Source organism: Microtus pennsylvanicus, chromosome 6 (assembly GCF_037038515.1).
Source record: "Microtus pennsylvanicus isolate mMicPen1 chromosome 6, mMicPen1.hap1, whole genome shotgun sequence".
NCBI lineage: Eukaryota > Metazoa > Chordata > Mammalia > Rodentia > Cricetidae > Microtus > Microtus pennsylvanicus.
In genome coordinates this window covers 9,069,276-9,303,816 of record NC_134584.1, presented here as the reverse complement: position 1 = coordinate 9,303,816, position 234,541 = coordinate 9,069,276, and the positions used below count along the sequence as shown (strand labels likewise).

Genomic DNA, 234,541 nt, shown 5'->3' with positions numbered 1-234,541 from the left:
TATTTGGATTCTTAATATTTAGTTATTTTATCATCAGATTCAAAATACTTTTTTTTCTTTTTCTTTTCTTTTTTTTTTTTTTGTTATTGTTTTGAGACAGGGTTTCTCTGTGTAACAGTCTTGGCTGTCCCAGAAATTTCTATGTGGACCAGGGTGACCTTGAACTCACTGAGATCCACCTTCCTCTGATTCCCAAGTTCTGGGATTACAGGCATGTGCCACCACTGTCCAATTGATTTTTATAGGATGAAATACACAGATCTAATTTCATCTTTTTAACTCTGCATATCTAATTTTGCCACCTCTAATTTTTGAAAAGGCTCTCTGTTACACTATATGGTTTTGACATTTATGTAAAAAAATTTTAAGAGCTCGTTGCCATATTGGTTCAAGTCTGTATCTCACTGTACATTACATTTGTTTATATAGGTGGGTTTTTGTTTTGTTTTTGTTGTTATTGTTGTTTTTTTTCTTTCTGTATGAGTATCTTGCAGCTTTTTTCACTATGTCTTTGTTATATATTTTGAGATCAGATAATGACCTCTGACTATTCTTTCTGTATAAATTGTGTTGTCTGTGGTCTGTTGTGTTTCCAAATTAGTTTATTTTTTCTCTAGTTCTATGATGAATGTCATGGGAATTTGACCTGGATTTCACCGAGTACGTAGATAGCTTTTATCAGTATTACCAGTCTTAGAGTGTGAGCTCTGCCAGTCCATAAACATGTGGTATCTTTCTATCATCTAATGTCTTCCTCTAGTAACTGTTTTCAGTATTTTAAATTTTTGCTAATAGTAGTTCCAGGCCTGCCAGGGCTACATAGTGAAAGCATGACTCGAAAACAAAAGCAGAAAGAAATCTTGCATCACCGTGGTTGATGTTACTCCTGTAAGAACTTTCTGCTTTCTCCTCATTTCCTCAGTCTCCTTTTCCTCCTCTTACTCTTCTTCCTTCTTTCTTCATCTCCCATTATAAATGGGCATTTTTTTCCCCCTGGCTTCTTCCTCAGAAATTCTGCTATTGGTGTATATAAAGGCCAATGATTTTTATATGTTGACTTTGTAAGCTCCTGTTTTACTGAAAGTATCAGATTCATATGTTTTTGGTGGTGTATATGCGGTTTTTAAAATAAAGAATAATGTCATCTAAATATAGGGATAGTTTAACTTCAGACCAAATTTTTGTCCTTTTGTCCTCTCTATATTGTCTTAATTCTCTAGTTAACAGGTAGAACACAGTATTCAATAAGAACCCAGATAGGTAACCCTTGTCTTCTATCACATTTTCCAGGGACTGTTTTCATCATTTTTCCTCTACTTACTAAAGATTGGTCATCCAAATATCATCCATTGCCTTTATTTTGTTGAAAGATGTTCCGTCTTTTCCTTGTTTCTTCCTCAGTGTGCTTTGCAGTTCATCAGGTACGTTTTCTGCATCTTTTGAAATGCTCATGTGATTTCTGTCTTTCTGTCTATTATATGGTGATTTACATATGACAGAACCCACCTTAGGAGATAAAACCCTATTAGTTGTAATTTCTAATCTAAGTGTGAAATTCTTTGAGAAGTTTTTAGTGTTTTGGGTTTTGTTTTTTTTTTGTTTTTGTTTTTTTTGTGGAGGAGTGTTCAAATATTCATTATGGATAGTGGTGTGCTATGGTATTTGAGTGTGAGTGTGCACGCGCTGTGGAATATTCTTTTATACTGTATGAATATATGTTGCTGTATTTGGTTTAGTAAACAAGCTAACTGACCAGTAGCCGAACAGGATAAAGTTAGATGGGAAAGCCAAACTGAGAACGATGGGGAGATTAAAGGCAGAGTCAAGGGAGAAGTAATATTAAGCCTCTGTGTCAGTTATTTGGGAGCAGGAGGTCCAGACAGGAAAACTCTGCCTACATTGTGTGTGTGTGTGTGTGTGTGTGTGTGCTTCTGATTTTGTTATTATGGGTTGTACCAGTTCCTTAGAATTAGCTTGGTAGTTCCTTCTGTTTCTTGGTAATTTCCTTTCTGTTCTTCTTGTTAGTTTTTTCTGTTTCTATTTTATGAAAGAATTTAAATAGTGTCATTTGATTTTTAAAGCTTGGTAGAATTTTGTAGTACATCTATCCAACCCTGGATTTTACTTTGTGGTCAGACTTTTAATTTCTGCTTCAGATTCCTTACTGTTATAGGACTAGTTGGGATGTTTATATCTTCTGGCTTTATGTTCATTCAGTTGTATATATTTAGAAATGTATTTATGTCTTCTAACATTTCTAAAGTTTTTAGAAAATAAGTTTACAAAGGCTTCTATGATGATTTTCTGTATTCTATTGAAATCTGTTGTAACAACTCCCCATTTTTCTTCCATTAATTTAGGTCTCAGTTTTCCTTTTTCCTTCTATCTTTCCTTCCTTTCTTTTTCCCTCCATTCTTCCCCCTCCTCCACTATCATCCCCTGCCTTTCTCTGGTTGCTTTACTAGGAATTGGAAAATCTTGTCTATCTTATGAGATGTTTTCTGCTATTTGTTTAATATACTGTTCTTCACATCTCCAGTTCATGAATTTTGGGCTTCATTTTTATTATTTGTAGTATATATTGTTTATACTTCATGTTAACATCTGTTATTTTAGTTTGGCTTTTTTCTCTAGCTTTGAGGTGCATCATTAAGTTATTTATTTGAGACTTCTCTCATATTCAATTAAGAATCTTGGTGTAACCTTTCTTCTCAGGACTGCCTTCCTCTGGGATTTATTCACTGATCACTATTTATGGAAAAATATATATTTAGTCACCAATTAGTTGTCCACTTTCTGAGGTTAATCTTTCTATTTTACTTTTAGTACAATGTTTTCTGATAGGATATGAAGGATTATTCCTTTTCGTTTTTTAAGACCAGCTGACATTTTGGGCATTAATCTTTGGAGTTTCTTACACAACATGGATGTGAAGGTCCAGAAATTTGACTCAAAACAAAGCTTGTTACATTGTGTTATTGTGTTTGAATAACCAGACACACTTAGTCTTCGGTGGCTGTCTCACTTTATGAACATTTACATGTCGGCCTAAGTCAATTAACTGTGTCTAAGCCTTTGTACCTTATTATGATCTTGCCCAAACAAAGGACTCAGCAAAACCACTAGAGCTGCATAGAGTCTCCAGGCCTGTGAAGAATGAACCCGTTAAGTCCTCTGTGAACATAGTTCTATTTATGTTCCAAATAAATTAGGGTTCAAACACAGCTTTTGTTGTTTCTGGGTTCCTCGGTAGTGCCTGTCAGTCTCTACAGTCCTCAAGCCCTGGTATTTATGAGCGCCTCAGATTAAGTGACCAGGTGATTCTAATGGCTCTACTAAGCCAGTCCATGAGGGATGATTTCCCTCTATTGTATGAGCTTATGAAGCCTTTGCCTAAGGAAAGATGAGTAGTTGTATTGCTCTGGTTGTCTGTTTCCACAGCAGCCAGGCTGATCCTGTCTACTCAGATGCCCCACAGCCTCACTAGCCAGGTCTTAACAGGTTCTTTCATTTCTCACTTAAAAGTCTTTCCTGATTCCAGTTCAAGTGCTGAATATTTCCTGATTGTATTGCTTTAATTATTGGCCATGACTTCACCTCCATGTACATATTGGATCACAGCTCTCGCCTTTGTTTAAAAAAAAAAAAACAAAGGTGGAACCTGAGGGATGTTGACTGTTACTTTTACCATCTTCTCCTTTTGGCCTCTAAGCTATAAGAAAGGGCAAGCCAAGATGCTTCTCTCATCCTTTCTTTTGTCTAATTTACTTGCCAGATCAGAGGCCAATGCAAAGGATGCTGTTCCAAATTCTTTCTTGTAATTCCTCCTTTAAGCAGAGAACTTCTTGCTTGGCTCCCACTGCAGCCTTAGATATATTTCTTATTCCACACGACGTGGGCCAGGCAATCTCTGCAGCTGCCTGCCAACAATCTCAACTCCTATGTTTTACAGTCAGCGGCTGCAACACTGCCTCTAAACCTTTTAACTGTTTTCACCACAACTCCATATTCAAGTGGTGGACCCCATTCATCAAGCAGGCATACCACCCCATATCATATAGGCAATGATTGCCATTCCAGGATTCTTCCCGTAGGCACATCTAATCCTGATTGCTCAACCCTAGTTGCATGTCTCACTACCCGTAGAAGAACTATGCAGCTGTTGTCAACATGAGATGGGGTGGCTGTATTTTAATTCTGTTCTTGGATGCTCCCCCTCAACCTGATCATCCTCAATTTCATACCTTGCTCCGATAGCCAGCACTGTGCACTGCTTTCTCCCCAAATTATTGTCTCTTTTTTTGGACACCAATTATGTGTGTGACAGACATTTCCTGGAGAGATGCAACAGGTGCACACATGTACAAACACACATATACACAAACGCAGAAGCACACATCTACAACACAACCTTCTTGCCTGAGACTTAGTGAATATGGGTGAGTGGGGAACTGTAAGGATTGGAAAACCAGGAAGTATGCTGATAGTTTGTGTCTCTTAGAAATGACAGGAAGCAATATCCATGGTACCGTAACAATATGGCTGGCTAAATAAAACATAAATAATGACAATACCAAAAGACATGCTAAAATGGAAGGGGAAATCTCACTGACAAAGAACTAGGAGCAACTAATGACTGCTAAGAGAGGAAGAATTAATCTTCCTCAGGGAGCTGCCTTCTAATTGGTTCTCCAATACCAAGTGGTCAATTATGAAATCATGAATATGCTAATAACAATGAATTCAGCATGTTGTATTTACATATTTGTGTACATATATATGTGTGTGTGGCAATAATAAAGAGACGATGAATTTGAGAGGGAGGAGGAATATTGAAAGCTTGGAAAAATGATGGAAATGATGTAGTGACATTTTTAATTTTTAACTGCAAAAAATAAAAAATGGGAAAGTATATTGTGTGAAATTCTAAAGGACTAAGAACAGTATTTTTAAAAAGCCAACAGCCTGAGCATCAACGTAAGAGATTGTGTAGTTCCCAATGTGTGGTCCTAATGATGTTGATTATAGTAGGAAGCGTATCCTGTGATGGTGAAAAGGGTGACAGGCTAATCTGCCTTTTGAAAAGATGGAACCCATTAAAATACTATGAAGTTAGACTGACATTTGCTATGTCTGTATTTTCACTAAGTTCTTGGTAAAATGCTAACAAGTCTTATACTTGCATTATTCAAACTTGCACTCCTGTTATTACTGCTTCCACTTCAACAAGTCTGTATTATTCATTTCCCCGTGTCTGTTACAATATAAAGACTTCATTCTTGTCACCTAATACTAACTCATATAATGATCAGTTATTGAAGTTTTTAAAAAGACTGAGGATGTGAGTGGCTTCTGCCAACAAAGCTGAGTGCCATCTTTCTATCTCTGCTTAGAAACCAGCATCTCTCTTCTGTGCATAAACACTTATTTCTGATAGTTTATGTACAATTGATCTCAAGGATTGTTGCAAGGAGGGGGCCTGCTTGTTTGTACTGGCCACCTGGCTAGCTTACACCCAAAATAACCACACAGAAACTGTATTAATTAAAACACTGCTTGGCCCATTAGCTCTAACTTCTTATTGGCTAACTCTTACATTTCAGTTTAACCCATTTCTATTAATCTGTGTATTGCCACGTGGCAGTACTTACCGGGAAATATTCAGCATGTCTGTCTCTGGTGGCTCCATGGTGTCTCTCCCCTACTCCGCCTTCCTCCCAGCTTTCAGTTCTGTCTTCCCCACCTACCTAAATTCTGCCCTATCAACTAGGCCAAGGCAGTTTCTTTATTCATTAACCAATGAAAGCAACACATGGACAGAAGGACCTCCTACACCAAAGAATGACAAATATAGGAGTAGCAGTATCTGAGAGAAGATGGGAGACATATTAACCCACATACAGCCATTAGAGTTCCCTTATTCCAAGTAGCTCATTTTATATCCCAAGAACTTAGTTCTTATTTCTTCTTCTTCATGGGATCAACCTTCTATGTCCCGGGTTGTGGGAACCAAGGCTCAAGGCAGAGTATCCTAGACTTGCAGGATACTGTCATTCAGGCAGAGGCAGCCACTAGCTAACCACAGAGGTATATAAGAGAGACAGCAAGTGATATGGGTGGGTGGAGAGAGGCATACAAAAAAGGAGACAGTAGTTAATCCCTTTTTCAGCTGAAGAGTTAGCAAGATAAGAGTTGACTGTGGCTTCTCCTTTCTTTCTCTGATCTTTCAGCATTTGCCCCACATCGGGCTCTGGAATTTTATTGTTAAGACCAATTAGAAGTCATGCAACAATTGGCGTCCAACTTTATGACATGAATTCACGAAAAAGGCATTGCATGTGGCTTTGCAGCCACTCGCACACTCAGGGGCTCCTGCCTGAGTCACTGCCTTGCCAGCTAGGTTTTCTTTTATTTCCAAGCCTCTGAGCGAGTTTGGGATTTTCCTGTTGCCCCTTTACAACATTCTCCAGCTGCCACCCCAACTCCAGAAGCACCTGGGCTCCAAATGCCATAGGACTTACCCACCCTAGACTGGCTGGCTATGCATTCAGGGAGCTCACACCACACGTGCATCTTCTGCACAATTCTGTTTTCTTACTTCAGACAGACAGCTCCCTCTTCCCCATGAGTCGTGGGTTTCCCCTGAATCCTCTCCTTGGGCTGCCACTCTCAGCACATGGCTACCCACTGTCAGCTGCAGCTGTCCTCAGCCAGAGTGTTCAGTACCTCTGTTCTCCACTCAGGTGTGTTACAGCTCACAGTTCAATGTCATTGTTGACAGATTTGGTGAGACAATTGGGAATTTTTAAAGGGAAGAATTAGTTAATAGAGTTTTTTCCCCACGTTAGAAAATGGGAAACACTATTGCCTTGGAGGGCATTAGGTCTCTGTATTATTATGGATGCTTTAAAATTGTGATAATTAAATGAAGGAATAATCAATTTCACTGTGATTGACATACTATTAATTATCATTTTGTTAATGTTTATTGTTGGTTTGATAATTCTTGCTTCCTCTCTAAAAATGTTTGTTGATATAAGTGCCAAGTTAGAGTCCTTAGAAAAACTTATTAAAACAGATTATAGAGATATTAAGATCCATACAGAGGAATTTAATGGAGAACCAATTTCAGTATTGCATTCAGTTTAAAGAAGAACAGCCTAGGATTTTCAAATAAACAATTTGAATTTATCCAGTCACCTTAGAGAAAAACTGGAAAGTGATAGATATCCCCAAGGGTGTGCAAGACTTAAATGGGCTCCTTTGGAAATGTTAGCTTTAAGGAGATTCAAGGAAGCTATAGTCTCATATGGCATGTATTCACCTTCTGTGAAACAAATAGCAAACTCATGGTCAGTTTGCAATAGAATTATCCCCCAAGAATGGAGAGAATTGGTTACAGCAGTTTTAGAGACTGCGCCTCAATTATAGTAGAGGGCATGGTAGAAAACTGAGGCTAAGACCATTGAACAATGAAGTAGGGCTAAAGGTTTGGAAACCTCCCAACGTCAACTTATTGGAGAGAGAGATTATGCTGATGTACTGATTTATGACCTGGGTTTATGCTATGCAGCAGCTTTGAATGCTTGGGAAAGAATTGGAGAAGTAGAAAAGAAAATTGAACTGTTTACTAAAGTTATAGAGGGCCCAAAGGAAACCTTCATGGATTTCTTAAAAAGATTGACTTCAACAAAAAATAGAATAGTACTATTCAGAAGCTAGAGAAATAATAATTGCATCTCTGGCTTTTGAAAATGCTAATGCACAATGCAAAAGGGTAGTTAGGCCATTAAAGGCAAGATCAGCACTCTTGGAGGAATGGATCAGAGATACAATCAATATTGAATCTCATGACCATGATGATGCTTAGATAAAAAGGGTGATTTTCAGAGGTTTGAAGAAAAATCAAAATGTCAATTGTTTCAATTGGGTAAACATGGTCACCTAAAAAGGGATTGTTAAACAGTGCATTCTTAGAAGCAATGTTTTTTCTAAGCATAATTAGAACAGAGTGCCCCTCCCTTCTGGATTACGCAGAAGACATGCCAAGGGCAGGCATTGGACTAATGTATGTAGATCAACAAGGGACAGTCATGGTAACCCTTTGCCATCAGGAAATGCCTTAAGGGGATTCTGCAAGTCACCATGCCAAATTTGGTTCAGTCATTTCCTGTCATCCTGGAGGAAACTTTTTTCCAGAGCAATTAAAGAACCTAATGCCTTTTGTTAAAAAAAAAATACTGCTCTGCATAGTAGAACAGCTAGAGAAGAGAGAACAAAAAATTCAGGAGAAACTGTGAAGAATATATTATGGCAAACTTCTGTAAATGAACAAAGACCAAAATTAAAAATACAAATAAATGACAATGTCATTGAGGATCTGGTAGACACAGGTGTGGATGTAACAATAATTGCACCAGAACCTTAGCATCCAAATTAGCCTCTTCAAGAGGTAAGTGTTCACCTTTTAAAGACTGGAACGTTATCTCAGGTAAAACAGCATGAAATGGGTCAAATGTATAGGGACAGAGGGACAGAGAAGAAAACTAAAGCCATATGTGATAAAAATAGTAATGAATTTGTGGGGATGTGATTTATTACAGCAATGGAATACTCAGATTAACATTTCCCCAATCTTAGAAACAAATCGTAAATTATGTTTCTGGGGGAAAATATTAGAAGGTGTTATAAAAAATAGTCACTGACCATTCAGGTTGTACAAGAATAGGGCACAACAGCTGCTGATCTTTCAAAGGTACCAGCATCCCTACCTATAAATGGTTTCAGACAAATCTATGTGGGCTGTGCAATGTCTTTAACAATAGAGAAACTACAGGCTTTAGAACAGCTGGTACATGAGCAGTTAAATGCTCAACATATTGAAGAATCAATCAGCTCTTGGAATTATCATTTATTTGTTGTTAAAAAGAAATCTGGAAAATGGGGAATGGTTACAGATCTAAGAGCTGTTAATAAGGTGATTCAACCAATGGGCTCTCTACAGTTTGGAATTCCTTTGCCTTCTCTGTTGCATAAAGGATGGTCTCTTATAGTTATTAATTTAAAAGATTGTTTCTTTACTATACCTTCACAAGAAAAAGACAGAAAAACTTGCCTTCACAAGCCTACTTATACTAATTCTCAGCCTGTTAAGAGATACCAATTGAAGCTTCTACCACAGGTAATGTTGTAAGTCAGCCATTGGAAATGAAACATAAGCAATTTCCTAAATCTATAGTTTACTATTACATGGATGACATTTTCCTAGCTGATTCAATTGTATATACTTTAGAATGTTTGAAGAAGTAAAGAAAATTTTACCTTGTTGGGGATTACAAATTGCACCTGAAAAAAATCTATTAATTATTTAGGATATAAAATAGGTCTACAAAATCTTAGAACCCAAAAGGCACAAATTAGGAGAGATCAGTTTCAGACCCTTAATGACTTTAACAAGGCTTTATCTCCTGATCCTTCTGTCAACTGAGCACCAAGAATTCAAATGGGAGACATTCCATTCAAACCACCACACACCCCTTCTTTGTATTAGTCCACGAACCTATCTCATAGAATAGTTACACCAACATAGAGGTGGCCCTTCCAACCGTAAGAGTCTAGAAGCATCTTGTGTCTATCACATTCCCTGTACTGGATTAACAGTTATAAAATTAACAGGCACATATTTTTATTACTGTATCGAACACTATATGGCATTTTGCAACTTGCCAAAGTAAAGTGATAATAAATCTTTCATGTCATGGTTGCATGGTTGCTTGGGGGATAAAGTAATAGAGCCTCACCACTAGCATGTGTAACTGATTTGTAACTTTGTCCGTGCATGCTTGGCAAAGGTTCTTCCCCTGTACAAGTATATCCTCTCTTCTCCAGCATCTAAAAACTCCTAAGAGCTATTTAAAATGAGTAACATGAATTTCCAAATAGTCTGATGGGTAGATTTTGTCAGACTGACTTATAGTTTGTGGAATAATTTTTTGATGGATATTTGATATGTGCAGACTCAGACCACTGTGGGTGGTGCCACCCCTAGGCAGCTGGTCCTGGGTTGTATAGTAAAAGCAAACTGGGCAAGTTAATGGGGCAAGCCTGTAAACAGTGTATTTCCATGGTTTCGCTTTCTATCCTTGATTCCAGGCTCCTCCCATGACCTCCTGCCCTGACTTTCATCAGTGATGGTGCGTATTTATTGGGCTTGTATTGCTGTTATAAAACATGATAACAAAAGCCTTGCGTTGGGGAGGAAAAGGTTTACTTAAGCTTACACTTCCAGAGGGCAGCCTGTCACTCAGGAACGTTAGCGCAGGAAACGGGAGGCAGAAGCCATGGGGGGAGTGCTGCTCTCCCGCTTATCCAGCCTGCGCTCTTAAGTTGCTCAGGTCCGCCAGCACAGGAGTGAAGTTCCACGCCCCTTAAACACACCAAGAGAGGGGCCCGCCCACATCGATCATTAATAAAGGGAATGCCCTACAGGAGATCCAGATGGAGTCAGTTTCTCATATAAGTTACCTCTTTCCAAATAATTACGTGCATCAACTACAAAACCCAAGCTGGATGTGGTCCATAACCTCTAAGTCAAAATAATTGTTTTCTACCACCAAGGTACTTTTTGCCAGGGTGTTTTCTTACAATAGCAATAGAGAGGGAAACAAATCCAGAGACTAAGGAAATGAACAGGAAGGAACATGCCTTCCTTTGCATGGATGTATCTGAGCCAGTATATTCACGCTCTGATAATTTCCAGGATAAAAAGGTAACAACAAATGGTGAGTGACTACATATATTGGCTAATTACCAGTTAATGTCCTCTGCAGAACAGCAGAGTGAGGTGGCTCTTCTGAATATGAAGCCTTCTTTGAATTAGAATGCTCACACACTGCACATGCTAATACAAAACCCACGTAATCCAATCTGAGACAGAGGCCCAGCATTATCAGCATGGGAAGCGTAGACAGATGGTCTGGAACCAAGAAAAGCATAACCACAGAAATAGGCCAGAAGGTGGACAGCCAGAAGGCACGTGTTCCTGAGGCCTTCTGCATGTGCAGAAATGGATAGTAAACTCATGTTTTTTCAAACAGAACTGGGGAAATATTTGGATGGTATTACATGACAGAATGCAGTCCATGAATCAGCCTTAGAGAGGAGTCACCATTATAGAGGAGCCACCATTTACCTTATCCCAAGCCTGTTCAGTATGTCTTAAAGAAGGCATGAAACTACTTACACAGTTAGGTCGTGTGCCTCCCCGTGAGGGATGCAGTAACAAAGCTTCCTGAAATCTACCTAGGGACATGGTTCAGGTTTCGTGTGGTGGGCATCGGAGGCCTTGAGAACTGCACTAATATGGAGTCTATCTCCCTGGATTGTGCAGAGCCCTGATAACTGGAAATAGCTTTCTATATAGCAATGAACAGATAAATGCTTGATATACTGGAGTGTTCACACCGTATACTTGAGCACTGATTCCTTTTCTGTTAGCCAAACTTGACATTACAAAACTACGTTGTGTTTTATGTGTATGTGTGTATGTATTTCACATATGCACATGAGCCCAATTGTAGGCAAAAACAAACAAACAAACATCTGCCTACAGCGATGTCAGGAGAGGGAGTTAGATCTTCTGGAAGTGGGATTACAGGTCCTTTTGAGCTGACAGGTCTGTCTGTTGACAAAGGAACCCTAATCTGCAAGAACAGTCGCAGCTCTTAACTACTCCACTGAGCCATCTCTCCAGCCCCAAATCTCAGAGATTAAACTGATTCTTGCCCAAAATCATGTTTTTCAGAAAGCTGCAATGGAGGAAACGAGCTAGAAATCAGAAAAAAAAATCTTTTAGAGGTGTCAAAGATAAAATTGTGAGTGTGGCCTAAATAAGCATAAATAATGCCTGAGAATTCAGCTTCAGGTAGAATTCTCCACAGGCATGCTTAGGCCCCTAATATTGAGATGAGCGGGGACCCAGGTAGTACTCTACATGACCAGACCTGCAGGATATTATCTTCTCTTCCTAAAAAATGAACCCCCACTATCGAGAAATGGAGACAACAAAGGAGTTCTGATTGAATGCTGCAGTTTCACCAACCACCACTTCCCATATGAGTACCTTCTCGGTGATGGTTCTAAACACACACACACACACACAACTGGGAGGCTCGCCATGCTAAGAAATAATATTCTTATGAAGATATTTCTGATAGCTTTACATTCAAGGAAGCCTCCATTATACACAAGGGCTTTACCCCAAGATAGCTCATCTGTTTTTCTCCTTTTCTTTTAGATATAGAACTGGAGACCAGTCTGGTTTACAGAGAGAATTCCAGGACAGCAAGGACTACACAGAGAAACCTTGTCTAGAAAAAATAACCAAAATCAAAAGAGAAGGAAGAAGAAATTCGCATTTCAGCATTAATATCTCGTTTCATTGTTTAAAAGTAAAACTGAGTCGATGTGATTTTTTTTCCAGGATGTACGAAGATTAAAATCAGAACACATGGACCAGAAATGACCTATAAACCTAATATTTCTGTCAAAGGCTCCACTCACATTCACACAGCTCGTGTTGTGGGTCTGGAAGTAAACGCCAGCCTCACTCCCAAGGCTCCCTTGCAAACCCGGCTTCTTCCTCCCTTTCTCTACTGCGGGTTGCCACAACCGGTAACCAAAGAAATCGCAATTCCGGAATTCCTTCGCGCAGACTTGTGGGAAATGCAGTCTGGTCCTTTGTGACGACACAGGGGCCCGCTCCGGAAACAGTACTTGTTCATTCTGTCTGAAAGTGTGCTATTTCCCCAAAGTTGGGCGAGAGTCCCGCCTGCTGTCCATTCCCGTTGCATCTCTGACATGGAGGTTGGTTCAGGGTGCAGCGCTGCCTGAGGCACTGTGCGGGGTGCGGGTCCGTCTTGGGGGGAGCGGACCTGAGCTGGGTGGGAGGGCGGGAGAAGCTGCCTTGGAGGTGCTGTGCTCAACTGGCTGGGACGACTGAGATTGCTGGTCAGGGCTGGGGTGAGGGCGTGTCTGATGGTGCCAATTGATGGTTTTGTTAGAAAACTGCCCACAACCCGAGTCTACCGTGGGCTTCTGGGACAGGACAGCAGGATGGTAGCGCCGGAGTGGAGGATGGTGTAAGGTTCTGGATTTCCAGGACTTGGTGGGTCAACTGACAAACCGCGTCTCAGGTGGTGCTGGAGATGGGATGGGGATCCGTTCTCTTACGAGCTGACCCGTTCTCGGGTGGATTTTCTCTTTCCTGTGCTCCATAGCAAGCCTAGTTACAGTCTTAGGGTATTGATGGTCTTCAGATTTTTTTTTTTTTTTTGACCAGTTGCTGAACTAAAAGGAAAAAGAAAATCTGAGACATAACAGTTCGCAGCTGAGGAATTCTGGAATGCTGCAGAAAAATCTGCCAAAATCAGCTCGTAAACAAAAGCCTTGAGTAGGGGTGAGGGAACAGGCATGCTACGGACATACGGAGGGAAAGACCCACTGCAATAAGAGCAGGGACTGCGGAAGCTGATGCCCAGCTTTGCTCTGAGGGCTGGGGTGTTTAAGCCTTTGGAGGGTCTTCCATCCCTAAGTTATAGTTCATTACTTTCAAAAAAGGCAGGATGTCTGCTTGCCGACGACTGCTGTGTAGATATGCGTTGATCTGGCCTTGAACTTGACGGGCCAGTCCGTCAGCAGGGGCCCTAGGAGCAGGTGAAAAAGCTCACCTTGTTTTAGGGTGCCAGGCTAGGAGGGTGAGGAAGAACTCATAGACCTCTATATATTCATGTACTTGAAAGTAAGCAGACCTCATTCCGTTTCTGGACCTCTCCGTGACTGGTGCAGCCAGCCCACAGTGGTATTCATTCTTCCCTGCCTCTCTGCCCCCTCCGATGCCTTCTCCTTCCTTACACCAGAGGTTCGAGTGCGTGTGCAATGCTTCTCTACAGTTATCCAAAACAGAAGCCTACTCTGCATGTGGGTAATGACAGCTACCTCCTCCACTGTCACTCACATGGGGTTTTGTGTCCTCCACCCAGCAAAGCAATGTTCTATTTATTACTCTTCCATGGGGACCCGCATGGACCCTGCATTGTCCAGTCCTGCCTGTTCCGGGATCTTTTTATTGTATGCTAATGTTCGTGTAAGTGATGCTATGAGGGAAGGAGTTACTGGTTTTTACAGACTCGTGAACTAATCTTGCTATGCTAGACGGGTCATTCCTGGAAAACCCCGACGGGACAGTGTGTTGGATAACGCCGTTGAGTTCTTGGTCATCCGTGTGATTATGTCAGAGACCACTGAGAGACATTACTTAAGTCATTTGGACAGAATTAAGTAGAAACCAAACACATATGCGTGTAACAAACTTGAGAAACAGATTTGCATTACTTTGTCATTTGTGGTTATAAAAGTCTGTCATTGAGCCCATCCAAAATTATTTTCAAAGGCAGTGACATATTTTGAGTCGAAAAGTTGTGTCAAATTGGCTAGCCAACTGTTTAAATTCTGCAGTCCATTTTCCTTTTCTTTGTGGTAGCTACATAAAATAAAACAGTGAATAAGAACGTGAGTCCCAACTGTTCGTTGGATGCACACCACTTCACTATCGCATTTAGATTTAGTAAGAATATACTAATTCTATAAATCTGGATACATCTAGACCTTCTGTCCTACAGTGCAAAGCACGTGATACTTAAGTGTAAGCTAAAATTCTATTTATTCCATTTTCTCAATAAGCACATTGTATATAATCTATCATGTCCTTTTTAGGGTTCCAATTATACTATCTGAATCATCACATTGCAAAAATTTGTTAACTTAAAAGCTAATGATTGCTATGTGCCACACTTATGTGTGTCAGAGGTCGGGACAGGTCAGTGCATTCTCACTTCATGATGTGCTTAGTGTATTTTTAAAGCGCCATGTTCTTTAATCAATGGATAAGCCTGAACTAAATGGAGAGTTTGAAGCCCTCACTTGGCATCTAGTTTTGACTTCCACATGATCTCTTAGGACTCAAGTTTCTCTGGCCTCTTTCAAAAAAAAAATCTCTGAGGGACACTGACATAGATAAGAGTTGTTATGAGTTGGGCTCTGTCTACTGTGTTGTTGTAGGCTTGCTTCTACGACCAGCCTCCATTCAAGGGGAGGACAGTTGGACTCCACCTCCTGATTCAGGGGCTACAATGAATTTGCAGCAGTTTTTAATGAACCCAGTTTGTCCCCCTCAGGCTAAAATTTATTTGTATTCCCTCTCCATAGGAAGTGAGCGTTGCCAGTCTCAACTTTCCCTGAAATGTTTGCTTTAATTATGTTAGTTAAAGTTCCAATTAAATGAGACCATCGTTGCAGGCTTTCTTCTGCCTCCTAGCCCTAGGAAGCCCACAGTGAGGAGAGGGGCCAGAGAATAACAGACACTTGTTCATCCAGAACAGTGGAAACGGGTGCTGGGCAACATTAGGGAGTGGTCCTTGCAGTCAGTTCACCATTGGGGACCTCCTCCTCTCTGAAAGAACAATTTTTCCATCTTCACTTTGCCCTGAGCTCCTGCAGTTCTCCAAGCTGACCATGTTCCCTTTTGTCAGTGATCAGTATGGAAGAGTGGAATCTGTAGTTTTATTTCCTTGTCAATCTGTGTTTTTCATTTCCTTGTCAAAGTGGGAAAATGTACTAGCTATAAAGAAGCTTTCAACAGAGTCTAAGTGCTTTTTTCTTGAGAAATGACAGGGTTTTCTATTCATCAGCTTCTTTCAGTCTATTTATAACTTGGGAGTATCTTGGCCTCCTCTTCCCTATCTCACTCCACCCTTATGAGTAAAGACATTTTTCACAGTATAATTTTTATCTACAAAGTATCTTTCTCCTGTACCAAAGTCTTTTGACTGTAGCTAATCCTTTCTCCCATTGCTGAAAACACCAGTAACTTCAGACCCAGGACTCGATTTGATCTGGAACTGAGCTGAAAGTTCACTACTCTGGGAAATTGCTTTGTGAGCCCCAAGGGAGAGAAGGAAAAACCAGTTTTATTTGGCGCTTAAGCCTATGAAGCACAACAATGCCCAGTATGACTAGGTCTTCCAAAAGATGCTTCAGCGCCATGCACGTCTTCCCATAAACAGCAGCTGTCTAATTGGACCTAGGCAAATATCTATGGCTAGTTAGTTCATGGATCTGAGAAGAGAACATGTGTCTGGAGCATAAGGTCGTGGAACTTAGAAGAGAACATGACTGGTGTTAGGAGAGAATGGGGAATGTTTTATTTATTTTAACTAGTATTTCAGAGGAAAGGGATAAAGTCATGTAAGTTGTGACAGTATGAATGAAACTGGAAATTATTTAAGGCACAGAAGGACATGTATCACATGATCTTATCCATACGTTAAAATTACATATTTGTAACTCACTGAAGTTGGAAATATGATGATTTTTCTCATTGGCCAGTGACATCAGAAAGCTGAGGCTTGAGGACATACTGAACTTGGATGCTCTGAAACAGTGCCATAGGAGGACGAAGCTCACAGAACTGTAAATGGAAGTTTCTGTCCCACTCGGTCCTGCAGCCGTTCAGTCCCAAAGAAACACACAAAGGCTTTCATATTAATTTTAAATTTTTTAAAATTTATATTAAATTAGCTCAGGCTTATTATTAACCAGCTCTTACAACTTAAAATAATTCATAATTCTTTAATTCTTGTTTATGGTTAGCTATGTGGCTAGGTAACTTTTATCAGTGAGGCATTCTCATCTTGCTTCCTCTTCATCTGGCGGGTGACTGCATCTCTGCCTTCCTCTTCCCAGAGACGAAATAACAAGGTCAGAGTGATGTCTAGTGTCTTTGAGATACTTAAAAAGGTATTGTTATTCCCATACCTGCTGGTTCTTATTGGTTCTGATATCTAACATACGTTTCTGTGAGTTCTTTCTTTTTCATTCTGCGCCTTGTGTGTTCTTTCTTTTTCATTCTGCGCCTTGGGTGCTCCATCTCTTGTCTCTCAGTGCACTGTCATTAGCATCACGATTGAACTCTAAAAATTAAGAAATCCATATCTCAGCCCAGAGCTGCTACATCAGTAACTACATTTTCGTGGAATTTGATATTCACGATTGTGCATAGTAAGGGTTGAGAAGTTCCTTCTCTCTGACCATTACTTTCTCCTGTGGGAAATGTATATATGTGTGGTATATAAAACAAGCATGTGGCACTAAATGCATGTTTTTCTATGGAAACATTCACTTTACATTTCATCTGTCTTAAGGGTTTCCACATGGAACTTCTAGGTTCTCCTGCCTTCTCGTTCCTTGATGGGTCCAGTGTGAAATCATGTGATCATATCAGAAGTGCCATCCTGTTTTCTTATACTAAGACCATCTGACCATGGGTTGCATGACCCACAATGATCTAGGTTGTCATATATCAGTGAATAATTAAGAATAGCCTCCTACAGGGTCACATACAGGACATTCTTATGGAATACACATTGTCAGTTAATAACCCTAGGTTGTGTCACATGGACAGAGAACTAGCCCCACAATGCCTATTATTAATGACTTTAATTAATTAAAAGTGAGGTATCATTCATTGATCTTTATTTCAGGAAATGCTGTCCTTCTGGGATGTGGCCATTGATTTCTCTCCAGAAGAGAGGGAATGTCTGGAGCCTGCTCAGTGGAATCTGTACAGGGATGTGATGTTGGAGAATTACAGTCACCTGGATTTCCTGGGTGAGGATCTCATCTATAGTGACATCTTAGTTCAGTGTCAGTACGCAATGTCCTCACTCTACACCTTATCTCATGGGAGCTTGTGCTTTCCAACAAAAAGTTCCATTGTCTTGCTTTTAAATAAAAATTAGGGAATATGTTTAGCTAAGAAACATTGCTTTCTTTTCTGTGTGTTTAACCTGTTTGTATTGGAAGAATACATCTTTCATACTAGTGGGAATGTTAGAAACTTCAGTTGCAATAGGCATGTACCTTATATCTTAATGAAAATGTTTCACAATTCAGTTTTAATATTTTTCCCTTAAATGAGACTCTAATCTGGACATTGTAAATTCCTTTATGTATTGTAGTGGTCCTGTGAGAAGTCACTTAAGGAACCATTGTCTACAATAATTTGTTATATCATTTCTTTCCTTATAAGTCTTGTACTGGAAGAGACATATCAATTCCCAGTAGAAGGACACTTAATCTTGTTCCCTTTCCTACAAACAGGTCTTGTTCTCTCTAAGCCACACCTGGTGACTTTTCTGGAGCAAAGACAAGGGCCTACAGGTGTGAAGAAACAAGAGGAAGCCACAGTGCATACAGGTGTGTAGGAATGAGGGGTTCAAGAACAGAGGTGAGGTTCAAATAGTCAACAGAAAGGCGGGCTTTCCCAACAGCCTTAAATCATGATATTATGGACATAATTCTTTAGGTCTCTCATTGGTTTTGTTGTCAAAGGACATCTCCCAGATGTTTATGATGGTTAAGTCTCTTAAACTTGGTGATTCCCCAATGGTGAGCTGTCTTTATTTATTTATTTTAACTTCCAAAGCTCATTTTTTTTTTAGTTTACATTAAAACTTTGCACTATTTTCTAAGCTCTGAAAATTTGCAAACATTTCTAAGACCTATGTGTGAAGCCATTGTAGGACAGTAACTTCAGACATAAATATATTTCATATCACTTATAATCATGCTGATCAAAATCACCTCATCAGAGTTCTTGTGAATGACTAAAAGGTATTCTAATTTTTATCACATGCTCACTAAGGATTTAGAATGCATACTCTTTGCGGACATATAGTCATAGATTAAAAACTGTCTAAAATTAGAAGAATTTTAATAGCTAATCAGTTTTCAAATTATTGAGAATTCAAGATTTCTTTTTCATAACTTTGCAGTTTGATTGTGTGCTGTTTCTTGGCAATGGATAACCTATAGTCAACTGTCTATATGTAATCTATATAATTTGTGGGTGGATTGTCCAATTATAAACACTTCAGAACAGTGTAAGATAACAGTATCTTTGGGCTCTAGTTTTGTGACCATGAGAACTGTGTATTTCCGCTTCATCTGTAAACACAAGTCTCATGTTTTCACAAATTGAACATTACATTGTCTCTTTTCAGTGCTAAGTTATCTTGTAAATTAATAATCTTAGAAACTTGGATAATTTTAACACCTTTTCATTGACAAAATATTGTCTTTGACAGAAGTTGTTATTCATAGGTGAACCTATATTTTCATAATTTTGTCATTCAAATAGAACATAAACTGCTGCTGTCTGAAATTTGTGATGTGTATTACTTAAGATTTTGTAGAAATACTTGTTATGCACACTTCCATTCATGCATAAAAATTCTTAACTTCATACTTAGGATAAAGATGGTATTTCTATGTCTCCAATCTCAGAGAGTTACCATTAATCTCCCCCTTTCCCAGTAGATAATGTCTTGTATGTCTACATATAAAAAAATACCTATGTTTAAGGTATTTATTTCTCTTTGTGTAATGCCTTTAAAAGATTCCTTTATCATAGATTATTACTACTTAATTAACTACTTAACTTTGAATAATGTGCCATTCTCCTCCTCCTCCTTGTTCTCCTCCTCCTCCTCCTCCTCCTCCTCCTCCTCTCCTCTTCTTCTTCTTCTTCTTCTTCTTCTTGTTCTTCCTCTTCTTCTTCCTCTTCCTCCTCCTCCTCCTCCTCTTCTTCTTCTTCTTCTTCCTCTTCTTCTTCCTCTTCCTCCTCCTCCTCCTCCTCCTCCTCCTCCTCTTCTTCTTCTTCTTCTTCTTCTTCTTCTTCCTCTTCCTCCTCCTCCTCCTCCTCTTCCTCCTCTTTCTGGTTTTTTGAGACAGGGTTTCTCTGTGAAATTCTGGCTGTCCTGGATCTCATTATACAGGCTAGGCTGACTTTAATCTCATAGCTTTCCACCTGTCTCTGCCTCCCCAGTGCTGGAATTAAAGGTGTGCTCTACCACTGCGTGGCATGCCATTATTTCTATATTCAATTTGATCAGGCTTTACATGAGTAGAAGTTTAGATTTTTTCCACCTACTATATATTCTGAGTTATTCTCAGTGAACATAAATGTAAAAATATAGTGTTATTTCTGATTTATCCATAAGAGTGTAAGAATGGGTAATTGTCTCTATTTTAAAGATAAACATTATGAATATAAAGAATGTACAAAACTTTTGTTCATGTCTCAACTTTTGACCAACAGGAAAAACAGTCAATAAATGTAAAGATTACAGCAAGGCCTTTTATTGTAATTCACTGCTTATTCGACACCAGACAGTTGATGCAGGGGAGAAACCCTACAAATGTGAAGACTGTGGTAAAGCGTTTCGTGTTCGCTCAAGACTTTCTGTCCACCAGAAAATTCACACTGGAGAAAAACCCTACAAATGTGAAGAATGTGGCAAGGCCTTTAATACCCATACAAAACTTTCTGTACACCAGAGAATTCACACTGGAGAAAAACCTTACAAGTGTGAAGAATGTGGCAAGGCCTTTAGTTCTCACTCAACACGTTATAGACACCGGAAAAATCATACTGGAGAAAAACCCTACAAGTGTAAAGAATGTGACAAAGTATTTTCCTACCCTTCATTGCTTAAGGTACACCAAAGAATTCATTCTGCAGAGAAATCTTACAAGTGTGAAGAATGTGGGAAATTATTTTACTGTCCTTCGTTGCTTAAGAAACATCAAATAATTCATTCTGCAGAAAAGCCCTACAAGTGTACAGAATGCGGCAAAGCCTTTCACTATCCTTCGTTGCTTAAGCGGCATCAGAGAATTCACACGGGAAAGAAGCCCTATAAGTGTACAGACTGTGACAAGGCATTTTACTCTTCTGCATTCCTGAAGCGGCATCAAAGAATTCACTCTGAAGAGAATTCCTACAAGTGTGAAGATTGTGGCCGACGGTTTTACTCTTTTGCGCACCTTCAGGATCACCAACGGTTTCATTCTGGAGAGAAACCATACAAATGTGAAGAGTGTGGGAAAACATTTTCTACTCTCTCATACCTTCCCTGGCACAAATTGCGTCATTCAGGGGAGAAGTCTTACAAATGTGAAATATGTGGCAAAATGTTTTACTCTACATTAGACCTTAAAAAACACAAAAAAATCCATATTTATAAGTGTGGGGAATGTCACTATGCCTTTCCGAATTACTCGGCCCTTACTGAACACCAGAGAGTTCATACTGGAGAGAAACCACACATATGTGAACAATGTGGAAAAATCTTTTCTAGACTCGATAGCCTCAATCAGCACCAGATTGTTCATACTGGAGAGAAGCCCTATAAATGTGGAAAGTGTGACAAGAGTTTTTTCCGATCTTCCTCGCTTAAAAGACATCAAGGGACGCATTCTTAATAGAAATTTGACAAATATGTGCAGTGGGATAAAATCTCGCTAAATGTTATACCTTAGCCAAGACAAATGAATCCGTTGAGTAGAGAAGTCAGGCACGTGTGAAGAATGCTGAGTGCTTTACCACTCAGTCAGTACTTCCTACCAACAACAAAGTTGGTTCCGGAGAGAGAAAGCCCAATTCTGAAGGGAGTGACAAGCCTTTAAGTGTTTCTTTATATCTTAAGTAGCACAAGAATTTCCATCAAAGCTATAGTGTGAGGGATGTGGTGAAGGTTTGAGTTATCTTTCAGTCCTGGTTCAACCTCAGTAATTCTCACCTGAGAAAAACCCTCCTTGTGCAGAAGAGGACCAGGGCTTAGCTATTCTTCATGGCTATATAAGTTTGGAGATTTCATTCTGATGAGAAAGTCTACAAAAGCAATAAGTGTGGCGAGTTCTCTACGTGTTCTTCACACTCTAAATATCTGCAGATACTTCATACTGCAGAGACACTCTACACGTACAAACACTGTCCCTAAGGCTTGAATAGTACTTCAACCTTCAGCAACACCTAAGCATTGATATAAGTGAGAATCCCTGCAAATACAAATGTCCTCCTTAGCTTCAGCTGTCAACTTCATCTAGCCCAGCATTATCTGAGTGGGTGCTTTTCTGGATCAGAGTGCCTTATGGGCATGTATGGGGGTCATTTTGTTGATTGGTAAGTGTAACACCCGATTCTGTGTTACCCCTTCAGTATAGTTCACGTGCCACTGTACCGTACGCTAGTTGGGCAAGGGCCTGGAGATTGAAAGAACACACAAGAGACCTGGGTCATTCGAAAGGAGATCATATGCCGTTTATTCAACGTTGGGGAAATCCTTATATACCTAGCTGCTGCACAAGGATTTCAGCCCAGGCAGGTGGGAAATTACCATACCAAAGATGAAGTCAACAATGCCCTACAGCTAATCACCAGGCAGGGCAGGGGGAGCACAGGAACAAACAGAATGCTTTAGCGGGCTGACCAGAAACTGTCCTCAAGATGAACTCCAGGAACAAGGATAGACCTGGGCCCTATGGGTAAGTAGTGTAGGAGAATCTACCCAGGACATGCAGCACCACTCTGGGGAAGTGTTATGGGTCACATAAGAATTGTGCGTGAGCAGGAGGCTAAGAAACATTAGGAAACATGGTTTCTATTTCCCTTCCTGTCCCTGGAAGAGGAACACTAGACCCTTAGGTTGAAATAAAAATTTTGCTCCCCAAAGTTGTTTTTGGCCCTACCTTTCATGACTCCAACAAGTTAATGTTTGATAGCAAAGGACACGAGGAGGCATTTCACTCTTCTTCATACCTCTCTTCCCACAATACTCTGTATTAGATACAGTGTCATAAAGCCTTTAGATGTATTCTGCCCCTGCTGGACAGCAGAGCTTTCACACTACAGAAGAGTCCTATTGATACAAAGAATATGACAAAGAACTTTATGTTCCCCTTATTTAACACCCAAAATTTCATGCTGTAGATGAACTTTGTAAGAACAAAGACAGTAGCTACTACATGTTGAACAATTGTTGCAAACTCAACATGAGAAATTTTATTGTGAATGGAACTAACATAATTGATAAGAGAAGCAATTTATTCTACTCTTCATACCTTAACATCAAAAAATATATTTTGTATAGGAAACCGTACAAATTAAATAGTGACAGAGCCTTAAATCGTTAGGGCCCATGAGTGAATTTATATTGTAGAGAAGCCTTCTACATAAAATGACACTAGGAGCCTCCATTTTTTTTATAGTCCCTATTTTATTTTATTTTTTTTAAATTTATTTATTTATTAAGGATTTCTGCCTCCTCCCCGCCACCGCCTCCCATTTCCCTCCCCCTCCCCCATCAAGTCCTCCTCCCTCATCTGCTCGAAGAGCAATCAGGGTTCCCTGACCTGTGGGAAGTCCAAGGACCGCCCACCTCCATCCAGGTCTAGTAAGGTGAGCATCCAAACTGCCTAGGCTCCCCCAAAGCCAGTACGTGCAGTAGGATCAAAAACCCACTGCGATTGTTCTTGAGTTCTCAGTATTCCTCATTGTCCTCTATGTTCAGCTAGTCCGGATTTATCCCATGCTTTTTCAGATCCAGGCCAGCTGGCCTTGGTGAGTTCCCGATAGAACATCCCCATTGTCTCAGTGTGTGGGTGCACCCCTCGTGGTCCTGAGTTCCTTGCTCATGCTCCCTCTCCTTCTGCTCCTGATTTGGACCTTGAGATTTCTGTCTGGTGCTCCAAAGTGGGTCTCTGTCTTTGTCTCCTTTCATCGCCTAGGAGCCTCCATTTTTATTATACATACCTCATAATAGCAAAAGAACTACTCTAATATCAATAGTGTAGCAATGTCTTTTTTTATAACTTATACATAGAAATGGATATAATTGTAAGCAGAGTTTTCTCTCCCACAACCTCTCTAAAATAATCCTTCAGAGGCTTATTCTAATTATAAATGTTAGGCCTATAGCTCAAAATTAACTTTAAATTTGTATCAGTAAGCCAAAATCCATACCAATATGTAAGATTAATAGTTTTTTGGACTAAAGTAGTTTCAGTAATCTATCCTTTTTCCAATCATTTTTATATCCCCCTTCTTTTAGAAAGAGATATTTAAATTTAAATATAAAATTTAATTTTAGCTTTTTTTCTAGTATGAGCAATATAATATTTTGTAACCAACGCCCTAAACAAAGACAAACGTCTAATTCTTTTGGGGAAGAATGTGGATGCAGTTCTCTAGCCTACTTCCTGTTGATTGGGGGCACTAATCATATTTGGGCAACATGAGAAAATTTAGAATTATAGTCAAGTCCTGACTGGTGTAATCTGTGAAGCTATATCATCTCAGCCAGCAACCTTGAAGCTGCTCTGGATATAGAATTATGAGAAGACTGTAACAGAGGCATTTTGAAATGCTGAATCACCTGGACCATCCATTTTTATTAGTATTTAGTCTGGTTATTCTGAAAATACATAAAAATTTAAAGGTAACATACATATTTGCATCTGAATAGACTGCACTGTACACAAGTCAGCCAAAGAGGATTTTCTGTTATGTGTTTGAGCAGATAAAATGTACATCATATGCCTTGTAGATCTTCCAGATTTATTTCTTTATGACTGCAGTCAGGATTTCAGAGCGTCTTCCCTTGATCAAACCTGGTTTTCTTTAACCTGAAATGAATCCACAGCCTCCCATTTTGTTGTGGAAATAAAAGCAGAACCTCTTTCCCAAAGAAACATATCTTTTTGTTTATTTATTTTTTTCTTTTTTGAGACGAGGTTTCTCGGTGTAACAGCTATGGCTATTACAGCTGTGTCCTGGAACTAGTTTCGCAGACCAGGCTGGCCTTGAACTCACAGAGGTCCACCTGCCTCTGCCTCCCAAGTGCTGGGATTAAAGGTGTGTGCCACCACTGCCCTGCTTGAGTTAAATTTTGAAGTCAATAAAATTTTAAAATATATAGGTTGGATTAATGCAGCAACATTTTTGATCAAATATTTCTTTGCAGCTATTGTATCCTCGGCCATCAAACAATTCAAATACAACACAATAACATACAGTATCCAGATTCTCTGTATATTTTCCATTTTATGTGGTTTTTTATATTACTTTACTCCCTTTTTAGGACTTTATTGTTGTAAAACTATATATGTATTTTTATGACTATCCCTACCGTCTCTTTTCAGTCCCAAGCCTATGTATATTTTTAAACACACTGTAAACCATTTAGAGTTTTTTTTTGTCTGAATCCATCTTTACTGCCTATGTCTATCTTTTTTCAACACCCAAATGTTTAAATTGTCAAGTGGTGTAGCTAAGACCAAAGCAGTAGCCTTGGCAGCTGGCTCTGACCCGTTTCTTGGCCCGTGAGAGCTTAGCTTCATGGTAGAGTTACCAGCGGGAGCCACATTTACTGCCCCAACTCAGGGGAGTTTCTGGGTTCATGCCGTCACGGAGTAGCCTGTCACCTGCTGTTCATAAACTCTACTTAAGTGTTTGGTAGCAGAACTCACAAGAGAGCTAACTGTGCCTCCAGCATAAACTAGGGAGCTGCATCTTCAAGGAGCCGTGCCTCTGCTTGCTGCCACCAAACAGGGCCCACCCATGGAAAGACCATCATCAAGAAGCTGTGCTTAACACTGTTCTTTTGTCTTTAGAATCCTCTTTTTAATTTTCACATGTTTTATGTGGCAGTTGGTGCCAAACATTTGGAAGCCATATGTTGGCAGAAGTTTGTTTGTCCAGCAGCTGCTCTCAAATAAACACTCAGAGGTTTCTGTTAGTTGCAAATGCTTGGCTGACAGTTCAGGCTTATTACTTACCAGCTCTTACATTTTAAGTTAACCCATATTACTTACTTATGCTCTGCCATGTGACAGTACCTTTATTAGCATCGCACCTTCATCTCCTGCTACCTTCTTCCTATCACCCTGCTTGTATTTCCTGCCTAGCTACTGGCCAATCATTTTTTATTACACCAGTTCTAGTGACAAATCTTTATGGTGTATTAGCATTTATCCTGGATCTTATTTCACATTGCATTAGTCTATACGTTTGTTTTATTTGTGAATCTCATTGTCTTCATTACAGCTCTGCAGTAAAGTTTGAGGTCAGCTGCTAAGCTATATCTGGTACGGGAATAACAGCAGAGAGCTTACACATTGATCCACAAGTAGAAGACAGAGGTAGCTAGAAATAAAATGGGATCTTGGAATATCTTCAAAACCCACCCCTAAGTGACATCCCTGGCAACAAGGTCACACTTCCTAACCCTTGCCAAACAGTTTTCACCAACTGGGGACATTCTCATTTGATGCAACAATAACTTTAAAGGTTTATTCATTTATTTATTGTTTATACAGTATTCTGCCTGTGTGTGTGTCTGCAGGCCAGGAGAGGGCACCAGATCTCATTACAGAAGGTTGTGAGCCACCATGTAGTTTCTGGGAACTGAACTCGGGAACTTTTGGAAGAGCAGGCAGTGCTCTTAATCACTGAGCCATCTCTCCAGCCCTGGGTTTAAGTTTTAAGACTAGACAAGTATGAAATCCGCTGTAGCTGTAGAAAGCTCAGTTCCAATCAGAGAATCCTGGTGCTCTGTGCTGACAGCAGGAGAGGTGCCGTGGGCCAAGACCACATGCTTGAAAGTCTCTATTTTATGGAAGTGTAAATCCATTTGCGAAAACAAAATTGAAAATTGGTTTGAATGAGTTCCACGCTCAAAACTACTCTTCTAGGAAAGTGTTTCCCCAGGACCAGTCCTCAGAGAAAAATGCTCGTGGGCCTGGCACCATCCCAAGTTGGAAGCAGAACTTGACAGCAGGGCTCACATGGTATCGATTTTGTAGGCCTTTGTGATACAACACGTCTTCACGGAGCTTTGGAACACTGTTACATAGAACTGCTTTGCTAGGCCATTTGTGGAACATTCAGTGTCCTCACAGTCCCTATGTGGTCACAGTGCAGGTAACCGACAGGTAAGCTGCCTTGGAACCCAATGATGCTCCCATGTCAGAATCCAAAGAGCAAACCCTGTTTGAAAGGGGAGCAGCTAACCTAAGACAAGGGCTATTTTGCTTCATGCCGTGCGGATGGGGATTTGAGTCTGCCCAGTTCTTTGTAGTCTAGACATTTTATTGACCTCAAATGTCATGCATGTGATGCTGTGGAATTTGAACGTTCTTACTGCACTCGCGCATCCCCTGGGCCACCACCACAACCTGTGAATGTGGAATTTTAAAAGCACCTTGACACCCTGTTGCTAGTCCATGAGCTGACTCAGCTTTTGCGCTCCATCCTTTGTGATGGCTAAGGAAAATTCCACTTGGTGCTAGGCAACCACTCTAAATTCCTAAAAAATAAGCTTGGCAATTCTGACTTGCCCCTCCCCAGAGTGTAAAACTGGTGAGAGATGACTTGTTCTGAGTTCTGTAAACTAGCTTCCTGCTAAATAGCTGGGATTCCTCAAGTGGCCGTAAATTCCACTTAAATGAAGTAATAGTGACCTTTACCTTCAAGATGCCCCCTACTCTTTACAACCCTCACATTCCTCCCTCTGGACCAGAAACGACCCATAAGCCCAATATTTCTGTTAAAGGCTCCACTCACACTCACCCATCTTGTGCTTTGGATCTGGAGGTTAAAACGATCCTGACTCTTCATGGAAGTTCTGTGAGAGAACCAAACAAAAATCATACAAGGTCCTTACTAGCCCTGTCAGAAAGCCTCCCCAGTGTGGGCTTTACTGAAAATGAACAAGCAGTTCTTGAAAAGACTACAACTCAGGAGCAACCCATCAGCAAGCTCCCCGCAGCTTCTGCTACCTAAAAACAGCTTTATCCACAGTGGCTGGAAGTCCCTAAGCAGGAGAGGTGCCTATCAGTCCTACAACAACCCATAACCTTTCTGTTTAAAACCACCAATCTACCCCCAGACTAACCTCCCCTCCATAAAATTGTCCTAATATTGCTTTAAAGGGGTCTTCAGGGTTCTCTCCGCGTTTCTGCAAGACCAGAAAAACTGAGGCTGGAAAGAAATAAAATCAATTTTAGTGCTGGGACCCTTTGGGACTTCGAACTTCACTCCAATCCCCGAGAAAAGCCAGGAGCCTTAAGGCTCCTTCTAGGGGAAGTATTAGTTAGTGAAAAAATCCAAGATACAAAAACTCCTGAGTGCTACCCATATCCCCACCCGTGGTTACACAGATGTTGACCACCTAAGCTCCCCTATCATTGAGTAACAATGGACCAATCAGAGAAGTTTCCAAACAACCCATGTGGTTAACAAAGGATCAACAGATGTCCCGAGGATGTGACCAGGGATCAATTACTATGGGAAAACAAACCCACCCAGGCAATGACAGCCTATCAGAAGATAACAGCTAAGCTTTCCCTAACCTTTAGCCAATTGTGATATAGGATAAGCAATTTTGTACTTTGAAACTGTAATCTTGGGACTCCTTTGTGGTTTTTGTCTATAAAACCCCTACTAATATTAGACGGGGTCCTCCTCCCTGCGTCTGCTGTGTTAGACTGTGAGACAGGAGAACCCTGCTTTTGCATTCAGAATACTGTGGCTCCATGGTGTTCTTAGGGGGTCTCAGGACTTAGGCACAGCAGTTGCCTCTTAGCCAATTTGTCAGATGCTTTGACCCCCGCACGCTGAATTCAACACTCTTGTTGATTGCATATATCTCTAGTGGTATTTTATGGGAATTATCCTGAACCCTAACATCCAGCAAGCTAGGCTGCTTCCTCCCATAATCTACTGCGGTATCCAAGAAATCACCGAACGTGTTCCCCTCATTTCCTTCGCGCAGACTGCTGGGATATGTAGTCGCCTCGGCTGTGACACCATGTAGTCCAGGAATTCCCGATCCGGCTTTTGGTCTGTAAAATTGTGTCTTCCCCAGATTGGGCGAGAGTCCTGCCTGCCTGCTGTGTATTCCTGTTGCGTCTCTGACACGGAGGTTGGTCCAGGGTGCTGTGCAGCCTGAGGCTCTGTGCGGGGTGCAGGTCCATCTTGGAGGGAGCGGACCTGGGTTGGGTGGGAGGGCGGGAGAAGCTGCCTTGGAGGTGCTGTGCTCAAGTGGTTAGGATGCCTGAGGTTGCAGGTCAGGGCTGGGGCGAGGGCGATAGGGACTGTGCCCTGTGTGATGATTTTCTTAGGGCGACGCCTGTTACCAGAGTCCGCATTGGGCTTCTGGGACAGGAGAGCTGCCTGGTAGCACAGAATAGATGATAGTGCAAGGTCCAGGGTTGCAAGCTAAGGATGGTCAGCTGACTGCCTGCTCCTGAGGGGGAACTGGGAGCTCACTGAGCAGCTTTGGTGGGGAAGCCTGCTTCACATCTGACCCATTCTCAGGTGGATGCTGTGGGATTTCTCAGCATCTTTAGACCAAACAGCGTTCCTGGTTTTTCCTGTGCGTTGTAGCCGGCCTAGTTTAGTGGTCGTGAGGTTTACACTGTGTTCCTTTTCTCTTCCAGTGAAATAATTAGGAAAGGAAAAATCTGAAGCTCAACATTTCTCGTAGGAAATTCTGGAACACAGCAGACAGATCTTGCCAGGACCAGCTGCTATAGAAAGCTGTGACTAGGGTGGAGAGAACACACATACAGCCCACACACAGAGGACCCTCTGCAGGAAGAAGGAACTGGAGAAGCTGACTCCAGGCCTCACCTTGAGAACTGCGTTTCCTTAAAGACTTGAAAGGTCCCCCATCCCTAATGTAGGGCGGACTAACTGTGAAAACGACAGGATGTCTGCTTGGCCCACAGTGGTTGTGTCAACGTCTTGATGAGGCCTTGAGCTTGTTGAGCTGGTCCAGAAGCAGGGTCCCTAGGAACAGGTGAAAAGCCCTCATGGCCTTGTGTTACAGTGCCAGGCTTTTGTGTCAGGTCAGCAGGTGAGGAGAACTCCCAGACCTGTGTGTATTCCTGGGATTTTAGTAACCAGACCTGTGATAGAAAAGAAACGTCAGTCTCCTCTGAGGCACATCCCTGTCATCTCTGCGTTTGTGAGGGGGAGGCAGGGCCCTCTGGTCCTCTCCTGCTTCATAGCGAATTCAATGCCACCCTAAGCTACCTAGTCTGTGACAGAACATTTAAACATACTTTATGAATGTGATAAATACTTCCTGTGGTTCCTTTCATGTACTAACAGTGAGCACCATGGCAAATCGCTGCAGTCAACACTTTGTTGACTTACAAACTATGTGTGCTTGATTTCTGTTGATTCATCCCACATGTAACTTAAACTTTGTCCCTAAAATGTTTTTGTTGAAAACTTTACATTTGGTGATTGCATGTTTGCTTGCATTTACTTTATGAGGAAGAATTCTCTTTGCCTTCTTTGAACATTCCCCATTGTATGCATTGAATATTCATTCCTTTTCAGGGTAGACCATTCATATTTATATCATTATGTGCACACATATACATTTATGTGCTGTATGTGTAACTATAATAATTAGATACAAATAAACCATGGATCTGAGACAGATTATTGGAGGACATGAGAGAAGTTGCAATGAGGAGATAGATGGGAAAATGACATTATAATAATAACTTTTCACAGAAAAATTGCACTGTTGCCGATTGTGACAGTATTGGTGAAACTGGAAGTTATGTCAGGCAAAGGTAAATAACACATGATCTCATCAACATGTTGAATTAATGAAATGAAACTCATAAAATATAGATATGTGTTTACCATTAAGAATCATAGGAGAGAGATGGTGGAGATGCAATTGTTTTGTCCAGTGACCAAAGACATCAGTAATCCAACACTTGGACTTCTGTAACCAGATACTTTTCTCCTGCCCACTAGTTCCCAAGTAACTACCCCAAAGGTTACTGTTAATTACAAAATCAATGGCTCAGGCTTAAAATCGGCTATTTCTTATATTTAAATTAACCCATTTCTATTAGTCTATATATTACCACAAGGCTTGTGACTTGTTACCTCACATCTTACCTCTCCAGTGGCTGCTGGTGTCTTCCTGACTCTGTCCTTCTTCTCCCTGTATCTTTGCTTAGAAATTTCACCTGGCTTTATTCTGCCTGGCTACTGGCCAAATCAGAGTCTTTATTAACCAATGGTAATAAAACATATTCACAGCATACAAAAAGACATTCCACAATATTTTCCATTTTCTCTCTTATCTAAAAGGAAGGTTTTTAATTTAATATAGTAAAATTACATATAGCAAGAATTACAGTTAAAATATTTAGTCTATTTCTATTATGCAAAATTAAAGAAAATATTCTATCAATATCCTATCTTCCTAAATCTAAACTTTCATATATAATTTATCTTTTATCATGACTACGGAAAACTATAATTATAAATATCTAGTCCTCCATCAAAGGCCCCATAAGGATTTAATAATACCTGAAGAATCAAGAAGCATATTGTAAGCAACTTGCAAAACTCTAGAAATGAGAGGGACATCTGGCTGCCTGAATGGTCACCCAAAGTTCTTCTGTAACATTGGGGCAGCTATCTTCTGCCTACAGAGTAGATTATCAGGCAGATTTCTCAGTGAAGCAGACACCCTGAAGAACTGTCCCATATTGTTTCGGCAGGTTTGGAAGTCACTAAGCTGTGGGTCCTGCATGTCCAGTTTATACAGCACGCAAACAAGAGTGGTTTCTCTCCAAATGGCAGCCTTACCACTTGAAAGCAAACTCCATAAGGAGCTTCTCTGGTGCCCATCATTTTCTTGAAGTGATTGGTGCTGCCAGGAACAGATAGATCTCACTGTCAGGGAAAGTCGTAAGTTCTTAAAAGATTTTAATACCATATTCTGTTGGTCTTTGAAGTGTTTGAGATTTACCTGCCCATCTGAAATAGATCTCTGCATATCTAGAAAACCTAACTAACATAACTAAGTTTGACTATTAAAGATGACTATTAATTTGTATATTTTAATGATACATTGCATTTTAATGAACTGCATGAGTATAATACCTTAAACAAGAGTAGAAATATTTAATAATCCTAAAAATTGACCTTAAATTAGTATTACTATACAGAAATGCTTTAAACAAGAACAGAAACATGTATGCAGTATAACACAATTGACTTTAAATGTATATCACTCTACCTAAATTCATACCAATGCAAAATATCTAAGATAAATAGTTGTCTTTTTGGTGTGGGAAGTGCTTCTGTATATGTGCTGCTTTTATTGGTTAATGAATAAAGAAACTGCCTTGGCCTCTGATAGGGTAGAAAAGAGCTAGCTGGGGAAGGGGAGAACTAAACTGAATGCTGGGAGAAAGAAGACAGAGTCAGGGAGACATCATGTAGCTGCTACCAGGAACAGACAATCTGGAACCTTGCTGGTAAGCCACAGCCATGTGATGATACTCAGATTAATAGAAATGGGTTAAATTAAGATGTAAGACCTAGCCAATAAGAAGCTAGAGCTAATAGGCCAAGTAGTGATTTAGTTAACACAGTGTATGTGTGGTTATTTAGAGTCTGGGCAGTAAGGAACAAACATGAAGCCTCCTACAACATCTTTTTTTTCTTATATTTCTATATCTTCTTAAATATAAGAAGCATTCATAACCTACCAAATAACCAAAGATCATCCAAATAACTAAACACGCTGAAGTCTTGTGAATGTGGATGTCATTTTCTCCAAACTTCTGTCTGCTGTCTGAAAATGAAGTAACTTTAGAGTCCCTGATAAATTTGAGATAGTGACCAAGTCCTTGGAGTACCAGTGGTAACCTTTGGTTTTTAGGGAACACCTGTTAAATTTTAGGAGGTTTCCCTTGTTCAAAGTTGGTAACCCGGACCTAAATTATTTCTCAGACCAGAGGGAGGTGTGGGAATAAAGACACAACTCTCATGACTTTATCCGGAGGGAGTTTTCAGGGATCCCTCAGGAAATTCTGAGTTCACATCCAGAAAAATCACCTGTGATTATTCTCCAAATGGCTTTTGTATCAAAACGTAAAATGAGGGAACAATTCATTAGCATTCTGTTTCCTAGGTAACCGGGAGAATGACTGTGGTCATGTTCACACTTTCTATGTCTATTTTGTCATGTCTTCCTATCTGTCTTCCTGCTCTTTCACACAGACTGAATCAACACCTCTTTCCCAGGCGACCTCCCAAATTACAAAGAAGGAGCAGAGCGACATTAGCATAGCCTGACCCTTTGTTTAGGATGACATCACTTTGCCTGGAAAGGCCAGGTGAAAGCCTACTGAACTCCAAAGAAATACTGAATCCCAGACGACAGACAGAGCTGCTGCACCAGACTCTGTATTTTCATTACACTTCACTTTCATAATTGCGCACATCAAGTGTGAGAAATTCCTTCTCCATCACTGTGACTTTCTCCTGTAAAGAATGCTATGTGCGTTTTGTGTAATAGCATATGGCATTACATGCATGTTCTGTGGATGCATTCATTTTACATTTAATCTGTCTTAAGTGGATCATGTCCAACTGGGCTTATAGGATTGCTTACCTTGTCTTTCAATGGGTCCAGTGTGAGATCATGTGACCACTTCGGACAGGCCGGAGGAATATTATTTACCCATGTAAGAAATATTTATCACGCCGGGCGGTGGTGGCGCACACCTTTAATCCCAGCACTCGGGAGGCAGAGGCAGGCGGATCTCTGTGAGTTCGAGACCAGCCTGGTCTACAAGAGCTAGTTCCAGGACAGGCTCCAAAACCACAGAGAAACCCTGTCTCGAAAAACCAAAAAAAAAAAAAAACAAAGAAATATTTATCGCTCTCTTTCATCCTGGACAATCTAGACTTGTGTTAACAGGCACATGATGCTTATGTTAGGGTTTCTATTGTTGTCATGGGTCAAAGACCATGACAAAAGACAGCTTGGAGAAGAAAGGGTTATTTTAGACTCCAACTCCAGGTAACAGTCCATCTCTGAGAGAATTCAAGGCAGGAACGAGAGGCGTGAGGTGGAGAACAGGCCACAGAAGAACAACACTGCTTACTGACTCCCCGAGACTGCTTTCCTGTACCATGTAGAACTGCATGCCCAGTGCAGGCACCACCCATAGTGGGCAGTGCTGTCTCATAGGAATCACTAGTTCAGAAAATGCCCCTAGACTTGGCTACAGGGCAGTCTTGGTAGGAATTTTTTCAATTATTTCTCTCTTTGCAAATTGGCCCTAGCTAGTTCCAAGTTGTTAGGATAACTATTAAGTCCAATGCATCTTGGTATTTAAATTTCTTATGGTTTTAAATAAATTCATGTGTGGTATCATTTGCTGATCTTTATTTCAGGAAATGCTGTCCTTCTCTGATGTGGCCATCGAGTTCTCTCCAGAAGAGAGGGAATGTCTGGAGCCTGCTCAGTGGAATCTGTACAGGGATGTGATGTTGGAGAGTTACAGCCACCTTGAATTCCTGGGTGAGCATCTCCTCTATAGTGACTTCTTATTTCACCATCAACATGTAGCTTCCTCTCTTTGTGTGGTTTCTCATGGGAGCATTTCCACAGTCAGTTTCATATCCTTCGTTTTCAAAAAAATTGAGGAGATCACTATATTAAAAGTCATTTCTGGGCTGGAGCGATGGCTCAGTTGTTAAGAACATTGACTGCTCTTCTAGAAGATCATTAAGTAAAAGGAAACTACACTTTCCTTCCTGCCGCTCAGATGTGAATGATCAGAAAGAAACTATGTTAATTACAGCACTGTTTGGCCTGTAAACCCAGGCAGGAAATCCCACATCACCAGCACTCCTATGGCAGCTCACAATTGTTCGTAAACCCAAGGTCTGACAACCTCCTGCTGTGTGATGTTTTGATTGTGTTGTGTTCTGACAAATAAAGCTTGATTGGAGTCAGAGGGTAGAACTAACCACCAACTGACCATAAAGATATGGAGAGGGGAACAAGATGTGGAAAGCTGGGCTGAGACAGGATCTCTGCCCTTTTGGATGGTGGGATGGAAGAGGTAGGCGCTTCTCTGATCTTTCATTTCCTTAGCCGATATCTCACTCCTGATTTTTTATTGATAAAGATTAATTAGATTAACAAATCAACCTCACACAGACATACATGAAGGAAAAACACCAATGTATATGAAAAGTTAAAATAAATAATGATTTAAAAAATGAATCATTTTACTGTTTGCTTCCTAATGTGTTTGCATCTGTTGGATGTATGTTTTTTTCACTATAGAAGGACTTTTAAAAATTTGGTGGCAGGAGACATGGAGCACACTTTTTACTTGAAATGTTTTACAATTCAGTTGTACTGTTTTTTTCCATTGAAATGAAATTCAGAATCTGATGTAAATTCCTTTATGAAGTTGGGTTTTTTTTCCTTTTCTTTTGTATTTTTTTTTAATTTTTAGAGACAGAGTTTCTCTCTGGTTTTGGAGTCTGTCCTGGAAATAACTCTTGTAGACCAGGCTGGCCTTGAACTCACAGAGATTTGCCTCCCTCTATCTCTTGAGTGTTGGAATTAAAGGCTTGAGCCACCATCATCCGGCTCCTTCATGTGTTGTAGTGATCCTGTCTGAAAATACTTAAGGAACTGATTGTCTGCAATCATTTGTCACCTCATCTCTGTCCTTACAAACCATGTACAGACAGGGACATGTCAATTCCTAGTAAAAGAGCACATAAACAAACTTCTTGTCTTATTCTGTACACAGGTCTTGCTGTCCCTAAGCCACACTTGGTGACATTTCTGGAGCAAAGACCAGAGCCTTCAGATGGGAAGAGACAAGCAGCAGCCACCGTACACCCAGGTGTGTAGGGATGAGGGGTTCAGGGGCAGAGTTGAGATCCAACTATCTAATAGAAAGTGAAGCTTTCCTATGTGCCTTGAAACATGATACCATGGGAATCATTCTTTAGGTCTCTCATTCAGGCCTTTGTTGTCAGAGTACATGTCTCAGAGGTTTATGAGGGTTTAAGTCTCTTTGGATTTCCCAGTAACAAGCTGTGCTTCTGTTTACAGTGATCTCCAAGGTTTTCCTTTTTGTTGAGTCTCCATTGTAATGTAAGACTCATGGAAATAGAAATCAGTCCTGCTACGACCGAGAGTCATTTATTTAGAGATGCTGAGAGCAGACTCATGGCAGAAAGATCTCTACACAAAAGCAACCACAGTGGGTTAATAAAGGCAAACCCACAATTCCATCACAGAGAAGCAGGCAGGGACAGAGGTTCAATGGTGTCAGTTCTGTTGGTAAGGAGAATTTGGGGGTTGGAAGCATTGGATAAAACTCAGACGAACCAGATGCACTTTGGGCAGTGCATTCCCCACTGATCTTAGGGAAGAGTCAAAGCATTAGCATATCGTATAAAGGGGATTTACTAGGCCACTAAGTACACTAGTTTAACAAAGGCTGTTAGTTTTTTTCAACACTTTTACCCTCAGCTGCTTCAGCAGGTCCTGACCATTAGACATAGAAAGAGTAGGACAGGATAACCTGTAAGGCCTTACCCTGTTTATTCAAGGACGCCCATCAAATGAGTTATGGATTCGGTGTTTGTGTGCTCTCTTTCCTGACAGTAGATTTAGGCCTATTAGTGAGTTGTAAGGCTCGATATGTTTTTCGGTTTTATTTTTCAAGTTAATCTATTTATCATGAACATGGAGTGGTATTTGGATATATATATATATATATATATATATATATGTAGTAACAACTTGTTAAAGAAATTATAGGTTTATATGTGTCAATCTCTTGTTTCCAGATACATCAGTACTAGTAAAATGTTTTATTTCAGATGCAGTCAGGGTATCCACTGTGGCTAGAAGTATAGGAAGCATCATGGCTAATGTTATCATGAGTCCGATTGGATGAAAAGATCTGTGATCTCTTCTTCTGGAGGTCTCCTGTTGATTCTCTAATGTCCTTAGTGTATATTTTCATTAACTTCCAGGTTTTTAATAGGATCAGGGCTTATGAGTTTAGGCAGTGTTTTTCATCAGCAAGTCTATAGATCAGCTCTGTGCTGCCAAACATTCCCAAATAAGCACATAGAGACAATATTAATTATAAATATTCGACCAACAGCTCAGGCTCATTACGAATGAGGTCTTACACTTTAGATACTCCCATATGTCTTATTTACACTCTGCCACGTGGCAGTACCTTTTCTTCATACAGTATGTGTATCTCTTGCTTCTTACAATCCTGGTCACTCATCTGAATCTGACTTTCTTATGCCATAATTTGGACTGCCCTGAACATCCTACCTAGCCATAAAGCAATCTGCTTTTTATTAACAATAAAAGCAACACATCTTCACAGTGTACAGAAAGATCATTCCACAGCATTTCCTCCTTTTTATCTATCTAGTTAAAAAGGATGCTTTTGACTTTAACATAGTAAAAGTATATGTAACAAAAACAGCCTCTAATTTCCTGTGTAAATAAAAGCATAATTTATCTCCCAAAGTAACATACTTCTTTTTTCCTTTTAAAGTCAAGACATGCTAAAAATATATAGGTTGGTTTAATTCAGTAGTTTCCATAATCTCAGCATCTCCCATTCCTTCATTAGCAGTCAGAAAATCTACAGACAACAAATAACATATAGAATCCAGACACACTGTGTGTATCCCTTCTATATGTGCCTTTTTCCTTTCATATTACTTTACTCCCTTTTAAAGAACTTTTACATTATACTTTATAAGTATGTATATATTTTTCTGACTGTCTATACCAATTTTCTTTTCTCTCATAAGGCTTTATACATTTTTAAACATACTGTACCCATTTACAGATTTTTTTTTACCATCTGGATCTGTCTTTCCTGGGGATCTGTACCCTTTTCTGCTCACATGAGCAAAACCCCAAACCTGCCACCCACTGCTGTGGTGGAGCTCAAGCTGGTGGCTCAGCTCTGTAGTCAGCCACCAGGAGATGTGTCTCTGTACTGCAGCCCACATGAGAGAGACACAAGACAAGGGAGATGCATTTGGCTCCACTTTTGTTAATTGAGAAACTTTTGAGCTTCCTCGTGTCTTTTGCGGTCATGGTGCACCAAGTTTGAATGCATTTGTGAATTTTCTGTCCCACCAGCCTTTCCCAAATAAGCAAAATGAAGACTTTTCGTTAATTGTAAATGCTCAGCCAATAGCTTAGATTCATTTTTAGGTAGGTGTTTCTTTTAAATGAACCCATATTTCTCATCTTCCCTCTGTCACATGGCAGTTTCTTCTTTCAACACAGTATGTTCATCTTCTTTCTCTCTCTGTGTCTGCTAGATGTGGAGGCCCAAAAATGTGAGCCTATTTCTCCCTTGTCTGAAGGTCAGAGAGTTTTAACTTGTTCAGCGTTGTTGAGAAAAGTGAGGCTACACGTCCTGACCTAGGGTGTGGTCACTCGGTGTTTGTGACATTAAGGTGGTCCATATAGGTAGACATACTCCAAACAATGTTCAGGATACTGAAGCATTCCTTTTTTGAAATAAGAGGTTTGACCTGTGAGTGACTGCCTTCAGGATTCTTGGTCTTGGGTGATTTTACTGCCTAAACAAAAGAATGCTAAAGTCTTGATGTCTCAAAGTAATGAAATAAATGACTATTCTTTTTGCCCTGTGTATCATGTTAAAGCAGTCTTTTGTCTTCTTCCCCCTGTGGTATTGGGGAATAAAAGTGTATGGAAGATTAAGCGCAGGGTGATTTCAGTATTTACTGGAACTCCTTCCCAGTACGATCCTGTTTCTGCTTTATTATTTTCACTCATTCCCTTCACTTATTTTCTAATTCCTATGCCCCTGCCCTAGTAAGTGGGATGCTTGTCCAAGCTGGTCTCTGACAGCTGGTGACTCCTCTCACTCTCCCCTTCTCCTTCCCAGTATTTTCTCTGCCCAGGAAATCTTGTCTAACCATCAGTCAATCAACTTTTATTAACAATGAGAGTAAGAAAGGTATTGCACAGCAGAGGAGCTGGTCCAGATGTCTCTGGCAGGTGACTCAGAATGGCTGCTCTGAGTGAGCTTTCACAGTCCACCTCACCTCCTCCTCGGGCTGTGTTGTATCACCTGATGTGGTGGGTCCACAGGTGGCAGACACAACTTCGTTTAAATGAGTGCCCAGAGTTCAGCCTGCTGTGCTGACTGACCCTGTGACAGATTCTTTGTCATATATGTCTACCACTTTGTCATATATGTCTACCACTTTGAATCATGTACTGACATCATAACTCTGGGGCAAGCTTTGTTAAGAGGAAGAATTGCAAAGCCAGAGGACAGGGCATGGCCATTTGAACTAGCATGGAATTCCCATACCAGGGAGGTGGTAGGAATAGCTATAAGGTTCCCCTTGGTATCCTCAACTATCAGATTGGGAGACATGGAGTACAGAGAAATTGCAAAGAGTGTCTCCATTTCTTGACAATTCTTAGAATGAGGTTTAGGACCTAAGATCCTCCTCAGTATGAGAGAATCCATCCCTATCCCCATCTTTCCAGCAGATAAGGAATGGGATTTACTGGTCTGGATTACAGACTTGAGGGAGAAAGGAGCAGCAAACAATGAACACTCTTATTCTCTATGTATCCGTATCATCTGTTGAAGCTGGAACACCATTAATCCATTAAGTCTGTGTCCCAATCCAGTGTAAGTGTCCTCATCTACCCTGGGTGTGCACTGCCGTGCAGGTGGAGTTTAGCTTTACTTTCTCCTCAAGCACTGAAGAATCCAATTTCAATAACCAGATTTCTATGTTTTTGGTTTTTTTTTTTTTTTTTTTGCTTTTCAAGACAGAGTTTCTCTGTAGCCCCAGCAGTCCTGGAGCTGGTTTTGTAGACCAGGCTGGCACCAAACTCAAAAAGATCTTTCTGCCTCTCCTGCTGAGTGCTGGGATTAAAGGTGTGTGTCACAACTCCTGGTCCCATAACCAGTTAACTTTGAGTACATATAGTTTTAATATTCCATTTTAAGAAAAAAAAGTTAAAACTGAATTTCTTTCAGTTTCTTATTTGAGGCTTCACTCTGATGACAGGTACAGAGGACTGGATAATGGAGGGTAGAAAGTTTTTGCTCATCCAATATTATGTTTGAGGCCAGCCTGGTCTTGAATGTGAGTTCTCAGAAAGCAAAGTCTACAAAGAAAAACCTTGTCTTCAAAGCAAACAAACAAAAAAAGGAAATAGGTAGTTTTGTCATCTCTTTATTGACAAATATATTCTCTAAGCAAAATTTGCATGATAGACAGGAGAACCTGAAGTATTTTCTTCTTCTTTTGTTTTGTTTTGTCATGACACAATGTTTCAGGTATATATTTTCATGTCATTCAAATCAAACGTAAAATAATGTCCTGAATTTGAACTATAAATTTCATCTTTTTGTAGACTGTCTACTCGTACAGCCCATCCTTTGTACTCCCAAAGTAAAACTATATGTGCAGGATAAAACATTTATATTAGACTCTGTCTCAAATTCACAAAGTCAAAATTAACTTTGTCTTTCTCAAACTCAGCTACTTTCTTATTTCGTGGGCATCCTGCAATATAAAATCTCTACTCATTTAATGGGTTTATTTCTGTTAGTAAAATGTCCTTGCAACTTACTTAGCTAATTAACTTTGAATTATATGTCATCATGTCTATGTTCTATTTGCATATTTCCTTATTCAAGTAGAAGTATCAATCATTTCTACCTACAATATTTTACCATTTATTCTCATTTATCATTCTATTCTATAGGTTTTGAAATGACTGTATTTTTCACTGATGCTTCAATATATATGAATAAATTTTTTCTTTTAAAAAGATAAGTATCATAAGTATGAAGAATATTTCCTAACCTTTGTTCCTATCTCAATCTTTGCTGAACAGGAACAAAATCCAAAAATCACAGCAGTTACAAGGACATTGATTATAACTCACTACAGATTCAATGTCAGAGAATTCATACAAAGGAGAAACCCTACAAGTGTGAAGAATGTGGTAAGGGCCTTAGTTCTTCTAAAGCACTTTCCATACACCAGAGACTTCACACTGGAGAAAAACCCTTCACCTGTGAAGAATGTCACAAGGCCTTCAATACTCGCTCATCACTTTTTATACACCAGAAAGATCATACTGATGAAAAAACGTACAAGTGTGAAGACTGTGGCAGATCATTTTACTATCTTTCAATGCTGAAACAACATAAAATAATTCATGTTAAAGAGAGCCCATACAAGTGCAAAGAATGTGGCAGGTGTTTTTTCTCATTTTTATGCCTTAGACAACATCAAGCAAGACATACTGGAAAGAAAGCATACAAGTGTGAAAAGTGTGGCAAATGCTTTTCCTTCCCTTCATCCTTTCGGCGACATCAAGCAATTCATTCTGAAGACAGTCCCTATAAATGTGCGAAGAGTAGCAAAACTCTTTCCCGTTTTACATTCCTTCAAGAACATCAGACAATTCATTCTGGAAAGAAATCATACAAGTGTGAGAAGTGTGGCAAATGTTTTTACTTCCCATCATCCCTTCGTCGACATAAAGCAATTCATTCTGAAGATAATCCCTACAAGTGTGCAGAGTGTGGCAAAACTCTTTCCAGTTTTAAATTCCTTCAAGAACATCAGACAATTCATTCTGGAAAGAAATCATACAAGTGTGAAGAGTGTGGCAAATGTTTTTACTTCTCCTTATCCCTTCGGCGACATAAAGCAATTCATTCTGAAGACAGTCCCTTTAAGTGTGCAGAGTGTGGCAAAACATTCTCCTATTTAACATACCTTCAAGATCATCAGACAATTCATACTGGAGAGAAAGCATACAAGTGTGAAGAGTGTGGCAGATGTTTCCACTTATCTTCATCCCTTCGGCGACATCAAACAATTCACCGTGAAGACAATCCCTACAATTGTGAGGACTGTGGCAGAAGGTTTGGCTCTTCTTTATCCCTTAAACAACATCAAACAATTCATTCAGCAAAGAGTCCTTATACCAGTGTGCATTGTGGCAAATGGTCTTCCTATTCTAGGGATCTTCAGGGTCATGAAACAGTTTACACTGGAGAGAAACCCTACAAGTGTGAAGAATGTCACAAAGGCTTTCGTTGTCCCTCATCCCTTAGTAGACACAAGAGAGTTCACACTGGAGAGAAACCCTACAAGTGTGAAGAATGTCACAAACCTTTTCGTTGTCCTTCATCCCTTAGTAGACACAAGAGAGTTCATACTGGAGAGAAACCGTACAAGTGTGAAGAATGTCACAAAGCCTTTCGTTGTCACTCATCCTTTAGTAGACACATGAGAGTTCACACTGGAGAGAAACCCTACAAGTGTGAAGAATGTCACAAAGCCTTTCATTATCACTCATCCCTTAAGACACACAAGAGAGTTCATACTGGAGAGAAACCCTTCAATTGTGAAGTATGTCACAAAGCTTTTAATTGTTACTCATCTTTTAGGACACATGAGAGAGTTCATACTGGAGAGAAACCCTACAAGTGTGAAGACTGTGGCAGGTGCTTTTCTTCATCTTCATCCTTTAGACGACATAAAAAAGCAAAAATTCATTCTGAAAAGAATTCCTAAAGTTGTGGGGAATGTGGCAAAAACTTTATGAATCTTAATATACTTATTCAACACATGATATAGTTAATACAAGAGAGAAATCCAACAAATGTCTTTAAAAGTTTACTTCTTCAAACCTTCAAATGAATCAGATGATTCATTCTGACTGCAAACATCATGAATGATGTATGATTCCCCTCTGCATTTTGTGAATATGTTTAATACCATTGGTTAATAAAGAAGCTGTGTCAACCAATGGCTTAGCAAAGCCGTGCAGGTAATTCAAACAGATATAGAAAGAGAGTAGGAAGGTTCAGAGAGATGTCATGTAGCTGCCGAAGGAGACAGATGCCAGAACCTACTGCTAAGCCACAGCCTCATGGCAATCTACAGATGAATAGAAATGGGTTAATTTAAGATGTAAGAGTTACTTAATAAGAAGCCTGAGCTAATTAGCCAAACAGTGTTGTAATTAATGTAGTTTCTGTGTGATTATTCAGGTCTCGACAGCCAGGAAACATAAGAACAGTCTCCAATTACACATGAGTGTGTGAAGCGTCACAAAATCTTTGCCAAGAAATCAGATATTATTCACCTGAAATAAATACCTAATGGAGAATAGTAATGTAGTTATTTTGGATGTCAATATCAACATGTGACTTACAACAGCACAAATGCTATTAATGTCATCAGAGAACAGTAGAGACTTCTCGTTGCTGTAACCCCCAACAGTTTGTTTAATCAGTGTGTTTGAAACTTGTCTTTATTAATGAGTCTCTCTCTTCTGTAACTATAAAAGATTAGTGAAACTTTTACCATGTCATAGCTTTGTCCATTGTTTACCCAAAATTAGTGCCCATAGAGCAATAATGTAGGAAAGGTGTGGAGTGACCAATCATTTTCTGATTGAATTCAGAGCCTTTGCACAGTAGGTAACTGATGGGATGTTAAATTTGTGATATACTTGTGCTTGGATCAGTGATAAACCCGAGGGAGAATTTAATATTGGTGTTTTAATAAGTGTATTGGAACTAAATGAACCCAAGTTCTCAACTTTATACCCACAGTCAGGCACCTCTCAACCTTCACCAGAATGTATTAATTGTGTGGTAGATGGAGAAGACTACACAGATGCAAAATGATCAAAGTGTGAAGAATATTCCTCTGTGGAGGCCCCAATCCAAAGATGACACCTGCATCACACATCGTAAGTGAGTTCCCTTGCACATCTAAAGCCAAAAGTTATGGAGAAGAGTTGGAAAGAATGTCAGAGCCAGGTATCGTAGATGTGTGCCCTGAAGCAGTAGAAATGTTGAGACATTTCTAGAACAGTGAAACATTGCTAAAAATGTTAATACCATTTCATGCATGAACACCCTGTGGCTATGACTACGTGGATAACACTTACGTAAGCTGAACCACACCATACAACAAGCATAAGACCCTCACTGTCTCACCTGTATCGAGGACCTACTGTCAATTGATGGCTGTTGAGGAAGACAGTCAATCCAGTTACCTTCCAGGTTCCAGTCAACTCTCCTACACCCCTAAACACTGAGGAAACACTAATAATAATAAATAAATAACAAAGAAAAAGCCCACCGAGTTGTGAGCGTAAAGTGTTTGCAAGGGTAAGAAGTAATAGGTGAAGGAATGTGGAGATTTGAGTCAAACGTAATATCCATGTGTTAAATTTCCCCAAAATCAATATCATTTTAAAGATTGCTGTTTTGGGACATGTCCAAACTTGACCTGTATTAGCAGTGATTACAGTGCCTGAATCTGGCTGTCATTTCCAGAGGGTCAGCATCCTACTGGGAAGGCATCCTGAGGGAGAAAGTGAGTGGACTCCCAGAAGGACTGAGGTGCTGAGGACTAAGGAGCCCTGCATCAGTGTAACCTCAGGGAAGAGACAGGGATGGCTTTGCAGAGATGAGTTGCGGCCAGACTCACCTTGTATCTTCCCCTAGGCTTTGTCATGAGCACAACAGAGGAAAGCGAAACAGCAGCTTCTCTACCCTCCCCTCCCTCCTACATCCACAGTGATCACAGCTGCTTTTGCTCCTGGTTATCCATCATTATTTTTTTTTCTTCGGTTTTTCGAGACAGGGTTTCTCTGTGGTTTTGGAGCCTGTCCTGGAGCTAGACAGGCTGGTCTCGAACTCACAGAGATCCGCCTGCCTCTGCCTCCCAAGTGCTGGGATTAAAGGCGTGAGCCACCACTGCCCGGCTATCCATCATTATTATACAAGGAAAGGAGTGTAGCAGTCAAATGAACTTGGTGGGTAGAAAGTTACAACACATCACATATTTCCTATCATTGAGTTTTGTTAAAAACTGTTTATTAACATGTAAATGTCCTCCTGCACATTAAAGAAAACACAGAGGGATATGCTTCCAGCTTAAACTTCCATCACAGTTAATAACAGAGAAAGGCTGCTATGTGAAAAGGTTCAGTTTTTACAAAAATGTCTAAGATGTGGTCAGCAATGCCCCTATAAAAACATCAGGTTTTCTCAGTGTGTGTGTGTGAAACAGTGTTTTCTTCCTGCTTGGAGTCTCTGCAGGCCTACGTATCGATTTCCTCATAAGACAGAGGGAGGTTTCCTTATGAATGGAAATGGCCTTAATGGATATACATTTGTTCTACAAGAGAATGGATATTTCAGAGCTGTGGTCTAAGTGGAAGCTTCTCAAGTAGTCAACTTAAGTGTGAAGTATAACAGAGACACACTCTCAGTAGTAGATAGTATAGCAGAGACTCACACGCTCAGGAGTAGATAGTATACTAGAGACAGACACGCTCAGGAGTAAAGGAGTAGATAGTATACTAGAGACAGACACGCTCAGGAGTAAATAGTATAGCAGAGGTTCATAATCTCAGGTGGCATTTCTTATTTGTCTCTCTTTAATTTAAAACCCTATTATTTTGAAGGCAAAAACATTCACATGTGAAAACTAACAATACCTGAAAAGTACAGTGCTGTTGAATATTGTTTTAACTAGGCAAAGGTGTGTTACATTTGTTTATGCTGTGTAAGATTATTTTAACTGTGTAAAACAAATAAAGTGTTACATTTGCGGCTGCTGCCTTTGTTTACAATGTAAAGATGTGTTGCATCTGTTTTACCTGCCTGTTTAAGGCACGGGATTGGTTTTATAAAAGCTGAATGGCCAATAGCTAGGCAGGAGAGGAATGGGCAGGGCTGACAAGCACAGAGAATAAATAGGAGGAGAAATTTAGGCTAGAGGAGAAGAAGAGAAGAGGATAAGGGAGAAAGAGGGGGGCATGCAGGGGCCAGAAGCTGAGCAGCATGCAGACAGTTATGGAGACAGCAGGAAAGAAGTACATACAGAAAAAGAGAACAGTGACCAGGAAAACTGAAAGAGTCCTCAAGTGCCACTCTGAGAACCTGGAAGTCAGAACAAGTTAACAAACACATGGACTTCCCTCAGAACTAATAAGTTATATTACAAATTGAAGAGGAATGATTGCCATGTGACCATTTTTGATATACTAGTCTCATATATTTACTCATATATGAGACTAAATAATTTGTCTTTAAACAAATCAGACAATGACATGACCATATAAGAATATAGGTCAAGTTACACCCTCATACGTAATAGTAATATATATATATGGGTGTGTGTGTGTGCTGTTAAGTCTTTTCTTTGACTGACTGAAAAGCTTCGTTGATGATGCAATAAGCCAATCAGACCAAATCAAACCAAATTAAAAGAAACCCAGGTTTAATGGATGCTAGCACTCCCGGGTGGCCCCCGAGAAAACACAGAGAGGGGGAAAGAGAACCAAAATGACCACTGGGGAGGGAATGACCACGTGTTCATTCCCTGAGGGGCAATTTAAATAGCCTGTGGGAGTGGTCTAGTTTCTCCCTGGGGAGAGATCACTGTTGTTGGTCTTTCTCAGAGGTGGAGTTTGGACTGAGGCAACTCCCAGGGGAGGGAGCTTTGAAAAGGAACTTTCCACCTAACATTTCAAAATGGATGCCAGGGGGCCTGGGCTGAAGTCCCCAGCCAAACAGGTACAACATGCCAAAATTAAATCAATACCAGATAAACAATTTAAATAGACCTGTAACCCACAAGGAAAGAGAAACTTTCATCAAAAGTTTTCCAATTATAAAAAAAGCCCAGAGCCAGATAGTTTAACCACAGAATTCTATGAAAATTTTAAAGAAAAGCTAATACTTATATCACACACATTGTTCTAAATAATAGAATCAGAAGGAACATTGCCAAATTCTTTTTACGGGTATACAGTTACCCTAATACCTGAGCCACACAAAGACTCTACTAACAAAGAGAATTACAGCCCAATTTCCCTCATGAACACTGATGCAGAAATACTTAATTAACCACTGGCAAACAGAATCCAAGAACAAACATAAAAAAATCATCCAGCATGATCAAACAGGCTTTATCCCAGAGATGCAGGGATGATTCAACATAGGAGAATTTGTCAATGTAATCTACAATATAAATAAACTGAAAAAAAAATGCCACATGATCATCCCATTAGATGCTGAAAAGGGGCTTCTACAAAATTCAACGTGATTCTTTCTTTTTTGGGGGGTGGGGTGGGGTGGGGGGTGGATAATTTTTGAGACAGGGTTTCTCTGTAGCTTTAGGGCCTGTCCTATTTATCTATTGTAGATGAGGCTGTCCTCAAACTCATAGACACCCTCCTGCCTCTGCCTCCCAAGTGCTGGGATTAAAGGCATACGCGGCCACCATACAGCTCAACGTGATTTTTAATGCCATGGTAAGACTGAAATCAGAACATATGGACCAGAAGTGACCTGTGAGCCCAATATTTCTGTCAAAGTCTTGACTCACGTTTACACATGTCTTGCTGTGGATCTGGGGGTGAGCACCAGACTGACTCTCCACAGCTGATTTGGAACCCAAACAGTAGTCACATTGTTGTTAGGAAACCACATTTTATACAGTGTTAGTCAGATCACACTTTTAGACATTGTTAGTAAGTCTCCATACCTTACAAGAACATACCTTAGGTTCTGTTTCCTAAGCCTAATGTACCTTGCTAAAAGTGTTTCCACCTGTTGTGAGTTTATGACCCATGATGTCTGCACAGTTTGCCTTACAAAAATAGCCTGTGATATGATTGCGATTTTGCCTTACGAAAATGTTTCTTCAGATTCCTTAATGAACCCCTCCCCACATGCTGTATTTTAAATTTCTGCCTCCTCTTCTCCCCCCACCACTACTACCCAACGTAATCTTTTGTTTATAATTTCATTCTTCCTATGGGTCATTTATCTTTCGCGCAGATTTCTGGGAAATGTAGTCCCCGCAACTGTGACATCACAGACTGCCTTCCAGGAAACCCCACACTCTAGGTCTCTACTTGTACGCGTGCCCCAAAGTTGGGCGAGAGTCCCGCTTGCTGTGCATTCCCGTTGCGTCTCTGACACGGAGGTTGGTACAGGGTGCAGCGCAGCCTGAAGCACTGTACGGGGTGCGGGGCGGTCTTGGAGGGAGCGGACCCGGGCTGGCTGAAGAAGCTCAGGGAGAAGCAGCCTTGTAGGTGCTGTGCGCAACTGACTGGGATGAGGGCAACAGGGACTGTGCCCTGAGTGATGGTTTCCTTAGGACTCCTCGTGCAGCCCGAGTGCTCCTTGGGCTTCTGGGACAGGAGAGCATCCCGAGAGCGCGGAGTAGATGACAGTGCAAGGTCCAGGGTTGCAAGCTAAGGATGGTCAGCTGACTGCCTGCTCCTGAGGGGGAGCTGGGAGCCCCTGTGCAGCTTTGGTGGGGAAGCCGGCCTCACTAGCTGACCCATTCTCATGTGGATGATGTGGGATTTCTCAGTATCTTTAAAGCAAACTGGGTTTCTGGTCGTTCCTTTACTTTGTTAGCTGGCCTAGTGTAACGGTCTTGACGTCTTGATTGTGTTGATTTCCTTTGACAGTTAAAGAATTAAGAAAGGAAAAATCACAGGTCACGTATGGGAAATTCTGGAAAATAACAGACAGGTCTTCTTCTGCTATAGAAAGCTTTGACTAGGGTGGAGAGAACACACATACAGCCCACACACACAGAGGACCCTCTGCAGGAAAAAGGAAAAGGAGATGCTGACTCCAGGCCTCATCTCGTTTTCTTAAAGCTTTGAAAGTTCCTCTGTCCCTAATGTAGGGTGGACTAACTGTAAAAGCGACAGGATGTCTGCTTGGCCCACAATGGTTGTGTCAACGTCTTGATGAGGCCTTGAGCTTGTTGAGCTGGTCCAGAAGCAGGGTCCCTAGGAATAGGTGAAAAGCCCTCATGGCCTTGTGTTACAGTGCCAGGCTTTTGTGTCGGGTCAGCAGGTGAGGAGAACTCCCAGACCTGTGTGTATTCCTGGGATTTTAGTAACCAGACCTGTGATAGAAAAGAAAAGTCAGTCTCCTCTGAGGCACATCTCTGTCATCTCTGCGTTTGTGAGGGGGAGGCAGGGCCCTCTGGTCCTCCCCTGCCTCATAGCAAATTCAAGGCCAGCCTATTTTACCCAAGTCTGTGACAGGGAGCATTTCAAGATTAATGTGATAAATCATTTCTATGGTGTTTTTCCTGTTTCTTACAGTGAACACCTTGACAAATCTATGCAATCGACACTTCATTGATTTATGTGTGCTTAATTTCTGCTGACTGATTCTATATGCAATTTAAATTTTATCCCTAACAAGTTCTTGTTAAAGATTTTAATTTTGGTGCCTGCATTTACTCTGAGAGGAAGAGTTCTCTTTGCCTTGATTGAATTGTTCTCCTAATATGCCACGATTGTTCATTCTTGCATATTAATCTGTGTTACTCTCATGGCCTGATGTGGCTTTCTTCTGTTTTTTTTTTTCCTGGTTTCTTTCCAGTTTGTTTCTTTCCTATCTAATCTGAGACTCAATTATTTCTTCATTTCCATTCTGCACTTCTTGACCTATGTGGCTACTGTCGTTACATTCCTTGGTCTTTTTCTGCAGCTGCAGCTGGGATGTCTTCCCCTGTCCTTACAGCAGAGGTTCCACTGTGAGCAGATGCTTCTTACAGTGAGCCAGAACAAAACCACTTCCTGCACCGTCCTCCACATGGGGCAGTGCCATATCTAACCCGTAATGGAGACTAGTAGTGTTGAACTCCTGCTCTTCCAGTTTGAGTCCCATTCCCCTTGCTGACAGTCCTGTGTCTTTCCTCCCAGGCTTCTTTCACTGTGCTCTACATCAGTGTGAGGGAAGGAGTTATTTGTGTTTACAGCTCATGCATGACAGTGCTGGGTTAGACGTGTCATCTCTGGGAAACTCTGGAGCGGAGGTGCTGGGTGATGACATTCAGTTCCTGCCGATCCATCTACCTGATTATGCCAGAGACCACAGAGAGACCTTGCAAATGATCTGAACAGGGGTTAAACACAAGACTAGACCCTTGATATAGTAGGTATGTACAGTATAGATATGTACAGGTATGTGCTGTGTGTAACAATATTAATTAGAGAAGAATGAACAATGTATCTGAGACGGATTATTGGGGTACATGAGAGAAACTGCAATGAGGAGATAGAGGGGAAAATGACAAATTTCAATTTAATAATTTTTCGTATAAAAATTACACTCTTGCCAATTGTGACAATATTGGTGAAACTGGTAGTTATGTCAGGAAGGCAGAGGTAAATGACACATGATCTCATCAATATGTTAAACATAATGAATTGAAACTCATAAGATAGAGATTTGTTAAACACAAAGCATTATAAGGCACAGAAGTTGGGAAATGTAATGGTTTCTTTCCATTTACCGGTGATATCAGGAAGCAAATACTTGGACTTCCTTTTGTGGATTATCATCTTAACTATGTAAAGAGGTTTCCGTTTGCTTGTGGAATATTGGTTTCACTATGGAAAGATGTGCTGCGTCTGTTTACCTTGTCTGCATAAGGCACCTGATTCATCTCATAGCTAAATGACCAACACCTAGATGGGAGGGATAAGCGGGACTTCCGTGCAGAGAGAGTAAGGAAGAGGAGGACTCATGGAGGCAGAGACAGAGGAGGCAGGAAAGCAGGACATACAGAGTGGAATATAAGCAAAGCCCCAAGGGAAAATGCAGATGACTAGGAAGAGGTTGAATTGAGTTTGAAGAGGTAGAGGGACAAGCATAAGGTAACGGCCAAGCTTCCGTGATTAAAGAGAAGTCTCTGTGTCATTACTTGGGAGCTGTTGACGGCCCAAATAAAAATGTTAACTGTGCTTCCTGAAGACTGAGTGTTCTGAGACAGCGTGATGGGAGGGAGAAGCCCCATGACAGTTTCCTAAATGCTGGATGTGCCTTATGTAGGGTATATTCCGGAAGTCTGGAAGGAAGTTTTGAGGGGTTAACATACCATAACTGAGAATCCAAAGCTTAACCATGAAATGATTACACAATACTTCATTATTAATTAATTGCTGAAACATCCTGTAGGGATAAAAGGAAAAATGATGTGTTATTATTTTTATAGATCATTCTGGGACATTACCCAAACAATATAAAAAACATAAATTCTAAAGTTAGGAAATTTTGACATGTGAAAATAGCATCAGCAATTCTATGTCTTAGCTATGCACACTGATGCTCAGGTGTCGTGTGTACAAACATGCTTAGGAATACCGCAGCCCACTTCAGTACCTGCCAGAGAAAAAATAGGAAGGGAAAATGACAAAAAACATCAAGTGATGTGTATTCTATTCTAAATATCAAGCAGTGTTGTTAGTCTTATTTTTGCCCATTTTCCCATATGATCAGATACTTAAATGATATTTACTCTGTGAGTTCTTCCCCTGGCCTGCTCTTCTCATGTCCCGTGTCCCTGTCATCTGCATCATTACTGAACTCTGTAGAAATCCTGAGCCCACAGCACAGCCAGAGCTGCAGCAGCAGACTCTGTATTTTCATTCCACTTCACTGTCATGATTGTGCGCATGAACTGTTGAGAAATCCCTTCTCCCTCACCGTGACTTTCTGTGAGGAATGCATACGTGTGTGGTGTGCAGTAGCACATGACAATAAGTGCATGTTCTGTGGATACATTCATTTTACATGTCTTTCTCAAATGTATTGTGTCCAACTGGGGCTATGGGCTCGTTTACCTTGTCTTTATATCAATGGTCAGTGTGGGATCATGTGACCACTTCAGTCATGTCTGAGGATATTACTACCTGTGTAAGAACATTTCTAGTTCTCTTTCATCCTGGACAAATCCATGGTGCCTGTCTGAGGGTTTCTATTGTGCTAAAGCCCGTGATGAGAGACAGCTTGGAGAAGAAAGGGTTATTTTAGACTCCAACTCCGGGTGACAGTCCATCAGTGGGAGAATTCAAGGCAGGGACCTGAGGCGTGAGGTGGAGAACAGGCCACAGAAGAACAACACTGCTTACTGACTCCCCGAGACTGCTTCCCTGTGCCATGTAGAACTGCGTGCCCAGTGCAGGCACCACCCATAGTGGGCAGTGCTGTCTCATAGGAATCACTAGTTCAGAAAATGCCCCTAGACTTGGCTACAGGGCAGTCTTGGTAGGAATTTTTTCAATTATTTCTCTCTTTGCAAATTGGCCCTAGCTAGTTTCAAATTCTATTCAGCCCAGAGCCTCTTGTCATTTAAATTATTTATGGTTTTAAATAAATTAATGTGTGGTATCATTTGCTGTCCTTCTCTGATGTGGCCATCGAGTTCTCTCCAGAAGAGAGGGAATGTCTGCAGCCTGCTCAGTGGAATCTGTACAGGGATGTGATGCTGGAGAATTACAGCCACCTTGAATTCCTGGGTGAGCATCTCCTCTATAGTGACTTCTTATTTCACCATCAACATGTAGCTTCCTCACTTTGTGTGGTTTCTCATGGGAACATTTCCACAGTCAGTTTCATATCCTTCGTTTTCAAAAAAATTTAGGAGATCACTATATTAAAAGTCATTTTTGGGCTGGAGCGATGGCTAGTTGTTAAGAACATTGACTGCTCTTCTAGAGGATCGTTAAGTAAAAGGAAACTGCTCTTCCCTTTCCGGCCACCCAGACCTGAATAATCAGACAGAAATTATGTTAATTACAGCACTGTTTGGCCTGTGAGCCCAGGCAGGAAATCCCACATCACCAGCACTCCTATGGCAGCTCACAATTGTTTGTAAACCCAAGGTCTGACAACCTCATGTTATGTGATATTTTAATTGTGTTGTGTTCTAACAAATAAAGCTTGGTTGGAGTCAGAGGGTAGAACTAGCCACCAGCTGACCATAGAGATATGGAAGACTGTAGAGAGGGGAACAGGATGTGGAAAGCTGGGCTGAGACAGGATCTCTGCCCTTTGGATGGTGGAATGGAAGAGGTAGGTGCTTCTCTGATCTTTCAGTTTCTTAGCTGATATCTGACTTTTGATTTTTTATTGATAAAAATTAATTAGATTATCAAATCAACCTCATAGAGACATACATCTGTAGAAAACACTAATGCATATGAAAAATTAATATAAATAATGACAACAGAAAGATTCCTAACACTATTTGCTTTCATCTGTGTTTAACCTTTCCGCGATGGGTGTGTCTTTCCCTCACTCTAGTGGGACTTTTAGAAATTCAGTGGCATGAGAGGTGGAGCTCACTTTTTACTTCAAGTATTTTACAGTTCAGTTTTACTGTTTTTTTCCCTTGAAATGAAACTCACACTCTGGATATTGTAGATTCCATCTTGTGTTGTAGTGATCCTGTCTAAAAACACTTAAGGAACTGATTGTCTGCAATCATTTGTCACCTCATCTCTGTCCTTATAAGCCATGTATAGAAGGAGAAATGTCAATTTTGAGTAAAAGAACACATAAAACACTTCTCTTTATCTATACACAGGTCTTGCTGTCCCTAAGCCACACTTGGTGACATTTCTGGAGCAAAGGCCAGAGCCTTCAGATGGGGAGAGACAAGCAGCAGCCACGGTGCACCCAGGTGTGTAGGAATGAGGGGTTCAGGGGCAGACTTGATATCCTGAGATCCAACAGAAATTCAAGCTTTCCCCTTTACCCTGAAACATAATATTATGGGAATCATTCTTTAGGTCTCTCTTTATCTTTGCTGTCAAAGCACATGTCTCAGTTTTATGATGATTTAAGTCTCTTAAACTTTGGATTTCCCCAATTACAAGCTATGCTTCTACTTACAGACCTCTAAGGAGTTTCTCTGTAGCCCTAGCGGTCCTGGAGCTGGCTTTGTAGACTAGGCTAGCACTGAACTCAAAAAGATCTTTCTGCCTCTGCTTCTGAGTGCTGGATTTAAAAGTGTGTCACCACTCCTGGCCCAATATCCACTTACTTTAAGTACATCTGATTTTAATATTATTCCATATAAAGGAAAAATTGAACTTAAATTTGTTTCAGTCTCTTACTTTAGGATTACCTCTGATGACAGGTACAGAGGACTGGATAATGGAAGGTAGAAATATTTTTCTCCCTCTAATATTGTGTTTGAGTCCAGCCTGGTTGAGATAGTGAGTTACAGGAGAGCAAGGTCTTCATAGAAAAACCTTGTCTTCTAAAACCAAAACAAACAAAAAAGGAAAGAAGTAATTTTTTCATATCTTTATTGTCTTAACCAAATATATTGTCTTAATCAAATTTGCCTCATGCATAAGTAAATATGAAGGGTTTTTTTGTTTGTTTTTTGTTTGTTTTGTTTTGTTTTTACCATGTTTCAATATGTTTCAGGTATATATTTTCTGGTCTTTCAAATAAAATGTAAAATAATGTCCTGAATTTGAACTATAAATTTTGTCTGTATGTAGACTGTCTACTTGTACAGCATATCTTTTGTACCCCCAAAGTAAAACTATATTGTAAATGCAGCAAATGTTTGCATTAGACTATGTCTCAAATTTACAAAGTCAAAAATAACTTTCTCTTACCAGAACTCAGCTACTTTATAATTTATGGTATCCTGCGATATAAAAATCTCTATGCATTTAATCAGCTTATTTCTCTTAGTAAAATGCCCTTGCAACTTACTTAGCTATTTAACTTGGAATTATATGCTATTATATCTATGTTCTATTTGGATGTTCCATTATTGGTGTGGGACAATTCTGTATTCTGTCAATTATGTTTAAAATAAATAGTGATTGGCCAGTAGCCAGGTAAGAAGTATAGACGGGACAACCAGACAGGAAGTAGAGGAGGGGCAATGAGAACAGGAGTATTTTTTTGAGTGTTTCTGTTGTATTTTATTAATAATGTATTTGTACAGATGTTTGCATGTTCTTTGAATCTCCTTATCATATGTTGTAACATAAATTAAAATAATATCAGAAGTATTACAGGGAAGGAGGAAGCCCATTCCTCCCCAGTCCTGCCCAGATACAGAAGAAGGAAGATGTGACCTCCCCTGCCAAAAAAGATACTGAGCCATGTGGCTAACATATACTAAAATAATGGGCTAATGTAAGTTAAAAGAGTTAATAAGAAGCCTGAGCTAATGGGCCAATCAGTTTATCATTAATATAGATTCTTTGTGTGATTTCTCTGGGGCCAAATGGCTGTGGTACCTGGTGGGAGGACATAAACCCCAACAAGCAGGCCCACATGTTACACATTATTCTACTTAATAAAAGTATAGATTTTTTTTGTACAATATTTTATCATTTATATGTAGTGCCTCTAAGTTTGAAATGACTCATTTTTATTGCTTCAATATGCATTAATAAATGTTTTCTTCTAAAAGATAAGCATTGTAAGTATGAAGAATATTTTATAACCTTTATTAATATCTCAACTTTTGCTCTACAGGAACAATACCCGAAGATTTTAGCATTTTCTCCAAGACCATTGATTATAACTCACTATACATTCAATGCTGGAGAATTCATACAAGGGAGAAACCTTACAAGTGTGAAGAATGTGGTAAGGGCCTTAGTTCTTCTAAAGCACTTTCCATACACCAGAGACTTCACACTGGACAAAAACCCTTCACCTGTGAAGAATGTCACAAGGCCTTCAATACTCGCTCATCACTTTTTATACACCAGAAAGATCATACTGATGAAAAAACCTACAGGTGTGAAAAATGTGGTAGATCATTTTACTATCTTTCAATGTTGAAGCAACATCAAAGGATTCATTCTAGAGAGAAATCCTACAAATGCAAAGCATGTGGCAGTTGTTTCTTCTCGTTTTCATGCCTTAGACAACATCAAAGAAAACATACTAGAAAGAAATCATACAAGTGTAAGAGGTGTGGCAAATGTTTTTGCTTCATTTCATTCCTTTGGCAACATCAAACAATTTACTGTAAAGACAATCCCTACAAGTGTGTGGACTGTGGCAGAAGCTTTAAGTCTTCATTATCCCTTAGACGACATCAAACAATCCATTCAGCACACAGTCCTTATACCTGTGTACACTGTGGCAAATGGTTTCCCTGTTCTAGGGCTCTTCGGGATCATCAAACAATTCACACTGGAGAGAAACCCTACAAGTGTGACGAATGTCACAAAGCCTTTCATTATCACTCATCCCTTAAGACACACAAGAAAGTTCATATGGAAGAGAAACCCTACAAGTGTGTGGAGTGTGACAAAGCCTTTCATTATCACTCATTCCTTTGGAGACACAAGAAAGTTCATAATGGAATGAAACCCAACAAATGTACAGAGTGTGACAGATGTTTTAACTCATCTGTATCCCTTAGACAACATCAAAAAATCCATTCTGAAGACAATTGTCATACCTGTGTACACTGCAGCAAAAGATTTTCAAAGTCTAGGGATCTTCAGGTTCACCAAAGAATTCATACTGGAGAGAAACCATACAATTGTGAAGAATGTCACAAAGCCTTTCCTTATCTCAATTCCCTTAGGAGACACAGGAAACTTCATACTGGAGAGAAACCCTACACGTGTGAAGAATGTAACAAAACCTTTCATGGTAATTCATCCCTTAGAAATCATAAGAGAGTTCATACTGGAGAGAAACCCTACAAGTGTGAAGAATGTCACAAAACCTTTCATCTTAACTCATCTCTTAGTAGACACAAGAGACTTCATACTGGAGAGAAACCCTACAAATGTGAAGGATGTCACAAAACCTTTAATCATAACTCATCTCTTAGTAGACACAAGAGACTTCATACTGGAGAGAAACCCTACAAAGGTGCAGACTGTGACAGATGCTTTTCCTCAACTTCATCCTTTTTATGACATAAAAGAAATACTCATTATGTTGAGAATCCCTAAAATTTCGGGGAATGTAGCAAAGACTTTATTAATCTTAATATCCTTATTCAACAAATGATATAGTTAATGCAGGAGAGAAATTCAAAACATCTTAAAAAGTTTACTTCTTAAAACACATCAAATGATTCATTCTGACTGCAATCTTCATGAGTGTGTCAAATGTGTTAAAATCTTTGCTAACAAATCAGGAAATTTTCACCTGGAATAGTTAATCATTTTGGGATGTCAACACCAACATACAACTTACAAGAGCACAAATACTAAGAATGTCATCAGAGAACAGCAGAGACTTCTCTTTGCTGTAACTCCGAACGGTTTGTTCAATCAATGTGTTTAAAACTTGCCTTTAGTAATAAGGCCCTATCTTCTGTAACTATAAATGCTCCATGAATCCTTTACCATGCCATAGCTTTGTCCATTGATTGCCCAGAATCTGAGATCTGGGCTGTAGCATAGTTACTGTTGTTTTTCTCGATGAAGTCATCCAAACTGCTCTAATATCTCCCCCTTGGTGTGTAAGAAGCTCTGCTTCTCTGAGCTAGCAGATTTTCACCCAGCATTTGAATCTATATTGATAATCCTTATTGGTAAAATAAAAGGACAGAGGCAGAGTTAAAACTGTATAAATACTCTTGCCGTCTAAGACACCCACAGCAAGGCAGCAGCTGTGGCGGCAGAGGTGTAGCAGAATTTGAACAGATACCCTGAAAACAGCCAGTGATGGAGCTAGGGAGCAGGGCCATTAAATTTAAGGAGGTCCAGATGTCCCTAAAACCTTGTCAGTTATTAATGGCCCTTTGTTAGGGTTTTCACGCCCCAAAGCTGACCAATGGTTTCAAAAGCTACCTTACCCTAGCCCTCCTTACCCAATCCCAAGACAACAGGACATGAACTCCCCCAATTATGGCGTTTCCTCTTTACAAGTTCTCCCCTTCCCTGGGTTCCAGGCTGACTTTGGCTCACCCACTAATTAGCGTAGTCGAAACTCGATATTAAATATTAAAAACTCTCTTGTGCTTTCGGAATCCAGTGTTGTGGAGTTTCATTTTCGGGGATATCCAACTTGGATATAGCACTTATTTTTTTAAGGTTTAGTTTTGTTCTTAATTGCGTCCCTCCTAAAAAGCCATTTATGCTTCGCGCAGGTTTCTGGGAAATGTAGTGCTTGCGTTTGTGACGTCACAAGAAGCCGTCCAGGAAATCTCATTCCGGCTTAGGTTTCCACATGTACCTCTTCCTGAAAGTTGGGTAAGACTCCTGCCTGTAGTGCATTCCTGTTGCGTCTCTGACACGGAGGTTGGTTCAGGGTGCAGCGCAGTCTGAGGCACTGTGCGGGGTGCGGGTCCGTCTTGGAGGGAGCGGACCTGGGTTGGGTGGGAGGGCGGGAGAAGCTGCCTTGGAGGTGCTGTGCTCAACTGGCTGGCACGCCTGAGGTTGCAGGTCAGGGCTGGGGTTAGGGCGACAGGGACTGTGCCCTGAGTGATGGTTTCCTTAGGACGCCGCGTGCAGCCCTAGTGCTCCTTGGGCTTCTGGGACAGGAAAGCTGCGCGGAGTAGATGACAGTGCAAGGTCCAGGGTTGCAGGCTAAGGATGGTCAGCTGACTGCCTGCTCCTAAGAGGGAGCTGGGAGCTCATGAGCAGCTTTGGTGGGGAAACACACTTTTCTAGCTGACCCATACGCGTATGAATGCTGTGAGATATCTCAGTATCTTCAGAGCAAACATAGTTTCTGGCCCTTCTTTTGCTTTGTAGCCGGCCTAATGTAACGTACTTGACATTCATGAAAAGTTCTGTTCCCCGATAAGCCTCTCTGTTGATGAAATGATCCGAATAAGACCAAATCAAACCGAATTTGAAAAAGTCCAGGGTTGATGGGTATCAATGTTCCATAATGGCTTTCCAGCCCTTCAAGAGGAGATAGGAAATGATGACCAGAAAACCATGTGTTTTCTGGGTGCTGTTTAAATACTTTGTGGGAGTGGTATTTAGCATCTCTGGGGAGGGAATCATCCATTGGTGGGCTTTCTCTGAGGTGGAGTCTGGACTGAGGCAACTCTCAGGGGAGTGGACTTGGGATGGATCTTTTGTCCAAACATTTTATACGCTGGTTATATGGATGTCAGGTGCTGGGGTGAAGCCTTTACCCAAACATTTCAGGTTCTTTGTATGTATGGATACCAGGGGCTGATGTGAAGCTTCCACACAAACATCCCAGACTCTGGGTTTAGGGACGCCTACTCAAGTCAGTTTACTTCCTGTGGTCTTGGCACTACATAGGGGAAAGGGAGTCGGGAATTGGTGGGCTCACACTCAGTGGGAGGTGTGCCTGTAGGGGCATCCAGTTACCTGCCATCCTGGAGACCTCAGGTATCTGTTCCTTAAGGAAGATGAGAAGGCAGATTGCTGGGAGAACAAATAGATTGTTATTATCAGCCCTATGAATATGTGGGGCCAGCCACAGCCACGGGAAACTGCCAGAACCAGTGGGATGGAGAAGCCCCTGGGACAGGAGAGGCAGGGTGAGTGAGAGAGACAGTTTACCTTGTTTTCATTTTCTCTGTCAGTTAAAGAACACAGGAAGGAAAAAAATCCGAGGTACCACAGATCTCAGGTGGTAAGTTCTGGAAGGAAACCGAAAGGTCTGCCAGGATGAGCTGCTATCGATAGCTTTGACTAGGCGTGAGAAAACAGCTCACACACAGAGGGACTCTCTGTAGAAGCTGACTACAGGCCTCAAATTGAGGTCTGGGTTTCCTTAAGGCCTTGAAAGGCTCCCCATCTGTAATGTAGGGTGGATGGACCAATAAATTACAGGGTTTCTGCTTGGCCCACAATGACTGTGTCAACGTCTTGATGAGGCCTTGAGCTTGTTGAGCTGGTCCAGAAGCAGGGTCCCTAGGAACAGGTGAAAAGCCCTCATGGCCTTGTGTTACAGTGCCAGGCTTTTGTGTCAGGTCAGCAGGTGAGGAGAACTCCCAGACCTGTGTGTATTCCTGGGATTTTAGTAACCAGACCTGTGATAGAAAAGAAACGTCAGTCTCCTCTGAGGCACATCCCTCTCATCTCTGCGTTTGTAAGGATGTAATTCCAGGCCAACATATACTACCCACGGCTATGACAGGCAAGATTTCAACTTTAATGATGTGATAAATACTTTATGGTGCTTTTCCTGTTTGTTACAGTGAGCACCTTGACAAATGAATGCGTCAGCACCTTTTGATTTACAAACTATGTGTGCTTAACCTCTGCTGACTGAGCCAACATGTAACTTAAAACCACTTCCTGCACTGTCCTCCACATGGGGCACTGCATAGCCAACAGTAAAGCAAACTGCTAACGGTGGGTCCTGCTCTTCCACAGGTCCAGTCCAGTTCCCCTTGCTGGCAGTCCTGTGTCTTTCCTCCCAGGCTTCTTTCACTGTGCTCTACGTCAGTGTGAGGGAAGGAGTTACCTGTGTTTACAGCTCATGCATGACCGTGCTGTGTTAGTTAGACATGTCATCTCTGGGAAACCCTGGAGCGGAGGTGCTGGGTGATGACATTCAGTTCCTGCAGATCAATCTATATGATTATGTCAGAGGCCATGGAGAGATATTGCAAATGACTTAAACAGGATCAAACACATACAAGTAATAACCGCAAGCAGTACCAGTTTTCATTATGTTGTCAATTCAGTTTATAAAAGTGTCCTCCAGAGTTATTATCAAATGCAGCAACATATTTTGAGTTGAAAGGTGTGTGTGGTTTCATGACCACCTCTTTCAATACTGGCATTCTGTTTTTCTCTCCATTGCAGTCTCTATGTGAAATTAAGTCAGGTCTATGAGAGTGCATGGCCCCAATCTGTATTGGACATACTCCACACAGTGTTGCTTTAAGAAGACTCAGAAACAATGTATGGCCCATTAAAATCTAAAAATACACCAAGACAGATAATGTACACAGCATATTTGAAATGTATTTTTTTAAATACTTATTTATTTATTATGTATACATTATTCTTTCTGCGTGTGTGCCTGAAGGCCAATAGAGGGCACCAGACCTCATTACAGATGGTTGTGAGCCACCATGTGGTTGCTGGGAATTGAACTCAGGACCTTTGGAAGAGCAGGCAATGTTGTTAACTGCTGAGCCATCTCTCCAGCCCTGAAATGTATTTTGAAACAAAAATTATAGTTAAATAATTCATGTTTCCAAAGCAGGTACTATATTTCTTCTCCCATTTTTTTTTATGATTTAATCCACTTTCTAAGTAATAAAATTGCAAAACTTGGTATCTTGAAGCAAAAACTAGGGATTATTTCATGCCATAGTTATGTGATTAAAGATCTAGGAGTTGCTATTTCATGATGTCTGTGGTATATATTTTAAGCATTGTGATATGTAATCAATGGATCCACTATTTTGAATGGAGGGTCACTATTGTTTATATCCTGACCAGGAATCCCATCCTCTCTTTGCAAATCATTTTGACTTCCATCAATGTCCTCGTAGTCTTTAGTTTTTTGTCTGACTCTCTGACAAGTTCTCTCTGAGGGAAACCAGCAGGAGATGCAAGAGTTCTTGTCACATCTCTCTGTCCTTTCAGTTGTTCTAAGCCTTCCTCCAAGACCAGCCTCTGTTCAAGTGCCGTCCCATCTCCACCTCCCAGTCACAGTAAAAATGTGTAACAATTTTTAATGAGTGGCAATGTGCCTACCTTAGGCAGACATTATTTGAATTTCTTCTCTAAAGAAAATAAATTTTTCCAGTCTCAAATTTACCTGAAATGTTTGCAGTTAATTTTATTAACTAAATCCCTTCTCATGATACCCTGTTATAGTCCCACTGCCTTCCACCCACAGCGTCTCACTGGAGATTGGCCTCAGACAGCAGACACTTGCCCTATGTAGAATGGTGGTAGCTGTGCTGGCCAATACTGGGAGTGATTCTTTTAGTTTCTTCTGCTTTGTGTACCTTCTCAGCTTCTCTCAGAGGTTAATGTTTCCATCTTCATCTTCTCTGGGCTTTTGCCTTTCTCAGTTCCTGAAAAACCATTCAGAGGCTTAATATTTATTAGAAACTGTTTGTCCAATGGCATGGGCTTATTACTGGCTACCTTTTGCATTTAAATTAACCCATTAGTCCTTATTTTACCAGAGGCTTATGACTTTTTTTTTTTAAATTCGCATCTTGCTTCCCTGGCAGCTACTCGTGTCTCCATAACTCCAAACTTCTGCTCCCTGTACCTTGGCTTGGATTTCCCACCTGGCTCTATTCTGCCTGGCTATTGGCCAAATCTGCTTCTTTATTAAGCAATGGAAATAAGACATAAACAACACATAGAAAGTTTAACTATGGACAAAGATTTTCCATTTGTTTATGGAATATTTGTCTATCTATGGAAAGATGTTTTGCATTTGTTTACCTTGCCTGCCTAAGGGACCTTATTCTTCTAATATGAAGCTAAATAGCCGATAGCTAGACAGGAGGTATATGCAGGACTTCCAGGCAGATAGAGTAAGTAAGATGAGGAATCGTGGAGACAGAGACAGAGGGAATTGCCAGTGGACAGACAGACTGACAGAAGAAGCAAGAAAGTCGACATACAGAATGAAAGAAAAGCAAAAGCCCCAAGGCAGAACATAGATGAATAGAAACAGGTTAAATTAAGCTGTAAGAATTAGTAGAAGCTAGGCAGTGGTGGTGCACGACTTTAGTTCCAGCACTTGGGTGGCAGAGACAGGAGGATCTCTATGAGTTCGAAAGGCTTCAAAGCTACAGAGAAACCCTGTCTTGAAAAACCTAAATATATAAGTAACTAAATAAATAAAGGGAGCCGGGCGGTGGTGGCGCACGCCTTTAATCCCAGCACTCGGGAGGCAGAGGCAGAGGCAGGCGGATCTCTATGAGTTCGAGACCAGCCTAGTCTAGAAGAGCTAGTTCCAGGACAGGAGCCAAAAAGCTACGGAGAAACCCTGTCTCGAAAATCTAAATAAATAAATGGGTTATTTTGGGACAAAAATAAGCTAAAGGCCAAACTTTTATAATTAATAAGAAGACTTGGTGTCATTACCTGGGAGCTGTTGTTGATGCACAGAAAAATGCCAACTGACCTTCCTCAACAGAGCATGCTCTGGAGCAGGGTGGTAGGAGAGAGAAGCCCCAGTAACGTTGTTCCAAATGCTGGACGTGCCTTATGTAGGGGACACAAAAGCCTGGAAGATAGTGTTTGAGGAGGTAACCATACCATAGCTGAGGAAGAGAATCCAAAGCTTAACCATGAAATTATTACAAAATCCCTTATTATTACATAAACTGCTGATATTTCCTCTATTGATAAAAAAGAAGAATGATGTATGACTTCTCATAGATCATCCTGGGACATTACTCAAATATATGAAAATCAAAATCTAAAACTAGAAACTTTTTAAATAAGAAAATAGCATCAGCAATTATATTTCTCACCTGTCTTATAGTTCTCATCAGAATACGGATGCTCAGTTGTCTTATGTACAAAACCTGCTTGACGAATACTGCAACCTGCTCCATCAGTACTTTTCAGAGAAAAGCTAGAAAGGGAAATGACGTTAAGATCCAGAGATGTCTGCTCTATTTTAAATTCTCAAACAGTGTTGGTAGTCCTGTACTTGCCTATTTTCCCACATGATCGGATACTTAAATGATATTTAGTCTGTGAGTTCTTCCCCTGGCCTGCTCTTCTCATGTCCCGTGTCCCTGTCATCTGCATCATTACTGAACTCTGCAGAAATCCTGAGCCCACAGCACAGCCAGAGCTGCTGCAGCAGACTCTGTATTTTCATTCCACTTCACTGCCATGATTGTGCGCATGAACTGTTGAGAAATCCCTTCTCCCTCACCGTGACTTTCTCCTGTGAGGAATGCATATGTGTGTGGTGTGTAGCAGCACATGGCACTACATGCGTGTTCTGTGGGTGCATTCATTTTGCATTTTATCAGTCTCAAATAGATCATGTCCAACTGAGCTTATAGGATCTTTTTCCTTGTCTTTCCTTTTGATGTTCAGTGTGAGCTCATGTGACCACTTCAGGCATGTCTGAGGATATTACTACCTGTGTAAGAACATTTCTAGTTCTCTTTCATCTTGGACCAGATCTAGATTTGTGTGCACAGACACATGATACCTGTGTTAGGGTTTCTACTGCTGTGAAAAAGACCATAATGAAAGACACCTTGGAGAAGAAAGGGTTTATTTCATATGCCTACTTCAGAAAACACTCCATCACTGAGGGAAGAAAAGACCAGAGGCAAGAACTGGAGAACAGGCCTCAGAAGAACACAGCTTACTGACTCCCCCAGACTGCTTTCCTGTACCATAGAGACCTGTAGTCCTGCCAGGCAGTGGTGTTGCACGCCTTTAAATGCAGCACTTAGGAGAAAGAGGCAGGAGGATCTCTGTGAGTTTGAGGCCACCCTGGTCTACAAGAACTAGTTCCAGGACAGACACCCAAGATACACAGAGAAACCCTGTCTCAAAAAAAAAAAAAAATTGTGTGCCCAGTGCAGGCAGTACAAATAATAGGCTGTGATGTCTCATATCAATCACTAGTTAAGAAAATGTCACCGTAGACATGGTCTCTTCTCAAAGTGGCTGTAGCTAGTTTCAAGTTGATAGGGTAAATATGAAGCACAATGCATCTTGGTATTTATAAATTAATGTGCACAATCATTTAATTAAATTAATGTGCACAATCGTTCACTGATCTTTATTTCAGGAAATGCTCTCTTTCTTGGATGTGGCCATCGAGTTCTCTCTGGAAGAGAGGGAATGTCTGCAGCCTGCTCAGTGGAATCTGTACAGGGATGTGATGTTGGAGAATTACAGCCACCTTGAATTCCTGGGTGAGGATCTCATCTATAGTGACTTCTTATTTCACCATCAACATGTAGCTTCCTCACTTTGTGTGGTTTCTCATGGGAGCATTTCAACAGTTTCATATCCATTGTTTTTAAAAATAATTATTAAGATCGCTACATTAAAAATCATTTCGGGGCTGGAGAGATTAGATTGCTCAGTTGTTAAGAGCACTGACTGTTCTTCTAGAGGACCATTAAGTAGAAGGAAACTGCTCTTCCCTTTCCGGCCACCCAGACCTGAATAATCAGATAGAAACTATATTAATTACAGCACTGTTTGGCCTGTGAGCCCAGGCAGGAAATCCCACATCACCGGCACTCCTATGGCAGCTCACAATTGTTTGTAAACCCAAGGTCTGACAACCTCCTGCTGTGTGATGTTTTAATTGTGTTGTGTTCTTACAAATAAAGCTTGATTGGAGTCAGAGGGTAGAACTAGCCACCAGCTGACCATAGAGATATGGAAGACTGTAGAGAGGGGAACAGGATGTGGAAAGCTGGGCTGAGACAGGATCTCTGCCCTTTGGATGGTGGGATGGAAGAGGTAGGATGTCACTGCTGCTTCTCTGATCATTCATTTCCTTAGCCGATATCTGACTCTGCATTTCTCATTGATAAAAATTACTAAGATAAACATATCACCCTCACATAGACATACATGAAGGCGAAACACCAGTGTATATGAAAAATTAAAATAAATTATGATTTAAAAAATAATCATTTTACGGTTTGCTTCATTCTGTGTTTGATCTTTCTCTGTTAAATGTACGTTTCCTTCACTCTAGTGGGACTTTTAGGAATTTGGTGGCATGAGACATGGAGCACACTCTTTAATTGAAGTGTTTTACCATTCAGTTTTACTGTTTTCCCCCTGGAAGTAAAATTCATATTTTTTATCTTTTTTCTTTTCTGTTTTTTCCCCCCCTTTGGTTTTTTGAGGCAGGGTTTCTCTCTGGTTTTAGAGCCTATCCTGGATCTAAATCTTGTAGACCAGACTGGCCTCAAATTCACAGAGATCCACCTGCCTCTGCCTCCCCAGTGCTGGCATTAAAGTCGTGAGCCTCCACCATCCGGTTCCTTCATATGTTGTAGTGATCCTGTCTGAAAACACTTAAGGAACTGATTGTCTGCAATCATTTGTCACCTCATCTCTGTCCTTACAAGTCATGTACAGGGAGGGACATGTCAATTCCGTGTGCAAGAACACATAAACTTCTTGTCTTATTCTATACACAGGTCTTGCTGTCCCTAAGCCACACCTGGTGACATTTCTGGAGCAAAGACCAGAGCCTTCAGATGGGAAGAGACAAGCAGCAGCCACCATGCACCCAGGTGTGTAGGAATGAGGGGTTCAGGGGCAGAGCTGAGTGTCACGTCCACCCTCGACCAGCAAGGAAAACGCAACACCCGGAGCTCTTCTCGCAGCAGTTTTCAGGATTTTATTCACAGCAATCTATCTCTTCTCCTTCTTTTTTGACCTCTCTCTCTCTCTCTCTCTCTCTCTCTCTCTCTCTCTCTCTCTCTCTCTCTCTCTCTCTCTCTCTCTCTCTCTCCTTTTCCTCTCTCTCTTTCTCCTCGGGCAAACCTCTCCCAGCCCTTAAGTAGGCATGGGCTGCCAATCCTGGATTGCCAGGTGGGCACTGCCCATAGGCCCACGCATGTGCAAGCAGCTGATGATCATTGCGTGATTAGGCGTAAGTCAGACTTTAGCCATAGGAGTTGATTATACATCTCCATCAGGTGTGGCTCTATGCTGCTCGCTACAGCTGAGATCCAAAGATCCAATAGAAAGTGAGGCTTTCCCATGTGCCTGGAAACGTGATACCATGGGAATCATTCTTTAGGTCTCTCATTCAGGCCTTTGTTGTCAGAGTACATGTCTCAGAGGTTTATGAGGGTTTAAGTCTCTTTGGATTTCCCAGTAACAAGCTGTGCTTCTGTTTACAGTGATCTCCAAGGTTTTCCTTTTTGTTGAGTCTCCATTGTAATGTAAGACTCATGGAAATAGAAATCAGTCCTGCTATGAACGAGAGTCATTTATTTAGAGATGCTGAGAGCAGACTCATGGCAGAAAGATCTCTACACAAAAGCAACCACAGTGGGTTAATAAAGGCAAACCCACAATTCCTTCACAGAGAGGCAGGCAGGGACAGAGGCTCAATGGTGATGGTGTCAGTTCTGTTGGTCAGAACAATTGGGAGTTGGAAGCATTGGGTAAAACTCAGAGCAACCAAATGTAATTTGGACAGTCCAGTTCCAACCGGTCTTAGGGAAGAGTCAAAGTATTCACACATTGTGTAAAGGGGATTTATTTGGCCATTAGGGACATTAATTTAACATTGACTGTTTGCCCTTTTTTTTAAAACAACTTTACCACCAGTTGATTCAGCAGGTCCTGACCATTAGATGTAGAAAGAGTAGGACAGGATGACCTGCAAGGCCTTGGACTGTTGATTCAGAGATGCCATCGAATCGGTTATGGGTACAGTGTTTGTGTGCTTCTCGTATGGCAGTTAGTAGATTTAGGCCTATTAGTAAGTTATAAGGTTTCATTTGTTTTTCTCTTTCAAGTTAATCTCTTTATCATGTACAAAGATGTTATTTGGATATATACCCAGTCACAACTTGTTAAAGAAATCATAAACTTTTATACGTGAATCTGTTTTTTCCAGATACATCAGTACTAGTAATATATTTTATTTCAGATACATTCAGGGTATGCACTGTGCTAGATCTAGAGGAAACATTATGGCTAATATTACCATGAGTCCAATTGAACAAAAAGATCTTGTGGTCACTTCTTCTTCAGGTCTCCTGTTGGTTCTCAAATGTCCTTAGTGTATATTTTCATTAGCTTCTGTTTTTAATGGGATCATGACTGATGAATTTAGGCAATGTTTTTCATCAGCAACTCGATGGATCAGGCCTTTGCGGCCATCTGCTCCCCAATAACCACACAGAGACTTTATATTAATTGTAAGTGCTCAACTGACAGCTCATGCTTATGAGAAATTAGGTCTTGCATTTTAAATTAACCCATATGTCTTATTTACACTCTGCCACGTGGCAGGACCTTTTCTTCATACAGCATGTTTATTGCTGGCTTCTCAGAATCCTGGCCCCTACTCTGACTCTGGCTTGCTAATGCCAGGATTTGGTCAGCCCCCAAAATCCTGCCTAGCTATAGACCAACCAGCTTTTTATTAACAATAAAACAACACATCTTCACAGTGTACCGAAAGATTATTCCATAGCATTTTCCACATGGAAAATATATAACAAATATATAACAAAAGTATACATATAAAAATAGCCTCTCATGTTCTTGGAAATAAAAACATAACCTCTCTCCCAAAGTAACAAACTTCTGTTTTCCTTTTAAAGTCAAGACATGTGAAAACTACATCGGTTGCTTTAATCCAGCAGTTTTCTCAATCCAGTCAGTCTCAGCAGCTCTCATTCCTTCATTAGCAGTCAGAAAATCTACAGACAACACAGTAACACATGGATTCCAGACACTCTGTATTTTACTTCTTTGTGTGTCTTTTTTCTTTTATATTTATTCCCTTTTTAAGGACTTTTACTTTATTTTAAAAGTATGTATATATTTATTGTAACTGTCTACCATTTTTTCTTTCATGAGACTTTGCACATTTTTATTTTTTTTATTTTTTTTATTTTTATTTTTTCGAGACAGGGTTTCTTTGTGGCTTTGGAGCCTGTCCTGGAACTAGTTCTGTAGACCAGGCTGGTCTCGAACTCACAGAGATCCACCTGCCTCTGCCTCCCGAGTGCTGGGATAAAAGGTGTGTGCCCCCATCGCCTGGCGACTTTGCACATTTTTAAACACACTGTACCCATTTACAGATTTTTTTTCTATCTAAATCTATTTTCCTGAGCATCTGTAACCTTTTCTGTCCACATGAGCAAAACCCTAAACCTGCCACCCACTGAAGTGGTGGAGCTCAAGTCGGTGGCTCAAATCTTTAGACAGCCACCAGGGGGAGCATCTCTGTACTACAGGCCGCATGAGAGACACAATACCAGGAAGGTGCATTGGTAGGGTTTTTCTGGGGTTCCTATTTGGAGTTCTGGCCAGAACATTTTTTTAAAAAGTACACCATTTCACTAACCAAGTTGGAACCATCTTGAGCAGCCGGTACCCAAAACAGATCTTATAGTAGCATCATGGTGTCATATCAACCAGGTGGAGTTATTGCTGTGGGGCCCCATGTTCTTCTTGAAAACCTCAAAGATTACTGCAGGTAAATTCATTGTTCATTGTGGAAAACTTAAATATTATTTATATAGACATATGCAGACATATATATTTAGTGAAAAGTACGATAGAGACAAAAATAGGTATGAAGAAAACTAAATTTTTTTCTAAATTTTTTCTTTCTGTCCCATATCATGGCTCCTGTCATAAGACAGAAACTCTGAATTTCTATTTTAACAACATGCTAAGATTTAGAGAAGGGCAGAGCCAGTATCCAACTCCAAAGCCAGCTTTGAATTTTTAAGTGAATCATGATTATTATCTTAGTTTATGTTTTGAGATTCTTACCCTCAGATGACATGTCCTCATAAGTCATAATTCTCTCTGCTTGATGAGCCTATCTGGAGAATTATATTTTCCTCTTTAGGCATCTAGATGTTGAGGGTCTCTTTACCTTTTAAAGATGAGTATTTTCCTGCAAAAACAAGAACAGAACCCTGCCCCAAACCTCATGAGGTTTCCTCACCACCTGTATGGCTGTCACCATTGTGGATGAGATGTCATTTCTCTTTTTTAAGAGGTTGTTCCTTTTCAAAGTGAATCTTTATTAATTTCGATGGTATCCATAGTTTTTCTTCTCCTGTGGAAACAAGAGCTAAACCCCTTCCCCAACATAGCACATCCCCTGGTTTCCATTGTGAAGTCAACACATCCTTAATATCCACGAGCTGATTTAATTCAGAAGACTTTTCTATTATCCAATGTCTCTGCTGCTGTTGTCCCTTTCTCATTAGCGTTAAGAAAATTTAAGCTTAGTAAAGCATTATGCAATCTATTTCTGGGGCTATTTTCCATCCCTTTCTGTTGGTTTAACATATCCTTTATATTTCGATTTGGTCTTTCTATAACTGCCTGACCTGTAGGATTGTGTGATATACCTATAATATGCTTAATATTATGATGAGCAAAAAACTGTTTCGTTTTCTTAGAGACATATGCTGGACCATCATCTGTCTTTATTTGTGTAGGTATGTAACACCCGATTTGGTGTTACACCCTCGGTACAGTTCGCGCGCCACTGTACCGAACGCGAGTCGGGCAAGGGCCTGGAGATTGAAAAGAAGACACAGAGAGACCAGGGTCATTCGAAAGGAGATCAGCCGAATGCCCCTTTATTCAGCATTGGGGGAGTCCTTATCTACCTGACTGCAGCACAAGGATCTCCGCCCAGGCAGGTGGGAAATTACCATATTAACAATGGAGAGAATGCCCTGCAGCTAACCACCAGGGGGGCAGGCATAGCACAGAAACACACAGGAAGCTTAGTAGATCATAAACTGTCCCCACAAATGCACCACAGGAATAAGGGAGACCAGGGCCCTATAGGTCCCCCTTTTGTATAAATTATGACTAGGCCTGTCTTGGGTGGCATTGGACGTCAGGCAATACCCCTTACCCATCATGGGAAAGCATCCAGGTCAAAACACATTTCCTGTCTTAGGTTGAGGCAGCCCCCCAAAAGCCTTTCCCGTCTTTGGCTCACTAGTCATCCATTACCGAGTTCAGCCAGATTTGTGCTGAAAGATTCTCTGGCGCAATAGGTAAGAGGACTTGCCACGTGGCAACATTGACCTGAGCTTGCCTTTGGGTCTGGCATCATAACCATGAAGATGATGCTCCAGCACATGTAAGCATCCCTTAAGGAGACTGTGCCTGCTCAATCCTTAATAATTCTGCCCAAATTGGAGCCCTTTAAGTAAGGTCTCAGCGCTGGTGAAAATAACTCTGGTATAGCTAACTAGAATAATTTTAAGAGCCAATTTGTAAATTGTACACCTCAGGGTCCGTGAACAACAGCAATAAGCTTATTACTGTAACATCTAGCAGTGGTCTTTAACCACAACCAAAAGCAAAATTAACTGCAATATTCATTTGTAAATTTAGCTCAATTTGAATGGCTACGGCATTTGCAACCTGCCCTGAGAAGGTATCCTTTGTGCTAGCAGGAAGCAACTGACTGACTAATGAAAAATCCAGCAGCTTTAGCTGCTGTGGCAGCAACAGCTGTGGCTGCCGATATCATGGGATGGGTAGATGGGTAGACGGGCGAGGAACAATCCTTGGCACTCGGACCAACACAGCCAGCTCCTCAGGAAACCCGCAACTCTTCAGTTGACAAGCCAGAATCTCTTTGATCTCTCGGCTCTGTCCTGTCTTCAGGCTTCTGGACAGGAAAATCCACAGCACGCACCAGCCGCTCAGGTACCCATATTGGATTGTCAGCATCCTGCGGAAAAACACAAACAGCCCCTCTTCCCCACACCAGTACGGGATCTGGACCATGCCAGGTGCCATCTGATAGATTCTTCCATTTGACATGAGGCATCCCGGAAGAATCTGGCCGCCAATGCCTGTCAGCGGCAGTATGAGATTGAGCATCAACAGTCAAAAAATTTAAAATGTATAAAATAAAAGATAAATGATCTCTGGGGGTGGAACCATATTCCCCCTTTTTAGTTTTATGCAAATAGGCTTTGAGCTTACGATGCGCTCGCTCCACTATAGCTTGTCCTTGAGGATTATAAGGTATACCCGTTTTGTGAGAAATTGAAAACTCAGAACAAAATTTAGCAAAGCCAGTGCTAGTATAGGCTGGTCCATTATCAGTTTTTACAGTATTAGGAACTCCCATGTAGGCAAAAGCCTGGAGACAATGACTTTTAACATCTCGTAATCTTTCTCCTGTGTGAGCTGAGGCAAAAATGAGATGAGAATATGTATCCACGGTTACGTGAACATATTGCATGCGCCCAAAAGAAGGAACATGGGTGATATCCATTTGCCATAAATGATTAGGGGCAAGCCCACGAGGATTAACTCCCAAATGGGGAACAGTTAAAAGTTCTGTACACAGAGAGCACTTTTTAACAATATTAGTGGCTTGCTCTCGAGATATCTTAAAATGAAATCTTAAAGATCCAGCATTGAGATGAAAACGATTATGAGCTTTTTCTGCAGCTTCATAAGATTCCTGACTAACTACATAAATTTGACGAGTAAGCTGATCAGCCTAAGCGTTTCCCTCACTCAAAGGACCAGGGAGGTCAGTATGAGCCCCCAAATGCCCTACGTAAATGGGTACAGATCGTACCCAAAGCAAAGTTTGAATGGCCAATAACTGCATCTGGACTCGAGATACAGAGGCAATATAAGCTGCAGTTTCCAACGGTGCAAGAATTTTGCTTATATACTGACTGTCAGTAAAAAGGTTAAATGGAATATCAGCATATTTCTCTAGAGCCAACTGGACAGCAACCAATTCAGCCACCTGAGCAGAGTTAGTATTAACAGACTGAATATCAAAATCAGGAGGGGAGGCTACCACAGCTCTCCCGGTGGAAGATCCATTAGTAAACACATTTCATGCCCCTGCCAGAGGCTGCAAAGAAATAATTTCAGGGAAACATACCGGATGATTTTTAAAGAAGGTGACTAACTTATCAGAAGTTTAATGATTATCTAACTTGCAGGGATTAGTGCATAAAAATGAAGTCCAATCTTCAGCAAAATTTTGTAACCAAGTTATTTCTGCCTGGGTATAAGGTATAATAACCTTATCAGGTAACATTCCAAAAGTTTGCAAACTAAGCTTATATCCTTTCTGAATAACACGTAGCACAGCTGATGGATAAGAGATAACAATTTTTACAGGCGACACATGTTCATGCACCCACAGGATGGGTCCTTGCTGCCAAAAAACTCCAGTAGGACTATGCTTGGAGGGAGAAATTATCAACAGCAGTGGCTGACTATAGTCAATATAATTAATATGAGCAGAGGCAAGCTTTTCTTCAATTAGAGTAATACATTGCCTTGCTTGAGGTGTTAACTCACGAAAGGAGGTTGGGTCTGGATTCCCCTGCAGAATGTCAAAAAGTGGTTTTAAGTCTCCAGTAGGAATTCCCAGACTGGGCCGGACCCAATTTAGGTCTCCAAGCAACTTTTGAAAATCATTCAAAGTTTGTAGTTTATCTAGGCGAAGAGTAACTTTCTGCGGTTTTACTCCTGTCTGCAACAGCTGATGCCCCAAGTATTGATATGGAAACTGTTGTTGTACTTTCTCAGAAGCAATAACTAACCCAGCATGTGCTAGGCATTCTTGCAAGTCAGCAAAAGCCTCAAGAACTATTTCTGGGTCCTGTCCAGCTAATAGGATATCATCCAAATAATGACTTATATACAGTTGAGAATATTTATACCTAATAGGGGCAATAACCCGTGCCACAAACATTTGGCAAATTACAGAACTATTGGCCATACCCTGGGGCAGTGTTACCCCTTGGTAGCGCTTGTATGGTTCTTTGAAATTTATAGAAGGTACACTGAAAGCAAATTTATCAGAGTCTTTTGGATGCAAGGGAATGGTGAAAAAACAATCCTTTAGGTCAATAACTAAAAGATAATATCCTGCAGGAATACCTACAGGCTGAGGCAACCCAGGTTGAGTTGCCCCCATAATTTCCATGCAATCATTTACTGCTCTAAGATCTTGCAATAACCTCCATTTACCAGACTTTTTCTTAATAACAAAGATAGGGGTATTCCAGGGAGAAGTGGATGGCACTATGTGTCCTGCTTCTAGCTGTTCCTGGACTAGAGTACCAGCAGCCTGTAATTTCACCTTACTCAGGGGCCATTGCTCTATCCAAACAGGTTTTTCAGTTTTCCATTTTATAGGAATGCTTTCTGGCTGCTCTGCAATGGCCCCTAGGAAAAATTTCCTAACCCTGCACGCTGTCCAGGTGACTGTTGTATTATTTTCTTGTCTGCTAAAATCTGCACATCCCTCTGCAGATTTTTGCCCAAACCCTGACCAGGGACAAAGCCCTGCTTCAATAGCATACGCTGCACAGGTTCAGTGGTCAGAACTGCTCCCATAGCTTGCAAAACATCTCTTCCCCACAAATTAAGAGGAAGGTGTTCCAGGATAAATGGTTTAAAAATGCCTTTATGGCCTTCTTCGTCCTCCCAATCTAAATATTGAGTACTGCACTCTGGAGAACTGGCCGTTCCTACTCCCTGCAAGGTAGTAGAGGCTGGCTGTAGAGGCCAGGCTGCAGGCCAGTGCCTTTTAGCAATCACTGAAGAATCAGCCCCTGTATCAGGAAAGCCTTGGAACCTTTTCCCATTGACTGTTAAAGTAAGAGTGGGGCGATTCTCTAAACTAGAAACCCAATAAGCTCCAGAGGATCCTGTGGAGCCAAATCCCTTGTCCCCTCGTTCTTGTTTAAAGAAAGGATTAGTAGAGCGAAACATGGGCAAAAGCACTAACTGAGCTATTCTCGCTCCTTGAGGGATGACAAGGACTCCCATACCAGCTTCAATCATAATTTTAATTTCTCCAGTAAAATCACAGTCTATAATTCCTGGTAAAATTTTGATTCCCTTGAGAGCAGAACTACTTCTACCCAAAACTATACCTACTGAACCCTCTGGGATAGGTCCAAATACTCCAGTCCCCAACGCTTGCACACCCATTTGTGGGATCAATACTACTCGGGCGGAGGTACAGAGATCTAGTCCTGCACTTCCTGAGGTGCCTCGTACAAGGTCGTTGACAGTGAGGCATTTCTCTGAGGAATGAATCTGATGGGAGCTGCTGCTCCGCTCATGGCCCCGTACACTTGTGTTTTGGGGGCCCGGGGCAGGCCCCTGCCCCCGTTTTTTGACCTGGGGATAAGATTTCCTTGACTGTCCGTCTTAGAGTGACAGTCATTGGCCCAGTGAACTCCCTTTTGGCATTTTGGGCAAACACCTGGATTTCCTCTAGGCTGATTAATTGCTCCTTTACCAGCAGGGCAGTTCTTTTTGAGGTTTCCTGACCTTCCGCATTGAAAACAATTCCTAGGCCTAGCTCCACCTTGGCCTTCCTTGAGGGCAGAAACAATGACCTGGCCCATCACGTGGGTGCCATCAATGTCTCTGCATAATTGGATAAAGTCATTCAAATCTCCATCTCTATGGGGGCGTAAGACTTGCTGACAGAACTTGTTTGCATTTTCGAAGGCCAAATGTTTAACGACTGGCATAGCTGAATCCACATCCCCAAAAATGCGGCTTCCCACCTGTAGAAAGTGGTCAATGAACTCAGAATAAGGTTCTGAAGATCCTTGAAGGATCTTAGAAAGCTGTTCTCGTGATCCTTTGTTAGGTAAAGTTTTCCAAGCTTTAACGGCTGCTGCAGCTATCTGAGCATAAATTGCAGGATCATAAGCAATCTGTGCTTCTAAGCTAGCATATTGTCCTTCACCAGTTAACATGTCAAGGTTATTCTGGCGGAAACCTGCTTCAGCATTTTTGCCTGCAGTCTTTTTTTTTGCAATTTTCCTGCATTTCACCTCTCCATAACAAATAATCTCCCCCTGAAAGACAAGCCCTGCAAAGCTGCATCCAGTCACTGGGTATAAGGTTGAGTTCTGCAAAGGATTCCAATAAAGCTACAGTGAAAGGAGCATGAGCTCCATAGTCCACAACTGCTTCTTTTAACTGCTTGATATCCTTAAAGGCCAGAGGGTTATGTTGCCTGGCCCTCTGTCCCTGCTGATCAATCTTTTCCACAACAGGATAAATCTGCTTCTCTCCACTTAGATTATTTAACCTGTCCCGGATCTCTCGGATTTCTGCCTCTAAGTCCATAGGGGCAGAAGCAGTAGTGCAAGGATTATGTGGAGGGGGTCTCATGGAGACATCTCCGTTTGCTTCCTTCCTTTCCTCTTTTTCTAACTTCTTTTTTATCAGTGCGATCTCCTTTTCTAAAATTTCTTCTTCTTCTTCTTCTATATCCTTTCTATTACTTCCTGTTCCTAAAACTTCCTGATCCTCAAAACTCTTAATAGAACTCACAGATTCTACTTCCTGAATCTCCTCAAGGGTTTTGTTTAAACACTCTAATTGCTCTTTCACTTTAACATCATCACTGAGAAGAGCATCTCTGACCAAGCGCCATAGTGAAAATATCGCCATGGGGAATTCTTGTGGCCCTCGCTCTTTCAGTGCATTTTGAAGATCAGCCTTTACCTGCTCCCAATCAGTAATATTAAAACCCCCTGCATGTAGGAACCAGGGACTAAACTCTAAAACTGTCTTAATGATCTCTTGTGCTGTCTCAACTTTAATACCGGTGCCTTTATTTTCCAAAAGACCTAACAACTGGCCTGTTAACCGGCCCTTTAACACAGGAACAGAATAACTTGCACCCATAACCAATTCACCCTCGCCACACAATTTCTTACCTGCTGGCCAGCCTTCCCGAGGGCGACCTCTCAGGGATCCCTACTTCCCGATCTCGCAGATGGGTCTAGTTGCCAATGATTATCCCAGCGGGGCCTCCAATTGTAATACCCGATTTGGTGTTACACCCTCGGTACAGTTCGCGCGCCACTGTACCGAACGCGAGTCGGGCAAGGGCCTGGAGATTGAAAAGAAGACACAGAGAGACCAGGGTCATTCGAAAGGAGATCAGCCGAATGCCCCTTTATTCAGCATTGGGGGAGTCCTTATCTACCTGACTGCAGCACAAGGATCTCCGCCCAGGCAGGTGGGAAATTACCATATTAACAATGGAGAGAATGCCCTGCAGCTAACCACCAGGGGGGCAGGCATAGCACAGAAACACACAGGAAGCTTAGTAGATCATAAACTGTCCCCACAAATGCACCACAGGAATAAGGGAGACCAGGGCCCTACATAGGTATACCCATGATGGCCATAACTTCTCATAAATGTGTGATTACTGAATCAGCCTTTTCTGAGCTTAAAGCCCATTGAAAACCTGAATAGGTCACGCCCAAGGGGGTGGGTAACTTGAAGGCTACTGGTGGTAGGAACACGGCAGGGTGGGCCAGGTTTGATTGCCATTTGTAGGTGGAGTTTTCTGTTCCAAGAGATGCTCCAGAATAACCAAACCAGGGGCTTTTTATTGGTTGTAAATAGTCAGTAGCTTGGGTTCATTTTTTTTTAATATTTATTTATTATGTATTCTGTGTGTGTATGTCTGCAGGCCAGAAGAGGCCACCAGACCTCATTACAGATGGTTGTGAGCCACCATGTGGTTGCTGGGAATTGAACTCAGGACCTCTGGAAGAGCAGGCAATGCTCTTAACTGCTGAGCCATCTCTCCAGCCCCCAGCTTGGGTTCATTTTTAAGTAGCTCTTACTCTGTAAATAAAACCATTGTTCTTATCTACCCTCTGTCGCCTGGCAGTTCCTTCTTTTAACACAGTATGTTCATCTTTTTTCTGTCTGTGTCTGCCAACTGTGGAGGCCCATATAAGTGCACTTTTATCCACCTTGCCTGAAGGTCATAGAGTTTTAACTTGTTCAGCGTTGTTGAGAACAAGTGTGGCCACACATCCTGACCTAGGGTGTGGTCACTTGGTGTTTTTGATATTAAGATGGTCCATACAGGTAGACATACTCCAACCCGACCAATGTTCAGGATATCGAAGCATTTGTCTGTTCCTTCTTTTGAAATAAGAGGTTTGTCCTTGTGAGTAACTGTCTTCTGGATACTTGGTCTTGGGTGGGTTTACTGCCTAAAGAACAGAATGCTTAAGTCTTGATGCCTCAAAGTAATGAAATAAAAACTATTCTATTTGCCCTGTGTATCCGGTTTCCTCTCTCCCTGTGGTATTGGGGAATAAACGTGGATGGAAAATTAAACACAGGCTGATTTCAGCATTTCCTGGAACTCTCCCCTGGGTACCAGCCTATGTTTTCTGTTTCATTATTTTCATTCGTGTCTTCATTCCCTTCACTTATTTTCCAGTTCCTGTGCCCATACCCTGGTAGGTGGTATACTACTTGAAGCTGGTTTCTGACAGTTAGCCACTCCTCTCACTATTCCCTTCTTCCCAGTATTTTCTCTGCCCAGAAAATCTTGCCTAATCATCAGTCAATCTGCTTTTATTAACAATGGGAGTACTACATACTCATATTGTACAAAACAGAGTTTCACAGCAGAGGAGCTGGTCCAGATGACTCTGGCATGTAACTCGATGGCTGCTCTGGGTGAGCTTTCACAGTCCACCTCGCCTCCTCCTCAGGCTGTGTTGCTTTCATTACCTGATGTGGTGGGTCCTCACTTGGCACATGAAACTTAGTTAAAATTAGCTTAACTTTGGATACATGGACAGAGGACTGGATAATGGAATTTAGAAATTTTTCTCTTTCTCCATGATAGTGTTTGAGGCCAGCCTGGTCTCGATCATTTGTTCAAGTTCAGCAAGGTCTACACCGAAAAAACCTTGGCTTCAGGGAAAAAATGAAAGAAGTAATTTTGCCATCTCTTTGATAAATATATTGTCTATGCAAAATTTGTATGATATGCAGAAGAACCTAAAATATTTTTTTGTTTTTGGTTTTTTTCATGATTCGACATGTTTCAAGCATGTATTTTTCTGTCATTCAAATAAAACGTAAAATAATGTCCTGAATTTGAACTATAAATTTCATCTTTATGTAGACTGTCTACTTGTGTAGCATATCTTTGGTACTCCCAAAATAAAGCTATATGTGCAGGATAAAACATTTGTATTAGATGATGTCTCAAATTCACAAAGTCAAAATTACCTTTGTTTTTCACAGACTCAGCTGCTTTCTAATTTTCTGGGTATCCTGTGATATAAAATCTCTATTCATTTAATGGGTTTACTTCTGCTAGTAAAATGCCCTTGCAACTTACTTAGCTACTTAACTTAGAATTATATGCCATTATGTCTATGTTCTCTTATTCTAGTATAGGTCATTTCTACCTACAATATTTTATCATTTATTCTTATTTATATTGTATATGTTTTGAAATGACTGTAGTTTTTCACTGATGCTTCAATATGTACAAATAAGTTTGTTTTTTTTTTAAAAAAAGATAAGCATTGTAAGTATGAAGAATATTTCCTAACCTTTGTTCATATCTCAACTTTTGATGAACAGGAACAAAACCCAATGATCACAGCAGTTACAACAAGGCCATTGATTGTAACTCACTACAGATTCAGTGTCAGAGAATTCATACAAAGGAGAAACCCTACAAGTGTGAAGAATGTGGTAAGGGCCTTAGTTCTTATAAGACACTTTCTATACACCACAGACTTCACACTGGAGAAAAACCCTACCCCTGCAAAGAATGTCACAAGGCCTTCAATACTCGCTCATCCCTTTTTATACACCAGAAAAGTCATACTAATGAGAAATCCTACAAGTGTGAAGACTGTGGCAGATCATTTTATTATTCTTCAATGCTTAAGCAACATCAAAGGATTCATTTGAGAGATAGCCAACACAAGTGCAAAGAATGTGGCAAGTGTTTTTTCTCATTGTCATGCCTTAGACAACATCAAGCAAGCTATACTAGAAAGAAATCATACAAGTGTGAAGAGTGTGGCAAATGTTTTTACTCCCTTTCATCCCTTCGGCAACATCAAGCAATTCATTCTGAAGACAGTCCCTATAAGTGTGCAGAGTGTGGCAAAACTCTTTCCAGTTTTAAATTACTACAAAAACATCAGACAGTTCATACTGGAAAGAAATCATACAAGTGTGAGAAGTGTGGCAAATGTTTTTACTCCCGTTCATCCCTTCGGCGACATAAAGCAATTCATTCTGAAGACAGTCCCTATAAGTGTGCAGAGTGTGGCAAAACATTCTCCAGTTTTACATACTTTCAAGATCATCAGACAATTCATACTGGAAAGAAATCATACATGTGTGAAGAGTGTGGCAAATGTTTTTATTTATGCTCATCCCTTCGGCGACATAAAGCAATTCATTCTGAAGACAGTCCCTTTAAGTGTGCAGAGTGTGGCAAAACGTTCTCCAGTTTTGCATACTTTCAAGATCATCAGACAATTCATACTGGAGAGAAAGCATACAAGTGTGAAGAGTGTGGCAGATGTTTCCACTTATCTTCATCCCTTCGGCGACATCAAACAATTCACCGTAAAGACAATCCCTACAATTGTGAGGACTGTGGCAGAAGGTTTAGCTCTTCTTTATCCCTTAAACAACATCAAACAATCCATTCAGCAGACAGTCCTTCTGCCCCTGTCCATTGTAGCAAATGGTTTTCCTATTCTGGGGATCTTCAGGATCACCAAACAGTTCATACTGGAGAGAAACCCTTCAAGTGTGGAGAATGTCACAAGGCCTTTCAATGTCCCTTATCCCTTAGTAGACACAAGAGAGTACATACTGGAGAGAAACCCTACAAGTGTGAAGAATGTCACCAAGCCTTTCTTTGTCCCTCATCCCTTAGTAGACACAAGAGAGTTCATACTGGAGAGAATCCCTACAAGTGTGAAGAATGTCACAAAGCCTTTCGTTATCACTCATCCCTTAAGACACACAGGAGAGTTCACACTGGAGAGAAACCCTTCAAGTGTGAAGAGTGTCACAAAGCCTTTAATTGTCCCTCAGCTTTTAGGACACACAAGAGAGTTCACACTGGAGAGAAACCCTATAAGTGTGAAGAATGTGGCAGGTGCTTTTCCTCATCTTCAAACCTTAGACGACATAAAAAAGGAAAAATTCATTCTGAAGAGACCCCATAAAATTGTGGAGGATGTTGTAATTCTTAATATCCTTATTCAACATGATATATTTAACACAAGAGAGAAATCCAACAAATGTCTTTAAAAGTTCTCTTCCTCAAACTTTTTTTTAATATTTATTTATTTATTATGTATACAATGTTCTGTCTGTATGCCTGCAGGCCAGAAGAGGGTGCCAGACCTCATTACAGATGGTTGTGAGCCACCATGTGGTTGCTGGGAATTGAACTCAGGACCTTTGGAAGAGCAGGCAATGCTCTTAACCACTGAGCCATCTCTCCAGCCCCCTTCCTCAAACTTTAAAACACATCATATGATTCATTCTGACTGCAAATGTCATGTGTGATGTAGGATTCCCCTCTGTAAGCTGTGAGTATGTTTTATTACCATTGGTTAATAAAGAAGCTGCATCAGCCAATAGCTTTGCAGAGTAAAGTCAGGCAGGAAATACAAACAGAGATATATAGAGAGAGTATGAAGAGTCAGAGAGATGCCATGTAGTTGTCAAAGGAGACAGATGCCAGAACCTACTGCTAAGCCACAGTCTCAGGGAGATACTCAGATTAATAGAAATGTGTTAATTTAAGATGTAAGAGTTACTTAATAAGAAGCTTGAGCTAATTGGCAATGGAGTGTTTTAATTAATATGGTTTCTGTGTGATTATATGGGTCTGGGAGGCCAGGAATCATAAGAACAGTCTCCAGTTACACTTGAGTGTGTGAAGTATTGTAAAATCGTTCTCAAGAAGTCAGGTAACCCAACCTAGGAACTTCTACTTCTATCTCTACCTCACTGTGATGGGGTTCCGAGCTAGCTTGCAATAAAACCTTGCTTTTTGCAGTCTGTATTTCTCTGATTTCTGGTGGTTTCTCTGGGGGTCATGATCTCTGGGGGGCACAACAGTATGCACACCATTTGCTCAGGAAAATGTTTTTCCAGATGCCTTGGTGATCCTTCCCCACATGTGTGGAGACCCGAAGAAGCCAAAGGTCAGAGAGTTTGGGTCTTGTTTCTAGGTCATTCTACGTTATTGTGTTGCTACCTCAAAGGTCCCACCTAGTTGTAAATCAGAGAGTTCTGCTCTCTCAAGGCTGTTGTCAACAGGTCTGGCTAATTGCCAGACCTTGTGCTCCTGAAACAGTGAAGTAGTTTGTTCCGAAGGTCCCACCAAGTTCCATTCTCTTTATGGAAATAACTTGCGATTCTACCCAGGTAGTGGTTTGGTCTTGTGTGTGAGCCTGATGAATATAGCCCCTGACTTTCAATTACTATGTTCATTTCCTTATATCAGGTTAATGCAGACTTTTGCCTTACTCCTGCCTTGGGGGGCCAGGGGTATATCAAGCAGTTGTAAGTTAAACACAGGCAAATTTTCAGTACTCACTGAAAAATTCCCTCCCGATACTATACTACATGTTTCTGCGTTTTATTATTTTCATTCACATCCTCATATTCTTTACTGTATTTCTGAATTCCCATGCCTCCTACCCTGGAGAAAGGTATTTTTCTCAAGGCTGGCCCCCGACACAGATAATATCTTATTGAATTTTTTGCTTCTGTGAGGACCTGACTTTGCAAACTCAGTTTTAAAGGAGCTTCATCTTAAGCCGTATAACGAACGGCCCCAGAAATGTGCTGCGAGAGCAGAATTTGAACAGATACCCGGGAAATAGCTAACTACGGAGCAGGGAGCAGGGCTATTAAATTTAAAGAGGCCCGGATGTTCCTAAGAGGCATCCTGTCCCTGAAACCTCGTCAGTTATTAATGGTCCTTGGTTAGGGTTTTCACGCCCCAAAACTGACCAATGGTTTCAGAAGCTACCTTACCCTGTGCCCTCCTTGGCCAATCCCTAGACGACAGGATATGAGCTCCTCTGATTTTGTCATTTCCTCTTTAAACATTTTTTTTTCTTCCCTGGGCTCCAAGCTGCACTTAGCCTCACACACTCCTTTGATGTGGTGGAAATGAAGTCCAAGCTCGACATTGAATATTAAAAATCTCGGAATCAGGTACCGTGGAGTTACATGTTGGGAAATGATTAATGTGGGGATAGCACTTCTTTTTGTTTTATTTAGTTTAGTTTCGTGTATAATTTCATACCTCATAGAGGCCATTTGTGCTTCGCGCAGATTTCTGGGAAATGTAGTCTCCGCGTCTGTGACGTCACAAAAAGCCAGGCAATCTCATTCCTGCTTCGGTGTCCACGTGCGCGTCTTCCTCAAGAGGCCCGTCTGTTGCGCATTCCGGTTGCATCTCTGACATGGAGGTTGGTCCAGGGTGTAGCTCAGCCTGAAGCACTGTGCGTGGTGCGGGGCCGTCTTGGAGGGAGCGGTTCTGGGCTGGGTGGGAGCGGTCCTGGGCTGGGTGGGAGGGCGGGAGAAGCTGCCTTGGAAGTGCTATGCTCAAGTGCAACCTGAGGTTGCAGGTCAGGGCTGGGGAGAGGAAATAGGGACCGTGCTTTGAGTGATGGTTTTCTTAGGACGCCCGTGCAGCCCGAGACTGCTTGGTAGCGCGGAGTAGTGCGAGGTCCAGGAGGTCCAGGATTGCAAGCTAAGGATGTTCAGCTGACTGCCTGCTCCTGAGGGGGAGCTGGGAGTTCACTGAGCCGCTATGGTGGGGAGGCATGCATCACTAGCTGACCCATTCTCCTATGGATGCTATGAGATTTCTCAGTATCTTTTATATATGGTTTTTCGAGACAGAAACCTCTGTAGCTTCGGAGCCTATCCTGGAACTATCTCTTGTAGACCAGGCTGGCTTCCAACTCACCAAGATCCACCTGCTTCTGCCTTCCGAGTGCTGGGATTAAAGAAGTGTACCACCACCGCCCATCTGAGATTTCTCAGTATCTTTCGAACAGTCGTGGTTTCTGATCTTTCCTTTACTTTGTAACTGGCCTAAATGTATGGTCTTGAGGTTTATGAAAAGTTTTTATTCTTCAATAAGCCTCTCTGCCTATGCAATAATCTGAATCAGACCAAATCAAACCGAATTAGGCAAAGCCCAGGTTTAATGTATACCAATGCTCCCTGATGGATTTCCAGCCCCCCAAAGAGAAGAGATAGGGAAGAACCACTGGAAAACGATGTGTTTGTCCTCTAGGGTGCTGTTTAAATACTATGTAGATGTGGTATTGAGCATCTCTGGGGAGGGGTCATCGTTTGCTGTGCTTTCTCGGAGGTGGAGTCTGAACTGAGGCAACTTCCACAGGAGGGGGCTTGGGATGGATCTTCCACCAAACATTCCAGACTCTGACTATATGAATGCCAGGGGCTGAGGTGAAGCCTTAACTGAAATATTCCAGATATATGGATGCCAGGGGCTGAGATGGAAGTTCCACCCAAGCATCCCAGACTCTTTGGTATAGGGATGCTGACTAAAGTCTGTCTTCTTCCTTTAGGCATTGGTTGAATAGGGGAGAGGAGAGTCAGGAGTTGGTGAGCTCACACTCAGCTAGAGCTGTGGCTGGAGAGGCATCTGGTTCACTGCCATCCTGGAGACCTTAGACATCTGTCTGTTAAAGGAGATGGGAAGGCAGGTTGCTAGGAGAAAAAAAATAGATTGTTGTTATCGACCCTACTTTTGGGGCCTGCCACGGGAAACTGCCAGGAGAGGGATGGAGAAGCCCTGGCACAGGAGAGGCAGGGTGAGTGAGGGAGACAGTTAACCTTGTGTTCATTTGCTCTGACGGCTAAAGAACTAAGAAAGGAAAAATATCTGAGGGGCCTCAGGTCTCTGGCAGTAAATCCTGGAATGAAGCAGCAAGGTCTGCCAGGACCAGCTGCTATAGAAAGCTGTGACTAGGGTGGAGAGAACACACATACAGCCCACACACAGAGGACCCTCTGCAGGAAGAAGGAACTGGAGAAACTGACTCCAGGTCTCACATTGAGGTCTGGGTTCCCTTAAAGCCTTGAAAGCTCCCCATCCCTAATGTAGGGCAGACTAACTGTGAAAACGACAGGATGTCTGCTTGGCCCACAATGGTTGTGTCAACGTCTTGATGAGGCCTTGAGCTTGTTGAGCTGGTCCAGAAGCAGGGTCCCTAGGAACAGGTGAAAAGCCCTCATGGCCTTGTGTTACAGTGCCAGGCTTTTGTGTCAGGTCAGCAGGTGAGGAGAACTCCCAGACCTGTGTGTATACCTGGGATTTTAGTAACCAGACCTGTGATAGAAAAGAAACGTCAGTCTCCTCTGAGGCACATCCCTGTCATCTCTGCGTTTGTGAGGGGGAGGCAGGGCCCTCTGGTCCTCCCCTGCTTCATAGCAAATTCCAGGCCAGCCTATTCTACCTGAGTCTGACAGCATTTCAACTTTAATGATGTGATAAATACTTTCTATGGTGCTTTTCATGTTTCTTACAGTGAGCACTTTAACAAATTCATGCAGTCAACACTTTGTTGATTTGCAAACTATGTGCTGCTGCTGGGATGTCTTCCCCTGTCCTTACAGCAGAGGTTCCTCTGTGAGCAGATGCTTCTTACAGTGAGCCAGAACAAAACCACTTCCTGCACTGTCCTCCACATGGGGCACTGCATAGCCAACAGTAAAGCAAACTGCTAACGGTGGGTCCTGCTCTTCCACAGGTCCAGTCCAGTTCCCCTTGCTGACAGTCCTGTGTCTTTCCTCCCAGGCTTCTTTCACCTTATTCTAATGTCAGTGTGTTGCTTTAAGAAGACTCAGAAACAATGTATGGACTATTAATATCCTCAAATACATCTAGACAGCTAACGTACACAGCAAAACATGTGATAGTTATTTTGAAACAAAGTTTCAGTATATAATTCAGGTTTCCAAAGCAGGTACTATATTTCTTCCATACTTTTCATGGTTTAATTCACTTTCTGAGTCATAAAATTGCGAACTTGGTGCCTTGAAGCAAAAGCTAATGATTTTTTTCTTGCCACAGTTATGGAACAAAGACCTAGGAGTTACTATTTCATGGTGTCTGTGGTACATGTTTTAAGCACTATGCTTTGTTATCTGTAGGTTGCTTACTTTGAAAGGAGGGTCTCTAATTTTTAGATCCTGACCTTCAATCTTGTCATTTCTTTGAACCTCATTTTGAGTTCCCACCAATCCCACCTAGTCTTTAGTTTTGTCTGTCTCTCTGAAAGCTGTTTCTGAGGGACACCAAGAGGAAATGCAAGAATTCTTATTGTATATACTCTGTCCATTTTGTTGCTCTAGGCTTGCTTCTAGGACCAGCCTCCACTACTCCTGAACTGTCAATCAAGTCTCCTTTGTTTAGCTTTATTCCTGACCATTATCCATAACAACTTGTAATCAACACTCTAAACAAAGGCAAGCATCCATAATCCATTTTTTGGGGAATGTGGGCATAGTTTTCTAGGCTACTCCCTGCTGCTTCAGAGTGCTGGTAATCTTATGGGGACCTAAAGAAAATTTAGATTTATGGTCATTTCTTGACTGGAATATTCTGTGAAGCTTGATCTTATCAGCCAGCAGTCTTGAGGTTATTCAGGATGTAGAACTCAGATTTCTAGGGCTCTTGCTCCTCTCGGACATTTCCCAGGGGGTCTTCCTTGATCATACCAGATTTTTCTTAACCTGGAATGAATCCACAGCCTCTCATTTCCTGTGGAAACAAAAACAAAACCTCTTCTCCAAAGTAACATATCTTTTGACTTATGATATGTGAGTTCGAGGCCAGCCTAGTCTATAAGAGCTAGTTCCAGGACAGGAACCAAAAGCTACAGAGAAACCCTGTCTCGAAAAATCAAAAAAAAAAAAAAAATTGAAGTCAAAGCATTTTCAAAATATATATGTTGTATTAATCCATCAGCATTTGTAATCAAATGTCTTTTAGCAGCTGTAGCTCCCTCCTCAGCCATCAAACAATCCAAAGACAACACAATAACATACAGTATCCAGACTCTCTGTGTGGTTTTCATCTTTATGTGACTGTATTTTAAATTCTATTTCTTTTATATTTTTAATTTTTTTTTTGAGACCAGATTTCTCTGTGTTTCTTTGGTTGTCCTGGCTCTCACTCTATAGACTAGGCTATCCTTGACCTCACAGAGATCTGCCTGCCTCTGTTTCCCCAATTTTGTGATTAAAGCTGTGTGCCACCATGCCTTGAACTTGTAGAGATTTGTCTGCCTCTGCCTCCCAGGTATTGGGATTAAAGGTGTGTGCCACCACACCCAAATACTCTCTTTTTTTCATGATTTTCTCCTTTTTCTTTTCAATCCCAAGCCCTCTTATATATTTAAACATTTAGAGGTTTTTTTTTTAAATCTGAATCTATCTTTTATACTATATCTCTCTTTTTCTGACCACATGAGTCTTTAATTCGCTTAGTGATATGACTAGGATTAAAGCCGTGCTTTTGATGGCTGAATTCAGTCCATTCCTTAGCTTTTCTTAGAGTGTCCATCCTCGTGGCGAAGGTAATAGCTAGAGCCATGTTTATTGCCACAACTCTATGGAGTTTCAAGGGCCATGCCACCACCAAGAAGCATGCTACTCACAAACACCATTTAAGTGTTTGGTGGTAGGTCCTCTTAAAACAGCTGCAAGCTTTTTGCAGCTAAAGCTGAGTCAGGAATCCTCTCTTAATGAGTTGTGTTTACCTCTAGCTAACAGCCCACCCAAGAAAATGCTGCTACCAAAAAGCCGGGCTTAACTCTGTCCTTTTGTTTCTAGAATTACTTCCCAAACTCTCTCAGATTTTAAGTGGATATAGCTGTTCCTATTGGTGGCGAAAAGTACAGGCTGAATATGCTAGTCATTGAGATTGGGAAGAAATAATGAAGCAGTATCAGGAGAAAACTATCTTGATCTGGTTAATAAAGTAAGAACTTTAAGAAGGTTTATTAAATTACTAGAAGAAATAATGACGTATAATTACAAGTTATACCAATAGTTTAGGAGGTGTTTGACATTGCAATGCAAATTATACTTAGACAACTTATTATCTCAACAGGCTTATTGTGAAAAAATGAATCTCGACCACACGAATGAACTTTTAGTAATACCAGTTCAGCCTGGAGAAGGAAATAAAGCTTCCTTCAATGACATGCATGCTTTGTCCAGCAGTGAGCACTCTTTCCCATAGCACTTCCCCAGGTTTTGTTTTTGTTTGCCAGTCTTAAATTGCCTGAAATGTTTGCTGTTAATCTTATCGGCTAAAACCCCTCCTCCTGATACCCTGTTATAGGCACACTGCCCTCCACTCACAGCGTCTCACAGGATTGGCCGCAAGATAGCAGACACTTGCCCATGTAGAATGATGGTAGCTGGGCTGGCCAATATGGGCAGTGATCCTCACAGTTACTTCTGCTTTGGGGACTTGCTCAGAGGTTAATGTTTCCATCTTCATCTTCTCTGGGCTCTTGCCTTTCTCCATGCTGGTAATTTTTGCCTCTTCTTGGTGACCCCCTAGTTTACTTGCCTCACCTTTCCTAATGCTGTGACCCTTCAATACAGTTCCTCATATTGTGATGACCCCTAACCATAAAATTATTTTCTTTGCTACATCATATCTGTGATTTTACCAAAGTTATTTGTTGTAAATACTTTTTTAGTTGAAGGTTTCTCCAAGGGGTCATGACCCTCATGTGAGGAACTAGTGACCTAGTGACCTGGTTAATAAAAGCATAGGATCTATTTATTTTCACTTCTAAAGGTGGTAACATTCTGTACAAGCTACAAAGAAGCTTTCAAAACAGTTCTGTTTGTTTTTTCATGAGAAATTACTGGGTGTTCTGTTCACCAAATTGCTTCATTTTGCCTGTTTCTTCAAGATTTGGTGGCTCCCTCATTGATGCTCAACTCTGCACTTTATTTAAAGACATTTTTCTATGTAGTTATTCTGAGTCTTTGTAAAAATTTATTATTTATTCATTTACTTATTTATTATGTATACAGTGTTCTGCCTGCACGTATGCTTGCAGGCCAGAGAGGCCACTGAAATGCATTTCCAATGGTTGTGAGCCACCACATGGTTAGAGGGAATTGAACTCAGTTCTCTGGGAAAGCAGCCAGCACTCTTAATGTCTAAGCCATCTCCCCAGCCCCCATGTAGTCATTCTTTACTGCAGATATATTTCAGTTGTCCTGAAAGTCTTGTCATGATAAAGCTACTGCCCCCTCCCAATGCTGAAAACGCCATGCCTTTCAGACACAAGACTCAGGAAATTGGAGCTGGGACTGGCCTGAAGGTCTTCTGCCTAAGGGTGACTTTTCTTACTGCCAGAAGGGGCTTTGTGAGCTCCAAGGCAGAGAAGCAATAAATAGCCCTGCTTAGCTGTAATGCCCGTGAACCACACCCATGAGCAGTATGACATTGAATCCCTAAAGGTGCCCCAGTGCCTCCCACATCTCAGCATTAGCAGCAGTTGTCTCTGATGACTTCTTAGTTCTTAAGTTACAGAGGAGAGCATACTGGAGCACTAAAGCATCACAGTTGCTAACTGCATTCCAGATGCTTTTCCCTAGACCTGCACCAAAGTGTAGCTGTCACTGCCTGTTAAAGACACTGCTCACTGCAGCACAGAGAGCATTACAGAAAACTAAAACGTTCAGATCCAGAGAACTATTGTCTTGTGATGCCCTGACCCAGTAGATACACCACATCACAATTCCTGTGCAGAAGGTCAGGGAATATGTCTGCAGAGGGTCCATATTGATCATGAGAGCCGGGGTCTGGGAAGTCTGGCGTGAGGTTGTGCCTTCCAGAAAGGGAAGGGAAGCTGCGCCCATGACACCCCAACAGTATGACTGCTTGAACAAGCCCTGAACAATGGCAGTGGCACAAGATCCCCTGCAGGGGGCAGTCTGCTAGCTAACAGAGAAGTATAGGCACATAAGGACTGCTAAGAGAGGAGAATTAGTCTTCCACAGGGCTGAGCCCACTCAACATTCATCCAGTAACAAGTGGTCAGTCCCCAAAACATACACAAAGGTAACACTGAACATTCATATTTATATAGTAGGTATTTACAGTGTAGATATCTACACTTATGGGCTGTGTGTAACAATAATAATAGAGAAAAATGAACCAAGTATCTGAGAAAGATTATTGGGGTACATGAGAGAAGTTGCAATGAGGTGATACATGGTTAAATGATATATTTCAATTCAGAAATGCATATATGTGTAGTATGTAGTAACACATGGCAATAAATGCATGTTTTGTGGCTGCATTCATTTTACATGTCTTTCTCAAATGTATCGTGTCCAACTGGGGCTATGGGCTCGTTTACCTTGTCTTTACTATCGATGTTCAGTGTGAGCTCATGTGACCACTTCAGGCATGTCTGAGGATATTACTACCTGTGTAAGAACATTTCTAGTTCTCTTTCATCCTGGACAAATCCATGGTGCCTGACTGAGGGTTCCTATTGTGCTAAAGCCCGTGATGAGAGACAGCTTGGAGAAGAAAGGGTTATTTTAGACTCCAACTCCAGGTCCATCACTGAGAGAATTCAAGGCAGGAACGTGAGGCGTGAGGTGGAGAACAGGCCACAGAAGAACACTGCTTACTGACTCCCCGAGACTGCTTTCCTGTGCCATGTAGAACTACGTGCCCAGTGCAGGCACCACCCATAGTGGGCAGTGCTGTCTCATAGGAATCACTAGTTCAGGAAATGCCCCTAGACTTGGCTACAGGGCAGTCTTGGTAGGAATTTTTTCAATTATTTCTCTCTTTGCAAATTGGCCCTAGCTAGTTCCTAGTTGTTAGGATAACTATCAAGCTCCATGCATGTTGGTATTTAAATTACTAATGGTTTTAATTAAATTAATGTATCCTTCACTGATCTTTATTTCAGGAAATGCTGTCCTTCTCAGATGTGGCCATCGAGTTCTCTCCAGAAGAGAGAGAATGTCTGGAGCCTGCTCAGTGGAATCTGTACAGGGATGTGATGTTGGAGAATTACAGCCACCTTGAATTCCTGGGTGAGGATCTCCTCTATAGTGACTTCTTATTTCACCATCAACATGTAGCTTCCTCACTTTGTGTGGTTTCTCATGGGAACATTTCAACAGTTTCATATCTTTTGATTTTAAAAAAATAAGAACACTATATTAAAAATCATTTCTGGGCTGGAGTGATGACTCAGTTGTTAAGAACATTTACTGTTCTTCTAGAGGATCATTAAGTCATAGGAAACTGCCCTTTTGTTCCTGGCCGCCCAGACACAAATTATCACACAGAAACTATATTAATTACAGCACTGTTTGGCCTGTGAGCCCAGGCAGGAAATCCCACATCACCGGCACTCCTATGGCAGCTCACAATTGTTTGTAAACCCAAGGTCTGACAACCTCCTGCTGTGTGATGTTTTGATTGTGTTGTGTTCTGACAAATACAGCTGATCAGCGTGTAGAACTAGCCACTAGTTGACCATAGAGATATGGAAGACTGTAGAGAGGGGAACAGGACGTGGAAAGGCGGGGCTGAGACAGGAACTCTGCCCTTTGGATGGTGGGATGGAAGAGGTAGGACATCACTGGTGCTTCTTTGATCTTTCATTTCCTTAGCCGGTATCTCACTCCTGGTGTTTTATTGATGAAGATTAATTAAACAAATTAACCTCACACAGAAATATATCAATAGAAAACACTAAATCATATGAAAATTTAAAATAAAAAATGAAAACAGGAAGATTGCTTACACTGTTTGCTTCTTTCTGTGTCTAACCTCTCCGAGATGGGTGTGTCTTTCCCTGACTCTAGAGGGACTTTTAGAAATTCAGTGGCGTGAGAGGTGGAGCTCACTTTTTATGTGAACAGTGTTACAATTCTAAGTTACTGTTTTTTCCCCTGAAAGGAAACTCAGACCCTGGGTGCTGTTGTCTCCTTCACATGTTGCAGTGATCATGTCTGAAAACACTTAAGGAACTGATTGTCTGCAATCATTTGTCACCTCATCTCTGTCCTTACAAGTCATGTACAGGAAGGGACATGTCAATTCTGAGTAAAAGAACACTTAACAACTTCTTCTCTTTATCTATACACAGGTCTTGCTGTCCCTAAGCCACACCTGGTGACATTTCTGGAACAAAGACCAGAGCCTTCAGATGGGGAGAGACAAGCAGCAGCCACCGTGCACCCAGGTGTGTAGGAATGAGGGGTTCAGGGACAGACTTGATATCCTGAGATCCAACAGAAAGTGAGGCTTTCCCATGTGCCTTGAAACATAATACCATGGGAATCATCCTATAGGTCTCTCCTTGTATTTGTTGTCAAAGCTGGTGTCTCAGTTTTATGAGGGTTTAAGTCTCTTAAGCTTTGGATTTCCCCAATTACAAGTTATGCTTCTACTTACAGTGACCTCCAAGGTTTTTCCTTTTGTTGAATCTCCATTGTTGTTTAAGACTCAGGGAAATAGAACTGAGAACTGTAAAGACCGAGAGTCTTTTATTTACAGAGTTGAGAGCAGACTCAAGCAAGAAAGATCTCTACATAAAAGTGACCATAATGGGTTAATAAATTGAAACCCACAATTCTATCACAGAGGCAGGCAGGGACAGAAGGCTCAACAGTGTCAGTTCTGTTGGTCAGAACAATTGGGGGGTTGGAAGCAGTTGGATAAAACTCAGACGAACTAGATGCACTTTGGGCAGTGCATTCCCCACTAATCTTAGGGAAGAATCAAAGCATTAGCATATCGTATAAAGGGGATGTGTGGGCCTCTAGGTATGCTAATTTAACAGAGGCACTTTGGGTTTTTCAATACTTTTACCCCCAATTGCTTCAGCAGGTCATGATAATTAGACATAGGAAGATTATGACAGGACAATTTGCAAGGCCTTACACTTTTGATTCAGGAAGCCCATCAAACCAGTTATGGGTTCAGTGTTTGTGTGTTCTCTTTCCTGACAGTTAGTAGATTTAAGCCTTTTAGTGAATTGTAAGGCTCCATGGGTTATTTAGGGCTTTTTTTTTTTCAAGTCAATTTATCATGTACAAGGACTGGTATTTGGATATATAAGCAGTAACAACTTGGTAAAGAAATTATAAACTTATATGTGTCTAATCTGATGTTTTCAGGTACATCAGTAGCGGTAAAATGTTTAATTTCAGATACTATCAGGTTTGCCACTATCTCTAGACCTATAAGAAGCATTATGACTAATATTACCATGACTCCAGTTGGATGAAAATATCTTGTGGTCACTTCTTCTCAACGTCTTCTGTTTATTTTCAAACGTCTTCAGTGTATATTTTCATTAGTCTAGGTTTTTAATGGGATCAGTACTGATGAGGTTAGGCAGTGTTTTTCTTAGGCAACTTGATGGATCAGCTCTGTGCTGGCAGCCAATCCCGAATAACCATATAGAGAATTTATATTAATTATAAACTATCATATGACAGCTCAGGCTTATTATCAATTAGGTCTTATATTTTAATTAACCCATATGTCTTTTTTACACTCTGCCACATGGCAGTTCCTTTTCTTCATATGGCATGTTTACCTCTTGCTTCTGGGTGTCCAGGTCACTGCTCTGACTCTGCCTTTCTAATGGCAGGATTTGGTCAACCACAAGAATCCTGCCTAGCCATAAACCAATAGCTCTTTATTAACAATAACATCAACACATCTTCACAGTGTACGGAAATATTATTCCACAGCATTTCCCCATTTTTGTCTAATTAAAAAGAATGGTTTTAACTTTATTGTAGTAAAAGTATACTCATGTTGTTGGAAAAAATCATAACCTCTCTCACTTCTTTTTTCCTTTTAAAGTCAAGACATGATAAAACTACATTGGTTGCTTTAATCCAGCAGTTTTCACAATCCAGTCAGTCTCAGCAGCTCTCATTCCTTCATTAGCAGTCAGAAAATCTACAGACAACACAGTACCACATGGATTCCAGACACTCTGTGTATTTTACTTCTTTGTGTGTCTTTAACTTTCATATTACTTTATTCCCTTTTTAAGGACTTTTACTTTATTTTAAAAGTATGTATATATATTTTTTCTGACCATCTATACTATTTTTCTTTACTCTCACAAGCGTTTGTACATTATTAAACACTGTAACCCATTTAAAGATTTTTTTTTTTTACGTCTGGGTCTATCTTTCTTGAGTATCTGTAACCCTTTCTGTCTACATGAGCAAAATCTCAAACCTCAAGCTGGTGGCTAAAATCTGTAGGCAGCTGTCAGGAAATGCACATCTGTACTGCAGCTCACATGAGAGACAGAAGACTAACAAGATGCATTTGGCTCTGCTTTTGTGTTGTGAGAAGTTCTTTTGAGCTTCCTCATGCCTTATGTAGTCCTGTGTGCCCCAGATTGGAATGCCATTTATGAGCGGAGGTTTCTGTCCCAACAACCCCACCCAAATACCCGAAATGGAGATACTTATTAATTGTAAATGCTCAGCCAATAGCTTGAGTTCATTTTTAGGTAGCTCTTACTTTTTTTAAATGAACCCATATTTATTATCTACCCTCTGTCACGTGACAGTTCCTTCTTCTAATATAGTATGTTTTCCTTTTTTTTTTCCTGCATCTTCTAGCGACTCCTCTCACTCTGCCATTCTTCCTCCTAACATTCTCTCTTCTCAGAAAATTCTGCGTAGCCATTGACCCATCAGTTTTAATGATGAGCGTAATACATATTCATATTGTATAAAAAGAGATCTGATGACAGGTACAGAGGACTGGATAATGGAAGGTAGAAATGTTTTTCTCCTTCTAATATTGTGTTTGAGTCCAGCCTGGTCTAGATAGTGAGTTACAGGAGACCAAGGTCTTCATCAAAAAACCTTGTCTTCTAAAACCAAAACAAACAAAAAAGGAAACAAGTAATTTTGTCATCTCTTTATTGACAAATATATTGTCTCAACCAAATTTACATTAAGCACAGGTGAATCTGAAGGTTTTTTTTTTGTTTTGTTTTTGCATGACTCATCATGTTTCAGGTGTATATTTTCTGGTCTTTCAAATAAAATGTAAAATACTGTCCTGAATTTGAACTATAAATTTCGTCTTTATGTAGACTGTCTACGTGTGCAGCATATCTTTTGTACTCCCAAAGTAAAATTATAAATGAAGGATAAAAAGTTTGTATTGCACTATGTCTCAAATTCACAAAGTCAAAATGAAGTTTTTTTTTTTCCTGGACTCAGCTGCGTTATAATTTCATGGGTATCCTGCAATATACAATCTCTATTTTTTTAATGGCTTAATTTCTCTTAGTTAAATGCGTTTGCAACTTACTTAGCTATTTAACTTTGAATTATATGCCATTATGTCTATGTTCTATTTGGATGTTTTATTATTCTACTAAAGGTATAGATCATTTCTACCTACAATATTTTATCATTTATACTTAGTGCCTCTAAGTTGTGAAATGACTCTAGTTTTTCACTGCTTCATTATGTATTAATAAATGTATTCTTTTTAAATGATAGGCATTGTAAGTATGAAGAATATTTTCTAACTTTTGTTCATATCTCAACTTTTGCTCAACAGGAACAACACCCGAAGATGATAGCATTTTCTCCGAGGCCACTGATCATAACTCACTACAGATTCAATGCCAGAGAATTCATAAAAGAATTAAAACCTACAAGTGTGAAGAATGTGGTAAGGCCCTTAGTTCTTATAAAGCGCTTTCCACACACCAGAGACTTCACACTGGACAAAAACCCTACGCGTGTACAGAATGTCACAAGGCCTTCAATACTGCTGGAGCACTTTTCATACACCAGAAAGATCATACTGATGAGAAAACCTACAAGTGTGGAGACTGTGGCAGATCATTTTACTATCTTTCAATGCTGAAGCAACATCAAAGGATTCATTCTAGAGAGAAACCCTACAAATGCGAAGAATGCGGCAGATGTTTTTTCTCTTTTTCATACCTTAGACAACATCAAAGAAAACATTCTGGAGAGAAACCATTCAAGTGTGAGCAGTGCGGCAAGTGTTTTTGCTTCACTTCATCCCTTCGGCGACATCAAGCTCTACATTCAGAAGAGCATCCCCATAAGTGTGTTGAGTGTGGCAAAACTTTTTCCTCTTTTACCTACCTTCAGGAGCATCAATTATTTCATACTGGACAGAAATCTTACAAGTGTGAAGTGTGTGGCAAGTGTTTTTACTTGCTTTCATCCCTTCGGCGACATCAAACAATACATTCTGAAGACAAGATCTACGACTGTGAAGACTGTGGCAGAAGCTTTAGCTCTTCTTTATCCTTTAGACGACATCAAACAACCCATTCAGCAGACAGTCCTTACACCTGTGTACATTGCGGCAAATCGTTTTCCTATTCTAGGGATCTTCAGGATCATCAAAGAGTTCACACTGGAGAGAAACCCTACAAGTGTGAGGAGTGTGACAAAGCCTTTCATTATCACTCATCCCTTAAGACACACAGGAGAGTTCATATGGAAGAGAAACCCTACAAGTGTGAGGAGTGTGGCAAAGCCTTTCGTTGTAACTCGTCCCTTAGGAGACACAAGAGAGTTCACAATGGAAAGATACCCTACAAGTGTTCAGAGTGTGACAAGTGCTTTTGCTCATCTGTAATCCTCAGACGCCATCAGAGAATCCATTCTGAAGACTGTAATCATACCTGTGTACACTGCAGCAAAAGGTTTTTAAATTCTAGGGATCTTCGGGTTCACCAAAGAATTCATACTGGAGAGAAACCATACAATTGTGAAGAATGTCACAAGGCCTTTCATTGTAACTCATCCCTTAGGAGACACATGAGAATTCATTCTGGAGAGAAACCGTACAAGTGTGAAGAGTGTGACAAAGCCTTTCATCTTAACTCATCCCTTAGGATACACAAGAGAGTTCATACTGGAGAGAAACCCTACAAGTGTGAATACTGTGACAGATGCTTTTCTTCGCCTTCATCCTTTCTACGACATAAAAGAAAACTTCATTCTGAAGAGGACCCCTAAAATTGTGGGGAATGTAGCAAAGCCTTTATTAATCTCGATATCCTTATTCAACACATGATATAGCTAATGCAGGGGAGAAGTCAAACAAATGTCTTAAAAAGTTTACTTCTTCAAACCTTAAAACACATCAGATGTTTCATTCTGACTGCAAACTTCGTGAGTGTACGAAGTGTTTGTTGGGAAAGTCTTTGTCAACAAATCAGGTATTATCCAACTGAAATAAATACATATGGATAATATTAAGTTAATCGTATCAGAATGTCATCAGAGAAGAATAGAGACTTCTCTTTGCTGTAACTCCCAACAGTTTATTCAAGCAATGTGTTTGGAACTTGCCTTTATTAATAATCTCTATCTTCGGTAATTATAAATGCTCCATTAAATCTTTACCATGTCAGAGCTTTGTCCATTGGTTGCCCAGAATCTGAGATCTGAATATTTACTATTGTTTTTCCCAGTGGAATCATTCATGCTCCTGCAATATCTCCCCTTGGTGTAAAATTAAAATATAGCTGAGCTAGCAGTTTTTCATCCCATGTGTGACTCTGGAATCCTTGTTGCTTATATAAAAGGACAGAGACAGAGATAAAACAGCATGAATGCTCTTGCAATTATAAGGCCTCTGCAGCAAGGCAGCAGCTGTGGCTGCCGAGGTGCAGCCATCGGCTGAGGTAGTGATAGTTTCAGGTGAAGCAGCTGTGCCTCAGAGAAAAACAGCAGTGCCCATAGAGCAATAATAGCAGGAAAGTTATGGGGGTAACCAATCATTTTCTGACTGCATTTGAAGTTCCTTCTACAAACTGTAACTCATGTGATGTTATTTTGGTGATAAACTTGTGCCTGGCTAGGTGATAAGTCCTAGGGAAGATTTGATGCTGTCCTTCTAATGAGGGGACAGTAACTAAATGAACCCAAGTTCTCAACTTTATACCCACAGTCAGGCACCTCTCAACCCTCACCAGAATGTATTAATTGTGTGGTAGATGGAGAAGACTACAGAGATGCAAAATGATCAAAGTGTGAAGAATATTCCTCTGTGGAGGCCCCAATCCAAAGGTGACACCTGCGTCACACATTGTAAGTGAGTTCCCTTGCACATCTAAAGCCAAAAGTCATGGAGAAGAGTTGGAAAGAATGTCAGAGCCAGGTACAGTAGATGTGTGCCCTGAAGCAGTAGAAATGTTGAGACATTTCTAAAACAGTGAAACATTGATAGAAATGTTAATACCAATTAATGCATGAACACCCTATGACTATGACTTCGTGGATAACACTAATATAAGCTGAACCACAGCATACAACAAGCATGGTTATATAAGCCCCTCATTGTCTGACCTCAGTGGAGAAGCTGTTAGCAGTTGCTGAGTTCTGAGGGAGACAATCTGGTTACCTTCCAGGTTCCAGTCAACTCACCTATACCCTCAAACATTGAGTAAACAGTAAGTGCATTGAAGAAATAACAAAGAAAAAGCCCAGTGAGTTGTGAGTGTAACATGTTTTCAAGGGTAAGAAATAAGAGGTGAAGGAATGTGGATTTTTAAATAAACGATGCAACATCCATGTATTAAATTCTCCAAAAAAATATGATTGTAAAGCTTGTTGGTTTTGTACATGCCCAAACCTGTTTCAGCAGTGATTACAGCACATGAATTTGGCTGTCATTTCCAGAGGGTCAGCATCCTACTGGGAAGGCCTCACGACGGAGCAAATGAGAGGACTCCCAGAAGGGCTCAGATGCTGAGGACTAAAAAGCCCTGCATCAGTGTAACCTCAGGAAAGAGACTGGGATGGCTTTGCAGAGATGAGATGCGGCCAGACTCACCTTGTTTCCTCTAGGCTTTGCCATGGGTACAACAGAGGAAAGTTGAACAGCGGCTTCTCCACGGCACAGCTTTTCCTGCTACAGCTGAAGATCAAAAAGCATGCATTCAGCTTTTCATCAACACCGTTTAAGTGTTTCATGGCAGGACCTTTTAAAAGAGCTGTAAGGTTTACAGCTAAAGCTGAGTTAGGAAGTCTCCCTTAAACGAGAGCGCTTGCTTGCCTCTAGCAAGCAGAGCAGACCCAAGAAGTTGCTGCTACCAAGAAGCCATGCTTTAGTGGTCACCTAGCTCTTTAATAGTGAGACAAACTGACTCCATCCAAAGCGAGTGGTCAGGATATGCTGATATTCTGCTCCTTCTTTGTAATTTGGGAGGTCACCTGGGAAAGAGGTATTAATTCAGTCTGTGTGACAGAGTAGACATAGCAGGAAGATCGATAGGTAGATGTGACAAAATGGGCATAGAAGGGTGTGGATGTGACCACAGTCATTCCCCCGGCTACCTAGGAAACAGAATGCTAATGAATTTCCCCCTCACTTTACGTTTTGGTAAACTATTAGGAGGACAAATGTGGGTAAGATTGTTCTGGATGTGAATTCAGGATTTCATGAAGGATCCCTGAAATCTGTCTCCTGTAAGATTGTTGAGTTGTGTCTTAATTATTCCCACACCTCCTCAGGTTAAGAAATAATTTATGGTCCAGGGTGATACCAGAACCTGGAAAAAAAAAAACCCTAGAGTTTGAAATAAACATTTGCATGTGAAAATTAACAAGACCTGAAAACTACTTTGTTGTGGAATATTATTTTAACTAGCCAAAGGTGTGTTACAAAGGTGTTTATGCTGTGCAAGATTATTTGAACTGTGTAAAACAAATGTGTGACATTTGTGTCTGGTGTCTTTGTTTACAATGCATTTGTTTTGTAAACATTTGTTTCTGCTGCCTGTTTAAGATACGGGATTGGTTTTATAAAAGTTGAATGGCCAATAGCTAGTCAGGAGAGCAATGGGCAGGGCTGACAAGCACAGAGAATAAATAGGAGGAGAAGTCTAGGCTAGAGAAGAGAAGAGGATAAGGAAGAAAGAGGAGGGCATGCAGGGGTCAGAAGTTGAGCAGCATGCAGACAGTTATGGAGACAGCAGGAAATAAATACAGAAAAAGAGAAGAGTAAATAACGCTGTATCAAAACATAGATGAGCAGAAATGGTGAAATAATAAAAGCTAGCAAGAAATGAGCCTAAGGTATGACCAATCATTCATCAATACTAAGTCCCCTGTCATGATTTGGGAGCTGATTGTTGGCCCAAGAGAAAGTCTCTTGCACCACGAAATCCTGAACTCTGTACAGTTAGAACGGACATTCAGAACAGAACCTGAGGCACTCACATTGGATTTGGCACTGTCTGCACTGAATGTATTTTATGCCTTTGTACCACCCCATGAAAACTAAAATCCATGGCCAAGGTGGAACCTGAAAATCAGTTGCCTTAAGTCCTCGTTCACAACCCACGCTCGTTATTTGCTTTAAATCCATCTTCATCCCCAAAAAGTTAATCTGCATCCTCTTTTCTACTTTACACACTGAACCCACATGTGCATTTCTTCACATGTATGTTTTACTTTCAAGATTCAACATATTAGGTAGAATATGCAGTGTATATCATCATGATTGCATGACTTCAACTACAGTTGATGTCTATCCATTTTTCTGTTCATTTTGTGGCTATACTATTGTAGAGGTAAAAGCACCCCCCCCCCGTGTGTGTAATGAACACATTTATAATCATGAAATTTTTTTCTAATAATATGTTCATGGACACATGTTTATTCAGGTTATTTGCAGTTGAGAATAAAGAAGCAATCAACATGGGACACAAAGATCTCTATAAGGTGTGCAGTTCCCTGAGCATAACCCAGGATTGAAATAGTGGGGGCAGTGCAGAGATGAGAACCCTGGTTCTAGTGGGGTGAGGTCATTGCCCGTGTGAGTTGCTGACTTGGGAGGTTCCAGGGGTCACCGCTGCACCATAGTTCTATGCTGTTGTGGTCTCAGAGGCTCCTTTGGTCTGTGGCTCTAACCACAGCCTATAGATAGTAGACTGCACTGCATCTGACGTTTAGTGCTTTGCTCCTGCAGGCTCTCAGGGGCCAAGGGGTGGCCAAGGATTTGACTCCATAGTGAGCATTCAGTCCCAACTGCACTGACATGAGGCCACTGGACTCAATTCCTGGTTGGAGGATGTCCTCTGGCTGTGACGGTGGGAACCCTTTAACCATATCTGCCCAGTGTACAACCTTGTTTCCACAGGAAAGGTGAAGCATCATGCATTTATGCCGGAACTACATACTCCAGGCTGGAAAAAGGAATGGATACGTTATCTGTGTTTTGTCAGACAGCTTCTCTCCAGAAGATAAACAATGGTAGTCTCGGTTGCAGTTAGGAAGCCTGTTAGCTGTTCTTAATCACACAAGTCATCAAGCCGACCAAGAGGAAGGAAGGTACCAAGCCACGTGGCTAACGGAGATAAAAATTATAGGTTAACTCTTCTGATTACGGCGTTTCCTCTTTAGAAGTTCTACTTTTTCATGGGCTACAGGCTGCACTTTGCCTCACCTACTCCTTTGAAATGTAGTTCAAACTCCATATTGCATATTTAAAACACTCTTGTGCTTTGCATTGGAATTCTGTGCGTGGAGTTACATTGTGGGAGGATAATTAACTTGGGTATACATTTTATTTTTGTTTTATTTAGTTTATTTTTGTTTCTAGTGTCATACCTCCTAGGGATTTATGCTTCGCGCAGATTTCTGGGAAATGTAGTCCCCGCGTCTGTGACGTCATAATTAGCCATCTAGGAAATCACATTTCCTGCTTTGATCTCCACCTGGGCGACTTTCCCAAAGTTGGAGGAGAGACCCGCCTGTCTTGCTTTGCTGTTGCCGGTCTGACACGGAGGTTGGTTCAGGGTGCAGCGCAGCCTGAGGCACTGTGCGGGGTGCGGGGTCCGTCTTGGAGGGAGCGGACCCGGGTTGGGTGGGAGGGCGGGAGAAGCTGCCTTGGAGGTGCTGTGCTCAACTGGCTGGGACGCCTGAGATTGCTGGTCAGGGAAGGTGAGGGCGACAGGGACTGTGCCCTGAGCAATGGTTTCCTTAGGACGCCGCGTGCAGCCCGAGTGCTCCTTGGGCTTCTGGGACAGGAGAACTGCGTGGAGTAGATGACAGTGCAAGGTCCAGGGTTGCAGGCTAAGGATGGTCAGCTGACTGCCTGCTCCTGAGGGGGAGCTGGGAGCTTTGGTGGAGAAGCCTGCTTCACTTCTGACCCATTCTATTATGGATGCTTTGAGATTTCTCCGTCTCTTATTTTATTTATTTATTTATTTATTTATTTATTTATTTATTTATTATTTATTTATTTATTTATTTATTTATTTGATTTGTTCGAGACTGTGTCTCTCTAGCTTTGGAGCCTGTCTTGGAACTAGCTGGCTCTTGTAGACCAGGCTGGATTCAAACTCATCGAGATCCGCTTGCCTCTGCCTCCTGAGTCCTGGATTAAAGGCGTACTGGGATTAAACGCATGCGCCAGTATTGCCCAGCTGAGATTTCTTAGTATCTTTAGAACAGTCTTGGTTTCTGATCTGTCCTTTACTTTGTAACTGGCCTTATTTATGGTCTCGAGGTTTGTGAAAAGATTTTACTGTCTGATAAGCTTCTCTGCCAATGCAGTAATACGAATCAGACCAAATTAAATGGAATTAGAAAAAGCCCAGGGTTAATGGAAATCAATGCTCCCAGATGGCTTTCCAGCCCCACAGAGAGAGGACATGGGGAAGACTGGAAAACCATGTATTTGTTCTTTAGGGTGTTGTTTAAATACCCTGTGGGAGTGGTATTGAGCATCTCTGGGGAGAGGACATTTTTTGGGAGCTGTTCTCTGAAGTGGAGTCTGGACTGAGGCAACTCCCAGAGGAAGGGAATTGGGATGGAACTTCAAACATTCCAGATTCTGGCTATATGGATGCTGGGGGCTGAGGTGAAGCTTCCACCCAAACATCTTTGGTATAGGTGCTCCTGCTCCAGTCTGTCTTCTTCGTTTGGGCATTGGTTGATATGGGGGAAGAGACAGTCAAGAGTTGGTGGGCTCACAGTCAGCGGGAGGTGTGGCTGGAGAGGCATCCGGTTCACTGCCATCCTGGAGACCTCAGGCATCTGTCCCTTAAAGGAAATGAGAAAGCAGGTTGCTAGGAGAAAAATAAATTGTTATTATCGACCCTATGGTTGGGGCCTGCCACGGGAAACTGCCAGGAGTGGGATGGAGAAGCCCTGGCACAGGAGAGGCAGGGTGAGTGAGGGAGACAGTTACCCTGTGTTCATTTGCTCTGACGGCTAAAGAACTAAGAAAGGAAAAATATCTGAGGGGCCTCAGGTCTCTGGCAGTAAATTCTGGAATGAAGCGGTAAGGTCTGCAATAGAAAGCTGTGACTAGGGTGGAGAGAACACACATACAGCCCACACACAGAGGACCCTCTGCAGGAAGAAGGAACTGGAGAAGCTGACTCCAGGCTGCACATTGAGGTCTGGGTTCCCTTAAAGCCTTGAAAGCTCCCCATCCCTAATGTAGGGTGGACTAACTGTGAAAACGACAGGATGTCTGCTTGGCCCACAATGGTTGTGTCAACGTCTTGATGAGGCCTTGAGCTTGTTGAGCTGGTCCAGAAGCAGGGTCCCTAGGAACAGGTGAAAAGCCCTCATGGCCTTGTGTTACAGTGCCAGGCTTTTGTGTCAGGTCAGCAGGTGAGGAGAACTCCCAGACCTGTGTGTATACCTGGGATTTTAGTAACCAGACCTGTGATAGAAAAGAAACGTCAGTCTCCTCTGAGGCACATCCCTGTCATCTCTGCGTTTGTGAGGGGGAGGCAGGGCCCTCTGGTCCTCCCCTGCTTCACAGCAAATTCCAGGCCTGCCTATTTTACCCAAGTCTGTGACAGGGAGCATTTCAACTTTAATGATGTGAGAAATACTGTCCATGGTTTCTTTCCCATTTCTTATAGTGAGCACCCAGCCCACACTGTTGTACAAACTATGTGTGCTTACCTTCTGCTGACTCAGCCCACATGTAATTTAAACTTTATATCAAACATGTTCTTGTTAAAGTGATGATTGCATACCTGTTAGCATTTACTCTGTGAGAAAGAATTCTCTTTGCCTCCTTTGAATAGTTCTGCCTATAGTCAACAAACATTCATTCTTTTTTCCTTTTTAATCTGTGTTAGTTACTGTCATAATCCGATGTGACTTTCTTCTGATTTTTTCTGGTTTCTTACAGTTTGCTTCTTTCAGTTCAGTCTGAGACTCGGCTGCTGTGATTTCATTCCTGGGTCTTTTTCTGCAGCTGCAGCTGGGATACCTTCCCTGTCCTTACAGCAGAGGTTCCTCTGTGAGCAGATGCTTCTTACAGTGAGCCAGAACAAAACCACTTCCTGCACTGTCCTCCACATGGGGCACTGCGTAGCCAACAGTAAAGCAAACTGCTAACGGTGGGTCCTGCTCTTCCACAGGTCCAGTCCAGTTCCCCTTGCTGACAGTCCTGTGTCTTTCCTCCCAGGCTTCTTTGACTGAACTCTAATGTCAGTGTTTTGCTCTAAAGAGACTCAGAAACAATGTATGGACTATTAATATCCTCAAATACATATAGACAGCTAACATATACAGCAAAGCATTTGATAGATATTTTGAAACAAAAATTACAGTATATAATTCAGGTTTCCAAAGCAAGTACTATATTTCTTCCATATTTTTCATGGTTTAATTCACTTTCTGAGTCATAAAATTGTAAAACTTGGTGGCTTGCAGCAAAAACTAGTGACTGTTTCATGCCACAGTTATGTGTGTAGAGTCCTGGAACAAAGACCTAGGAGTTGCTTCTTCATGGTGTATGTGGTGCGTGTTTTAGGCACTATGTCTGTGGTCCGTAGGTTGTCTGCTTTGAATGGAGGCTCCCTAACTTCTAGATTCTGACCTGCAATCCCATCCCATCTTTGAATATCGTTTTGAGTTCCCACCAGTCCCACCTAGACTTCAGTTTTGTCTGTCTCTCTCTGAAAGGTGTCTCTGAGGGACACCAAGAGGAAATGCAAGAATTCTTGTTATGGGGGCTGGAGAGATGGCTCAGTGATTGGGAGCATTGCCTGCTCTTCCAAAGGTCCTGAGTTCAATTCCCAGCAACCACATGGTGGCTCACAACCATCTGTAATGAGGTCTGGTGCCCTCTTCTGGCCTGCAGGCATACATGTAGACAGACTATTGTATACATAATAAATAAATAAAATATATAAAAAAAGAATTCTTGTTATACTTACTCTGTCCATTTTGTTGCTCTAGGCTTGCTTCTAGGACCAGCCTCCACTACTCCTGAACTGTCAATCAAGTCTCCTTTGTTTAGCTTTCTTCCTGACCATTTTTCATAACAACTTGTAACCAACACTCTAAACAGACAAACATTCATAATCCATTTTTTTGCTAATGTAAATGTACCTTTCTAGGCTACTTCCTGCTGATTGGGGGCCCTGGTAATCTTATGGGGACCTAAAGAAAATTGATATTTATGGTCAAGTCCTGACTAGAATATTCTGTGAGGCTTGATCATCTCATCCAGCAGCCGCGAAGCTGTTCTAGATGTAGAACTCAGACATCTGTCCCACTTGCTCCTATCGGACATTTCTCAGGGGATCTTCCTTGATCAAACCAAATTTTTCTTAACCAAGAACAAATCTACAGCCTCTCCTTTCCTATGGAAAACAAAACAAAACCTCTTCTATAAAGTACCATATCTTTAGACTTCAATTTTGAAGTCAAAGCATGTTCAGTATATATATATATATATATGTTGTAGTAATCCAGCAGCATTTGTAATCAAATGTCTTTTAGCAGCTGGTGCTCCCTTCTCAGACATCAAACAATTCAAAGACAACAACAAAAACAAAAAAACAAGCAGTATCCGGACTGTGTGTGTATTTTCCATCTTTATATGGCTTTATTTTAAACTCCATTTCTTTTTTATTTACTTTCAATTTTTGCTTTTTTTTTTTCAGACTAGATTTCTCTGTGTATCTTTGGCTTTCCTGGAACTCACTCTGCAGACAAAGTTATTCTACAACTCAGAGAGATCTGCCTGCCTCTGCTTCTGAAGTGTTTGAATTAAAGGTGTGTGCCACCACACTCAGCTACTCTCTTTCTTACTTTTTTTTTTTTATGATTTTACCCTTGCAGACACAAGACTAGGGAGATTGGAGCTGGACCTGACCTGAAGGTCTCCTGCCTAAGGGTGAATTTTCTTAACACTGGAAGGTGCTTTGTGAGCTCCAAGGCAGAGAAGCAATAAATAGCCCTGCTTAGCTGTAATGCCCGTGAACCACACCCATGAGCAGTATGACATTAAATCCCTAAAGGTGCCCCAGTGTCTCCCACATCTCAGCATTAGCAGCAGTTGTCTCTGATGACTTCTTAGTTCTTAAGTTACAGAGGAGAGCATACTGGAGCACTAAAGCATCACAGTTGCTAACTGCATTCCAGATGCTTTTCCCTAGACCTGCACCAAAGTGTAGCTGTCACTGCCTGTTAAAGACACTGCTCACTGCAGCACAGAGAGCATTACGGAAAACTAAAATGTTCAGATCCAGAGAACTATTGTCTTGTGATGCCCTGACCCAGTAGATACACCACACCACAATTCCTGTGCAGAAGGTCAGGGAATATGTCTGCAGAGGGTCCATATTGATCATGAGAGCCGGGGTCTGGGAAGTCTGGCGTGAGGTTGTGCCTTCCAGAAAGGGAAGGGAAGCTGCGCCCATGACACCCCAACAGTATGACTGCTTGAACAAGCCCTGAACAATGGCAGTGGCACAAGATCCCCTGCGGGGGGGGGGGGCAATCTGCTGGCTAACAGAGAAGTATAAGCATATAAGGACTGCTAAGAGAGGGAGAATTGGCCTTCCTCAGGGCTGAGCCCACTCACTCTTCACCCAGTAACAAGTGGTCAGTCCCCAAAACACACACAGGTAACAGTGAACAGACTAGACCCTTTATATTTATGTAGTGGGTATGTACAGTGTAGATATGTACAGTTATGTGCTGTGTGTAACAATGTTAATTAGAGGAGAGAAAACCATGTATCTGAGACGGATTATTGGGGTACATGAGAGAAGCTGCAATGAGGAGATAGAGGGGAAATGACAAATTTTATTACAATAATTTTTGACAGGAAAATTACACTCTTGCCAATCATGACAATATCGGTAAAACTGAAGTTATTTTGGGAAGATAGAGGTTAATAACACATGATCTCATCAACATGTTAAATGTAATGAATTGAAACTCACATAAAATAGAGGTTTGTTAAACATAAAGCATTGTAAGTCAATAGGTGTTGGAGAGGTAATGTTTTTTGTTTTTGTTTTTCCATTTACCGGTGATATCAGGAAGCAAATACTTGGACTTCCTTTTGTGGATTATCATCTTAACTATGTAAAGAGGTTTCCGTTTGCTTGTGGAATATTGGTTTCACTAAGGAAAGATGTGCTGCGTCTGTTTACCTTGTCTGCATAAGGCACCTGATTCATCTCATAGCTAAATGACCAACACCTAGATGGGAGGGATAAGCGGGACTTCCGTGCAGAGAGAGTAAGGAAGAGGAGGACTCATGGAGGCAGAGACAGAGGAGGCAGGAAAGCAGGACATACAGAGTGGAATATAAGCAAAGCCCCAAGGGAAAATGCAGATGACTAGGAAGAGGTTGAATTGAGTTAGAAGAGGTAGAGGGACAAGCATAAGGTAACGGCCAAGCTTCCGTGATTAAAGAGAAGTCTCTGTGTCATTACTTGGGAGCTGTTGACGGCCCAAATAAAAATGTTAACTGCGCTTCCTGAAGACTGAGTGTTCTGGGACAGCATGATGGGAGGGAGAAGCCCCATGACAGTTTCCTAAATGCTGGATGTGCCTTATGTAGGGTATATTCCGGAAGTCTGGAAGGAAGTTTTGAGGGGTTAACATACCATAACTGAGAATCCAAAGCTTAACCATGAAATGATTACACAATACTTCATTATTAATTAATTGCTGAAACATCCTGTAGGGATAAAAGGAAAAATGATGTGTTATTATTTTTATAGATCATTCTGGGACATTACCCAAACAATATAAAAAACATAAATTCTAAAATTAGGAAATTTTGACATGTGAAAATAGCATCAGCAATTCTATGTCTTAGCTATGCACACTGATGCTCAGGTGTCGTGTGTACAAACATGCTTAGGAATACCGCAGCCCACTTCAGTACCTGCCAGAGAAAAAATAGGAAGGGAAAATGACAAAAACATCAAGTGATGTGTATTCTATTCTAAATATCAAGCAGTGTTGTTAGTCTTATTTTTGCCCATTTTCCCATATGATCAGATACTTAAATGATATTTACTCTGTGAGTTCCTCCCCTTGCCTGCTCTTCTCATGTCCCATGTCCCTGTCATCTGCATCATTACTGAACTCTGTAGAAATCCTGAGCCCACAGCACAGCCAGAGCTGCTGCAGCAGACTCTGTATTTTCATTCCACTTCACTGTCATGATTGTGCGCATGAACTGTTGAGAAATCCCTTCTCCCTCACCGTGACTTTCTCCTGTGAGGAATGCATACGTGTGTGGTGTGCAGTAGCACATGACACTAAATACATGCTCTGTGGATACATTCATTTTACATGTCTTTCTCAAATGTATCGTGTCCAACTGGGGCTATGGGCTCGTTTACCTTGTCTTTATATCGATGGTCAGTGTGAGCTCATGTGACCACTTCAGTCATGTCTGAGGATATTACTACCTGTGTAAGAACATTTCTAGTTCTCTTTCATCCTGGACAAATCCGTGGTGCCTGTCTGAGGGTTCCTATTGTGCTAAAGCCCGTGATGAGAGACAGCTTGGAGAAGAAAGGGTTATTTTAGACTCCAACTCCAGGTCCATCACTGAGAGAATTCAAGGCAGGAACGTGAGGCGTGAGGTGGAGAACAGGCCACAGAAGAACACTGCTTACTGACTCCCTGAGACTGCTTCCCTGTGCCATGTAGAACTGCGTGCCCAGTGCAGGCACCACCCATAGTGGGCAGTGCTGTCTCATAGGAATCACTAGTTCAGAAAATGCCCCTAGACTTGGCTACAGGGCAGTCTTGGTAGGAATTTTTTCAATTATTTCTCTCTTTGCAAATTGGCCCTAGCTAGGTTCAGTTCATAGGATAACTATCAAGCTCCATGCATGTTGGTATTTAAATTACTAATGGTTTTAATTAAATTAATGTATCATTCACTGATCTTTATTTCAGGAAATGCTGTCCTTCTCTGATGTGGCCATCGAGTTCTCTCCGGAAGAGAGAGAATGTCTGGAGCCTGCTCAGTGGAATCTGTACAGGGATGTGATGTTGGAGAATTACAGCCACCTTGAATTCCTGGGTGAGCATCTCCTCTATAGTGACTTCTTATTTCACCATCAACATGTAGCTTCCTCACTTTGTGTGGTTTCTCATGGGAACATTTCAAAAGTCAGTTTCATATCCTTCGTTTTCAAAAATATTAAGGACATCGCTATGTTAAATATTATTTCAGGGCTGAAGTGATGACTCAGTTGTTAAGAACATTGACTGCTCTTCTAGAAGATCGTTAAGTAAAAGGAAACTACTACACTTTCCTTCCTGCCGCCCAGACCCGAATAACCAGATAGAAACTATATTAATTACAGCACTGTTTGGCCTGTGAGCCCAGGCAGGAAATCCCACATCACCGGCACTCCTATGGCAGCTCACAATTGTTTGTAAACCCAAGGTCTGACAACCTCCTGCTGTGTGATGTTTTAATTGTGTTGTGTTCTTACAAATAAAGCTTGATTGGAGTCAGAGGGTAGAACTAGCCACCAGCTGACCATAGAGATATGGAAGACTGTAGAGAGGGGAACAGGACGTGGAAAGCTGGGCTGAGACAGGATCTCTGCCCTTTGGATGGTGGGATGGAAGAGGTCGGACATCACTGGTGCTTCTCTGATCTTTCAGTTTCTTAGCCGATATCTGACTCCTGATTTTTTATTGATGAAGATTAATTAGATTATCAAATCAACCTCACACAGAAATATATCAATAGAAAACACTAAAAAATATGAAAATTTAAAATGAAAAATGAAAACAGGAAGATTGCTTACAGTGTTTGCTTCTTTCTGTGTTTAACCTCTCCGAGATGGGTGTGTCTTTCCCTGACTCTAGAGGGACTTTTAGAAATTCAGTGGCGTGAGAGGTGGAGCTCACTTTTTATGTGAACAGTGTTACAATTCTAAGTTACTGTTTTTTTCCCTGAAACGAAACTCAGACCCTGGGTGCTGTTGTCTCCTTCACATGTTGCAGTGATCATGTCTGAAAACACTTAAGGAACTGATTGTCTGCAATCATTTGTCACCTCATCTCTGTCCTTACAAGTCATGTACAGGAAGGGACATGTCAATTCTGAGTAAAAGAACACTTAACAACTTCTTCTCTTTATCTATACACAGGTCTTGCTGTTCCTAAGCCACACCTGGTGACATTTCTGGAGCAAAGACCAGAGCCTTCAGATGGGGAGAGACAAGCAGCAGCCACCGTGCACCCAGGTGTGTAGGAATGAGGGGTTCAGGGGCAGACTTGATATCCTGAGATCCAACAGAAAGTGAGGCTTTCCCATGTGCCTTGAAACATAATACCATGGGAACCATCCTATAGGTCTCTCCTTGTATTTGTTGTCAAAGCTGGTGTCTCAGTTTTATGAGGGTTTAAGTCTCTTAAGCTTTGGATTTCCCCAATTACAAGCTATGCTTCTACTTACAGTGACCTCCAAGGTTTTTCCTTTTGTTGATCCTCCATTGTACTGTAAGACTCAGGGAAATAGAAGTCAGAATTGTAAAGACCAAGAGTCTTTTATTTACAGAGGTTGAGAGCAGACTCAAGCAAGAAAGATCTCTACATAAAAGTGACCATAATGGGTTAATAAAGTGAAACCCACAATTCTATCACAGAGGCAGGCAGGGACAGAAGGCTCAACAGTGTCAGTTCTGCTGGTCAGAACAATTGGGGGGTTGGAAGCAGTTGGATAAAACTAGATGCACTTTGGGCAGTGCATTCCCCACTGATCTTAGGGAAGAATCAAAGCATTAGCATATCGTATAAAGGGGATGTGTGGGCCTCTAGGTATGCTAATTTAACAGAGGCACTTTGGGTTTTTCAATACTTTACCCCCAATTGCTTCAGCAGGTCATGACAATTAGACATAGGAAGATTATGACAGGACAATTTGCAAGGCCTTACACTTTTGATTCAGGAAGCCCATCAAACCAGTTATGGGTTCAGTGTTTGTGTGTTCTCTTTCCTGACAGTTAGTAGATTTAAGCCTTTTAGTGAATTGTAAGGCTCCATGGATTTTTTTAGGGCTTTTTTTTTTCAAGTTAATTTATCATGTACAAGGACTGGTATTTGGATATATAAGCAGTAACAACTTGGTAAAGAAATTATAAACTTATATGTGTCAATCTTTGGTTTTCAGGTACATCAGTACTGGTAAAACATTTTATTTCAGATATATTCATGGTAGCCACTGTGGCTAGAAGTATAGGAAGCTTTTTGGCTAATGTTCCCATGAGTTCAAATGGACGAAAATATCTTGTGATCACTTCTTCTCAAGGTCTCCTGTTGATTCTCAAACGTCTTCAGTGTATATTTTCATTAGTCTAGCTTTTTAATGGGATCAGTACTGATGAGTTTAGGCAGTGTATAGCATCAGTTTATAGCATCAGCAATTGATGGATCAGCTCTGTGCTGGCATCCTATACCAAATAACCATACAGTGACTTTATATTAATGATAAGTGCTTGACAACAGCTCAGGCTTATTGCAAATTAGGTCTTACATTTTCATTAACCCCTATGTCTTCTACACTCTTACACATGGCAGTACCTTTTCTTCATATTGTATGTTTTTCTCTTGCTTCTCAGAATCCTGGTCTCTGCTCTGACTCTGTTTTTCTAAAGCCGGGATTTCATCAGCCCCAAAAATCCTGTTTAACCATAGACATACCAGTTTTTTATTAACAATAAAAGCAACACATCTTCACAGTGTAGAGAAAGATTATTCTACAGCATTTCCCACTTTTTGTCTACTTAAAAAGGATGGTTTTAAATTTAACATAGTAAAAGTATATGTAACAAAAATAGCCTCTCTTGTTGGAAACGAAATCATAACCTCTCTCCCTTCTTTTTTCCTTTTAAGGTCAAGACATGTTAAAAATTATGTCTGTTGTTTTAATCCAGCAGTTTTCACAATCCAGTGAGTCTCAGCTGCTCTCATTCCTTCTTTAGCAGTCAGAAAATCTACAGACAACACATGGATTCCAGACACTCTGTGTATCTTACTTTTTGTGTGTCTTAACTTTCATATTACTTTATTCCCTTTTAAAGAATGTTTGCTTTATTTTAAAAGTATGTATATATGTTTTTGTGTATATATATATATATATATATATATATATATATATATATATTTGTGTGTATATTGTGACCATCTGTAGTATTTTTCTCTTCTCCCACAAGACTTTGTACGTAACACTGTAACCCATTTAAATATTTTTTTTTTAACCATCTGGATCTGTCTTTCCTGAACATCTGTAACCTTTTCTGTCCACATGAGCAAAACCCCAAACTCTGCCACCCATTGCATGGGTGGAGCTCAAGCTGGTGGCTCAAATCCGCAGGCAGCTGTCAGGAGATGCTTGTTTGTACTGCAGCCGACATGAGAGACAGAAGACTAGCAAGATGCATTTGGCTCTCCTTTTGTGTAGTGTGAAGTTTTTTTGAGCTTCCTCATGCCTTAGTAGTCAAGGGTGTGTCGGGTTGGAATGCCATTTGTAGGCAGAAGTTTCTGTCCCAACAGCCCTACCAAAATAACTGAAATGCAGATACTTATTAGTTGTAAATGCTCAGCCGATAGCTTGGGCTTATTTTTAGCTGGCTCTTACTTTTTAAATGAGCCCACATTTTTATTTACCCTCTATCACATTGCAGTTCCTTCTTTCAATACAATATGTTCACCTTTTTTCTCTGCATCTTCTGGCAATTTCTTTCACTCTGCCATTCTCCTTCCTTGCAATCTTTCTTCCCAAAATTCTGCCTAGCCATTGACCCATCAGTGTTTTAATGATGAGAGTAATAAATATTCATATTGTACAAAAAGATGATCCATAGCAGAGGAGCTGGTCCAGATGTCTCTGGCAGGTGACTCAGAATGGCTGCTCTGAGTGAGCTTTCACAGTCCACCTCACCTCCTCCTCGGGCTGTGTTGTATCACCTGATGTGGTGGGTCCACAGGTGGCAGACACAACTTCGTTTAAATGAGTGCCCAGAGTTTATCCTGTTGTGCTGACTTTCCCTCTGGCAGAGCCTCGGTCACATCTACCACTTTGCTGAGGACTGCTTACAAAATCTGCCCTTGACATCTCACCTGTGGGATTACCTTTGTTGAGGGAAGGATATTCAAAGCCAGGGTACAGGGCATTTGAACCACCATGAAATTTCCTTAACAAGCTGGGTGGTAGGCATAGGTATAAGGGTCCCCTCAGTATGCTAAACTATCATATTGGGAGACATGGAATACAGAGAAACTGCAGAGGGCTGGATAATGGAAGGTAGAAATGTTTTTCTTCCTCTAATATAGTGTTTAAGGCCAGCCTGGTCTAGATAGTGAGTTATAGGAGAGCAAGATCTTCATCGAAAAACCTTATCTTCTAAAACAAAAACAAACAAAAAGGGAAAGAAGTAATTTGTCATCTCTTTATTGACAAATATATTGTCTCAACCAAATTTACTTTATGCACAGGTGGATCTGAAGATTTTTTTTTTTTGTTTTGTTTTACCATGACTCAATATGTTTTAGGTGTATATTTTCTGGTCTTTCAAATAAAATGTAAAATACTGTCCTGAATTTGAACTATAAATTTCATCTTTATGTAGAGTATCTATGTGTGCAGCATATCTTTTGTATTCCCAAAGTACAACTATATGTGCAGGATAAAATGTTTGTATTAGACTCTGTCTCAAATTCACAAAGTCAAAATTAACTTTCTCTTTCCCGGACTCAGCTGCTTTCTAATTTCATGGGTGTCCTGCAATATAAAATCTCTATGGATTTGATAGAGTTATTTCTGTTAGTAAAATGCCCTTGCAACTTACTTAACTTTGAATTATATGCCATTATGTCTATGTTCTATTTGGATGTTTTATTATTCTACTTAAAGTATAGATCATTTCTACCTACTGTATTTTATCATTTATACTTCGTGCCTCTAAGTTTTGAAATGACTCTCTTTTTTCACTGCTTCAAGATGTATTAATAAATGTTTTCTTCTAAAAGATAAGCATTGTAAGTATGAAGAATATTTTCTAACCTTTGTTCATATCTCAACATTTGCTCCACAGGGTCAATGCCTGAAGATTATATCATTTGCTCCAAGGCCATTGATTATAACTCACAATATATTCAATGCCGGAGAATTCATACAAGGGAGAAACCCTACAAGTGTGAAGAATGTGGTAAGGCCCTTAGTTCTTATAAAGCACTTTCCACACACCAGAGACTTCACACTGGACAAAAACCCTACACGTGTAAAGAATGTCACAAGGCCTTCAATACTCGCTCATCACTTTTTATACACCAGAAAAATCATACTGATGAAAAAACCTACAAGTGTGGAGACTGTGGCAGATCATTTTACTATCCTTCAGTGCTGAAGCAACATCAAAGGATTCATTCTAGAGAGAAAACCTACAAATGCGAAGAATGCGGCAAGTATTTTTGCTCATCTTCATACCTTAGACGACATCAAAGAAAACATACTGGAGAGAAACCATACAAGTGTGAGAAGTGCGGCAAGTGTTTTTGCTTCACTTCATTCCTTCGGCAACATCAAGCAATTCACTGTGAAGACAGACACTATAATTGTATGGACTGTGGTAAAAGCTTTAACTCTCTTATATACCTTAGACGACATCAAACAATCCATTCAGCACACAGTCCTTATACCTGTGTACACTGCGGCAAATGGTTTTTCTATTCTAGGGATCTTCAGGATCATCAAACAGTTCACACTGGAGAGAAACCCTACAAGTGTGACGAATGTCACAAAGCCTTTCATTATCACTCATCCCTTAAGACACACAAGAAAGTTCATATGGAAGAGAAACCCTACAAGTGTGAGGAGTGTGACAAAGCCTTTCATTATCACTCATCCCTTTGGAGACACAAGAAAGTTCATAATGGAATGAAACCCAACAAATGTACAGAATGTGACAGATGTTTTAACTCATCTGTATCCCTTAGAGAACACCAAACAATCCATTCTGAAGAAACTTGTTATACCTGTGTACACTGCAGCAAGAGGTTTTCAAATTCAAGATATCTTCAGGATCACCAAAGAGTTCATACTGGAGAGAAACCCTACAAGTGTGAAGAATGTCACAAATCCTTTCATTATCAGTCTTCCCTTAGGAGACACAAGAAACTTCACACTGGAGAGAAACCCTACATGTGTTGAGAATGTCACAAAACCTTTCATCTTAACTCATCTCTTAGTAGACACAAAAGACTTCGTACTGGAGAGAAACCCTGCAAGTGTGAAGACTGTGACAGATGCTTTTCTTCATCTTCATCCTTTCTACAGCATAAAATAAATCATTTTGTATAGAAACCCTAAAATTGTGGGGAATTTAGCAAAGACTTTATTAATCTTAATATCCTTATTCAATGCATGTCATAGTTAATACAGGGGATAAATCCATCAAACGTCTTAAAAAGTTTACTTCTTCAAACCTGAAACCACATCAGATTATTCATTCAGACAGCAAACTTCATGAGTGTGTGAAATGTGATAAAATCTTTGCCAACAAATCAGGTATTATCCACCTGAAATAAGTTCATCATTTTGGGATGTCAACATCAACATGTAACTTAACAAGAGCACAAATGCTAAGAATGTCATCAGAGAACAGCAGAGAGTTCTCTTTGCTGTAACTCCCAACAGTTTGTTCAAGCAGTGTGTTTGAAACTTGCCTTTATTAATAAGTCTCTATCTTCTGTAACTATAAATGCTCCATGAAACCTTGCCCATGTCATAGCTTTGTTCATTGGTTGCCCAGAATATGAGATCTGGGCTATGGCATCATTACTGTTGTTTTTCCCAGTGGACTCATCCAAGCTGTTGTAATTCCTCCTTGGTGTAAGAAACTCTGCCTCTCTGAGCTACCAGATTTTCACCCAGCATTTGAATCTATATTGATAATCCTTATTGGTAAAATAAAAGGACAGAGACAGAGTTAAAACTGTATAAATACTCTTGCCATGTAAGACATCCACAGCAAGGCAGCAGCTGTGGCGCCAGAGTTGCCGTCATCAGCTGAGGTAGTGATAGTTTCAGGTGAAGCAGCTGTGCCTCAGAGAAAAACAGCAGTGCCCATAGAGCAACAATGGCATTAAAGCTCTGGGGTAACCAATCATTTTCTGACTGCATTTGAAGTTCCTTCTACAAACTGTAACTCATGTGATGTTGATTTGGTGATAAATTTGTGGTGATAAATCCTAGGAAGGATTTAATGCAGTTATTCTAATGAGGGGACAGTAACTAAATCAACCCAAGTTCTCAACTTTATACCCACAGTCAGGCACCTCTCAACCTTCACCAGAATGTATTAATTGTGTGGTAGATGGAAAAGACTACAGAGATGCAAAATGATCAAAGTGTGAAGAATATTCCTCTTTAGAGGGCCCCAATCCATAGGTGACATCATACATTGTAAGTGTTTTCCCTTGCACACATCTAAAGCCAAAAGTCATGGAGAAGAGTTGGAAAGAATGTCAGAGCCAGGTACAGTAGATGTGTGCCCTGAAGCAGTAGAAATGTTGAGACATTTCTAAAACAGTGAAACATTGATAGAAATGTTAATACCAATTAATGCATGAACACCCTGTGATTATGACTGAACCACAGCATACAACAAGCATGGTTATATAATGGTATAGGAGGTCCTTCTGTATTTGTGTTGCTTTCCTTGGTTAAATAAAGAAGCTGCCTTGGCCTTTTGATAGGACAGTACTTAGATAGGTGGGAAGACAGAACTGAATGCTGGGAGGAGGAAGGCAGACAGGGAGAGCTGCCATGAAATCTCCAGGTCAGAGACTCTGAATCTTTCTCAGTAAGCCACAACCTCGTGGTAATACACAGATTAATGGTAATGGATTAGATCAGGATGTGAGAGTTGGCCAAGGAGAGGCTAGATATAATAGGCCAGGCAGTAATTAAATGAATACAATTTCTTTGTGGTTATTTCAGGGTAAGTTAAGCCGCCTGGCAGGATGCAGTCCGTCTTCCTTACTACAGCATAAGGTCCTCCCTGTGTGACCTCAGTTGAGATGTTGGATATTGCTGACTCCTAAGGAAGACAATCAACCTGGTTACCTTCCAGGTTCCACTCAACTCTCATACACCCATAAACACTAAGTGCATTGAAGAAATAACAAGGAAAAGGCCCACCAAGTTGTGAGAGCAACGTGTTTTCAAGGTTAAGAAGTAATAGGTAAAGGAATATGGAACTTTAAAGTAAAGGAAATTGAGCACAATAGATCAAACCTCTGCAGAGGGAATTCTAACCACGGATAATGGGTGAGCTGTCCTTCCACATATCAGTTTAAGCCAGGAACTGTATCCTACCACTCTGGAGAGGAGAAGGGAATGTAAGCATGAACTCAGCACACCTGATACCCAATCTACATCTGGGTTTGTGAAAAAGAACACACACACATACAACAAAATAAAACAAACAAAAATAGCAGGGTAATATTGTTAAAATTCTAGTTGAACTCTCATAAAAACTGAATTAATTACATAGATTAACAGTTGAAAGTTTCAAGGGACTTAAGGACAGGTGGCAAACCCTGAGACGGATTATGGAGTTCTTTGGAAGTAAATGTCAGAGGGTTGAACTTTAACCTTGTTCAGTGATTGTCCTTGTGTCCCTGAAAAACCTCCTGCACTGAAGAGATTCCAGTGTTCCCAGGAAAACTGTTTTACAAGCTGTGAAGTCGGATGCATGTATGAACCAATCTGAGTCAGTACAGAGAAACATGGATTATTTATATGCAGGACTGCATATTGAGACAAAGCCTTAGTCATACTCTAACTTCTTTACGAAGAATGTCTTATTTACATTGTTAGTTTTAAAAGTATTTTGTAATTCTTGTTTTTATTTCTGTTTTTTCCTTTTGTCTGCTTTTAGTTTTTTTCTTTTTCTTTACAGAGAATGTCTCTGAATTTCCAGACCAGGTACGGATCATGTCACATTGTCATGAGCTTCTGCATTTGGAATCATATTTAGGCTCACTAGGACTGGTCTCAAAATTATCTTTAAAAGATACTTTTTGTTACCAAGTTAGTGTATTGTGTATTCTTACTTCCTTGTCTGGACTGCTAGCCCACAAATAATGACAGAGAGACTTATTATTAATTATCAAAGCCGAGCTTTAGCCTAGGCTTCCCCCCAACTTGCTCTCATAACTTATTAATCTATATTCTGTGGCCTGGCTTCTTCTTCTTTTTTTTTTTAACCTTTCCACCATTTTGTATCCCTGGCTTGGTCTGCACCTTGCTGACTTCTCTGGGCAGCTAGATTCATCTCTTCCTCTCCCTTCCCAGAAATACCGCCTGTCTTCTCCTGCCGAGTTATGTGCCATTCAGCTCTTTATTAAAGCAACCAGAAAGTGCCCTGAATAAGACAGATCTTCGCAGTGTACAAAAAGATTACCCTACACAGTATTGCCTGGTCGTTTTCAAGTACAACGATTCAACATGATTTTTAACACTGCAGTAATATTTCTAGTATTTCTGTCAAAGTCACGACTCCCATTCACACACGTTGGGCTGTGGATCTGAAAGTGCACTATCAAACTGCTTCCCCGTGGCTGTTTGAAACCAAATCAGTAGCCACCTTGTTAAGAAACCACATTGTATACATTAAATCTCCATACCTTGTTTCTGTTTTCAGTGCCTAATGTACCTAACAAAACAGGTTTTAGCCGGGCGGTGGTGGCGCACGACTTTAATCCCAGCACTCGGGAGGCAGAGGCAGGCGGATCTCTGTGAGTTCGAGACTAGTCTGGTCTACAAGAGCTAGTTCCAGGACAGGCTCCAAAACCACAGAGAAACCCTGTCTCGAAAAACAAAAAAAACAAACAAACAAAAAAAACAGGTTTCAGCTATGCTGAACTTGTGCCCCCATGAGGTATGCCCACTGTTTGCCTCATAAAAATAACCTGTTGATATGATTGCGCTTTTGCTTTAGGAAAACATTTTTCCAGATACCTTGATGATGACCCCCGCTCCACACAATGTATTGTTGAACTTGTTTTTTCTTTTATTTCCTCATTTCTAACTGCCAATAATCTGAACAGCATGTTTTTATGTTTTTTGTTTTAGTAACTCCAATCCTTCCCCAAAAAGGCACCTAAAAAGGCAATGAGGGCTGCTCTCTGAAATACCGACGCTGGGAGAAAACGTCTACTGGCCTCTTCCTGGTGCTCCTGAAAACTAAGCTTGCTTTAATCAGACATTCGAGCAATTCGTGATTCTCAGGCCTAACTGCGGGTAGGAAAAGTAAATATCATCCCTCAAGGATTGCAGGGATTCTTTCGCGCAGACTTCTGGGAAATGTAGTCCACCCCACTGTGACATCACCCAAAGACGTCCAGGATAGCTTTTTCCGGCTTTTGGTCTCCACACACGCGTCTTGCTCAAAGTTGGGCGAGAGTCCCGCCTACTGCCCATTCCCGTTGCGTCTCTGACATGGAGGTCGGTCCCGGGTGTAGCGCAGCCTGAGGCACTGTGCGGGGTTCGGGGCCGTCTTGGAGGGAGCGGACCTGGGCTGGGTGGGAGGGCGGGAGAAGCTGCCTTGGAGGTGCTGTGCTCAACTGGCTGGGACGCCTGAGGTTGCAGGTCAGGGCTGGAGAGAGGGCGACAGGAACTCTGCCCTAAGTGATGGTTTCCTTAGTATGCCGCGTGCAGCCCCAGTGCTCCTTGGGCTTCTGGGACAGGAGAGCAGCCTGGGAGCGCGGAGTAGATGATAGTGCAAGGTCCAGGGTTGCAAGCTAAGGATGGTCAGCTGACTGCCTGCTCCTGAGGGGAAGCTGGGAGCTCCCTGAGCAGCTTTGGTGGGTGAAGCCGGCCTCACTTCTGACTCATTCTCAGGGGGATGCTGTGAGATTTCTCAGTATCTATAGAGCAAATGGTTTCTGGCTCCTCCTGTACTCAGTAGCCGGTCTGCTGTAACAGTCTTGAGGTCTTGATTGTGTCCATTTTTTTCTGCCAGTAAAGAATTAAGAGAGGAAAAACCCGAGGCTCCAGAAATCACGGGTAGGAAAATCCAAAACATGGACAGATCTTCCAGAATCAGCTGCTATAGAAAAGTTTGGCTAGGGTGAGAGAACACACATTCCGCAGACGCTCGGAGTGAAGGACCCCGTGCAAAGCAGAATGAAGACTAGGAAAACTTTTGTGTCAGGTCAGCAGACCTGTGTGTATTCCTGGGATTTCAGTAACAAGACCTGTGATAGAAAAGAAACGTCAGTCTCCTCTGAGGCACATCCCTGTCATCTCTGTATTTGTGAGGGGGAGGCAGGGCCCTCTGGTCCTCCCCTGCCTCATAGCAAATTCCAGGCTAGCCTAGGCTACCTGAGTCTGTGTCAGAAAACATTTAAACATACTTCATGTGTGGGATAAATAGTTTCTGTCGTTAATTTCCTGTTTATTACAGTGAGCACCTTGACACATCTGTGCAGTCAGCACTTTGCTGACTTAAGAACTATTTCTGCTTAACTTCTGCTGACCTAGTCCAGGTGTAATTTCAACTTTTGTCACTAACATGCTTTTGTTAAAGACATTAAGTTTTGGTGATTAGACAATTGTTTCCATTTACTCTGTAAAGAACAATTCTTTGCCTTGCTTGAATATTCCTATACGCAATGAATGTTCATTCTTTTTGCATATTAATCTGTGTTAGCTGCTCTCATGACCTGATGCAGCTTTCTTCCGGTTTTCTCTGGTTTCTTCCAGTTTGTTCCTTTCATAGCTAATCTGAGACTCCATTATTTTTTCATTTCCATTCTGTAGTACTTGACTGATGCGGCTACTGCGGTTATATTCTTGGGTCTTTGTCTGCAGCTGGGATGCCTTTCCCTGTCCTTACAGCAGAGGTTCCTCTGTGAGCAGATGCTTCTTACAGTGAGCCAGAACAAAACCACTTCCTGCACTGTCCTCCACATGGGGCACTGCATAGCCAACAGTAAAGCAAACTGCTAACGGCGGGTCCTGCTCTTCCACAGGTCCAGTCCAGTTCCCCTTGCTGACAGTCCTGTGTCTTTCCTCCCAGGCTTCTTTCACTGTGCTCTGTGTCAGTGTGAGGGAAGGAGTTACCTGTGTTTACAGCTCATGCATGTAACTAACTGTGTTAGTTAGACATGTCATCTCTGGAAAACCCTGGAGCGGAGGTGCTGAGTGATGACGTTCAGTTCCTGCCGATCGATCTATATGATTATGTCAGAGGCCATGGAGAGACCTTGCAAAAGATTTGAGCAGGGGTCAAACACATGCAAGGAATAAACCTGAGCAGCACATGTTTTCATTACGTTGTCAGTTCGGGTTATAGAAGTGTCTGCCATGGTGTCCTCCCTAGTCGTTTTACAAGTAGTAACATATCAGTTACATATGCTGAGTTCAAAGTTGTGCCTGTTTGTCCTGCCTATTCTCTTAAAAACTGCACCCCATTGTCCTCTTCTTTGCAGAATCTATTTTAAACACAAGTCACTCCTCTTGCTGTTGCTTTCTGAAGACTCAGAAACAATATGCAGGCTGTTAAAATTCACAACAACATTTGCACAGCGAATGTACAGAGCATGTGACATTTATTTTTAAACTAAATTCTCATTCTATCATCCATGTTTTCCATAAAGGACATTGCATTTAGTCCCCAGTGCTTTTTTCATGGTTCCAATTCCATTCTTTGAGCCATAGTATTCCAAAAAGTGGTAGCTTAAAGCGAAAAATTAATAATGTTGCATACCGCGTTTGTTGGATAAAGAACTGGGACAGAGATCTAGGAGCTGCTACTGAATGGCGTGTGCGTTGCATTTTAGCCCTAGGTGCTTTCATCGGTCCACAGGCTGCTGCGAATGGAGGGTCACTGTTGGTGCTTAAGAACCTGACCAGGTAGCCGGTCCTCTCTTGGCATCTGACTTGGACTTCCCACCAGTGCCCTGCAAATGTTTGGTTTTGTCTGGCTCTCTGAAAAGACATCTCTTAGGGACAACGAGAGGTGATACCAGAGTTCTCAGAACAAGGACTCTGCCCATTCTGTTGTTCTAGGGACAGCCTCTATTCACGTGGAGGGCAGATGTCAACCTCCCAACGGTAGTAAGAATGTGTAGCAGTTTTTAATGAATGACAGATTGTTCGTCTCCGACCAGACATCATTTACATTTCTTCTCCAAAAAAAAAAATGAATTTTGCCAGTTTCATAGTCCTCTGGAATGCTTGCTATTAACAGTATCGGGAACAAACCCTTCTGGTGCTATCCTGCTCACAGCGTCTCACGGGAGGCTAGTCCCAGGACAGCAGACACTTCCCCGTGTGGAACGGTGTCCCCTTCTGCTAGGCTCTATCAGGGAGTGGTCTTTTAGTGAGTTCTCTGTTGGGGACCTGCTCTAGTTCTCTCAGAGAACAGCCTCTTCGTCTTCCCTCTGTCCCGATGTTTGCCGTTTCCCTAGTGACCAAGTTGCCCTGCTGTAGGCAATATCATTCTTTAAAAAAAAAAAAAAAAGGAGTAGAAACTCTGGTTTTTGTTTTCTCCCTTGTAGATTTTGGAACGTGCTCCATGAGGTAAAAGACACTTGCACTGCGTGTCAGTTGCTTTTCCCTTAGAAATAAGTGTTCTACTCCCCAAATGTCTCCAGTCTGCTTTGATTTGAAGATGTACTGGCAACGTCCTCATTGTTGCTTAACCCTGCCCTTTGTTAACAGACATTGTTAGTGTAATCATTCCTTACAGAGTAGACCTTTCCCTTGCACCCAAAGTCTTGAGCATGGCTCCTCCCTCCTCCTAGTGCTGAAAACACCATGCACTTTAGACCAATCCTCCGTCTGACCAGAGAAGAGAACCTCCGGCCTACGGACAAGTGTTCATAGTACTAGAAGATGCTTTGCTAGCCTCCAAGGGAGAGACGTGATACCCCAATAGTAGGAGTGCCTGAACACTGATAACATTAATATCCGTGATATCCTGTAGATGAGAATTTCATGTGGTACTACCCCTAAAGATGTATATAAAACCACCCAGCAGTGATGGCTTATGCCTTTAGTCCCAGCACTAAAGGCACCAGAGGCAGAGGTAGGCAGATTTCTGAGTTCAAGGCCAGCCTAGTCTGCAGAGTGAATTCCAGGACAGCCAGGGCTACACAGAAAAACCCTGTTTGAAAAAACAAAGCAAAAAAAAAAAAAGCTAACAAATAAAGTGTATGTATCCTGGGTTTACATTGCTGTGACAAAACATCATGACCAAAAAGCAAGTTGTGGGGGGAGAGAGTATTAACTTAAACTGTTTATCACTGAAGGAAGTCAGGACAGGGTCCTGGGGGGCAGGAGATGATGCAGAGGCCATGGAGGGGAACTACTTACTGGCTTGCTTCTTCTGGCTTGCTCTGCCTCTTTCTTACAGAACCCAGGACCAGAAGCCCAGAGATGGCACCACCAACCGAGGGCTGGGCCCTCCCCCATTGACCTCTAATTGAGAAATGCCTTACAGCTGGATCTCATGGAGGACTGTCCTCAGCTGAGGCTCCTTCCTCTGATGGCTCTGGCTTGTGTCAAGTTGACACACCAAACTGACCAATACAATATGTGCCAAAAAAATTGCTGAGAGAGGGGGAACTGGTCTTCCCCAAGGATGAGCCCACTCTCTGTTCATTCAGTGTGTAGAATACAAGCATATCACACGATTCCACATTATTCTGCTTTCTTATAGCATATAGGGTCACCTGCCCGTGGCGGCATCATCCATGATGGGTTGTGCTGTCTAATGTCAGTCACTAATTAAGACAATGCCTTAGGCTTCCCTACAGGGCGGTCATAGGGAGGCACCCTCTCAGTTATGTTTCTCTCTTCTCAAATGACCCTAGCTAGTGTCAAGTTGACAGGTAAACTATCCAGCCCAATGCATCTTGGTATTTATATTATTATTTGTGGTTTTAATTAATTATCATTCACTGGTTTTTCTTGCAGGAAATGCTGTCCTTCTGGGATGTGGCCATCGAGTTCTCTCCCCAAGAGAGGGAATGTCTGGAGCCTGCTCAGTGGAATCTGTACAGGGATGTGATGTTGGAGAATTACAGCCACCTTGATTTCCTGGGTGAGCATCTCCTCTATAGTGACTTCTTATTTCACCATCAACATGTAGCTTCCTCTCTTTGTGTGGTTTCTCATGGGAGCATTTCAACAGTCAGTTTCATATCCTTCATTTTCAGAAAAATTAGAGTGGTCGATCCGTAGCTCAAAGCTTTCCAGTGTTTTTCTCTGTGTGTTTGAACTGTCAGTGTTAAACGTGTATTTCACCCAATAGTATGTCTCCTGGGACTGCTAGAAATTCAATGCCATGAGGCACGGAGCGTACTTGTTGATTAAAATATTTCACAACCCAGTTTTAGTTGGGGTGTTCTGTGCTGCATGGGTTGGTTAAAATAAGAGGTCACGCCAAAATGAAAGTTTAAGGCCTGTCTGGCAGCAGGAAGGTCCCGCCTGTGATGAACTTAATGCTGAACAGCCGGCATACAAAGGCATATTTACTTTTTTTTTTCCTTTGGATTTTTCAAGACAGGGTTTCTCCATAGCTTTTTTGGTTCCTGTCCTGGAACTAGCTGTTGTAGACCAGGCTGGCCTTGAACTCACAGAGATCCGCCTGCCTCTGACTCCCGAGTGCTGGGACTAAAGGTGTGCGCCACCACCACCTCGCTACTTATTCTTTTTTTTTTTTTTGGTTTTTCGAGACAGGGTTTCTCTGTGGCTTTGGAGCCTGTCCTGGAACTAGCTCTGTAGACCAGGCTGGTCTCGAACTCACAGAGATCCGCCTACCTCTGCCTCCCTAGTGCTGGGATTAAAGGCGTGCGCCACCATCGCCCGGCCCTCGCTACTTATTCTCGCTACTTATTCTTACACAATGTTGTTTTTTGGCTAAAGTACTTCCTCACACCAAGGTTCCTAACCTAATGTATTTGTCTCTCTAAAGGAAAACATCACATGCTTTATGTCTTTAATCCGTTACTCTACGACATTTGTAATATGGACTAATCTAAGAGCCTCAGATGTGCCAGAGGCATCACGTGACCACAGTCATGCGAAGGCGCAGTGTCCCTTCAGGAAACAAGTGTACAAATCACAGAAACAATCGCTGTATTCCACAAAGATCCCCTTACTGTTTTCCGCATTGATTCTCCATGATCAAAGTACATCTAGAAAGCAAATATTCATTCTAAAGTTTACCCTACATGCAGTGAAAAGTATTCATCCTAATGTCTACCCCAGATATAGTGACTCTGCAAAATTCCTACAAATTTTAATCTTTTCCCCTTTCAATGAGACTCAAAATCTGGACATTGTACATTCCTTCGTGTGCTGTAGTGGTCCTGGGAGGAAACGTGTATGGAACTGATTGTCTGTAGTCATTTATTTCATATCTCTTTCCTTATAGAATGTACTGGAAGGGCCATGTCAGTTTCCAGTACAAGGACACTCCAACAATCTTTGTTCCCTTTTCTACAAACAGGTCTTGTCCTCTCTAAGCCACACCTGGTGACATTTCTGGAGCAAACACAAGGACCTGGGGATGGGAAGATCCAAGCAACAGCCACTGTGCACCCAGGTGTGTAGGAATGAGGGGTTCAGGGGGCTAAAGAGCAGGTTTTCCCATGTGTGTTGAAAGAAGGTGTTGTTGTGGAGATAATCTCTCCATCACGTCTTTGTTATCAAAGGAAGATGTCTCAGACATTCATGGTGGTTTAGTTCTCCTAAGCTTTGTAATTCCCCCATCGTGGGCTGTGTATGTTTTTCTGCAAATCTCCAAGGTTTTTTATTTTTTAAATCTACATTGTAATGAAGACTCAGGGAAATGCTGTTCTATGCAGAAGACTCATGTATTTGCTGGAAATACATGAAATACAGAAAGATGTCTACACCAAAGTGAGCACGATTGAGTTTTTAAAGTCAAACCCACAATTCCATCAAACAGAGGCAGGCAGTGACAGAGGCTGGATAGTATCAGTTCTGTTGATTAGAACACGTTGGGGGTGCGGAGCAATTGGATAAAACTCAGACACGCAGGAGTCAATTTGGACAGTCCGTTCCCTGCTTAACTTTGACAACATGTACAGAGGACTGTATAATTGAAGGCTGTATAAATTTTTCTCTCCCTCTAATATTGTCTCTGAACATGAATTACATTTGTACTGACCATGACTATAAACACAATTTTGGGAAGACTAAATATGTTTAATCTCTCAGTAGGTGACTCAATAACTCTTAGTTCTCAATTGTCTTCGTTCTAACATCTTACTGTAAATTAGTGAATTTTATCAGATTAGGATATGCTAAATGGAAATAACTTATCTCTGTTAAAAATTTCAGCCCTATTAATCCCAGCACTCGGGAGGCAGAGACAGGCGGATCTCTGTGAGTTCGAGACCAGCCTGGTCTACAAGAGCTAGTTCCAGGACAGGCTCCAAAACCACAAGAGAAACCCTGTCTCGAAAAACCAAAAAAAAAAAAAAAAAAAAAAAAATTTCAGCCCTAGAATTTCCAGTTGCTGAACTGAAGCTGTCTTATACTGAAATAAACTTTAAATATAAATACAGTCCGTGGAGGCTCTGGGAACTTCACTCTCCCCAGCTCTTTATATCGTCGCTGCATAAAAGCTAAATCAGTGCCCCTGACCTACATTCAGAAGCTTGATAAATCAGAAGGAATACAGTTAGAGGAGATGGGGAAGCCTGGCCTTTTTAAGGGAAACCTGTAAGAATAAAAAGATGGACAATTAGTTGTTCTTGTCGTGACTCAGTTTCTCCAAGTGGGTGCAGTTTAACAAAGTTAGCAAAGACATAAGTGACTAGATAGTATTCTTTAATTCAGTGTTTTTCTTCAACATGAATAAAACTTTATAACCTTAGGGATGATAAATTTCAATCACTAAGTATATTATCTTTAAGTCTCTTCTCCATAACTGTCTTACATAGACAGGCCTAAAGTGACTTCCTTCAAGCTTTAAAGGTTTTGCCTTTTATTTATATAATTAATCTAAATAATTTAACCCATTTATCAGAGATATAACCTCAGTTATATCTTCGGTATCTTTTTAAATGATTTCACTGATCCACGCAGTCCCTTTGGGAATTTCAATAACAGACTCTGTACTATTTTCTAAACATCAGAAAAAATGCACGCCTTTCTAAATGTCTAGGTGTGAAACCATTGTAAAAAACTAAGTTCACATATTTCTTTCAAGTCACACTCATGTTGAGGAAAGTGATTCCCGTCAGAGTTCTTAGTCTTTGATGAAGATATTTTCTAAATTGTTCTTTATCATACATTCAGTAATAAGGATTTAGAATGTATGCCCTTTGTAGAAATATATTTGAAGATTAAAACTGTCTGTAGCCAGGAGGATCTAAGCTTTCAAACTTTTGTGGGTTCAAAATTTTTCTTTACTTTGCAGTTTGATTTTTTTTTGTATTATTTTGGAGGTGTGTATAGCCTAATATCATTTGTTATACATTCCCTATATATTTTGGTGGATGGATAAAACACATTGATAAAGCACAGGGTGAAGGACAGTGTAGGATTATAAAGTATCCATGATCTCTGCTTTGTGAATTTCTACTTCATGGGTAAACACAAGTCTCCTGTTTTCATACATTGTTCATTGTCTCTCTCACTTAGAGCCTAATATCTGTTCATTCTTGTAAATGAATAAATCTTACAAATACATAAATTTATTGCTTGGGCATGGTGGTCTACTCCACTGGTCCCAGAACTTGCAGCCAGAGGAAGATGAATCTCTGAGTTTGAGCCAGCCTGGTTTAGAAAATCAGTTCCAGGATAACAAGATCTACACAAAGAAACCTTATGTTGAAAAAGCAAATTTAAACAAAAGAGGAAATAACTCATTTTTTTTCATCTATTAGTTGACAAATATATTGTCTCAGCAAAACTATTCTAATTCACAGGTGAGCCTGAAGCTTTTTTTTTCTTTTTATCATGACTTGATATGTTTCAGATATATATTTTCCTGTCCTCCAAATAAAACATAAAATCTTGTCCTGAATTTTTGAGCTATATTATTTCATCTTGTTGTGGACTGTGGTGCCTGTACCACCTGGAACCAGAGTTGGCAAGGGCCTGGGGATTAAAGAACACCAGGAACATGGGTCACTCTTGAAGCAAGAATGCCAGTTTTATTATGTTCCAAGGCAGCTTATATAGTGCTCTCCTTGACTAGTAGCCACACCCTAGCTCTCAGGATTTTCCACTGCAAGTCCACCGGAAACCACATCCTTGTTATCAGGAACTCATGAGGGTTCTGTGCTCAGAGCAGCTATAAGCATAAAAAAACAAGATGTTTACCTCCAGCAGGCAAAAAGGTCATAGAAAGTTCAGGGTCTGTGGGTCTGCAGCTCCCAGCAGTGGACTTTTTGTACAGCATATCCTTTCAAAATAAAACTCTATGTAGATGATAAAAATTTTGTATTTTGATGATGACTCAGAATCACACAATCACAATTAACTTTGTTTAAGGCTTGAATACTTTATAATTTCATAAACAGATAAGATCTCTATTGTTTAATAGGCTTATTTATGCTAGTAAAATGCTCTTACAACTTAGTTAGCTATTATGCCTGTGCTCTATTTTGTTGTGCCTATTATCCTACTATGAGTATAAATTATTTCTAGCTACAATATTTTATCCTTCATCCTCACTGCCTATTGGTTTGAAATATACTGTAGTTTGTCACTGATGTTTCAATATGTATGAATAAATCTCTCCATATAAAAGTACTGTAAGTATGATGAATATTTCCTAGCTTTTCTTCATATCTCAACTTTGCTTAACAGGAACAACATTCAATGTTGATTATAACTCACTACATAGTCACTGCCAGAGACTTCATACAAGGGAGAAACCCTACAAGTGTGAAGAATGTGGTAAGGCCCTTAGTTCTTATAAAGCACTTTCCATACACCAGAGACTTCACACTGGAGAAAAACCCTTCACCTGTAAAGAATGTCACAAGGCCTTCAATACTCACTCATCACTTTTTATACACCAGAAAAATCATACTGATGAAAAATCCTACAAGTGTGGAGAATGTGGCAGATCATTTTACTATCTTTCAATGCTGAAACAGCATCAGAGAATTCATTCTGGGGAGAAACCCTACAAGTGTGAAGAATGTGGCAAATCCTTTTGCTATCCCTCATTCCTTAAGCAACATCAAAGAACTCATTGTGGAGAAAATCCCTACAAATGTGAAGATTGTGGAAGAAGTTTTTCTTGTTCTCTACGACTTCAGGTGCATCAAATAATTCATTCTGGAGAAAAAACATACAAGTGTGAAGAATGTCACAAAGCCTTTCGTTATCACTCATCCTATTGGAGACACATGAAAGTTCATCTTGCAGAGAAGTCATACCAGTGTGAACTGAATGGAAAAGGATTTACTAAGCCTGCCTTTCTCTTTGGGAACAAGGCAGCTCATACTGCAAAGAAAGCCTACAAGTGTGAAGAGTGTGGCAAGTATTTTTGTTCATCTTCATCCCTTAGACGACATCAAACAATCCATTCTGAAGACAATCCCTACAAGTGTGCAGAGTGTGGCAAAAAGTTTTCCTACTTTGCACACCTTCAAGAACATCAGACAGTTCATACTAGAGAGAAACCATACAAGTGTGAGGAGTGTGGCAAATGTTTTTCCTCATCTTCATCCCTTAGACGACATCAAACAATCCATTCTGAAGACAGTCCCTATAAGTGTGTAGAATGTGGCAAATGGTTTTCCTGTTCCAGGAGTCTTCGGGAACATCATGCAATTCATACTGGAGAGAAACCATACAAATGTGAAGAATGTCACAAAACCTTTCGGAAATACTCAACCTTTTGGAAACACAAGAGAGTTCATACTGCAGAGAAATCCTACGAGTGTAAAAAGTGTGGGAGCTGTTTTTTCTCATCTTCAACCCTCAGACGGCATCAGGCAGTTCACTCGGAAGACTATCCCTACAAGTGTGAAGAGTGTGGCAGCTGTTTTTACTCATCCTTGTTCTTCAGACGCCATCAAATAATCCATTCTGAAGACAGTCCTTATAAATGCGGAGAATGTGGAAAACGCTTTTCCTGTTCCAGGAGTCTTCGGGGACATCAAGCAATTCACACTGGAGAGAAACCTTACAAGTGTGAACAGTGTCATGAAGCCTTTCGTAATAGCTCATCCCTTTGGAGACACAAGAAAGTTCATACTGCAGAGAAATCATAGCATTGTGGCAAATGTTTTTCTTCCTTTTCATGCCTTAGATGACATCAAACACTCCATTCTGAAGATAACCCCTCCAAGTGTGCTGAGTGTGGAAATGCTTTTCTACTTTGCACACCTTCAAGAACTTCAGACAGCACACTGGAGAGAAACCATCAAGGGTGAAGAGCTGGTAAATGATTTTACTCATCTTCATCCCTTAGGCGAGAGAGAGAGAGAGAGAGAGAGAGAGAGAGAGAGAGAGAGAGAGAGAGAATTCTGAGCGCAGTCTCTAAAAGTATGGGGAATGTGGCAAAGACTGTTAATCTTTATAAGCTCATTGGACACATGATAGTTCATACTGGAGAGAAATCCTACAAATGTCTTAAAAGTTTACCCTTCTTCAGCCCATAAAACACATAAAATGAATCATTCTGACTAGAAATTCTGTGAGTGCCGGGAGAAACAAGGGCGGAAAGAGGAGTCATGAGGAGAGGCCAGCCAGCCAACAAGGAAGCAGGATGTGTAGAAAATGAGATAATAAGCCATGAGCCACATGACAAAGCATAGATAAGGAATATGGGTTGATTTAAAAGCAAGAGTTCTGGGGGACTATCTCCTAATTCCCAGCGGGTCTGATGACCTGGAACGGGTGTGTAAAGTCAGCTCAGTGACAAAACTCTGACCTTCTGTTTCAAACAAGTGGCCCAGATAGCCTGAGCCATTTTTATTTTTACAGTTTCAATAGTTTGCCTAAACATTTTTTCAATCTTATTTATTCTCTTAAGTTTCTAATAATAATTACAATACCTGCCAACTTTTTCCCTCACCTCATTCCCTTTCCAGCCCCAACCTTCCCACTGCTAATCATTACCTATATGATTCATAGCTTTAATATTAGAAGCACAAGCGATCTAGCAAACAACAGAGGACGTTTTCTAACTAGGCACACATACTGATAGAACAGTGTGTTTAGCTGGCTGCATTTGTGGTTACAGAAAGATAATTTTGCCCCTAGCGGTTATGTTTCACTCTGGTCAAATCTATACTCATCATAATCAACTCATCAGCTAAGGTTGGACCAATTCGTTCTTCATTCTGTACTCTAATATCTCCTATAGGGAATATACCAGGAGTTTTCCTATCATCTTGTAACCTACATAACTAAAAAGCTTACTCTTTATAGCTGGCACCGCTTATCTCTTATTCTCATGTGTTTCTCCTCCCAACTTTCTACAGTATTGGCACAGCTATTAAAGATGAGAGCATTGTGGGTTTCTGTGATTCTGCCTCATTCCCTGTTCCTAGACTGCTCCATTAACCCTTGATATCATCTATTTATTAACATTTCTCTAAGATTCTTGTGGTTAAAATCATTCTATCTACAACAGTTATGCAAATTTGTAATATTGTCCTGAACTCCTGTGACGCTTTCAGGATAGTCACAAGGTGCATTTAACATCCTGTTCTTAAGAAGCCTGAATTCATGTTCACACCTGAAACATCAAAGACTTTAGGGGCTAACTCAAATGCACTCTGTATTTTTAACAACATCCCTTCTGGTTCACCCAGAGGAGAGTCTTCAGGGGGAAGGTTTTCCTTTTGTAAATAGCCATTTCATCCATAGCTCTAAGAAAGTGAAGCTCAAATTAACCAGCAATAATTTGTATAAAAGAAGCAAGAAGAGTGCTCCTGGGGTCATAGCCATGGGCCTTGCCAAAAATGGGTCAGATTCTCGAGCGCCTTGCAACAAGGAGAGTTTGTTCAGGCTGTTCTCAAGAACCCCCAAGAAATCCACATGGCTCCCAGCATCTTTTTTGTTTTTAAATTGAAGCTCATGAACATCACGAAGGACTATGAGACAGGCAAGTCTTAATTTATGCAGAGGACTGGAAAGAGAATGATTAAAATAAAAAAATAAACCAAGAGCAACAACCAAATTAATGATAAATGTCCAAAAATGTTTTATAGTTAAAAAGAGGTAATTGAATTTAAAAAAATCATTTCCCAAATCATACATTACTTGAAAACAGGAGAGAAAATCTTAAGCTTATTGTGCCTATTTTACTGTTTCATTGAATCCCATATCAACAGAAGATAGGGAAGATTTATACATTACTGGAGAAAATACTTCCTTAGTCCTCAAGGGAGCTGAAGGTGCTGGGGCAGTTCTAAAAATATTAGCAGTAGTTGGACTCACCAAGATAAGATACATAATGGAGTATTTTCTCTGAATTTGTCAAATGCTAATGGATTCACATTGTTAATGTGATTACTGCCTATATATATATATATATATATATATATATATATATATATATATACATATTTGTGTATAGTTATTGTACTTATTGTATATAGTTTTTCTATGTTAAATAAAACCTTTGCTTTTTGTTTAGATGAAAATGTAAAAATGTTCTATATATTGTTGGTGTCCTGACAAGTAAAGCTCACCTTGAGATCAGAGGGTTGAGCTAGCCACTATTTAACCACAGAGGCCAGGCAGTGGTACATAGACCTTTGATCCCATCACTTAGGATCTTATGTCTTTGATCCTAACACATGGGAGACTCATGCCTTTGATCTCAGCACTTGAGAGGCACATGCCTTTAATCCCAGCACTAGGGAAGTGGTGACAGGAATATAAGGCCTGTGGTGGTGTGGGAATTCCTTCTATATATGTTTTGCTTTTTTAGGTAATGAATAAAGAAGCTGCTTTGGCCCATGATAGAGCAGAATAGAGCTAGGTGGGAAAACTAAACAGAATGCTGGGAGAAAGTTGGATGAGTCATTGAGATGCTATGTAGCCACCAAAGGAGAAAGACATGAGCCGGCAGCCAGAATCTTGCTGGTAGGCCACAAGCCTCATAGTAAAATAGAAAATAATAGAAATGGGTTAATTTAAAATGTAAGAGCTTTCTAGGAATACACTAGAGTCATTGGCCAAGCAGTGTTGTAATTAATAGGGTTTGTGTTTGAATATTTCAGGTCAGGGTGGCTAGGAATGAATGAGCAACCTCCGACAACACAGTGGAGACGGGATCTTAGGCCCATTCATTGTGAGTTTTCACAGAGACAGGACCATCCCCCCTATTTTCAGTCTTAGGATTTGGTGAGACAGGATTCCCCCATTCAGTGTAAGGATCACCCCTTCCATTCAGTGTAAGGATCACCCCCTTTCGGTCTGGGGATTCGGAGAGGTAAGAAGTGTGGCCGCTCTTTCGCCTCTCTGATCTTTCAGCTTTTGCCCTGATATCTGACTCCAGGTTTTTCTTGAGAGGATCACGTTTCACACCGTGACAAGTTTGGGGAGAAAAAGCTTTAATTGGCAGAGGGTCCCACAATGCTTTTCATCATCCAAGGGAGTCAGAACAGGAGTCTAAACTGGGTAGGAACTTGGAGGCCAGAACTGCTGTAGAGACTGGGGGTGCTGCTAACTGGTTTGTTCTCTGGGAGTGCTCGGGCGGCTTTCTTACGGCATGCCAAATGGACTGGGCCATCCCACATCAATCATTAAGAAGTTGCCCCGTAGTCTTGTCTACAACCAGATCTTACAGAAACATTCTCCCAAATTGAGGTTCCCATCTCTTAAATGACTGTAGCCTGCTTCAGGTTGACATAAAACTAGCCATCATGGCTTTTAACAAGACTGGCCATGACAGCTCGCTGGACCGACCTCTGAATGAAAAGTTTACTAGCCCTGGCCTAATGGTCAGGCCCTGTATAATTAACTGGTTGTTAAATTTTGAGGGCAAGAAACTACACCTCCATTGAAATCGGAGATTTTAAAGTAAATAAAACAAATAGGGAATAAAATGGCTTAGAAGAGGCTAGGTTAGTCTGACACTGCACCTCCTCCACTCTGGAAACTTCATTCAAGTAAATTGCATCTCCGTTGTTCATAAAAAGGATTCTTCAGCACTGGAAGAGGACCTCAATCAGTGATTCTCAGCCTGTGGGTTGGGACCCCTTTGACTAACCTCTATCTTCAAAAATATTTACATTACAATTTATAACAGTAGCAAAGTTACAATTATGAAGTAGCACCTCTCCACGCCCCCCTGGAAATACTGTGTGGTAGGTAGAGAATAACTCACAGACTCACAGTTGGTCAGAATGCAGAGAATAATAGCCTGTGGAGGCCCTAATCCAAAGGTGACACCTACATCACACATTGTAAGGGAGTCCCTTACACACTTCTAACTCCAAAAGTCAAGGATGCATGAGGGAGAAGAAGTGGAAAGAACGTCCAAGTCAGATATAGTATCTGCTAGAAACGTCAGTACCAGCTCATGCATGGACATGCTGTGGCTAATACTACCTGGACAACCCTTACACAAGCTAAACCCAGCCTTGCAACAAGCATGGCTGCATAAGGGTCTCATTATGTCTCACCCTGAGTGGAGAAGCAATGGCTCCTGAGGGAAACAGTCAATCTGAGAGTCTTCCAGGGTCCAGTTGGCTGCCCTACACCCCCACACATGGAGGGGGCACTAAGTGGAATGAAGAAACTAAGAAAGAAGCTCACAAAGTTGGCAGAGTCACATAGTTTTTTTGTTTTTATTTTGGTTTTTGGTTTTTTTGAGACAGGGTTTCTCTGTAGCCTTGGAGCTTGTCCTGGAACTAGCTCTTGTAGACCAGGCTAGTCTCAAACTCAGAGATCCACTTGCCTCTGCCTCCTGAGTGCTGGGATTAAGGACATGCGCCGTTTTAAGGGTAAGAAGTAATAGGTTAAGGGATGTGGAGATTTGAGTAAAACATGTAATATTCACCGCAGACTGAGAGACCAGCTCCCAGATTTGCTCGAGGGTAGTAAATATTCCTCAGAGTAGCGAGGGCTTAGGAAAACTTTCTTGTGTCTCTAAAAATGTCTTTAAGAAGAAATCCAGTCTCATATGCTCTGAAGGTAATTTTCTTTATTGCTGCAACCTGAAAAATACTCTCACACAGGATGAAAAAAACTCTAGCTTATATAAGAGCTGCATATATTTCTTAAACAACAGCAGAGGAAGTGCCAGTCTATAAACACATAAGAAATCACAAATGTTTTTTTTCTTTCAGGCTTGAAAAAGTCACACTGATCATAGCCAGGGCAATGTTTGGGTGTGAGCCAGATACCCTGAGTTTAGTATGTAAAGCAGGCAGGAAAGCACAAGGCTTCCTCATCAGAGGGGCTCCCTGGAAGCCATACACTGAGCTGAAGGCATTCAACTTTCCCGAGTTCTTACCCAGAGTCCACTCAGATGTTCGGTACTGCTGACGTTTCTCCTTTGAATCGTGTGTGCTCCTATTCTAATCCCTCATCCACACTTCTGCCTGCCATCTCAGTAGTAAACTCACTGACTCATGAAGATAGGGATGTTAGTGGAATCTTGGCTCTCTCTGTTAGATGCCAATATCATTCTAAACCACACTGACTTTAAAGTAATAGACAATGTAAAATCTCCAGGAACTGTATGAGAGATTAACTCGAATATCGGGAATCCTGGCACTTTGTACAGAGCGTACATTAATTTGCTCTGAGCCAAGAGCACATCCATGGACATCTCTGTCTTGTGGAAGTGGAATTTCATTGGAAAGGCGGAGGCCCATTGTAGCGGCTTGGTGCTCCAAACTATACTTCTAGGAAAGCCCCCAAAAGAAGGAAAATGTGCTATGGGGCCGGACACTGTCCCAAGATGGAAGTGGAACGTGACGGCACTGCCACACCAAGGTCGGATGTGCAGTGCCATGTGCCACACTGTTAAAGAACCGTAAAGAGAACCGCTCCACCATATCACTGGTCAGATGTTCAGTGTTCTTCCTAACAGTCCCCGTAGGGTCACACTTCATGGAACATGCCTGTGACAGCTAAGTGGAATTGGAACTGAAGCATATACCCATGGCAGAAATATAGAAAATTCTAGACTGGGGCTGTCCGTGTCTCAGTCCCGAGTCCGTGATCCAGGACCAGGGTCCCTTCACTTGGAAGGTGAGCACGAGCTCCTAGCGCATCGGGTGGTGAATATTGATTTGACTTTGTGAACAACAGTGGAGACTATGGGAAAATTCTAGTAGCACTCTCACAAAAACGAAATTGCTTACATAGATTATTAGTTGAAATTTTCAAGGGACAGAAGGACAGGTGGCAAATTCCTGAGATGGATTATGGGAGATCTTTGCAAGTAATTGTCAGAGAGTCAGACGTTTAACTTTGTTCAGTGGTTATTCCGGCTCTCTCCCTCACCAGCCCTCTACGCTGCAGAGATAGCAGTGTTCACACAACACTGTTTTACAACTGTGGAGTCAGATCCATGTAAGGCTCACACAGAGTGTCAGCACAGAGGAATGAGGATTATTTATTTGTTTATTTGTGGGGCTGCATATTAAGTCAAAGTCTACATTATACTCAACCTCTTCAACCCGTGTTTGTTTCATTCTGTTTTGCGTTGCCATTTCCTTTTTACTTAGATACAAGGTCTCTTTGAAATTTTCAGTCCAGCCTTCTTCCCAGGTCCATTTGTCCCGTAACCTCTGAGCAGCTAGGAGCACGGTCAGACATACCACGGCTGGCTTCAAAATCATCTTTAAAAGATACTTCTCAGTCTCACAATAGTGTATTGCTTCGTTATTTTAAAGTAAAACTGAGTCAACGTGATATTTAAACGCTCTAGAAAGATTAAAATCACAATATATGGACCAGAAAACTCACAAGGCGAATATTTCTGTCAAAGACTCGACTCACATTCACAATCTCGCGTTGAGGATCTGGAGATGAACACCAGCGTCATTGCACATAGCGGTCCTGCTCACTGTGCTTCTTCCTCCCACCCTCTACTGCAGCCAGACACACATCCAAGACCATAAAACTCTCCCAGCCTGGGTTCCGGGGATTCTTTCGCACAGACTTCTGGGAAATGTAGTTTGCAGCGCTGTAACACCGCTGGGAGCAGTCCAGGAAACCCCTTTCCGGCTTTTGGTCTCTTACAAGTGCGTCTTCCCCAAAGTTGGGCGACAGTCCGGTCCTATTGTGGTTTCCAGGTGCGTCTCTGTCATGAAGGTTGGTCCAGGGTACAGTGCTGCCTTAGACACACTGCGGAGTGTGGGTCCGTCTTGGAGGGAGCGGACCTGGGCTGGGTGAGAGGGCGGGAGAAGCTGCCTTGGAGGTGCTGTGCTCAACTGGCTGGCACGCCTGAGGTTGCAGGTCAGGGCTGGGGTGAGGGCGATAGGGACTGTTCCCTGAGCAATGGTTTCCTTAGGTTGCCGCGTGCAGCCCCAGTCCTCCTTGGGCTTCTGGGACAGGAGAGCTGCGCGGAGTAGATAACAGTGCTGGGTCCAGGATCAAGCTAAGGATGGTCAGCTGACTGCCTGCTCCTGAGGGGGAGCTGGGAGCTCACTTCACTGAGCAGCTTCGGTGGGGAAGCCTGCTTCACTTCTGACCCATTCTCACAGGGATGATATCAGATTTCTCAGTATCTGCAGAGCAAACGGATTTCTGGTCCTTCCTCTTTAACTGGCCTAGGGTACTGGTCTTGAGGCCTTGATTGTGTTCTTTTTGTCAGCCAGTTAAAGAATTAAAAGAGGAAAAATCTGAGGCAAAACAAAAGTCTCAGTTGGGAAATTCTGGAACACAGCAGACAGATCTGCCAGGACCAGCTGCTATAGAAAGCTGTGACTAGGGTGGAGAGAACACACATACAGCCCCCACACAGAGGACTCTCTGCAGGAAGAAGGAACTGGAGAAACTGACTCCAGGTCTCACCTTGAGGTCTGGGTTCCCTTAAAGCCTTGAAAGCTCCCCCATCCCTAATGTAGGGCGGACTAACTGTGAAAACGACAGGATGTCTGCTTGGCCCACAATGGTTGTGTCAACTTCTTGATGAGGCCTTGAGCTTGTTGAGCTGGTCCAGAAGCAGGGTCCCTAGGAACAGGTGAAAAGCCCTCATGGCCTTGTGTTACAGTGCCAGGCTTTTGTGTCAGGTCAGCAGGTGAGGAGAACTCCCAGACCTGTGTGTATTCCTGGGATTTTAGTAACCAGACCTGTGATAGAAAAGAAACGTCAGTCTCCTCTGAGGCACATCCCTGTCATCTCTGCGTTTGTGAGGGGGAGGCAGGGCCCTCTGGTCCTCCCCTGCTTCACAGCAAATTCAAGGCCTTGTAGGCTACTCGAGTCTGTGACAGAAAACATCTGAACATATTTCATGGATATGATACTTTGTATGGCTCATTTCTTGTTTCTTACAGTGAACACCAGGGCAAATCCATGTAATCCCCCACTTTGCCGACTTAAGAGCTATTTCTCCTTAACTTCTGTTAACCCATTCTGGGTGTAATTTAAATATTTTTACTAATATACTTTTGTTAAAGACATTAAATTTTGGTGTTCAGACATTTGAGTTTACTCTATGAAGAAGAATTCTCTTTGCTTTGCTTGAAGATTCCTATGTGCAGTGAATGTTCAATTATTTTTGCATATTAATCTGAGTTAGTTGCTGTCATGACCCGATGCAGCTTTCTTCTGGTTTTCTCTGGTTTCTTACAGTTTGCTTCTTTCAGTTCAGTCTGAGACTGGGCTGCTATGATTTCATTCCTGGGTCTTTTTCTGCAGCTGCAGCTGGGATGTCTTCCCCTGTCCTTACAGCAGAGGTTCCTCTGTGAGCAGATGCTTCTTACAGTGAGCCAGAACAAAACCACTTCCTGCACTGTCCTCCACATGGGGCACTGCATAGCCAACAGTAAAGCAAACTGCTAACGGTGGGTCCTGCTCTTCCACAGGTCCAGTCCAGTTCCCCTTGCTGACAGTCCTGTGTCTTTCCTCCCAGGCTTCTTTCACTGTGCTCTGTGTCAGTGTGAGGGAAAAAGTTACCTGTGTTTACAGCTCATGCATGACCGTGCTGTGTTAGTTAGACGTGTCATCTCTGGGAAACCCTGGAGCGGAGGTGCTGGGTGATGACATTCAATTCCTGCCAATTGATCTATGTGATTATGTCAGAGGCCGTGGAGAGAAATTGCAAATGACCTGAGCAGGGTCAAACACATGCAAGGAATAAACCTGAGCAGCACAGATTTTCATCACGTTGTCAACTCTGATTATAGGAGAGTCTGCCATGGTGTCCTCCCTAGTCATTATCAAATGCAGCGACATATTTTGAGTTGAAAGGTGCATGTGGTTGCATGGATACCTTCTTCAATATCTGCCTTCTGTTGTTCTCTCCATTCTACAGTCTCTATATGAAATTAAGTCAGGTCTATGAGAGTGCATGGCCCAAATCTGTATTGGACATACTCCACACAGTGTTGCTTTAAAAAGACTCAGAAACAATGTATGAACTATTAAAATCCACAAATATATCTAGACATCTAATGTAAAATGCAAAGTGATAATCTTTTGAAATTAAAATTATAATTATTGCAATTAGTGTTTCCAAAGCAGATACTGCATTTGGCCTTCCATATTTTTTCATGGTTTATTTCACTTTCTGAGTCATGCGGGGTGGCTTAAAACAAAAGTAAATGGCTCTTTCATTCCTCACTTACGGTATAGAGCTGAGACAAAGACCCAGGAACTGTTCCTTCATGATGTATGTAGTGTGTATTTTAAGCCTTGTGGCATGTAATCAGTAGTTAGGTTGTTTTGATTGGTGGTTCACTACTGTTAGGATCCTGACCAGAAATCCAGTCCTCTCTGTGCATCTGGCTTTGACTTCCCACCAATCTGCTAGTCTTCAGTCTTGTCTGACTCTCTGAAAAGATATCTCTGAGGGACACCAGCAGGAGATGAAAGAGTTCTTAACATATCTACCCTGTCCATTCTGTTGTTCTAGGCTTGAATCTAAGAGGAGCCTCCACTCATGTGGAGTATATTGACCTCCCGATAATAGTGCGAATATGTAGCAATGTTAATGAATGACAGTTTGGCCAACACAGGTGAGACATTTGCATTTCTTCCCCATAGAAAGTTCATTTCACCAGGCTGAAATTCCCTTGAAACAGTTGCCATTAATTGTATTGGCTAAGATTTTTCTTAAATGCTATCGTGTTTCCAGACACACTGCCCTCCACCTACAGCATCTCATAGATTGGCTTCATGACAGCCGATATGCCTCTCATGTGGAATAGGGGGAGCCAGGCCTTGGCGACTTAGGGAGTGGTCCTTGCAGTTAGTTCTTCCTTGAGGACCTGCTCTATTTCTCTCACAGAAACATGTTTGCATCTGCACTCAGCTCTTGGCTCTTTCCACTCCCCGTGGCGATCCCTTGCTCTTGGTTATCATACAGTTAGAAAGGGTGGCATCCGTGATTTCCTCCCCTTTCTTTGCAAAGACAGGAATGTGCTCTGGTAGGAATGAGACACAAGACACAGAGGATTGGAGCTGGGCCTGGCCCCAAGGTCTCCTGCCTAAGGGTGAGCTTTAGTCCTGCTTAGCTGTTATGCCCGTGAACCACATCCATGAGCAGTATGACATTGAATCCCTAAAGGTGCCCCAGTGTCTCCCACATCTCGGCATTAGCAGCAGTTGTCTCTGATGACTCCTTAGTTCTTAAGTTACAGAGGAGAGCATACTGGAGCACTAAAGCATCACAGTTGCTAACTGCATTCCAGATGCTTTTCCTTAGACCTACACCAAAGTGTAGCTGTCACTGCCTGTTAAAGACACTGCTCACTGCAGCACAGAGAGCTTTACAGAAAACTAAAACGTTCAGATCCAGAGAACTATTGTCTTGTGATGCCCTGACCCAGTAGATACACCACACCACAATTCCTGTACAGAAGGCTCAGGGAATATCTCTGGAGAAGGGTCATATTGATTATGAGAGTCAGGAGCTCCGGAACTCTGTTGTGAGGTTGTGCCTTCCAGAAAGGGAAGGGAAGCTGCACCCATGACACCCCAACAATATGATTGCTTGAACAAGCCCTGAACAGTGGCATTGGCTCTCGATCCTATGCAGGGCACAATCTGCTGGCTAACAGAAAAGTATAGGCACATAAGAATCACTAAGAGAGGGAGAATTAGTCTCCCACAGCAATGAGCCCACTCACTATTCATCCAGTAACAAGTGATCTGTTGATGGAGGAAAGTCATTGGTTAAATAAAAAGACACTGCTTGGCCCTCATTGGTTAGAAGATAGGTGGGAGGAGTAAACAGAACAGAACGCTGGGAGGAAGAGGAAGTGAGCTCAGACTCCACAGCTCTCCTCTCCAGAGGAGACGCCTCAGAGAGACGCCATGCTCCCAGTTCCCAGGCAGACGCACGCGATGAAGCTCCGACCCAGGATGGACATAGGCTAGAATCTTCCCGGTAAGTGCACCTAGGGGCGCTACACAGATGATTAGAAATGGGCTAAATTAATATGTGAGAATTAGCCTAGAAGAGGCTAGATAGAAATAGGCCAAGCAGTGATTAAATGAATACAGTTTGTGTGTTGTTATTTCGGGCATAAGCTAGCCAGGCAGCCGGGGTGCTGGGGATGCAGCCCCGCCGCCCATATTACTACAAATGGAGCCTGACGTGATGGACTAAACCCACTTAAAAAACCTGAGAAGGCTTAAAAATAAGGGAGAGAAAGTTTAACACAGATTTTTGCTGTTTGTTGGTGGCGTGCTGTAGAGAGATTTCCTGATTCGGCAACAGCAGCAGAAAAAAAGCTGTGTCATTTTAAAGCGCAGCTTCTTGGGGCTGTGCTGCCAGCGTGAACTCTGGCTTTAAAGCATTTGTGGCACTCTGCTTGCTAGAGGCAAGCAAGCGCTCTCATCTAAGAGAAGCTTCCTGACTCAGCTTTAGCTGCAAAGCTTGCAGCTCTTTTAAGAGGTCCTGCCACAAAACACTTAAACAGTGTTGACGAAAAGCTGAACGCATGCTTTTCGGTTTTCAGCCATAGCAGGAAAAAAGCTGTGCCGTTTAAAAATGCCAGCTTTCTGGGCTGTCCTGCCAGGGCAAACTCTGACTCTTTTACGCAGGCGGTTCATGGGGTTTGCAAGCACAGGCTGCTGAAGCTCGCTTGCTGGCAGGGACCTTGAAATGCCCTAGAGTTGTGGCAGTAAACATGGCTACAGCCAGTACCTCAGCCATGAGGCTGGAAAGCTAAGGAATGGGCTACATCTAGCCGGCAAAGCCACACCTTTAGTCCTACAGATTGCTTGGTAAATTAAAGGCTCGTGTGGTCAGAAAAAGAGAGATATACAGTAAAGAAAGATTCAAAGTCAAAGAAAATGTTTAAATGATTTACAGTGTGTTAAAAATATATGCAGACTAAAAGTTGAAGTTCTTAAAGTAAAAAACAAAAAAAGGAAGAGAGTTGTTGTGTGTGGTAGTACACATCTTTAATCCCAACACTTGGGAGGCAGAGGGAGATAGACCTCTGTGACTTCAAGGTGTGGTAGTACACCCCTTTAATCCCAGTGCCTAAAAGGCAGAGACAAATAGATCTCTGTGAATTCAAGGTGTAGTAGCGTACACCTTTAATCCCAATGCCTGGGAGGCAGAGACAGGCAGATCTCTGAGAGTTCGAGGACAGCCTGGTCCACAGAGTTATTCCAGGTCAAAGATATACAGAGAATATAAAATAGAAGTAAAAAGAAAAGAAATAGAGGTTAAAACAAAGCTGTACAAAGATGGAAAATAAACAGAGAATTTTGATACTGTATGCTATTATGCTCTCTTTGAATTATTTGAATGCTGAGGAAAGAGCAACAGCTGCTTAAAGATATTTATTTATAAATGCTGCTGAACTAATCCAACATAGATATTTTGATGCCTTGACTTTGAAATTTGGATTTAAGGACATGATGCTTTGGAAAGGAGTTTCTTATTTTGTTTTCACAGAGGATGAGACCCTGTTCATTTCTTCGATTCTAATTTGGTATGATGGACCACGCCCTCCTGAAGGGTTGGTGTGAACACCTTCAGAAAATTGCTTCGCTCAACTGCCAACTGAGATGAAACTAGCACACAGGTTATACCATGAAAGACCTAATTAATGACACCCCCATTCAGCAGGAAGCAGTTTGGAGAGAAATAACTGCGCCCATATTCCCAAAAAATGTTTATAAATGTTCTTTTACATTTAAAGGGGGATATGATATAGGTATGAATAATTTGTATTAGTATAGATTTTGCTTTATTGATAGAGATTTACGGTCAATATTGTTATATATATGTATTTCTGATATTGATTAAGGTATAGTGATTGTGTAGTTCATTATTAAAATGTAATGTATAATTAGGAAATATAGGTTGTTGATGGATAATCATAAATAATAGTCAAGTTTGTAGTCATGTTAGTTAAGATTTTCTAGATGTGCATAGATATATTTTAAATAGGCATTCTTCATATTTTCAAAGATTATAGAATATGGCATTTTAAATGTTTTAATAACTTACGACTTTTCATGACAATGAGACACTCTGCTCCTGACAGCACCAATCTACTTCAAGCGGAAGATGGGTATCGAAGAGGCTCGTTATGGAGTTTGATAGCCATTTGGGCAAGAAACTGCTCTTGCCTGGACTATTGCATAAACTGGACACAGAGAACCCACAGAGAGAGGACTACTGAACTTGCCTAAGGTGAGATGATCTTTCGGGGTTCCTGATTCATGAAAGAGTCTGCGAGACATTCTGCAGGACACAACAGATAGTGACTGAACTGACTTTGAACTTTCCTGCTTTATGGAAATGTCTGCTGGATACCATGGGCCTGAAGGCTGAAGATGGATGCCCCAACGGTTCAGAGGAACTTTGGGTGACTGTCCAGGCAGCGAGGTGTCTCTGTCATTTCTAGAGTTTTAAAAGTTGCTTTTTTCTTGTTTGCTTATATAGTATTGTATCTTTCTGGAGTCTTTGATGGAGTTAAGAATAGTTAGTTATAGTTATAGTTTTCCTTAGTTATGATAAAGATTATTGTAACTTTTACTTGATAACTGTTTCGTTATATGTAATTTTGCTATGTTAAAGTTAAAGCCTTTTTTTTGTTTATTTGTTTAAACCGAAAAAGGGGAAATGATGGAGGAAGGTCATTGATTAAATGAAAAGACACTGCTTGGCCCTCATTGGTTAGAAGATAGGTGGGAGGAGTAAACAGAACAGAACGCTGGGAGGAAGAGGAAGTGAGCTCAGACTCCACAGCTCTCCTCTCCGGAGCAGACGCCTCAGAGAGACGCCATGCTCCCAGCTCCCAGGCAGACGCACGCGATGAAGCTCCGACCCAGGATGGACATAGGCTAGAATCTTCCCGGTAAGCGCACCTAGGGGCACTACACAGATGATTAGAAATGGGCTAAATTAATATGTGAGAATTAGCCTAGAAGAGGCTAGATAGAAATGGGCCAAGCAGTGATTAAATGAATACAGTTTGTGTGTTGTTATTTCGGGCATAAGCTAGCCAGACAGCCGGGGTGCTGGGGACACAGCCCCGCCGCCCATATTACTACAATCTGTCCTCAAAACATGCGCACAAGTAATACTGAACAGAATTGGCCATTCATATTGATATAGCTATATGTATGTATGTATGTATGTATGTATGTATATAATATGTATATATATGTATATATATATTGTGTGTGTGTGCGTGCACTCTGTGTAACAATAATAATTAGAAAACAATACTTCATACATTCAAGATGGACTTTTGGGGGACATAAGAGAAGTTGCAGTGAGGAGGCAGAAAGGAAAATGATGCACTTATATAGTTTAATTCAATAATTTTCAGGGAAAATAAAGTCTTGTCAACTGTGACAATGTTGGTGACACTAGAAATTATTTTCAGGCAGACAAGCCTAAATAATATATGATCTCATCGATATATTAACTATAAAAAACTGTATCTCACACAAGTTGGAGACTTATTAGTTGTTCATCAATAAACCAAGGCTTAGGGACTTTCTAAGAAAGTGGGTGCTGTGGTACAGTGAGATAGGAGAAGCCCCAGGTACTGTTGCCCTGACTACGGGTGTGTGTGAGCGTTATGTAGTGCACTTTTCAGGAGCGTTGAAGATGCGTTTGAGGAGGTGACCATACCGTAACTGAGAAAAACAATCCAAATCCTACCTATGAATTTACTAGACAATAACACGTCAATGCACGTATTGCCGATAATTTTAGTGTGTCAGTAAAAAGGTAAAATAAAGGATGACTATTTTTATAGGTCATTCTGGGACTTTACTCAATAAGATATTAACAACATAAATTCTTAATTTAGAATATTTGAAATGTGAAAATAGCATCAGTTGTATTTCTCAGCTATGCACACTGATGCTCAGGTGTCATATGTGCAAAAACTTGCTTTATGAATACCACAAACCTTCTTCATCTGTACCTGTCAGAGAAAAGGTAAAAAGGGAAAATGATGAGAAGATCCAGTGGCGTGTATTCTATTTTAAATTCTCAGTTGTTGGTCCTTTTCTTGCAGTTTAGAAAACAAAGTTCAACAACTTAGATGGTATTTAGTCCAGGAGGTCTTTCTTATTGTTCTACCTTTTGCCTGCTCTTCTCATGTCCCGTGTCCCTGTCATCTGCATCATTACTGAACTCTGTAGAAATCCTGAGCCCACAGCACAGCCAGAGCTGCAGCAGCAGACTCTGTATTTTCATTCCACTTCACTGCCATGATTGTGCGCATGAACTGTTGAGAAATCCCTTCTCCCTCACCGTGACTTTCTCCTGTGAGGAATGCATATGTGTGTGGTGTGTAGCAGCACATGGCACTACATGCATGTGCTGTGGGTGCATTCATTTTGCATTTCATCTGTCTCAAATAGATCATGTCCAACTGAGCTTATAGGATCTTTTTCCTTGTCTTTCCTTTTGATGGTTAGTGTGAGATCATGTGACCACTTCAGACATGTCTGAGGATATTACTACCTATGTAAGAGACATTTCTAGCTCTCTTTCATCCTGGGACAAATCTGCAGACGTGTGATATCTGTGTTAGGGTTTCTGTTGTTGTCATAAAGACCATGATGAAAGACATCTTGGATAAGAAAGAGTTTTGCTGTGGGATAACCTTTTGTACACTGTAAAGATTTGTCACTTGAATTGGTATAATAAAGTATTGAATGGCCAGTAGTCAGGCAGAAAGTATAGGCAGGATGACCAAAATAAGGATGATGGGAAGGAGAAGGGCGGAGGCTGAGGAGCCGCCAGTAGACGCAGAGGGAGCAGGAGATGGATGTGTCATGCTGCTAATATGGAATGTGGGTTAAATTAAAATGTGAGCGCTAGTTAGTAATAAGCCTGAGCTGTCGGCTGATCACTTATAATTCATATTCAGCCTCTAAGTTGGTTCTGTAGACTGGGCGGTTGGGACAGGAAATGTCCATTTACAAGGTTTATTTTAGACTCCAACTTCAGGTCACAGTCCATCTCTGAGGACAGTCAAGGCAGGAACCTGAGGCAAGTACTGGAGCAGAGGCCACAGAAGAACACTGCTTACTGACTTGCCATGCCTGCTCCCCTTTACCATAAAGGACTGCCTGCTCAGGGTGGGCACCACCCCTAGTGGACTGTGCTGTCTCATCAATCACTAGTTAAGAAAATGCCCCCGAAATTTGACTACAGGACAGTCTTAAGGAGGCATTTTCTCTATTGTTTCTCTCTTCTCAAATGGCCCATGTCAAGTTGACAGGAGAAGTATCCATCCCAATGACTCTTGATATTTATATTATAATTAATGATTTTAATTAATTTAAAGTGTGATATCATTTATTTGTCTGTATTTCAGGAAATGCTGTCCTTCTGGGATGTGGCCATTGATTTCTCTCCAGAAGAGTGGGAATGCCTGCAGCCTGCTCAGTGGAATCTGTACAGGGATGTGATGTTGGAGAATTACAGCCACCTTGAGTTCCTGGGTGAGCATCTCCTCTATAGTGACTTCTTATTTCACCTCATTGTGTAACTTATTCACTTTGTATGGTATCTCATGGAAGCATTTCAACAGTGATTTTCACATCCTTCGATTTCAGAAAAATTAGGGAGGTTGCTCCATAGCTAAAAGCATTCCACTGTAGAGGCATTTCATTTGTATTTTAATAAATAAAACCTGCCTGAAGACTAGAAAAGCAAAGCAGCCAGCCACTGGCTCTTACCTTGATGTCAGTCTGAAAATGGTGATCCTGCCTCCAGGAAACCTCAGAATGAGACCAAGAGCTGTCTCCCTGTTTTATAATCCTCTCTCGTTCTGGGATTAAGGGCATGCACCACTACTTCCTGGTTTCTATGGCAATCTAGTGTAGCCACTGGGATTAAAGGTGTGTGTCATTGCTGCCTCATCTGTAAGGCGGGCCAGTGTGGCTGTCTTACTTTTCTGATCTTCAGGCATGATTTATTTATTAAAATAAAAATGAAATGCCACTGCATTCCAATATTTGAACTGTCAGCGTTGAATGTGTATTTCATCCAGCAGTCACTCTGGTGGGACTGTTAGAGATTCAGTGGTGTGAATTGTATTTCATCCAGCAGTCACTGTAGTGGGACTGTTAGAGATTCAGTGGTGTGAATTGTATTTCATCCAGCAGTCATTGTGGTGGGATTGTTAGAGATTCAGTGGTGTGAATGTGTGTTTCATCCAGCAGTCACTCTGGTGGGACTGTTAGAAATTCAGTGGTGTGAATTGTATTTCATCCAGCAGTCACTCTGGTGGGATTGTTAGAAATTCAGTGGTGTGAATTGTATTTCATCCAGCAGTTACTCTGGTGGGATTGTTAGAGATTCAGTGGTGTGAAGCATGGAACACACTTCTTAATGAAAGTGTTTCACAACTCAGATTTAATGGTGTTCCCTTACAATGAGACTCAGAATCTGGACATTGTACATTCCTTCATGTGCTGTAGTGGTCCTGGCAGGAAACATGTTAGGAGCTGACAGTCTGCAGTAATTTCTTTCATCATCTCTTTTCTTATAAACAATGTACTGGAAGGGCCATGTCAGTTCCCCGTAGAAGAACACTTAATCTTGTTCCCTTTTCATGCAAACAGGTCTTGCCAGTTCTAAGCCCTTCCTGGTGACATTTCTGGAGCAAAGACAAGGGCCTTGGGATGTAAAGATACAAGCAGCAGCCCCCGTGCATTCAGGTGGGTAGGGAAGAGGGGGTCAGGGGTAGCATTGAGGTCTAAATATTTCAACAAAAAGGCAGGCTTTCGCATGTGCATTGAAACCTATGTTGTTGTGGAGATAATTCTTTTTTTTTTTTTTTTTTTTTTGCTTTTTCGAGACAGGGTTTCTCTGTGGCTTTGGAGCCTGTCCTGGAACTAGCTCTGTAGACCAGCCTGGTCTCGAACTCACAGAGATCCACCTGGCTCTGTCTCCAGAGTGCTGGGATTGAAGGCGTGCGCCACCATTGCCTGGCGTGGAGATAATTCTTTTGGTCTCTCCTTGGTTTTGTTGTCAAAGGACGTCTCTCCGACATTTTTGAGGTTTTCAGACTCTGAAGCTTTGTAACTCCCCAGTGACGAGCTGTGTATTTCCAGAGACTTTCGTGGTTTTTTGTTTTTGTTGGTGTTGAGTCTACACTGTAACGTTAACAATGCCTGAACGCCTGTACACTGTCCTACAGTCTGAGGTGTGGAGGAGCCGTTGTAGTCCAGTAGGTCCACACAGAAGTTTCTTTTCGATCACTTGCACCCATTTTAATGAGTGGTGTCTCATCAGAGTTCTTTGTGAGTGATGAGAGTTTTCTAAAGTTTTTCCTGTTACATCGTCAACAGTAAGGATTTAAAATGCATGCCATGTGGATATATATTCAAAGAATAAAACTGTCTGCAACTAGAAGAATGGGTTTAGTAGCTCACCAATAAGCTTTCAGAATTTTCTGGGTTTGCAGTTTTTTTGTTTTTGTTTTTGTTTTTTTACTTTGTAACCTGATACGCTGTTTTGTTACTTAGAAGTGTGTGTTGTGTCTAATTATTTGTTTTCTGTACACTATGGATTTTGGTAGGAGGATGAAGCACATTGATCAAACACACCAGGACAGTGTAAGATAAAAATATCTAGTGCTCTGGTTGTGAACTTTCTTTTCCCAGGGAAACAAGGATTTCCTTTTTTATGCCTTGTTCATTGTCTCTCTCCACTCACTGCTATGTGGTTATTTAGTCTTATAAATGAATGGATCTTAAAAAGAGGTAATTTTGTTACCAGACCTGGTGTCCCGCTCCATTATTCCCAGCACATGGGAGGCAGAGCCAGGTGGATCTCTGAGTTCAAGGCTAGCCTCATCTACATAACAATTTCCTTGATAGGCGTGGGTACACAGAGAAATCCTGTCTCAAAAAAAAACAAAACCAAGCCAGGCATTGGTGGCTCACGCCTTTAATCCCAGCACTCGGGAGGCAGAGGCAGGCGGATCTCTGTGAGTTCAAGGCCAGCCTGGACTACAAGAGCTAGTTCCAGGACAGGCTCCAAAGCCACAGAGAAACCCTGTCTCGAAAAAACCAAAACCAAAGAAATAGGTAATTTTATTACCTGTTCATTGACAAAATCCTCAACAAATTTCTGTTCTCCACCAGTGAACCTGAAGTTTTCTGTTGCTATCTTTCAGGTGTTTATTTTCTAGACATCAATAATAAAACATAAAATATTGTCATAAATCTTTAGGCTATATTATTTAATCTTGTTGTGGGCAGTCTATGAGTATGCAATATATCTTTTGTATCTTCCAAAATAAAACTCTATACTTACAGTAAAAAACAATTGTATGTTTTGATGTTGATCCAGTCTCACACAATCACAGTTAGCTTTCTCTTTTCCAGGCCTGGCTACTTTATAATTTCATAGATGTTTAGGCATTTAACATCTATATTGATTAATGGGCTTATTTCTGTTAGTAAAATACCCTTACAATGTATGTAGCTATTTAACTTTGAATAATATGGCATATATCTATGCCCTGTTTGCTTGTTCTCTTACTTCAGTAGAAGTATAGACTGTTCCACCTACTCTGTTTTGTGAATTATGCTCAGTGTTGGTAAGTGTTAAAATATACTATAGTTTCTCGTTGATGCTTCAATATGTAAATGTAGATATCTCTAATTTAAATATAAGTCATGCAAGTATGAAGAATATTTCCTAGCTTTTGTTCATATCTCAACTTTTGCTCAACAGGAACAATACCCAATGATTGTAACAGTTACAACAGGGCCATTGATTGTAAGTCACTCCTTATTCAACGCCAGAGAATTCATACAGGGGAGAAACCCTACAAATGTGAAGAATGTGGTAAGGCCCTTAGTTCTCATAAAACCCTTTCCATGCACCAGAGACTTCACACTGGACAAAAACCCTACACATGTAAAGAATGTCACAAGGCTTTCAATACTCGCTCATCACTTTTTATACACCAGAAAAATCATACTGATGAAAAAACCTACAAGTGTGAAGAATGTGGCAAATCCTTTTACTATCCTTCAATGCTGAAACAGCATCAGAGAATTCATTCTGGAGAGAAACCCTACAAGTGTGAAGAATGTGGCAAATCCTTTTGCTATCCTTCATTCCTTAAGCAACATCAAAGAACTCATTGTGGAGAAAATCCCTACAAGAATGAAGAATGTGGCAAAAGATTTTCCAGTTCTGCACGCTTTCGGGAATATCAAACAATTCACACTGCAGAGGAACCCTACAAGTGTGAAGAATGTCACAAAGTCTTTCGTTATCACTCTGCTCTTAGGATACATAAGACAGTTCACACTGGAGAGAAACCCTACAAGTGTAAAGAGTGTGGCAAAGGTTTTTCCTCACCTTCATGCCTTAGACGACATCAAACAATTCACTCTGAAGACAATCCCTACAAGTGTGAAGTGTGTGGCAGATGTTTTTGCTCGTCTTCTTCCCTTAGACGACATCAAACATTCCATTCTGAAGATAATCCCTATAAGTGTGTAGAGTGTGGCAAAAGGTTTTCCTGTTCTGCAAGCCTTCAGGAACATCAAACAATTCACACTGGAGAGAAACCGTACCAGTGTGAAGAATGTCACAAAGCCTTTCGTTATCACTCAGCTCTTAGGAGACACAAGAGAGTTCATACTAGAGAGAAGTCCTACCGGTGTGAAGAGTGTGGCAAATGTTTCTCCTCGTCTTCATGCCTTGGACGACATCAAGCAATTCACACTGCAGACAACCCCTATAAGTGTGTGCAGTGTGGCAAGGTTTTTGTTAATCTTTATAGCCTTACTCGACACATGATAGTTCATACGGGAGAGAAATCCTACAAATGTCTTAAAAAATTTACTTCTTCAGACCTTAAGACACATCAAGTGACTTATTCTGAGTAAAACTCTGTGAGTGCGTGGGGTGTGATAAAATCTTTGCTAATCATTTAGATCTTATCCAACTCTAACGAATTCATAGTGGAGAATATTAGGTTAATCATTTTGAATATCGACATGAGCATCTAATTTCCAGGAGCACAAATGTTAAGCATGTCATCAGACGACAGTACAGACTTCCCTTTGCTGTGATCTCCACACCAGTTTATTCAAGCAGTGTGTTTGAAACTTGCCTTGATGAGTTTCTTTCTTCTGTATCTATAAATGTGCCATGAAACTGTTACCATGTCATAACTTTGTCTGTCAGGTGCCCTAAATCTGAGATGTGGGCTGTGGCAGAGTTACTGTTATGTTTCCCGGGGAAGTGGGGAGTCACACAAGCTCCTGTAATAACGTCTCCCCAGGGTGTGTAAGAATCTCCATAGACCCATATTTCTCACTAAGTTGGAATCTGGTGAGATGGTCTACATTGATGCCGATCTGGGCTGAATGGGCATTTCCATTTGTCTTCCCAGGAAATGCTAACAGAACACATTATCAATCATATTTGATTCTAGGATAAAGAATTCCTTATTTTCTTTAAGTTCCTAACACCATTTCTCATGTGACTCCAACTGTCATGTCAAAGAAACCTTGACCCATATTGAAATAAGGACCAAAGTCAATTGCACTCACTCAGCAGAAAGGATGCGTTTGATTACTGGCTAAGGGATCATCAAGTATGAGACACTGTAGGTGCAGATCTTGCTTTGCTGTTGAGGCAGACCCGAAAAGTCATCTCAGTCTTGAGTTTACTAAGTTACTGTAAACTGTTACGGGCAATTAAAACCTTGAAGATAATAGGAACTCACCTTCTGAATGAATAAATGTCTGTAGTGTGCCCAGAATTGTGTTTCTAGTCATACTAAGTCCAGATGAAATTTATTTACAGATATGAGATTGGAAGAGGCTAATTTATGTCTCTCATTCTCTAGCCTTCTGCTTATGCTACTGTATATTCCAAAGCATGTACCTCGAAACAAATTTAAACAGTTTGTTTAATATAACATACAATTAAAAACCAAGTATAATTATACTTTAAAAACTCCTGCTGTGGGAAATAGAATACTAGTACTAGAGGCCCTCCTTTTACAACACTCTTAGATGACAGCGCCCCAGGCTCGAGCAGCACCATCCCCTTGTATAGGCCACAGGCCCTACTGGAGCAATTTACATGTTCACCCCGTGACATCACAAGGATGTAAGACTGTCTGCTGCTTCTATCTCTCCTGCTATGTCTGCTTGAGTAACCAGGCCCTGCAGGGTGTTAAGCTTGGTCAAATGATGGGCTGCCTCAAGATAAATAATTCTACGGGCCCAGTATCTGCCCTTCCATAAAAGTCAGAGTTGAAAGGCACTAAAAGACGTGGTACATGAAGGAACTTAGGCCTTGTCGGGCCATCCTGGCTATACTGCGTCTGCTCTGGAGCCTCTACAGGGAAATCAATTTGTGATGTTGCCCACACACAGAAGACAATTGTTTTCTATAGTGTAAAGGCAGAAACATAAGCAAGAGTAGTCGTCAGGCTCGTTGGGGCAGAAAGCCCAGCAGATCACAGTGATAGGGCAAAGGAATCTCAAGGACAGAGGGAATATCCTCCCACTGTTAGAGGAAGAAGACTTGGGGACCTACTAGAAAGAGCTGACACTGGGGACCAGTGTGGCTTCTCTAGCTGGAGAGCCACATCGCTAAGGAGCCCTCCAGCATAGCAAAAGGGGTCCCACACCCCACAGCCACTGTGAGTTGGGCCTGGCATCCCTGGCTGCTCAGTCTGCTGGATGATTGAGGTTTCAGAAGGATAACCAGAGACTTTAAAAGGTTCAGCAAAGCCTTGTGACCTCATGCCTAGAAGTATCTGGGATAACTGAGTGCATACTGGCATCAGTTAGAGTCGAAGGGACATAGAGAGTGGATTTCTTTTCCTAGGAAGAGATGAACGTGGAACTCTCCGAGGCTTCCAGAGGAGAGGTTATTGTGTATAGGAAGGTATTTGGTTGCCAAATTTCAATAAGATTATTTGATACTTCTAATATCTTTGTATTTTATAAATCATTTCTGTGTCCTGATTTTGAGAAGCTGAGGTAACTTCGAGGCAGATGCCCTGACTTTCAAAATTCTCTCACGTGAGAATTTCAGTATTAGAGAAGGAACGGAAAGTGAACATACAACAGACCAAACCTGCAGACGGAATTCCAACAGTGGATGACGGGTGAGCTGTCATTACACACACCAGTTTGAGCCAGGAGCTGTTTCCCTCCCGTTGGAATGGGAGCAGGGCGGCAAGCATGAGCTCACAGCAGTGTATATGAACCTGAGTTTGTGAAAAACCAGGTGGATCCTGATAAGATCCTGGTAGGGCTCACACTAAAGCTGAATTTCTTATATATGTTAACATCTGAGTTTTACAAAGGACTTAATGGTGGGTGGGAACTCCTGCGATGGCCAATGGGAGTTCTTTGTCAATAAACGTTATGGAGTTATGTTTAACTTTCTTCAGGGCTTTATATTCGCTCTGTGCCCCTGACCATATACTTCAGTATTTGGGTTCCAAAGTTCTCACAAAAACTATTTTTCAAGCTGCAGAGTCTGTTCCATGTATGACCCACACAGAGATTCAATACAGAGGAACCAGGATTATTTTTTTTTCTAGTAGTGCGTATTAAAACAAAGTCTACATTACAGTCGAGTGCGTTAACGTTGGCTCACTACTGAAGTAACGAAAACAGCAAGTACCAGGTACAAATTCAAGAAGAATGGCGGCGGGGGTGGGGGTGGGGGGAATGCGGGGATCACATACTACATACTAGGCTTCCGAGAAGATGCTTGCACAGAATTTTGGGATATGTAGTCCGTGTGCTTGTGACATCACAAGAAGCCCTCCAGGAAATTCCAATTGGGCTTTCGTTTTAGCTACAGGTGCGTTTTGCTCAAAGATGGGCGAGAGCCCCCTGCTGTGCTTTCCAGTTGCGTCTCTGACACGGAGGTTGTCCTGACCCTACTGGGATCTTATTGCGCGTGAATGTGCCAGTGAGATTATATGGCTTGAACCCAGCAACAAAAGGAGCCCTTTGGGGGCTATAGGACTAGGTTTGGGGTCCTCTCTGTCATTCTGGCCATAAGCATCCAACCCATCTCATGATCTGTGTATAGGCCCATATATTTACATGGTATGGCGACCAAACTCTCAGGCCACAGTTTGCACCTGCTGCACAGACAGGCTGTCACCAGGGTCAGGATATACTAGAGTTGTTCTGCTCCTTCGTTGTGATTTGGAGGATGCCTGAGGTAGAGATGCTAGTTCGGCCTATCTGACAGAGCTGGCAGACAGAGCAGGAAGATGGGACCAAGAGAGGGCATAGAAAGATGTGAACATGACTAAAGTCATTCACCTGGTTACCTAGGAAATGGAATATTAATAAATTTACCCTCAATTTATGTTTTGGTATAAAGGCTGTTTGGAGTATAAACACATAAAATTTCCAGGATGTAAACTCAGGATTTCATGAGGGATCACTAAAAAAATCCCTCCCGACAAAGCCATGTGAGTTGTGTCAATATTTCCCATGTCTCCTCGGCTGGTCCAAAAAAATAATTTATGGTTTGGGCTAACTAAACGCTGAATATTTACCTCCTGAAGAGGCCAATTTGGATGCCAAGATTCTGGTACAATTATCGTGACATCTGCACCTGTTCTATAAGATCTTCGATGACAATATCATTTGTTTGTACCTTTAATTTTGGTCTTTTTTCATTTATAGAAGTCTGAAAAAATATTTGATTTATGATTTCTCCTTAAATATTTCTCTCCTCTATAGCTTTTATATCATCGAGAGCAGTATGGTTTCTGATAATAGACACTAGGTTCTTTAATTGCACTGGGAAGCTGTTTCCTCCATGGTTATAGGAATGACTGAACCAAATTTGACATAGGGGCCTGAGAAGGACCCCTCAAGGAGTTTCCCAATGGCAAAGGGTTACCTTGACTGTCCCTTGATGACCTACATTCATTTGTCTAACGTCTGCCTTTGTCACACCTTCTGCATAATCCAGAAGGAAGGGACATTCTGTTTGAATTATGCTTAGAAAAAAATTGTTTCTTGGAATACTTTGTTTACAATCCCTTTTTAGGTGATTGTGGTTACCGTAATTGAAATACTTGATAGTTTAATTTTTTTCAAACCTCTGGAAATCACCTCTTATCCATACATCATTGTGGTCATGAGATTCAATATTGATTGTATCTCAGATTTATTCCTTCAAGGGTGCTGATCTTGCCTTTACCAGCCCAATTACCCTTTTGCATTGTGCATTATCATTTCAGGTAATGAAAAGCCAGAGTTTCAATTATTATTTGTCTAGCTTCTGAATTTGTTATTATTCTATTTACTAATGAAGTCAGTCTTTGTAAGAAATCCATAAAGGCTTCCTTTGGGCCTGTATAACTTTAGTAAATGACTCAATTTTCTTTCCTACTTCTCCATTTCTATCCCAAGCATTCAAAGCTGCTGTGTGGCTTAAATCCAGGGTGTGGTCATCCTATAGAGATTATTTTTGTAAATCGGCATAATCTCCCTTTTCAAAAAATTGGTCTAGGGAGGTTTCCATACCTCTAGCAGTACTTCATTGCTCAATGGTCTTAGCCTCATCTTCCCACAAGATCTTCCATTGTAATTGAGGGCTTGGCTCCAAGACTGCTTTAACCAAGTCTTTGTAGTCTTTCAGGATAATTGTACTACAAGTTGACAATGAGTTTAACATTTGCTTCACAAAAAGTAAATACATGCCATATGAAACTGTCACTTCCTTGAATCTCCTTAAAGGTAACATTTCCACAGGAGTCCAATTAACTCTTACACAGCCATAGGGATGTCTTTTGGCAGTTGTTCTTGTAAGATGACTGGAAAAATTAAAGTTGGTTGTTTGAAAACTTCAGGCTGTTTCTCTCTAATCTTATAATGCAACACTGAAATTTTTTCTCCATGAAATCCCTCTGTCTGATCAGAATATCTATTATCTGTTTTATTAAATTTTTCTAAAACTTGTATCTTAGCACTCATATTAACCAACTTCTTTAGTGATAACATAAAAATGATAAAACTGGGGCTGGAGAGTTGGCTCAGAGGTTAAGAGCATTGCCTGCTCTTCCAGAGGTCCTGAGTTCAATTCCCAGCAACCACATGGTGGCTCACAACCATCTGTGGTGGAATCTGGTGCCCTCTTCTGGCCTGCAGGCATACACACAGACAAAATATAATATACATAATAAATAAATATTCTTAAAAAAATGATAAAACTGATAATATTTATAATTGACATTACATAAATCCCATCAAAATTAGTTTTCCTCTCATTTAATTGTTCTATTTTCAAACCGTTCAGCTTATTATCATACAGAGACCTAAGTCCCTCCACTGTAGTAGTGGTTCCCATTTTTAATGTGGGAAAAAAACTTCCTCTCTTTTTAAAACTAATCCCCCCTTTAAGAATTCCCAATTACCACCTATTTACTTCTCCCTACACAGTCATCTCAGTTTCTGTCTGTCTGTCCAGACTTCCAGACCTCTCTGGTTAGCTAGTGGATGTCTCCACACCCTGATCTTCAGGCAAGCTTCATTTGTTAGAGTATAAACAAGATATCACCACACCTATGTTCAGGAATCAATGAGTTTATTACTGAGATTGCAGGCAGAAGTATGGATGAGGGATTAGAATAGGAACACACTTTAGTAACATTTATTTTATAACTGTGGGTGCCCTTGTACTTGGGGTATAGATGTTCCGAACTGAGACTTCATCTTGATGGATTTTTCCTGTGATGAATATGAATGTCCTCCATCTCTTTCGAATAATTTCAGTTTGAAGCCCATTTTGTTAGCTATTAGGATAGCTACACCATCTTGTTTCTCAGGCCCATTTGATTGAAAAGTCTTTTCCTAATCCATTACTGTGAGGTAATGTCTGTCTTTGAAGTTGAGTTGTGTTTATTGAATGCAGCAGAATGGGTCCCATTTTCATATCCATTCTATTAACCTTTGTCTAAGTGAATTGAGTCCATTAGATATTAAGAGATATTAATGACCAGTGATTGTTAATTCCTCCTATTTTTTGTTTTGTTGGTGGTGATGTGTGTGTGTGTGTGTGTGTGTGTGTGTGTGTGTGTGTGTGTTTCCATTCTTTGGGGTTTGTTGGTGTTAGGTTATCTGTTGCCTGTGTTTTTTGTGGATACAGCTAACCTCCTTTGATTGGTGTATTCCTTCTAGTACTTTCTGTGGGACTAGATTTGTAGATAAGTATTGTTTAAAGCTGATTTTATCATGGAATATCTTGTTTTCTCCATCTATGGTGATTAAAAGCTTTGCTGTGTATAGTAGTCTGGACTGGCATCCATGGTCTCTTAATGTCTGCAGAATATCTATCGAGGACCTTCTGACTTTCAGAGTTTCCATTGAGAAGCTGGGTGTAATCCTGATAGACCTTTGTGTGTTACTTGGCCTTTTTCCTTTACAGCTCTGTCTCTGTCCTTTATTTACCAGTAAGGATTCCAGAGCCAGACGCTGGGTGGACACCTGCTAGCTCAGAGAGGCAGAGCTTCTTACACACCAAGGGGATGTTACAGGAGCTCAGATGACTCCACTGGGAAAAACAACAGTAACTATGCCACAGCCCAGATCTCAGATTCCGGGTGACCAATGGACAAAGCTAGGACATGGGAAAGGTTTCATGGAGCATTTATGGTTACAGAAGATGGAGACTTATTAATAAAGGCAAGCTTTAAACACATTGCTTGAACAAACTGTTGTGAGCAAAGAGAAGTCTCTGCTGTTCTCTGATGACATTCTTAGCATTTGAGTTGTTCTATGTTAGATGTTCATGTTGACATCCAAAATGATTAACTTAATATTCTCCACCATGGATTCATTAGAGTTGGGTAAGATCTGAATTGTTAGCGAAGATTTTTACTACACTTTACACAATCATGGAGTGATTATGACTCATTTGATGTGTTTTAAGGGTTGATGAAGTAAACTTTTAAGGCATTTGTAGGATTTCTCTTCTGTATGAACTATATCATGTGTTGAGTAAGGCTATAAAGATTCGCAAAGTCTTTGCTACATTCCCCACACTTTTACGAATTGTCTTCAGAATAAATTTTTGTTTTTGTTTTATGTCATCTAAGTGTTGAAGATGAGGAAAACCTTCTGTCACAGTCTTTACACTTCTAGAGGTTCTCTCCAGTATGAAGTCTCTTGTGTTTCCTAAGGGAGGCATGATAACGAAAGGCTTTGTGACATTCCTCACACTTGTAGGGTTTCTTTCCAGTATGAATTGATTGATGTTCCTGAAAATCCCTAGAACGGTAATACCGTTTGCCACACTCTGCACACTTGTAGGGATTGTCTTCAGAATGGATTGTTTGATGTCGCCTAAGGGTTGAACATGTAGAAAAACATTTGCCACACTCCTCACACTTATATGGCTTCTCTCCAGTGTGGACTCTCTGATGTTGATGAAGTCGTGAAAAGTAGGAAAACCTTTTGCCACACACTTTACACTTGTATGGATTGTCTTCACAGTGAATTGGTTGATGTCGCCTAAGGGATGAACGTTTGGTAAAATATTTGCCACACTCCTCACACTTGTATGGCTTCTCTCCAGTGTGGACTGTCTTGTGTTGATGAAGGTGTGCAAAGGAGGAGAACCTTTTGCCACACACTGCACACGAGTAGGGACGACTGTCTTCAGAATGGATGATTTGATGTTTTTTAAGGGATGAACCAGAGTAAAAATACTTGCCACACTCTGCACATGTGTACGTTTTCTCTGCAGTATGAGCTGCCTTGTCCTCAAAGAGGAAGGCAGGCCTAATAAATCCTTTCCCTCGCACTTTCCGCCTGCGGAGTTTCTCTCCAGTGTGAACTGCCTTGTGGTTCTTAAGGGATGAGTGATAAAGAAACGTCTGCTGACACTCTTCACACTGGTATGGTTTCCCTCCACAAGGAGTGCTTTGATGCTTTTTCAGTAAGGAAGGGTCATAAAAAGCCCTGCCACATTCTTCACACTTGTAGGGTTTCTCCCCAGAATGAATTCTCTGATGTTGCTTCAGCATTGAAAGATAGTAAAATGATCTGCCACAGTCTTCACACTTGTAGGTTTTTTCATCAGTATGATCTTTCTGATGTATAAAAAGTGATGAGCGAGTACAGAAGGCCTTGTGACATTCTTTACAGGTGAAGGGTTTTTCTCCAGTGTGAAGTCTCTTGTGTATAGAAAGTGTTTTATAAGAACTAAGGGCCTTACCACATTCTTCACACTTGTAGCGTTTCTCCCTTCTATGAATTCTCCGGTGTTGAATGTGTAGTGAGTTACAGTCAATGGCCTTATTGTAAACGTGATACTCACTGAGTCTTGTTCCTGTTGAGCCAAGTTGAGACATGAACAAAGGCTAGAAAATATTCTTCATACTTTATCTATTTAAAAGGAAACATTTACTCAAACATATTGAAGCATCAGTGATAAACTGTAGCAGGAATTCTAATTGTTCTCAACAATAAAAACTTGGAGTCAGCTATCGGGGGTGCAAGCTGAAGGGTCAGAGAAGCAGAGCGGCCAGCCACTAGAGTCCTTACCTCTACTAATGCCCAGACAAAGGGCATTAGACAAAATGTTCCTAGATTGCCTCCTCAGACTTCATCCTGAGACTCGCTGCTCCTAAGTCTGCAATGAGCTCCTGTAGCCTCCTGTCTTATATTCCTCTCTTGGTCCAGCCATATCTCTTCCTATCTCCACCTGCTTAGTGTTAGGATTAAAGGTGTATGGCTCCCAAATACTGGGATTGAAGGTGTGAGCCACCACCGCTTGGCTCTGTTTCTCTTTTAGACTGAATCAATTTTATGTAGCCTTGAACTAAAAGAGATCCATCTGCCTCTGTTTCCCAAGTGCTAGCATTAATGGTCTATGCCACCACTACCTAGCCTCTATGGCTAACTAGTGTGGCTAGCTCTACACCCTGATTTTAAGGCAAGCTTCATTTGTTAGATTATAAACAAAATATCACCACAAGAAACTACAGTATATTTTAAAATCTCTAGGCACTAAGTATAGATGATAAAATATTGGAGGTAGAAATAATCTATCCTTCTACTAGAATAAGGGCATATCCAAATAGAACATAGACATAATGGCATATTATTCGAAGTTTAATAGCAAAGTAATTTGTAAGGGCATTGGGCATTTTACTGACAGAAATAAACCCATTAAACAATAGAGGAATTCTATGTCTGGACACTCATGAAATTATAAATTAGCCAATCCGGGAAAGGAGATAGTTAACTGTGGCTGTGTGAATGTCAGCACCATCTAAATACAAACTTTATCTCCACATATAATTTTATTTTGAAAGGCACAAAAGATAAGTTGTACAAGAAGTAGATGGTTCAAGAAGAGATTAAATTTATAGATCAAAAAGTCAGGTCAGTATTTTTATGTTTTTTTGGACAACAAGAAAGTATATACCTCAAACATATCAAGTCACAATTTAAAAAAAACTTCAAGCCGGGCGGTGGTGGCGCACGCCTTTAATCCCAGCACTCGGGAGGCAGAGGCAGGCGCATCTCTGTGAGTTTGAGACTAGCCTGGTCTACAAAAGCTAGTTCCAGGACAGGCTCCAAAACCACAGAGAAACCCTGTCTCGAAAAAACCACAAAAAAAAAAAAAACTTCAAGTTCACCTGGATATTACACAAATTTTGCTAAGACAGCATATTTGTCAATGAGTAGATTAAAAATTACTTATTTCTTTTTTTGTTTTTGCTGTTTGAAGACAAGGATTCTCCATGTCCTGGAGCTCACAATCTAGACCAGGCTGGTCACAAATTTAGAGATTCACCTACCTCTGCCTCCCAAAGGCTGGGATCGGTGAAGAAAGCCACCATGCCAGACAATAAAATTACATATTTCTAAGACAAAACAGCTATTGTGCACTAAACAGAGAAACAATGAACAAGGCATGAAAACAAGAAGCTTGTGTTTACCAATAAAGTGGAAATGTACAGAGCACAACTCATAGATAGTTTATAATCTTACACTGTCATTATGGACTTTATCAATGTGTCCTATCTATTCCTAGAACAAATTGTTTGAGTCAATGGAACTAAACGTTTCGATTTTAGACTCCCAGCCTGTGTCTGGTATGATGTAATTGTAGGCTTGGCTTTATAAACCCAATTAAACTAGGATTAGACAGTGCTGGGATGACCAATGTATTTCCTTCCTGACACAAACCCAACCTTGTTCTGATCCTCCAATGGGGCAGGTGTGGGTATTTTTGTCTGGTCCAGATTCTGGTAAAAAATCCTGACAAAGACTCCTTCCCTAGCATTCTTCTAAGAGTAAAGATGTTGACTGAAGATGTAACAGATAAAAATTTTCAGTTAAATCCACATCCTTTGTCATTTCTGTGGATGCTGAATGAGTGATTTTGCATACTCCCCTCCCTTCCATTATGTTGTCTCAGCTATTGTTCTGTGCCTTATTTCTTGCTTTCCCTGATGACCCTTGTGGAACTGAGAGTCAGCCCATCTCTTAGCTCACTTTGGATTCAAGACAACTGGAAGCTGTGAGTTCCTCTGTCCTTCTGTCTGTCCTCCATGAGCAGTGCCAATATCGTTTCTCAGGCTGTATTAGTGGGCCTGGGAATCTCTCCATGTCTACTACTCTATAACCTCCTCATCCCTGGCGCTGAGCTCCCCTTAAAGCATTCTTTATGATGATACAAGCTACTTAATGTACGTCTGCAGTATTGTAGGTATGTAGGACACAAAAGAAAAGACTGCCAAATTTTGCCAACACAAGGTGGGACAGCCTTTCAGAATATCCTGATTCACAGAAAAGTTGGTCAGATATGCTAGGCTGAAGACAGAATCATCCACCTTGCAGAGGAACCTTGGTTGATTGTCCAGGCAGTCAGTTGTTTCCATCATTTCTCGCATTTTTTGGAAGTCACTTGCTTGCACTTCCTGTTTACTCAGGTAATATTATTTCCTTGTCAAATCTCTGATGGAGTTGATAGTTACAGTTTTCCTTGTTACCAGATTCAGAAAAGAGATGCACTAAAGAAGTTTAAAGTGTATGGGGGAGAGAGTATTAAAAGATAATTTTAGTAATGAAAGTTTTAATAGAAAGTGAATTAGGTATATCATTTTGGAATCACAAAGACAGAATAGATAATAGAGTATTTTCTCTGAATTTGTCCATTGTTTATGGACATTGTTGATGTAATTATTGACTGTATATATTGTATATAGTTATTGTACTTATTGTATATATTTTTTCTTATGTAAGTTATAACCTTTTTTATTTCAGACAAAAAGTGGGAAATGTGATATTTTGTTTGTGCTTTAACAAATAAAGTTTGTATCATCATAAAGATCAGCCACTAATTAACCAGAGTGACCAGACAGTAGTGGCACACACCTTTAATCCCAGACCTTGGGGGGGAAGAAACAGAAAGTGATTTACCTGGGCAGAGAGAGATAAGGTAGATGGACACAAGAGTTTGGTCCCTTTCAGTCTGAGGATTTGGTAGAAGTAAGAAGTCTAATGGCTGGCTTATTTACTTCTTTGATCTTGCATCATTTACTCCCAATATCTGATTTGGGATTTTTATTATGAAGATCAATTAGAATTCATGCTACCTGCCCTTGCCTCAATGGATAACAGCATAGTGTCCAAACTAGACCAGCAGGACACAAAAGAAAGTGACTGTCAAACTTTGCCAAGACAAGGAAGGATAGTCCTTAAAATTCCCTCCTTCTCAAAAATGCCTGGTGGAAGCCAGGTATAGTAGCATACACCTTTAATCCCAGAACTTGGAAGGCAGAAGCAGGTGGATCTCTGTAGGTTCAAGGCCAACCTGGTACACAGAGTAAGATGCAGGACAGCCAAAAGTACACAGAGAAACCCTATCTCAACAAACAAACAAAAAACAAAACAAAAGGAAGTATTTTCAAGATCTCCTGAGTGTGGAGTGGGCACAAGGGGGAGGGTTTATTGGGAGAGGCGGAGGAAGGAAGGTGAGAGGGGGTTAAATCTATAGCTCAATAAAAAAGAATTTAAAAAATCTTTAAAAAAATAAAGTTTAAAAACAGTCTACTACTTTTACTAGTTTTTTAGGCCAAAGATGAATGCCCCAATGTTACAGAAGAACTTTGATTAACTGTCCAGGCAGCCAGATGTAACCGTTGTTAGGTAACATTTCACCCTTCTGGGTCCTTGATAGAATTTAAGACTAAATAATTAGACTTAAAGTTTTCCTTAGTTATGATAAAAAGAAAATTAGATTAAAAAACATTTTTGACTCACAAAGATAAAATAGATAATAAAATATTTCCTCTAAATTTGCCAAATAAAAAAAGAACTGGCTATTGTAACTATAATGATTACTTGACAACTGGTCTTGTTATATAAAGTTTTACTGTGTGAAAATTAAAACCTTCCTTTTTAGTTAAACAGAAAGGGGTAAATGCTGTGGAATAATCCTTCTGCACACTGTGAAGATGTGTTGCTTTCATTGTTAATAAAAAGCTGATTACCCCAAAGATAGGCAAGAATTTCAAGGCAGACTGCTGGGAAGAGGAAGGGCTGAGGCAGAGGAGTAAAAAGGATGCAGAGAAAAGAAAAACATGCCATATGGAGAAAAGGTACCACCACATGGCACAGTGTAAAAAAGACATATAGGTTAATTTAAAATGCAAGCACTAGTTAATAATAACCCTTAGCTATCAGCTGAATATTTATAATTAATATTGAGTCTCTGAGTAGTTATTTGGGAATGGCTGGTGGGACAAAGGTGATCATGGTCCCAACAAAAAGCTTTGTGCACACTCCTCAGCACTGCTTCCATTACAAATCTTCAAGCCAATGAAAATAAACACTTGCAAGAGTTTGAGAATCAACAGAAGACCTCGAAAGAAGGGAACACAAGACCTCTGTCCAATTGAACTCATGGTAATATTAGCCATGATACTTCCTATAGGGCTAACAAAAGTGGTTATCCTGACAAGATATGAAACAAAACATTTTACTAGCTCTGACATATCTGAGAATATTGGGTTTATACACAAAAGTCTTTAATTTCTTTCACAACTTGTGACTAGAATATATCCAAATAACAATAAGAAGCCGAGTGGTGGAGGTGTATGCCTTTAATCCCAACAAGTGGGAGGCAGAGGCAGGTGGTTCTCTGTGAGGTGGAGGCCAGCCTGGAATAGAGAGCTAGTTCCAGGACAGTTAGAAATATACAGAGAAACCTTGTCTTGAAAAATAAAAACCAAAACCAAACAAAACAAAAGCAGACGTAACATATGATAAACATATTAACTTGAAAAAATATATATATATCCCCCCAAATGGAGAATTACAACTCACTAACTGCCATAAAAGAGGCACATAATCACTGTGCCCAGACTGGTTTGATGGGTGTCCCTGAATCAACAGTGTAAGACCTTGTAGGTCATCCTGTCCTACTCTTCCTAGGTCTAATGATCAGGTAATGCTGAAGTAACTGGTAGTAAAAAGGTTTTTTAAAAAAACAACCAAACAGCTTCTGTTAAGTTATTGTACTTAATGGCCCTCTGTCACTGCCTGCCTCTCTATGATGGAATTGTAGGTTCAGCTTTATAAACCCAATCATGCTCACATGAGTCTGCTCTCAGCCTCTACAAATAAATGACTCTCAGTCTAACCAGAACTGAGTTGTTCCCTGAGTCTTACATGACAATGGGGAATCAACAAAAAGAAAAACCTTGGAGGTCACTTTAAATAAAAGCACACCTTGCTTTTGGGGAGATACAAAGCTTAAGAGACTTAAACCATCATAAGCGTCTGAGAGGTGTGCTTTGACAACAAAGACCTGAAGGAGAGACCTAAAGAATGCTTCCCATGGTATCATGTTTCAAGGCACATGGCAAAGCCTCACTTTCTGTTGGATACTTGGACCTCAACTCTGCCACTAAACCCCTCAGTCCCACACACCTGGGTGCACGCTAGCTGCTGCTTGTCTCTTCCCGCTTGAAGGCCCTTGTCTTTGCTCCAGAAATGTCACCAGGTGTGGCTTAGAAACAGCAAGACCTGATTATAGAAAAAGGAAACAAGACTGTTTGAGTGTCCTTCTACTGGGAATTGGCATGCCCCTTCCAATACACCATTTATAAGGAAAGAGGTGAAGTAATAAATGGTTACAGATAATCAGATTCTAAAATGTTCTCTGACAAGATCAGTACAGTACATAAATTAATTTATAACATCCAGATTCTGAGTTTCATTTAATGGAAACAAGTAATAAAGCAGAATTCTGTAACACTTTAACTAAAAAGTATGCTCCGTGTGCCATGCCATTGAATTTTTAACAGTACCACTAGACTAAAGGGAACAACTAACCAACACAGAAAGGCTAGACACGAAAAGAGAAAAGTGAAATGGTTTTTTTAGTAATTTAATTTAATTTTTTTTGGTGTTTTGCCTGCATGTATGTCTTTGTAAGGATGTCACATCTTAGAATTATAGACAGTAATAAGCTGCCATGCTAGGAATTGAACTCTGGTCCTCTAAAAGAGCAGTCAGTGCTCTTAACTACTGAGCAATCTCTCCAGTCCCAAAGTGATACTAAACACAGAAATCTCCCTAATTTTCTGAAATTGAGGGATAGGACTCCCACTGTTGAAATGTTCTCAAGAGATAATGTACAGAAGGAGTAAGCTATATGTTGATGGTGAAATAAGAAGTCACTATAGAGGAGATGCTCACCCAGGAACTCAAGGTGGCTGTAATTCTCCAACATCACATCCCTGTACAGATTCCATTGAGCAGGCTCCAGGCATTCCCTCTCTTCTGGAGAGAACTCGATGGCCACATCTGAGAAGGACAGCATTTCCTGAAATAAAGATCAGTGAATGATATCACACTTTAATTAAAACCATTAATAATAGAAATACTAAGATACATTGGGCTGGATAGTTTTCTTGTGAACTGAACACTAGCTGGGGCCATTTGAGAAGAGAAAAGCATAATTGAGAAAATGTCTCCCTAAGACTGTTTTGTAGGGAGGCCTATAGCATTTTCTTAACTAATGATTGCTAGAACACAGCACAGCCCACTATGGGCGGTGCCACTCCCCTGAGCACGCAGTTCTATCCAGTATAGGAATGCTCGCTGGGCAAGTGGCCTCGGCTCCAATTCTTACCTCAGGTTCCTGCCTTGACTTACCTCAGTGATGGCCTGTTATCTGAGGGTGTAGTCCAAAATAAATGCTTTCTTCTCTGAGCTGTATTTTGTCATGGTCTTTATCACAACAATAGAAAACCTAACACAGGTATCATGTGTCTGTGGACACAAATCTAGATTTTTCCCAGGATGAAAGACAGTTAGAAATGCTTCTTACATTGGGTATTAATGTTCCTCAGACACATCTGAAGTGGTCACATGATCTCACACTGGACCCGCCAGAAGGAAAAACAAGGTAAACAATCCCATAAGCCCAGCTGGACATGATACATTTCAGACACAAATATAAAATGAATGCATCCACAGCACATGCACTTAGTCCCATGTGCTACTGCACACCACACACGTATGCATTCCTCACAGGAGAAAGTCACGGTGAGGGAGAAGGGATTTCTCAACAGTTCATGCGCACAATCATGGCAGTGAAGTGGAATGAAAATACAGAGTCTGCTGCAGCAGCTCTGGCTGTGCTGTGGGCTCAGGATTTCTACAGAGTTCAGTAATGATGCAGATGACAGGGACACGGGACATTAGAAGAGCAGGCAAGGGGAGGAACTCACAGAGTAAATATCATTTAAGTATCTGATCATATGGGAAAATGGGCAAAAATAAGACTAACAACACTGCTTGATATTTAGAATAGAATACACATCACTTGATGTTTTTGTCATTTTCCCTTCCTATCTTTTCTCTGGCAGGTACTGAAGTGGGCTGCGGTATTCCTAAGCATGTTTGTACACACGACACCTGAGCATCAGTGTGCATAGCTGAGAAAAATAATTGCTGATGCTATTTTCACATTTCAAAATTTCCTAATTTTAGAATTTATGCTCTTCATATTTTATTGAGTAAAGTCCCAGGATGATCTATAAAAAAGTCACACATTAGTTTTCCTTTACATCAATACAGAAAATGCCAGCAATTTATGTAATAATGAGATATTTTGGAATAATTTCATGGTTAAGATCCTGTCTCTCAATTTTGAATGGTCACTTCAAACACTATCTTCCAGGTTTGTAAAATGTACTCTTCAAGCTAGGTGGTGGTGGCGCACGCCTTTAATTCCAGCACTCAGGAGGCAGAGGCAGCCGGATCTCTGTGAGTTCGAGGCCAGGCTGGTCTACAGAGTTAGTTCCAGGACAGGCTCCAAAGCTACAGAGAAACTCTGTCTGTAAAAAAATAGCCTTCATAATGCCTACAGACATCCAGCATCCGGGAAAAGGTACTGGGACTTCTCACTCCCTTTACCCTGTTCCAGAGTCACTGTTCACAAGTATAGTAGGCAATTTTCTTTGGGCCACCAACTAGCTCCCAAGTACTGAAACAGAGACTTATCATTAATTATGAAAGCTGGTCTTTAGCTTATCCTTGTTCCACTAGCTCTTAGAATTTAATTTAACCCATTTCTAAGCATCTGTTTTGCTTCAGAACTTTAACTTTTCTTTCCTTCTGCCCGTCCTGCTTTTCTACGTCTTGTTGGTCTGGCTGGGTGGCCCCTCTGTCTCTGTCTCCTCTTCCTCTTCTTCTCTGATGGGAAGTCTTACCTATATCTCCTCATTAGCTATTGGCCATTTAGTTTTATCTCAGACCAATCAGGCCCCTTAGGCAGGCAAGGTAAACAAATGCAACACATCTTTACATAGCTAAACTATTATTCCACAACAAGGAAGTCCCCAGGTGTTGGCTTCCTGATGCCACTGGTCCATTGAAGAAATCATTACATCTCCAACTCCTGTGCTTTATGATTTTTTTTATTTTTTTAAGCTTATGATTTTATTGTCTTCATAACAAGATCAGCTTAAAAATGGATCACCTGTCCCATTTCTCTTCTAAATGCCTCCCAGCACCCTATTAATCTGCAGTTTGGCTCAACACACTCCAGCCTCAGCACCATCTCTGTTGTGGTTTTAGCATTTTTCTGGAAAATAGGCTGTCTACCCATCATAGCCACTCTGTTTCCTGCCCCAGCACTGCTTTCCCTGGGCATACAAAGAATCCTTGATCTTCTTGTACTGTATCATTTTACATGGGGTTGGTCCTGGCAACATTTCTTGCAGAACATACGGGGGATCTTAGAAAAGTCCACTGTGTTGATGGGAATGATACGGGTCCAGCTTTACAATTCTCGATGTTTAACATATTTCTCTTTTATATGAGCTTCAGTTCATTATATTTAACATATTGATGAGATCATGTGTAATTTACATGTATCTACCTGAAATAGCTTCCAGTTTTACCAACTGTCACAATTAGTAAGACTATCTTTTTTTCTGAAAAATTACTAAAATATAAGTATGTAACTGGGCAATGGTAGTGCATGCCTTTAATCCCAGCACTTGGGAGGCAGAGGCAGGCAGAGCTACTTCTAGGACAGGTAGGGCTATCACACAGAGAAACCCTGTCTCAGAAAACCAAAAAGAGGATGTGTGTGTATATATGTGTGTGTGCGTGCGTTTGTGTGTGTGTGTATGATATACCCCTCTATCTCCTCAATGCAACTTCTCTCATGTCCCCCAACTGTCTCAAATATATGGTATATTCTTCTCTAATTATTATTGTTACACACATGCACAGACACAGCACAAAAATATAGCTCTCTCTCTTTCTCTCTCTCTCTCTCTCTATATATATATATATGCGCACATACACACACACACTACACATAAGTGCAAAAATATGAGTGGCCTATTCTGTATGTATGTTTTGGGGATTGACCACTTGTTACTGGATGAATAGTGAGTGGGCTCAGCCCTGGGGAAGACTAATTCTCCTCTCTTAGCAGTCCTATGTGCCTATACTTCTCTGTTAGCCAGCAGACTGCCCCCTGCAGGGGATCTTGTGCCACTGCCATTGTTCAGGGCTTGTTCAAGCAGTCATATTGTTGGGGTGTCATGGGCGCAGCTTCCCTTCCCTTTCTGGAAAGCACCACCTACAACAGACTTCCTGGACCCTGGCTCTCATGATCAATATGGACCCTCTGCAGACATATTCCCTGACCTTCTGCACAGGAATTGTGGTGTGGTGTATCTACTGGATCAGGGCATCACAAGACAATAGTTCTCTGGATCTGAACATTTTAGTTTTCCGTAATGCTCTCTGTGCTGCAGTGAGCAGTGTCTTTAACAGGCAGTGACAGCTACACTTTGGTGTAGGTCTAGGGAAAAGCATCTGGAATGCAGTTAGCAACTGTGATGCTTTAGTGCTCCAGTATGCTCTCCTCTGTAACTTAAGAACTAAGGAGTCATCAGAGACAACTGCTGCTAATGCCGAGATGTGGGAGGCACTGGGGCACCTTTACGGACGAGGCCGCACTGGTCATAGCTGTGTTTCACAGATACAACAGCTAAGCAGGGCTATTTATTGCTTCTGTCCCTTGCAAAGCACCTTCCAGCAGTAAGAAAATTCACTCTTAGGCAGGAGGAGACCTTCAGGTCAGCTCCGGCTCCAATCCCGGGTCTTGTCTCTGAAGGCCAATGTGCTTTCACCATTGGGAAGAGGGAGAAACTTAACATCACAAAACTTTAGGGACAACTGAAATATAGCCTCCAGAAAAAAAAATGATGACATTGAAAATGTCTTTAAATAAAGGGCAGAGTTGAATAGCAAAGAGGCCTGCAGATGTTCAAGAACCAGGCAGAATGAAGCAATTTGGTGAATAGAACACCCAGTGATTTCTCAAGGGAACAGAAGCTGAACTATTTTAGAAGCTTCTTCGTAGCTAGTACAGAATGTTACCACCTTTAGAAGAAGTGAGTGAAAAAAACAGATCCCAGTCTTTAAACCAGGACAGTGGTTCTCAACGTGTGGGTCATGACCCTTTGGAAAACCTTCATCTCCAAACTTCTTCACATCAAATGACTTAGCAAAATTAGTTACGAAGCAGCAAGAGCAAAGGGACAGGAGTGCTGGACACGGACAACCATTGTGGGACAAGCAGACATCCCCCTGTTTTACAGTTAGTCCATCCTACATTACAGATGGAAGCCCTATCAAGGGTTAGAAAACCCAGCCCCCAAGGTAAAGTTGCAGTTCAGTTTCCTGTTCCGCATTCTGCTTTGCACCGGGTCCCTCACTCCACGCAACTGCAGCCTGTGTGCTCTCTCACCCTAGCCAAAGCTTTTCTACAGCAGCTGATTCTGGCAGTCTGCATTTCAGAATTTCCCACCAGCGACCTGTTGCGCCAAAGGTTTTTCATCTGTGAATTCTTTAACTGGCAGAGAAAATGGACATAATCAAGACCTCAAGACCGTTACACTAGTCTGGCTACAGAGTACAGAAAGGACCAGAAACCCGTTTGCTCTAAAAAATAAGGAGAAATCCGACAGCATCCATACGAGAATGGGTCAGAAGTGAAGCAGGCTTCCCCACCAAAGCTGCTCCGTGAGCTCCCAGCTCCCCGTCAGGAGCAGGCAGTCAGCTGATCATCCTTAGCTTGCAACCCTGGACCTTGCACTATCATCTACTCCGCGCTCCCAGGCAGCTCTCCTGTCCCAGAAGCCCAAGGCGGGCTCAGGTTGCACGTGGCGTCCTAAGGAAACCATCACTCAGGGCACAGTCCCTGCCTCCCTCGTCCCAGTCAGTTGCGCACAGCACCTACAAGGCTGCTGCTCCCTGAGCTTCTTCAGCCAGCCCGGGTCCGCTCCCTCCAAGACGGCCCCGCAGCCCGCACAGAGCCTCAGGCTGCGCTGCACCCTGGACCAACCTCCGTGTCAGAGACGCAACGGGAATGCACAGCAGGCGGGACTCTCGCACAACTTTGGGGCACGCGTACAAGTAGAGATCTAGAGTGTGGGGTTTCCTGGAAGGCAGTCTGTGATGTCACAGTTGCGGGGACTACATTTCCCAGAAATCTGCGCGAAAGAAAAATGACCCATAGGAAGAATGAAATTATAAACAAAAGATTACGTGGGGGGGGGGGAGAAGAAGAAGCAGAAATAAAAAATACAGCATGTGGGGAGGGGCTCATTAAGGAATCTGAAGACACATTTTCGTAAGGCAAAATCGCAATCATATCACAGGCTCTTTTTTTTTTTTTTCCGTTTTTCGAGACAGGGTTTCTCTGTGGCTTTGGAGCCTGTCCTGGAACTAGCTCTGTAGACCAGGCTGGTCTCGAACTCACAGAGATCCGCCTGCCTCTGCCTCCCGAGTGCTGGGATTAAAGGCGTGCGCCACCATTGCCCGGTTTACAGGCTATTTTTGTAACGCAAACTGTGCAGACATCATGGGTCATAAACTCACAACAGGTTGAAACACTTTTAGCAAGGTACATTAGGCTTAGGAAACAGAACCTTGTTCTTGTTAGGTATGGAGACTTACTAACAATGTCTAAAAGTGTGATCTGACTAACACTGTATAAAATGTGGTTTCCTAACAACAATGTGACTACTGTTTGGGTTCCAAGCAGCTGTGGAGAGTCAGTCTGGTGCTCACCCCCAGATCCACAGCAAGACAATGTGTAAACGTGAGTCAAGATTTTGACAGAAATATTGGGCTCACAGGTCACTTCTGGTCCACATGTTCTGATTTCAGTCTTACTATGGCATTAAAAAAATCACATTGAGGGCTGGAGAGATGGCTCAGTGGTTAAGAGCATTGCCTGTTCTTCCAAAGGTCCTGAGTTCAATTCCTGGCAACCACATGGTGGCTCACAACCATCTGTAATGAGGTCTGGTGCCCTCTTCTGGCCTACATACAGACAGAATAGTGAATACATAATAAATAAATATTTTTTAAAAAATCACGTTGAGCTGTGTGGTGGCGGCATATCCCTTTAATCCCAGCACTTGGGAGGCAGAGGAAGGAGAGTCTCTGTGAGTTCGAGCACAGCCTCATCTACAACAGCTAGTTCCAGGTTAGGCCCCAAAACTACAGAGAAACCCTGTCTCAAAAACTACCCACCCCCACCCACCCCCCCCAAAAAAGAAAGAAAAAAAATCATGTTGAATTTTGTAGAAGCCCCTTTTCAAAATCTAATGGGATGATCATGTGGCATTTTTTTTCAGTTTATTTATATTGTAGATTACATTGACAAATTCTCCTATGTTGAACCGTTCCTCCATCTCTGGACTAAAGCCTGTTTGATCATGCTGGATGATTTTTTTATGTCTGTTGTTGATTCTGTTTGCCAGTGGTTAATTCAGAATTTCTGCATCAGTGTTCATGAGGGAAATTGGACTGTAATTCTCTTTGTTAGTAGAGTCTTTGCGTGGTTCAGGTATTAGGGTAACTGTAGACCTGTAAAAAGAATTTGGCAATGTTCCTTCTGATTCTATTATTTGGAACAATATGTGTGATATAAGTATTAGCTTTTCTTTAAAATTTTCGTAGAATTCTGTGGTTAAACTATCTGGCTCTGGGCTTTTTATTTATAATTGGAAAACTTTTGATGAAAGTTTCTCTTTCCTTGTGGGTTACAGGTCTATTTAAATTGTTTATCTGGTATTGATTTAATTTTGGCATGTTGTACCTGTTTGGCTGGGGACTTCAGCCCAGGCCCCCTGGCATCCATTTTGAAATGTTAGGTGGAAAGTTCCTTTTCAAAGCTCCCTCCCCTGGGAGTTGCCTCAGTCCAAACTCCACCTCTGAGAAAGACCAACAACAGTGATCTCTCCCCAGGGAGAAACTAGACCACTCCCACAGGCTATTTAAATTGCCCCTCAGGGAATGAACACGTGGTCATTCCCTCCCCAGTGGTCATTTTGGTTCTCTTTCCCCCTCTCTGTGTTTTCTCGGGGGCCACCCAGGAGTGCTAGCATCCATTAAACCTGGGTTTCTTTTAATTTGGTTTGATTTGGTCTGATTGGCTTATTGCATCATCAACGAGGCTTGTCAGTCAGTCAAAGAAAAGACTTAACAGCATATATATATATATTACTGTTATGCATGAGGGTGTAACATGACCTATATTCTTATAAGGTCATGTCATTGTCTGATTTTTTTAAAGACAAATTATTTCCTTAGTCATATATAAGTCATATATTGTCAAATGGTCATATGACAATCATTCCTCTTCAATTTGTAATATAACTTATTAGTTTTGGGGAAAGTCCATGTGTTTGTTAACTTGTTCTAACTTCCAGGTTCTCAGAGTGGTACTCAAAGGACTCTCTCAGTTGTCCTGGTCACTCAGAATGTGCTGACTCATTTGCCTAGAAAGATTATTCTTTCCGCCACCAGCATACAACAGGTTGCTAAGTGACTCGTGGCTTTTATCTCTACTGCGAGTCTTTCTCCCTTGGAGTCTCCCTGGCAACTCTGACTTTCTTCCCAGAGTTCCTTTCATCTAGAAGTCCAGGCTGTTGACTGTTTAGCTTTTTCTTAAACAAATCAGGAGGTGGCTTAGCAAAGACACATCTTCACAGTGTAGAAAAAGACCATTCCACAACACCTCTCCAGCACTAACCTCTCAGCCTGAAATGGGCCCCAGAATGACACACATTTAAGGTATTTATCCAGCCCGATATCTAGTGTTTCAGTTTTAACACATCTGACACTCTCTTGAAACTCACTATCCATCTTGTCGACCAGATAACAGCTCCTATTGCTGAAAGTTTGCCAGTAGGCAATTCGTTATCTCAGATACTGCTAACGATGAGGTCACAAGGATGATGCTTTACGAAGTGTGCAGTTACCTTCAAGGAGCCCAGAGCCAGATGTACAGACTGGAAACTGGGCTGCTTTGCTGTGCTCACAGCCTGTGGGGCCACAGGAGGCTCCCGAGCTGCAGCTGCCATGTTGGCAGTAGCTGAGCATCCACCCTCCTCTTCTTTGCCCTTCTAGGTATGCCAGGCCCAACCCACAGTGGCTATGGGGTGTGGGCCACTTTTTCTATGAAGGGGGGGCTCCTTAGCTGTGTGGCTGTCCAGCTAGAGAAGCCACATTCCTCTCTAATGCCCGCTCTTTCTAATGGGTCTTGAAGTCTGCTTCCTGTAACTGTGATAGGGCATTCCCTGCCCTTAAGATTCCTTTGTCCTGTGACTGTGGTCTGCCTGGGTTTCTGCTGTGACAAGCCTGGCTCCTCTTCTTTATGTTTCAACTTTACAAATATATAGAAATAACTGTTTTGGAACATTACTCATATTACACATATATGAACATAAGCTGTTGAACCTAGGGTTTAGGGTCACTGCATAAGCCCCAGCATGGGCATCTCTAAGGGTCCTCCTAATCTCCTGCCCCTGACTCTGAGACAGGGAAAAGGAGATCAACAAACAGCCTAAGAAGGCATTGTGTGATTAACAACAGCTAGCAGGCTGCCTAATTCCAACCAAGACTACCATTGTTTGTCTCCTGGTAAAAAGCTGTCTGCTAAAACACAGGTAACATATCTATTCCTTTTTCCAGCCTGGAGTATGTAGTTCCGGCATAAATGCATGAGACCTCACCTTTCCTGTGGAAGCAAGGTTGTACAGGGTAGAAATATTTAAAAGGTTCCCACCCTCACAACCATAAAAGGACATCCTCCAACCAGGAATTGAGTCCACTGGCTTCAGATGTGAGTGCAGGTAGGACCAGATGTTCACTAGGTGACTATATGGAGTCGAATCCTTGGCCACCCCTTGGCCCCTGAGAGCCTGCAGGAGCTGAAAGACCCCCATACTTGAAAGACCCCTATACTTGAAAGACCCCCGTGCCCACATACTATGTTAAACTCTGCTGAAAATTTATCTGGGCCCCCCGGGCTCAGCCGATGCTAAAACTGGATAATATGGGTTGCAGACTCACTGACTAGGCTAAGAAAAGAGAATACCCCACCCCCCAAGGCATTCTATCTAAATTTTCATCTTGCTGCAGAGTGCTATATCTAGCTTTGTGGTTTTTCGGGACTAAGGAGAGGGAAAACTCCACCCCCCAAGATATCCTGTCTAAACTGTCAACTCGCTGCAGGGTGGCTTTATGGTTTTTCAGGGAAATTCAAGAATAGACATGGGGCCGTCCCCAGGGTGAGCTAAGCCCTCCAATTTGAGAACCAATGAAATGCTGTTGCTAGGCAGCCTCTTATGTAACTCTTAAACCCCTCTAAATACATGATATGCCATCAGCCTGGGATGCTCAGTAACTTAATTGTAACTTAGTTGCTGCAGCATCCACAGGCGCCTGGTTCTTGGGTGGAGGACTCTTTGATAGCCACCTCTCTCTGAGGGTCTCTCAGAGCAAAACACTAAATGTCAGATGCAGTGCAGTCTACTATCTATAGGCTGTGGTTAGAGCCACAGACCAAAGGAGCCTCTGAGACCACAACAGCATTGACTATGGTGCTGCGGTGACTCCTGGAACCTCCCAAGTCAGCATCTCACACCTGTAATGACCTCACGTCGCTGGAACCAGGGTTCTCGTCTCTGCACTGTCTCTGCTATTTCAATCCTGGTTTATGCTTGGGGAACTGCATACCTCATTATAAATATCTTTGTACCCCATGTTGATTGCTTCTTTATTCTCAATTGTAAATAACCTGACAAAACTTGGTGTCCATGGGTATATTAATGGAAAATAATTTAAGAATAATAAATGTGTTTACTACACACACAGAGGAAAAGCTCTTTAGTTCTACAAAAGGTAATCACAAAATTAACAGAAAAATAGATGGGTGTCAAATGTGTACCAGTTGAAGTCACCCAGTCATATAAAGGAATGCACTGCCTTTTCTCCCTCATGTGATTAATCTGAACAGTAAATGTGTGTGTGTATGTGTGTGTGTGTGTGTGTGTGAGAGAGAGAGAGAGAGAGAGAGAGAGAGAGAGAGAGAGAGAGAGAGAGAGAGAGAGAAGACATACGTATATGATTACGGTGTGTAAAGAATACAGGTTATACAGGGGATGAGGAAGGATTGAAAGCAAATTAACGTGAGTTGTGAACGTGGGTTGTGACCGTGGACACTGGCAACTGATTTTCAGGTTCCACCTCTGCCGTGGATTTTACGTTTCATGGGGTACAAAGGCATAAAATACATTCAATTCAGTGCAGACAGTGTCAAATCCAATGTGAACGACCAGGTTCTGTTCTGAATGTCCATTCTAATTGTACAGAGTTCAGGATTTCTGTTGTACAAGAGACTTTCTCTTGGGCCACCAACCAGCTCCCAAATCATGGCAGGGGACTTAGTACTGATGGATGCTCGGCCTTCCCTTAGGCTTGTTTCTTGTTAGCTGTTATAACTTAACCTGTTTCTGCTCAAGTATATTTTGCCGCGGGGCTCTTTACCTCTATATTTTTCTGTATATATTAGTTCCGTGCTGTCTCCCTGGCTATCTACACACTCCCTGGCTTCTGACCCTTGCTTGTCCCTCTTTTTTCCCCTTGTTTTTTCCCCCTCTTCTCTAGCCTAGATTACTCCTTCTATTTATTCTCTCTGCTTGCCAGTCCCATCCATTCCTTTCCTGCCTAGCTATTGGCCATTCAACTTTTAATTAGACCAATCAGGTGCATTAGACAGACAAGGTAGAACAAATGCAACACATCTTAAAATTGTAAACAAAGGCAGCAGAAACAAATGTAACACACCTTTGCCTAGTTAAAATATTCTACAACATTGCAGTTTTCAGGTTTTGTTAACTTTCACATGTGAATTCTTTTACTTCCAAAATAATTGGGTTTTAAATTAAAGATAGACAAATAAGAAATTCCCGCTGAGATTCTGAGTCTCTGCTACACTATCTACTCCTGAGTGTGTCTGAATTCTCTATACTGTCTACTCGGGACAGTGTGAGCCTTTGCTGTATTCACTCCTGAGCTTGTGAGTCTCCACTACACTATCGACTCCTGAGAGTGTGTCTCTGTCTACTTCTCACATGAGCTGATCCTTGAGAAACTTTCCTCAGAGATGGTAGCTCTGAAAATACCATTCTCTTGTAGAACAAATGTATATCCATTAAGGCTATTTCCATCCATAAGGAAATCTCCCTCTGTGTTCTGAGAAAATTGATACCTAGGTCTGCAGAGACTCCAAGCAGGAAGAAAACCCTGACTCGCATACACGTAGCAAACCCAACCTTTGTTCTAGGTTTACTGCTGATCCTATCTTTAGACAATTTCTTTTTTAAAACAGAACCTTTCCACACAGCAGCCTTTGGTATTAACTGTGATAGAAATTGAAGGCAGAGGCACATTCCTCTGTGTTCTTTCTAAAGTGCCCGGGAAATTTACAATACATTAACAATAAACTACTTTTAACAAAAATCAATGGTAGAAAGTATATGATGAGTTGTAACTTTCTACTCCCCAAGTTCAGCTCACTGCTGCGCTGCTTTCCTAAGTTTAACAATGATGGATGAGCAGGAACTAAAGCACTTGTGATCACTGTGGATGGAGGAGGGAGGGGAGCGAGGTGGAGAGAACACTGTTCACAGTTCCTCTGTTGTACGCATGCTGGAGCCATGTGGAAGATACAAGGTGAATCTGGCCACTTTGCAGCTCTGCAAAGCCATCCATCTTTTCCACGAGGTTACACTGACACAGGGCTCCTTAGTCCTCAGCATCTGGGCTCTTCTGGGAGTCCTCTCACTTGATCCCTCATGATGCCTTCCCAGTAGGATGCTGACCCTATATATACTTTATGACAGCCAAATTCATGTGCTCTAATCACTGCTAAAACACGTCAAGTTTGGACATGTCCAGAACAAACAAACTTTATTTTTATTTTTTAAATATTTTTATGGTTTATTTAACTTTATTTCATGTGCATTGGTGTGAAGTGTCAGATCTTAGAGTTACAGACAGTTGTGAGCTGCCATGTGGGTGCTGGGAATTGAACCCGGGTCCTCTGGAAGAGCAGTCAGTGCCCTTAACCACTGAGCCATCTCTCCAGCCCCAACAAACAAACTTTAAAATGATATGAATTTTGGGAGAATTTAATACATGGATATTGCATGCATCTTCAAATCTCCACATTCCTCCACTTATCACTTCTATTAAAATCAGTTTCCTCTCATAACTTGGGGGTTGTTATTTCTTCTTTCCACTGAGTGCCCCCTCCATGTGTAGTGGTGTAGGACAGCCGAGTGGACCCTGGAAGCCTCCCACCTTGACTGTCTCCCTTAGGAGTCATCCATTACCAATAGCTCCTCCAATCAGATAGTGAGACACTTAGGCAGCTATGCTTGCTGGATGGCAAGGTTTATCTTGTGTAAGTGCTCTCCAGATAGTCATGGCCACAATATGTTCGTGCATAAAATGGTACTGACATTTCTAGCAATGTTTTACTGTTCTAGAAACATTTCAGTGTTTCTACTGTTACTCCAGACATCTACTGTACCTGCCTCTGACATTCTTTCTCCCTCTTCGCCCTGACTTTTGGCTTTAGATGTGTTCAAAAGACCTTCCTCACAATGTGTGACACAGATGTCACTTTCAGATTAGGGTCCTCCAAAAGTTAATATTCTCCATACATTGACCAGTTAGCACCTGTGTATACATCTATCACAGTATTTCCAGATGGTAGAGAGGTGCCTGACTGTGGGTATAAAGTTGGGAACTTGGGTTCATTTAGTTACTGTCCGCTCATTAGAATAATGGCATGAAATTCTCCCTAGGGCTTATCACCTAGCCAGGCACAAGTTTATCACAAATTAACATCACACCAGTTACCGTTTATGGAATGGGCTTTGTATCCAGTCAGAAAACGATTGGCTGCTCCACACCTTTCCTGCATCGTTGCTCTGTGGGCACTGCTGCTTTTGTCTGAGGCACAGCAGCAGCTGCACCTGATACTAAAGCTGCCTCAGCTGACGACTGCACCTCTGCAGCACCGCTGCTGCCTTGCGTCTGAGGTTTTAGACTGGAGGAGCCTTCATGCTCTCTCAGCTCTGTCTCTGTCCTTTATTTACCAGTGAGGATTCCAGAGCCAGACGCTGGGTGGACACCTGCTAGCTCAGAGAGGCAGAGCTTCTTACACACCAAGGGGTGTTACAGGAGCTCAGATGACTCCACTAGGAAAAACAACAGTAACTATGCCACAGCCCAGATCTCAGATTCCGGGTGACCAATGGACAAAGCTAGGACATGGGAAAGGTTTCATGGAGCATTTATGGTTACAGAAGATGGAGACTTATTAATAAAGGCAAGCTTTAAACACATTGCTTGAACAAACTGTTGTGAGCAAAGAAAAGTCTCTGCTGTTCTCTGATGACATTCTTAGCATTCATGCTCTTATAAGTTAGGCATTTGTGTTGTCATTGCAAATAATTAATGGATTCATTTAGGTTGGATAAGATTTGAATTGTTGACAAAGATTTCACGACACTTCTCACACTCGTGGAGTTTATAGTCAGAATGAATCATTGGACATGTTTCAAGGGTTGAAGAGGTATTTATTTCCAGTGAGAACTCTGACAATTTCCTCTTGGCATTTTCTTTTTTTTTTATTGCTTTATAAATAATACCATTCAAAATTTCCACCTCCTTCCCTCCTATTTCCCTCCTACTCACCCTCCTCACTCCCCCTCCAGTCCTAAGAGAAGGCAGGGTATCCTGCCTTGTGGGAAGTCCAAGGCCCTCCCCCCTCCATGCAGGCCTAGGAAGGTGAGCATCCAAACAGACTAGGATTGCAAAAAGCCAGTACATGCAGTAGAATCAAATCCCACTGCCATTATCATTGGCTTCTCAGTCTGTCCCCCTTGTCAGCCACATTCAGAGAATCTGGTTTGATCACATGAATATTTTGAATATCACCATAGAACCTCCATCCAGAGATGGATGGAGATAGAGACAGAGACCCACACTGGAGCACTGGACTGAGCTCCCAAGGTCCAGATGAAGAGCAGAAGGAGGGAGAAGATGAGCAAGAAGTCAGGACTGCAAGGGGTCACACTGAAACGGTGTGACTGATCTAATGGAAGCTCACCAAGGCTAGCTGGACTGGGACTGGAAGAGGTAAACTTTTAAAGACATTTGTAGGATTCTCTCCCGTATGAACATAAAGATCAACACACTATTTCCCACATTCCACACACTTCCATGAATTGTCTTCAGAGTGAATTTTTGCTTTTTATGTCACTAAGGTCTGAAGAGCAGCAAAAACATGTGTCACTCTTCACACTGCTAGGGTTTCTCTCCAGCATGAACTTTCCTGTGGTCACGAAGGGATGCACGATAAAGAAGGGCTTTGCGACATTCCTCACACTTGTATGGTTTCTCTCTAGTGTGAGTTCATTAATGCAACAGAAGATCTTTATAATGGGAATGCTGTTTGCCACATTCTACACTTATAGGGAATGCCTTCATAATGGACTTTTTTGATGTCGTCCAAGGGATAAAGATAACAGCTGTCACAGATTTCACACAGATTGTGTGCATGTGAGCCAAGGCAGTGAGATTATGTAGGAACTGGAGGAACTGTCTTTTAAGGACAATTCTTTTATTAAGTCTCTGAAGGGATGAAGAGGAGTAAAAACCTCTGCCACACTCTTCACACTTGTAGGGTTTCTTTCCAGTATGAACTGTCTTGTGTCTCAGAAGGGATGAGCGATAAGGAAAGGGTTTCTGACATACTTCACATTTGTATGATCTCTTTCTAGAAGGAACTTGTTGCTGTTTCTGCAGCCCTACAGAATAGTTAAATGCTCACCAATTCATCACACTTGTAGGGTATCTCTCTAGAATGAACCATTTGATGTCTCTTCAGTGCTCCCTTAGAGGACAATGATTTGCCACACTTGTCACACTTGTTGGGGCTGTCTTTGGAGTGAGTTACTCGATGTTCTCTAAGGTATGGAAATGAGGTAAAGGATTTGCCGCATTCTTCACACTTGTAGGGTTTCTCCCCAGAATGAATTCTTTGATGTTGTTTCAGCATTGAAGGATAGTAAAATGATCTGCCACAGTCTCCACACTTGTAGGTTTTTTCATCAGTATGATTTTTCTGATGTATAAAAAGTGATGAGCGAGTATTGAAGGCCTTGTGACATTCTTCACAGGTGAAGGGTTTTCCTCCTGTATGAAGCCTCTGGTGTATGGAAAGATTTCGATGAGAACTAAGGCCCTTACCACATTCTTCACACTTGTACCGTTTCTCCCTTTTGCGAATTCTCTGGCGGTGAATACATACTAAGTCACAAGCAGTAGCCTTGTTGTAAATGTTATAATCATTGGGTGTTTTCCCTGTTGAGCAAAAGTTGAGATATGAACAAAAGTAAGGAAATGTTCTTCATATTTCCCACTCTTATATTTTTAAAAGGAAATACTCATACAGTTTGAAGCATCAATGAGAAAGTATATATTTCAAAACATATAGGCACTGAGCATAAATGACAAAGTATTGGAGGAAGAAATAATGTATCCTTCCGCTAAAATCAGGGCACAACCAAATGGAACAGACATAATGGCATAGTGTTCAATGTTAAATAGCTAAGTGCATTGTAAGGGCATTTTACTAACAGAAATAAACCCATTAAAGAACAGAGATCTTCTGTGGCCAGACACCCATTTAAACTATAAAGCAGTCAAACCTGGAAAAGAGAAAGTTAAATGTGATTGTGTGAATGTGAGATTATAAACAACTACTGAGTCCTAAATATAGAGAGAGAATGAACATGGCACAGAAACAAACTTGTGTTTTCCAATGAAGTAGAAATTCAAAGCAGAGGTCGTATGTAGTTTTTAATCTTATATTATCCTTATATACTTTATCAATATGTGTTTTCCATCTACCAGTATACACAGAGAATGCATAACAGATGCTTATATTATAGATTATACACACCTCCAAATAATACCAAAGAAGATCAAATTGCAAAGTGAAGAAAAGAAATTTGAACCCACAAAGTTTAGAAAGCTTACTGGGAAATTATTAAACAGATACTCCCAGCTACAAACAGTTTAAATCCTTGAATATGCAGCCACTAAGGGCATAAATTTTATATCCTTATTACTTAGTGTATGATAAAGAAAAAAGTTAGAATATTTCTTCAAAGACAAAGAACTCTGGTGGGGTGACTTTCCTCAAGGTGAGTGTAGGCGACATGAAAGAAACTCACGCGTGAAGTTAGTTTCATCCCTAGATGTTTAAAAATGTGAGCAATTTTTCAAATGTGCAGAAAACAGTATGGAATCTGTTAGTGAATTACCCAAAGTGACTCAGTTTCCCCTGAGTTTTACACACCTGTTCCCCCAACTAAATCCTGCTGAGAAAATGTTCTCAGGCAGCCTCCCTGGCAACCGTGGAAGATCAACTGTTTTACATCACAAAGCAAATTGTTTGACTCAAAGGAACTAAAGGTTTTCCATTCAAATTGGTCCCTCCCTCCACCCCTGTGTCTAGTATGATGAAATTGTGGCTTTCTAAACCCAATTAAACTAGTGTTAGAGAGTGCTGGGACAACCAATATATTTCTGACACAAACCCAACCTTGTCCTTCTTGTCCTCCAATGAGGTAGGTTCAGGTTTTTGTTTTTTTTTTTTTTTTTTTTTTTGTGAGACAGGGTTTTTCTGTAGATTTGATGCCTGTCCTAAAACTCTCTCTGTAGACTACGTTGGTCTCAAACTCACAGCAATCTAATCGTCTCAGCCTCCTGAGTGCTGGGATTAATGATGTATGCCACCACCGCACTGGCGGCGTGGGTATTTTTTGTCTGGTCCAGATTCTGGTAAAACACCTGACAGCGACTCCTTCCCTGGGGTCTCCTTCTAAGAGTAAAGATGTTAACTGAAGAAGTAATGATAAAATCTTCAGTAAATCCATGTCTTTTGTCATCTCTGTGGAACAGAGAGTCGGTCACTCTCAAAGCTACTGGAGGCTGTGGGTTCTGCTGTCGTCCGGCCTGTGCTCCATGAGAGGTGCCAGCATCCTCTCTGAGGCTGCATTAGTTTCAGTACTAAGGGAACTCATTAGTACTGAAACTCTTCCTCTAGACCATGCTGGCCTCAAACTCACAGCGATCCACCAGTCTCTGCCCAGTAAGTGTGAAATTTTTTAACAAAGATGAATTACTTTCATTTATCAAGTCCTAATCTGATGAAAATCACTAATTTATTGCAAGCTGTTACAACAAAGGTAATTAAGAGAGAACAGTTAAGTGAGGAGATGAAATACACTTGGTGTGCCTAAAGTTGTCTTTCTATTCATGCTAAATACAGATGTACACATTCACACCATATACAAATCTAATTCATCAGCAGACACAATATTAGAGGGAGAATAAAATTTCTACCTTCCATTATACTGTCCTCTGTACATGCCAAGAAAGTCAAGCCTTGCTGTGGAAAATTATTTTAAGGTGTGTTATATTTGTTTGTAGTGGTATTTCATTTGTATTTCAATAAATAAAGCTTGCTGGAAGATCAGAAAAGTAAAACAGCCACACTGGCCAGCCTTACAGATCAGGCAGCAATGACACACACCTTTAACCCAGTAGCCACACTACGTTGCCGTAGAAACCAGGGAGTAGTGCTGCATGCCCTTAATCCCAGAACTAGAGGACTGTAAAACATGAGACAGCTCTCAGTCTCATTCCGAGATATTTGGGCTCAGGATCGCCATTGCAGACTGGCATAGATCTAAGTGCCAGTGGCTAGCTGTTTTGCTTTTCAGACCTTCATGGTGAAGCCTAATTTCTGTCTCTGAGTTTTTATTAATCGTGCTTCTTTTGTTTATGTGCCGGATCATTTGCTTAACAGTAAAGATGTGTTGCTTTTGTTTGTCCCATATTTGTTTAACTCTGTGAATCTGTGACTCTTTGCCTGTCTAAAACACCTGATGGTCTAATAAAGCTCTGAACAGCCAATAGCAAGGCAGGAAAAAGGATAGGAGAGGCTGGCAGGCAGAGAGAATAAAGAGGAGAAGAAATCTGGGGAGAACAAGGATGTCAGGGGCCAGTCACCCAGCTACCCAGCCAGACAGGGAGTAAGAGTGAAAGCAAGAAAGATAAAAGCCCAAAGGCAAAAGGTAGATGTGTTAATTTAAGAAAAGCTGGTTTGACAAGCCAAGTTCATGCCGCGCATCACAAAAGGCTGTGTGAGGTTTATTTGGGAGCTGGGTGGCGGAGCCTCCAAGAGAGTAAGGAACAAAAGAGCAAGAGTGAAAAGCAACAGACAACACTTCGGCGGCGTCCCAACATAGTGTCAGAAAAAAAGAAAATCCAACAACAAAGCCTAAAGCAGGTAACTAAAACAAAAGAGGGCTCAACTTTTTTTGCATAATAAAGAGTAATATTAAAATCAGATGTGGTTGAAGAAACTGGTAATTGGGCTGGAAGTGGTGACGCACACCTTTAATCCAGTACTCAGGAGCAGAAAGATCTTTGTGAGTTCAAGGCCAGCCTGATCTACGTAGCCAGGGCCGCACAGAGAAACCCTGTCTTGAAAACAGCAAACCCTGATTGCTTTTCGGGCTGGGGGGGGGGGCACTTAATTGGGGGAGGGGGAGGGTAATGGGAGGCGGTGGCGGGGAAGAGACAGAAATCTTTAATAAATACATAAATTAAAAAAAAAATCCAAAAAAAAAAAAAAGAAGAAGATAGCCCAGAGGAGCTCTGGTGAGGATCTAGTGAGGATGGTACCCCAGGAATCAGAGGCCTTGAACCAGACCAGTAAGTGAATCATTGCTATGCATGTGCCGAATGTGCCGATAAAGCTGACGGGACAAAGAGATATACAATGCCACCAGGATGAATGGAGAGGTGTTGGAGAGGCAGGAAAGAAGGGGAAGCAAAGAGATTTTTCTGTTGTTGTTTTGGTTTGTTTGGAGGGGGGTTGTTTTTTATTTTATTTTCTTGCTCACTTTGTTTTGTTTTCTTTTGTAAGGGGGCACAGCAGAGATGGGGGGATATGGAGGGACTGGGAGATGAGCAGAATTGGGGTGCATGATGTGAAACTTCCAAAGACTCAATAAAAAAGTTAATTTAAAAAAAAAAAAGAAAACAGCAAGGACAACAAGAGGAAAACACATGTCTCAGAGGTTTATGAGGGTTTAAGTCTCTTAACCTCTGTGTTTTCCCAACAGCGAGCTGTGCTTCTATTTACAGTGACTTTCAAGGTTTTCCTTTTTGTTGAGTTTCCATTGCCATGGAAGACTCATGGAAGGAGAAGCCAATATGTTGGTCAGACTGAGAGTCATTTATTTGCAGAGGTTGAGAGCAGACTCATGCCAGAAAGATCCTAAAGAATGGAGTATCATGTTTCAAGGCACATGGGAAAGCCTGTCTTTCTGCTGGATCTTTGGGTCTCAACTCTGCCCCTGAATCTGTCATTTTTACACACCTGGGTGCCCGGTGGCTGCTGCTTGTCTCTCCCCATCTGAAGGCTCTGGTCTTTGCTCCAGAAATGTCACCAGGTGTGGCTTAGAGACAGCAAGACCTGTTTGTAGTAAAAAGGGAACAAGAGTGAGTGTTCTTTTGGTTGGAATTGACATGGCATATAAAAAAAGATATTATGTAATAAATGTTTGCAGAATTTCAGTTCCTTAAATGTTTTCTAACAGGTTCATCATTACAATATGTAAAAATAAACCCACAACATTCAGATTCTATGTTTTATTTAATGGGAAAAAATTAATTCTGAATTGTGAAACATTTTAATTAACAAGAGTACTCAATGTCTCAGGCCATTGAATTTCTAGCAGTTTCACTCAAGTGAAGGAAACATATCCAACACAGAAAGGTTAAATGAAAAAGGAGAAAAACGGGGCTGGAGAGATGGCTCAGTGGTTAAGAGCATTGCCTGCTCTCCCAAAGGTCCTGAGTTCAATTGCCGGCAACCACATGGTGGCTCACAACCATCTGTAATGAGGTCTGTGCCCTCTTCTGGCCTGCAGACATACACACAGACAGAATATTGTATATATAATACATAATAAATAGTTAAAAAAGGAGAAAAGCAGTAAAATGATTCTTTTTTTAATTATTTATTTGTATTTTTTGTGTGCATTAGTCTTTGGCCTGCATATATACGTTTGAGTGTGTCAGATCTTAAAATTACAGACTGTAGATCTCTCAGTTGAATGCTGGGAATTGAATCCCAGTCCTCTAGAAGAGCAGCCAGAGCTCTTAACCACTGGCTCATCTCTTCAGCCCCGAAACTATTCTTTTTTTCTTTTTTTTTTTGGTTTTACTATTCTTAATACAGCAATCTCCCAAATTCTTCAGAAAACAAAGGATATGATTCCTGCTGTTGAGATGCTCCCAATAGATACTGTACAGATGGAGTAAGCTACATGTTGATGGTGAAATAAGAAGTCACTATAGAGGAGATGCTCACCCAGGAACTCAAGGTGGCTGTAATTCTCCAACATCACATCCCTGTACAGATTCCACTGAGCAGGCTCCAGACATTCCCTCTCTTCTGGAGAGAACTCGATGGCCACATCCCAGAAGGACAACATTTCCTGAAATAAAGATCAGTGAATGGTACCAGGCTTTAATTAAAGCCATTGATAATATAAATAAATACCGAGATGCATTGAGCTTGATAGTTCTCCTGTCAACTTGACACTAGCTGGGGTCATTTGAGGGGAACAAAACCTAATGGAGAAAATGCCTCTCTAAGACATTTCTATAGGAACTGTATTAAAGGGTCACAGCATTAGGAAAGGTAAGACTGCAGAACTACAGTGTTACAGAAAAGAGGAAAAAAATGCCGGGAGGTGGTGGCACACGCCTTTAATCTTAGCACTGTGAGTTCGAGGCCAGCCTGGTCTACAAGAGCTAGCTCCAGGACAGGCTCCAAAACTACAGAGAAACCCTGTCTCAAAAAACAACAAGAGGCCGGGCGATGGTGACATACACCTTTAATCCCAGCACTCGGGAGGCAGAGGCAGGCGGATCTCTGTGAGTTCGAGACCAGCCTGGTCTACAGAGCTAGTTCCCGGACAGGCTCCAAAACCACAGAGAAACCCTGTCTCGAAAAACCAAAAAAAAAAAAAACCCACAACAAGAAAGAAAGAAAGAAAGAAAGAAAGAAAGAAAGAAAGAAAGAAAGAAAGAAAAGGAGGAGGGAGGGAGGGAGGGAGGGAGGGAGGGAGGGAGGGAGGGAGGGAGGGAGAAAGCGCGGAGAAAGGCAAGAGCCCAGAGAAGATAAAGATGGAAACATTAACCTCCGAGAGAAACTGACCAGCTCCCCAAAGCAGAAGTAACTGTAAGGATCACTCACCATATTGCCCAGCACAGCTGCCACCATTCTACGTAGGGAAGCGTCTGCCATGTAGGACCTGCCATGGAAACATGAATTATGCAGTTACAGTTTTAGTCTCAAAATAAAAATCATATGCTTTGCTATACACATTAGATGTCTAGATGTATTTGCGGATTTTAATAGTCTGTCCATACATTGTTTCTGAGTCTTCTTAAAGCAATAGTGTATGGAGATTATCCAATACAGATTTGGGTCATGGACTCTCACAGATCTGACTTAATTCCATCTAGAGACCACAAAGGAGCTAACGGAACGCAGATAGGAAAAGAGGTGGCCATGCAACCAGACACACCTTTCATCTCAGAAATGTTGCTTCATTCCATAATGTCTATGGAGGACACTATAGCAGACACTCTTTTGTTTGTTTTGTTTTGTTTGAGACAGGATTTCTCTGCAGCTTTGGAGCCTGTCCTGGAACTAGCTCTTGTAGACCAGGCTGGCCTCAATCTCACAGAGATCTGCCTGCCTCTGCCTCCCAATTTCTGGGATTAAAGGCGTGTGCCTCCACCCACAGACACTTTTATAACCAGGATTGACAATGTAATAAAAACCTGTGCTGCTCAGTTATGTTCTTTGCATGTGTTTGCCCCTGTTCAAATCTTTTGCAATGTCTCTCTCCATGGCCTCTGGCATAATCATATAGATCGATCAGCACTCAGCACCTCCGCTCCAGGGTTTCCCAGAGATGACATGTCTAACTAACACAGCACGGTCATGCATGAGCTGTAAACACAGGTAACTCCTTCCCTCACACTGACACAGAGCACAGTGAAAGAAGCCTGGGAGGAAAGACACAGGACTGTCAGCAAGGGGAACTGGACTGGACCTGTGGAAGAGCAGGACCCACCGTTAGCAGTTTGCTTTACTGTTGGCTATGCAGTGCCCCATGTGGAGGACAGTGCAGGAAGTGGTTTTGTTCTGGCTCACTGTAAGAAGCATCTGCTCACAGAGGAACCTCTGCTGTAAGGACAGGGGAAGACATCCCAGCTGCAGCTGCAGAAAAAGACCCAGGAATATAACCACAGTAGCCGCATTAGCCAAGAAGTGCAGAAGGGAAATGAAGAAATAATGGAAGGAGCAAACTGGAAGAAACCTGAGAAAACCAGAAGAAAGCTGCATCAGGTCATGACAGCAGCTAACACAGATTAATATCCAGAAAGAATAAACATTCTGTGGCTGGAGAGATGGCTCAGCCTTTAAGAGCACTGGCTGCTCTTCCAGATGTTCTGAGTTCAATTCCCAGCAAGCATCTGGTGGCTCACTACCATACGTAATGAGGTCTGCTGCCCTCTTCTGGCCTGCGCACATATGTCCAGACAGAACACAGTATACAAATATATAAATAAATCTCAAAAAAAGGAATAAATATGTTACAAAATGAAGAAATATTCAAACAAGACAAAGTGAATACTCGCTCACAGGGTAAATGCAAATAAGTATGTAATCCCTAAAATCTAATGTCTTTAACTGAAATATCTTAGTGTAAGTTACACGTGAAACGTGTCAAGAGAAGTTAAGCACAAGGAGTTCTTAAGTCAGCAAAGTGCTGGCTGCATGGGTTTGTCACGGCGCTCAATGCAACTACATGAAAGGAACCATAAAGTATTCCATGTCCATAAAGTGTGTTCAAGGGTTTTCTATCTCAGACTCGGGTAGCCTAGGGTGGCCTTGAATTTGCTATGAAGCAGGGGAGGACCAGAGGGCCCTGCCTCCCCCTCACAAATGCAGAGATGACAGGGATGTGCCTCAGAGGAGACTGACGTTTCTTTTCTATCACAAGTCTGGTTACTAAAATCCCAGGAATACACACAGGTCTGGGAGTTCTCCTCACCTGCTGACCTGACACAAAAGCCTGGCACTGTAACACAAGGCCATGAGAGCTTTTCACCTGTTCCTAGGGACCCTGCTTCTGGACCAGCTCAACAAGCTCAAGGCCACATCAAGAAGTTGACACATGGGGCTGGAGGAATGGCTCAGTGGTTAAGAGCATTGCCTGCTCTTCCAAAGGTCGTGGGTTCAATTCCCAGCAACCACATGGTGGCTCACAACCATCTGTAGTGAGGTTTGGTGCCCTCTTCTGGCCTGCAGACACACACACACAGAATACTAAATAAATAAATAAATAAATAAATAAATAAATAGAAGTTGACACAACCATTGTGGGCCAAGCAGACATCCTGTCGTTTTCACAGTTAGTCCGCCTTACATTAGGGATGGGGGACCTTTCAAGGCTTTAAGAAAACGAGATGAGGCCTGGAGTCAGCTTCTCCAGTTCCTTCTTCCTGATGAGGGTCCCTCTGTGTGTGGGCTGTACGTGTGTTCTCTTACCCCTAGCCAAAACTTTTCTGCAGCAGCTAATTCTGGAAGATCTGCTGTGTTCCAGAATTTTCCACATGCGACCTGTTGGGGCCTCAGATTTTCCCTCTCTTAATTCTTTAACTGACAGAAAAAAATGGACACAATCAAGACCTCAAGACCGCTACACTAGGCCCGTTACCGAGTACAGGAGCAGTCAGACTCCCCGTGTACTCTTCAGAGACTGAGAAATCTCACAGCATCCATAACAGAATCGGTCAGATGTGAAGCAGGCTTCCCCACCAAAGCTGCTCAGTGAGCTCCCAGCTCCCCCTCAGGAGCAGGCAGTCAGCTGACCATCGTTAACCTGCAACCCTGGACCCAGCACTGTCATCTACTCCACGCTCCCAGGCTGCTCTTCTGTCCCAGAAGCCAAGGCTGACTCGGGCTGCACGCGGAGTCCTACTCAGGCCACAGTCCCTGTCGCCCTCACCCCAGCCCTGACCTGCAATCTCAGGCGTCCCAGCCAGTTGAGCCCAGTACCTCCAAGGCAGCTTCTCCCTGAACTTCTTCAGCCAGCCTAGGTCCGCTCCCTCCAAGACCGCTGGGCACCCTGCACAGTGCCTCAGGCAGCGCTGCACCCTCCACCAACCTCCAAGTCAGAGAGACGCAACAGGAATGTACGGGAGGCGGGACTCTCGCACAACTTTGAGGAAGACGCACGTGTGGAGATTAAAGCTGGAATGGGATTTCCTGGACGGCTTCTTGTGACGTCACAGTTTTAGGGATTACATTTCCCAGAAATCTGCGCGAAGAAATTTTAGGAACCTGGGTTTGGCGATTTCTTCCGTTGGATTTTTGCCCTCCCTGTGCAACAGTATCTCGCCTTTCAAATGAAGTTGCACTTCCACAAGGTAAAGACATTCATAGAAGTTGTAGGCTCTGTGCAAAGGAGCAGGACTGCCCATTTCGGAGTTAATCTATCTAACAATTACAGCAGTGCCGGGTGGTGGCGGTGCACGCCTTTAATCCCTGACTCGGGAGGCAGAGGCAGGCAGATCTCGTGAGTTTGAGGTCAGCCTGGTCAACAGAGTGAGTTCCAGGACAAGCTCCAAAGCTACAGAGAAAGCCTGTCTTAAAAAAAAAAGCAACTTCTTTATATGCTGTCTCACAGGAATTAAAAGCTCTTTTCTGTGGTTTTTCAATGGAGAATAGGAAGAATGTCAGCTCACCTCAGATCAGACAGGCACAGCAACAATTACACCTACTTCCCTATCTTCATGAAGCAATTAGTTTATAATTGTAGGGCCCAGCCAGGACAAGCTCAGTAGAGGCCGAAATCTTAGTAGTCTACACTAAGACAAACTGAGACTACCCAGGCACCACCCAGGTACCATCCAAAGGAAATTCGTAACATTCCAACCGTTGTAGATAGGATCACCTTCCAGCACACACAGCTTTTCACCAGGACACCCCTACACAAATGCCAGATAATCAGGGTTCCTTAACCTTAGAAATCCCTCGCCCCCACTTTACACGCTTACATACAGGACTCGGTCTCCTAGCTGGTTTTGCGGGGGGGGGGGGGGGGGGGGGGACTCCATGATCTGGGCATAACAATCACTGGGAGTGCAGACAGGAGTAGAGATGAGGAACAGGAACACAATCGGCTCAAGGCAGCAACTCAACAGTACTAAAACTCTGACTGTACTCAAGAGTGAGAACTCAGGAAAGTTGCATGACTTGCAGGCAGCTCCGCTGATGAGGGGTCTCCTCTCCTATAGTCCTTACTGTTTATATAGCCATTAGCAGCAAGGGTCTAGTGAATCATGCAAATAACTGTGAATTCCCCATGCCTATCATGTGTTCATTTCCCCAAGGGTAATGAGGCTCCCCTCCAGAATGAATTGTGTCTCTTCAGAGGAGATTGCTGTTGGTCAGATTGCGTACACAGTCCTGATGGGGGGAATGATGAATGCTTCTGTCTGTACTGCTTATACTGTCAAGGGCTGACATCCAAAGTATAGAGCCAGGGCATGTTTCCACGGGGTCTCCTGGCCTCAGTTATCGGCCACAGCAGCTCCCTAAGAGCCGTTAACAGAAGCTTGGCTCCTAAATGATTTCAGGTCTTATCAACTTACCAGTCAGTTTCAAACTGCCTCCTCCCCTACTATAGTCTCAGCCTGAGATGGCACCAACCCTGACAAACAAGTGCAAGGTGAGGAGACAGGAAGTGGGTCGCTTTCTAGTGCTCACGACCACCCCTGGTGGAGACAGGAAGTGGGTCGCTTTCTAGTGCTCACGACCACCCCTGGTGGAGACAGGAAGTGGGTCGCTTTCTAGTGCTCACGACCACCCCTGGTGGAGACAGGAAGTGGGTCGCTTTCTAGTGCTCACGACCACCCCTGGTGGAGACAGGAAGTGGGTCGCTTTCTAGTGCTCACGACCACCCCTGGTGGAGGCAGGAAGTGGGTCGCTTTCTAGTGCTCACGACCACCCCTGGTGGAGGCAGGAAGTGGGTCGCTTTCTAGTGCTCACGACCACCCCTGGTGGAGGCAGGAAGGGCCACCTGTGCTGGAGGCAGAAGCTGCAGTGTTGGCAAGCTTGGACCATCCTCTCTATACTTTTTTCCCTTCTGAGACCAGGGGCATCAGAAAGCCTATTTTACTAAGGGTTTCTATTGCTGTCAAGAGACACCATGACCACGGCATCTCTAATACATTTAATTGCTTGGCTTACAATTTCAGAGGCTTGGTCCCTTATCATGGTGTGTCATGGCAGTGTGCAGGCAGACAAGATGCTGGAGAGTTAGCTGAGAATTTTATATCTTGTGCAGACAAAAATAAGTAAATTGAGACACTGGGCATATCTTGAGCACAGGAGACCTCAAAGCCCACCACCACCGTGGCACACTTTCTCCAAAAAGTCCACACCTACAACAAAGCCACACCTCCTAATAGTGCCACTCACAATGATCTCACAGGGGCCAATTACATTCAAACATCACAAAACCTCACCAGCCAGGGAGGCCAGGGGCCAAGAAACTGCAGCCAGCGAATGTGGGGCCACCTTTTCAGTGCTAGAGTGTGGGTTACCTGTGTGGTTCTCATGGTAGAAAAGCTCTTCTGGGTCCTAATGCCAGCTTTTTCCACTAGGTCTCTAAGTGGGCTTCCTCTAGCTGAGATAGGATATTTATTCCCTTTGCCCCTGAGATTCCCTTGCTTTATGACTATGGTCTGCCTTGCTTTCTGTCCCAACAAGCCTGGCTACTCTTGGTTTTGTTCCAACTTTTCTAATATAGAAAACAATTGTCTTTTGGGCATGGGCAATATTACAAACCTATGAACGTATGCTGTCTTATCAAACTGAAAAAATTGATTCTGAAGCTAGGACCGGCATCCCTACATCAGACGCAGGCATGTGCATCTGTAAGGTCTAAATCTCCTGTCCCGAGTCAGTCCCCTGACACCGAGACAGGGAAGAAAAGATCAACCAGCAGCCAAGACAAAGATCATGTGTGTTTCAGAACACCCGGCAGGTACATATGTGGAGTGCAGGCTACTTACTCGCTTTCATCTCCTGGAATAAAGGTGTTTGTAGTAAAAGCAGGTAATACATAATGAGAGTAAGAGAGACCGTCTAAAATCTCTCAGTAACAATTCCAGCATTGTAGGTTACCAGGTCTCCCTCAGCAAACTTCTGTTAGATGCTGTTGAAAGACCTGGATAAATCCAGACCCTTCTAGCAGAAAAAGATAGAGCCAAAAATCTAAGCAGGGAAAAGAGAATCAGAAATTTAGATTAGCCGGTTCAGTGACTCTGCTTCAGGAACTAGCTGAAGATAAAGTTAGATTATAATCTTGAGAAACAGGGAGTAACCCCCTTGTGATTATCACTGGTATTTTCAGAATTTTCCAATGATGCCCTCCCTATCCCTTTTGGATTATTGTGTTATGGTTTCTTCCCTTTAATACCCCTTCTCCCGGCTACTTGGGGTCGAACTCTCTACCCCTGCATGGCAATAAGTTTCGCCCCAGTGCACTGGTTCCTGTCAAAAACCTTGTGTGATTGCAGCAAGGATGGTCTCTCATGAGTTCCTGGGGGGTCCTGTTATCCTGAGACTTGAGTGAGACTTTCCCCACTCCAGGGGTCTTTCACTATAGATTTATATTTAATAAGGATTCTGACAAATAACTCTATGTGCTGTATAAACCATAAAAACTGTATTGGAATCTGACAGCGCAAGAAAGTTAACAGCGTATACACAGGGAATGCACACTAATTACATCACCCTACCTGTGTAATTCGGGTTCTTTTATTAAAATAATACTGTACAGTAACTTCATAATGAAACAACTGCCATCTTCAGAACACCAGCTGTGCCCATTCAAAATAATCACATCTGGCCTCCCCCAATGTTTGCATGCTTCAGAAAGGAAAGATGCACAAATCATTGAAAAATAACCTGAGTATCCAATCATTCTTCCCAGCTTGGAATATGCAGCTGGCCCATAAATGCACGAGGCCTTAGGGTTTACTGTAGAAGCAAGGGTATACAGGGCACAAACACTAAAGAGTGCCGCCCGCCTATCCACTGGAGGAATTGAGTTTAGTGGCCTCAGATGTCAGTGCAGGTGGGGCTGCTCTCTAAGCACCCAGGTGACTGTGGAGGCCCCAGAATGTGAGCCTATTTCCACCTTGAAGGCCAGAGGGTTTTAGCTTGTTCAAAGTTGTTGACAAGTGTGCCCACACGCCCTGACAGAGGGCGTGATTACTTGGTGTTTAGATGTCCTAGACAGTAGGCTGTGTACAGGTAGATCCTCTCCACCCTGACCAAAGGTCAGAGGAATCAAGTATACTTCTACTCCTTCTTTTTTTTTTTCAAGACAGGGTTTCTCTGTGGCTTTGGAGCCTGTCCTGGAACGAGCTCTGTAGACCAGGCTGGTCTCGAACTCACAGAGATCCGCCTGCCTCTGCCTCCCGAGTGCTGGGATTAAAGGCGTGCACCACCACCGCCCTGCTCTTTTTTTTTTTTTTTTAGATTTAGATTTTAGATTTTTAGATTTTTTTTAGCTTGTATGCCAGAAGAGGGCACCAGATCTCATTACAGATGTTTGTGAGCCACCATGTGGTTGCTGGGAATTGAACTCAGGACCTCTGGAAGAGCAGTCAGTGCTCTTAACCACGGAGTCATCTCTCCAGCCCCCTGGAACGAGCTCTTGTAGACCAGGCTGGCCTTGAACTCACAGATATTCACCCACGTCTGCCTCCCTCCCAAGTGGGATTAAAGGCGTGCTTAGCCACCGCCACCACCCTGTTCATTCTTTTGAATTAATTGGTTTGACCTAGGGAGTAACTGCCTTCAGGATTCTTAGTCTAGGGTGGGTTCACTGCCTAAACAACAGAATGCTTTTCTCATGAATTAATTGGTGTTGAGTTAGGGAAATATTGTAAAATTCTTTGTAATATTCTTTATCACTAGGACTTCTCTGCAGTGTGAACGCTCAGGTGTGGGAGAGAGAGTGGACGCATCAACAGGTTTTGTGACATTGTGTCTAGTATGCCACTGGATGGGAACAGCAGAGTTACAAAGAAGGTTGAAAGGCCTCCCATATTTGTTGCTGTCCTAGATTGATTTCTGTCCATCTGATAATAAATGGCTGGGCTAAAACCAACAAGGTGGAATAACCAGTTTATTTCAAGTTATGAGTAACTGTTCCTCATTCAGGGACTTTAGGACAGGAAGCCATGCGGGAAACATGGGGTAAATACTGCTTTGGGACTTGCCCATTCTAGTTTGTGTTCACGGCAATTTTTAGGCAGCCAAGGAATTCCTGTACAGGGTGGTGCTGGTTATTCTGGCTAGCTTCTAGTACATCAGGTAGAAATCAAGAAAACAGAACACAAGCTTACAAGCTAATCAGATAGAAGCAAATAGCTAGCTGAGAGCCCTTCACATAATGCTGGCTTGTGTGGTGTGGGTATCTGTAGCTGGATAACAGAGACGTCTGCACCTGCAGAATTTCTCATCTTTGACGAACCTTTGTTGCTGAGGAAGACTTCAATTATTATTCAAGGCTTAGGCACAGCTTGAGTGTGTAGAGTGTCTCTGCAATAGGAAGTATCTGCAGATACTTACAGTGTGAAGAACTTGCCACAGTGATTGTTTTGTTGGCTGCCTCATCACAATGAATTCTCCAAAGTTTATATAGACACGAGGAGCAGATAAGCCCTGGTCCGTTTCTGCTCATGAGTACGGTTTCTCTGCGGTGAGAATTACTGAGGTTGAACCAGGACTGAATGACAACAGACACCTTCACCACAGCCTTCAATGCTTTGTCTCACTGCAGAATGGATGCTGCTGATGGTAGGTAGTGTTGACTGGGTGGTAAAGCCCTTGCTATCCCTCACATGTGCATGGCTTCCCGACTCTATGCATTCATTGTTGCTGCATAAGGTCTGGATCTTCAGCAAGGGTTTTACCACACTTCACATGCCTGTGGAATGCCTATTCAGAATGAGTTACTTGATGTCTTTGAAGGGCTAAAGAAGTGTAAACGTTTTATTACATTTGTAGATTTCTCTCTAGTATGAACCTTCTTGTGTCGAGAAGGGGTATAATGATTAACAGAGGCTCTGCCACATTCCCCACACTTGCAGGGACTGTCTTCAGAGTGAATTCTTTGATGTCTTCAAAGAGCTGAAGAGGAAAAACCTTTGCAACACTCTTCACACTTGTAGGTTTCTCTGCAGAATGAATCCTTTGATGTTGCTTCAGCACTGAAGGATAGTAAAAAGTTTTCCCACATTCTTCACACTTGTAGGGTTTCTCTCCAGAATGAATCCTTTGATGTTGCTTCAGCACTGAAGGATAGTAAAAAGCTTTGCCACAGTCTCCACACTTGTAGGTTTTTTTCTCTTTCTTTCTTTCTTTTTTTTTTTTTTTTTTGATTTTTCGAGGCGGTTTCTCCATAGCTTTTGGTTCCTGTCCTGGAACTAGCTCTTGTAGACCAGGCTGGCCTTGAACTCACAGAGATCTGCCCGCCTCTGCCTCCCGAGTGCTGGGATTAAAGGCATGTGCCACCACCGCCCGGCTGTAGGTTTTTTCATCAGTATGATTTTTCTGGCAAATAAAAAGTGATGAGCAAGTGTTTATAGCCTTGTGACATTCTTCACAGGTGTAGGATTTGTCTCCAGTATGAAGTCTCTGGTGTATAGAAAGTGTTGAGTGAGAACTAAGAGCCTTACCACATTCTTCACACTTGTAGGGTTTCTTCCCTGTATGAATTCTCTGGTATTGAATAAGGAGTGAGTTATAATCAGTAGCTTTGCTATAATTGTTACAGCCACTGTGTGTTGTTCCTATAGAGCAAAAGTTGAGAAGTGATCAAAAGTTAAGTGATATTATCTATATTTATGATGATTACTTTTATTTTATTTTATTTTTGTTTTTTCGAGAGAGGGTTTCTCTGTGGTTTTGGAGCCTGTCCTGGAACTAGCTCTTGTAGACCAGGCTGGTCTCGAACTCACAGAGATCCACCTGCCTCTGCCTCCCGAGTGCTGGGATTAAAGGCGTGTGCCACCACCGCCCGGCTGATGATTACTTTTAAAATAGAGAGATTTACCCATGCATACTCAGGGTTTGACCCCCCCCCCAAGCCAATGTGTCCCTATCTCATAAGATCATTGTATTAGCTTAAAAATGTAAAAGAGAAAATATATAAAGTACTATTCAGGTTGGCTGCTCAGATCTCCAGACACACAGTACATTTATGGGCATATAAATCACTGGCTTCAGTTTTATAGAGAAACAAATGCCTTTAAATATAGATAATATATTTTGAAATTTTCATATGCTGTTTTTGCTCACTGAAAACCTGGTCCAGAGATAAAATGTGCACCACCCACTTCAAAGCCAAGGATAATTGTCTCAGAGTTTCTTCCAGTGCCCTGGCCTGGGTCAGGTTGGCTCCCTGACCCTGTGACAGGCAAAAGGAGGATAATAGGACAGCTCAAGAAAAGACCGTGTGCACTTGAGAAGAGCTAAGGGGTGAACTCCTTCCGAGAAAGGCTACTACTATTTACCTTATAGGAAAAAGATGTGTAGAATAAAAGCAACTAATGGGATCCTTGTCTTTAAAAAGAGTAAAAGGGACGCTCTGCCTAAAAATCAATCAATAATAACTCCAAAATCATAGTCAGATAAATTTTGTTAGATGATGTCAACATCAATTTAAAGATGATTATGAAAAGTCTATTTATTATCTAAGTAATAAAGACTGTGTTATGTTTACTATAAGGCTGACCTGGAAGCTTCCATGGCATAACGCTTTAACAGTATGCACATAGGTAATAATATTAATGCGTCACATGACCCACACTGTGCAGTTTGGATTCAACCTTCTTTTATTTAACGGATGTTGCACAGTATCCTCTAAGCTGAACACCATGAACACCATCTTCATAACTCTAGCTGTGTCTGCTAATGGCAACCACAGCCGGGCTTGTTAAATGTTATTCCTTCAAAAACGGAGGAGATAGGCAAGGTCATTGACCTCTCACCTGAGGATCCACCTGGCCTCCCAGCTAGCTGCATGGAACTAGGACTCAATCGCATGAGGTTCCAAGGTTTTCTGGAGACACTAGGGTATCTAGGCAAGAAAAACTAAAGCTGGGTTGAGAGTCCACTTCTGTGTGGGAAAGCTGTCATATGCACTGGGTAATGACCCCCTGAACATAGATATTGTCTAACACCCTCCCCGCTGGGACATCTTCTTATATCAGGTGGTAAGTTTACTTGTTAGGCCAGGTGGTGGTGGCGCACGCCTTTAATCCCAGTACTTGGGAGGCAGAGGCAGGCGGATTTCTGTGAGTTCGAGGCCAGCTTGGTCTACAGAGCTAGTTCCAGGACAAGCTCCAAAGCTACAGAGAAACCTTGTCTTGAAAGAAAAAAAACACCACCAACAACAAACTTACTTGTTAGGGTTATTATGTCTCGTTTGCAATTGCTTAATCAAGGAGGAAATATCTAAAGGTTCAAATGGCTGTTCCGAAGACAGTAAATGATCTCAGTTGATACTTTACAATCAGTTACCAACTGAACTCAGGTTCTGTAATTTCCCTTTCAGGATTCTTGCTTACAAAAAATGCTCTCTCAACCAAGGTTATTCATATCACTAAAGCTCTTACTGGGATATAATCCTTTTCTCAGGACCAGTGAAACCATTTGAAAAAGTTACAAAAGACATAAATATGAAGTTACATCATTAAAAGTGGGTTAAATTGTTTTAGATGAGATAAATTATATGAGAAGAGGCTAAACCCACAAAAGCTTCAAGAGAAGTCACAGCAGGTCTGAATATGCTAAATGGGAACAATGGAAGATGAGACTCTAAAGTAACATACCTAATGCTTAAAAGATGCTAATGTCCTAGGGTTATAATGACTATCATTGCTAACAAAACCTAGCATAAAGGTATCTAGTTACTTTTAAAAAAAAAGATATTTATTTATTTATTTATTTAGTATCCTACCTGTAGGTTAGAAGAGGGCACCAGATCTCATTACAGATGGTTGTGAGCCACCATGTGGTTGCTGGGAATTGAACTCAGGACCTCTGGAAGAACAGTCAGTGCTCTTAACTGCTGAGCCATCTCTCCAGCCCTCTAGTCACTTTTGATTACTTTGTTAAACGTAAACCATTTGGAGAAACTGAGTCACAACAAGAACTGTGGTGGAAATGAATGTCTTTCTATTCTTCCAGGTGTCTTATAAAGATTAACTTTACTCTCCTTTCCTTCAGATGGATTCTTTCTTGGTTTTGTTTTTCATCTGTTAATTTGTTTGTTTGTTTCTGTGTTCTTGGCTAACGTGGAACTCACTCTGTAGACCAGCAGCTGGCCTGGAACTCCAAGATCTATCTGCTTCTGCCTCCCACATGCTGGGATCAAAGGCATGTACCACCACTGCCGGCAAATACATTTTTTATGATAATGTAAGATACGAATGTAGAGTATCTCTAGGACTGACTTAGATTTTGTAAAGGTTCACTATAAAGGAATTAAGAAACTAAAGCTCCCAATCTCTCCATGGACTGTATTTATGGTTTAAAGTTTATTTTGCATATGAGAACTTCCGTATAATTTTTTTTGAGACAGGGTTTCTCTGTGTAGCTCTGCCTGTCACAGAACTTGCTCTGTAGACCACGCTGGCCTCAAACTCACAGGGATTCACCTGCCTCCTGAGTACTGGGATTAAAGGCCTGTACTACCACTGCCCAGCTGTTTTTTGCTTTTATTTGTTCATTTTTTAAATTGTGACTTTTTAAGGCTCAAAATTTTAATAAGGTAACTTATTTTCATTTATAAAATTCCAATCTTATGACAGTTATTAATTTATTGAAACCTGTTACAAAAGGTAATTAAGATATAAGTTATTTATGAGCCACCCCCTATTCATGATTAAAATCCTTATTGTGCCCCAAATTGTGTTTGTAGTCCTGCTACATACACATGTAATTCATTGTCCCAGACAATATTAGAGGGTGACACTAATTCCTACCTTCCATTCTGCAGTCCTCCGTGCAGGTTATCAGACTAAAGCCTAAAGTAGTTATCTCAAATAAAGATTAACTTAGCTTGTTTAATACACAATAATATCTAAATATGAAGTATTCTTTTAAAAATGTGGTTATTGAGCCGGGCGATGGTGGCCACGCCTTTAATCCCAGCACTCGGAAGGCAGAGGCAGGCGGATCTCTGTGAGTTCGAGACCAGCCTGATTTACAGAGCTAGTTCCAGGACAGGCTCCAAAGCCACAGAGAAACCCTGTCTCGAAAAAGAAAAAAAAATGTGGTTATTGTCATTTAATCCCAGCACTCATTAGGTAGAGACAGGTGGATCTCTGTGAGTTTGAGGCCAGGCTGGTCTACAAGAGCTAGTTCCAGGACAGGCTCCAAAGCTACAGTGAAACCCTGACTCACAAAATCAAAAAACCAAAACCAAAACACTAGTTATTGAGATGGGTTAAATCTAAATTGCACTTGCATTCAGGACACACCCAGAATCAAACAGCACACTTACCCTCCAAGCTGACACATTCCCTAAATAGGATGAGAGCCTCGTCAAAGGATAAGGATGGGGAAAGCCTGCCTTTCTGCTGGATCTTTGGACTTCAACTCGCCCCCACCCCCGACTCCCTCTTTCCTACACACCTGAATGCACAGGGGCTGGTGCTTGTTTCCCCACATCCCAAGGTCCTTGTCTTTGCTTCAGAAATGTTACCAGGTATGGCTTAGAGACAGCAAGGTCTGTTTGTAGGAAAGAGGAACAAGATGGCTTGGGTGTTCTTCTACTGGGAGCTGAATGGTCCCTTCCAGGACACTGCTTATGAGAAAAGAAATGGTGTAATAAATGATTGCAGGAAATCAGTTCCTGAAATGTTTTCTGATAGATGTATTAGAATATTGATGAGGAATTTACAATCTGCAGATTCTAAGCTTTGTTTAAAGGGAATAACATTAAAACTGAACTGTGAAACATCTTCATTAACATGAACGCTCTACGCCTCCTGCCACTGAATTTGTCCCTGTCTCACTAGAGTGAAGGATGCATGCTTCCATTACCAAGAGGTTAAACAAGGACAAAGAAAAATAATGAAATGTTTCCTAGCTATAGTGCAACATCCCTCATCTTTCTTAAAATGAAGAATATGAAATTCTCTGTTGGAAAGCACAAATTTCCAAGAGATACCACACAAAGTAGGGGAGATACATGTTGATGGTGAAATAAGAAGTTACTATAGAGGAGATGCTCACCCAGGGAGTCAAGGTGGCTGTAATTCTCCAACATCACATCCCTGTACAGATTCCACGGAGCAGGCTCCAGACATTCCCTCTCTTCTGGAGAGAACTCAACGGCCACATCCCAAAAGGACAGCATTTCCTGAAGTATATAGAACAATGAATGAGACCGCACATTGAATAAATTAAAACCACCAATAATATAATTATTATTGTAATATAAATTAGTAATATAAATAGTAAGATGCATTGGGCTGGATAGTTCTCCTTTCAATTTGACCCTGGCTATTTGAGAAGAAAGAAGCATAATTGAGAAAACAGCTCCTTGTGATTTAATTTTTTTCAATTGGTGATTGATATGAAACAACCCAGCCCATTGTGGGTAGGGCCAGACTGGACAGGTGGTCTGAGAAGGTTAAGAAAGTAGGCTGAGCAAAGCAAGGAGAACAAATCTGGAAGCCAGTAGTCTCTGCTCCAGTTCCTACCTCCAGGTTCCTGCTTAGACTTCCCTTAGTGACAGACTGTGAAACAAAACCCTTTCTTCTCCCAGTTGCTCTTGGCCAAGATCTTTATCAGGCAATAGAAACCCTAACTCAGGCAATATTTACTTGTGGACACAAATCTAGATTTTGCCTAAGGATGAAAGGGAGCTGGAAATGCTTCTAACAGAGGTGAGTCATGTTCCTCTGACCTTCGGGAAGTGGTCACATGATCCGTACAGTACCCATCTTCAAAGAAAGAGAAGGCAGAGAAGATGCTATGAGCCCACGTGGAGTCTATCCTTTTAAGGAAAATGAAACATAAAATGAGTACATCTCAGAAGAACATGCATTTGGTGTCACACGCTTGTAGTATACACCACAAAAGTCATGGGAAGGAGAAGGTACTGACCAATGCTCCATGTGCACAATCGTGAGTGTGAAATGCAATGAAAATGCGATTCTGATGGAGAAGCCCCGCTGAGGTCTGGGCATCTGAATAGAAATTCAGAGTCCAGAGAGAAGCAAATGGCAGTGAACCAAGGGACATGAGATGGAAGAAGCAAAGGGGTTCACAAATAAAGGATTCATAGAGAAAATTTATACCTAGATAATTTAATAACCAGCAGTTATAGAAATAGCAATATTTTGTGAATATTTAAAATACACCAGCTATTGCTCTGATCTTACTTTCATTTCCCTTTTACACTTTTTCTCAGAGAGGCACAAATGTGCTGGCAATATCTTGAAGTAATCTTTGAATATCTGACACAGTGCATCAGCAGTAGGAAGTCAACTGACTCCCACTGAGGGAAGCTTGAGCAAGAGACCCCCAAAGCCCGCCCCTACACAGACACACTTCCTCCAACTAGTGCCACTCCCACTAGGGGCCATTTTCTTTCAAATCACCACACAATTTATGAGAGCAATAATATTATTATTTCCTTTTTATTACTGCATGAAAACTATTAGACATTTATATATTAAGGGGGTACTTGATACTCATTTTAAGGGTAAGTTTTTCACAGTCTTTCCGTTGGGCGGTGATAACACAAGCCTTCCCAGCACTCAGGAGGCGGAGGCAGGTGGATCTCTGTGAGTTTAAGACCAGCCTGGTCTACAGAGTGAGTTCCAGGACAGGCTCCAAAGCTACAGAGAAACCCTGTCTCAGAAAACCAAGACAGATGGACAGACGGACAGACAGATGGACAGATGGACGGAGGAAAGAAAGAAAGAAATTTGGTTAATTACAATCTGAACTGAGTCTGTGGGTCTTTTCCCAAGTGGTTTCAAACTCCATAACAAAGCCTCCTTTGTCTTCATAAACCTCACATTGTGTGAGAATGTAAGTAGGGGGCTGGAGAGATGGCTCAGATTGTAAGAGCACTGACTCTTCTCCCAGAGGACCCGAGTTCAATTCCCAGCACACACGTGGTGGCTCACAGCCATCTGTGATAAGATCTGGTGCACAAGCACACAGGCAGGAAGAACACTGTATACATAATAATAAATAAATAAATACATCTTTTATTTAAAAAGAGTGTAAGTGGGAGAAGTGCAAGAGTGGACTTGAGTTCCAGGGGGCTAACTCCGTGACTACATCTTCATTTTATAAAAACAAGCAACAGCAAATGCCAACAGAAACATCCACAAAGCAGAACGTGGGGCTGGAGATTGGCTCAGCAGCCATAGCAGAAGACTGTGACTCTCACCATCAGGCATGTCCTGTCCCTCTGGCCTCCGTAGGCACCCACACTCACATCGCAAGTCCACACTCAAACACAGACATACACATAATTTAAAAATAATAAACACAAATCTTTTTGTTGAAAAGGACACAACTAAAGAGAATTGTAAGTTTCAGGCATATACAGCACTGGAGAAAAATTAGATTTTCTTTAATATAAAAATACACATATGCAGCTAGGCAGTAGAGAGCTTCAGTCCACCACACTGAAAGCCCTGGGCCTCTGTTACCAACAGTCTTGTCTGTGAAAGCAGCATGCTTGTATCAAAGAGATCCTGACACTTTCCAAACTAAGCGCAGAAGGAGATGACCCGTACAAGAAAAAGCTGTTTCTTATGATGTACGGTGTCAGAAGACAGTCCATGAACAAAGCTGTGTGAGGAGATTTCTGAGAGCTTGTGAGAAAACTTCAGGGAAACAAGACAAGCGTCTGGTAACTTCTGCTCCTCTGTAACATGGGTTGTTCTTGGAGTGCGCTTTCGTGCCCCTCCCAGCTGTAAATAGGAGTGGGTTTTACTTTAGGTTGCCCATCATCCCACCCATCAATATTCAGAATGGTGCTTCCAAGTGCGAGTTGTCCTGTGACTGTGGACAGCACAGGCTAAGGTGACCTTGTCCTCCAGACTGCAGGCCTAAACACATGTGACCTTGCCCTTGTGACTGTCCACACTGCAAACTCCAGTGAACTTTGCTCTCAGGACCTTGCTTAACCCTCAGAATATAAAAAATTGTGTGATGCGCTGAATAAAGTTGGCTATTGCGTTAGACTTTATTCTGCCTCACTTTTAGGCCCCACTCTCCCAGGTTCATGCATGAAAATAGATGGCAACAGTATGGGCTTGTCATGTTCCCATGTATTTTCTATCCGTGCTTTATTGTCTTTGTTCTCCCCAGTGATCTATTAACAAAAACACTCTCTTTCCTTGTAAACATGGCTTAATGATTATATAGTATCTTCCCATGCAATTGCCTCTATTAAAAGCTCAGCAGTTTAGATTCCTGCGTGCTCTTGGGGTCTCCAGCGTCCCTGGCTGGAAATTCATGTTGCAGACTCGGTCTCATTTTGTAAGCGGACCTCTGCTATCTTTGGCAGGTTTCATTCCTAAAACTGTGAAAATAGTGAATAAATAAATACATTTAAAAGTATATGCTATTAAGTAGGCCAAGTTTCAGACGACTTCATTAATTTCTGCAAATAGAAACGGACTATCTATTTTCACTACACGTGTTCTTCAGTATATGTGATGGTTTCTCACACGGGTTCTCCTTACCATGAAGGCCCTGCGCCACCCTCACCTGGGAAATCAGGCCTTGGTGGATTCAGGCTATAGGAATCACTCTTACAGAAATGTAAGATGTGCTCATACAAAAATGTCCCTAAACTAAGTTGAGGCTCATTTCAAATTTTGCAGTCGCTGACTAGAAGTAGTTCGCCGGTCAATTTTCCATTTTTAATCTATTTTTTGCATGCACCTTAGTAGAACTCTATAGAGACCAACTAAAATGTAGGCCTGAGTCTCAGTTACCCTAAGGCAATACTTGGTTCCAAGAAAGACCACGAACTGAAACCACTCAGGCTCCAACTGGAACAGACCATCCAAAGGAAATTCCTAATGTTCCAACCATTGTAGATAGGATCACCTGATATCCCTCAGCCCAACACACCCATCCCCTTTCACCAGGATATCCCTAGACATATGTCAGCTAATCAGGGGTTCTGACTCTTAGAAATCCCTCACCTTAACCTCTGCTATAATAAAACAAAAACAACAACAACAACAACCAAAAGAAAAAAAACACCCCAACTGAGCTCAGGGTTCTGATCATGACAATATGTTGGACTCACAGAGAGGTCCAAGTTCAAACTTGAATAAGAATAAAGTCTCTTTGCTTTTACACATAGGACTTGGTCTTGTTGTGGGTTTTTGGGGGACTTCGTGAACTGGGCATAGCCACTTTATTTTTCTTATTAATTTTGAATATTTCCAGGTATTAATGGTCTTTATTATGGCATATTCTTTTTTAATTGTGTGTTGGGGGGTTCTTATGTGATGGTGTGTGTGAAAATCAGAGGATGAGTTTTGGAAGTTGGTTCTCTCTTTACCTCACTGGAGCAGAGTCTCTCTGTCTCTGCAGGTGAGCTGTGCACTCTCGGCTAGTGAGCCTGAGAGCTTCCAACAGTTCTCTCATCTCCACCTCACACCTCACCGCAGGAGCTCTGGGACTCCGTATCTGACATTTAGTACCGGTCCCTCGGATCACAGTGATGCAATGCCTTGACCAGCACAGCCACAGTCCCTCATTTGGCCGCGTTCATACTGCTTTGCCATTATCTGCCCTCTTCTCCGTTGTCCCCAGTGCCAGGGTGCCCTGTGGGCTCCCTCCTCCGTGAGAGTTCCCCTTCTACTTTCATAGTATCCGCCTTCCATTATCCTTTCCACTCTCTCCCCCTCATTACAGACTCTTCTTGACTTGGTTGTCTTCTAAATATAGACTTGTAGATGCGTTTTTTTTTTAATATTTATTTATTTATTATGTATACAATATTCTGTCTGTGTGTGTGTGTGTGTGTGTGTGTCTGCAGGCCAGAAGAGGGCACCAGACCTAATTACAGATGGTTGTGAGCCACCATGTGGTTGCCGGGTATTGAACTCAGGACCTTTGGAAGAGCAGGCGATGCTCTTAACCACTGAGCCATCTCTCCAGCCCCGTAGATGCGTTTCATTGGGCATTTCAGTTCACTTTATACCCAGTTCTCTGGATAGAAGAAAATGTCCAGTGTACACGCTTTTTAACTCACATCTATAGCTTTTGTTAAGACTCAGGGATGTGAGTCTACTCCTGCTGGTTTACAGACACTTGTTACCTGCTTTTTCTTCAATACGGATTTCAGTCCAGATTGATATTGCTAATATATCTGAAACTTCTATGTCATTCAACAAAATAGAAATTCATAGAAACTTCAGAAAATGGAGATAGTCATAACACTTGGATCCACTTCTCACAGATCCAAAGGATTCCAGAAATATCCAGCCTAAGTTCCCCTACTCGCCTATTCCCCAGTCACCTCACTCTCTCCTGGTCTTGGAACCCCTTCCCTTCTTCAATTACTGACCCGACTATGAGTCAATTTAGACTCAATTATGGCTCTAAAACTTCCAAGGAAGTTTGTAAGTTTTTACTTCTGTTCCTAGTTGAGTGTGTCTCTACAGGTTTCCACTTGGCTGACAGACAAATCCAAATATCAACTGATGACAGCAACCTGCTCCAAATGACCAGGAGTCCTGAAAAATGAGAAGTCATCACACCGTCCTTGTGTCTGCCCTCCAGTGGTTGGCTTCCCTGGGGCCATAGGTACCGGAGCTTCAGCCTTGGTATAACAAGATCAGAACAACAGGGCCTTGAAAAGGCCATAGATATAAGTGTCACAATCCTAGAGAAAAATCTGTTGCAGATTTAGAGAAATCGCTCCCCTCTCTAACGGAAATAGTTCTCCAAAGTAGGAGGGGCCGATGGGAGGCCCTAGGAGAGCAATGCTGCTTTCATATGACCCATTCTGGGGTTTTCAGGGACTAAATGGCACTGCTAAGGAAGAAGCTACATGATAGACAGCTGGAGAGAGAACAAAATGAAGGAGGGTGTGGATCTCTGTACAAGTGGTCACCCTGGTTCACTACTCTCTTGTCAGCCTTAGCTGAACCCTCAATCATCTTACTGTTGGCTCTCATCTATGAACCATGTATAATCAATGCTTTTATCAGATTTATTAAGGAGTGGATCTTCACAGTCCAACTAATGGTTTAAACAACAGTATGAGCCAATGAGCCAAAAAGAAGCATCTCCAGATTTGAGATGATCCAGTACTCAAAGGGGTGGGGGATGAGAGGATCCAGCAGACGCTGTAACAGGGTTCTTGGTCTTCTCTCAGAGATTAGGCCTCAATTTCAGTATCCTGAGACTGAACAAGCAGTTCCTGAGGAAAGTCACAAAGGTCAAATAATCTCCACCATCCGTGAAAGTAAGGACAAGGGGACCTGGTACATGCAGTACTAGGCCAGGCTAGGTCTGAGGCACAGTCAGCAGATAACCAAACAAGGACAAAGCCTGGGATTTGTCCAGGCCTGGTCACAAATGGAAAACCGTAGCTCTGACCAGTCCCTAACTAGCCCTGGCCAGTTAGGAAGTATTAATATGATTGCCACTTGCTTAAAGACACCTGTAGATAAAATGACCTCGCTGCCTAGGAACTTCAGTTGTGCTTAAAAGAGGTCTGCCAGCTTCTCTCAGAGTTGACATCATGGAATGGATGGTCCCAGTGAAGGACCAGGATAGAGCCAAAAATCCCTAGTAGGAAGAGTAGAGCCAAAAATCCCTAGCAGGAAGAGTAGAGCCAAAAATCCCTAGTAGGAAGAGTAGAGCCAAAAATCCCTAGCAGGAAGAGTAGAGCCAAGAATCTAGGTTAGCCGGTTCAGTGACTCTGTTCCAAGAACTGGCTGACCACAAAGTTAGATTATAATCTTGAGAACAATCTTGAGAAACCGGGAGTTACCCCCTTGTGATTATCACTGGTATTTTCGGAATTTTCCAATGACGTCCTCCCTACCCGCTTTGGGTTATGGTTTCTTCCCTTAAATACCCCTTCTCCCAGCTACTCGGGGTGGAACTCCTCTCTACCCAGGCGTGGGAAATGAGTCTCCGCCTCAGGGCACTGGTTCCTGTCAGTAAACCTCCGGTGATTGCAGCAAGGACCGTCTATCGTGAGTTCTTGGAGGGTCGTGTTATCCCGAGACTTGAGTGAGGGTCTCCCTACTCCGGGAATCTTTCACCAGCATGCTGGAAATTAACAACCCTGTTGCTGATTGCAAACGTGGATGGTGGTCTTTTGAGGGACTTCTCCAGGACTCTAATAGGCACAAATCCAGGAACTGAAGAAATCCCCAATGGGGTCCGGGGATTTCCTTCCCACAGACTTCTGGGAAATGTAGTCTCAGGGAATGTGACATCGCAGGGAGACAAGCAGGAAATCCGCATTCAAGGTTTTGGTCTCCACGGGGGTGTCTTCCTCAAAGTTGGGCGAGAGTCCCCCTGCTGTGCCTTCCTGTTGCGTCTCTGACTTGGAGGTTGGTCCAGGGTGCAGCGCAGCCTGAGGCACTGTGCGGGGTGCGGGTCCGTCTTGGAGGGAGCGGACCTGAGCTGGGTGGGAGGGCGGGAGAAGCTGCCTTGGAGGTGCTGTGCTCAACTGGTTGAGACGCCTGAGGTTGCAGGTCAGGGCTGGGGTGACGGCGACAGGGACTGTGTCCTGAGTGACGCCGCGTGCAGCCCGAGTCTGCCTTGGGCTTCTGGGACAGGAGAGCAGCCTGGGAGCGCGGAGTAGATGACAGTACTGGGTCCAGGGTTGCAGGCTAAGGATGGTCAGCTGACTGCCTGTTCCTGAGGGGGAGCTGGGAGCTCACTTCACTGAGCAGCTTTGGTGGGGAAGTGTCCCTCACTTCCGACCCATTGTCACAGGGATGCTGTGAGATTTTGTCCTTCACTTCTGACCCATTGTCACAGGGATGCTGTGAGATTTCTCAGTAACTTGGGGTTTCTGGTCCTTCCTGTGCTCTGTAGCCAGCCTAGTGTAACGGTCTTGAGGTTTTGATTGTGTTCATTTTGTCTCCAGTTAAAGAATTAAGAGAGGGAAAGTCTGAGGTGCAACGGGTCGCATGTGAGAAATTCTGAAACACAGCAGACAGATCTGCCAGGATCAGCTGCTATAGAAAACTGTGACTAGGGTGGAGAGAACACACATACAGCCCACACACAGGAAATAAGGAACTGGAGAAGCTGATTCCAGGCCTCACCTTGAGGTCTGGGTTCCCTTAAAGCCTTGAAAGCTCCCCCATCCCTAATGTAGGGCAGACTAACTGTGAAAACGACAGGATGTCTGCTTGGCCCACAATGGTTGTGTCAACGTCTTGATGAGGCCTTGAGCTTGTTGAGCTGGTCCAGAAGCAGGGTCCCTAGGAACAGGTGAAAAGCTCTCATGGTCTTGTGTTACATGCCAGACTTTTGTGTTGAAAGACCAGGATAAATCCATACCCCTCTAGCAGAAAAAAAATAGAGCCAAAAATCTAAGCAGGGAGGGAAGAATCAAAAATCTAGATTAGCCGGTTCAGTGACTCTGTTTCAGGAACTAGCTGAAGACAAAGTTAGATTATAATCTTGAGAAACAGGGAGGTACCCCCTTGTGATTATCACTGGTATTTTCAGAATTTTCCAATGACGCTCTCCCTACCTCCTTTGGATTATTGTGTTATGGTTTCTTCCCTTAAATACTCCTTCTCCCAGCTACTCGGGGTCAAACTCTTTACCCCTGCGTGGGGAATAAGTGCACTGGTTCCTGCCCTGTCTATAAACCTCGCGTGATTGTAGCAAGGACGGTCTCTCGTGAGTTCCTGGGGGGTCGTGTTATCCGGAGACTTGAGTCAGAGTCTCCATGCTCTGGGGATCTTTCACTGTCAGGTCAGCAGGTGAGGAGAACTCCCAGACCTGTGTGTATTCCTGGGATTTTAGTAACCAGACCTGTGATAGAAAAGAAACGTCAGTCTCCTCTGAGGCACATCCCTGTCATCTCTGCGTTTGTGAGGGGGAGGCAGGGCCCTCTGGTCCTCCCCTGCTTCATAGCAAATTCCAGGCCAGCCTATTCTACCTAAGTCTGACAGCATTTCAACTTTAATGGTGTGATAAATACTTTCTATGGTTCATTTCCTATTTCTTACAGTGAACACCTTGATAAATCGATGCAGTCAACACTTTGTTGATTTACAAACTATGTGTGTTTAACATAGTTTAGCTATGTTAAAACTGTGCTGACTTATCCCACATGTAATTTAAACTTTGTCCCCAACATGTTCTTGTTAGAGACTTTGCTTTTGGTATTCGGCCAGTCGTTTGCATTCCTCTGTGAGGAAGAATTCTCTTTGCTTTGTTTGAATAGTTCTGCTTATATGCAGCAACAACAAAAAGTGCTTCATTCGTTTTGCATGTTAATCTGTGTTAGCTGCTCTCATGACCTGTGCAGCTTTCTTCCGGTTTTCTCTGGTTTCTTCCAGTTTGTTCCTTTCATATCTAATCTGAGACTCCATTATTTCTTCATTTGTATTCTCTAGTTCTTGGCTAATGCGGCTACTGTGGTTATATTCCTGGATCTTTTTCTGCAGCTGCAGCTGGGATGTCTTCCCCTGTCCTTACAGCAGAGGTTCCTCTGTGAGCAGATGCTTCTTACAGTGAGCCAGAACAAAACCACTTCCTGCACTGTCCTCCACATGGGGCACTGCATAGCCAACAGTAAAGCAAACTGCTAACGGTGGGTCCTGCTCTTCCACAGGTCCAGTCCAGTTCCCCTTGCTGACAGTCCTGTGTCTTTCCTCCCAGGCTTCTTTCACTGTGCTCTGTGTCAGTGTGAGGGAAGGAGTTACCTGTGTTTACAGCTCATGCATGACCGTGCTGTGTTAGTTAGACATGTCATCTCTGGGAAACCCTGGAGCGGAGGTGCTGGGTGATGACATTCAGTTCCTGCAGATCAATCTATATGATTATGTCAGAGGCCATAGAGAGAACTTGCAAATATTTTTTAAACAGGCACCAAACACATGAAAGGAATAAATCTGAGCAGCACTGATTTTCATTATGTTGTTAATTCGGATTATAAAATTGTCTGCCATAGTATCCTCCATAGCCATTATCAAATGAAAAAACATATTTTGAGATAAAAGGTGTGTGTGGTTGCATGACCACCTCTTTGATATCTGCATTCTATTGTTCTCTCCATTCTGCAGTCTCTATATGAAATTTAGTCAGGTCTATGAGAGTGCATGGCCCTAATCTGTATTGGACATACTCCACACAGTGTTGCTTTAAGAAGACTCAGAAACAATGTGTAGACTATTAAAATCTGCAAAACCATCTAGACATCTAATGTACAGAGCAAAACATGTGATACTTATTTTGAAACTAAAATCGTAATTATATAATTCATGTTTCCAAATCAGGTACTATATTTTGTCTCTCATATTTTTCATAGTTTAATCTACTTTCTGAGTCATACAAGTGCATAACTTGGTGGTTTGAAGCAAATGCTAGTGATTGTTTCAGGCCACAGCTATGTGATTAAAGCTCTGGGACAAAGATCTAGGGTTGGTACTCCATGATGTGTGTGCACTCTTATGTCGCCTGTAGATCTGCTGTTTTGAATGGAGGGTCACTGTTGTTTTGGAACCTGACCTGGAATTCAGTCCTTTCTTTGCATATGACTTCCTGTCAATATCCTGCTACTCTTCAGTTTACCTATCTACCTATGTACCTATGTATGTATCTATCTACCTATGTAACTGTCTGTCTGTCTGTCTGTCTGTCTATAGAATGGGCTACACGAAGTCAGTTCACGCATTAGAGGTAGATACTGGTCCCACTGTCAGTGGCCCCATATATTTCCCAAGACACATCATTGTCACCTGTATTCAGGGGGCTTTGTTCATCATATGCAGGTTCCCCAGTTGTCAGTCTGGAATCGGTGACCTCACACTAGCTTGGGTCAGCTGATTCTGTGGTTTTCTTCATCATGGTATTATTTATTATTGAATAATAATATTGTTTGTATTATCCCTAGTCCCTCTCTTCGCCTGGAACTTGACCTAGTGGTTAGTTGTGGATCTCTGCATCTGCTTCTATCAATTTTTTTTTATTTTTATTTTTTTGGATTTTTTCGAGACAGGGTTTCTCTGTAGTTTTTGGTGCCTGTCCTGGAACTAGCTCTGTAAATCAGGCTGGTCTCAAACTCACAGAGATCCGCCTGCCTCTGCCTCCCGAGTGCTGGGATTAAGGGCGTGCGCCACCACCGCCCGGCTTCTATCAGTTTTTGGAAGAGGGCTCTAGCTTCTCTGGGTCTGTGAACTATAGGCTGGTTATCCTTGCTTTATGTCTGATATCCAATTATGAGTGATTACATACTATGTTTGTCTTTCTGGGTCTGGGTTACCTCACTCAGGATTTTTTTTCTAGTTCCATTCATTTGCCTGCAATTAAAGATGTCATTGGTTTTTTTTTTCTGCCAAATAGTACTCCATTGTGTAAATGTACCACTTTTTCTTTATCCATTCTTTGTTAAGGGGCATTTAGGTTGTTTGCAGGTTCTGGTTATTATGAATAATGCTGTTATGAACATAGTTTAAGCAAATGTTTTTGTGGTGTGATTTAACCTTTTTGGGTATAGGCTCAAAAGTGGTATTGCGGGTCCTGGGGTAGATTGATTCCTAATTTTCAGAGAAATCACCGTACTGATTTCCAAAGCAGCTATACCAGTTTGCACTCTCACCAGCACTGGAGGAGTGTTCCCCTTACTCCACATCTTCTCCAACATAAGCTGTCATCGGTGTTTTTGATCTTGGATATTCTGACAGATGTAAGATGGAATCTCAGGGTTGCTTTGATTTGCATTTTCCTGATGACTAAGTATGTTGAACATTTCCTTAAGTGTCTTTCAGCCATTTGAGATTCTTCTGTTGAGAATTCTCTGTTTAGATCTGTACCCATTTTAAATTGAATTATTTGGTAGTTTGATGTCTAATTTCTTGGATTCTTTATATATTTTGGAGATCAGCCCTCTGTCAGATGTGGAGTTGGTGAAGATCTTTTCCCATTCTGTAGGCAGCTGTTTTGTCTTGTTGACCATGTCCATTGCTTTACAGAAGCTTCTCAGTTTCAAGGGGTCCTATTTATCAATTGTTTCCCTCAGTGTCTGTGCTACTGGGGTTATATTTAGGAAGTGGTCTCCTATGTCAATGTGTTCAAGTGTACCTCCCACTTTCTCTTCATGGGGTTCATGAAGTCTTTGATCCATTTGGACTTGAGTTTTGTGCATGGCAATAGATAGATATATTTGCATTCTTCTACATGTCTACTTCCAGTTATACTAGCACCATTTGTTGAAGATGCTTTTCTTTTTCCAGTTTATATTTTTAGTTTCTTTGTCAAAAATCAGGTGTTTGAAGGTGTATGGGCTAATATCAGGATCTTTGATTCAATTCCATTGGTCAACCTGTCTGTTTTTATGCCAATACCAAACTGTTGTCATTACTGTAGCTCTATAATAAAGCTTGAAGTCAGGGATAATGATGCTTCCAGAGATGTTCCTTGGGGCAGAGATGTTCACAATTGAGATTTCCTCTTGAAGAATTTTTTCTGTGATGAATATGAAATATCCTTTCTTTGTCTTTTTTGATTGATTTTATTTTGAAGTCTATCTTATTAGATATTAGCTACACCAGCTTGTTTCATAGGTCCATTTGATTGGAAACTTTCCCCCTAACCCTTTACTTGGAGACAATGTCTGTCATTGCGGTTGAAGTATGCTTCCTGTATGCAGCAGAAAAATGGATTCTGTTTTTGTATATAATGTGTTAGCCTGTGTCTTTTTCTTGGCAAATTGAATCTATTTATATTAAGCAATATTAATGACCACTGATTGCTAGTTCCTGCAGTTTTTCTTTTGTATTGTTGGTGGTATTGTGTGTGTGTTTCCCTTCTTTGGGATTTGCTGTTGTGAGATCATCTATTGTCTGTGTTTTTGTGGCTACAGCTGACTTCCTTGGGTTGGAGTTTTCCTTCTAGTACTTTCTGTAGTGCTGGATTCGTGGATAGGTATTGTTTAAATCTGGTTTCGTCATGGAATATCTTGTTTTTTCCACCTATGATAATTTAAAGTTTTGCTGGGTACAGTAGTCTGGGTTGGCATCCATGAACTTTTAGTGTCTGCCTAACACCTGACCAGAACCTTCTGGCTTTCATTGTTTCTACTGAGAAGTCAGGTGTAATTCTGATAGGTCTGCCTTTACTTGGCCTTTTCCCTTTGCAGTTCTTAACATTCTTTATTTATTCTGTATTTTAGTGTTTTGATTATTTTGTGGAGAGGAAACTTTTTTTTGGGTTCAGTTTATTTGGTGTTCTGTAACCTTTTTGTATTTTCATAGCCATGTCTTTCCTTAGGTTGGGAAAGTTTTCTTCTGTGATTTTATTGAATATATTTTCTGTGCCTTTGAGTTGGACTTCTATCCCTATTATTCTTACATTTGGTCTTTTCATGGTGTCCCATATTTCCTGGATAGTTTGCCTTAAGCTTCTGTTGGATTTTTACATTTTCTTTGACTGATGAATCTATTTCCTCTATAGTATCTTCAACACCTGGGATTCTTTCTTTCATCTCTTATATTCTGTTGTTTATGTTTGCATTTGTGATTTTTGATCATTTACTCAAATTTTCCATTTCCAGAATTTCCTTGGTTTCTTTATTGTCTCTATTTCAGTTTTCAAGTCTTGAATCATTTCTTTCACCTGCTTGATTGCTTTTTCTTGGTTTTCTTTAAGGGATTTGTGGATTTCTTCCAACTTTTTGTTTGTCCTTTCCTCCCCTTCTTTAAGAGAACTTTTCATTTCTCCTTAAATACCTCAATCATTTTCATAAAGTTACTTTTAATGTTGTTTTCTTCTGCTTCATCTGTGTGGGGTGTTCAGCTCCTGCTGTTGTTGAGCCACTAGTTTTTGGTGTCGTTTTGCTCTTTGTGTTGCTGAGTGTGTTCTTACCTTGTTGTCTACCCGTCTGTTCCTCCAGGTGGTATAAGTGGAGCCTGTGCTTCAAGGAGTTCCTCTTCCTCCAGCTGGTGTAGTTGGTGGCTGTGGCTCAGTTGGACGCCACTTAAGGTGCAGGCAGAGTAGAGCCCCTGGTTATCTCCTCCAGGTGCAAGCAGGCCCAAGGCTCAGATGGTTACTCCTAGAGGTGGAGGCTTGCCATGGTGCCATGGTCCCGATTGCTCGTCGCTCCCCAGTGGGTCAATTTCCACTGGGGCAGGGGAGGTTGATTGCTGCTCCCAGGTGGTTCAGTCCGTCGGGCCTCCTGCAATCAACTCTTTTTTTTTTTAAAGATTTATTTATTTATTATGTATACAGTGTTCTGTCTGTCTGTATGCTTTCTGGCCAGAAGGGGCACCAGATCTCATTACAGATGGCTGTGAGCCACCATGTGGTTGCTGGGAATTGAACTCAGGACCTCTGGAAGAGCAGGCAGTGCTCTTAACCACTGAGCTATCTCTCCAGCCCCCTGCAATCAACTCTTAAACCACCTCATATTTACCAAGAAAAATGTTGACAGAATAAATACAGATGTGTCCACAGAGTGAGAAGGACTGTGTAAACATAGTACACTACCAAGTACCCTCTGCTAGATTCTATCTAGCCCCTGTCAAAACAACCAGCTGAAATGTCTAGTCTTCTGGTTTGTTTGACTCTCTGAAAAGATATCTCTGAGGGACACTGACAAGAGACACAAGAATTCTTATTACAACTACTCTGTCCATTTAGTTGTTCCTTGTTGTCTGTGGAACCAGGCACCATTCATGTGGAGTACGATATCCAACTCCAAATTATACCAAGAACGCATAACAGTCTCTAGTGAGTGGCAATGTGTCCCCCTTAGGACAGACACTATTTTAATTTCTTCACTATAGAAATGAATTTTTCCAGAATCAAATTCCCCTGAAAATTTTGCCATTAATACTATTGGGTAAAATCCCTCCTAAATGATATTCATAGGTGTACTGCTCCCCATCCACAGCGTCTCACAGAGGATTGGCGCTGGTACAGCAGACACTTCCCTGTGTGGTAACTGTGGTAGGTAATTTGGGGAGTGATTCTTATAGCTACTTGTACTTCAGGGCCTTGCTGCAGCAGACTCTGTATTTTCATTCCACTTCACTGTCATGATTGTGCGCATGAACTGTTGAGAAATCCCTTCTCCCTCACCGTGACTTTCTCCTGTGAGGAATGCATACGTGTGTGGTGTGCAGTAGCACATGACACTAAATACATGCTCTGTGGATGCATTCATTTTACATTTCTGCCTTAAATGGATTGTGTCAAATTGGGCCTATAGAATTGTTTACTTTGTCTTTCCTTTTGATGGGTCAGTGTGGGATCATGTGACCACTTCAGGCATGTCTGAGGATATTACTACCTGTGTAAGAACATTTCTAGTTCTCTTTCATCCTGGACAAATCCATGGTGCCTGTCTGAGGGTTCCTATTGTGCTAAAGCCCGTGATGAGAGACAGCTTGGAGAAGAAAGAGTTTATTTTAGACTCCAACTCCAGGTAACAGTCCATCACTGAGGGAAGTCAAGACGGGAACCTGAGGCAAGAACTGGAACAGAAGTCACTAAGAACACTGCTTACTGACTTGCCCAGCCAGCCTTCCTATACCAGACAGGACTGCCTGCCTATTGGGGACCACCCATAAAAGGGCTGTGATGTGTCATATGAGTCACGAATTAACAAATGCCATATTCTTCCCTATAGGACAGTCTTTGGGAGGCATTTTCTTTTATTATGTTTCTCTCTTCTCAGATGACCCTAGCTAATGTCTAGTTGACAGAACTATCCAGTCCAGTGCATCTTGATGTTTATATTATTGATGGTTTTAATTAAATTAATGTGTGGTATCATTTGTTAATCTTTATTTCAGGAAATGCTGTCCTTCTCAGATGTGGCCATTGAGTTTTCTCCAGAAGAGAGGAAATGCCTGGAGCCCGCTCAGTGGAATCTGTACAGGGATGTGATGTTGGAGAATTACAGCCACCTGGATTTCCTGGGTGAGGATCTCACCTATAGTGACTTCTTATTTCACCATCAACATGTAGCTTCCTCGCATTGTATGGTATCTCATGGGAGCATTTCAACAGTGATTTTCATATCCTTCATTTTCAGAAAAATTATGGAGATTGCTATATTAAAAATCATCTGGGGGCTGGTGAGATGGCTCAGTTGTTAAGAGCACTGACTGCTCTTCTAGGGGACTGGGGTTCAATTCCCAGCACCCACATGGCTGCTCACAACTGTCTGTAATGTCAAGATCTGACACCCTCATGTTGTGCAGTATTTTGATTGTGTTCTGACAAATAAAGTTTGTTTGGAATCAGAGGGTGGAGCTTGCTGACCCTAGAGGTTTGGAGGACTGTAGAGAGAGGGACAGAAAGTTTTGGCATGCATAATAAAAACCCAGTGACAGATATTAGGCTTCAACCTGAAGATCTGAAAAGCAAAGCTGCCAGGTCACTAGAGAGTTCTTGGCTGTATGAAATCATCAGACTAAAAGTGATCAAGTTTTTGTCTCATTCTGCCTTGTATTCCTCTGTAACAAGAGGAGGGCCCGCTTGTTCATCCCGGCCGCCCGGCTAGCTTACACCTGAAACAACCATACAGAAACTGTATTAATTAAAACACTGCTTGGCCCATTAGCTCTAACTTCTTATTGGCTAACTCTTACATCTTAGTTTAACCCATTTATATTAATCTGTGTATTGCCACATGGCAGTGGCTTACTAAGAAATATTCATCATGTCCGTCTCTAGCGGCTCCCTGTCTCTGCTTTCTTCCTCCCAGAATGCAGCCTCCTAGTTCTCTTCTTCCCTGCCATAGGCTTGAACAGGCTCGAAGCAGTTCTTTATTAACCAATGAAAGCAACACATAGACAGAAGGACCTCCTACACCATTCCTCTTTAGTGTTCAGTTTAAAGGCATGCACCACCACTGCCTAGCCTCTATGGCTAACTGAGTGGCTGCTGGGATTAAAGGTGTGTCACCACTGCCCAGCCTGTTTGGTTGACTAATGTGACTGTTTTGCACTCTGGTCTTCAGACAAGCTTTATCTATTAAAATACAAATGAAATGTTACTAGAGGAAGTGGTAAGGTTGGGCTGAGATGGGTACTTATCCCATTTGGACAGAGGAATGGGAGAGGTAGGAAGTTGGCTGCTCTGCTGCTTCTCTGATCATTCAGATTCTTACCCTAATACCTGACACCTGATTTTTATTGATAAAGATCAATTATATTAATCTTCATCCTCACACAGACATACATGCAGTCAAAACATCTATGAAAAACAAAAATAAATTATTTAAAAAATCTCTTCACTGTTTTTCTCTTTTTGTGTTTAACCTTTTGTGTTGGATATGTGTTTCCTTCACTCTATTGGGATTGTCAGAAATTCAGTGGCCTGAGACATGGAGCACACTTGTAATGAAAGTGTTTCACGATTCAGATTTAATGTTTTTTAAATGAAACTCAGACTCTGGGTGCTGTAGGCTCCTTCACATGTTGTAGTGATCCTGTCTGAAAACACCTAAGGAACTGATTGTCTGCAATCATTTGTCACCTCATCTCTGTCCTTACAAGTCCTGTACAGGAAGTGACATGTCAATTCCAAGTTAAAAAAAAAAGCACACATAAAAAATCTTCTTCTCTTTTTCTACAAACAGGTCTTGCTGTTCCTAAGCCACACCTGGTGACATTTCTGGAGCAAAGACCAGAGCCTTCAGATGGGGAGAGACAAGCAGCAGCCACCATGCACCCAGGTGTGTAGGAATGAGGGGATGGGGGTAAAGTTGAGATCCAAGTATCCAATAGAAAGGCAGGCTTTCCCATGTGCCTTGAAACATGATACTCTGGGAATCATTCTTCAGGTCTCTCCTTCGGGTCTTTGTTGTCAAAGCACATGGCTTAGATGCTTTAAGTCTCTTAAGCTATGTATCTTTCCAACAGCGAGCTGTGCTTCTATTTACAGTGACTTCCAAGGTTTTTCTTTTTGGTGAATTATTGTCATGTAAGACTCAGTGAAGGAGAAGTCTGTGTTGGTCAGATTGAGAGTCATATACAGACATCGAGAACAGACCATGCCAGAAAGATCTGTACATCAAAGTGAGAATATTGAGTTTATAAAGCCAAACCCACAATTCCACCCGAGAAGGGCAGGCAGTGACAGAGGCCGAACAATGTCAGTTCTGTTGATGAGAGCAACTTGGGGGTGGGAGCTGTTGGATAAAACTCAGACAAAGCGGAGTCACTTTGGGCAGTGCCTTCCCTGCTGATCTTAGGGAAGAGTCAAAGCATTGGTGTATTTTAGAAGGGGTTGTATTGGGCCATTAGGTACATTAATTTAGCAGAGGCCGTTGGATTTTTTTCAACACTTTTCAACACTAGTTGGTTCAGCAGGGTCTGACCATTAGACCTAGAAGGATAGGACAGAATGAGATACAAGGCCTTGCAGGACCATCCCCCCTACCCCGTAGGCTGAGCAAGGTATCCCATCACAGGGAATGGGTTTTTAAAAACCAGCTCTTGCACCTGGAATAAGTCCTGGTCCCACTGCTGGGGCTGCCCAAACAGACCTAGCTACATAACTGTCACCCACATTCAGAGGGTGTAGTTTGGTCCCATGCAGGCTCCCCAGCTGTCATTCTAGGGTTTATGAACTCCCACTGGCTTGGGTCAGCTGTCTCTGCTGTGTTATTCACCATCATGATTTTGACCTCCCTTGTTCATATGATCCTTCCTCCCTCCAACTGCACTACCAGAGCTCAGCTCAGTGCTCGGCTGTGGATCTCTGCATCTGCCTCCATCAGTTACTGGATGTAGGTTCTACGATGATTAAGATAGTCTCTAATCTGATTATAGGGGAAGGCTAGTTCAGGCACCCTCCCGACTATTGCTCTGAATCTTAGCTGGGGTCATCCTTGTGGATTCTTAGGAATTTCCCTAGCACCAGGTTTTTCCGTAATCCTAGAATGGCTCCCCCATCAAGACACCTGTTTCGTTGCTCGCCTTCTCTCCCCCAACTCAGTCATCTTGATCTCTCATGTTCCCATTCCCACATTTCTTCCCTTCTCCCCTCCCAGTTTACATGGGAGATCTTAACTATTTCCCCTTCCTGGGGCCCTCCATGCATGTCCTTCTTAGGAACCCATATTTCTTATGCCCTCTGCCACATGGCACATGCAGCTTAGTTCACATGAGTGCCCAGAGTTCAGCCTGCTGTGCTCACTGGTCCTGTGGCAGAGCCTTGTCGTGTATTGTCTACCGCTTTGCTGAGGACTCCCTACACAATCAGGCACTACATCTCAGCTCTGAAATTAGCTTTGTTAAGAGAAGGAAAATTCAAAACCAGGGGACAGGGCAAGGCCAGTTGAGCTAGCATGTAGTTCCTGTAACAGCTGGGTAGCAGGCATAGGTATAAGGTTCTCCTCGGTATCTTTTGCTATCAGTTCACGAGACATGGACTACAGAGAAATTGCAATGAGGTCTCCATTGCCTGACACATTTGGAGTGTGGTGCAGAATCTGAGATCCTCCTCAGCATGAGAGAATCTACCTCCTGTGCTGTGGGCATGAGGAGTGATTCATCTTTCCCTCAGATACAGAATAGGATTTTCTGGTCTGGCTTACAGGCCACAGGGAGACAGGAGCTGCAGGCACTGAGGAGTCCTATTCCCCATGCATCCTTCTCCTGCGTTGAGACTAGAATGCCATTTAGTCTCATAGATCTCTGTCCCATCTGAGGGTAAGTGATGCATTTGATCCATGCAAGTGTAGTGTAGATTTAATCCTTTTAACCCAAGCATTCAATTTCAATAACCGGCTTTCTATGTTTTTCTTTTCTTTTGTGGTTCTTATTTTTTTTTGTTTGTTTTTTAAGACAGTTTCTCTGTAGCCCTGGCAGTCCTGGAGCTGACTGTGTGGACCAGGTTGGCAGTGAACTCAAAAAGATTGTTCTGCCTCTGCTGCAGAGTGCTGGGATTAAAGGTGTGTATCACCACTCCTGGCCCAAGAACCACTTACTTTAAGTATCTCTAATTTTAATATTATTCCATACTAAAGAAAAGAAAGTGGAACTTACATTCATTCAGTTTCCTGCTTTAAGGTACAGAGGACTGGATAATGGAAGGTAGAAATTTTTCTCTACCTCTAGTATTGTGTCTGTCCATGAATTATATTTGTATATAGCACGAATGTATAGATCTGTATTTAGCATGAATATAAACACAACTTTGGACACACTAAGTTTATTTCATCATTCATAGGTGACTCATCACTAACTGTTATGTCTTAATTACCTTTGTTGTAACAGCTTACAATAAATTAGTGACTCTCATCAGATTAGGACTTAATAAATGAAAGTGATTTTTGTCTGTTAATAATTTCACACTCTAAAATTATGACTGATGAATTGAAAAATCTTTCATACTGAAATGAAATTTAAACATACTCTATAAAGGGATTAGGAGCCTGACATCCCCCAGTTCCATGGATCGTGTTTATGTTTAAATTTTGGTCAGTTCTGCAGACCTTCTCCATTCAGTAACTTGTTTCATCATAGAGAGTATCATCATGGAGAGCTCAGTGCCAGGGATATGAAGGTTGAAGGGAATATAGACGTGGAGTTTCCCAATCCCATGGATACAACCTCAGAATGGATTTTTGCCACCACTCATGCGGACAGGCAGGAGGACAGCGGAACCCACAACCCATTAGTCTTGAATCCAGTATGAGCTCAGAGAGCAGCTGACTCTCTGTTCCATTAGGAGGGTCAGGGAAAGCAACAAAAGTAAGGCACTGATCAGAAGCTGAGAGAGCATAGATGGAGGGGACTCCGCTAACCCTCAGCATCCACAGAAATGACGTAAGATGTGGACTTGACTGAAAATTTCATCCATTACCTTTTCCGTCTACATCTTTCCTCTTAGAAGGAGACCAGAGAAGGAATCCCTGTTGGGATTTTTACCAGAATCTGGACCAGCCAAAAATACCCACACCTGCCCCATCGGAGGACCAGAAGGACAGGTTGGATTTGTGTCAGGAAGGCAATACATTGGTCATCCCAGCACTCTTTAACACTAGTTTAATTGGGTTTATAAAGCCAAATGCACATTTACATCATACCAGACACGGGCTGGGGCTTAAAATCCAAACCTTTTAATTTCATTGATTCAAACAATTTGTTCTGTGATGTAAAACAGTGGATCTTCCACAGCTGCCAGGGAGGCTGCCTGAGAACATTTTCTCAGCAGGATTGTGTAGTTAGAGGACGGTTGTGTAAAACTCACACAAAGTAGAGTCATTTTGGGCAGTTCGGTAACAACAGACTCTGTACTGTGTTCTATGCATCGGAAATGTTGCACACATTTCTAAACACCTAGGTTGAATCCGCGGTAAGAAAGGAAGCTCACACATGACTTCCTCTCGTATCGCTTACATATCGAGGAAAGTGACCCCATCAGAGCTCTTGGTTCTCGATGAAGACATCTTCCAGAGTTTTTCTTCATCACACGCTCAGTAATGAGGATGTAAAATGCATGCCCTTTGTGAATATGTATTCAAAGATTAAACCCATCCATAGCTAGAAGAATATGTTTAATAGATCACCACTAAGCTTTCAAAGTTTTGTGGCTTCAAAATTTTTTCTTTGCTTTGCAATTTTATATTCTCTATTATCATTTCAAAGGTATATATAGCCTATAATTATTCCTTATACATTCCCCATATATTTTGGTGGCTCAGCACAGCACATTGATGAAGTATATACAGACAATGTAGGATTATGAAATATCTATGAGACTTCCCACAGGGCAGGGAATCCGGACTGCTCTTCAGACTCGAGAGGGAGGGGGAATGGAGTGGGGAGAGGGGGACAGGAGTGAAGGGAGGAGGAAAGGAGTGGGGGGAGGGGAGAGGAGGGGGAGGGAAATGGGAGGCAGGGAGGAGGTGGAAATTTTTTTCAACAGCAACAAAAAAATAAAAAATAAATAAATAAAAAAGAAAGAAATATCTATGAGCTCTGTTCTGTGAATTTCTACTTCATGGGTAAACATAGGTTTCTTGTTTTCATGCTTGGTTCATTGTCTCTCTATTTTGTGTTTAATAGCTACTTAGTCTTATAAATTAATAAGTCCTAAAAATACATAATCTTATTGCCTGGGTATAGGGCCCTACTTCACGAATCCCAGCCCTTGGTAGGCAGAGGTAAGTGGATTTCTAAGTTTGTGACCAGCCTGCTCTAAATAGTGAGCTCCAGGACAGTAAGTTCTACACAGAGAAACCTTGTCTTGAACAGCAAAAACAAAAAAGGAAATAGTAGTCTTGTCATTTATTCACTGACAAATATGTTGTCTCAGCATACTTTATGTAATGCATAGGCGAACCTGAAGGTTTTTTCTTATCATGATGTGATATGGTTCAGATATATATTTTCTTGCTATCCAAACAAAACATAAAATACTGTCCTGAATTTTTGACCTATGAATTTAATATTTTGGGGAACATCTACTTGTGCAGCTTATCATTCATATCTTTGAAAATATAATTATATGTGCAGGATAAAAATTTCACATTTAGACAATAGCTCAAATCCATACAATCACAATTAACCTTCTCTTTCCAGGCTTGGTTACTTTATACTTTCATGGGTGTCTAGACCTATAATATCTCTATTGTTTAATGGGTTTATTTCTGTTAGTAAAATGCCCTCACATGTTACTTAGCTATTAAATTTTGAATTATATGCCATTATGTCTATATTCTATTTGGTTGTGCCCTTATTCTAGTTGAAGTAGAAATTATTTCTCCCTACATTATTTTATCATTTATTCTTAGTGCCTATAGGTTTTGAAATGTACTGTGTTTTCTTATTGATGCTTCAGTATGCATGAGCAAATACTTTATTTTTAAAAGGTAAGCATTGTAAGTGAGCATTGTAAGAATATTTCCTGGCCTTTATTCATATCTCAACTTCTGTTCAACAGGAAAAACACCCAGTGATTATAATGTTTACAACAAAGCCATTGACTGTAACTCACAACACATTCAACACCAAAGAATTCGTACAAGGGAGAAACCCTTCAAGTGTGAAGAATGTGGTAAGGGCCTTAGTTCTTCTAAAGCACTTTCTATACACCAGAGACTTCACACTGGAGAAAAACCCTACATGTGTAAAGAATGTCACAAGGCCTTCAATACTCGCCAATCACTGTTTATACACCAGAAAAATCATACTGATGAAAAAACGTACAAGTGTGGAGATTGTGGCAGATCATTTTACTATTCTTCAATGCTAAAGCAACATCAAAAAATTCATTCTGGAGAGAAACCCTACAAGTGTGAAGAATGTGGCAGAGCTTTTTATGATCCTTCAAACCTAAATAAACATCAAAGATATCATTTTGGTGAGAAACCATACAAGTGTGAAGAGTGTGGCAAAAGATTTTCTTCAGTTTCATACCTTAGACAACATCAAGTAATTCACTCCAAAGACTATCCCTACAAGTGTGTAGAATGTGGCAAAGGGTTCTCCTCCTTTGCACACCTTCAGAAACATCAGAGAGTCCACACTGAAAAGAAACCATACAAGTGTAAGGAGTGTGGCAAATGTTTTTGCTCATCTTCATCGCTTAGACGGCATCAACCAATCCATTCTGAAGACTATCCCTACAAGTGTGCAGAGTGTGGCAAAACTCTTTCCAGTTTTAAAAGACTTAAAGAACATCAGACAATTCATACTGGAGAGAAATCATACAAGTGTGAAGAGTGTGGCAAATGTTTTTACTTACCTTTATCTCTTCAGCGACATCAAACAATTCACTGTGAAGACAATCCCTACAGGTGTGGGGACTGTGGCAGATGTTTTTACTCCTCGTTATCCCTTAGAGAGCATCAAACAATCCATTCTGAAGACAGTCCCTATAAGTGTGTAGAATGTGGCAAACAGTTTTCCTATTCTAGGAGTCTTCTAGAGCATCAAACAACTCACACTGGAGAGAAACCCTACAAGTGCAAGGACTGTGGCAAAGCCTTTCATTATCAGTCATCCCTTAGAAAACACAAGAGAGTTCACACTGGAGAGAAACCCTACAAGTGTGAAGCATGCAACAGATGTTTTTCCTGTTCTTCATCCCTTAGACAACATAAAAGAAAAAAGAAAATTCAAGGGGGCTGGAGAGATGGCTCAGAGGTTAAGGGCACTGACTGCTCTTCCAGAGGTCCTGAGTTCAATTCCCAGCAACCACATGGTGGCTCACAGCCATTTCTAGTGAGATCTGGTGCCATCTTCTGGCCTGCAAGCATACAGACAGACAGAATACTGTATAAATAATAAATAAATCTTTTTTTAAAAAGGGGGAAAAAAAGAAAATTCAATTTGAAGACAATCCCTAAAAGTGTGGGGAATGTGGCAAAGACTTCACGAATCTTTATAGCCTTACTCAACACATGATATAGTTCATACGGAAGAGAAATCCTACAAATGCCTTAAAAGTTTACTTCATCAGCCCTTAAATCACATCAAATGATTCATTCTGACTACAAAGTCCATGCGTGTGTGAAGTATGGTAAAAATCTTTGCTAACAATTTAGATCTTATCCAACCCTAATGAATCCATGGTGGAGAATGTCAAGTTAATCACTTTGCAATGTCAGCATGAACACTAACATAGAACAGCTCAGGTACTAAGAGTATCATCAGAGAACAGCAGAGTTCTCTTTGCTGTAACTCGCAACAGTTTGTTCAAGCAATGTGTTTAAAGCTTGCCTTTATTAATAAGTCTCCATCTTCTGTAACCATAAATGCTCCATGAAACCTTTCCCATGTCCTAGCTTTGTCCATTGGTCACCCGGAATCTGAGATCTGGGCTGTGGCATAGTTACTGTTGTTTTTCCCAGTGGAGTCATCTGAGCTCCTGTAACATCCCCTGGGTGTGTAAGAAGCTCCGCCTCTCTGAGCTAGCAGGTGTCCACCCAGCGTCTGGCTCTGGAATCCTTACTGGTAAATGAAGGACAGAGACAGAGCTGAGAGAGCATGAAGGCTCCTCCAGTCTAAAACCTCAGACGCAAGGCAGCAGCGGTGCTGCAGAGGTGCAGTCGTCAGCTGAGGCAGCTTTAGTATCAGGTGCAGCTGCTGCTGTGCCTCAGACAAAAGCAGCAGTGCCCACAGAGCAACGATGCAGGAAAGGTGTGGAGCAGCCAATCGTTTTCTGACTGGATACAAAGCTCATTCCATAAATGGTAACTCATGTGATGTTAATTTGGTGATGTATTTTTTTTTTGGGCCTGGCCAGGTTATAAGCCCTAGGAAGAATTTAATGCTGTTATTATAATAAGTGGACAGTAACTAAATGAACCCAAGTTCTCATCTTTATACCCACAGGGTAAGGCACCTCTCTACACCCACCAGAAAATCTTAATTGTGTAGTAGATGGAGAATAATACACAGAGGCAAATTGGTCAAAGTGTAGAGACTATTAGCCATATGCCACTGCTGTATTTATTTTTTCTCAGCATGGTAACTTGCAGTCAGCAAGACACCAGCAATATTTTGTTTTGATAATAAATAGCATAAATAAACTTTGTATTTTCTAAGGGCTTGACGCCTACATTTTTTAAAAAAAACTGGATTGAACTAATTACAACTTGTTCTGCATATCAAGCATATTTTCAACCTATCTGTGCCTGTTCTGCTTTTACTGATCATCTGTACACATATTATTTCCCTATAACATGCTACTTACCACTCAACTTTAGGGAATTTCTTTTGCTGTTTGAAAGAGCAAAATGGAATGTGAGAGAAGAGTGAAGGAAGAGAAAGGAAGAAGGAGAAAGTGGGGAGAGGAGAGGGTGCTGGAGGAGCGAGCGAGCTGGGGCAGGGACATAGGTATCAAAGGCCACTTTTGTTTTCTTCCATTGCTTTCGGCTGGCCTCACTCACACTACCCAAGTTCCAATACTTTATTGTGCCTTAGGGCTGCATTGTCACCCCTAGGCTTGGTTCTTTGAGTCTTTGTCCCCAGCTGGCTGAATTATAATGGGAAGGCCGGGGAAACCTTTAAGAAAGAGAGCCTTACTGGTGAAAGGGGGTGACTGAGGGTCGCAGTGAATGCACATTTATAGTCTGGTTCCTTTCTGTTTACACTCTGTTTATGGAGTGTGAGGTGACCAGCCAGTCTCCTGCTCCTGCCACCATGCCTTCCCCGCCTGCTGCTGTGACTTTACACCACGACGGAATGACCCTCGTAATGACCCTCTTGAACTGCATATGAAGCATGAATAAGTGTTTAAGATAGTTGTTCACTCATATAGTATGAGACAGTTAGGGAGCTAAAGGTATGTGGAGTTGGGGAGAGTTATGATTACATTGCTATTTTGTTTGTTTATTACTTTCTCTTTTTTCTTTCTTTTTTGTTTTTCGACATAGGGTTTCCCTGTGTATCCCTGGCTGTCTTGGGACTTGCTTGGTACTCTAGGTTGACCTTGAACAGACATTTCCCTGCCTTTGCCTCTGGAGTGCTGAAGGTGGTGAAGATGTGCCACCACCATTGGCAGATGGCTGTTTTCCGCTAAGGAGGGGCCCCTATTTACCACTGAGAAATAATAGGAATTAATCGCTTGCAGTAATTGTGAAGCTGGGGGCATCAGGGAGGGTCTTTGCAAAAGCATGGAAAGTAAGTTTCCCTACATATCTGTGGGTATGTGAACCATGTCCTCTTAACTTTGGGAGCTTGCAATAAACCAGAAGCCTCAAACAAGTAAAATTTAAAACTTTGGTATTGTAAGTCCACCTAATTCAAGTTGAATTATTTAAATTTTTCTGCAATTTGATGTATACTAGAGAGGATCTTCACTGTGTCTGGTTTAGGACCGTCTTCAGCTGCTCCACAGTGCCATCTTGAGGTCTGGTAGCAGCTGTGATCATGTTGTCCGTGGGAAACACCTGGAGAGCTTTCTCCATGTGGCAGCATGGCGGGACAGCAAACGTGATGGGTTAATTGAATCTTTCATAAATGTGAACCCAGTGTTTCAGCAGGTGCCTATTTCCTTATTTGAAAATAGGACCATTGCAGACATAATTGGTTAAGATGAGGCCACTAGCCTTCCATCAAGTTCTTCGTGTTTAAATCAGCCTTCCTGATGTTTCTCATGGAAACACGCTCATCTTTCCTTGTGAAACAGACACAGCACAGCTCAGAATATTTTCTATCCGAGGCATAAGTGTTTTCCATTGTGGGAGTGGCTTCTTCACACCCTTCAGGACCTGAGCACAGAGCTCGTTGGAATAAAGTTCAGTCTTATTGAAGTAGTCGATCCTATTTCCCCAGTGGGAAGTTGGTCATGTGTGGAGTGTGCAGAACAAAGGCAGGCATAATACCAGAGGCCTGTGGGAACCAGGGAAGGTGTGGCAGGCTGTGGGGGGATGTGCCTCAGGAGCAGAGAACGAAGCCCAAGCAGAGAGGAGGAGAAGAAAGTGTGGGATACTTAGGATGCCCTAGCAGGACCTTGAAAGAAAGGTGGAGAAGGATCCCTAAAAGGAATTACATCTCAGACTCTGTCTTTCACCAGTAGACAGAGGATGCGTGGGTCAGGTGGGGCTCCCCATGGTGGAGCTGGAATGAGAGGACGCAGTGTTGTGGGCAGGACAGTGATGGTTTTGGAGGAGATGGGGTGTGGGGCACGGTTCTGAAACATGCCAGCGAGCCAAGAGGCACCTGACTAAATTAATGCTTATACAAAAGAAACGCTTCTGCCTGGTAGTGATGGCATAGGCCTTTAATCCAAGCACTTAGAAGACAGAGGCAGCTAGATCTCTGTGAGTTCAAAGCAAACCTGGTCTACAAAGCTAGTTCCAGGACTAGCCAGAGCTACACAGAGAAACCCTGTCTTGAAAAACAAGCAAACAAAGAAATGCTTCATAGACTTTAGGCTTCCAGACACTAGCAATGCTGCTTCCACTGTGCTGGGAAGCTAATGAGTCCCTCCCCCTCCCTTCAAAATGCCCTGCAAGAAAGATGGTACAGGAAGAATGCATGGGCTCAGTCTGTCCCAGACCACACGAAGCAGAGGCGATTTCTTTTTTGTTTTTGTTTTTTTTTGAGACAGGGTTTCTCTGTAGCTTTGGTGCCTGTCCCGGAACTAGCTCTTGTAGACCAGACTGGCCTCGAACTCCCAGAGATCCACCAGCCTCTGCCTCCTGAGTGCTGGGATTAAAGGCGTGCGCCACCACCGCCCGGCTAGAGGCGATTTCTAAAAGAATCTTGTAATGCCTAGCGAACGAGGCGCTGAGTCATTGTGTTGGGAAGCAGTCGTTACAGTTGCAACCAAGATCCATTGAGGAAATCCTGCTTGTGGTCAAGAGATTAGAGCCTCTGTCCTGGATGGAGATCAAACACTCCAGTGGATCTAAGTCAATCATCTGGTCAAGCGACCACTTCTGTGAAGGCAGACCTACCTTAAGCCATACTAACAAAAAACAAAAACAAAAAACAAAAACAAAAACAAACAAAAGGCAGAATAGTTCACTCTTTCAGGAGATCCTATAATTTTCCTTTCCGGAATTTCCATGTCCTTAGCACAGTCCCTAGGAGCCACCGAGAGGTCCAGCTGGATCCACCCACCTTGAACTCAACCGAAGTTTGGTTCCTGTGAATTCATTCATCCTCTATGGTTTTAATGAGCTTGGTGTTAATGAGGTCTCACAGTCAAAACAGCCATGCAAGGCTTTGAACAGTGAGGGGTAACGGTGGAAAAGAATTAGTATCTATTTTAGGTCTTTGGTCTGTCAGCGTGAGAAGAGAGGGGATGGAAGCAGTGTAACGAGGGAAGGACACAGCCCAGCAGGGAGTGGGTGTAATTAATTTACCCAAGCTAATCTGGAAAGGGTGGCAAGTGAAGCCGGGAATAAAAGAACAAGCTTACACTTATGTGCATATGTTTTAACCACTGAGACTTTTTTTTTGTCTGTTTTGCTTTTTATTTGTCTTTTTTCTAGTAAGAGTTAGTATCTTTGCTTCTGAGATTATTTTCCCAACCTTAAATATTACACACATACAGCAGGAATAACAGCTGCAGTCTGCTCACCAGCATCCTCTACCTGGAGCTTCACATTATCAAAAACTTAGAAACTTGTAAACCTCTGGGCCTGTAGGGGTGAGGAAAGCTCCTGCCGCCATCCAGCCTCCCTCCTTTCTCCGAGTGTGCCTGCAGAGTCTATAAGCAAGGCTGACAGGAGCTGTTGGGTGGGGCCGTTGGGAGGCCCTTGTTGCTGGCCTGGTTTGTGCAGATGCCCTGTGGTCTCAGCATGGAGCAGATGTCAGTACTGCCCACACAAGGCACCTACAGCCGTTTCCTTCCCAGCAGCACCCTGTCCTTGACTCCATATTTGTTTGTGAGGGCTACCACCTCTCTTGGGTGTTACTCTGAACCTTAGCTCAGTCCCAACCTCTCTTAGAGAGGAAGTTCAACAGGCCGAAGGGCTGAAACGCACTGACAGGCCAAAGCCAGCCACAGCCCCAAGAGATGGAGGCATGGGGGACTAGAGGACCCAGTGCAGCAGCAGGACCTGGGGTGTGGGGAGGCTACAGTCAAGCTGAAGAGGAAAGGGACCGGGAGCATTGCAGGAGCAGCCACACACCATGCAAGGCACGTCCACCCTCCTGCCATCTGTAGGTTCCTCAACACCCCACCTCTGACCTGAGAAGGGACGGCTAGGGAACAAGTGCCAGGACATTCGGCTGGAACAATCAGAGGACTGGCAACCACTGAGACTATTTTATCAGAAGCGTGGCTTTCAGGCTTTAGAAAAGGTAGTCTGTTTGAAGATATTATATATAGTCAATGTTGGATTTTTTTTAAAAGGTGTGAGATCATTTATTTGTTTCATAAACTATTTTTTCACCTAAGCCAAACCCAGATGTTGATTCTACAAATAGGAAATTACAATAAAATAGGGAAGGAAGACTGCAAATGGACATTCTTGTGGTGAGAGCAACATCAGCCTTTACTCTTGATTTTTCAAAAAAATCTGGTGTAGTCCAAATTTATTCATTGCCGGGCAGTGGTGGTGCACGCCTTTAATCCCAGCACTCGGGAGGCAGAGGCAGGCGGATCTCTGTGAGTTTGAGGCCAGCCTGGTCTACAAAGGGAGTTCCAGGACAGGCTCCAAAGTTACAGAGAAACCCTGTCTCGAAAAACCAAAAAAAAAAAAAAAAAACCAAAAAAAAAAACAAAAAAAACAAACAAACAAACCAAATTTATTCATTCTTAATGTTTCCCAGTACTTTAAATCCTGTTATAACTGATAATCTTATGTGCTTTTGTTGTGGACAGCCTGACATCTGAGCAACTGAATCTAGCGAATGAGCAAAGTGTTACCTTACATGGTCACCATTGAGCTTGGAATGTCTACTCCTTACAGTTTTCAGGAGTCCAGTGTGATCCTGACCAGTGGCGGTGACATTTATTTTTTTGAACTAACCATTTGCATGACTTCTTAAAGAGGTAACATTTCTAGTTAAAAGTGAACATAAACAATCATATTTAAAAGGGTGTATTTCAAACAATCCTGGGCACTCGAGATAAATATAAAATTTTTATACTGAATCTTAAAGAGAAATGCTGATCTAAATGCCATGCGAGCACTGTGCAGGGCAAAAGCCCTCTGAACAAATCGCAAAGCGAGCTAATTATCCCCACCTGTAGTAATGACCGCGGACGCTCAAGTTTCTCAAGATCCATCGCATTTGGATTCCTGACTCTGAAAACCACACTGCAGTCAGCCCTTGAGGGTTGACCTCTTTTTTGAAGACTGTTGGGGTGCAATGAATGTAGGGTAATATACAAAAGCCCCTGTACAATGCATGCTGGGAAGTGTAGTAAAGTGATCTGGCTTTTATGAAATAAAAGCTGACTGCTTTTAGAATGTATGACTTTAACGTGTCTGAGGGAATTCCCCAGTCATAGTGGAAGGTTCCTAATCTCCTGCAATAGTGACACAGGCAGTTTCACACAGGACCCCATGTGGTTATGCATACCCCCCTCTAGTGATGCCCTTGGCAGCCCAGTGCCCTCCCCTGCATGTATACCCCGCTGCAAACAATGCACCTCCCAACCTCAGACTAGGCCACGAATCAGGCTAAAAATACACCAGTCTCTGAACAATAGTATACAATTCCCTGTCCCTAGTAACACTCACATTTGGATATTTCCTATCCAAGCATATTCCCAATATATCTGAGTGTGAAGAGCAGAAAGGCTGATCCAGTCTGAACTGGTTTGAAATGCATTTTCAGTAAGGCAAACTGTCCTCCGATAAATATATAGGTAGAATTCTGTTTACTATCTTATGTCTACACATGATTGGGAGCGCATGCGATTAAAATCAGATACATTATGGGAAAGAGCATGTTTGTTAGAAAAATGATTTTATGAGAGGAAGAGAGAAAAGGAGAGGGGAGGAGAAGAGGGGAGGGGAGAGGAGAGGGAAGGAGAGGAGAGGAGGGGAGAGGTGGAAGAGGAGAGGAGAGGTTGGTTCATCTCAGATGATTCTCAGATGCTTATTCTCGCACAAACGTTCACCCCATAGACAGAAGGAAGCTGAACTCAACTTGAAGAAGCAGGACATGGGTTCTCCTGGTGTTTGTACAGCCCCCACTAGCTTTGGCCCTCAGAATGGCCTAGTCTCCAGTGGTGAAGACATTTCCAAATCCGGGATAATTCGATGCATTTATATTTCTTAGAGGGAACTTGGCAAGAACATGCCATGGTGGAGAGTTCCCCAGAGAAACCACTGTGATAACGTCCAACAATATCTATGATGCTCCATTGTTTCTATTGAGCTAGAACCCATAAACTCACACATTTATGGTTGCTATGTTTCTATTGAGCTAGAACCTCCATAAGCTGACATGCACATTTACAGTTCCTGTGTGTGGAAGAGAAAGCAGTATTAGCTCTTCTTTGTGGAGCGTCCTCACATCTGCCTCTGTAACCGAGAGTGAGATAGAGACACAGTTACCATTTGTTCCTCTGCCTCTGTAACTGAGAGGGAGTTAGATACACAGTTACCATTTGTTCCTCTGCCTCTGTAACCGAAAGGGAGGTAGATACACACTTACCATTTGTTCCTCTGCCTCTGTAACCGAGAGTGAGGTAGATACACAGTTACCACATGACTCAGCACCTACCTCTCTCCATTGCTGCCTACTGAACAAAGCCAGTTCTCCCACCAAGGCTGAGTGCAGTCCAGGTCTATGGGTGTAAACATAAGTATTTAAAAGACAGCTGGAGAGCACGACCCTTGCGCACAATAAAACTAGCAAGTACTAACCTAGGACCTAGGAGCTTCACAGCCACGAACTTCAGACCAGCAGTGCAGTGGCAGGCATGACATTCCCTCAAACACCAATCAGAAGCTGTTAGTTGCCCCATGAGAGTCATGCACTATGGCAGCAGTGTGTATAACCTGGGAGGTATGAAAAGTTGAATGCTGGATAAGATCACTGACATGTTTTCATTCTGGTCCTCTAGAAGCTGGGTCCAGGGCATTTGAGCTGTGGTTTAGAGGACAGAAAAGGTGAGCCGTCCTGTGTGTGTGTTGTTGGCTCTTACTGGCACTAAAAGAATCTTGGGGAAGGTGAAAAGCATTTGTAGTATTTAATAAACTATTATATCTTCAAAAAGAAAAGCTTCAGAGCCCAATAACTCTGTAGAGTCTTCATAACATGTACCAAATGATAGCAACACAGCAATTTTTCCTGCGTGGCATCAGGGAGAAAAAGTGAGCATAATACTTAAGCGTCGGACAATTCTCCATTGGGAATGCGAATTTAGAACCAGGGAGTGCCATAAATCAAACACTGTAAGTTTTATGTGCTTCCCTTTCGCTAAATGATTCAGGAAAGAGAGTTTCCAGGGAGAGCTGCTTGAAGGAACTTTCACTAAAAGATGAATGCAGAGTTTGCAAAACTTTTGAAAACATCCAAAAACCATTTCATCGAGGAAAAATACAATACAATGTTATATTAGAATACAAGACTCACTAAGAAGTTTCTTATCTGCCCCAGGTTCTAAAGCTGGAACCTGCACAGTTAAGCAGGCTAGGAAGACAGGTTTATGTGT

At 41.8% G+C, this 234,541-nt stretch overlaps 10 protein-coding genes, 1 long non-coding RNA gene and 1 pseudogene across 23 annotated transcripts; 8 read left to right on the top strand and 4 right to left on the bottom strand.

The window, feature by feature from the left end:
* Positions 1–12,746: 12,746 nt before the first annotated feature.
* LOC142851755 (uncharacterized) lies at positions 12,747–24,648 on the top strand. Its single transcript, XM_075975762.1, has 4 exons — positions 12,747–12,864; positions 17,598–17,724; positions 18,217–18,312; positions 20,216–24,648. The coding sequence occupies exons 1-4, from the start codon at positions 12,859–12,861 to the stop codon at positions 21,379–21,381; spliced, it is 1,395 nt and encodes a 464-aa protein (XP_075831877.1). The 5' UTR covers positions 12,747–12,858; the 3' UTR covers positions 21,382–24,648.
* A 4,019-nt stretch (positions 24,649–28,667) lies between these two features.
* Positions 28,668–45,491, top strand: LOC142851743 (uncharacterized). 2 transcript variants are annotated; one of them, XM_075975740.1, is made up of 5 exons: positions 28,668–28,880; positions 31,498–31,687; positions 34,190–34,316; positions 35,569–35,664; positions 40,713–45,491. In XM_075975740.1, the coding sequence occupies exons 3-5, from the start codon at positions 34,193–34,195 to the stop codon at positions 42,407–42,409; spliced, it is 1,917 nt and encodes a 638-aa protein (XP_075831855.1). In that variant the 5' UTR covers positions 28,668–28,880; positions 31,498–31,687; positions 34,190–34,192; the 3' UTR covers positions 42,410–45,491. The 2 variants fall into 2 exon arrangements, with proteins under 2 accessions (XP_075831855.1, XP_075831856.1); XM_075975741.1 differs by lacking the exon at positions 31,498–31,687.
* Positions 45,492–55,228: 9,737 nt separating this feature from the next.
* Positions 55,229–81,192, top strand: LOC142851742 (uncharacterized). 6 transcript variants are annotated; one of them, XM_075975739.1, is made up of 6 exons: positions 55,229–55,311; positions 57,788–57,938; positions 64,378–64,504; positions 65,756–65,851; positions 78,729–79,209; positions 79,304–80,596. In XM_075975739.1, exons 1-6 carry the CDS (start codon positions 55,307–55,309, stop codon positions 80,427–80,429), a joined length of 1,986 nt encoding a protein of 661 aa, XP_075831854.1. In that variant the 5' UTR covers positions 55,229–55,306; the 3' UTR covers positions 80,430–80,596. The 6 variants fall into 6 exon arrangements, with proteins under 6 accessions (XP_075831854.1, XP_075831850.1, XP_075831848.1 ...); XM_075975735.1 differs by having other exon boundaries at positions 57,788–57,890; positions 78,729–81,192; XM_075975733.1 differs by having other exon boundaries at positions 78,729–81,192.
* A 1,296-nt stretch (positions 81,193–82,488) lies between these two features.
* On the top strand, positions 82,489–98,999 carry LOC142851746 (uncharacterized). The gene is made up of 4 exons (XM_075975744.1): positions 82,489–82,612; positions 90,146–90,272; positions 91,337–91,432; positions 94,804–98,999. The coding sequence occupies exons 1-4, from the start codon at positions 82,607–82,609 to the stop codon at positions 96,246–96,248; spliced, it is 1,674 nt and encodes a 557-aa protein (XP_075831859.1). The 5' UTR covers positions 82,489–82,606; the 3' UTR covers positions 96,249–98,999.
* On the top strand, positions 82,496–226,019 carry LOC142851751 (uncharacterized). 3 transcript variants are annotated; one of them, XM_075975753.1, is made up of 5 exons: positions 208,470–208,869; positions 217,300–217,426; positions 219,093–219,188; positions 221,309–221,411; positions 224,408–226,019. In XM_075975753.1, the coding sequence occupies exons 3-5, from the start codon at positions 219,153–219,155 to the stop codon at positions 225,751–225,753; spliced, it is 1,485 nt and encodes a 494-aa protein (XP_075831868.1). In that variant the 5' UTR covers positions 208,470–208,869; positions 217,300–217,426; positions 219,093–219,152; the 3' UTR covers positions 225,754–226,019. The 3 variants fall into 3 exon arrangements, with proteins under 3 accessions (XP_075831865.1, XP_075831868.1, XP_075831867.1); XM_075975750.1 differs by lacking the exons at positions 208,470–208,869; positions 221,309–221,411 and adding an exon at positions 82,496–82,612; XM_075975752.1 differs by lacking the exon at positions 221,309–221,411 and having other exon boundaries at positions 208,471–208,869.
* Positions 100,930–118,291, top strand: LOC142851745 (uncharacterized; annotated as a pseudogene).
* Positions 118,812–132,164, top strand: LOC142851749 (uncharacterized). Its single transcript, XM_075975748.1, has 4 exons — positions 118,812–119,007; positions 123,487–123,613; positions 125,024–125,119; positions 128,362–132,164. The coding sequence occupies exons 1-4, from the start codon at positions 119,002–119,004 to the stop codon at positions 129,777–129,779; spliced, it is 1,647 nt and encodes a 548-aa protein (XP_075831863.1). The 5' UTR covers positions 118,812–119,001; the 3' UTR covers positions 129,780–132,164.
* On the bottom strand, positions 127,978–136,707 carry LOC142851764 (uncharacterized). The gene is made up of 2 exons (XR_012910865.1): positions 136,480–136,707; positions 127,978–129,974 (listed from the first exon to the last, which is right to left on the bottom strand). It is a non-coding gene; the product is annotated as an uncharacterized LOC142851764 (long non-coding RNA).
* On the top strand, positions 136,631–151,014 carry LOC142851753 (uncharacterized). Of its 5 annotated transcripts, XM_075975757.1 has the most exons (6): positions 136,689–136,775; positions 139,559–139,661; positions 143,154–143,302; positions 146,457–146,583; positions 147,709–147,804; positions 149,831–151,014. In XM_075975757.1, the coding sequence occupies exons 4-6, from the start codon at positions 146,460–146,462 to the stop codon at positions 150,997–150,999; spliced, it is 1,389 nt and encodes a 462-aa protein (XP_075831872.1). In that variant the 5' UTR covers positions 136,689–136,775; positions 139,559–139,661; positions 143,154–143,302; positions 146,457–146,459; the 3' UTR covers positions 151,000–151,014. The 5 variants fall into 5 exon arrangements, with proteins under 5 accessions (XP_075831874.1, XP_075831870.1, XP_075831871.1 ...); XM_075975755.1 differs by lacking the exon at positions 143,154–143,302 and having other exon boundaries at positions 136,646–136,775; XM_075975758.1 differs by lacking the exon at positions 139,559–139,661 and having other exon boundaries at positions 136,692–136,775.
* LOC142851754 (uncharacterized) lies at positions 156,686–171,125 on the bottom strand. Its single transcript, XM_075975761.1, has 4 exons — positions 171,014–171,125; positions 165,835–165,961; positions 165,064–165,159; positions 156,686–159,445 (listed from the first exon to the last, which is right to left on the bottom strand). The coding sequence occupies exons 2-4, from the start codon at positions 165,956–165,958 to the stop codon at positions 158,253–158,255; spliced, it is 1,413 nt and encodes a 470-aa protein (XP_075831876.1). The 5' UTR covers positions 165,959–165,961; positions 171,014–171,125; the 3' UTR covers positions 156,686–158,252.
* LOC142852668 (uncharacterized) lies at positions 178,921–186,693 on the bottom strand. Its single transcript, XM_075977750.1, has 5 exons — positions 186,497–186,693; positions 185,501–185,596; positions 180,955–181,404; positions 180,699–180,754; positions 178,921–179,070 (listed from the first exon to the last, which is right to left on the bottom strand). The coding sequence occupies exons 1-5, from the start codon at positions 186,618–186,620 to the stop codon at positions 178,921–178,923; spliced, it is 876 nt and encodes a 291-aa protein (XP_075833865.1). The 5' UTR covers positions 186,621–186,693.
* On the bottom strand, positions 196,289–205,939 carry LOC142852667 (zinc finger protein 785-like). The gene is made up of 5 exons (XM_075977749.1): positions 205,859–205,939; positions 201,539–201,665; positions 200,936–201,031; positions 196,755–197,085; positions 196,289–196,649 (listed from the first exon to the last, which is right to left on the bottom strand). The coding sequence occupies exons 1-5, from the start codon at positions 205,937–205,939 to the stop codon at positions 196,289–196,291; spliced, it is 996 nt and encodes a 331-aa protein (XP_075833864.1).
* Positions 226,020–234,541: the final 8,522 nt, after the last annotated feature.

Bases quoted from the DNA above. Each gene is read 5' to 3' on its own strand.
- LOC142851755 (XM_075975762.1), top strand. The intron at 17,725-18,216 runs GTGAGGATCTCA...TCCTACAAACAG, and splicing joins CAGTCACCTGGATTTCCTGG to GTCTTGTTCTCTCTAAGCCA. The intron at 18,313-20,215 runs GTGTGTAGGAAT...TTTGACCAACAG, and splicing joins GGAAGCCACAGTGCATACAG to GAAAAACAGTCAATAAATGT.
- LOC142851743 (XM_075975741.1), top strand. From the start codon at position 34,193: ATGCTGTCCTTCTCTGATGTGGCCATCGAGTTCTCTCCAGAAGAGAGG. The intron at 34,317-35,568 runs GTGAGCATCTCC...TTCTGTACACAG, and splicing joins CAGCCACCTTGAATTCCTGG to GTCTTGCTGTCCCTAAGCCA. The intron at 35,665-40,712 runs GTGTGTAGGGAT...TTTGCTGAACAG, and splicing joins AGCAGCCACCGTACACCCAG to GAACAAAATCCAAAAATCAC.
- LOC142851742 (XM_075975733.1), top strand. The intron at 57,939-64,377 runs GTTGGTTCAGGG...TCTTTATTTCAG, and splicing joins GTTGCGTCTCTGACACGGAG to GAAATGCTCTCTTTCTTGGA. The intron at 65,852-78,728 runs GTGTGTAGGAAT...TTTGATGAACAG, and splicing joins AGCAGCCACCATGCACCCAG to GAACAAAACCCAATGATCAC.
- LOC142851746 (XM_075975744.1), top strand. The intron at 90,273-91,336 runs GTGAGGATCTCC...ATCTATACACAG, and splicing joins CAGCCACCTTGAATTCCTGG to GTCTTGCTGTCCCTAAGCCA. The intron at 91,433-94,803 runs GTGTGTAGGAAT...TTTGCTCAACAG, and splicing joins AGCAGCCACCGTGCACCCAG to GAACAACACCCGAAGATGAT.
- LOC142851751 (XM_075975750.1), top strand. The intron at 217,427-219,092 runs GTGAGGATCTCA...TTCTACAAACAG, and splicing joins CAGCCACCTGGATTTCCTGG to GTCTTGCTGTTCCTAAGCCA. The intron at 219,189-224,407 runs GTGTGTAGGAAT...TCTGTTCAACAG, and splicing joins AGCAGCCACCATGCACCCAG to GAAAAACACCCAGTGATTAT.
- LOC142851749 (XM_075975748.1), top strand. The intron at 123,614-125,023 runs GTGAGCATCTCC...TTCTACAAACAG, and splicing joins CAGCCACCTTGATTTCCTGG to GTCTTGTCCTCTCTAAGCCA. The intron at 125,120-128,361 runs GTGTGTAGGAAT...TTTGCTTAACAG, and splicing joins AACAGCCACTGTGCACCCAG to GAACAACATTCAATGTTGAT.
- LOC142851753 (XM_075975755.1), top strand. From the start codon at position 139,641: ATGACAGTTTGGCCAACACAG. The intron at 139,662-146,456 runs GTGAGACATTTG...TCTGTATTTCAG, and splicing joins TGACAGTTTGGCCAACACAG to GAAATGCTGTCCTTCTGGGA. The intron at 147,805-149,830 runs GTGGGTAGGGAA...TTTGCTCAACAG, and splicing joins AGCAGCCCCCGTGCATTCAG to GAACAATACCCAATGATTGT.
- LOC142851754 (XM_075975761.1), bottom strand. From the start codon at position 165,958: ATGCTGTCCTTCTCAGATGTGGCCATCGAGTTCTCTCCAGAAGAGAGG. The intron at 165,160-165,834 runs GTGAGCATCTCC...TTCTATAATCAG, and splicing joins CAGCCACCTTGAGTTCCTGG to GTCTTGCTGTTTCTAAGCCA. The intron at 159,446-165,063 runs GTGTGTGGGACT...TTGGCTCAACAG, and splicing joins AGCAGCTAGCGTGCACCCAG to GAACAAGACTCAGTGAGTAT.
- LOC142852668 (XM_075977750.1), bottom strand. From the start codon at position 186,620: ATGTTGTCCTTCTGGGATGTGGCCATCGAGTTCTCTCCAGAAGAGAGG. The intron at 181,405-185,500 runs GTGTGTAAAAAT...TTTGCTCAACAG, and splicing joins AGCAGCCACCGGGCACCCAG to GGAAAACACCCAATGATTAT. The intron at 180,755-180,954 runs GCAAATCATTGT...ATCCCTTCTGAG, and splicing joins CAACAAGTGTGACAAGTGTG to ACACAAGACAGTTCATACTG.
- LOC142852667 (XM_075977749.1), bottom strand. From the start codon at position 205,939: ATGAGAGAACTGTTGGAAGCTCTCAGGCTCACTAGCCGAGAGTGCACA. The intron at 201,666-205,858 runs GTGAGGTAAAGA...TATATACTTCAG, and splicing joins GACAGAGAGACTCTGCTCCA to GAAATGCTGTCCTTTTGGGA. The intron at 201,032-201,538 runs GTGAGCATCTCC...TCCTACAAACAG, and splicing joins CAGCCACCTTGACTCCCTGG to ACCTTGCTGTCTCTAAGCCA.